At 48.4% G+C, this 261,415-nt stretch overlaps 6 protein-coding genes and 1 long non-coding RNA gene across 13 annotated transcripts; 5 read left to right on the forward strand and 2 right to left on the reverse strand.

Annotated features, from left to right (window-relative positions):
- Nucleotides 1-10,654: 10,654 nt before the first annotated feature.
- On the forward strand, nt 10,655-14,202 carry FZD2 (frizzled class receptor 2). Its single transcript, XM_062595793.1, has one exon. It carries the CDS (start codon nt 11,244-11,246, stop codon nt 12,915-12,917), a length of 1,674 nt encoding a protein of 557 aa, XP_062451777.1. The 5' UTR covers nt 10,655-11,243; the 3' UTR covers nt 12,918-14,202.
- A 10,658-nt stretch (nt 14,203-24,860) lies between these two features.
- PSMD11 (proteasome 26S subunit, non-ATPase 11) lies at nt 24,861-46,640 on the forward strand. Its single transcript, XM_062595904.1, has 14 exons — nt 24,861-24,972; nt 27,323-27,424; nt 32,633-32,757; nt 35,419-35,490; nt 35,853-35,910; nt 37,672-37,866; nt 38,514-38,658; nt 38,919-38,979; nt 40,644-40,706; nt 41,322-41,447; nt 42,041-42,076; nt 43,272-43,323; nt 44,931-45,073; nt 45,204-46,640. The coding sequence occupies exons 1-13, from the start codon at nt 24,882-24,884 to the stop codon at nt 45,071-45,073; spliced, it is 1,269 nt and encodes a 422-aa protein (XP_062451888.1). The 5' UTR covers nt 24,861-24,881; the 3' UTR covers nt 45,204-46,640.
- Nucleotides 46,641-50,800: 4,160 nt separating this feature from the next.
- On the forward strand, nt 50,801-52,402 carry CDK5R1 (cyclin dependent kinase 5 regulatory subunit 1). Its single transcript, XM_062595764.1, has one exon. The coding sequence runs from the start codon at nt 50,837-50,839 to the stop codon at nt 51,728-51,730; it is 894 nt and encodes a 297-aa protein (XP_062451748.1). The 5' UTR covers nt 50,801-50,836; the 3' UTR covers nt 51,731-52,402.
- Nucleotides 52,403-52,736: 334 nt separating this feature from the next.
- On the reverse strand, nt 52,737-189,187 carry MYO1D (myosin ID). Its single transcript, XM_062595903.1, has 22 exons — nt 189,027-189,187; nt 154,955-155,163; nt 154,028-154,121; nt 153,115-153,280; nt 151,537-151,590; nt 150,520-150,615; nt 150,064-150,180; nt 148,658-148,861; nt 148,135-148,280; nt 147,932-148,046; nt 146,729-146,899; nt 141,808-141,878; nt 140,066-140,140; nt 138,333-138,465; nt 127,489-127,655; nt 122,665-122,872; nt 107,696-107,919; nt 106,351-106,495; nt 105,638-105,742; nt 96,629-96,742; nt 91,593-91,747; nt 52,737-56,132 (listed from the first exon to the last, which is right to left on the reverse strand). Exons 1-22 carry the CDS (start codon nt 189,119-189,121, stop codon nt 55,976-55,978), a joined length of 3,021 nt encoding a protein of 1,006 aa, XP_062451887.1. The 5' UTR covers nt 189,122-189,187; the 3' UTR covers nt 52,737-55,975.
- Nucleotides 189,188-202,748: 13,561 nt separating this feature from the next.
- LOC134151338 (uncharacterized) lies at nt 202,749-210,789 on the forward strand. 2 transcript variants are annotated; one of them, XR_009960822.1, is made up of 4 exons: nt 202,749-202,875; nt 204,104-204,228; nt 206,541-206,851; nt 207,358-210,789. It is a non-coding gene; the product is annotated as an uncharacterized LOC134151338 (long non-coding RNA). The 2 variants fall into 2 exon arrangements; XR_009960823.1 differs by lacking the exons at nt 202,749-202,875; nt 204,104-204,228 and adding an exon at nt 205,888-206,455.
- Nucleotides 210,790-217,210: 6,421 nt separating this feature from the next.
- MAP3K14 (mitogen-activated protein kinase kinase kinase 14) lies at nt 217,211-243,151 on the forward strand. Of its 5 annotated transcripts, none has more exons than XM_062595710.1 (16): nt 217,211-217,289; nt 224,717-224,989; nt 225,540-225,609; nt 227,735-227,945; nt 228,067-228,675; nt 229,718-229,855; nt 231,999-232,128; nt 232,879-233,010; nt 233,457-233,561; nt 234,009-234,172; nt 234,585-234,735; nt 235,192-235,545; nt 236,722-236,828; nt 238,043-238,187; nt 238,649-238,749; nt 239,687-243,151. In XM_062595710.1, the coding sequence occupies exons 2-16, from the start codon at nt 224,737-224,739 to the stop codon at nt 239,849-239,851; spliced, it is 2,835 nt and encodes a 944-aa protein (XP_062451694.1). In that variant the 5' UTR covers nt 217,211-217,289; nt 224,717-224,736; the 3' UTR covers nt 239,852-243,151. The 5 variants fall into 5 exon arrangements, with proteins under 5 accessions (XP_062451694.1, XP_062451692.1, XP_062451695.1 ...); XM_062595708.1 differs by lacking the exon at nt 217,211-217,289 and adding an exon at nt 217,382-217,601; XM_062595711.1 differs by lacking the exon at nt 217,211-217,289 and adding an exon at nt 217,613-217,705.
- Nucleotides 243,152-244,343: 1,192 nt separating this feature from the next.
- Nucleotides 244,344-258,477, reverse strand: FMNL1 (formin like 1). Of its 2 annotated transcripts, XM_062595569.1 has the most exons (26): nt 258,405-258,477; nt 255,004-255,087; nt 254,793-254,876; nt 254,635-254,708; nt 254,410-254,493; nt 254,157-254,297; nt 252,913-253,021; nt 252,574-252,650; nt 252,391-252,484; nt 251,743-251,817; nt 251,552-251,662; nt 251,316-251,465; nt 251,042-251,143; nt 250,693-250,909; nt 250,186-250,488; nt 249,925-250,046; nt 249,305-249,507; nt 248,844-249,078; nt 248,604-248,672; nt 248,287-248,367; nt 247,609-247,738; nt 247,351-247,514; nt 247,123-247,224; nt 246,750-246,848; nt 246,402-246,513; nt 244,344-245,799 (listed from the first exon to the last, which is right to left on the reverse strand). In XM_062595569.1, the coding sequence occupies exons 1-26, from the start codon at nt 258,447-258,449 to the stop codon at nt 245,696-245,698; spliced, it is 3,171 nt and encodes a 1,056-aa protein (XP_062451553.1). In that variant the 5' UTR covers nt 258,450-258,477; the 3' UTR covers nt 244,344-245,695. The 2 variants fall into 2 exon arrangements, with proteins under 2 accessions (XP_062451553.1, XP_062451554.1); XM_062595570.1 differs by lacking the exon at nt 258,405-258,477 and having other exon boundaries at nt 246,402-246,525; nt 255,004-255,163.
- Nucleotides 258,478-261,415: the final 2,938 nt, after the last annotated feature.

A 261,415-nucleotide genomic window follows, 5' to 3' on the forward strand; every position in this document is an offset into this window, starting at 1 on the left:
CGGAGAGGTGTTCACCAGACCATGCTTCCGTATGTCTGCAATACTAATGCCTCTCGAGACGAGCCCTGCGCAGTTTTCTGCAGGACCTTACCTGCCAGGTGGCCGTCGGATGCAGGGGAGGCTGAAGTTGTGCCTGCGTGGGCAGGTCCAAAGTGCTTTGTGCTCTGCAGTGTGCTTTTAGCAGAGCTGATGGGATCTATTACTGCAGTGTGCCAATCTAGACTGTGCTGCCAGAGCTCTTCCCTGGAGCTCCATCAAATACCTCCTGCCGCTGACAGCAGAGGTAGCACTTGCCAGGAAGGATGCTATTCTCATCCCGCCCTCCCTTCGGCAGTCCTACAGAGACACCCTCCGTCCAAGAGCTTCCCCTAACGCTGGCTCTCCCCCTGCCACCCAGAGCGAGAATTTGAATTGAATTCACCTTCCTAAAGCTGCAGCCTTTCTGTGCTGTTCTCCGGCCCCTCCAAACACCTCAACGCTGGGGGCTTCCCAGCTCATCCTGAATCAGCAGATCTGTGTCAGGACAGAGCCAGGGCCCTTTCCTGGAGCAGCCGCGTGGCTAATCCCCTTTCCCGCAGCCAGTCGCTGCTCCCTGTTCCTGCCACAGCAGCAGCACGTGGCAGGGGATGTGTGTGAACAGATGGTGCCGCGAAACTGCTTCTTGCCATCCTGCTAGACAACGATTTTTGGAGAGGCATCTCCAGGCAGCTCTCTTTCCCCGTCTCCCTCTGGATCTTGCTCCATCTCCGTCTGTGTGAGGAGCTGTGCTCTGTGCCAGCAGCACTCCCGGATGAACAGAAGCGGTCTCTGTGCGGATGTGCCCTCTGTGCACCTGGATTTATACCACTGCCAGTGGAGGGAAAGGCTCAGAGAGGCCGCAGTGTTAACAAGGGGCAGCTGAGAGCAGGGGCAGAGCAGCAGCCCAGAGGGACCTCCAGGAGAGGCTGGCAGCAGCGCTCATGCTGCCGCGAGCCGTGTGGGGCTGCGAGGCTGTGGCTTGGACGTGGGGCAGCTTTGCCTCTCTCCCTGCTGGCGTCCCCACGGCTCTTCGTGCCCAAATGGCTGCCCTGCTGCCTAGCCCGGGGTGGGATGGGGAAACCGAGGCACAGAGGGCAGCAGGGTCACAGGAGGGGCAGAACACAGGCTGCAGTGTCCCCATTCCCTGCAGCCGCTGCTGCCAGGGTCCCGAGGAGTAGGAGCTCAGCAGCAAGTCCTGGGGCCAGGGAGCCTGCGTCCATGGGAGCGCTGGAGCACAGCTCCCCTCGCCACCAGGCTTGGCCTGAGGAAAGGGCTCCCAGCTTTGGCCTTTTGGCTTCCTGGAGTCACCTCAGCATTTTTTTTTTTTTTTTTTTTTTTTTTTGAGGGTATCTGACCCGCACCACGCTCCTGAAGCACCCAAAGCGGGCTGTGTGGGCAAGGTGGCCTGTGCTGGCACATCACACTAGCCGGGAGAGGGCTTCCTCCCTGGGGACACTGAGCATGGCCATCACCATCTCACATCCACTTGGCAGGATGGAGCGGTCCATTGGGTGGCTCAGTCAAAGGGACACCCATGTCCTGCAGCCCTCCCTCACCCCCCCACCAGCAGGTCCCACATGGGTACCCAGGACCCTGGGCCCAGCACCGGGGCTGTGCCCACGAGAGGGAGCTCCTGCTCCACCCAGGGCTGCCCAGCAGGTAGTGGGACCCCCAGCCCAGGTGGGCTCCCCACCCGTATGCTGAGACCCCCACTCTGCTCGTAGTGCTGGGGCTGGCACAGATAGGGCCAGGCAAAACAACACCCCACCTTTGGGGTGAGGGATGTGCCAGGCCTCCGGTGCTGGGGCACCCACAATTCGGGGCTCAGCATTTGCAGAGTGGGGGGCTGCACTGGGGAGGGGGCCCAGGATCAACCCAGGGCTCTGGGGCTGGACGCCAGTCAGCAGCAGACAGCATTCGAGGAGAGAGGCAGGAGCCAGGCACCCCCGAAGTAAAGACCCAGCTCCTGGAGTCCCGTTACCTGGGCTCTTCTCCTACAGCTGGCATTGCCCCAGCTCACTAGCCGCAAGCAAGCCCCATTTTCCTGTCCCCTCCTGGTGCTGGGGCCTGGGACACATGGCGGGGGGACATCTGCAGCTCACAAGGGGCACCCAGAGCCCCCTGAGCTGGCCGTGGCTGACCAAAGGGCTGGCTCCTCGGAGGCTCAGGAGACACGCGGGTGGCTCAGCTATGGGATGACTAAGCCAGTCATTAAGCTCTACAGCAAGATGCCATTTCCCAACCTGAGCTGGAGCCATTTCAAGCCTGGCAGGATGAATCCTGGGGCAGGGAGCAATGGTGCCTGCCGCAAGAAGGTGGCTGGCACCCAGCATTCCAGTGCTGGCGGCACCGGGCCCACCTGGGCAAGGAGAAGAGAGTAGCCCTGCTTGGGTGGCAAGTCACACAGGAGGACCCAGGCATCCTGGTAGCTTCCCAACTTCTCAGTGAACCCCGTCCTGCTGGGTTCACAAAGCCTCTGTTTCTTCTTATTAATGGGTGTAGGGACTTCAGCCCCGCTGTGGGTTTGGGGTGGGGGGAATCTGGCACCCCAGGGGTGCTGAGCGGGGGATGGGGGGTGACTCCCTCCTCCCAGTGCTGCCTGAAGCCCCAGCTTGGGCCATGTTCCCCTAAACCGTGGGTTGATGGGGATGGAGTGGCACCCATTCCACCCCAAGCCTGTCCTTGCTCTGTGCCTCAGTTTCCCTGAGTGCTAAAGTAGAGCCCGGCTAGGGCAGCAGGGAGTTGGAGCAGGGACTGAGCCTGCTTCAGGGTGTCAGCGCTGGGTGCTTGGTCTGTCCCCATGCCATGAGCACTGTCCCCTTAGTGCAGGGAGCCACTTTGATGCAGAGTGGTGTCAGGGTGCTCTGGGAGCACCACACCCTCCATGGTGCCTCAGTTTCCCCCATGGGTGCCACAAGGCCCCCTTGCACACCCAGGGAGGGCTCAGACTTGCTCTGCCAGGGTGCTAGAGGGCAACGGGTGCTCCTGTGCCAGAGTCCCTGTGCCATGCGATGCCCCCGACCAGGAGCCACGGCCAGCAGAGACGGCGCCTGTCCCACAGACCCCTTGCCATTACCCATGCCCTGCATGTGCCCCCACATGTGTGCATGTGTGAGACACACCGTAGGTGTGTTTGTGTGTTTGTGTGCACAAAGCGCGTGTGCGTGCACGTGCACAGCCGTGGTGTGTGTGTGTGCAGCACACCCCACAGATGTAGCTGGGTGCTTGGGTGGCGTGTGGTTGTGTGTGTGTGTGTGTGTGTGCATATGCAGCGCACAGCCTGAGTGTGCACATTTGTGTGTGCGTGCAGCATGCGCCAGCAGGTGTGAGTGTGCACAGCTGGTGCTCACAAGCATGTGCATGTGTGTGTATAATACATATGAGAATGCATATGTATGTGTGCATGTTTAGCACACACCGCAAACGTGGGTGCATGTGACGCGTGCACACTAGTGGGTGCCGAGCTCTTTGTGTGTGTGTGTGTGTGTGTGTGTGCAAACACATGGGTACACAGTTCTCTCTGTGTGTGTGTATACATGTGGGTGCCAAGCTGCGGTTGTGCACCCATGGCTGGGCTCCAATCTGGGCTCCCACCCCCCTGCAGCGTTGGGGCTGTGTCCCAGGGTTGGGGGCTGTGCCCCAGGGCCGTGCTCAGGCGCTGGGGGCCACGCAGCAGCGGGCTTGTGCGCGGTGCACCGGGGCCGTGCAGCATGGTGGGATGGGTGCCCGGCGTTTGGGACCCCAGCGGGAGGATGCCGGGAATTGCTAATAGGAACGGAGGCCCCTTTCCGCGGGGCCGGCAGGGCCAGGCACGAAGGGCCGGGAGGCGGAGGCCTGCGGCGCAGCGCGCACCCTGGGCCCCTCTTCTCGTGCACCAGCCTGCCCTCGGCTTCCCTCCACGCCGCTGGTTTGTGCCCCTGGGGACCGGTGCTCACTGGGGGCTTGCGCCCGCCGAGACCTGAGCCTGCACCGCTCGGTCCTGCAAGGCTCCCCAGCCTCGATGGGCTTGGCATGGGGACGGCTCGATGCCCCCATCAGGCACGGGGGTGGCTCCATGCCCCCGTTGGGCACAGCTCTGCGTCCCCATCGGTTGTGGGGACGGCTCCATACCCCCGTTGGGCACAGCTCTGCGTCCCCATCGGTTGTGGGGACGGCTCCGTGCCCTCGTTGGGCACAGCTCTGCGTCCCCATCAGTTGTGGGGGCGGCTCCGTGCCCTCGTTGGGCACAGCTCTGCGTCCCCATCGGTTGTGGGGACGGCTCCGTGCCCTCGTTGGGCACAGCTCTGCGTCCCCATCAGTTGTGGGGACGGCTCCGTGCCCTCGTTGGGCACAGCTCTGCGTCCCCATCAGTTGTGGGGGACGGCTCCGTGCCCTCGTTGGGCACAGCTCTGTGTCCCCATCGGTTGTGGGGACGGCTCCATGCCCTCGTTGGGCATGGAACAGCCTGGTGCTCCCGTCGGTCACAGCTCTGTGTTCCTGTCGGGCGTGGGGACAGCTCAGTGGCCCTGGTGGGCACAGCTCTGCGTCCCCGTCAGACATGGGGACAGATCGATGTCCTCACTGAGCACAGCTGCGGGCCCCCGTTGGGCACAGGAACGGCTCAGTGTCCCCTTTGGGCGTGGGGACAGCTCAGTGGCCCTGGTGGGCCCAGCTTGGTGCCCCGTCAGGCACGGGGACGGCTCAGTTTCCCCGCTGGGCACAGCTCCGTGCCCCCCGTCGGACATGGAGCGTCCCCAACATGACGGCCCCTCTCCACCCAGTACGTGGAGGCAGCTGAGGTGGCCGTGGGACACCGGGAGAGGGAGGGTGGCAGGAATCGTCCTCACGGGCCCTGCAGCTCCAAGGGGCATGCTGGCCCGGCGGGGGACAGGCAGGCGCCCAGGGGACCCCCAGGGCCACCGCTTGCCCGCGGCACGGGCTCCGTGAGTTCCTGGGGCCGGTTGCCCCCCAGCTGCGCCCCAGCGCACCCAGGGGAGAGCCCCCCACGGCCCCGCACCCAGAGCCTGCCTGGGCACCGGTATAAATAGCCGCCGGCTCGGTCACCTCCTGTCACATGCCCAGTGCTGGCAGGGTCCCCCCCGGCCTCCGCCACAGGCACAGCTGTTCCTGGGACGCAGAGGGACAACCGGGGCCATGGGGACACCCCCCACCACCACCACCGTCCCGTGCCCCAGCGCTGGGCAGGGGGGCCAGGAGGCTTCCCTCCCCCCCCAAATCGCCCTGTAACTAAAATAAAGGGAAACTTTGGGGCGTTGGGGGGGTACTCGGCTCTCAGCGGTGGCTGCCAGGCCCGCCGCCTTGGCTCCCCCCCCCAGCCGCTCGCACGGCCAGCGGTCGTCCCTGCTCGCCCCCGACGCTCCCGGACGGCTCTAAAAATACCCGCGGCGACAGCTGTGGGGCTGCGGGGGTGAGGGGAGGCCCAAGGCTCAGTGGGGGGGGGGGGCAAAGGCCTGGTGGGCCGGGGGGGGGGCCAAAGGCCCAGTGGGGCCAGGGGTGGGGGGGCTGAAGGCCCAGGGGGGTTTGGGGGTCCCTGAAGGCCTGGGGGGGGGCAGGGAGGGGGGCCTGAAGGCTCAGCAGGGTCGGGGAGGCCCAAAGGCTTGGTCCTTTTGGGGGGGAGGGGGAACGAAGGCTGGGGGGGGGGAGCGAAGGCCTGACGAGGCCGGGAGGAGGCCCAAAGGCCCGGCGAGGCCGGGGTGGCCCCAAGGGCCCGGCAAGGCCAGGGAGTTGGGGGGGGAGGAGAGGACACCCGCAGGCCCGGCCTTCTCCTCCCCCAGCCCCCCGCTGCCCGCGGCTCCCGGGCCTCCCCTCGGCCCTCCCCGGGCCTCGCCGGCCGTGTGTCCCCCTCCCCCTTCCCCCCCCCCCCGCCGCCCCCTAATCCCTGTGGCGCAGCGGGAGGTGCCTAAGCCGCCTTTTGAGGCCGGCGGCGGCGCGCGCGAGCTCGCGGCGCTCTCAATGCGGGCCGCTGGCGGGAGACATGTCCGACAAGCTCGGGGGACCCCCCCACCAGCAGGGTCGAGCTGTGCCTGAGCCGGCTTCATCCTCCACCCCCCCTCGCCCCCCCAAACCCAGCTCGGCTGCCCCATGGCGCCCCCGGCCCCGTGGGCAGCGGACGGGGCCCTCCCTCAGCACCCCTAAGAGCACCCGCCTGCCCCACGGCTTGCACCGTGGCAAAGCTCGCGGCTTCCCCCCCCCGCCCTGCGTTGCAGCCCGTGGCTTGCGCCGTGGTCCGTCCCACAGCTCGCCCCACGGCTCACCCCACGGCTCACCCTGCACCCCACGGCTCGCCCCACGGCTCACCCTGCAGTGCACCCCACAGCTCACCCCATGGCTCACCCTGTGGTGCACCCCACGGCTCACCCTGCAGTGTACCCCACAGCTCACCCCACGGCTCACCCTGCAGTGTACCCCGCAGCTCACCCCACAGCTCACCCTGTAGTGTACCCCACAGCTCACCCTGCAGTGTACCCCACGGCTCACCCCACAGCTCACCCTATGGTGCACCCCACGGCTCACCCTGCAGTGCACCCCACAGCTCACCCCATGGCTCACCCTGTGGTGCACCCCACAGCTCACCCTGCAGTGCACCCCACAGCTCACCCTGCAGTGTACACCACAGCTCACCCTGCGGTGTACCCCACAGCTCACCCCACAGCTCACCCTGCGGTGCACCCCGCAGCTCACCCCACAGCTCACCCCGTAATGCCTCCCGCGGCTCACCCCATGGCTCACGCCGTGGCTCACCCCACGGCTCACCCCGTAATGCACCCTGCAGCTCACCCTGCAGTGCACCCCATGGCTCACCCTGCAGCTCACCCCGTAACGCACTCTGCCGCTCACCCCACGGCTCACCCCATAATGCACCCCGTGGCTCACCCCGTAATGCACCCCGTGGCTCACCCTGCAGTGCACCCCACACCTTCTCCCACGGCTCACCCCACAGCCCACTCAGCCAGTTCTGCTCACAGATTCCCCCAGCCAGGGAGCCATTGCAGCCCACTACACCAGTACAGACCAGTAGGGACCAGTACAGACCAGGCCTCAGAGGACAGCAGGCACCAGTAGGCGACCTCCCTAACCCACACGACAGGGTTCTTCCCCACAGCGTTTGCAGGCGCCAGGCACGGATGTGAAGCGACACAGCTGCAGGCAGGTGTGTGTGTGTGTGTGCACGCACATGGCTGCACGTGCACACAGACACACACGCACACAGAGGCATGCACAGACACGTGTGCGCACGCATACACAGACATAGGCATCCACACACGCAGGTACACCCACATGCATGCACACACTTGGGCACGTGCATGCTTGCACGCACACGCCTGCACACACAGTGTGCACATATGTGCGCCCACACACTTGTGATGCACATGTCTGCACACATGCGTGTCCACACACACGCATGCATGAAAATGTGCACCCCCACACAAGACCACACACTACCGTGGGGCACACACGCACGCACACACACACTTTTATCCCAGCGGACTTCTCACACAAGCACTCTCCAGTGCTCCCACTGACCCCCCATCCTGCTTGCACGCTCTCCCCCAGCACTGTGCATGCGTGTGCAAGCATGTGCCCACTCACGCACGGGGTCAGGAGCGCCTGTGCTGGGGGCCCCGCGGGTTCCCATGGTGACGGACCCCCATCCTCCGCTGGCACCTTGAGCATGCAGCGAGCCAGGGCTTTTGTGGCTGGTTTTAATTAGAGGCTCTTAAGTGTGAAACAAAGACGAGGGCAGGGGCCGGGGGGGGGGGCCCTTCGTCGGAGAGCTCAGGCCGGGGGCCGGGGGTCCCCCACAGGTGGGCGCAGGCCTCCTCGTGTGCCCGCAGCAGGCTTGGAGAGGGGCTGGAGCTGCTATTGCTGCCCCTCGCCAGGCTGCGGGCACCCCGGGGTACAGAGGACCGTGAGCCCAGTGCCACCAGTGTCCCCCAGTGCTGCACTGGGATGAGTCCAAGCAAAGCACGGGGGAATTGAAAACCCTCCAGCCCCTTGGCCAGGCAAAATTTGGGGGCCAGGAAGACTCCTTGGTCCTCCCTAACCCTAAGCAGCTCCCGGTGTGATGAGGATGGGAGCCTTGGGCGGGGAGAGAAGGGGGGGGGGGCTGGGCTTGCTATGTTGTTCCCAGTAGCACCCAGTGTGTTCTGCCAGCATCCACCAGTCCCCTCCCACTGGGCCGATCCGTTGGTGCCAGGATGGGGGTCCCTGTTCCTCCCAGAGTCCCCTCGCCAGTCCCATCTGCCCAGAACTGTCCTCAACTCCAGAGCCCCAGCAGGAGACTTCCGGGGGGGGGGGGGAGGGGAGCAGAATTGGACCCTCTTCCATCCCCGGCAGCTCCCGGAGACCCGGCTGGGAGCCTGGCCAGGGTGACGAAGGAGAACGAAGGGATTTTCCAGCCACCAAGCGTGCCCCGGTGGGGGGAAGCCCATGAGCGGGCAGGACCCCCCAGGGCTGTTTGGAGGCGGCCCCAGAGCCGCCCCCCCCAGGTGCTCCCAGGGGTCTTTCCTGGGGGCTATCTGGCAAGTTGGCTCCGGGTCAGCCTGGTTTCGGCACCCCCAGGAGGGCTCAGCACCGTGTCCGCCCGTGTCCCCGGTGCCCAGAGGTCCTGGGGACCCCCTCGTGCCAAGCCACCAGCACCCAGGAGGAGGGGAGGCCCGGGGACAGACCCATCCACCTGGAAATGGCATCACCCCGTCGGGGCGACCTGCACCCTGCCCCATATGGGGTCCTGGCGTGCCCCAAAGCCAGGCCCCAGGGCACCAGCAGCAGCCGAAAGGGGGGGGGGGGGGGATTTAGGAAGAGAAAATCCACGTGGCTGCTCCGACACCGTCCCGGCCGCAGCGGCCCTTCCCCCAGCGCGGCCGGGGCTGCCGGGAAGGTCACTGGCGCGGAGGAGAGGGAAAGGGGGGGACACGCCGGGGTTTAACACAAGCCAGACCCCCTTCCCGCAGCCGCTCATGGGGCCGAGGAGGGGAGCGGGCCCCCGGCACGCCGCGCTGAGGCCTGCAACCCGGGCGGAGGCAGCGGCGTTGGGGGGACGGGACGGGACGCGGCCGAGGCCGACGCCGGCGGGAGGAAGGCTCCGGCCGGGAGCCGGCTGCAGCTCCAGCCCGCGTGGCCCTGCCGGGCACTTCACAAGCAGACTTCCCCCCTCCCTGGGGCCGGTCCGGCAGCGGAGGCGGCGATGGCGGCAGCGAGCGCCTGGGCGGACGCCAAGCGCCGGCCTCTGGCGCAGCCCAGCCACGCGCAGGCCTTCGGGCCCCAAAATGGGGCACCGGGCCGGGGCCAGGGCCGGGGAGTGCCACGGACGGCGAGGGCCGAGCGGCCTCCTTGGCCCCGCGGGGACGCCACCAGCCCGGGCGCCCGCCCGGGATCGGGGCCGCGACCGGGGCCGGGCGGGAGGCCGGGCGGGAGGCCGAGGCGGGCAGGAGGCCGAGGCGGGCCCCGTGGCGGAGGCTCGCGTCCCCCCACGGCTTTGATTTCTGGAGCCCCCCCCCCCGCCGCCCTTCCCCCTCCGCCAGGAGCCGCGCAATGGTTTCAATTACGCTCTGAAAAGCAGTGGGGCCCTCTTTTCAAGGCAGCCCGGGTTTCTCTTACTCACAACAAAAGCTTAAGTTACAGGAAAGAGAGAGAAAGGGAGGGAGGAAGGGAGAGGAGAGAGAAAGAGGGAGGAAAGCAAAAGGAAAAAAGAAAAGAAAAGCCCCTCTCAGGAGAAAGGAGGCGGCGAGCGGCGCGAGGACGGGACCCCCGGTCTCCCCCCGGCCTGCCGCCACGCGGGGAGGCCCGGCAGGCCCGGGGCCAGTGGCGGGGGGACAGCGCAGTCCAGGCCACCGGCTCCGGGGCGGATGCGTAGTGCCGAAACCGGGGCCGGCATCGCGAGGCGCACGGCGGCGGGTGCCCTTACGGGGACGTGCCGCCCTGCGCGTTTGGGGACCGAGGGCTGGGGTTTGCCGGCGCTGGGGATCGGGGCGGCGAGGTGCCGTGGGTCCTGCTTGCGGCGGGGGCGGGGTGCAGAGGGCCACGTCCCTCCATGGTGTGTGGGCTGAGACGCGGCGCCGGCGAGGGCTCCCCCCAACTTCTGCTGCTGCTGAAGGGCAGGAAAGCCTCGAGCAGCACGTCGGGGTCCGGGGGGGGGTGAAGGGGAGCAGCCGTGGGTCCCAGCTGGGACGTGGGGAGAGGAGCCGCAGGGCCGGGCGGAGGGCTGCCCCACGGCTCCTCCCGGGGGCACTTTGCCCAGCGGGGAAAAGTTTGCCGAGGCGGATGCGGGATGGCGGAGGGTGTCCCCCCCCATCCCTGGGGGGGCGGCCCCCTCCCCGGTCAGCACGGCCCCTTGTCCCTGGTGGTGGTTGGGGGGGGGCAGGTCTCTCCGCCGCCCGGTGCAGCGGGGAGGGGCGGCGGCGGCGGCGGGAGGGTGAAGGGGGGGCTCGAACCCGCGGCGCGGGGGGGGAGGAGGGGGGAGAGGGGGCGGGGAAGGGGGCGGGGCTGCGCGGCCGTTTGAATCTGATTGGCGGGGCGGCGGGCGGGGGCGGGGCGGCCGGGCCGGGCCGGGGGGCGGGGGCCGGCCCGCTCGCGCCGCGCCGCTCCGCTCCGCCCGGCGGGGCCCCGCCGCTGCCCCGCACAAAGGCGGCGGGAGCGTCCGGCGCGGCCGCTCCGCTCCCCGCTCCGCCGCCGGGCTCCGGCCACCCCGCCCACGCCGGGCACCCTGCGAGCGGCCCCCCCCCTTCCCCCTACCCCCCCCCCGCCGCCCCGACTCCGGGCGCGCACGGTGCAGCCGGGCACGGGACGCGCCCCAGCCCGGCACAGCGAGCAGCGCGACGGAGCACCGGGAGCGCCGAAGCTGGGCACCGGGCACGGAGATCTGGACACCGGGAGCCGTCCGCGGAGGAGCTGGGCACCGGGCGCGCTTGGTCCAGGCAGTGGGAACCGGGCGGCCGGGCGGCAGGAGCAGTAGATCGCGGCAGCGGGAGCCGTCCGGGCCGACGCCGAGCACCGGGAGCCGTGCAGCCGGACACCGGGTACGGGGCATGCTAGATCCGGACATCGGGAGCCGTCCAGCCGGGTACCGGGCACGCTAATCCAGGCACCGGGTGCCGTCCGGCCGGACACCGGCTAGCGCGCACGCTCTATCCGCACGGCGGGTGCCGTCCAGCCAGGCAGCGGGCGCTCTCGATCCGGGCACGGGCACCGGGCACGGTAGATCGGGGCACCGGGAGCCGAGCACCATGCACCCCTCCAGCGTGCTGCACCGCCTGGCCTGGCTGCTGCTGGGGCTCAGCGTGCCGGGGCCGAGCCGAGGCCAGCTGCACGGCGAGAAGGGCATCTCCATCCCAGACCACGGCTTCTGCCAGCCCATCTCCATCCCGCTCTGCACCGACATCGCCTACAACCAGACCATCATGCCCAACCTGCTGGGCCACACCAACCAGGAGGACGCGGGGCTGGAGGTGCACCAGTTCTACCCGCTGGTCAAGGTGCAGTGCTCGCTGGAGCTCAAGTTCTTCCTCTGCTCCATGTACGCGCCGGTGTGCACGGTGCTGGAGCAGGCCATCCCGCCGTGCCGCTCCATCTGCGAGCGGGCCCGCCAGGGCTGCGAGGCCCTCATGAACAAATTTGGCTTCCAGTGGCCCGAGCGGCTCCGCTGCGAGAACTTCCCCCGGCACGGCGCCGAGCAGATCTGCGTGGGGCAGAACCACTCGGAGGACGGCGGCTCGCCGGCGCTGCTCACCAGCGCCACGCCGCTGGCCGGCCAGGGCACCCCCGGCGCCCCCCGCTACGCCACCCTCGACCACCCCTTCCACTGCCCACGGGCGCTCAAGGTGCCCAGCTACCTCAACTACAAGTTCCTGGGCGAGAAGGACTGCGCGGCGCCCTGCGAGCCCACCCGCCCCGACGGCCACATGTTCTTCAACGAGGACGAGATCCGCTTCGCCCGCATCTGGATCCTCATCTGGTCCGTGCTGTGTTGCGCCTCCACCTTCTTCACCGTCACCACCTACCTGGTGGACATGCAGCGCTTCCGCTACCCCGAGCGACCCATCATCTTCCTCTCGGGGTGCTACACCATGGTGTCGGTGGCCTACATCGCCGGCTTTGTGCTGGAGGAGAGGGTGGTCTGCAACGAGCGTTTCCAGGAGGACGGGTACCGCACGGTGGTGCAGGGCACCAAGAAGGAGGGCTGCACCATCCTCTTCATGATGCTCTACTTCTTCAGCATGGCCAGCTCGATCTGGTGGGTCATCCTCTCCCTCACCTGGTTCCTGGCCGCCGGCATGAAGTGGGGCCACGAGGCCATCGAGGCCAACTCACAGTATTTCCACCTGGCCGCCTGGGCCGTGCCGGCCGTCAAAACCATCACCATCCTGGCCATGGGGCAGATCGACGGGGACCTGCTGAGCGGCGTCTGCTTCGTGGGGCTCAACAACATCGACCCGCTGCGGGGCTTCGTGCTGGCCCCGCTCTTCGTCTACCTCTTCATCGGCACCTCCTTCCTGCTGGCCGGCTTCGTGTCCCTCTTCCGCATCCGCACCATCATGAAGCACGGCGGCACCAAGACGGAGAAGCTGGAGCGCCTCATGGTGCGCATCGGCGTCTTCAGCGTCCTCTACACCGTCCCCGCCACCATCGTCATCGCCTGCTACTTCTACGAGCAGGCTTTCCGCGAGCACTGGGAGCGCAGCTGGATCAGCCAGAACTGCAAGAGCTTGGCCATCCCCTGCCCGCTGCAGTTCACGCCACGCATGACCCCGGACTTCACCGTCTACATGATCAAGTATCTCATGACTCTCATCGTGGGCATCACCTCGGGGTTCTGGATATGGTCGGGCAAAACGCTGCACTCGTGGAGGAAGTTCTACACGCGGCTCACCAACAGCAAGCAGGGCGAGACAACGGTGTGAGCCGCCCGGCCGCGGGCCGTCCCAGCGACCTTGGGGCTCTGGGTTTTCCTTTTGGGGCTTGAGGATTTTTTTTTTTTTTTTTTAAGATTTATTAACGTCTAAGGGGTGTCTCTCTCTCTCTTTTTATTTTTTTTTTTGTAATTAAACCTGTAAATAGCATTTGTAAATTTAATTATATATTTCTATTTAAAACAAAACCAAAAAAAAAAGAGGAAAAAAAAAACAAGCTAAAAAACAAAAAAAGCCGAGAGCACGGAGAGGCCAGACTGGGAGAGGCGTCTCTTCTTCTTCCCTCTCTCCCCCCCTTCTTCTCGCTACTAAGAGTTTGGGGTTTTCTTTATTTTTTTTTTCTCTTTTTTTTTTCCCCCGCTGCCTTCCCTCCCCTCTCTGACTTGGCAGCAGCTCCGCTCGCCGTGGAGCCATAGAGACGGATTCGCTGTTTGTGTTGGCCGGGGGGTCCAGGGAGCCGGGGGGGGGAAACGCTTGCAGCCGAACTTCCATAAAAGCCAGATCTGTGATCGCTCCCCCCGCGGCCCCGACGTGCCGAGCACGGGAGCCGCTCCGCGTCGCAGGCGGCCGCGGATACGTGGAGAGGAGAAGGCGCCGGGGAGGGGGGTGAAAAAGAAAAAGAGGAAAAAAAAAACTTCCATTTTTCTCTTGGTTTTTTGGAAGCTCACCAAGAAAGTTGTGATTTCTTTTTTTTTTTTTTCTTCCTCTCCTTCTTCTTTTTCTCCCCCCCCCCCAGCCCACTGCTGTCTCGGAAGGGACGTCGTTTCGGGGGCCGGCTGCCCTCCCTCGGCCCCGGCAGCGCCCACGGCCTCTGCAAAGCCGCTTCCGCTCCTCCTGCCCGGCCGCGTGCGGGAAAGCAGCGGCCAGCTGTGATTTATTTTATTTTATTTTATTTTTTTAATCAATCTCCCCCTTTCCTCCACCGTCGCCCCGTTGCAAATACAACCGAGTTAAACAACCCGCTGAGCTACTCCTAAGGATTTTTTCTTTTTTTTTTTTTTTAATCAAAATCAAAAGCCGCGTCCTAAAGGCTGGATTTGGTGTTTTGGGGAGTCGGACGTCATAATCGGGTGCGGAAAGGGCTTTTCGGGGCTCACGAAGGCTGGGGGAGGAGGCGAAGAGCGGGGTTTTGTGAGACCCCCCCCCCCTTTCCCCCCGGCCGAATCGGGCCTCGCAGCTCAACTAGCATCTCCGAGAGCCGGAGACAAAAGAGTTTTTGCGATGAAAAAAAGTTGTTTTTTTTTTCTTAAAAAATAAATAAATAAAATAAAGGAGTTCCCTGCCCCGGGATGTGTTTGGCAGCGATCGGCCGGGAACATTCGCTTCACCAGGGCTCCCTGGCCGCCCACGACTCACCCCCAAAGGAAATAATTCACGTTTTCTTTAGGATTGGGGGGGTTTCTTTTTGGCTTTTTTTTTTTTTTTTTTGGTTGGTTGGTTGGTTGGTTGTTTTTTCCCGGCTGTTCGCAGGCCCCTCGAGAGCGCGCGGCTACCCGCTCCGGGTTCTCCGGCCGGGCAGCCGGACGGCTCCGCTCGGCTTTCTTGCAACTCGTGCAACGTCTCCGACTGAGCCCCGGCAGCTCCACGCCGGGGACGGGACGGGACGGGACGGGGTGGGGGGATTCGCCGGCGGCGGCGGCTTTCGGAGGCGCCGCAAACGGGCCGCGTTTCCGATGATGAAGAAGGAAAAAAAAAAAGCGTGGAAAAAAAAGAAAAAACACTAAACCCCCCCCCAAATCTTTGCAAAACGAAGCGCGGGGCGGACGCTCGGCCCCGCGTCTCGCTGGTAAAACCGGCCCCGCGGAGCCCGGCGGTTTCGCCGGCTGGAGCTTGCGTCCGGCGCGAATCCGTACGATCCCCCCCCCCCACCACCATCGCCACCGGCCGAAGCGGGACATCCGCGGACGCCCCGGCTCGAGCCCGGCTCGGCTTTCCGAGGCGACGTAGCTCCCGCCGCCGCGGGCCAAAGGGTTAAAGCATTTTGGAGAGGGAAAAACTCTTTGGATCCGGTTTAATTTTCCAGCGATGAGTGGCGAAGGGGAAAGAGGGGCGAACGGATCCGTTTTTTTTTTTTCTTTTTCTTTTTTTTCCCCCCTCTTCCTCGCCCCAAGCTCGGCGGTTTGGAAAAGGCGCTGCGGGAGCCCGGCTGGCCGGCGCGGCGCGCCGCTCCCCGATCGTTAATTAAAGCGGGCTGGATTTTATGGAGACGGGCTGGATTTTATGGAGACGCGTGTCTTTTCCTCGCTCCGTTCCGGAATGGGGGGGGGAGGGCGGGGAGGGGGCGAAACCGCGGGAACGCTCACGGGGCCGGGAGGGATGGCGGGGGGGGGGACACGGACGGACGGACGGACGAGTTCGCCAGCGGATTGTCGAAGCGGCTCAGTATTAAAACCTCTCCCCGAGTTGGGATGCTTGGAGGGCTTTTATTTTATTTTATTTTATTTTATTTTATTTATTTTATCTATTTCCCTCCTTTTTTTTTTCTTTTTTGCAGGGAAGCCTCGGGAAGCGGCTTCCGGGCGGCCGCGCCGCAGCGCCCGGGCTGGCACCCGGCGCCTTTGTTTTTTTCGGGAAAAACGCTGGGCGACGACGCGAGGACGGAGCGGCTGGGAAGGGGGGGGGGGGGAAACGTAAACTCTCCGCCCAGGAATGCAAGATCTGGGTTGTTGGGTTGGTTTTCCCTTTTTCTTTCTTTTTTTTTTTTGACTTTTCCTTTTTTGCTTTTCCTTTTTTCTTTTTTCTTTTTTCCTCTTCCTCCCCTTTTTTTCTTTTTTTCTTTTTTCTTTTTCTTTTCTTTTCTTTTTTTTCTCTCTTTTTTTTTCTTTTTCTTTCCTTTTTCTTTTCCTTCTTCTCGTTTTCGTGGTGCGACCCCGCTCGCCGCACGTGGGCTTTCCGCACCGTCCCCCCAGTCCCCGGACCCCGGCAGCGGTCAGGGCTGCTCCGGCGGCCCGTGCGCCCACCGTGCCGGACGAGGGCGAGGAGGCAGCGGGCAAACGGCGGCCCCGGGCCGGCAGCCCCGGGCACCCGGGTCTGCCGAGCCGGGGGGGGGGGGGGGGGGGCTGCTTTGATGTGCGCTGATTAGCCCCGGCTCTGTTTTCGCAGCTGCCCCCGGCGCGGCTCGGCTCGCCTAAAGCCAATTAAAACGCGCCCCGGGGGGGCCCCTCGTGCCGCCGGCGAGCCCCCGAGCTCCCTCCGCTCGGCTCGTCCTGCCTCCCGGCTGCAAATCCGCCCTCGCCGCCGCGTTCCCAAACCGGCTGCGGTGGGGGCAGGCCCAAGGCAAGACCCTTATCATCGCCCTCCCAGCTTCAAATCGAGGACGGGATCCAGCAGGCGTAAGGGACCGTGGGGACGGGGTGGCCCTCCCCGTGCCAGGACGCGTCTCCCACCAGCAGAGAACAGGCACACTCATTGCAGTGGTGAGCCCAGGCCGTGGTGACCCCTCCGCGCTCCCCTCTTCCCTCCCAGAGAACACGCGACCTGTGGATGTGGTATGCTGTCTCCATCCCAGCATCCCTCCTGGAGAACATGGGACATGTGGATGTGGTTTCCCATCTCCATCCGGCATCCCTGCTGGAGAACATGGGACACATGGACATGGTCTCCCCTCTCCATACCAGCATCTCTCCTTGAAAACACGCGACATGTAGATGTGATACCCCTATCTCCATCCCACCATCCCTTCTAGGAAACACGAGACACATGGCCATGGCACTTCATCTCCGTGCTAGCATCTCTCCTGGAGAACAGGAGACGTGGACTTGGTACCCCATCTCCATCCTAGCATCCCTTCTGGGGGACACATGGCCATGGCACCCATCTCCACCCCAACATCCCTCCCGGGGAACGTGGGACGCATGGACGTGGTCTCCCATCTCCATCCCAGCGTCACCCCTGGACACCGTGGCACCCGCGTGGCCGTGGTTCCCCCCCCCCCCGCATCCCCATCCCCATCACACTTCCCGGGAGCGCTGAAGGGGGGGAGAGGAGGGGACGCGGACGGTCGCGCGGCGCCGCGGGCGCACTCTTCCGGCGCAGCTGTCCCGCGGCGGCGGAGGGAGCCGGGGCGCGGGGGGCGCGCGCGGGGAGGAATTCGCCCTGGCCTGGGCAGGCGGGAGGCGGCTCCCGGAGACAGAGCCGCCTCTGAATGCTGGGAATGTTTTTGCAGCTGGAGTCTATTAGGGGAGGGCTCCTCGGCTTTATTAATCCCAGCGTTATTGCTCAAGAGGCGCGGGAGGGTGTGCGTGCGAGGGGGAGGCGCCTGGGTGTGCAAGGAGAGGGGGAACCGGGGGGGGGTGTGAAGGGGCGCGTGTGCAATGTGGGGGGCGGTGCGCGTGGGGTCTGTGCGTGCGCCAAGGGGAGTGTGCACGGGTGCAAGGGGGCTGTGTGCAAAAAGGGCTGTGAGTGCGTGTGCAAGGAGGGGGGCGTGCAAAGGGGACCGTGTGTGTGTGCACAAGCAGTGTATGCAAAGGGGAGTGTGGGGGTGCAAGGGGGTGCATGCAAGGGGAGGTGAGTGTGCAAGGGGAACGTGCGTGCACGAGGAGCATCTGAGCCAGGGGGAGTGTGTGTGTGTGCAACAGAAGTGTGCACTCAAGGGCGAGCCTGACTATGCAAGGAGGGAGCAGGGGGAGTGTGCATGTGCAAGGGTGGTATGTGTGTGCAAGGGCAGTATATATGCTAAGGGCAGCACGTACATACAAGAGAATTTGTATGCACACAACAGGGATGTGCATACTCTCTGTGCGTGTGCAAAGAGAGTGTGTGAGCGTGCAAGGGGGAGCGAGTGCGTGCACCGGGGAAGCGCGGGGCTGTGAAACAGGGCGTTGTGCAACGAGGGCACACAGGATTGCCAGGGAGAACGTGGTGCGCGCGTGCGCGCTCGACAAAGAGCACGCAAGTGTGCAAAGACGGGGCAGCTGTGCGCACGCACGTGTGCAAGGGGAACCACGTGTGAGCATGCAGAGGGCTGCGTTGCCACGCTGCGCCGGAGCGGGGACCCCGCGGTGGGCCGAACGCCTCCACGGCGGCGCCGGGCACGGCGGGGGCACACGCGCGTGTCACACACCAGCCTGTCGGCCCCGTCTTGGGCCCCCCCCGCATCGGCCAAGATCCGAGCTCGGCCGGAGGCAGTCGGCTGCAGCGGGAGGACGCGGAGCTAAAAACACGGAGGCGGCGGCCGAGCGGGGAGCCGGCGATTTCCAGCCCGCGGCCCCCAAATTCCCCAGGCGGCGACGGTAAAAGCGTGAAAAACGAGGCCGAGCTGTTCCCGGCCGGTTTCCGCTCTGTTTTTGGGCAGAGCCGGCGGACGTGCCTCTCGCCCGGGGAGGCTGAACCGCGGCGGGCGCGAGCCGGGGCCGGGCGCGGGGGCGGCGGCGGCGCCGGGGAGGGGGCCGGGAGGTGCGGAACGCCGCCGGCTCGCGCTCCGGCCGATTCCTGCCCGCCGGAGGTTGGTTGCGGCAGTGCCGCAGCGGGGCTGGGCCGTTCGGGGGCAAACTGGGGATCTCGGGGACTGGAGAGGGCTCGGGGCGGGGGGGGGGGAGTGCTGCATGAGAAGCGCCTGGGGGAGCGGGCACTGTCCAGCTCAGTCCAGGGCCATCCAGCACCATCAGCCCCATCCTGCTCCATCCAGCGCCAGCACGCCTCTTCTAGCCCCACCCAGCCCCATCAGCCCCATCACATCCCCTCTAGCCCCATCAGCCCCAACAAACCCCATCCAGCCCCATACATCCCCATCCAGCCCCATCAGCTCCATCCCATCCATCCAGCACCATCATACCCCCACCAACCCCATCAGCCCCATCAGCCCCATCACATCCCCTCTAGCCCCATAGCCCCAACGAACCCCATCCAGCCCCATACATCCCCATCCAGCCCCATCAGCTCCATCCCATCCATCCAGCACCATCATACCCCTACCAGCACCATCATACCCCCACCAGCACCATCAGCCCCATCCAGCCCCATCTAGCCTCATCCAGCCCAATCAGCCCCAAACAACCACATCGGCCCCATCCTGCTCCATCCAGCACCATCACCCATCCCCAGCAGCCCCATCAGCCTCGTCCAGCGCCATGAGCCCCATCCAGCTGCATCAGCCCAATCAGCTCCATCCTGCTCCATCCAACCCCATCACCCCACCTCCAGCTCTATCCAGTCCCATCAGCCCCATCACACCCACTCTAGCTCCATCCAGCCCCATCCAGCCCCACCAGCCCCATCCAGCCCCATCACACCCCCTCCAGCCCCATCCAGCACCATCAGCCCCATCCAGCCCCATCAGCGCCACCCCGCTCCATCCAGCTCCATCACCCACCCCCACCAGCCCCATCAGCCTCGTCCAGCCCAATCAGCCCCATCCAGCTGCATCAGCCCGATCAGCTCCATCCTGCTCCATCCAGCCCCATCAGCCCCAGCCAGCCCCATCACACCACCTCCAGCTCCATCCAGCTCCATCCAGCCCCATCACACCCCCTCCAGCCCCATCAGCCGCATCACCCCCCTCCAGCTCCATCCGGCCCCACCAGACTTGTCCAGCCCCATCAGCCCCATCCTGCCCCATCCTGCCCATCTCTGCCGGCCTCCTCTCGCCACCCTCGCTCTGCTCTCGAGGCTCCCGGGGCGCTGGCAGCTCTAAGGTGCTGCCGGCCGGGCGCCGTTATCGCTCGATCACTTCACTCGCCCCCCACCCCGACGCGGTCAGATGACGGGGGCCCTTCACCGCAGAGCCCCCCCCCCCGCTCTGCAACGAGCGCTGCCTTTTAACGAGCGCCCCGTGCCGCGAGCACCCGCTCCCCGAAATAAATCGAGGAAACGGAGAGTCGCCCGCGAACGCGCGAGCCGGAGGGCCGAGACAGGGCGAGCTCTGCTCGAGCCGGCTTTTCCCGGGCCGCCGGCTGCCGAAGAAAAGCAGGATCCAGCGGGCTGGCCCAGGCAGGGCAGAGCAAACACCAGCGGGGCTCTGCGAGCTCGGCAGCCCGTCCGAACGCCTCCGGTCTGGGAGAAACCGTGCCAGGCTGGCGACGGTTAGGAATAAATTGCCGGGCCGACAAAGGCCGGTTTCTTACGGCGCGGGGTAGGAGGGCGGCGGGGCGGACGCAGCCCAGCGCGCTCTGGGACTCGGCGCTCGTGAGCCGGGTCGGATCCGCCCGAGCATCCTCCTCGCCGTCCTCCGGGAGCAGCCCAACGCGGAAAGTGTCCTGCCCCGGAGCGCGGCTCGGAGCACGCCGGGATAAATCGGCGCTTTCCACTTTTCCTGAGAATAAATCGGCGCTTTCCACTTTTGCACAGAATAAATCAGCGCTTTCCGCTTTTGCACGGAATAAATCGGTGCTTCCCAGTGTGGGTTGCTCCCCGCGACGCTGGGGCAGGCGCCGGGGCCGGAGCAAGGACCGGGAAGCACCGCGTAGGGAAGCGCTCTCTAGGACAGGACCGGAAAGGCTCCTGGAGCTGTGCTGTGCCCAGATCCCGGTAACCCCCCTCTCCTGGGCTGCCTGGACCTGGCCCGAAAGTCTCGCGTGCCTGAGCTGGAGGCAGGAGGCACAGAGCGATGATTCCCGGCCCGCGGCGCCCCGAGCGGTGCCCGGCGCTGGGGCACGCCGGGGTTGGGGTAGGGGGGAGTCGCAGAGCCGCTGGCTTCCCAGCAACGCTTTCATCCTTCCCCGGCAAACTTGAAAGCCGGCCGGGGCGTTATCAGGAAAGAAAACAGAGCCGGTGTGATTTATGTCCCGGGGTCCGGAGCGAGAGCGAGCGACGCCACTGTTATCAAGAGCCGCGGTGAAAAATGGGGCTGGGGGGAATCGGGGTTTAACCCCGCGTTGGGACCCACAGAGGAAGTGGAAACGGGGTGTGTGGGGGGGAGCAGAGTCCCTGGGGGAGTGCAAGCAAGCGGGGGAAACCCGCGGGGCTGCCCTCCTCCTTGCCCTTCGCGACGGCCCAACTCGGTGCACGTCCCAGACGGGACGTGTCCGAAGGGTCCCGGCGGTCGCCCGGCCGTGCCCGGCGCGTCTTGGCCATGGCGGCGCGGTGGGGACACCCCACTGCTCCGACGACCCCAGGTACGTGTCTCCCCCCACCAGCTGGGACAGCTGGGGTCATCCCCATCCTCATCCTTGTCCCCATCCTCATCCTTATCCCCATCCTCGTCCCTGTTTCTATCCTTATCTCCACTCCTACCCCACCCCCATTCCCACCCTATCCCCATCCCTGTCCCAATCTCCATCCCATCCTTATTCCAATCCCTATTTCTATGCCTGTCCCTATCCCCATCCCTATTGCCACCCCATCCCCATCCTTATTCCGATCCCTGTTCCCCCTCTATCCCCATTTCTATCCCTATTACCATTCCCACCCCATTCCCACCCCATCCCAATCCCAATCCCCTTCCCCATCCCCATTTCTATGCCTGTCCATATCCCCATCCCTCTTCCCAATGATTCCCACCCTTGTCCCTGCCCCCATTCCTAATTCTGTCCCTGCCTCCATCCCCATCCCTATTTCCATCCTTATCTCCGTTCCCACCCCATCCCCATCCCTGCCCCCATCCCCATTCCCATCCCATCCCAATCTCCATCCTTCTCCCTATTTCTATCTGTGGGGTGTCTCGGGCTGTCACCGTCACCGCACAGCCCTGCCACGGCGTCCCGGCCACCGGCTGCACCCCGTTCCCGCGGGACCGCCGCTCCGCCGGCTCTGCCGCCCCGGGGGCCACCTGAACTCCGGCGTGAACTTTTGTCCCCGGTTTGCACCGGAGGAGCCGAGGGGAGTTTTCGGCTCATCCCAGAGCCCTGAGTCAGAGGTGCTGGGGCGGCTCGTGTTTCCCACGGGCGCCCGGAGCAGCTGCCGGGGAGGAGAGGGAAGAATGCGGCACGGGGGATTTTTCGTTGTTGTTGGTTTTTTCCTTAATATATTGGTTGTTCTGAAGCTGCAAAGAAAAACGTTCCTGTCCGGTCCTTATCAGAGTGAGCCGGGAATATCCGCCGGGCCAGGAGCAGGCGGCACCAATCCGGGGAGCCCGGCACCGCTCGCATCTGGAGCCCCGGCGTCGGGATATGCGGACCCCGGGCGTCCTCTGCTCGGCCGGATCCGGGCGTCTGGGGCCGCGCGCGTGCTTGGTGCCCGCGCCGGCGTGAGGAAGGCGGACGCCACCGCCCACGTCGTGGCCCCTCGGCCCCTGTTGTCCTCAATCCACCCTGCGCAACTGGCCTCCCTCCCTCGCACACGTAAAGCACCCTTGTTCGGCATGGGCGTCCCAACAGGGGACTGGGGGCCCTGGGAGGACACGTTGGCCTCGACTCCATCTCCACTTCTCCGTCCCGCTACCCCCAAGGTCCCCGTGGCTCTGGCCCCAGCACCGTGGCTGCCCCGCAAGCGGGATGGGAGCTGAGCAGCCCACGGGATGTACAGGCTTTCACGGCATCGCTGGTGCCTACCAAGAGTGAAGGTCCACAAGCGGGATGGAGGGCATGGTGGCCTTGGGAGGGTCTCAGCCGCGTTTGTGCCCATGAAGGGGGGACCTGGCACGGCAGTGGCTGTGACACAGGCTCCTCTGGGTCCCCCAAAATCTGGGGTCCCATGAGAACTCGTAAGGTGCCTCCTAGCCAATATGGTAAGAATGACTGCTGGTACCTGTTGCTTCACAGTCCTCTAAAACAACATCCTCCAGCCCCCTACTGCTGCTCCAGATGTCCTCACCCCCAGGGAATCCCAGAGCCCCATGTGTCCCTTCATCCTCCACCCATGGGGGCCTGGGCAGAGCCTGATCTGGGGGGGGGGGGGGAAAGGCAGCTGAAGAGGAAGGCTGGAGAGACTGGATGTATGGATCTGTGGACAGAGACATGGATGGAGGGACTGTCTTGATGAATGAATGGGTGGGGAGACTGGATGGAGAGGATGGAGGCACGGATGGATGAAAGAATGGATAGAGGGATGGAAGGATGGACAGAGGGAGAAATTGCATGCACAGATATATAGATGGATGGATGGATGGATGGATGGATGAAAGGAGAGACTGGATGGAGAGCATGGATAGACGGATGGATGGAGAAAATGAATGACAGAAGATGGATGGAGAAGACTCATGATGGAAAGGACGGATGGATGGAAAGGATGGATGGAAATATGGAAGGATGGATAGAAGGAGAGACGAGATAGAAAACACGGATGATGGATAGGTTGAATGGAGATGATGGATAGAAGAACGGACAGAAACATGGAAGGATGCAGAGACCTGGACAAGCGCCGTCGCGAGAGCAAGAAGGGGGAAAGGAAAGAGCGAGCGTACACACGTAAAACCACGTGCTCGTCCCGCCACCGTGGAGCTTCAACCTGCAGCCCCCCGCGGGTGCCCAGGGAAGGAGCACCCCGGGGTGGGCTCCCGGCTCGGCGGGCGGATGGCGCCTGCCTCCACCACCCTTTCGCATCCATCGCTTTGGCTAGAAATGCCCGGTCTGGTGAGGCCGGGTTTTATTTCAGGTCAAACAAAATGTTCCCTCGACCCAAAGCTTTTTTTTTTTTTTTTTTTTTTTTTTTTTTTTTTTTGCTTTTATTATTATTATTATCGAGGCAGGAAAAGAAACCGTCCTCCTTCAGATCAAAGCGTTCTGCTTCCTTTCACCTCGCCTGGCCCCCGCGCTGGAACAGCCCGCTGTCCGCCCAGCTGCGCTCGCCTCCGCCAAGTCCCCGTGTGCGACGCGGGGGTGACGCTCCGGGTCTCCGGCAGCCCAAACCCATAGCTATCCCGTTTTTTTCCAGGGGAGGGGAATGGATAGACGGGCAGGAGAAGCAACATGCCCTTTACTGGCCCGAGTCCGCTTTTGGTTTTGGGTTTTTTTTTTTTTTTTTTTTGTCCTCTTGCCCCCCACCAGGACTGCTGCATTTTTTTTTGTTTGTTTTTTTTTTTTTTTTTGCATTTTGCATTTTGCATTTTGCGTTTTGCAACGTTTTGTCCGGCAACGTCGGCTCTTCTCTCCGCGCAGCGCCCCTGGCCGCCCGGGGGGTGGCTTCGACCGCTGCTCTGTTTGCTCGCCCGCTCGCAGGCACGCACGGGTTTATTTAGCCCATTTCCACGGCCAGCTCGGGGCCACGCGCCCCCTCTCCCGCCTCCTAAACCGGTTTGGGGGAAAAGGCCGGGGAAAAGGGATGCCTTTGCCTGCAACACCCTCTGCTGCTTGCTGCAATTCCTGGCGGCGGGAGCTCGGCCTGGCTGCACTCCCGCGGGGGCGCCCGGCGCCTGCCCTCCTGCTTTCGGGATCTCCGGCTTTTCCCGCCGGGAAGCGAGCCAAGCTTCCCCGAAGCCCTTTTCCCCAGCGGCATTGGGCTTTGGACGCCCAGAGGGACGCGGGGACCCGCGACCCAACGCGGCGCCGCCGATTCATCGTTCCTGCTGCCTCTGCCGGCCCAGACCCCCTGCAGTGGGGCCACCCGGGTGCCCCACGCCGCCCCCCCCCCCCGTGCCCCAGACCTCCTTGCAGCAGGGCCGTCCCAGTGCGCCGCACCCAGGACCCTGAAGCAGGGCCACCTGGGCGCCCCATGCACGGGCCTCTTGCAGCAGGGTCACCCGGGGCCAGCACCCCACGCTTAGGACCCTGCCGTGGGGGCACTGGGGTGCCCCCACGCCAGCCCCCCCCGTGTCCCAGACCCCCTTGCAGCAGGGCCACCCAGGTCCCCCCCACCCAGGATCCTGCAGGGGGGCCACGCGGGCACCCCACGCCCGAGACCCCCTGCAGCAGGGTCACCTGGGCACCCCGCGCCTGAGACCCCCCACAGCGGCGCCGCCCGCCCCGCACCTGCCCGCCGCGGGGCCCCTCGCCCCGCCCCCAGCCGGGCCCCGCCCCGCGCCCCGCCCCTCCGCGGCCTCGTGCCGGGACTACAAGTCCCAGCATGCCGCGGCGCGGGAAGGGGCGGGGCTTTCTGCCGGCCGCTTCCGGGCTCGGCGTGAGGAGGGAGTGAGGGAGCGGTAAGATGGCGGCGGCGGCGGTGCTGGAGTTCCAGCGAGCGCAGTCCCTGCTCTCCACCGACCGCGAGGCCTCCATCGGCATCCTCCACTCCATAGGTGAGGGCGCCGCCGCCCGCCCGCGCCCCGCCGCCCGCCGGCCCCCCGCCGCCCGCCCGCCGCCGCCGCCGCCGCCCGCCGCCGCCGGCTGCTGACTCACCGTGCGCGCCGGACGGGAGCGAGGCCTGGGCCCGCCGGCTCGGGCCGCCGCCGGGCCGGTCCCTGCCGCCGCCACCGCTGCCGCCGCCGCCGCCGCCTCCTCCGCGGCTCGGCGCCAGGGCGCGGGGGGCGGCCGCGGCGCGGGACACCGCCGGCAGCGCCGTCCCGAGCGGCCCCGGGAGCCGCTGCTCGCCGGAGCCGCGGTTCCGGCGGGGCAGCCGGCCGGGCCCGGGGGCGAGCGGCGGCGGCCGGCGGGGGAGCCGCAGCGCGCCGGGGGCGGCCGAAGTTGCGGCTCGCGCGGTGCCACTTGTGGAGCCGGGCGGCTTCGCCCGCGGCGTGCGGAGCTCCGTGTCCAGCCCGGCCGCTTCATCCCGGAGCCGGAGGCGGCTGGTGCCCGGGACGGAGCCCGCAGTCCGCGCCGCCACAGGCTGCTGGCGGGGAGCTGCGCCGCTTGCACGCCTTAAAATGCGCGGTGCTGCTTTTACCCCGTCCCGGGCAGCGTTCTTCCTCGGCAGGCGGCGAGGGGCTGTTTGCGGAGCTGCTCGCTTGCACCGGAGCGTTGCGCTGGTAGAGGAGGCCTGCGGTGCGTGCGGCGAGGTGGTCTGTTATGCTGGAGGGTCAGGCAGCTCTGCTGGAGCTGGTATTTCCTCGTACGATGCTGAAATCTGTTATCTCTTTAAATTCTCTCCTAAGCAACGCACAAAAAGTTTTCAGGAGTTGACGTCATTTGTGTTGTGTCTGGAGTTTTAGCTTCCACGTGGTGTAAGACAGATGCTGTTTACGGCACTTACCTTTCCTGGGCTGTCCCAAACTTGCAGCAATGCCAAGGGATAACTGTGCTGCAAAAGCAAATGGTTCTTTAGCTTCTTTAGCTGTGATGTGGGATGTTCACCTTTATTAGGGGATCTGTGGTGCGCAGGGTAGGGAAGAGGAATGCCTTAGAAGCGGGCATCAAAAAGAATAACTCTGGACCTCTTATCCTATGGGGATTTCTGAAAAGATGCTGTGAACTGTGTCTTTTCACTCTCTCCAGCAATTCATGTTTCCTAGTTTTCGTATTAGATCTTGAAACTGGAATTGCAGCAAGATCTTTAAAACTTTTTTGTCCCTCTTGATTTTCTCTGGTTAATTGGCAGCTGATGCTCTCAAGTCTGTTGACGTGTCTACAATGTCCTCTCACGGTCAGGCTCGGTCAGAAGTAGTAGTTTGTATTGCTGACAATGTAAGTTGGAGTTGACCAGTGTGTGTTGCTACAGTAACTCTCCTGCTTGAGAGAAGTTACTTCGCTTCTGATACTGCTTATATTAAATTATGGGGACTGAAAGCCATAGTCAGTGCTCTGAACCAGTGCTGAGAATTTTAATTCCGTCTGTAATGCTGGATATTGTCTATTTGGCAGCAAAGGTGAAATCTGTTTATTTAGAAATTGGACTAACTCAACTGCTTAGAGGATGCTGGAGATTTGTATTTACACGTTACCAGCAGGTAACAGGTAGCAGATGGCATGGTATGTTGCATGGAAGAAAGTGTATGTTTTGTGGATAATTTATATTTAATTGATGTTGTGTAAGTACAGACTTTAGTGTTGCTCTGTTAGCCAACCCTTCTGTGTACTTCAAAGGCAGAGTTGTATTTCTGCACAAAGTGCTGTTAAGATTATCAAAGTTTACTGTTGGAAAGTGTATTGACTCTTGCACTCTGGTGTTAAAAGCAGTGGTTGTAATATCTGATATGCTGCTGAGCAAAAAGGGTAAATGGAACAAGTTCACCTAGCCTTTGTACAAATAACAAGTTGTGCTACATTTTGACCAAGTGATTGTAACTTAATACACAAAGTGGCAACATCGGAAATTCCAGCACCAAGCTTTCAGTATTCAAGTGCACTCAGTGGGAGGGGGGTGGTGGTTGTTGTTGTTGTTTAAACAAAACTTGAACAGATGGACAAGCTTAATGAGATTACTTTATAGCTTAAAATGTCTTCAAATTTGAGCATACAGTTGTATGTATGAGTGAGGTTAAAGTCTCCATGATTTTCTAGTATGGATAAAATGCTATAGTACAGATAAAGTGCTGTTTATAAACTGTACACTTAAACTTTCCACATAATTTGCTCTTCAGATCTTGAAGGCCAGGCTGGATTTACTATTACCTGTTATAACAGTTACTTGTTGATGTCTTTCCAGGAAGTGATTGGTAATGATTATGTTGGAACTGCTATAGTATTCAAGGTAAATTTTCTACTCTTTTCTAGTGAAACGTGATGTCCAAGAAAATGATGAAGAAGCGGTGCAAGTCAAAGAGCAGAGCATCCTGGAATTGGGATCACTTTTGGCCAAGACGGGGCAAGCAGAAGGTGAGCCTGAAATAAACAACTGAGGTATTGGAAAAAAGATACGTACATGTGAATGAATTTAGCCTCCTTATTTCATAGGATAGAAGTAAAGCAGATTTAGACAGGCAAAGCTTTCTACTCTAAGAGACAGAATAGAAACTAGAAAACTAGATAAACAACAAAATATTAATCTCATGTTTTATGGCCCAATATTCCGAAAGATTCCTGATGCTTTGGGAAGTGTAGTTTATGAACCTTTGGCACGTAACCATTTTTGTGTGAGTAAAGTTTTGATAAGTTGTCATACAGGATATGAGAAATTTCTCCTTTGATTTGTTTTTAAAAATTTCAAACCTTGTTTCAAATTGGAAAATTTGTCAAAAAGCCTTTTTTCACCAGCAGTTTCTTTCTCAATTAATTGATTCATCTGCTGAAACGACATTACATCAGAAAATCCTTGACCAACTCTACACAAGAGCAAAACTTGACAGTCCTCCTTTTTGTGAGTGTGAAAAGGCATAAATGGAGTAATGTTCTCTATTCAATGGTCTTTGAGTAGGATTCATTCATATCTTCTGTTTCCTGGAAAGCTCAAGGCAACATGTTTGTTGTTTTGTGCTCAGCAGTTTTGTTTTGTTTTTTTCTGAAGAATGCTTTTGCCTTTTGGGAGCACCTTTCACCTCAAGCATTTTAGAAGCTGATACACCACGTCCGTACAAAGAGCGTTCTGTCTGTGGCGGACAGTTGGCCCTGCTATAGCCTTGCTGTTTTCTAACTGTGCACAACAATAATTCAGAATGTGAAGTGAAGCGTGTGTGCTTTTAACAAACTGAAACTGGTTGGGGAAAACAGGCCAGCAGAACATTTAATCAAACTGAAATTCGTCTGGGATGCCAAAGCTAATGTTAGAGTAGTTCATAGAAAGCAGTGTGAAGTCTCATGTAACAGCTGATCAAGATCACAGTTTTATATTTAGTCTGAAACCTTTACCTTTTGTCCTACTCTCTTTGTAAACATATATTTTGACTTGACTATTTGACTGATCTGCCCACATCTACATGTGTTTGAGCATTCTGGACACTGATCCTGCTGTGATTTGCAATTGAACAGAGCTTGTGACAAGTAGATTACTTGCACTTAAAGCAATGCTGGAAACAAAGGTGCTATTCATCTTACCTAAGTGTAGATGTTCACAGCTGATTACCTAGTCAGGACTGCCTTTATAGTCAGTGGAAAAAAATAAGCCCTTCCAGCACACAGTTCATCTGTTCTTACAGGGAGCATTTATTATAAGATAAATGGAGCAGGCTGTAAAAGTGTCTGTTGGTTTAATTGAATTTTAAGGACCTTAGTTAGCTCGGGTATAGGTATCTGTGTCGTACGTGTGTCCTTTGCACTCTGATGTTTACTTCTGTAAAGATGACTAAACACAACTTTGCTCCTGCACCGAGGAAGATCATTTTGGGCTGGACTGGGGAGAAGTCATGAGAAGAGCAATTGGTCTCTCCAAGTAAATAATTTGATGTGGTGCTGGTTTACAGAAGTCTAAGAGAAGAGATCTCTTAGGTGCCCAATGGCTTCCTTGCTATTGCAAGATTTTGAGTATTTTTAAGTTTAAGACTAAGTCTGATACACAAGTAGGAAGAACTTTGGTGTATACCTACAGAATGGCTAGCTAATAGATCTCTGTGGGGAAAGCTAAGTCACTGAAAATGACAATGTTAATTTATCAAAACCAGGTTTATGAAGGAGTAAATGTAAAATGTATTTGATATCTATTAAAGAGAACACTAAACTGCAGAGCAAGTGTATTTTGAATGAAAGTAAATGGATTTGGCAGCATTAAGAAGCAAATTGCATATTTGTAGATCAGAATGAGATCACCGTACGTTCTGGAGATTTCTGGTGAAGCTGAGGAAAGAAGAAAGGGGATGCCACAGTTAAGAGGTGCACGAGCCCTGCAAAAAAGACCCTGCCACCTCCCCTTCTGTCATCTGCCTAGCGTGAAGTAGACTAGTAGAAGTGACAAGTAGTCAAGGCCAGCAACCTTGGTTGCTGGTACAACTGTTACACCTGGTACAATTATTCATAAAGATATTGATAGAGGTAAATGCACCGATCTTCATATTCAACAGGATTGAATCTGGTTCCAGTTCTTGTTCCTGCAGAGCCTAACAAGAAAATTATTGAGACTGTGCAGTTCCTGGCAGGAATGAAATAGATTCCATTGTTGATCTCACCACATGAGTTTTAGCTAGTGAAATTTCTTCAACAAGTTCTAGACATTGCACTGGCTTGTTGGTTACTTTAAAGTGATAACTTCCCAGAGATGAAAGGGTCTGTGAGTTGCAGTGGGGAGAAAAGATCAGCTCCAGTTTGGTAGGATTTGACAGTTATGACTGCCGTGCCACTGGCTGGCTGAGAGTGTAAAATGAATCTGTAATCTTCAGAGAACTGAATTTTAGTGGAGAACTGTCCTTCTGTGAAAATAAGCAACCAAAAACAAATGGCCGTCTCTCTATCTGCTGGATAGAGAATAAGGTTTGAACTAGTAGATAATTACTTTTTTTCAAACAGTGCTAGATTTTGTAGCACTGCTTAAAACTATAGCATTGGAATAACTCTTTCAGATCAGAAATTCAGAAAACTTTTTCAGAGGCTGAACAGCAGACTTAATTTTCCAGGGCTACTGCTCATCAGCTCTCTAAAGTTGTCAATCATACCAAGCATTGCTTTCACTTAAAACCCTAAAAATAGTTGACAGTTACATTGATGGGAAAGAGACATTTCTATGGGAACTTTCAGCTTGCATGTCTGAATTTGTAGTTTGAAAAATATATGGATTTCCTAGCTGGCAACTTGGAATTTGCTTTCTAGTGAATTCTCAAGCAGCTGTTGAGCAAGTCTACAGAAAGAAGAAGACTGCAGTGTTTTTCATGTGATTTTTTGTTCTGAAGTTCATTTCTTTTGTTAAAGAATATGTTCTGCATTAAAAAAAGCATATCTTACTTGGTCGTGAGAAGCTGGTGTAATACAGGAACCCACAGTGTTAGAAGTGGTGCTGTGTAATGTTTGAGAATTGGTGAGCATTGGTGGAGTCTTGTTTATTCTGGGAAATTCGTAAGGAAGACTGAAAACTGGGTAATTTCTGGTTGCAGAGCTCAAAGCTAAGGATATAGTGCTGTGACCTGAACAGAAATGGACTTGCTCCCTGTGTTGTAATGCTATGTTTTTAAGTGCTCGTATTAGTTGCGTCAGAGAAGAAATAATGTAAGTGCCTGCCAGCAGCTGCTGGGGAACTCAAGTTTTTGTACTACTTCTCTTCCAAGCCCAACAAGCAGCCCAGCTTTCTAAACTTGTGTCGAGAGAGAGATTTGAGAGTAGCTCTGTGCAAAACAAATGCAATTAAATTGCCATGATGCTAGAAAAGCAGCTGTCTGCTGCTGTCACGATAGTTTGCTCACTGCGTGCGAAACCATTGATGAAAATGTTTACTTTTCATTCAGATGATCAGGACGTGGCGTGTGCAAGTGGTGCTGTGGGCTGAGTAGTTTGCAGTGCAGTGTGTGTCCTCAAAGTGGAGGCAGTGCAGTTAAGATCGTCACGTGGCAGTGAGTGAACAGTGCTCCTTGTTGAATAAAAGCTGACTGCTGATTGAAGTTGTTATTCAGTGGGGCTCAATCTCTGAAGTTAAATGAGTACTAGCTCAGTTCTAGAAAAATCTGCACATGTATTTTTAGGCACAGAGAAAGTAAAACTTTTATGCCATTTTATGCAGTGCTGTCATAATGACTTGTTTTACTCCCTGTGTGAAGTCCTGATACTTCATTGTGGAATGAATCATGGTTTCTTGTCTTGCTGTTTGGAAAATAAGGCTCCTTTAGGATGTAAAGGCACTCTCGAGATTAATACGTTTCATTTGATCCAAAACTACACTTCTAGTTGCATAAAAATGTCAATACACCACTATTAGCATATGGGATAGAATAAGCTGTGCATTCAATATCTTTAACAATGTAAGAAATGCGATTATATCAGACTTGGTTTAATTTTTTAAAAAACATTTCAACCTATTTATATTAAATTCAGGTATCATTAAGATATTATAGGATAATTCTTTTACATTAATGCTAAATGAAATATGAAACAAACCTTGTTTTCAACTGTCTTCAATGGGATCCTTCAAAAGTTAAATTCTGCTCATACCCTTCATATACTAGGTGAAATAAAGCTGTACTGAAGGCTTTCATTTTAGTTTTGATTCCAATACAAATTTGGTATAAGGCATAATTAAGGTTTCTAAGTTGTTCAGTACAGTTCTTATATGGGAAGTAAGTTGTAATTTCAGTGTGTGACCCCACTGCCTTATGAGTCAGCACTGAACTGTGCACTTGCATGGTGCTAGTCTGCTGGAAGTATCATCTTCCGCATAAATGTAAACAGACATCAGCCCGACTTGCTGCTGTAGACTGTGTGTTGCTTATCACAGGAGAAGACTTTTAACTTGTGCTGCACGGATTCCACCATGTGCGTAGCTACCTTCTGCTTCCTTGAATTCTGAGTCCCGAAACTGCTGTGATGTTGACCGCCACGTTCCTTCAGTCTGTAGGCTGGCATGACATTTTAGTGTGTCTCCATGAAGACGTTTCCTTTGTTAGCTTGAGACTTTGTCAGTATAAAGTAACGTGCAGACTAATGCATCCAGTTGAGTAAGCAAAGATCTAATCAGGTAAGGTGAGTAGCTGAAGCATTAAGAAATGTGACTTTTTTCAGCAGTGGAGTGTGAAGTGTATCTGACTTTCTAGGGGGTAGGTAAGTCTGGCAGCTGAAAATTTTAAATTGTAGGTCAATAAAACATGCTTAAACTGTAAACTTCGTTACCCATTTTGTAGAAAAATCTCAAAGCATTTAAGACACTTAAGTCTTTAAAATGTGCCTGAGGCAAGTGTAGTTAAAAACAGTTTTATAATCAGCTTAGCCAAAGTAACAGAAAATGTGTGCTTTGTGGGTAAGACTAGAACCCACCAGTCATCTTTGCCAGTACTCTCCTTTACTGCAATTCACTCCCTCAGGTGACATTTTCACTGTTTTCCTGTATATGATGTTGAGAGACTGCTGTAAAATGTTGAGTGTAGTAAATATTACTGTGTACAGACACATTAAGTGCTCCAGTTGCAGTATAACTTTTGGCTGTGTGGTTGTATTTCATGACTTTTTTCCGGTATACAGAACTAGGAGGACTTCTGAAGTATGTTCGACCCTTCTTGAACTCAATCAGCAAAGCAAAGGCAGCCCGCTTAGTCCGATCTCTGCTTGATTTGTTCCTTGATATGGAGGCAGCAACAGGACAGGAGGTGAGATTTAAATTTCAGCAATAGTCTGTTCCTCAAAAGCTTGTTGTACTGGTACCTGAGCTAATTTGCTTTACACTGAACAATCGTTCATGTCAGGAAACAAATTTATTTAATGCATTTGGATATATTCTATTAATAAAACATTACATAATTTAAGTCACTCAGAACTGTGTTTTTCTGCAAGCCTCATACTGCTCTTACCCTGAGCGTTTTTCTTAGTTTTATGTTGCGTGCTGTTGAGTGTAGAGCATTCATAGTGTTTGTGGTATTAGAGGTGAGATGTGCTGTACTTACTCCAAGGAATAAGTGGGAGCAACATATGATGACACAGAGCTAGTGGAGCAAGTGTTTAAGGTCTGTTGAGGAGTAGGTGGGGCTAGAAACTGGTGAGTATTATTTAGCAGCTTTCAACTGCAGACTTGAAGGTGCTTTTTATGGGGACACAGCGCAGGGAATGTTGTTATTTTACAGAGGGTTTTTGAGGCTTGAAAGTTGCTTGTGAAGTAGGAGTGGAAAATATTTTGGAGCTACCAACTGTAAACTACTTCAAGTAAATGAACTTATTTTTCCTTATTCTGAGGCTTAATGTATATCACCACCAGAAAACTCGTTCAGTCCAAGTGCATAGTTAGGTTTTATTTCATTCTCATTAGCTCCCCAGAATAGGGATATTTTGTAGTCAAATGACTGTTGGTTATTTGGGAATGGGAAAAGGAGGGGAGTACTGACAATACCTTTTGTCCTGGATTTGACAGAAGAGATTAAGGGAGGAAGTGGGTTGACACTGGGGTGTGGATTTTCAGGTGAGAAGAAAACCCCTTAAAGGCAAGGGAAACTGACTGGCTTCAGACTTTTTCTAAAAGTGACTTGATGTAAATGATGATATTTGGATGCAGTCAGTGCCATTTCATGACAAGAACTCAAACTGGAGTAATGCTGGTGGAGATGTGATCCTGTTAGTTAAAACATTCACTTTCAGATGTATTTGGGAGTCAAACCTGAAACATTAATGAACTATAAGCAAGGTCCTTGATACAATAATCCTGGATACTATACTGCCTCACAAAAGTTCAGAGGGATAACGCATTGCTTCCCCAATGTAATATTTATCAAGACTCCCGAGAGTCCAGTAAAGCAATGGGCTTAAAAGTTTTTCCAACTCTTAGTACTGTAGCTATCACAATGCAAAAAAATGCTACCTCATGCTTTTTTTTTGTAAACTGCCCCCATTTAATCAGAAGTGACAGGGAGCTGACAAGTCCTGCTCTGTACAATAGCTGCAGATCAGCTCCAGAAACAGCTGACATTTGAGAGACCTCGGATAAAGGTGCTCCTGAGCCTAGCACTTCAGGATGACTTGTTGTATATAATAGGCCAGTACTAAATTGGCACCCTTTCTAATTGGGGTGGGTTGTGATTGCTTCATTCATCAAAGGAATGTCAGTGATCTTAAAAGTTTGAGAAGCCAGTTGGTTCTTTTACTTTGCTTTGAAGCTATAGATAAAACTTCTGGTGTCGGGTATGACTAGGTGTGGGTGCCTAACTCAGTTGTAAATAGTGGAGCCTGGGTACCTCTATAGCTTTACACCTTCAGTAGTTTTATATTCTGTTTATTTGAAGGCTGTAATTTTGTACTATGTCATGTACACACAGTGTGACTTATATTTAGGCCCTACAACACATGCATTTCATTTTCCTTCCTTTCTAGAACAATTAAAAATTTTATTCTTTCCATGACCAAATGAAATGGTGCAAAACAGGGCTGGAAAAAAACTCAGCGTCTTTTAGTCCATCCCTTGCCCTAAAGCAGAATCAGTTCTCACATACCCAGATGTTTTTATTTCAGACAAAAACACAGCTGTTTAAGATACACTATTAGGATTCCAGTAGTAATTTTTAACTGGTGAAACTTCAGAAACCCGATCTTTATTTTCATATTACAATGTGGGAGAGTTGTCACTGGTGGTCAGAAAAAGTTTTTGGAAGCCAAATGCGTTAGAAAAGCAATGGAAGAAGGTGGTCTATTTTTTGGTGACAGCTAGAGCTTAAACTACAACTTACTTGCCTTCTGAACTTCAGTTTTTGTTGCAATATGTGTTATAAGTAGTATAATATAGTGATCATCAGTTACAAGAGGCAGGAAGTTAATTTAATAATGAGAATAATGGAGGTATTTAGCACTGGCTATAGTCATTCTGTCTCATTTTGCTTGATGTTTCTGTGAGTGTAGACTGTGGTGTCAGTGTGATGATACCTGAAGCTAAAGTGTATTTTGTGTGATTTCCATTGACTGCTTGCTTAACAGAGGTCACTTAACTTTGCAGTCTTGAGCTGCTTTTCTAGTCGATGGTAAACTGCATATTAGCTAGGTAAGACTGAAGCTGTGGTTCATCAAAACACTTGGGGTAAGTTTATTAGTTACTACAAAGTCATCTGCTTCTAAGACTGCTGGCTAATCTCAAGGCTCATACAAAGTAAAACTGATCTGATGTTTAGCTGGGCTGATGTTTGGACTGGTATGACTTATTTCCTTAAACTGCATTGTGGAGATTCAGGCTTTGTTGTATTTTTGTGTTGCTTTGTAGGAAATGATTGAACCATACTGCTGTTTTAAAGAGGGGCAGCAGAAGGCTTTACAAATTTCTTTCTACTCCCTTTAAGGTTGACCTGTGTTTAGAGTGTATTGAATGGGCCAAATCAGAGAAGAGGACGTTCTTACGCCAGGCTTTGGAGGTATGTTACATTTTGGATCCCAAACCTATGTAATAACATCTTTCCTTTGTCAGTTTTAATTTCTATAAAAGTAGAGAACTTATAGCATGTTGCCCATTTCTTTGTGTTTGCAATGGAAAGACAATAAAGATTATTCTAAGGTTAGCAACAGTTCTTGAATAGATGCAATTGTACTCATAGTATTTAGATCTAGCCAATCTTCCAAATGGTAGATCTTGCAGAATTAGGCAGTATGATGTAGTGAATACAGTACTAATTTAGTGAAATCTGTGCAGATAAAAACAGAAAGTTTTGTTTTACAAAATAAATCTGTACTACCTTTTTCTGGCTTTCCTCACAGCAGTACCTTTTCTGTTCTCCAGGCGAGGCTGGTCTCTTTGTACTTCGATACCAAGAGGTACCAAGAAGCACTGCAGCTAGGTAAGTTTCCCGCTAGGTGGTAGTAGTAGTTCTTTGCTTTGAAATTAGTTTTGAAGCTGACACAGGAAATGACCAACTACTGTAGTTTGTATAGGACTTGGACGTTGAATTCTCAGTGCTGTACCAAATCTGCTATCTTTTACTGTAACTCAGTGGCAAAAGCTTTAAGAGAGCTCTTCATTCTCACCATGTGTTAATTTCAAATAATTCTGGAAGCAAAGGGGAAATGTATCAAGTTCAAGGCTATCAGGTTTAGCTTCTGCTGTAACACACACTGTGTACTGCTGTGTTCAGTGTGGTTGAAGGGAGACACAAGGCTTGCTCAAAAATGACCTCTATAAAAATAGTAGTAATGCCAGAAAATGGCAAACCTCTAAGGACTTAATTATACAACCTTCTGTGAAGTAGTGTAAGGCTTTAAGGATTTGCTTCCACACCACCTGAGATATGGTAATTAAGCATGTGAACTCTCCTACTCTGCTATAAAGCAGAGTAAAGCAGGTCATCTTAGACAGCCCAACTCCCTTTGGTGCTTTACAAATGCTCATTTTGCAAATGACTGCAGTAGTGTAAGAGGAGGTTTTAGCAGGCTAAAGGGTATTTGCACAGACTACTCTGCCAGCTCAGAGGGTGGATGGAGCAGGGTTAAGGGATAGTTTCCTTGACATGGATGATAGTGCTCATGTGCAGAGTGATGAGGCTTCACCAGAGACCCGAAACTATGGCAGCAAGAACATGTGGGATGTCCAGTCACCTGGATGACTTGTATCTGATCAGAATGTAAAGTTATGTTAAGTACTCTGATACATGGACTTCAGTATCAAGTTAGAGTTGATCTGCATGCAGACCTCAGATTTAAACTGATCTGAATCCACACAGCAATGCTGTGCTTAAGTAATTTAATGACTTGAATGATAGCAGCACAGGTTAGGGAGTTGTGAATGCCTTTACCTACTCCAAAAGCCCTGTCCAGATATCAGCATTTTGAGCCAGCGTTTCCATGTGGCTGGCCAAGAAGGACTGTGTCAGCAGCTGAGGAGAATAGATGCAAGAAGAGAGTCTCTGCAGAGGAGAGGGTCCCTTCCCCTCCACCTAGTCATGCAGGTTCAGCTGTGGTTATCAGCTTCTTCCAGAGACAGCAAGGGGGGGATGAGGTGCTTATCTCTGCTTGCTTCCTAGCAGAAGATAAGGGAGAAGACCTGAATTTGGTCTGTAGATGTCTTGTGCTTAAAACATTCCTTCCTCATCCCAGATTCTTAGGACTTGCCTCAAAACCCTCAGTTCTCACTCTAGGGAAATGAATGGGAAAAGGCAGTATTTCAGGTTTGCTTGGAGCTCTGAATGTGAATGGTAAATCATACTGTACTCTGGGAAAGTGGTATCAGAATGACAGTCTGAACTGCACAACCCATCCTTGACTTTCTGTTGAGCGTCTGCTGCCCATGATGAGGTGGCAGAGACATGCTCTCCACATACCCAGTTTCTTTCACTGTCCTCTTGCACCTCTAGTACAGAATTGGTTTGTTCTTCTCCAGGTCTGGGATAACACTGTACTACTATTACTTCTTCTCCTTTGTTTGGTAGCAAGTTCCTGTTATTGTTCCTGTTGGAACAACAGACTGTGTAAGCCTAGCCTCCCTTCCTGAAAGCCAGTACTGCTGTGGAAGAAGTAGTGTCACCTGGAAAGTCTCTTGGTTTGTGTAGTCACTGGTAGCGGATGCAGAGCAGGTTACAAAGAAACTTTTTCTTCTCCATTGCTAGGTTCTCAGCTTCTTCGAGAATTGAAAAAGATGGATGACAAAGCATTGCTGGTGGAAGTGCAGCTGCTAGAAAGTAAGACTTACCATGCCCTGAGCAATCTGCCAAAAGCAAGAGCAGCTTTAACCTCTGCACGAACTACGGCCAACGCAATCTACTGTCCGCCTAAACTGCAAGCAGCATTGGACATGCAGTCAGGTAAAGCACTTCAAGACAAGGGCAAAGTCTAGGACTAGTCATGCATCAATTGACTGATATTTGTTCTCTCCTGAGTGAATCATAGAAAATGAAGCCAGACGGGGCCTCAGTACCTCCGCTAGTCTGCCCAGCTGCCTCAAGGCAGAATCAACTATAACTACATTGTTTCTGACACATGTTTATTCAAACTATTTTAAAAAATGTCTAGTGCTGGAGATTCCATAACTCCTCTAGGTTACCCCATGTTAGTGTTACTGTAACATTGTTTCGGAGCTCATTTGTGAGTGCTTACCCAAAGCACCCAGAGCTTGTCTGTCTTAACCACTTCACAGACTGCCAGTCTGTCAGTAGTGTCTGCAGTATCAGGTGAATGATGGTGGGAAAGATAACCACAAGGCATACAAGAAGGGGGCAATGATCTTTTTTTGGTAGAACCACAATTTTTGTGGAAGTTCTGAGTTTGCTGCCCACTGTCCTGAAGAGAGGACATGGATGCTCAGCACTTCTGACAGAAATAAGGTAAAGAGGGCACAGAAGAAATAATTCCTTTTACTGAGGTGCCGATGAAGCACTGGACCAATTCCTTTCTCTTCTTCCAGTGGCATTCAGGATTAACTCTGGTGTCTGTCTGTTGTTCCTTTCAACAGGTATTATCCATGCAGCAGAAGAGAAGGACTGGAAAACAGCCTATTCATATTTTTATGAGGCGTTTGAGGGATATGATTCAATTGACAACCCAAAAGCCATCACTGCTCTGAAATACATGTTGCTGTGCAAAATCATGCTTAACATGTAAGTGGCAAATGAGTCTGCGTAGAACACTTCCTGCATTTGAATGAGAAAGTCCTATCCTATATAAGACACTCCACTAAGAACTCTAAAGCAAACAACCTTTGCTGTCTATGTTTGTTTATAACCTATTCAGTGCTTCTGATACAATATTGTTTGAAGTTTAGTAATTGTCTATGAATTGGGAATTTCTGAGACACACACAGGTTTAAGCTGGTCATCCTGTTGAATAAATGCTCTCTTCCCTTTCTTCCCTGGTCTAGCCCAGAGGATGTGCAGGCATTAGTGAGTGGAAAGCTTGCGCTGCGGTATGCAGGAAGACAGGTATGGAAACTTAATATTTTCTATCTTCCTATTTTTGAGAATATTCTTTTTGTCAGGTATTGTTGTCTTTTCTTACCAAAAATCCTACTTCAAGTCCCAAAAGTTTTTGTTGCTGTTGTGCTTAGGAATTTAATACTATCATTTCTGAGCATCCTGAGCCAGATTCCAGAACTGATTAAATTATCATAAGTCAATTTACTTCAAAAGAAATACAGTGATTTTCACCAGCTGAGAATCTGGCCCTTCTCACTTCATTTTCTCTTTGTGTTTTTCTCCTGCTGATTTCTTTATGAACTACTAAATGCCTAATGCTGTAAGATATTGTCATCTCAACACTAGACAAATGCTCTTGAGCCGCAGACCTGTTGTATTTAAATCGGAGCTATGCATTGTTCTTACTTGGGTCGTAGCAAGTCCCGTTCACAGCAGCATAGCTGAGCAGCTTGAGACCTAGATGACTGTAAGGTGGAAGTCAAGCAGCTGGGGACTTGTTAAAATCAACTGCTTATTCTAACATGTTAACTTGCCAGTCTGTGAATGCCACCCTCATATTAAATCCGAGAATGCTTATATAAAGCGCAGGGCCAAGAGCTCAGAGTGCTAGGGTCTGAGCCAGGCTTGCACAGTGATGCTCTCAGTGGCTTTGGTTGGTGAGGTATTTGCTTTGACTTGGGAGGTAATGCCCACCTACCTCACAGAGGACTGGGAAAGTTATTAAATAGAGGAGGATGAGCACAGAAAGCACAAGGGCTTGAAAAGAGCCTGAAGTGGAAAATTGCATTATCCCTGATGGATTGTGAAGGGCAGCCCTGGTCCTGCTTCATCTCCTTCTCTATAATGACTGCTAAGTTAGAGGCTCCTTCCGGGCACTGAAGAATCTCAGCTGTCCTCTGCGCTGTCCTCCTGAGACAACAGTGATCATAAGTTCCTGCAGCAGCTGTGAAGACTGAGGTTAGGGAGCAGAGAGAATGTGGACAGCCTTGGGGCAGTTCAGTGAGAGAGATGATAACAGAAGCCTGGGCCTCATGCACCGTTGCCTCCGAGCTGTCCTAGTTTTCTAATGTGCTTGTGCCTCTCACCACTTGGAAACTATTGTTCCAGCGATGTTACAATTCTGTATAGTATAAATACAGTAGTTTGGTTGTGACTGGGTTTTCTTTCTTTCAACAATTGCCTAGTAGACAAGGGTTTTTTGATGCTATCCATGATAGGGTATCAGTAAGACTTTTGCCGTGCTTCTGTTCCTCAGCAGGGGCAATGTTACATTCTGAAGGAGAGAAATACAACTTAAGGGCTAAAAATGGCCATGTTCACAGATTAAGCAAGTGCCAAAATGTGCATTTTCCTTAAAAATTGTATCTTACTTGCTCCCAACCCGCAACCTGATAGGACCTGCAGCTGGTATTCTTAAGCATTGCAAAACTCGAGTTCTTTGTTGACATGAAGCTGATTTCATGCTGTGTGTCCTGCAGCTGTTTTGTATGTTCTCTTTATTAGCAGCTGTTCTTACTCAGTGTGTGGAAGTAAAATTGACAGGGCTTTGTAGCAAAAGGAACGTTCCCTCTACTTCTTGAGTGCATTTTCTATAAACTGCACAGTTGTCATAATAGCACTGAGAGGAGAGCATCCAGAAAAATAACCTACTGTTATTTTTTTCTCTCCAGACAGAAGCATTAAAATGTGTGGCACAGGCCAGTAAGAACCGATCACTGGCAGATTTTGAAAAGGTGAGTCAAGAGAAGGGTAGAACGTGTGAGGACTGGCTGGACAAAACATTGAGATTCTGTTTGTAGGAGTTTTTATATCCCACAGCACGAAACCATAACGGCATTCATAGAAAGCAAACAGTGTGTCAAGTACAGTCTGGCTGAAGCAAATACCCCACAATAATCAATGGGTTTGGTTCCTGCAGCATGGGAAGTAGTAGCCTACTTGAAACTAGATTTGGGATTTTTGGAGAGCCAACTCGGAATCAGCTGCCTGTAATTTTGTTGCTGTTCATTGGGATTTGTACCTTCCTAAAAGTGTTTCTGAATACAGCAAGAACGCTGCAAAGATAGAGGAGAGAATTCCCACATCAGGAAACAATTCTGTTGTGCTGTTTCCTCACTGAAAGCCAGAGGTGCTGGCTTGCTAAGCTCCAGCAATGTAAAGATGGAAGATACCTGTTTCCAGGTGCTTAAAGGCTGTTAGGCTGTCATGACCTCCTGGCCTTCTATCTAAGTCATGGGATTGGATTAACCACTTCTGCTGTGCTGGGCAGAGAGGGAAGACTGCATTTCACCCTCTGAAAGGAGACTGGTTGCTATCTGAATTATTTGTTCCCACCCTGTCTCCTGCAGGCTCTGACAGACTATAAGGTGGAGCTCAGGGACGACCCCATCATAAACACTCACTTGGCTAAGCTCTATGATAACTTATTGGAACAGAATCTGATCAGAGTCATCGAACCCTTCTCCAGAGTACAGGTAAGCGTATCCAAAAAGCACACTGAAGTGCTTGCACCTCTGTCTCCTGCTGTTGGTGTGAAACTAGATGAGGGATTTGCTCCCAAACAGAATACTTTTTGCTCCGAATAACCTCTGATAGCTGCTCAGCACATCCAGAGCTCAGAATTCATCAAGTTCAGCTGAAAAATTATAAGTAAAGGGCTGATGGGAACTTGGGAAGACCCAGAGTTCTGAAATTGTTGTCTTCGCTTATTTACTGCATCCTGAAAATGGGATATGCTTTTAACACTGAAGGTCATGGTGTTTGGCTTTTTAAAGGGCTCTTTTAGGGTGTGGGAAAAAGCTGGAATAATACTAATCTTAGAGATGAAATGAGTTATTTCATGTTTAACAGTGAAATTGTTTTCATTGTCTGGCTCATGCCTAGTTCATCTTCAGTTAGAAATAGATATGAAATCTGAAAGAGATGAAGCTTTTAAGTGAAGCCATTGTAGATTTTAGACCAGAGTGTTGACAGGTCCCTTAACTGTTACATGGAAGAGCCCCATACCTGTGTTGCATAGCAAAGGTATAGCTAAAAATTCATTTAACTGTATTGATCTCTCTTATAGATTGAACACATATCCAGCCTCATCAAGCTCTCAAAGGTAAGAACATTGCTAGAAATCACTGACATGTCTTAAAGGCCAAGGAACTGAGAGGTCAAATTGCATTTACCACCAAGAAATAAATGTAGGATATTAAACTTGGCAGGTTGGCTCCACAGCAGTTAGAGGCAAATATCACTTGAGAACCGAACTTAATACCGACAGTTTCCAGGGGTCATTTAACTGGCTACCTCTACACTAAGACTGCCTTTAACATCACATTCTTTTGCATAGTCTTATTCCCTTTGTCAGCACTTGCTTCCTTACTGAAGACAGATCTTCCTTTGCTGTTAGAACCTGTAACCACTTGAGTTTACCCTGTTGACCTGCATTTAATCCTCATGAGCCTGCACAGAGGAGTCTTTCTGAGACTCTTAAAATACGGGATCCAGCTAGCCTCTGTGGTTGGAATTTCATTAGGGATGTGCAGGTCACACTGACTATTGTACAAACTGCTTTAAAGACAATCCTAACCGCCGCTGCCACTGCCTTAGATTCCTAAGATTTAAATCTTAGGAAAATCCACAACAGTCTTCAGTCTGTGGCATCCTGAAGTGCTTTTGCCCTATACTGTCATTAAGGCTTGTGATTTGGAACTGTTGTGGGCTGCAGCCTGCACAGTAGTTATATCATCTCTCCTCCTTTTATATCTGTGAAGCCTTTTCCTAGCCCAGCCCTTGGTGTTTAGTACCTGCTTAGCAGTTTGAGTAAAACTAGACTGCAGTTTCTTAACTACAGCTCTGTGTCCTCTGTCCAGAGAATGGAAGAGGAAGAACTGATTCCCATGGGACCCCTGATTGGAACTGGGCAGGAGATAGTCTGTGTTGAGTGGCTTCCATACAGCTTGGCCAGCACCTCACTAAGTATTTGCTGAACCAGGCTAGAATGCTCCAAAACCCCTAATGAGTCACGCTTCTGTGAAATGACAGATGCATTGTCTTCTGTGGAACAGGAGGGCAAAAGCATCCTGGTGCTCTCATCATTAAAAGTTAGTGCTTACTACCATAAGCGTTAGAGGATTGGAAATTATCAAAGCAGCATGCAAGAAGAGATCTGTCCTGATGTCATGTTCTGTGATAAAATTACTTCATTGAAGCATTGCTTATATCCTGCCAGGGCTGTTGAGTATGAAGTAGTAAAATTCAGTTCTTTGTATAGTTCTAGGAGGCTTTTAATTCTTTTGCTTTGATTTCAGGCTGATGTAGAAAGGAAACTGTCACAGATGATCTTGGACAAGAAATTTCATGGTGAGTCTCTGTGTCCTTCAAGTCTCTACTCTTGCCACTCGCAGTCAGCCTGTGTATAAGAAAGTTGTGGCTAGCCTCCTCCTCATCACCGCATCTTTGAGCCTCAGGTGTCTTCCTTAGACTGCTCTTACTTCAGATGGCAGACAGGCAGGCTAATGGGTGTTGCAGGAAGTGATGGATTTGTCCGTGACATATGGAGTAACCAGCAGTTTAAGTGCTGCCCTTGAGATGAGTCTTCTACATTACCTGTTGTGACTGACCTTAAAATGCTGAGATCACTGGGTAGCTACTAGGAAGCAGTGTGCATCTCATAGGTAGTTTCTACTATAAGCCAGAAAGGCTCTCCAGAAATTATACTTGCTATTGGCTATTGCCATTGCTCTTTTCATCTGCCATCATTAAGCTTGAGGGTTAATTTCTCACAGATCAGAAACCATAGTTAATTCCTTATTTGCTGCAACTGCATTCAGGGACAGTTGTGAGCCCATTGGTGGGCTATCTAGCAAAGATGTGCTATTCCACCTTGGTGCCTAGTGGAATATGCTGCTTATTGCTAAAGCAGCTGCTTCTTAGTAAATCCTCTGCCTCTGTGAGGTGGTCTGTTAGCAGCCACAAACCATTCATACTGTTGGGCTGTTGCTTTTCAAGTGGGGCAGAGATCCAGCAGTTGATCCATGCTGGCAAATAGCGATACCAGTCTGAACCGCTGCCCGTTGTCCACAGCATTAACAAGGCAGCTGTGGAGATGAGAGCTGAGTGTGATGCAGAGCACGTGATGCCCCTAGCTGTTGTCTTCCTGGCCTTCTCTGCCATGTGAACTTGCTGAAGAAGATCAGCAGGTCCTGGTAGGGAAGAAAGATAGCTTTGGGGATACGGCACTGGGTCTGCATTCACCAGAGCAGTGTGTGGAAGGCTTGAGACCCCCGCCTGTAAAATGGAGATGGTCACCATCCCCAGTTGATTTGCACTGAGAGCGTTTTGTGCAGGAATGCTTCTTAACATATTCGTCAGGGCACCCACTCGGCATAATTGATTGGTTTGGTTTTGTCTGGGACTACAAGAGGCTGCTCCGCTAATGAGCCCTCAAGGAAACAGCTCCGTTCTTGTTTACATTGTCCCTACTGTCAGCTTAAAAAGCCCTCTTGAAATGGCTAAGCAGGATGAATGGGAGCTGGCTAAGATGTGTTGGTTAGAGAATAGCTCAAAAATTGCGGAACCCAGCTGCAGTGCCCATCTGGCACCTGGAAATAGTCTAATTAAAAATAGTGTCTTTGCCTTCCACTAGTGTCTGGCTTGCTGAGCCGTGCTGCTCGGCACATGGGCCTTGAGGAAGCAGGTAGCTGTTAGGGAATATGCAGTCATAAATATTCTCCTCGATGTGTTTTTAGGCTGCTCTCTGGTCCCTTTATTCTGGGTATGCTTCCACTACTGCAGTCTGACAAAATCAGTCAGCTAGTCTAATAAAACATATTAGCCCCTTCCAAACCTGACGCATCGGAGCGAACGCTTGTTGGGTACATCCCTGCACGCCTAAGGTCTGGAAGACCCCTAAGAAATGATGTGATCTGCTGAGCGTTACACTGGTAACCGAAGCTTTGTTTTCATAGGCATCCTTGACCAAGGCGAGGGAGTCCTGATTATCTTCGATGAACCCCCAGTAGACAAAACTTATGAAGCTGCCCTTGAAACTATTCAGAATATGAGTAAAGTAGTGGATTCGCTCTACAACAAAGCCAAGAAGCTAACATAGGTGAGTGCATGCAGGAGCTGGAGGTCCAGCTGCTCTGGACCTGTCGTTTTCCCCGGGCCAAGGTGCAGTCTGTGTCCTTGAGGCTTGTTTTCTTTCCTCTTGATTGACATGGCTCTGTTTTCTCTTGCAGAGTTGAATTTGGTAGCTGTCATTTGGAGAGTGTGTGTGACAGGAGAGTGAAACCTTTGGGAAAATGTTAGGAGACTTTTTTCTTTGTTCTACTTTTCGCTTGGAAAGTTTTTAAACTTCCTCATCCGGTGCATCTTGTATTCCATACGATGCGTGTTCCAGTTTCCATGTAATCTTTACTGGCCGAACTTTGTATCTGGGGGGGGAATATTGTTTAAACAAAGAGGGTATTCTAAATAAAAGGAAAAAGGCTTACACTACCTAAACATGTGCTTTCCACTTCCTGAGGGATGTCAGAGAGTTAAGCAGGGACGAAGTTTTGTTACCATTAGGTGCCCAAAACAGTTTGTTTCATCTCTCCCTCTACTCTGAAACCTGAGACTTACTGACAGTGTATAAGCAGCCAAGTTTATTCCATTTGTACTGAACCAAAAAACCCTAAATGTACAGACTGCTGGTTTATTTTTCAATCTCAAATAAGGCCTCTAATCCCCTCAAAAGCAGCTCCACAATGATTTTCCTGAAGGCTTTCACACCCGAGGAACCTGCTTCAGAATTGTCATTGTGCCGTGCTAACCTGGACTGACCCTGCGCAGCCAAAAACTTATTAGCGACAGCTGCAGCCACTGATTAGACCATTAGGCCAGTTTCTAGCAAAGGGAACAGCACAGGTTTCCCCTGGAGGCCTGTATTGCATGCTATTGTTTTAAAAATAGACTAGATTTTAAATGTTTTAGCCCTCCCCCCACCTGCATTGGTAGGAAGAACAGGTGAGCAGGCGTTCCCTGATATTCACCTCCCTGCGAGAGCCAAACCTTGTCCAGCAGGGAGGTGAGCTGCTGCCCTGGGCGCTGATCAGACTGTCGTTATTTACCTCTGCTGTATAGTGTTTCTTTTAAACATCTGATGTGAGACAGCTTGGCCCTTCTGGAATGACCTAGTGTAGCACTTGCTGGGGAGCTTCCTCGTTACTGTTCCAAAGTAATATATGTGGGGGGTGGAGCACGGTGTATTCCAGCATGTTTCATTTTATGGTGAGATTACTAGCTAGGTTTTAATGCCATTTGGGCAGTGTAAGCTTCTGCATCTCTGTCCTGCTAATCTTTTATTTTTCCTTTCCCCTCTGTTTCCCTTTCTCTCTCCCTCTCCACGTTTTCTTACTAAATTTATATTTTGTAAAAGGATTCTGTTTTATCAAGAAATATTTTGTCTTCACACTGAATCTTAGACTGGCTGATTTTTCTGCTTTCTGTTCACATTTTAACCTTCTCCAACATTTTTTTTTTAAAAAAAACAAAATACTTTCCATCTCATCCAGTCAGTCACTGTTTGGGTTTTTGGCACCATCAATATCAAATGTACAAACGGTTCTTGCTAACCAACACCAGGTATATCTGATGTTCAGATGAGTTCCAATAAAATAATTTTTTTTTCAAAATCCGTCTCCTGTCTTCAGCTGTTGAGTCAGATAATGTGCACGTTTGGTGCTGTTTTTCTTTTAGCTAAGGGAAGTGCGGCTTGCGACGCTTGGAAAAATCTGTCCAGAGTTCACAAAAGCACCTTCAGCGACAAGACATTTCCGAGACGCTGAGCGTAAGAGATCATGTTTTAAGCAGCAGCACAAAAGATTTGTGGATGGTTACCCGTTCCTGGCAGAGCAAGTTTGAGCTTTACAAACTGAAGCAATCTTTTAATTTGTTTTTCTTTTAACTATAAAAGTTTAAAAATTAATTCCACCTGGCCTGATGCACCTCTAGCCTTTCTTGAAAAAGCTCTGATTTCTTTTGGAGAAAGAATCAAACTGTGTAGAGCAATGCAGTGCATCTTAAGGCTAAAGAGGATTTTTAGTGTTCTGTCTAACCGATGTGAAATCTGTAGATTTCATGTGTCAAACTCATACATCAACATCTGGTTGAGCTAATGCAGGTCTTTGGCAAGAAATTTGGTCTTTAAATAATGACCTCAAGAGATGGAAAAATCTGGCACACTGCTTGGTAGTTTGTCTGGAAGATCATTCAAGCCACTTTCCTAGGTAAAAGGCATAAGGATCTTTGGTTGTTTTTCGGGGGGAGGATTTGTTTTGGGGGAATCTGCTTGTTTCTGGATTGTTTCAGATTCCAACATAAGCTCTTGCTGTGCCTTGTCCACTAGACTGAAAAGCTGTCAGTGACCTTCCCACCTGCACGTATTCATAACCGTAGTCGGACTTCCCCTCAGCTTCCCTAAAATTGAATCAAATGTCTTCAGTTTCTTGCCGTACAACTTTTCTGAGCCCTTTTCAGCTTCTCCTCTTGAGAAGGGAAGCTGGTGTGCTGCTCGCGCAGCCGGGACCTGGCAGCCTGGCCGTGGCCTTGGACCATGAGGATGCTGCTGCCCGGCTTCAGGTGCCGCTTCCCCGAGCAGCGCTGGCTTGACAGTCGTGCAGCCAGCCTGCATCTCGCTGTGGGCTACGGATGGGGACGTATGGCTGCGGTGCTAACGCGTGTAGGGAGAAAAATGGAAAGGACTTAATTCCTGTTCTTATGCATGGCTTTGGTTTCAGTGGAAATGTATTTCTACACTTCTTAATAGGGTTTTGAACTATATATAGCTTGTAAGATACTTCCCAAAAGCTGCTCTGGCCAGTTCACTGTAATGCCACTTAAGCAGCATTTTTCCTCGGGGATGCTGAGCAGCGGATATGAATCACTGATTTTAGGTCGCTAATCTTAGGTGAATCAGTGGAAATTCATTCATGGAAATGGATCGGAAGCCTCTGGGCGCAGCATTTACGCTAGCAAAGTGCGGAGATGGAGAAGAGTAAAGAGATTGCCGTAAAGTCACGCATTCCCTCAGCAACAACAGCATCCAGGCCTGGTTGCTATTTCTCAGAGGGCAAGGAAAATATATACAGGGTCCTAACCAGCAGCTAATAACTGGGGGGACCAGAACGGCCTCTCTGCTGGAGAACGAGAGGATGGGACTCGGAGCACCAAAGTTACAGCAGGTCCGCAGCGATGCTGTCTTCAGCATAGCTTGGCTCCCTCATGCTCAAGGAGGGGGGTTAAGGAGGGCTAATTGCACATTAGTCGGTCAAACGGTCGGAGGAAAGCTGGGGTTTTCCGAGCCGTCTGAGAGCCTGTGTTCCAAGTCCAAGTGTATTAAAATTAGGGCCAAAAAAGCTCAAATGTTAGGTCTCGTTAAACCCCTTTGGCTTAAGCTTCAAAAGGCTTAACTTAAAAAGCAAGCGTTGACACAAAGGCAAGTTTCGTGCCGCTTGGGACCATGCAGTATTTTTAATGAACAAAGAGATTTCTTAGTAATAACCGAATTCAGGAGTGCCAATCGGACTAGATTTGCACAGTCTATTTCTGACCATTAGGCAGGAGGCCTTTAAAACTGTTTACCAAAAGGGATATATTTCTCTTTTGACCAGGCCTTCTAAAAACCTTCCTGGCTCCAAAACTGGTTTATGAGAAGCAGACAGCACTTCTGGGCATGAATCACTAATGGGACAAAATGTTACTTTAAAGAAGCAGCTGGGTTTTTAGGGCCCAAGCGGGGCTGTATCTGCTGTGCTGGTGCTCTGGTCGGAGCAGTCAAGGAAGAGGTGCCGGGCTAACGCCACCCTTGCTCCAGGACAAGGATGCGGGACTTGAGTCTGCTGAATGCCAGGCTGGCGGTGACCGTGACGTGTCACGTCGTGAATATAAAGTCACGAAACCCTTAGGTGGTCCGCACTGGCGGCAGCCGTGCTGCAGCGCTTCGCCCGGGGCTTTCCTTCGGCGGGCTGGCTCTCGTTCGGTGCGAGCGCGGATTTTTCGAGCCCTGCTCGGCGGTGCTGACGCCGCTGAGCGTGGTCTTCGCGGTGCGGACTGGGGTCGCCGAGCTAAAGGTGCTCAGAAAAACGGTGCTGCAGCTTGGGCATGAAAAAGAGGGATCCATCAAAAAATCTCCTGGGTTTGGCTTTGTACTTATGGCCCAAACCCAGCTGCAGGGAGACTACGTGGCTGGGAATGCCTGGGTGAGGCCACCTTAGGATAGTTTTGGGTGGTTTGGGTGACGACGGCCCTTTTCTCTTTCTCCCCCTCCTTCCCGGCGGGTTCTCGGCTCCTCGTGCGCTGGGACGATGCCATCGTGCCCGACGGCTGCAGAGGCCGAGGCGGGAGATGCTCGGTGCTTTCAGAGACTCCTGCATCCTTGGAAGGGGACAGAGGCAGCGGGGGCTTTTGGATGCAGATACGTGCCTGCTCGCCAGCCTGCGGCTGAACCCGGCACCACGGGGCTGGCACCTTTTAAAACAGAGCAAAAAGCCGCCGGAGAGCAATCCTGACGCTTGTTGAATTGCCACTTGCAGGATGAATGACCTGAACCGAGAGAAGGGCAAATAGCTCAAGAAGTCAAAGTATTCAAAAAGCTGGGTTAGGAAGCAGGGGGAGCGGCTGCTGCGAGCAACAGGCTTCGGCATCTCCCTTTCCGAGAGAAGCCTTTGACAGCCTTTGAGTGTCGCTGCAGCTCGCCCAAAGCCGCGGGCGGCCGTGGATTTTCACCGGCGCCGGCCGGGGGGGCCGCTTTGCGGCCGCTGTGCTCCTCGCTGCCCGTGGACGGGGGGCGGGCGGGGGGGCCGGGACCCCCGCTGCCCCAAGCCCTTGTGGTTTTTTAAAACCCACTTTGAGACGGAGGCTGTGGAGGCCCGAAGCCAACCCGCTCCGTCTCCAGCACCTTTCCAACGCCGTTGCCTTTCGCCGCAGGCGCCGAACTCGGGCTTTGCGGGACGAGCTGCACAGCCAAGGGCGAAGCGACGTTTCAGACGCCTGGCGCGGGGGTTGTCTTTGGTTTGTCCCCTGCCAGGCTCCAGCCGAGGCCGCGCAGAGCTCGCTGCCCCACGGGGCTGGTGCTGCCCCACGGGGCTGGCGCTGCCCCACGGCTGTGTGCTCGGGGCGCCGGGGTCTCCGTCCCAGGGGCACCGGCTCCAGCGTCCGGCCAGCGCTCGGTGCCCTTGGCCTCGGGCCTCAGCCCTTCCCGCCAGCCCCGCTGGGACCCCCCGGGCCGCCGTCACGAGGGCGCCTGCGGGGTCCCGGGACGAGCCGGGACCGGGGGGTTCCCACGGCGGCACCGCCCCGCTCCACCCCCGGGGCGGGGCGGGGCCGGGCGCGGGGGCGGGGCTGTATCGGAGGTGGGGGTGTGGCCTTGGCGGGGGCGGGGTTGCCGGGGACGGGGGCGGGGCTGGTGTCGCAGAGGGCGGGGGCGTGTCCTCAGACTGGGGGCGTGTCCTCATCGGGCGGGGGCGTGCCCTTAGGCGGCGGGGGTGGAGCTGCAGTGGGCGGAGGCGTGTCCTCAGGCTGGGGGCGTGTCCTCAGCGGGCGGGGGCGGGTCCGCACCGCCCCTTCCCCGCCGGTGCCGCGGGCGCACGTGGCGGCGCGGGGCGGGGCGGTCCCGTGGAGCGGCGGGCGCGCGCACTGCGCCGCCGGGAGCGCGCGCGGCGGCGGGGCGGGGCGAGGCGCGGCGCTGAGCGGCGGCGGCGGCGGAGCGGGCAGCGAGCGCGGGGCCGCGCCGGGGCCGGGGCCGGGGCCGGGGCCAGGGCCGGGGCCGGGGCCGGGGCCGGGGCCGGGGCGGGCGGGCGCGGGCGGCGGGGCCCGCCGGTCGGCCGGCGCCATGGGCACGGTGCTGTCGCTGTCGCCGAGCTACCGGAAGGCCCCGCTGTTCGAGGAGGGGGCGGCCACGGTGGGGCACTACACGGCGGTGCAGAACAGCAAGAACGCCAAGGAGAAGGGCCTGAAGCGGCACTCGCTCATCTCGGTGCTGCCCTGGAAGCGCATCGCCGCCGTCTCCGCCAAGAAGAAGAGCTCCAAGAAGGTGCAGCCCAACGGCGGCTACCAGAGCAACGTGACCCACCTCAACAACGAGAACCTGAAGAAGTCGCTCTCCTGCGCCAACCTCGCCACCTTCGCGCCGCCGCCGCCCGCCGCCGCCGCCGCCGCCACCGCGCTCGCCTCGGCGCAGAAGGCGCCGCCGGCCGCGCCCGCCGCCGCCGCCACCCCGCGCCGCGTCGTGGTGCAGGCGTCCACGAGCGAGCTGCTGCGCTGCCTCGGCGAGTTCCTGTGCCGCCGCTGCTACCGCCTCAAGCACCTCTCGCCCACCGACCCCGTGCTCTGGCTGCGCTCCGTGGACCGCTCGCTGCTGCTGCAGGGCTGGCAGGACCAGGGCTTCATCACGCCGGCCAACGTGGTCTTCCTCTACATGCTGTGCCGGGACGTCATCTCGGCCGAGGTGGCCTCGGACCACGAACTGCAGGCCGTGCTGCTCACCTGCCTGTACCTCTCCTACTCCTACATGGGCAACGAGATCTCCTACCCGCTCAAGCCCTTCCTGGTGGAGAGCTGTAAGGAGGCCTTCTGGGACCGCTGCCTCTCCATCATCAACCTCATGAGCCCCAAGATGCTGCAGGTCAACGCCGACCCGCACTACTTCACGCAGGTGTTCGCCGACCTCAAGAAGGAGAGCGGCGCCGAGGAGAAGAGCCGCCTGCTCATCGGCCTCGACCGGTGAGCGGGGCCCGGCGCCGCCGCCGCCGCCGCCCCCGGGGACGCTCTGGCGGCCGAGCCCCCTCCGCTTCGTGTGTGTCCCCGTCCCCATCCCCGCGCTTCGCTCCCCCCTTCCCCAAAACAGCCCCCTCACACCCCCCCCCCCGGCCTCCTCCTGCCCCCCCACCCGCCGCCGTCGGGGCGCGGACGCGCGGCTGCCGGCGCAGGGACAAGCGGGGGGGGGGGCGGCGATTTTTTTTTTTAAATCGGCTTGAAGGTCACGAGCGACCCCCCCCCACCCCCACCCGGGGCTTTATCAGCCGTGGGTGAAGCCAGATGTGCGAGGAGCTCCCGGCTAGACGGGCGTTATTAGGGCGTTAATGCAGACAAAGAGCTGGTACGGGGGAAAAAATATATATATATATATGTATATGTACACACACACACATATATATATGTATGTGTGTGTGATTTTATATATATATATATATATATATGTATATGTATAGATATATGTATGTGACCGCCCCCCCGGGAGCTGCCGAGCGCAGGGAGCGGCTGCCGGAGTGTCCCCCCCCCCCCCCCCCAATCTGAGCCATTGCCCGACGGCGCCGCCGCCGCCGCTTCCCCGCTTATACCCCGTTAATTTATTTATTTTTATTTTATTTTTTCTCTTCGGGAGAGAGAGAGACTCGACTTGCCCGAGTGGGTCGGGGAGAAGGGGGGGGGGGCTGGGGAGGGGGGTTAAGGGACTGTAACTGCTACTGTATCATTTCCATCGCTGTGAAATGTGTTGTCCCCCATCGTGCACTGATCGTGTGTCGTGTTCAAACCAACAAACCCAGGAGAGAGGAAAAAAAAAAAAAAAGGAGCTGCCTGAACGCGCAAACAAGGGAAGGAACCTACATGCTGCTATGTGAATACTTCTAGGAGGACGGCGGAAACAAAAAAAAAAAAAAAAAAGAGGAAAAAAAACAAATAAACCACAAATACTAACCTACGGGAGGAGGGGGAAAGAAAAAAAAAACAAAACAAACCCAACCCGTCTTTATTCTTTCGTTGTTGCTTTTACAGTGGTATTGCGCATGCAAAAAAAGAGAAAAAAAAAAAAACACAAAAAAGGAGCATTTTGTGTCTTCGGAAAAAAGAGGAAAAAATCACACAAAAAAAAAGAAGAAAAAAAAAACCTTACAAGAGATGGCTGTAAAAATGACACCCATGCACAAAGACCCGACACCACCCCGATACTGCAGTCTTGAGTTGGTATTTCCTTACCAGGCCTGGACACTGATAAGTTTTTTTTTTTGGGGTCTTTTTTTTTTTTTTCCTTCGTGTGCACAGTTCTTTTAGTTTAGTTCTGGTCCATCAGTTGTTCAACTTGCAAAATGAGAGGGAGAAATAACGTGCCATTTTTTTTTAATTTTTATTTTTTCACTTGAAGCTCTTCATTGCTGTACATTGGAACCTGCTAATTATACATGTGTATGTACGGTTTTTCTTTTTTTATTATTATTTCTTTTTTTTTTTTTTTAGTGCAATCTCTTCCGTAGCTCTTTGTTGACCAAATTGGTGGGTATTGTTACTGATTAATTTATATTTGTCTCATTTTTGTATGTATGTGTATAGTGCGTTTGTAAGTATGTGTGGTTTATAACCTGACAGACTGTGTCATGGGGCTCAGTGTGCCTGTAATTTAATCCCCTCCCCTTATTTTTATTTATTTTTGTACTGTGCCGATTAAATAAAAATGCACTGACCATCCATTACACGGAAGCCGGTTGCAGCGGAGTCGTTTCTGCAAGCGCTGCCGCCACCACGGCGGAAAACTGGGTTTGCCGGGCCGGCGGCGGCTGCGGTGGGTTCGCGGCACCCGGCGCGGTGCAACCCCGGGGCCAGCGCGCGGAGGGAGGCAGCACGGCACTCTTTTATTTCTTATGGGGTTTTATGTAAACAACAACCCAGGTCCATTATAGTAGTGTTTTTTTTTTTCCCCTGGTCTTTTATCCATTAAAATATGAAGTAATTTATTAAAAAAAAAAAAAAAGTTCATTGCATTATCGCCCCAGGCTTAAAATTGAAGTACAATTTAAAAATTGTTAATTTATGGGGGGGGAGGATAGGAATATATATATATATATATATATATATATATATATATATATATATATTTATTTATATATATATATATATATATTTGTGTGTGTGTGTGTGTGTGTGTGTGTATGTGTGTCGATAAGACCAGGAGCAGCTAATGCAGTTTATAAAGCCACGTTTCATCCCGGCCAATGGTGCCGCCTTTAGCGTTCGAAAGGGCCTCGACGGCGGCGCGGTTTTCCGGGAGCTGGAGGCGGCGCCGGGCTTTTCCCGGGAGCGGCTCGGAGGCCTCGTCCTGGCGAAGGAGCCGGGCTGGTCGGTGAAGCGCCTCGCCGAGCCCTAAAACAGAACCCCAAACGCTGCCCCCGGTTGCCAGCGGCGAGCCGGGAGGATCCCGGGATGCGTCCAACCTCCGGACACCGGGCTGGAGATCCTGACCTGACCAGCAGAGCCAGAACATGTGTGTGTGTGTGTGTGTGTGTGCGTGCGCGCACGCGCGTGTGTACATACATATATACATATATATATATATACACACACACACACACACACACATACACACACGATTTTTATATATATATATATATATATAAAAAATATATACACACACTTTTTATATATATATGTGTGTGTGTGTGTGTAATATTATATATACACACACACACATATACCTTTTTTATATATATAGATATACACACACAAAAACACATGTATATGTGTACACATATATGTGTGTCTATATATGCATATATACACATACACGCTATACACACACACACACACACAAATTTTATCCATATATATATATATATATATATATATATATATAAATAAAAATAGGCACAAGTCTATATATATATGTATATATATCTATATCTATATATATATATATATATATATATTTAGTGTATATATAAAACCCCCATGTCCCCCCGCCTCCTCCGCGCCTGTACCGCAGAAGCAGCCCCGCTAGCCCAGCCATTGGCTATTAGCCCTGGCATTAAATAAAAGCTCGTTAGCGAGAGCTGGCACGGAGGCACCAGCTCCTTTTGTCCTTTACAAAAAAAATATGATATCCTCACTACACTGGGAGCAGCGTTGCTGGGGCAAGCGGGGGTGGTTGTTGTTGTTGGTGGTGGTTGGTGGTGGTGCTGGTGCCGGTGGTTGACGGTGGTGGCGGCTGTTGGTGGTGGTGGATGGTGCTTGGCGGTGGCAATGGTGGTGGTGGTGGCTGTGGTGGTTGGTGGCAGTTGTGGTGGCTGGTGGGTGGTGGTTGGTGGCGGTTGGTGGTGATGGTTGTTGATGGTGGTGGCGGCAGTGATGGTGGTGGTAGTGGTTGGTGATGGTGGTTGTTTTGTTGGTGGTGGTGGTGGTCGTAGTGGTTGGTGGGTGGTGCTGGTGGTGGTGGTTGGTGGTGATGGTTGTTTTGTTGCTGGTGGTGGTAGCAGTGATGGTGGCGGTGGTGGTGGTTGATGGCGGTGGTGCTGGTGGTGGCGGTGGTGCCGCCGTCACCTTTGCCTCCAGGACAGACTTGCCCGGAGCCAGTGCCTATGTAGCGCAGGGCCCCAGGCTGCCGGGCACCACGGCGGGGGCGGGGGGGAAGGGGGAAAACAATAAAACAATAATAATAATAAAAAAAAATCAACCCCCCCCCCCGGACCGCTCTCCTTGGGGCTGCGGGAACCTCGCCCCGCGCCGACGGGGACGGGGGGACGCCGTGGTCCCGCGCGGCACCCAGCCCCTGCACCCCCCCCGGGGATTCGGGCCGGCGCCAGGCCCTGCGGCGCCGGGGATCAGTACCTACGGCCGCCGTGATGATGATGATGGTGATAGTGATGATGATGGTGATGATGATTAGTATTATTATTATTATCTCTTTTTTTTGGGGGGGGGGGGGGCTAATTCATCTTCCTGATACTCCGGCCGGTTTTGCAGGGTGGCCACAGGCCCCGGTGGCCTTAGTTGCGCGCGGTAGTTACAAAAATAAAATGAAACTAAACAAAAAAAGCCATCGCTTGATTTTGGGGGGGGGCTCGGCCAATTCAGAGCGTTGGGGGGGAGGGTTGTGGTGTGTGTTTTTTTTTTTTTTTCTTTTTTTTTTTTTTGCCGGCTCCCTCGACCCGTGCGCCGCCGAAACCCTTCTCGGTCACCGAGGCGGCGGCGGCATCAGCGGCTGCTAGTTGCCCGGCACGCAGAGGACGAATCCGGAGCGGTGCTTGGTGAAATCGGGCTGCGCTTGGTTGAGCTTCGTTTCCACGGAGACGGTGCATTTGCGCCCGTGCAGGCTGCACTGCACCGGGTTGGTGACGGTGACTTGCAGGGAGCGTTTCTCGCTGCCGGAGGGGGAGATATATATATATATAAAAATAAAAAGGGGAAAAAGCGTTAGGAGAAGCAGCGGAGCCGGGCGGGATCATTCCCCGCTGCCGGGGAGCCCGTTTGCCACGGGCCCCTCGCTTGCTGTGGCGTCATGCATGCAAAAAAATTAATAAACAAATAAAATAAATACCCTCCCCCCTCTGATCTGGAATAACCATAGACTTCCCGAAATTATTAAAAAAAAAAAGAAAAAAAAGGGGGGGGGGGAGAAAAAGGAAAAAGAACAGGGAAAGCCGCGCCAGGCCGGCCGCGGGCGCGGAGGAGGGAACGGACCCGCCGGCGAACCCTCCCTCTCCTGCCGCGGGCGCCCGGTGCTTGCGGCGCTTGCTCGGCTTCCGGCGTTTCTAGAGTCACATCCCACGGTTTAAGGACTCGGCGGCATCGACTCGCCCACCTTTTACCCAACGCCCAAACACACCAGGGCAGACGGGCGCGAGGAAAAAAAAAAAAGAAAAAAAGAGCTGCTGTCTCGGTCGGAGGGGTCTCGGCCGGGCAGCACCACCTGAAGCCCTCGCATCATCCCAGCTATTTAATACTTATTTACTGGTGCCTCAGCGCGTCGAGGCTACAACCCTACTGAGCTGGCTATTTTTACCGTGTCTTAGCAGAACGGGCCATCTACAGGAGAGCCTCGCTGAGACGCCCGCCGCCGGGCGCTTGGGCGGCAGGGTCAGCACCAAGCGCCTTCAGCAGGGATGAGCGCTAATTACCTTCCTTCTCCTCTCCCACATCCCTCGTCAAATTATACGTAAGGAGATGGACAGGTTTCGTAGCTGCTAATAGTCAAACTCTGTTGACCCTTGAGCACGGCACTAAGCCAGCCCCAACGACGCAAAAGGAATCTCATTAATCTGCATCTTGGCCACAAGCAGGACCCAAGGCTGCAAAGCAGGAGGTCCTTAATCTATTTTGAGCTCCTCTAGGCTGAGTGACCTTAAGCAAGAAGCTAAATCTCTCTAGGTCTTGGCTCCTGCTGGTTCTCCAGGAGGATCCACTCGGGTACATGGTGACTTGACATGAACAGTGCTCTGGGATGCTGAGCTCTGGAGAAGACTCCTCTTCAAGAAGCTCTTAACTTCACTCCCTGTAGCAGTTTCCATTAAACAGGGCTCCACTCTCCCTCCATGTTCTCCAGATCCCATCACTCTTGATCATATTGATTTTTTTTCCATGTGAGAACAGGCTTCAGCCTCAAAACCTTTTGCCTGGGCAGCAGGACAGCTCTTGAACAGCATCCAAAGAACAACCCCCCTTGCCCAGATAGGGATTTCAACCATCTTGGTCTTCCCTGTGAGACAACACAACCTTGAGCGCAGCCACCAGTTCCACCAGCAGCTCAGTCTGCCGGGACCTTGAGTCTCTTGAATGCTGCTCCTGGGGTAGGTCAATCAATCACCAGTAAGGAAGAAGTTGGAAGAAACGTCAGCTTGGTTTCCAGTCCATCGATCACATCAGCATCACACCTGTCGGCGCAGTGGCAAAAGGGGGAGATGACAGATGCTGGCTGCCCTGGAGTAAGATGGTTTATTTTTGGACTGAAAGGCAGAAAACAGCTGTCTGCAGTAGCCAATAAACCAAAGTAAAACACCTTCCAAAACTCACTGATACAACTAGATTTTACCAGATGACAGCACAACTGGGGAGATCCTTCCCAAGTTCCTGCAGAATTTCGATCCCAAAGAGATGGGAAGAGTCTGAAATGGGGATGGCCCAGCCGTAACCCTCGAAGTCCAACAACGTATTTCATGGACATGGGCAACACACAGTGCAACTATCCCTTCGGGCGGTCACTGGTGCTTTGCAGGTCAAACTCAGCAAGACGTCGATGGCAGCAAAGGCAGAGCGAAATCTCCCTTCCAGGGCGTGCTTTGGCTAAAGGACTGAATGAGTTTCCACCGCATGTTCCTCTCCCACCCCGGCGCTCTGCTGTTCCACCTCTCTGCCTCAATGAGACGATTCACTCAAGAAGAGGTTGTAAAGGTGGAAGACTATTTGCCCTACTAAATTTCAAGCTGGGAAACGCGCAGCTCTACTCATTTTGTCTCAGCCCTGCCTGTTCACCATCCTTGCTTTAATTCCTTAAATACTGGCAACCATTTAACTGCTTAAGGAACATTTCTGAATTTGCTAATTACTTAAGAACGATCTTGCGGCCTTCCGGATAATTCAAAGGAACAACAGAGAAGCTTCTAGCTATGACCAGATTGATCCTTACCATACGCTGCGTATGAAACCTTGCTCCAAACTTCAGCCTCTAGTTTCCATCAGACACTTCCTAGACTCTCCGGTCACCTCCCTTGCACAGGGATACACGTTTAGGAGACCGTCGTCACGACGTCAGCGCTAACGCAGCCGTATGGACCACGCACAGCCCTGCTCTGCCTCCGACATCATCCTTCTTCGAGCTTTTTTTTTTTAAGGCAGATTTGGCTATTCACCAAGTCCAGACCTAACCTGAACGCCGAAGTTCGGAGCACGTCCCCGACCGGTGGCACCCGGGCACCAGGACGGGAGGACCCGGCGGTGCGTTACGCTTTCCGTGAGGCTCTGCGAGCCCGCGGAAGCAGCTAGCCAAACCGCGGAGCGGGAAGGAGGCTCTCCGGCGAGGAGCAGCGCCGACGTCTCAAGGTGGGTTAAAATGCTTTTTGGCAGGCGAGGGGCAACCTCGCCGCTGCGGGACCTGCAGGGATGCCGGAGGCGGCAGAAATAATAAACGTTTCCGAATTCCCGCCGGTGCCGTTTTTGGAGAAGAGAAGCGGAATATTTAACACCGCGACCCTTTTTTCTTTTTGCTCTGGAAAACCAGCAAAGTTTTATGCTTTATTTTGAAGCCAGTCCTGCACCCAGATCGCCTGCGTTTGGGCAGAGCCCACCCTAACCGGGAGGAAGCGGCTTTTCCACCAGCGCTTTTGAGAAGCGGCACGACAAAGCCGCGAACGGCCGCGCCGTGCAAAGCCGCCGAGCGCTCTCCCGGCGCGCTTTTGCACTTCTTTAGGAGCCGGGGGTGCTCGCGCGGCCCGTCCTAGCCGGGCGGCGAGCTGGGAAATCGCCGCTTGCTCGAGCAAAGCGCAGCAGGGTCGCACCCGCGCCGGGACGCGGCCGCACCGTTACGTCCGTCCTCCTTAATCCGCAGCTCGGGGTAAGAGGCCGATTCCAAGAGAGACTTAATCAGCTTAAAAGCAGGTTCGTAGGCACCAGAGGCCGGCCAGGGAGCATCCCTGCGTCACCTGCTGGCATCGCGTCCCCCAAAAGCTCCTGTTTTACACCGGGAAAGCCCAGACCCACCTTTCCGAACCCGTATTTGCGCCGAAGACGGGGATCGCAAGCAAAACGCGCGGCGCGTCCTAATGTTTCCTTCCCTCTGCCCCGGCGGCACCGGCTCGGAATAAAAACCAAACCCGCTTCCCACTCGGTATCATCATCGCGCCAAAATTCGGAAGAGGGGGCAAAAAAGGGGCCTCGTGCATCCGCCCGCCGGACCGGAGCCCCGAGCGTAAGCGCTGTCCCTAACGTGACCGAGCTGGGCGCTCGGAGCGGGGCGATCGCCTTTCTGGAGCGAAGCTCGGCTACAAAATACGCCCTGAGCTCATTAGGGCGCTTAGGCTATGAATAGAAATTGTTCCCCCCCCCCCTGCCCCCCGCACGAACGCGCCGGCTACAGCTGCAAACACGACGCCGTGGGATCAACGGAACAGCCTGCAAATTAAAAAAAGAAAAGAAAAAAAAAGGAAAAAGTAGGGCGTTAAATATTTTATTTTCTGAAACAGCAAAATGAAAAAAAAATTCAAGAAACCCCAGCACGGGGAAACGCGGAGGAAATAAAATGTTCTCAGCGTGAAACGGAAAAGGCAGCTCGCAGCACGGGCTGGCCGGGCCGGTCCCCGCCGCGTGGCGTCTGCTCCTGCCCGCGGCGCTGCGGAGGGTTGTCGCTCTAACGGCCCGGGGAGGAGAGACGGCCGCGTTACGAGGCGCTACGGGGGAAAGCGGGAAGACGGGGCGAGCCGGGCGCGACGTGCTCGGTGCTTGCTCGTAGGACGCGGCAAGGAAGCGGGGCTGCAGCAGCAAAGCCGCCCAGGTGCTTTTCAGCTTTTGCAGTCAGTAGGTTCCAGAGGTAACGTGAAAGAAAAGCGTCGTTTTGGGCTGCCTGCGGCCGTGTCCCTCTGCACGGGATGGGAACCGGTTTTGGGGCACAACTACGAAACGAGTCGGGTGGGAAATCATCTCCAAGGCGGCAGAGCCTCCCCCTGCCCTCCCCGCCGGCACGCGGCGGACGCGTTTCGCGGCTCGGTTTAAATTCCGCTTGTTTTTCACAGAAACGGAGGAATCTGTTTTCCGAAGCCGATGTCACGCGTGTTACAGCCCGGCTACGCATGCCAACGTCTTTTGCCGCTCGCCTTCATCTTCCGCTTAAATTGTTAATCCAGTTCTTGAAATCAGCAGCGCAGGCGTAAAAACGGCGGCTTCTCCCCAATTCTCCAATTAGTCATGTTTGGTTTTTGTTTTTTTTTTTCCTTCCCCAGCTATTCTGAGCACTGGCGAAGCTTTGGAGAAGCGGTTCCCATCCGGCTTCCCGCTCCGGTGGGCTCAAAATGCGGCCGCGAGACGCTCGAACGTTACGGACCTTACAAAAGCAGCGTGCCAAAAATACAACCCCGAAGCCCCCGGCTACGGCCGGGGCAGAAGCGGATGATGCAGCCGTTTATCACTCGAATTTGCAAGGAGGGGAGCAACAATTTTCTAGTAGTAAATAGCAGTGAGAGGAGGGGACGAATGCTAGGCGCGCGCGTTATTTTGCACTGTCGCATCTCAGCCGTCGCCCCGGCGTTTCCCGTCAATACGGACGCAACCCGCCGGCGCTCTGAGGCTCCGTTTTCCCCGCTGGCACCCATGGGGTCATAATGTAAAAACAAAAAAAAAAAAAAAAGGGAGAGGAAAAAGAGATGAGGAGGAAAAGGAGACGGGGGAAAGGGAACGGGTGGGCTCGGATGTCCTGGGAAAATGCGCCACCGGGTTCCCGTGGCTCAGCCCTGGCGCAATTCCTGCAGCGCCCCGGGAGCAGCGGGCGCCGCCGCTCTTAGCGCGCCGGCTCGCGGTGACTGCGGCGATCTGGGTTTCTGCTGGAGATCATCTGAAGACTTCCACCTCCTTTAAAATTTTGCAAAAATAAAATTAAAAAAATAAAAAAAAAACGGAAGGGACCCGGGCGCCGCTGCCCGCTTCCTCCGTTTGGCGTCGGCCGCGGGTATAACCCTGCTCCGTCGGCGCGAGGCTGCTCGCCTCCTCGCTTCCCGCGTGCTGCAACAGCTGCGCTTAATCCTAGCTACTTCCAGAGCTGCTCTGAAAACCCAGATTTTTCTCCCTTGCTTCTCTCATTTAATAGGGAGAAAAAAAAAAAAAGAGAGAGAGAAATTAGCTACAGCTTCAGGGCACAGGAAAAAAAAAAAAAAAAAAGGTGCCGTTGTGCCGCACGCTACTGCGCGAAGCAACGGCCCTGTGCCCCCTCCCTGCGCCGAGCGAGATTTTTATCGCCAAGCGGCCGACGAGCGGCGGCGGCTCCGCGGGCAGGGAGCAGCCCGTCCCCGAAGCGTCCGAGTCGCTCTTCATTTAAGGACGGGCTTCAATTTTAAGCTGCTGGCGCCGAGTTTCGCTGAGGACGCGGCAGCAGGGTCTACGCAGGCGGGACGGGGTTTTCTCCCCAAACCAAACTAGCTTAAAACGAGTACCAGACCCTGCCGAGCGATGCGGCACTAAAGAGAGGGTGATGGGCAGGCCGGGGCCGGGCGAGCAACAAATCTGCGTGACTCAAGGCACAGCCGTCTCGATTGCTCCACCGTGTCCGGGTTTGAGCGTTTTAAGCAATCGCTACTTCCCTCCTCGTATTTCCTGGAGGCAACGGCGCGCTCAGAGGAGCCCGAAAGGACCAAGCAAGTCTCTACCAGCAAGGCTTCGAAAGCGGGGCCAAACGCAAGCAAGGCTCGGAAGACGGGAGCAAAGCTAGGAGAAAAGGAGAAACAACCCAGTAAGAGCTTGGGGTTTGGGCAACGAGGAGAACACAGCTCACAGGAGTGCCCCGGCACATGTATCTGCGCTGCCTTTTTGGCTGCCAGTGTCCCCACGTGCCACCAGCCACATCCTAGAGGCTGTCACTATCCAAGGATGATGCTCAAGCAGGTCCACCACCGCTTGTAGCGCACCGGTGGCCAACACACCTTGCCTGCATTAAGCTTCCCCAGAAATGACAGTTTTTGAAGTCCTGAGAAACTTTGGCTTTTGTTTCTCAATCCAGAACAGCTAAAAGGTGGGAACGGCTGCTCGGTGACCCAGGAGACCACAAAAAAGAGAAGAAAAGAGCAGTAAGTGCAGCAGATGATAACTCTAAAGTGGACAAAAAAGGAGGAAGTAGGGGATTTCAGAAACGTCAGGAAGGAAGAGAGAAAGAGACCTGGCCTAATTTGGATGGTGTGGTTTCACGAACAGCCTAAGCTGCGTCTTTCATAACACAGGGCAAGTCGCTTCTGTGGACGTCTACTGCCTTGAAAAATAAGTTGCATAAGGTTGTCCAGGCAGAAAAGCCCAGCTGGAACCGGTACCTAGATCATGTTGGAGCACCCCAGTGAAACATTTTGTTGTCCAACCAAGTTTCAGGCATGATAAAAGTCATTACTGTTAGAGTAGAAAGCATCAGCGTGAATCAGATTTTAAGCAGTGACATTTGGGGAGAACCAGGAATGAGGTGGATTTTGCAAGAAAGCTTTTTCCCCTCAATCATGAAGCTTAAGAGTTACAAAACAAAATCCTTCCAGTGATGCGTGGCGCCAAAGAGGTATTTTAAAAGAGGGATATGATTTTGGACTCCTAATGTCCTCTCCAAGGACTAACCGCAGTCAGATTTGCCCAAAGCAATGTGACCAGTTCATCTGCCAGGAGTTTGGTATCAGCCACCAGCTCCATGGAAAGAAGACCAAGCCAAAAAACACAACCCTATGCCTGAACGATTAAAGGCAACCAACTTTTCTACCTTTCAAGTCAAATGATTCCTGAGACTACCACGCTTTTTCCCACGTTTCCTTAATATTAGGGACTCCTGATGCCTTATGAGATGCCGAGAAGGCTTCTAAGAACCAGAACTTGGGGACAGCAGGAGAACGATCTGCGTGTGACAGCAAAATGACGGGAAGGATCTTCAGCGGACCTCGTGCATGGAGAAAGGTGGGCGACCAATTCAGCTTCACTATTTCAGGAGCGTTTGCTGAGACGTTCCAAAGCGATCCCAGGATTTCTGCTAAGTAAAGGGATTTGCAGCGCGAGCCCCAGATTAAAAACGGTGGCGCTTCGGCTCTGCTTTGTTCCCTCCTCTTTATTCACTGGTACATCAGCACAATTCGCAAGATAGAAGAAATTAAAAAAAAAAGAAAAAAAGCAGTGAAGAGAGAAAACTATGTCTCAGCTATGTCTCATTTAAATAACTGACCTATTTCTGCTTTTGCTTTGCCTAACTTACTCAATAAGAAGCCTGGATTTACAGAAATAGCTGAAATAACAGTGTTGAAGCGCGTGCAAATATTCTTCCTGTGGCCACGCCAGCTCGAAAAAACAGGTGCATCAACAAAAAGGTTTTTTCGCTTACACAAATGAAAACTTTTGGAGAGGAAATGCCAGTACTCGACTGCCTCTGAAACGGCTGATCCCCCCGCTCGGCTCAGCGGTTACGTTCTCATTGCAACCCGTTTCAGGGTATTTATGCGACGCTACGGAAGGGCAACACATATGCGTGCAGGTAGGTATTTATCATCCATCACCCGACCTGGAAACGCTGCAAAATCCCATCGATCGAAATTCAAGTTCTGGTTCGGCAGGAGAGGCGATTCCTTTCCGAAAATTCCACCTTCCGTCCATTTTAGCAGCATCGCCACCCTGTTAGATGGTTTTTTTTAAGCGATGCCAGGAGCATATCCCAGTTTACGGAAAGGTGCAATGCAGGGAAGGTGCAAAGGATGATGCAGAACGAAGCGTCGCTCAAATAAAACCGGGTCTGTTCGAGCCCGGGCTTCGGATGCGAGCTGTAGAGCCTGGACACGTTATCAGGCACTGCAGATCGCTTTTAATTACTGTCTGGCAAAAACATCGGTCCCTCTTCCTACGTCCCCTTGCAGCGCAGGGTATGGTTTTGAGTTAAACGCTGTCTTCTCTCGACGACGCTCGGCTTCAGGCTCCCCGTCTAAGGGGGACGCTAACCACTTCGGGGGGGTTCCCGAGGACGGATGAATACCTAAAAATCGCAGGCTACATCTAACGCTACCTGGAGGTGCCAAACAGCGGCACAGCTGCAGCTACCATATCCATCACTTTGCAGGCAGAATTATCAATATTTTATGCTTCTGTATTTCAGAGTCCAGACCAGGAGAAATCAGCAGATTTATACGCGGCCCTGACAAATTTGCTACATCAACCAAATGCCTGCAAAGCTAAAACCATTAACAAACCAAATGTCTAAGGATCAGGCATTCAGCATTAATTTATTTTGCTGCAGTCATTCCAGCTGAGCAAAATATCTTCCCCCACCCCAGTCTGTAATCAGCTTCCATCCTCCTCTGGGCTTACCGGAGTTAAATCTTTTTGCGCTGCTCTCTGCGATAAATGAAAAAAAATGGAGCTGCAAACGCGGGGGGGGGGGGGGGGGAATGAATTGCGAAGCAAATGCTTCCACTAGCGACAGATTAACTCTCTGTTCCAAAGCTGTCACATCATTTCAAGAGGCTTCCTGTACGATCGCTAAAGAGCCATCGCAGGGGCAAGATAAGATGCCACCAGTGCGGAATAATCCCCGGGGAAAGGCTCGGTCCCCCGCCGTTTTGAAGGCACGGCAGCGAGCGCAGCTGCGCAAGTGGCAAAGATGGCAAACAAACCTCCCCCTCTGCAGACCTCGCTTGCAAGCGGCCTGTCTTACGCTCGCCGGAACCGGTTCAAATACTGATCCGCGCACGGATCGCACGCACGTGCGCGGAGTAGTTGTCACTCCGATTCCAAAGCTGCACTCGAGGCGCTTGCTTTTTGCAGCCTTTTTATTTTTTTTATTTTTTTTTTTGCATGCTAGAGCAGTAGCTGCTCGGGGTTTTCAATAAACAAGACAAAAGCGACTCCCCCCCCCCCTTTTTTTTTTTTTTGCGGAACAGATCTGTCCCGAACCTCATGATCCCCTCTCCCGGCACGCGATCGAGTGAACTGGTCTCCTTCCCCCTTCGCCGCCGCAGCGCTCTCCCCCCCTTCAAATAACCACGCTGTTCACGTGCTTCCCCGGGAGCACCCCGGACGCTAGACACTAATATTTGCTACGACTAGCTTTTCTGACCGCATTAAAAACAGGCGGCTGCGTTGCTATCTGCGCTTTCAGAAGGAAAAGCCGAAGGGTAAGCGATGGGCTGCAGCTTGACCGTGAACCTAGTGACGGCTTCAGAAGGGTTTCTCCTCAAATTCTGCTTCATCTTCTCTATGCAAAGGTCCAGAGCAAGAAGGAAAAACCCCACCGTGGTTTCGGACGTGCCTCGTGACCAACCTAAACCATCAACGGCGCAGCGAGAAAAACCAGCGGCGCCTCTCGAAGGCACTTCTGGGTCGCTGGCCGCAGGTTCTTCTTCCAGCTCCGGAGGTTGAACGTGCCCACGGCTCCCGTCTGCCCTAGGAAGCGACAAGCTCCGCGGTCGGGTTTGGTGTCCTCGCACCTGTGCTCTCAGGCTGCCTCGTTTTCCAACATCGGTGCGCGGATAAAAGGGATCACGGAGGAATTTAGGCCGCAAAGGACCTCTGAAGCTTGGCGTGTCCAACCGTCCGGTCAGAGCTTTAAAATTAGGACTTTAGGACCAGGTAAGGTTTTCCTAGCGGCTTCCAGGACTGTGACTCCGTGCAGCCTGCAAGCTCCGCAAACGGAGGAGTCCCGGAAAAACCTCCGGCTACGCGGGCTGGAGCCCCAGCTGCCTTCGACGGGGAAGCGCTTGCCGCATCTCCAGCCTGGGAGAACGCAAAGAGTTGCTGGGTTTCCGTCTCCCGAGCCAGGCCCGGCTCCTTCCTCCCCTCCTCTCCTCCTCCTCCTCATCCGCCTGATCCCGGGGAGATGGAAAAACAAAGCCGAGGATGAGCTGGCTGCCGCTGCTGCCTGGCGGCACGAGGACGGGGACAAAAGGAGAGGAGGCTGCCGGGCTATTTCGGGCTTCCTCCTCCTCCTCCTCCGCTCCCGGGAGGAGGAAGGATTTTGCCTCTCCAGGATCGATGAGCTCTGTAGGAAGGTTTTAAAGGCAGCTTGCGCAAAAGGGAGCACTAAAACCCATACGAAACCGGAGCCTAGCCAAAACCCGCCGACCCGACCGTTCTCCAAAATCCGGAATAGCGCAGCCCATTTGCCACCGAGATTTATCGCTCTTTTTCCACCTCTCTACCAGAGCAAAAATAAAAATGCTGGGTGTTTTTTTTTAATTACATAGGTATGCAGAAATGCTCCTTTGACAATACGCTTACACCATGATTCCTTAGCCGCACAGTGTCTGAAACGGCTTCAAATTAAAAGAATTTTGAAGTGCTGCGATAAAGTTCGGTTTCTGGGTAAACTATCCGATCTAGGAAAAGTGCTGGCAGCTCGCAGAGCACTAACGAGGCGAACGAAGAAGCGCTGGTGCTTTGCAAGTCACGTTTACAGAGCAAATTCAGGCGCATCCCGCAGAAACGCTACCGTCTCCCTTTATTTTCTATTTATTTGTTTGTTTATTTTTAAGTCTTTCTATTTTTAGGTTGGGGAGTACTGGGGGAAAACCCTCAAAATAACCAGCTTACGTACTTTCAAAGTTAATTCTAATCAGGTGGCATTGACTAGAGATGGAAAAAGGACCAAAAGCTTAGAAACGTTATGAGACACAACCAAGGTCGCACGCGGCTCCCGAAAAGCTGCTCTGGCGACTCAGATGAGACAACGATCTTTGCTCTTCTCCTGAAAAGCAGTTCGGCTCCTGCACGGCGACTGCCAGCTAGGAAGGCGGCGAGCGCAGCTGGGCCCGGCACAACGGGACTTTCTTGCTGTCTTTAGCCTCCACGCCGAGGTTTTTGCCCGGTTTGGGAGCAAGCAGAAGCAGATGTCTTCTCCTAGGTCCCATGGTAGCTTCTGAAACCGGGGCAACGAACTGCATACAGCGAAAATCACTCCTGGGCTAAAACGAAAGCGAGCTTTAGTGAGACGTGCTGCCTTGCCAAGGTTATCACAGCAGTTTATCAGGGCAGATAGCAAGTAAACAGCAAAAAAGTGGCAAATACACGTCTCGCCGGAGGTCTCACAGCAGGGGCCTCCTGGGACAACAACCAACGTGGACAACCGTCCTCGCGAAAATGTCACGGGTTTCTCCTTTGCCACCGTCTCTCAACACACCAGGAGACAGATCTTGGCTGAAGGACCTGTTAAAACCCGTCTGAATTTGCAACCCAAGCCAGTGTCATGGAGGGTTGGAAGGTGGAAGCGTTGCAGGGTTGGAAGACGCTGGAAGACCGAGAAGTGAAGCAATGATGTCCCATTTCAGACGTGACCAGGGCTGCTCCTGCGCTTCTTGAAGACTCGCTGGCCAAGCCTCTATCGTGTTCACGGAAAAAGCTGTGACAAACATTATGTGCACAGATGGAAATGTTTCTGTAGGAAAAAAAACGTGTGTTTTGAAAGGAAAAAAAAAATCCTGAAAAGCAGCTCTCCCCGAAAGAAGGTGTCATACTGCACCCTGAACCTCCGTGTTAACGAAGAGCAAAGCTATCAGGCAGGGAAAGCTTGCGATATCTGCCCGCTTTAACCTCTCCGTTAACCCCCACCTGTTTCTTGTCTCAGCACGGGACTTCGATTTCCATCCACAGGACTTCCCTAGGTCCTCACCCTCAAATTAAAGAGCCATTTAATTACCTGCTGTGCCACATTTCTACTATTCGTATCACAACCAGCCCACCTCAAACCACACTTCTATAACCCGATAGGTTTGACTTTATCAAGCGGATGTTTTGCTGCATTTAGATCATCCTGGTGGCTCTTCCATAAAAACGTTTCCATCGCATCATTTTCTGTATGAAGCTATGGACAGCAGAACCGAGCACCAAAATGTTGGGTAAGGAATGCCTCAGCGTGAGTAAATATTCTGCATTTAAAGTCCTTCCTCTCCTAAATAAACCAAAGAACTTTTCCTTGATCTTGTTGTCAGGAACTAGACTCGTTTCTGCATTCTTACGTTCAGGGAGAAAAAGAAACACTTGTGAGGCCGGACGGCGCTTCGACAGCGACCAGATCTAAAGGACGTGCCAACGTTTCTCCTCGAACGAGCTTATCGGGGACTTCCCAGACGGGGCACCTTCACGCAATCCTCTCCCCAAACGTATTGGCCTGGATACGCCGTTTGACATCTGCCGGTTCTGCTGCTCGCAGCACTGCTTTGGTTTATCCTGGTGCGAAGCGAAGTGTTTCTAGGAGATGGGGTGCAAGTTCTGTTTAACATCCTCCTGCGACGCCGGAAAGCGCTTTTGGATCATCTCCGCAGAGTCCCCGAGAGACCCCCCTCTCCCAAGCTCTAATTCGAGCAGATTTAGAGTTTCCAAGGAATGAGGCAGCAGCTGTTACGCTGCTTTTTTAAGGCATTTTCTGCACTTTCGGAGGAGCAAAAGCTTCACAACAGGATGTTCACCGAGGCCAACTAAGCCGAAATGTCTTCGCTCGAAAGACGGCAAGTTTTCGTTTCCTTAGTCGTGACCTCAGCGCCGGCGCTCGCTCCATCACCTGCCCCGTGGTTCCTCCACGCCCACAGTGGGGCCGATGCACGAGCAGTTCAGGATGGGCGACGCGTGTCGGGATGAAAGAGGCCAGGGGAAGGATCCCCAGCAGCTTTTGACGCCTCCAAAAAAACATAGATGGATATTAAAATGGTGAAAACTTGGTTCTGAAGGAGCCCGGAGTCCACCACCGCATTGCTGCGTGAGCTTTTAGGTAAACACGACGTGCGGCCTGGGGTCAAAAGACAAAAATACGCAATAAGTTTCAGCCTTTCCCGACCCGCCGGCTGAAACGAGCCCCGAGCACCGCGCGAAGTGCTCGGGGAGGAGGAGGAGGAGGAGGAGGATGGAAACGCTTCCGCTGGGAAGCCGACGACGCTCGGCCGTTTGGCCCAGCCGCAACCGGACGTTCAGCCGGCCGCGTCCAACCCCGCGAGGTATCGCTAAGCGAACGCCTTAATATCCAACGTAATCTGCTTTGCGGTCCTAATCTGTCCTCTAATCGGAACAGCCCCTGGCAGGTAACCAAGCAGATTTTGGCCATCATTAGTAACAAGTGGCGCGCGGTTCATCCAGCTCGAAAATAGCGGTATAGGAAGGGACGGCGCGTGGTTTTCCTTCACTCAGAGGTAGATCATGCAACCAAAGCAACGACGGGGTGGTTGGGCGGACGGGACAAAAAAAGAAATGCAACATCAGACTGCCTAAAAAAGCATTTTTGATTTACATCAAAAGCAGCAACTTCCCCTCGGTAACAGTCGAACGCAGACGGGAACACCGAGCTCACACTTATTTCCTCTCCCCAATCTTCGAGGAAGCCGTAACGCGAGTGAATGCTCTGCGTTTCCAAAATTATGGCAACAAAAATATTTGCAGAAATATTACAAAGAATTAGACGCCCCGGAAGCAATGGCATGGGAAGCAAACTGTTCCACCTTCAGTTCAAAAATGCAAGCAAAGGAGGAGAAATATCATTATTGAAACCTACTTTTCCAGCATTTTCTGCTGTGATAACTTGTTGGAGGACTGCGAGTGCCATTGGTACCTACATTAAGGCCGAGAAGAAGGGACACGCTCACAATTTACCAATTTAGCACGTGCAGGAAGTAAAATTTTTGAATGAAATTTTTTAGTCAAGTCTGAAGTGGGAGGGGGGAAAAAAAGAGCCAGTTAAAACAGACTTGGAAGTATTTATCTTGTCAAAGCTTAAATCACTGTTTTAATAATAGCCTTGTTTGCCAAGAGTTTAATAGCTTCAGCAAGGTACCGAAAGCCTACAAGAGGAGGTATGCTCTTGCACGAGCCTTACGAAATCCAACCTACCTTCTAATAATAACCTGTTTCAGGCTCTCATTTTCTAAATTGTACGTGCACTTTGGAGAGAGAGGCTTTCTTGAACCTGCCGCGTAATGAAAAATCCCAATAAATCTCACCAAACCAGCCAAACAGAGCTAAATTTCAATTTTACCTTTAAATGCCAGGTAAATGCTCCAGTGCAGGTACTGTTCTATGACTGCTGCACAGCGACGGTGGAGGAGTTTGCTTAATTTGGACAAGACAGGGGTACTGTCCCCACGTGCTAAAATATTTAGGCGAGAAACGCCCTATAAAAATTTGACCCTTCTATATGCACAAATGCATTCGTCCAGCTCTGGTCTGTAAGGGAGAGGGAAATATTACAGGAGGGGAAAAAGGAGAGAAGCGTTATGGTGATTTTAAAGGAGACTTTAACGGCGCGCCAAGGCTGGGGAGGGAAAATCATCGTCCCGGCTGCCCAGATTTATGGCCTCGTCTCCAGCTCGGCGACGCAGTTTGAAAAAGTGAGAGGGTTTTTTTTTTTTTTTTTTTTTTTTCTTTTTTTTTTTGCTTTGAAAATGCAGCGGAAGGCGAGCAAATTCATCCGCGGCGGTTTTCCCAGCTGAGGCTTTTTGGTGGCGTTCAGTCCCGCCGGGTGCAGCCCCAGGACCCTCCATCAGGTTGGGTGGGAGAGGGTTCATCTTCGGCGCAGGCGGCTGAAATAAGAGCTAGAAATAAGAGCTAAAAATAAGAGCAACCGCCCTCCCTGGAGCCCGCGGCAAGGCGGGCAGGTTACCCACGCAGCCCTCCTCCTCCCCGAGCCGCATCGACCTCCCGGGCGGAAAAGGGGCCAGCGCCGCCCCATCGCTCCCTGCCTCCGAGCGAGCGGGCGCGCAGGGAGAGCCCCTCTCCGCCGGGCCCCGCCGCGCAGCCATTTTCACCACCGCTTTTTTTTCTTTTTTCCTTTTTTTCTTTTTTTTTTTCCTTCCCCCTCTCCGGAGCGGGTAATGAACTCATTAAATCACAGCAAGCTACTGAGCCGCGGTCGCCATGGGAACCGGCGCCCGCGCAGGGATGCTCGCCGCCGCTGGACCGCGCGCCGGCCCCGTGATTCCCAGCCCTCCCCCCCCCCACCCTGGGCGTACGAAGGAAGGAAAGCGATTTTCGGCGGCCGCGCGCACATCTGTATTTTCAGCCGATGCTCTCTCAACTCCCTGCCCCCTCCGTCACCCTTTTTTCCCAGCCCTTCGCTGCTGGCTCCTTTCCAGCCGTTTCCTAGAAAGGCGGAAACAAAAGATCCCCTTTGGCCGGGTATGGAGGATACTCACCCAAAGTATTGGCTTCCCCCCACCCACCCCCCGGCCCCGGCACGGCGCGGGCGCATCCTGCTCCTGGCGCGGAGCTCCGAAGGCATCCGTCAGCCCCTCCGCAGGGGAACGTTTCCGAGCTTCAGCCAGCAGGCGCCGAAGCGCCGCGTGCCCCGAGTCAGACCGACTGAAATATCGATTAACGATGCGGAGACAAAAATAAATAAATAAATAAATAAATAAATGAAGATCGAGCCCGAATTCGTGCTGCAGGGCGACATGTAGCGCTGCCGGCGCAGCGCGCGGGCGCGACGGATAAGCATCACAGCGCGGGAAAGGCGGCGGGGGCAGGCAGAGCGCGCGGGGGACCGTGCTAGCCCCTCGCCGAGCATCCTCGCGGCCCCGGCGCTGCCTCCGCGCCGAGCTACGGCTACGAGAAGACGGATGCCGGGAGCGGATCCCGCGCGCGAGCTCTGACAACCGGGCGCGAAGAGGCTGCGCCGTTAGGAAATGCAAGCTGTGCTTGGTATTCTGCTGCTTTGCAGCTAAAAATCCCTATCAGTTAAGATTAGGAACAGCGTTCAACTGAACGCCAGCATCTTGTTGCCTAGATCACAGGAGTTTAGGTCGGTATCATCTCCGGGCTTGCGATCGGGTAAGTTAGCGCTGCCATATGAGGAGGAAGCGAAGCATTTGCATAAGCTAAAGATTTTATACTTTTAACACGAAACTGCAGTACGCCCCCACTGCCACCTTCCTCAGCAAGGAAACATCCTCTCTGCTGTATCACGGCTATTTGTGCTCTAAATCACCACGCCTGAGTCATGGGAGAACAGAACAGCCTTTCTCTGCAAATATATTTTCCCAGCACATGCAGTTACAGAATGTGCTCTACTCCCCAAAGCTCCTTGCATAATTTTCTCTCTCTCTTTTTTTTTTAAGCATCATTAAAAATAAGGCAGGAGTTGCAATTAAAGACGCCCTCAGTCGTAATTCTTCCTTGCAGCGCCGCAGTCAGCGCCTTGACCTCTAATTCCCGCCGCTCTCCCGAGCTAAACGGACGCGGCGCGGCAGAGCCGAAGGCAGGATGCGGACGCCGTCCGCCGCACGCTCGTGAACCCAATTCCTTTGGATGCGAGGAGGAGACGCGATAACGCGGCGGTGGCCGCAAACCTCCTCCGAGGGACAGGACAAGGGACAAGGGCGCCGGGCAAATTGGAGAGCGCCGCAGGCGGTGATGCCAGCATCGTTCTCCCTAAAGGGGAGGCAGTGGCTGGACAAAGCCTTTTGCAGGGGAAAAAAAAAAAAAAAAGCTCTGATTTCCCTTTCTGAAATGTTTAGGGATATTCCAGCTGAGCAGGTACCTGGAAAAGCAGCGATGAGGAGGGCAGAGGCGCAGAAGAAGCGCCGAAATGCAGCCCACCCGCCCTCCTCCCGCAGTGCCTGGCCGATGCCCGGCACGGAGACGGGGTGAACGCGTCCTCCTGGGCAAAGCTACGGCGGCAGGTCCTTCGCCACGCGGCGAAACCCTTCTCAACCCGTTTGGACGCAACGGAGCTTCCATTTTAATGAAACCTGCTGGGATAAACCGGTGCAGCGGTTTCTATAAGGCGAAATAGAAAATTTCCCGGGAATAGCCGTCACACAGAGGTGCGAAGGCACACGAACAGTGCCCGACACAGCGTTGATAAAATCCTTTTTGTGCGGACGCAGCTGCGCTGGCACGGCGTTTTCTGGCTCGGGGCGGGAGCGGATCGCAACGTCCAAACCCGTCGTCCTCCTAGACAAAGGCCCCAAAGCATCGCGAGCTGGACGCCGGCCCCATCGCCGGGGCACGCGAACCCTCGGCTCCGCAAAGCTTCGGCCGCTCGCCCGTCCCGACGTTTCCACCCGCTTCCCCTGGGTCCTTCGTACTCCCAAAGCCTGGATGCCGACGCTCCGGCGGCAGGTGGGATCGCGCGCTCTGAGAACCGGAGCGAAACGGGCTGCACGCGGCGGAACAGTCGAAGGAGAGAGAAAATGAGGTAAGCAACCCCAAAACCTAACGGACGGGGATTCGGTTTGACCCGCTGCAATTCGCCACGAGGTTCGTCCCGCAAAGAGCGAGGGCACGCGCCGGCAGCTCCGATCAGACTGCCTAAGGACCAGAGGGCAGCAGGACTTCGCAGCCGAGATCTGCGCCCAGGGCCGCTTCCGAGGGGAGCCGGCGTTTTCACGGGAAAGTAAAGTACTTTCCCCTGGCGCCTTACGGCTCACGAAAGCGCTCTTGGTAAGAATCGCAAGGGTGCTGTGGACTTTCTCCTTCCCAAATTCCCTTCCCCAGGCTCGACAGCAAGAGAGAACCCCCCAAAAAAATGTTCCTACAGGTCCAGTGAAAAAATCAACAGTCGGAGATACCCAAACAGATACTTCACTGAAGGAAAAGCAAGTTAAACTCGGCCTTTCCATGATCTTGTTGGCTGGTTGCTGTCAAACAAGCGCATCTATTCCTCCAGACTGGCCATGGCATGAACCGGCTCCTGTTTTGGAGGTGTCATGGACAGAGAGAAGTGGAATCAGCTGTTACATCAACAGTGGTAACATCTGAGAAGCAAAGGACCCAATCCATACTTGGTTTTATTAGTCCCACTGCTGATGGAACAGCCATGGGAGTGATGCAGGTTGCTGTTAAAAAGCAGAAGTAGAAAACCGAACGCGACGTTCATCGGTAACACGCCTTTTCCAGGTTCATGTCTTAATCCCTTTCCTCCCTCCTACTCATGAGCCATCCCTGCTCCAGGAAGGACGGTGCTTTTTTTTTTTCTCTCTCCAGGTTGATGAGTTCTGCCACCACGGGCTGCAAAGCCACGCTTGGCGGTGAAGACACCAGCCAGAAGCTGCTTCCATCCCCGAGGATCCGCCAATACTTGCTTGAGGTTCCTCCTTCCAACATCGGCTTTACGCTGACTTATACAGGAAGAAAAACACTGGTTGAACTTTAGCGCTCCAAGGGAACAGGCGAAGGACTGCTAAGCAGGTCCTCTCAAGAACTTCCTTCTGCTTAGCAGTAAAGTTTGCATCGGGCTAAATTTGGGTGAATTCAAGTAGTCCTAAGGGAAGTTGGCCCCTCGGGGAGAGCTCTCCCGTGAACAGAGCGTCCCTTAGGAGCCAGGTTGATAGGCACACAGCTCTTACCTAACTCTTTTGCTAAGTCTTTCCCAAAAAAGTAAAAATAAAACCCCGAAAACCAAACCACAACCATCACCCAGCAAACTAGGTCAGCGCTGGCCACCCTGCCACGTCACACACTATATTTAGCTGTAACCAGCAGCACAGAGCAAAGCAAATACCTTGCTATTAACTACAGAGGACGTCTCATCGTTGCTGACACAGGACTCACGAACCAACCACCCTAGATGAAGGATCTAAAATCCCAGAGAGCTTATAAACAGCGAGCAATCGGAATTACCATCTTCTGTGTTGAGATATTTTGCTTTTCTCAACATAAATAGGAGCCAAACGTCTTTTACAAAGCTACACCTCCCTGACCGCTTCACAAGTGGCTCCAGGGAAGCTGAGAAACAACTCGGGCCTGGCAGTCACGGCCAAGAGAGATGGTAACACAGTTTGGGTTTTAACTTGAAGGTAATTAATCATACCAGATGTCTCAAAAGTCATAACGACAAAGCACTTCCAATTTACTTAATGCAAACATGTGGCACCAGCCTAGACAGCAATAACAGTGATGACCTTCCCATTTGCCTTGTCATCTGCATCAAGGCTTCCTAAAGCTTGCAGCCCTCCAAATCAGCTCGCAGGCACTAATGAGCTCCCGGCTCCGCGTCAGACCGTGCCCGGGTGCAGAGAACATCAACCTCCGCGTGGTCCTCTGGCACGTCCCCACCTCGCCTCTGGCCTCGTTTCCCTGCGGGACACGCAGGTCCCGACACCCCGCCGCTGCCGGAGAGGCGGATTTTCCTGCTGAGCTGCCTCCACTGGCAACCTGCTGCGGTAACTGCTTTCACGGAAGTGTTTTTCTTTTTTTTTTTCTTTTTGGCTTAGCGTGCACAGAAGAAAAACAAGAGTTGATGCCCCAGCACAGAAAGGAGTCATCAGCGCTAATCGGCGCCGGTGCAATTACTCAGCTACGCAACCTACAGCTGCTGTAGCTCCAGTCGTACAAGTGGGAGCTCCTCGCGCGTTATTCACTGTCAAACATGACGTGACACATCCCTAACATCCACCGTCTGCAAACGTGCACATCGGGACGGTACACGGCTGAGCCAGGCACCTCAGGTCTACCCAGTCATGCTTTAGTCACGCTAAGGTGTGAGTGCCGGGCTGCCCTAAGCTTTCTTTCAAGCGTGCTCCTCCCTCCGAGTTGGTTTTCCTGCCCCGTCCTGAGCTCATCCGCGTACACCGGCGGTTCTTTGCCTTGTCATTCGTGGCTTTGCTTAGCCGATTTGCACGATACAGTAGGAGCGGGACTGCAGGAGAGGCACGAGAGGACGATTAACATTCAAAAAGCTTTGGGCGGATCCTTATTATAAAGCAAATTAATCCCACCCTGAGCCAAACTCAGCCCGGAGCAGCAGCTGGGCATCAGCGCGTGGCTCCAAACTGCAGGCGTGCAGCTCAAGCAAATGCAAGCAGCTGACGAACGTCGGGGGAAATCCCATCTCCACCCCACCTCGCCCAAAGTAGCGTTACTTAAAACTAGCCAAGGCATCCTCTGCTCGGATTTAAGGACGGATGGGAGGATTCAGTTCCGGAACACAGGCATCTGCCACCACTTTTGACACCCTGGGGTACATCCCCTTGCCTCAAGCTGCCTCTCCAGAAAGGCGCAAGTCTCCTTTAGGTCCTGCGTCCTACCCACCAGTCCCACGGAGATCTCTGACGCGCCGCGGGGCATTTAAAATGCCGCTGGAGACCTGCGTTTAGGCAGCTGAATTCCACCGCTGTCTATCAGCTCAATCTAATTCAATAATCCCATTCAAAGCTTCAGCGAAGACACGACAGCGCATACGACGGTGGGGATGCACCTTCTGTTGACTAATCGTGGAGAACGTAATATCCAGTCCTGCGTTGCCCTCAAACTGCCACGCTCGGCAAGGCAAAACAGAACACTTGTTCGCTCTCGGTCTGACAGCTTTATGATTAAGTGCTTTACTCACCAATTTTCCCCTCTTCAAGCGTTCCTGGGAGGAAGTGATACTGCTCGGTTTTGGTTCAGGAGTGCCGAGCTCCTACCATCAACACCCCCCCCCACACACACACTGTGTCTGAGTGTCTAACTCGCGTGTAGGTGGAAAGTTTCCAGCAGTCCAGGGTCACTGCGTTCAAACACCAAAAGATCCTTCCTTTGCCCTTTTCTGCTAAAAAAAAAAAAAAAAAAAAAAAAAAAAAAAAAAAGAACACCCCACTCAGCAGATGCTGCAATGTCCTGCAATGGCTGGAGGACACCCAAAAAAGCACTTTCTATGCTTCCATTAAAACCATTGAGCAAGTTGTTCTGCGAGTGGGGACGTGACTACAGCCTGCTTTTCCGAAGCGACCGCCCCTCGCGCTCCTCCCGACACTGCCTTGGCCCGCTGAACCCTGCTCGCACACCCGAGGCTGCACCTCCACGTTTCCCACGACAGCACCCAAATGTCCTTCTCGTCTGAGAAGCAGCAGCAAGCTGGCAACTTTGCACCAGGCTGGAGCATAGCTGAAGCCTCCTGCTTTTTGCCCAACAGAGCTATTAGATTTGTCTCTTTAATCAAAATGATTGATTTTCATGAATCTTGCAGAGAATGATCTTTGATACCTCTCTTTCCCACTGTCAAATCTGAGGATACAGCAGATGCGTAAAACCATGTTTCCCTAGGAAACCAGGCTAAAAATAGCCAAGCTGCCTGGCTCAGGGGACTGGTCTGGAGTTGTCGAAAAATTGCAGTTAGAATTAGATATTATTCTGAGTTAAGTATTTGGATTAGCTGGTCCTGGGTGCTAAAGATCCAAGTATAAAACACTGCTCTCCTCTGTCTAATCTGTGGTCACTTGTGGTAAGAGCTGACCTTCTCTGGAAGCACGCTGAGGACCTTGGCCTTTCACAGAAGCTCCACAAAGGCCATTAGAAGATTAAGCTGTGCTGAAATGCTCCTGCCAGCCTCTTTGCAAACTGGAAGTGGCAGGTGACTCTAATCTATAAACTCAGCTGGGTTTATAGAGCCAGCCTGGCTCAAAACCATCTTCAGACCAGGATGAGCTTCCAGCACGTGGGCAGGTGAAAGGTGAAGACTAAAACCAACCTAGCCACCAGCCCTCTTAAGCCGGTGTAACCCAAAGGGAACTGAGCAAGAGTCATCAACAGCTCTATGGGGCTACCTACCCTTGAGATGAGGTGGTGGTGGCAGCTCAGGGGCCACAGCCGAGCTGCCGTAAGCATCCTCGGAGCAGCACCTCTGCAAGAGGCCCTGTGCTGACACTGGCAGAAGAACATGCTCCTGCTCCAGGAGGTCAAGGCTGAGATACACTGGAAGAGCACAAACGGGGACATAATTCCTTGTGGCTGTCTCATGTCTACCCCACAGGCTATTTTAATCACAAAGATATCAACACGACGTCTTTACTGGCAAAGCGACGCGTGTGCACACAAATACAACGTATTTTAATAAGAAGGGTCGTTCTCCCTGAGGCCCTACTGCGAGCCAGTAATTTGGGGAAGGAAGCTGGTTCCGCGAGGGAATCTGTAAGGGATGGAGATGTTTTTATAAATCCTTCCCTTAGCCTGCCTCAGGAGAGTGCCTAACAGATATGCACGAGGCGGGGAAAGGAAGAACACCTTCCCCTTCTCCAGCACCAGTTTGAGTTCACACAGGGAAGAGCAAGAAAGACAAAAATAATCTTTTGTGCATTTAGTTGGAAACCTAATTACTTTGAATAAATTAGCCAGACTTTCCATCTTAGATTTAACACCTAATAGCCTATGATTCGCAGCTCTGTTACATGATCTCCTGTGCCATTTATATGCAAAAATGCTTTAGGCAGGACGCTCTGTGGACCAGGGATATTAATTTATACCATAGGCTCTGGAAGATGAAACAAAATTAAAGCAGATAAGGAGATAAGACACATTTTAATGCATCTTAACAAAAAACATGCTTTCTGTGCATTTTAGGGTGAAATGAGCCGTAAAGGTCTATATAGCCGTATGGGTGGTGGTCATATATGAAGAACTTTTTTGGTGGCTATTCCAATCAGTCCCTACTTATTTTCCACCAGCTTGAGAGCACCAAAGGGAAGAGGAACAAGGACTATCGTGGCACCTCCATCGCGCTCAAAATTGCACCCTGAAACCGCACCCCAATTTCCCTAACCAGGCAGCAGCACCCGCTGCAACTGCTTCTCGCTCCCTTTGCGAAGGGTGCAACTCACGCCCAATGACAGCACCCTACGGCCGCGGCGGAGCGGCGACTCGCACCAAAGCGACGAGGTTCCTCCTCCTGCATCAGCAGCCTGCAACCGTAAAGGCACAAAACTGGTTTTGTGTTTATGCTCTGTCCCTACCAGCTCCTCCTCGCCACTTAAAAGAGAACAAAACATTACTTCACCGTCTAATTTCAAGCTAGTGTCTCGGAGCCAGAAACTGAATTCATTTCCATAGATATCAAGTAGTTTTACCAGTATAGTAGAGCTAATTACCTCCTCTTCCCCCCTCGTCTCCGTTATTACTGTCACCTCTCGTAGGGCAATACAGGAGCATCATCCTATGCAGCACCCAGCAGCAACCCAGAACCGTCTGGGAGGTGGCAAACGTCCCCGTCGCACCTCAAACACGCCAGACAGAATATGAAAATAATCCCTAACGTAAAAGAGCTTGCAAAGAAAACAAGTATTATCCGGACTGAAAGGAGTTTATTTTATTATATACGCCTCAACACAGAACGGCTCCGCTCCAACGATGTAAAATTATTAGGTGCCAAAAAATGCAGGAGCTACCCAGCGGTAATTTGTTCATGGTGGGTTTTTTTTTTATCCATCTGCTTAGAAATTCTGTCCTGATTGGAGATAGGGGAATTCAGACTGGCTTGACAGCACGTCGCGCTTCATGCAACGGCAGCTATAAAAATGGAAGCTTTCCAGAGCCCCTAAAAATGAGATATTTAGATACGATTCCCTGCACATCTGCATTTCACATGTGATGCCTCTACCCTCCTGTTGATACTCTTTGTAAAGGCAGGAGCAATTTATTATTTTTAATTCTTTTTAGCGTGTATGCATTCAATCCGGAGCATCCAAAATTAACAGCTCAGCTACAGTATCCCCACAGACGTGTGCACGCACCACTGTAACTACTTATTTTTTTTACAACGCTGATCTTGTGTACAGGTGAACTAGGAGCATCCCGGCCCTTTTCTAAAATATTTTGCCCGGAGAAAAATTAGGAAGAAAATTAGAGAGGAGGAGCAACATGCGCAATTCAGATCTCACTTTGACTTTCCACTTTGGACTGAAAAACCAATGATACAATAGCCCTATAAAAACACACCACAGTAGGTATAAAGCATTTGTTAAACCACCGCCTCTGTTGGATCATTTTCACTTAAAAACGACGCTGATCACAGGCCTTCATCAACCCTGCTCAGACTCTCCGAGAGGATTGAAGCTGGAAGCCTAGTTTTCCTCCAAAATTCAGAAGATTTAAGGCATCCTGCGATTTCACGGCATCTCTTCAAACACCACTGCCCGCCATCAGCACATACACGCTTCCGAGCGGGGAGGCCAAAAAATGGGACCAACACATCGCAAGTGCAAAAGAGAAAGGAAAAAAAGGAAGGAAAAAAAAAAAAGGCTAAATGATGCAATAAAAAACCGCAACACATTTCTTCTCAAAAACTCCTGCCGAACAGACGAGGGGCCGTATTTGGCATTCGTTACCATTCGGCGAGCGGTCCCTCGGAGTCCGCGAGCCAGCCAGCGCTTCAGCGCCCGCACGGCGAGAGGACGAGCAAAGAGGATTTTAAATAGGTCACCAGGAAATGTGATCGCGCCGGGTCTTTTTTGTTCTGTTTTGGTTTGGTTTTGTTTGCCGTCAGCCACCGGAGTCCTTACTTGCAAGGAGCGTCAGCGCTGCCAGAAGAAATCCGTGCGGGCGGCATGTTTGGAGGAAGACGGGCGCCCACTACCTTTTCGAAGCCAACTTTTTAACACCCTTGGCACGGGCAGTCTTCTGACGTGAGCTTGCTGCCAGGTCGCTCCTTGGCCTCCGAGAGCCTCGTGCAATGGCTATTTTGCGGGAGCTGCTGCTGAAGCGCACGGCGAAACGCATCCGATGTTACGCCAAGGGGATTTGAACGGATTCAAAGCAGGATCCTCTTCCATTCGCAAAGCCTCTTCTCCTCCGCTCAGGTTTCTTACCCAGGGAAATCAACCTCAGGACACTGCTCCCTGCAGCTGTCCTTCCCTTCTCTACGCAGCAATCCTGGAGAAAAACGAGGGTGAGAGTTGGGAAGAAAAGCAAAGCACGGCCACTGGCTCTGCTGCGCTGGGAAGACAAGGCGAGCAAAGCGACCGGAGGGACGCGCCAAGCCCAGAGAACAGCTTCACCATCACGGATAGAGGCCCAAACTGCAGAAGGAGGAGACAACTCAACCAGGCCAAGCCACGTCACCTGCCATTTTTGGAAACTCTTCCATCACTGAACAAGCTATAGCGCTCCCATGCAATCCAGCATCGGAAGTGTTTTTCTTCTCCTTTATTTGGCACAGGATCCCACGGCTTCCAAAGCAAGAATACCCCGGTAAGCTGCTTGGGTCCCGTGTTCGTGGTGTGTTCCCCTACGGCACGTGAACACCACGCACTGCCGACCTACAAGGGTCGGCCGCCACTGACATGGCTCATCTTGAGAAGGAGCTTTGAGAGGAAAAATGAGGAAAATGCAGCAAATGGTTTACACCAACAGAAGATTTCCCCAAACATTCAACAAAAATAGCACTGGGGTTGCGCAGATAGGAAGAGGGGACTAGTTTGGTTTTCTTCTCAGATGGCTAGCAGACCTGTCACGCTATTTCAAACCAATTTCAAGCCACAATTTTCCCCACCCATGAAAGAAATGGCCAATGCAAATAAACTCATACATCTGCAGGCACATCTGCATGCAACACCTGGTGTGATCTGCAGATGGGAGCAGTAGGTGCTATTTAGGCTTTCCCTAATTCAATTTTGTTCTCACCTGGATTACGTTTACCTATCAGAAGCTCCAAAATTAAACCCGCAAAGAGAACTAGCTGTCACAAAAAAGCAGGAGACGCATCCGAATTATCGGGTCAAGCTGAAGACTGCAGAGAAGCAAGGGATTCTGACAATCAAACTTCTCCTACTGCTTAGTCTGTACGTGGGTAACAAGCCCATCACGCGAAGTGCATCTGGCCAACAATTACTCAAACCAGTGAATGTCACCTGATGAAAACACTTTATTGTTTTTTATCCCTACGACAGCTGTTGTTGTTACAGGGAACTCTGCAGAGATGCCGAAGGCACGTGCAGTTGCCACCACTCCCATCTGAACTCCCCTAAAAAGACAGGTTGCTCCAAAGCGCTGGAAGGATGTCGCGGAGCTGCGTCACAACTGCTGGTGATGTGTACCTACAGCGTGATTCAGCTCTAGTAGATGGCAAGATAAGCACTTGAGCCACCAACTGAAGCGTTAAACCAACAGATTGCTATGCTAGATGTTCCTTGAAGCAATTTGGTTTGAACTCATTTTGTTCCTCCAAAGCAAAGCAGTTGTGCTGCAAGTCATCTGCAGCATCTCCCCACGTACACTTCTGAGTACTTTGTGTTCTGCCTCAAAAAAAAAAATAAATAAAATAAAATCAGAGTTTTCAAAGCAAAACAACGTGTCACTTCGATCCTTTCCAGGCTTTAGAGTGCTAAATATGAACTGCCCCATTAGTCTGGTACCAGCAGTACATTTTAAGGCTGGATTCTTTACTATGACATTTTATAACGTGGAATTTTTTTCAAAGCATCTCTGAATGACAAAATGCAGAAATCAGAAACGAGGTCACGCTTTACAGGCCTTACACACGAATTCACCGGGATGTCACGTACTCCGGAGATGCTAACCAAACAAATTAAGTGCATTTACGGCCAACCCACACAGGATCCTACTGGAAGGTGACGGAGAGCAATAGAAAGTCTGTGTAACGCACGTTGCCGAAGGAGAAAGCCTTGAAGCATTCCTGAATCTCAAACTACTCCCCGCTGGGCGTCAAAAATAGCTTCTCAAAAAGAAAGAAATTCTGCTTTCTAAGAGAGAAAGCTGCAAGAGGCTTTTCTCAAAGCCTGTCCTTCAAACTGCTCTGTAAGGCACAGAAACAGAGCGTTAGCAAGGCACAAGCCTCCAGGGCACAAGCCCATCGTCCAAGACCCTCTTCTTCTCCGGTCACACTCAGGGGCATGTCCCCATGCATGAGCCTCTGCCCTCTCACCGCCTAAGGAAGAAAGCTTCATGCAATATTGCTGTCTAGCTTCGATTTAATGGAAAAAAAAAAAAAAAGATAGGTGAAACCTTTCTTCAGTGATGCTGACGGCAAAGCAAGAAACAGCTGCCAAATCAAGCAAGCAGGAAGGTTGCTTCTAGGTGGAACTTCAGCTACAGCATCCTCCGTGCATGGTGGTCACGGCGGCCACATCTTTCCCAAAACGAGTCCGTTGGCCTCGCTGGTTCAAGGGAAGGAGAGAGGAAGCGTATGCCGATCTCCATCCGCTCTACGCCACTTCCTCCGTATTCCCGGCTCTACCAGCTTTACAACGAGCAAGCTGGAAAAGGAGGATTTATAAGGCCAGTAATACGCTGGGCTCAACATATTAAGTCCACATACTTCAATTCATACTGCTAATTTGCTTCTGCACGCTGGTTTTTCTCTTTGCAGTGTGTTTTTTTTTAAGCAGAAAAATAAAAGAAGTCAGCTCAGACATTAAATTCTAAACCTTTTGTAAAAAGACAAAAGTAAAAGCTATAAAGTCTGCCAAGAATTAATAAAGGCTTTTTTGTTGTTGTTTTTTTTTCTTTTTTTGGCAAAGTCAGGTTTGTACAGCCACATTTAAACACTAATTTATTTGACCTTCGCTTCAGAAGACTTCTTGAGACAGACATAAAATTTTTAGTAGGTTTTCAGTCTCTAATTAAAAATTAGGTACCTTAGATGTTTTCAAAAAGCATCAAGCAAGGTCTCTTAACCGCACCAAGATTTTATCAGATAGATCCTCTGCACTCTCCAGAAAACAAAACAAAAACAACTCATAAAAATGACTTAATTACGCACCAGGGTCACTAAAGAGCAGTCTCGGGAACAGAGTACCTTCCTGAGAAGCGTTCAAATACGGAGTTCACAAGATGCAATGGACTTGGCGAGGGCTAAATAGAAGGAACACAAGCCGAAAAGACAAAATTTTGGCTTTGCCAAAAACGCAACGAAGTGCAAAACCAAAAGAGAAATTCTGTTCATGGATAGAATATTTTATTTTACAAAAGACTTGAAGTACTAGAAGTATTTCTGACAGCAGATTTATCAAATACCCAAAGATTTAAACAAGAAAATGCATATTTCCCCCATTGTTTCAAATAGACTTTTAAAAGCTGGGAAGCTTATTGTTAAAGGCCTTAAAAATAATTTTTGTCTTAGGTTTCCAAAGCATGTTTTTTTAATATGTAGCAGCTCTCTCAAAAATTGAAAACGGACACTTAAAAGACATGTAAGTTATTCGGGAACCTGCATCCAAATTGCTGGTCTACGGAGCTGCCGAACAGCCAGCCAGTAAGCGCTTTTAATCAGAAATAATGAGGCTCAAAGCAGGAACTCTACCCAGTAAGTGACTCACCGGCAACAAATGGGGAACGCATCAACTTATGCTAATATTTAAGCGTCGCCTATGAAACATTTTTAATCTCAGGAGCTTTGTAATTATTTGCTCACGGATGCTGACGATGTCCATTAGGTCCGTCTGCATCGTCACTCCACCTTGCAGGGAAGGGAACGGGTTAAACCTTCCGGTCAGCGGACGAACCGAGTCTGCACGGATTTCAAGACGCCAAAGATATATCTGCACCCGTGATCAGTCCAAGTCTGTATTTTCTGAAAACAATCTTAGTTAAGTAAAGCAACGCTTCGAATAGCTACGGTAGCCCACAAACTACAAGAGGAGTGCAAAAGAACAAAAAAAAGCTGTTAAAGAGAAGTGAACGCAAGATTTTTTTTTTTTTAATATCCCCTCACTTAAGCACGTGAGGCAGATGGCACACATTACAACCCTCTGCAAGTAAAACAAAAATATAAAAGTTTTATATGCCTGAGATTTGCGAAACGCGGAGGTTCCCAGCGCACAGACAGACAAATGCCAGGACAGCTGCTCGGGGCAGATGGGTCCTTTGACAGCTTGATAATCCTGCCTTGCTGGTGAAACTAAGCCACGGTAAGGACAGCCAGCTTGGGACCATCTGTCTGCGAGAGAGGAAAAGCTCCGGGAACAGCAGGTAGCCAATGCTTTGCTTGAGAATCAACCCAACAGCAAGATCATCAGTATTTACAACCTTTACTCGGGGAGCTACGTACGTGCAGCTGGCAGCGCAGCTCCACGAGGTCCCGCCGGTCCCGCACAGGACGCCGCGCGGCGCTGCGTTCTGCTTCGCCACGAAGCTCGGGGTTATTTGCATTATTTTTTTGTGTTCTGGTTTATACCAGAAGCTTTCCGGTCCACGTTCGCGTGGGCCAAAAGCGATCTTTAGTTTTGAACTCGTCCAGCCTTGACCGAATGCCAAGAGCTGTAGTTTACAGCCAGAAAGGCATAAAAATTAATATAAAAATGTAGCAAAAAGCCCGTTAAGAAGCATTTCTGCTAATGAAACATCTCTGCAAGATAAAAAGAAAAATTCTTATTCACCTGTTTACACAATATTACCTTCTGTGGGGAAAATCCACGGTGTGCTATATCAAAAGTAGAGCTTAACTGGGAAGGCTGCTGCACTAGCGGCTTAACGTACAAACTCCGTACTGCTGCACCACGACGACTACCCAAGCATGCTTTCTTTAATTGTTTTTATATTCTGATCATAAATTTCTCGAGAAAAGGATGGAGCTGGACAGGGCCCCACAAAAGGGCACAGAAAACGTTAAGTGCTCTAAAATATTAAAATGTTAATATTTAAAATATGACGGCTTCTCTAAGGCCTGGAGGGGAGGAGGAAGAGGAGGATGCGCCTGAATTTCCTATTCCAGGGCAGCGCAACACAGACTGATCAGGTTCTGCCAGCGTAAACGCTACCGTCCGAACAGTTTCAGAAAATACCGAGGGACTAACCATGGGAAAAGCCAACCCCCTTCGAAGTGCATCAGGCTCCAACAACTTCTGCCTTCTACCAAGCTCCCCGTCCACCCGCCCTTAAGCACCTAGATTCGGTTTTCCTTTTGCAGAGTTTTTCCCCTTCTGCAGAGTCGAACACCTGGTGCTTAAACACCGAGCGTTAACTGCAGTTTAGGGCTCTCCCCATCACCAGACGGAGCAGGGTTTTACTGAAAGCTTATTATGAATAGAAATCCCATATAAAAACGAGCTTCTTTACTCCTCCACGGAAGCACGGACAAAAGTTTTATGGATCAGAGCGTGCTACGAATAACGTCGACCCTTCCGTCGAGGCGTTAGCTGGCAGCGGTGCTGCAGGACAAACCGGCCGAAGTAGCAATTCAGCAGCAGTTTGTTCGGGTTCCCGAAGCGGCGCTGAGCTCCTTTTCATCCCGTCCAGGCTGCAAGAAATCACGAGGGACGAGCGTTCGTCAGCGCCGCCGCGGACGCGCGACGCCGGCGGCAGCTCTGCGAGCTTGCTGCGGGAGAAAGGCAGGCGGTTTTAGAGGAAAAGGGGGATTTTTGGCTTCCTTAAAGTTTCCTGGTTAAAGAGCGTCTGGACGATAAATCAAAGTCTGCTCAATCTTCTGCGCCGTAGCCGGGTCTGAGCAGGAAGGCGCATCAGCCAAGGAAATTAAAATAAAGATTTTTGAACAGGTTTTAAGCAAGCTGGGCCTTCCTGTTGAACGATCTGCCTTCCTGATTGCGTTCATAAGCGAGCCGAGCGCTTCTTCCCCCCTCCAATACAAATACAACAAAATCACACTCCAGCTCCTCTTTTATTACGGACGGCATCAAAACTACCTAAAACCCTCCCGCTCACACGGGCGCAAGGGATCGAAAAATGTGTATTTAAAGAGTTTCTCTCCCCCTGCCTGGCAAATGTCTCAGCATTCATATTATTAGCAAAAATCACCCAGTAGGCAGCACGCTCGGAGCTTAACCTTAAACACTGCTATTAAGATCATGACAAACTTAAAAATCCTTCACTTAAACGTGCTCGCAGGAAGCGCTGTTTGCCACAACACGTATCATTACAGATATTTGGGAGACTAAAGGCTTTTCTGAACGCCCTGAAGCGGAGACGACACGAGCAGTCAGCAAAGCTTGGGACTCCGCAGCCCCAAGCTCAGCTTTGGTCTCTCTCTTTTCCCCAATAATAAGGGAGAAGCAATCAGTGCAACGCAATGCAGTGTCTTCTCCCTGCTCCCCGCTCTGTTTAGACTGTAAATTTTTTGGACCAGGATCTGTTTGTTTACAGTATTTAGCATAATGAAGCTTCAAGCCCAGCTGCAGCCCCCCGCAACATGCCAGCACGTGGCAACGGTCAAGCTAACGCGGGCGAAGAAACCGTTCTGTATTTTAAACCGGGTGCACGTTGCAGAAATCTGACTTAATAAACCGTGCACCTTGTGCCAAGCATGGGGGTTTTTTAGGTTATCCTGAAAGGTTGATGGGGCAGATTTCCACCCCCCTCCTCCTCTTTTTTAACATCATATTACATATACACACACACTCCCCTATATTACATGCACCAGATGTACGTGTGTACGAAGCGAATTCAAACAACCAAACTTTTCCGCTTCCCCAATGAAATAAATTGCTGCCGTCTCCTCTCATGTCATGAAACGCACAGATGGAGCAATTACAGCGCTGAAAGCAGGTGAAAGAGGAAGCCGAGGAGCAGAGCAAGGCACCTTCACGCTGGGCCACAGCGAGCTTGTGCACGAGTCCTTGCCCTGTGTAGACAGAGTGTAAAAAAATGAAAGCAGAGTAATATGCTTTAACGGCTCCTAGAGCCCAGCGTACTAGTCTGAAACCCATTTTTATGAATTACTCTTCGGTCAATAGCATAACAGCACCGGCACAACTGGCTCCAAGGCATGCCAGGTTAAGAAGCCGGAGCTAAGGAAAATTAATCCAGTGCACACCGATGATTAAAATTGGCTGACAGGTTTCAAAGCGTAATGGAAAATACAAAATTATCCCCAGGCAAGCGATTTTCTGCCGACGCTCTGCAGGGATTGCTTTTTACTGTTCTTTAAACCCCCTTCTCCTTTCAGCAAGCCTGGAAGCAAAGCAGCGAGCGGGGCTGCACACAATGCGGGGATTAGCGCAACAGAAGCAACGAGGATAACGAGCCACCGATACCCACGCGGCTCAGGTCGGTCTGCGCTGAGCAGAAAACACCGCGCGTGCTTTAACAGGGACAAATAAATAAATAAATAAATTCTTTAAGTTAGGACACGCTGCAGAACGGGCACAACGCTTGGAAAGGAAGGATGCGTCTCGGTAACTTTAGGTGGGACATCTGAGCTGCCCTTGCAATCAGGGGTGTTTATGGTTCCTATTCACGCCGCAGGCAGAAGCAGAAACGCGAGTTCAAACACACAGGACAAGATTCACAAGAGGACAAGAGTAAAAGGAATTAGTGCTGTAGACACTGGCTAGCATCAGGTCGTCTTTGGTGAAGCACAACTTTGAGGTACATCAAGAAAGAGTCTTCATCAAGTTGGACTGACCAGTCGAGAAATCTTCTAAAGGCTTAAGAACCCAGAAGCAACTTGGGGGTAAGGGATGCAAGGGGTAAGTCATCCTTTCCTGGCTGATAATCCTCACCCTTTTATGTCCACCTTTACTCCCCAAAAGAGACTAAAACAAGTTTATGGACACGTCTACACACTGTTTCTAGGCATACATGAGCTGACTGTGGCCATTACGTGTTTCCAGCTAGCTTTCCGCTGGGAATTCGCTCACTTAAATAACTGTAATGCTTTAAAAAAAAATCTAGCTGATAAATTGCAAACATGACTCTCAAACATTCCTTATCTAGACCACGTTCAATTCACTCACCTCCTAACCAGGAGAGAGTTGCCACTGCAAAATTTTAGCTCATAAATGCATCACGCAATTTTTATGCTATTTAAGTATTAATCTGTGATCACAGTCTGAACATATACTACTACTACTAATAGTAATTTTGAAAAGATGTGTATTCAGGAAGGTTTTTAATGGGAAAAGGGAAAAGATGTAAGCCCTCAGCAGGAAGCTCCCAACTCTTACACAAGCTCCTACACCTTCGAACAGGGACAGCATAACCTCTCCAAAAGCAACCACAAGAATATAACGTCTAAAAATGTCTCCTCTAAATACTGTTTTCTAAAATGTCAGAATTTGCTGGAAATGCCCCAAATTCCCAACCTGAAGCATGTCACCATGGAAATTTCCAGTTCCAAGAGTTTGAAAAAAATTATAAAAAACTAAAGCCCCTGAAGGAGAAGGTCGAGATATCATAAGGTGTCACCACCAGCCTCCTCCTAACCTTTCTTACAAGTTAATACCGATCGTCATAAAATTTTATGGCTTTATTACACAAGCAGCGTTATATATTACACTCTACATAACCAAGAGCAGCTGTGCAAGCTTATCCTTGCTAGAACCTCTTAACGATGACTTCAGGACGGGTATCGAGAAAGCTGGCAACTACTTTCTACTCGTGGACAGGACCTTAAATGAGATCCTCCGACCTATAACCACCTTGTAATGCAGGACAGGCTGCTCTCCCCAAGGCACAGGCGTAGCACGGCTCTGAAGTCACATTACGGGGTGACACAAAAACTGAGCTTTCAGACTCCACGTTTTACCGCTGGACCCACTTTCTTTCCGTGGAAACCACCTTCGGACAAGTGCAAACGTGCTACTTGCCATCAGGCGCACCGTGACTTTCCGCTAATCCCCTGTAACGAGGAATTCCCAAAGCGCCTCTCGAGCAATGGGTCAACTAATCCCATTCACCGACACGATTTTGGTACTCTTAGGAAATTGAAACTGGCTGAAAACAAGACTATTTCCTTCTGCTTTGATTCACAGGTATGGCTTTGATGAGGGAAAGCCTCACGCTTGGATATTTAGAAAACTGAACGCGAGCTGTGCCTGCAAGGGGTACATTTACCGTTAAACCACTAACTTTTACCAGTCACTGAAGAAAAAGCAGCTTTTATACCATTTCCCCATTTATCTGGCTGTGATGGGAGTTGTCCTGTGAAGCAGTAAAAAATACTAATATTGTATTAAGGGAAGATTAAACAGTAAATAAAGAGTATTTAACTGTTGTTCTAGTACAGACAGTGATTGCCTAGATAAAAGTAAAGCTTTCTTTTTTTTTTGGATAAAAATGTCATTGCTAAATCAGTATAAGAAATTAAAAATCAATAGCTTATATTCTTATACAAAACGCAGAATATTTTTTTACTGATGGCCACATAATGTACTTTCTTATAAAGGGACATATATGCCTTATACTGAACTACACTGGATACAGAACGGCCAGGTCGCAATGCCTGAGACGAAGGAACAGCAATTCGGGATGAAAATACAGAATCTGCAGTATAAGCAATGAGTGGAAGATTAGGCACATTAGAGACTTATCAAGGCACTAAAGAATGTGTGAAAAAGTTCACTTTTGCTCAAAACACATCAAACATGTCAAAGAGCTCAAGCTACTGCAGGATTCCAGAAATGAAGCCTTTCTTTACAGAATATATACCCATGATCTCCTGAGCCTTCAAAAGCAGGTGCATTTGCAAATTAAGCTATATTTAGGTGAAGGGGGGGGGAAAGGAGAATGTTTTCTGTTGCTTTTCAGCACTGAATTTCTTAAAATAAAGTACTGTAATGCTCAGAATTAATTTCTGATGAATTTAGTACCTATGTCCAAAAATACAGTCAAAAGTTAATTTTGTATCCTAGTGGTGGGGAAGTGGATAAACTGGCATGCTCCTCTTGAACTCATGAAAAAAAAGAAATCACCTGGGGACCTAACACAATCCAAACTCAATCTCACTATCCTGCCACTTGCAGATCTGCAGGAATATTTACCCATAGAGACTCCTCTTTACTGGTCACACACGAAACACGATACCGAGAAAGGCAAAAGCCAATGCTGCTTGTGATCCTGGTCAGCATCAGTCTTGGAACAAATCTGCTCTGGAGGAATGAGAGAACAATTCTGAAGGTCTGTCCCCTTCACCGGCCATTTCTCTAGAAAGTTATTTTTATGTGCCTGCCTGCAACGCGGTCACTGCTGTGCAGATTGTAGGGACAGTTCCAAATTCGCTCTCTGGTATAAGGTTCATCACTGCTAGTTCAACTATAGCTACAACAAACTCGATGCTCAATGCACTTAAGTGTTCAGTTCACCATGAAAACAGATTTTGTGCTGTGATTTGCAAGAGAAGACGATCTGCAAGGAAACAGAGATGACGTTTTGCAGCTCAGGTGCTGAATGATCTCCTCATATTGGAGGTAGAAGAAAGAGAATTTGAGAAAGGAACAGTTACGTGTTGACGTTACACATTAAGAGTTTAACTATAGAAAAATACTGATGAGACATTGTTCCATGCTCAAAACACATGTTCAATGACGTTCATCTTCAAACACCCGTGCTCCAAGAAGCACACACAAGGAAGGTAGAAGGGTCAACCAAACTGTGGTTGCTCAAAAGCATATCCCAAAAATACAAGGTAAAAACACTGCTCCAGTACCAAAATGATGCAGCAAAGTTAACACAGAAAACTCAGGCCTAGCACCAAAATGACTCCAGGGGAAGTCTCAAATTTGGTGTGCTAGATTGAGTTTTCAAGAAAAATCAAACCTAACACTGACCTCTTGAAGTGGCTTGCCAGGACTCCCACCAGCTCTCCAATTCTGCTGTCATTAGGTGGCTGCTTGCTGAAGAGACAGACGATGAGATCCTTGCTGTCTTTCGTGTGGAAGACCACGAGTTGGTCCTTTCCATTGGAGACACTCAATCCTATCAACTGTGAAGAGAAAGTAAGACACCATTACATATGTCGATGCATTTTTGATACTTGTCAGACTCATTCTTGCAAATAAGGCTTTCCTCTCCAACATGCCATGCTGTATTTCAATTTCTACTGCTACTAGAAAAAGCAATGTTCAGGGGAAAAGCCCATAAAAGGTGGGCATTATTGTTTTGGAAGTCAACAGCCCAACTGAATGAAGTTTTTCAAACCATCTAGACTTCTATGTATTCAATACCATGTTGTGTTCAGCAGATCCGAAGGGAGAGCATGAAGATGGGCTAGTTATAACAAGAAGCTTGCTTTCCCAAAAGTCTCAGATCAGATGACACCACACCATGCAGCAGAAGAGCCACGAGCCTGTTTTCTCTCTCTCTTTCTTTCCCCCCAAAGAAAATCAACAACAATGAGTCTGGCCAACAACCATGTTTTCCACTCAAATACACATACGCAGCCCTGGGGGTTTAACGATATGCAGATAACACAAGAATGACGCTTCCTAAAAGCATCTTGGTGAAGTATATAAGTTGCAAACCCCACAAAGTGGTGATAACTCCAGTATTTAGTCATGGATTAAGATCCCGCTGTTCTGACAAAATACTTTTTGTTGTTGTTGCTGTTCTCTGTTAAGTAACTGCTTCTTTTAAAACAGTTCATAAACACGCACGTTAAAAGCTTTGTCCTCCTCTCACCATGGGATGACAAAGCGAAAGCAGAAAATAGTCACGAGTGCGATCTGGGTACGCAACCCATTCAGATGAATATAACAGGAAAAAGCAAAAAGTGAACCTACAGTAGGGAAACGAACTGGTAAGATGCTCGAAGAAAAATCAAGAGAAAAATCAAAATCAAATATATTTAATAACCTGAGAAGAGGATAAGAGGAGGGAGAAGGGTAAGAGACCCAAGGAGAGACTACAGCAGACGTTCTCTGTCCATCCAAGGACTACACGGCTCCTTGGAGTCAACCAGACGTTTACAGAGTGGAGCCATATTCTCCTGAAAGTGAGAGGCACTGATAGACCATTTTGTGGAACTGAAAATCTCATTAATCCCTTCTCAAAGAAAAAAGCCTTCTGCGTATCCCCGTTGCCCACGATGGAAAGGATATCGGCACAGATCTAGCTGGAAACTACTCAGGACTTCCGAAGCATGAATCATATGCAGAAACAGTCTGAATTCCTATTTTTGTTTTAATAGTCATCCAAGTTTCACAAGGTACTATTTCCAAGAAACTTCTTACAGCCCTGGATGTCTAACGCCTACCAGAGAGCAGCGTCCTCCCCAAAATGTATGCCGCCAACACAGAGAAGTGTGGTGTAGGTACAAAGCTTCTGGATGAAAAACCACACAAATTTATGGACACTTGTGTTCTGCTGGCTGAAAATAGCTCACTATAGCAAAAAAATGGTCTGAACTGGTCTAATAAAATGGTCTGAAACGGTCTAATTACTGATATCCTAGGCACTGAGCAGAGAACTGCTACCAGTTGCACATATCCAATGCAGAGGGAGTTTATTCTCTACCATTCACAATATTTTGAGGTTATAAAATACTTTTGAAATAAGTTACGCTTTATGCACAGACATTAGCAGCTTGCCTGGGTTTTCTTGTCCCTTAAAATTAATTTGCGCGCTTAAATACCACCCTGCGATCACGACGGAACCTCAGGGACTGCTGCTATCAAGGTTTTAAATGTGCATCAACTGTGAAGATGAACAAGTTGAAGTCACCGAATGTGAAAAGCCTATTCAGATGTTAATTACTTAACTGTGAGAGAAGTTCAAGAGCCCTTCAAAATTCTCCCATTCACCCCCTCCCCAAAAGACTATTGCGCATAATAAAAGCAATACAAAAGAAAATTTCAAAGCTGCTTATCTCAGTATTTACAAATACGAATACTAGCGCTGCCTGAAGATTAGGAAAATACTCTCAGCACTCAAAAAACATCCTTTATTGTATTCACCACTGTGCTGGGAAAGGTAGTTGAAAGGTCTCTTCTGCTCCTCAGCTGCCTTTCAGCTCCTTCCTGCCACTATCACTTGTTTTTTTCTCCAGGTAAGAATAAAAAGATGATTTTACACTAGCACTTCTGAAACAGCTACCAGAACACCTCCATGCAAAATAATCCCAGGAAGCAACATCCTGATCGAGCGAAACACAGGCTGGTTTGAGAGGAAACTTATTGCTCTGTAATCACATGCACAAAATTACAGATTCCTCATGCACAAAACAGCAGAAAGCAGAACCCGGAACGCAGCCAGGCCTACGCTGAGGGCTACGCTCAAACCTCGCATGTATAGGCGGATTTAAAGGAAGCTATAGCCTGATTTCTTCAGCTGCAAACAAGTTTAGGGGAGTAACAAGCATCAGCTGACTGTCTCCAATGAGATTTCCATGGCAACCGCATCCCTAAGGATGTTGCCTTGTTGATAGCGTGCTTTAGAAATGCGGACAGCAAGCAGCCTAGCTAGCAGGCGGCCGAATTTGAGCTGGGTTCAACTTTCCATACGAGTAGGGCAATCCAGGGTCCCCTATGGATTTGTGTGTAGGAGGATATATCTGATACACCAACAAGCATCAAGGCTGGTGTAATTATTCTCCATTTCCTTTACAGTGTTAGGAGCTCAATTTAAGACACCCCGGTAAATCCTGGTAAAATACAGGTATTTCTGGTAGTAGATATAAACCACAGTTTCCAATTCTCTTCTTCTCCTCAATCCTCTTCCTGCTGTCCAGAGAAGGGCCAGCAGTAAATCAACGGGATCAGGAAGCCCTAGCACCACGCTGCAATTCCCATGTGCACGTTTTCTAGTGTTCCCAAGCTCCATAATCTAGGAGAAGCACGTAAAAAGAGGGGCATTGGCCTTTACCAAAGAGGGTTTTCATAATATTTCCACTCTGTGATATTATTCTGACATCTGTATGAGTCACTGAAGGTGCTTTTGGGCCATTCTTCCTGCAGAAAATACGCCAGGACCTCTTAACACTTGTTTGGCTCAAGGGAAGCGTTCAGTCAGGAAACCCTTCCTGGAAGTAGGCTAAAGGGAGTAACTGCAGATTTACAAATAAAGCTGATTTCAATCAACTGAAATCTAAGTATTCCAAAAGCAAAAGATGCACAAACATGAGCTGCTTCGGTGTCAGAGGAAATGCAAATAAGAGAGCCAACGTAATCAGCATTCATTACAGCAGTCGTCATTCTATATGAATGAATTCGTTATTTTAGACGTGCATGTTTTGTAAAAACCATTAATTACTAACATTTCCAAGTCCTGCATTTTGTATAGGCAGCCCACAAATTGCATCTGACCTATTTGCCTCCTCTAGTTTTTAAAGCATTAAGGGTTTCCAAGAAAAGGGTTCAGGTTACCAACAACAACAGAGCAAAAGATCTCCCCAGAGTGACCTGGCCTAGCTCCATTACGTACAGGTAGAAGCTCCACCTTCAAACCCATCTGCATGACAGATAAAGCAGACATTTGGCCAGAGCTGGATAAACACAGATTTCTCCATAATTACAAATGTAGCAAGTGAATTGCACTGCTCTAGGATAACAGGGTATAAAACTAACAGAGAGAAACTGTGACTGGTAAAATTTTACTTAAGGGATGTTCAGAAACTGATTTCATCTTGATACTTGGGGGGGAAAAACCCATCTGTTTTGAAAGAATAGTCTGCTTATTAGCATCTCTGTGTATTTTAACAAGTCAGTTTGCACTAGCAAGAGTCAGCCATTTAGCAGCGTAATCTGCTGACAATTTCATTTTATACAATTAAGAGATACTATCAGGAGAACACACCATCAGCCTAGGAAAATGACCCGCAGCTGCTAAAGTAAGTGGCAGGAATGTCTTTTCAAAACACGACACTGTCATGGCGCTACTGCTTTGCTGCAATAAATATTGTTATTTGGAGAAACAAATAATGGAGACGAGCACATTCCTCCACCACGCAGCGTGCGCGACGGCGAGCAGCGAGGTGCACAGCTTAGGCGGACGATCAGCGCAGAGGTTAGATGGGGACCAGTAAAGCCAAAATCAATAGCGCAGCCTCAGCTAATCATTCACTCTGCATTTGCAAATGAGATTTTCCTGCCACCCTAATTGCATCTTTGCTCTTTCAGCAACAAGAAGCCGCTCGATTTGTTACTTCTTCAAATGCAAACGTCCCAGGGAACTGGTGAGACTGTAGCGCTATGACATTTCCAGGCAACCCAGCCAGGTCCTGTAGGTTTAAGATAACCAGGGCAGAGCTACCTCGGGCCGTGGAAAAGCAGTTGAATCCACTCCCCAGAATGCCGAAGAGCTAAGATGAGCTTTTTCCCCATCCCCCTTCCCGCCAGGGATAATCTGCTGCTTTGTCACTGGCAGCTAAACCACTACCCTGTAGGCTGGATACCTCAGTATAATTCAGAATTTGGCTTTGACAAGATACACATTAAACATGAACAAAAAAAATACTTTATATATATATATGTATATATTTATATATATATTAAAAAAAACCACCAAGGATCAAGTAAGCCCCCAGAGACACGGAAATCATGTCACAAGCTGCTGTGAAACACTAACCCCCTTACGGGGCCAAGATCTTGCAATGCCCAGCAAAGAAATAACAAAATAGAAGAATGAGCAAGAGAGAGTGTGATAAGCAGTTCGGTTTCCAGCCTTTATTTTATTCACTGAAATTAAAAGCTAACATGATGCAGCTGTTTTGTAGATAATTCCGCTTCAGTGTTTTAAAGATGAAAATACATTAAAAATACAAATTAGGGTTTTATTTCCATTTTGTGGATAGGAAAATGGAGCTAAACATTAGGTGTGCTGCCCAAGACCAGGAGAGTCTGAGGTGACATTCTCCAACCCTCATACTTACATTATAGAGTGGGATGGTCTTCATCACCTTGTACTGCTTCATCGGGTCCATCTTATAGAGGTGTCGATCAGTGATGAAGATTGCTCTGTCCTCAACCTTATTAAAGCGATTCACCTGCAAAGAAGTAATTTCTCCAGTCACACTAATGGTCGCAGCACAACAAGCAGAACAACCGTTTACAGCATTAAACACCTGCAAACTTGCACAAAGCTCTTAAACAGGTTTACTCCATAAATCTTGAAACACTGGGAAAAAAAAACTTTACAATCTCATTTTATAAATCAAAATATGTAGTGTCAGAGAGTTAATATTCTCAAAGTCATCCACCAGGGCTGGGGCAACGAAGAAAAGTCGAAGACCTAGATCAAATACAGGACTTGGATGCTTTCTACTAGCAATATTTGACTTTTATACCTCTGTTTGCTGAGCAGACTCCAAACTCGGGCAGATGCCTGTTGTTCCTATGTCGTTTACGTGATTTTGTCACCCCAGAAGAATGACACACAGTACCTGTCACGCAGAGCTATACAGCGGTCAGCCCAGTCTGTGACAGCTCAGACGTGAGAAAATTGATTCAGGGCTGAAAGCACGTGCTTGGGACCATCCTTGATCTGAGCAGGTCCCGCTTTCCTCCTTCAAAAGATCTGTGCCTTCTATGTAACTAAGCAATTTTTCCGGGAAGTGGAAAACGTGGAGCACCATCTTTCCCCTGGCCCAACCATTAGCAGATACCTTAGTTGAATAAGGGCACGCTCCACCTGTTTTGCTTAAGTTGTGCCACTCTGCAGAAAGAAATAAAAGATGGACAGTCCAGAGGGAGTCCAAAAGAACCAAGTCGGTATCCAGGACCTAGGCAATCAACCTTGTGGAAGGAAGACAAGGTCATTTCTTGGCAAGGAGAAGACCTAAGCTGCCATGTCCTTCAGGCTGCAAAGGGTCTTGAACACCACCCTCTCTCGTCCTGAGCGAGGCTAAGTGAGGACACAGCCAACCTGGTCTAAAGTCTACAGCTGAGAACGATGCCCTGTGCCCCTTTCCATGCTCTCCTAACCCCATTACTCCAAGCCAGCACCAGTGCTCGTCTGTCCTAGCAATTCACTAACAAAAATCTTCACTTTTTTTTTTCTTTTTCCGAGATGAGCAAAGGAAGGGGACAACAAGCACCAGAGCCAGGACAAGGAAAAGGGTGAGGCTCTGGCTAACGCTAAAGGCACAGGGCAAGAAAACAAGACTGCTCCACTTGGCAGTGGCAAGCTTTGAGATTGGTTCAGCCGTATCAGACCCTTACTCTGAGGATCAGTTTAGTCCAGAGGGGTGGACATCACTCAACTCGTATTTTAACTTGACTTTGCATTCTCTTAAGGACATGGTACTCAAGGCAAGGACACTTAAGGCTCCCCAATGCGCTCAAGCTCCTCAAGAAAATTCTTCAAACAGGGGTTAGCTATCTGTCTACACTGGCCGGGACAACTCTTGGAACATGGAGAGCAGAGCTCCAGCAGCCAGCAAACTTCCGCATCAAAGAAGAAAGCACCTGACTGTAACTGTGCATCTCCAAGGTTAAGTGTCTGCTGAGTCAGGGTTTTTTGTTTTGTTTTGTTTTTTACATGTTTTTTTAATGCCTATACTATTCTCAGGTGGTTTGGAATCTGGACTGTGATCTCCCGATTCCCACACCACTACTCTAAGGTACTTACAACTAGGAAAATTATAGTGTGCTGCTCACCACACTAAAGCGAAGAAAGGTATTTTAATCTTCAAAGGCCTGAACCCTCCGATAAAGGCGGGTTACAGAGAAGACGGAACTAAACTTCTCAGAGACGTAGAGCAAGAGGACAGGAGGCAACAGGCAGACATTCCAGGAGCACAAATTCCAGCTGCACATAAGGGGAAAAAAAAAAAAAAAAAAAAAGAACTCCCCAAAGGAGTGGTGCAGCCCTGGGACACGGCTCAGAGAGGCTGCATAATCTTCATCCTTGGGAGGGAAGAAGATACCAACACGATACACTTCACATTCTCTGAACTATTCTGACAGTTGCTAATAGTTCAGCAAATACAGCTTAGTGTTGCCACTGGGAAACATTAATACCTTAATACTGCCATTGGGCTCTAGACTTTTAAATTAAAGACCAATCATAGACACACACTATAATTCAGTAAAGAGCCATTAGTTACCTGCTGAAGCAAATCACTACATTATCATGTGTAATCTCACTAGCTGCCAAAAGCAGCAGAGATTACCTGCATATATATTTCCCAAATCTCATGGAAAAATCTTAGGCATAGTCAAGAAGTCGGGGCACTTCAAGCTGAACTCAAAACACCACCCAACTGGGATACTGTTTGCATAACCAGAAAGCAGAGGAAAAGGGCAATAAAAGCCAACACCAGCAGTCCTAACCACAGTATGCAAGGAGGGCTTGAGCACAAGGAAAATACCTCTTTTTTAAAAAAAATCAGTTATATTTAATAGTTCTGATGAGCTTAAAAATTAACTGAGGGAAAATAGCAGCATGTGAACTCCCAGGCATTCTAAAAGCAGCAAGTACCTTCAAACACAATCAAGTACAAAACACCACGTCTAAGTATTGCTTCAATCCACGTATGCTATTTCTACATACAGGAAGACACGCTATTTAAGAACCAGTTAATGAGTCAAAGTAATGTCTCCAGCAAGAGCATTCCTCCAGTCCCAGAAAAATCAACACCTTAAATCTTCAAAAATGCTGTCAGATAGGCCTTCGCTGGAAAACTACTTGCAAAGATAAGCAACTGTTCACTAAAAATGTACTCCCTCAAAGGCTACAAGATACTAAACATTGTACCTCGATGACAACATCTGATCTGGGAAAGATCCAGGAAGAAAAAAGCCAAGAAACCAGTTTTTGGTACCTTCTGGGATCGGTGTAACTGTTTGGGGATAGGGGGGAAGGGGGAAGATCATGCTACTGCAAGAAACACTCTGATATTCTCTCCGGAGGAAGGTTTTGTACCCTGGTATCATGCTTTGTAAAGACAGAGCACCTGAATTCCCCCCACCTCTGCCTCAGCTCTTCTCAAATATTCTTCGAGGCTGCTAATACTGTTTGGCTCCAGCGAGCGGGGTTGCTACAGAGGAAACACGTCTCACGCCGTTACAATTTGTTCGTCAAAGAGATGCCACGCGAAAGGAGAACCAGTCTGATGCAATCCAGGCCCGGCCCCAAGAGGCTAGGTACTAAATAGTCATGAAGCAAGATGAAAAGTTTTATCAAAAGCAAGTGGGAAAGTAGGACACAAAGTAGAAAGTATTCTTCATCAGGGCTAAAAACCAGTAACGCTGGTGTATCACAGAGATATTTATTAACCAGCTGAGAAGGGCAGACAACGGGTGAGATGCAATGAGGCAAATGAACATAAATTGGATTTTCTTAGGTGAAGTCGACAGACAAGTGAAGAACTTGAATCCGCTCAGTCAACAGGCTGCAGATAAAGACAAAGCAATGTAAATTGGAGAAGAAATACACAATACCTTTAAACTAACTAAAATCAATGCGGAAAAAGTAATGGAAGATGATTGTAGACAGCATTGGATAGATCTTGGCACAAACATGCAAGGTGGTTGCAAACAAACTAGATGTTAGCATGCATTAAAGACCAGCATGGACAACTAGAGCATGGCTGCCACAGTCTCAAGCAGATTATGGTGTGAAGCACTAGGATGGAGAATGTAAAGGATATTGGAGGATGGGTTCAGAGAAGGTAAAGCAAACAACTATGGCCCAGAAAAATCTCACAGGAAGAGATGCTGAATGACTAGAATTATTTTAGGAAGCAGATGAATGGAAAAAAAAATAAAGGCTATGAAACACTGAATGGTCTAGAGAAAGTAGGTTAGCAGTGTGTGGTGTTCCCCGTTGAGCCATTTGAGCCCAGTAACATAACGGACTCCACAAACCATAATTTGGCTGTGGAGATCACTGCCACAGGACTCTTTCTGGAAGAGAAATCACACTCCATATCTTGAGAGTTTAAGCCAAAGCTACTAGAGACAAGGAAGCTTCTTCAGTTTGTCAGACCGGCAGTTGTGGTTGTGATCTGCCCCACACAGATCTCAAATTTGCTGCTGTATGGCCCTGATTTCTCAATATTTTAACTTAAAAGAGTCTCACAATGACACCTGCTTATTGCCATGATCCCTCCTGACGCATCCATCTCCCACCCATGACGCCCTTCCTCTCCTTCCCCAGGGCCCACAACTCCGTCACCAACCCCACGCGCTGGAGAACCCTGCTGCCTTTTTCCCATTTCCAGCACAGAGCCCATGCTAACAAAACACAGCAGACCTTAGAGAGCAAAGTAACCAGTGCTATACGGAAACCCTCTCGGCAGAAGGTCTGGCAGCGGCTGCCCAGAAAGCAGGAATGGGAAGCGTGCCCAGATTTTGCGAGGCAATAGAAAATTGGTCTGCAAGTGTGTTTCCAATTCCGCTTCTTTCTTGTTTTTACCTACCGGTTTTAGTGTTTGCACCGAACAATAAATTCAACTGAGCAGCTAGAGAGACACACCGGTGGGGAAGCACAGCAGAGTATCTCGCAGAGCAAGCCGATTCTGGCTGCTCTCGAGTTCACGTCCTTCCCAATTCTTTCTAGGCAATCGCTTTGCTTCAAGGTGTCTGATGCATCTATGAGCATTCCTGTAAATAACGTACGCTGCGTTTTTAGAAGTAAAATCAGCCTTTCCTAACGGGGTGCTGTCACCTGCGGAAACATGCCCAGAAAAAATTCAGACAACTAGCAAATGCCGTTATTCTTTTGATTTTGTAGGAGTAGAGACAGGCCTTATGTTCTCAGATACAGTTTATACCCTCACAGTGAACAGTCCTTCCCAGCATTGTGTTCTCTGCACCTTCTGGGCTTTTTTTTTATTTATATCTTTGCTGATCCAAATGCGAGTCGGTCTTAATTTAGCTTTCCGAGTGGCTAATGGGGAAAAAGGAAGGTCTCGGTCTTTAGCAGAAAACCCTCAAAAAGAGCTTCCCAGATCTGTGCTAGAGGATCCTAAGCACTATAGTGGGGGGGGGGGAGGCATTGCACTTTGGAAGAGATGGTCCTTTCAAGGAGGCTTGGTGCCACAGAGGACAAGGCAGTAAACAGGAAGAAAAGCCTTATTCTATAAAGGGAGAAACTGTTGTTTCCTAGGTGATGAAAAAAATAAAAATCTGACGGCATGCATGAAATATGCATTTGGTTTCCCAAGGCAAAAAGCTTGAAAGTTTCCTTTGAAAAAATAAAGAGCATGGAAATGCTCAGAAAAGATGTATTTTTCCATAGGCAGAAGCGACCTGCTTCTACCTACACTTACTGCAGGAAAGCAAGCGCATGCATATGCCATCAGCGAGACTTCAAAGCCTCTTCACATACCTGCTAAAAAAAGAACTATAAAAGTTATGGCCCAAATAGATTCACTTAACTATTATTCAGTTCAAGCTGTTGATATTAAGGCTCCACACACTCAAGCTAAAGAAAACTTTAACAGCAGTTATCGGTACTTCAAGAGCAGGTCCCTGGCTGTTGAGAGTTGTTATTACTTCCTTGACTTCACCACAGCAATGTCAATCATCAGCTAAAAAAAAAACAATAAAATCTCTCTCAAAGCACTTAATGGTTAGTAAATATCTTACAGTGTTTCCTTCACAACAGCTAGCTTTTATACATACACGGTTTTTAAATACATGAGCTCTGCACTTAACTGGTGTCTATTTGAGTCGTCCTGTACTTATCCTTTGAATGTCATTTCTATCCAAAGAAAGCAGCGCAGAGTGCAATTATCTGATTTTTTTTTTAAGAGCTGACAGCCAGCATAGCTGCTGGAAGTCAAAACCCGCCTCACGCGTGCGGTGGAATGAAGATGCTGTAACTTGCTCAGAGCTACCGAAGACAGGTCTGATGCAGCTCCAGAAATTAAACAGCCATCTCAGCTCAAAGCGCTCTCTTGCTACAGGAACACCCTTTTGCTCGATGTAGGGACCACCTAGAGGTAGCAACTACGCAGTTTGCTCGAGAATCCCCCAAACAAGCTGAAATCATGAAAACGTGCTAAAAATGAACTTGAGTAACTTTATGGATTGATGCATTCTTAAAGCATCTCATTTAAGGGAAGCAATAAAACCACCTAATAATTATTCACATTTTCATTTTTCACGTCCCTGCTACAGCATCGCACGAGCCACGTTTCAGCTTAGAAACAACCAGACAGTTTGGCAACCGCAGCAAGCCAGGTTTAGCATAACTTCCCCGCAGCGAGAATAATTCCCTTTCAAAAGCTCTGAGCATTACTACAGCTTGCATGGGCTAACACCAAATTGCTACACTTGTGCAGGTAACATGGTGTTATACGGGAGAGCTACAGGAGGATAAAACTAAGAGGAATGAGCCTTATGAACTGGAATTAAAAAGTGGGAATGAGAAGAAATTCTCGCTGTCCCACAGCACTGAAAGCTGAGTCTCATACTGCAGTAATTGGAATTACTCTTTGTGTTAGAGGTAGGATGCTACAGCCTGTGTCTTTGACAAGATAAGTTCTCTAGTTTTAAAAAGGCAGCTTAGAAAGGATATAAATTGTTTTATGTGAAATAGTGAAAGATAGCTTAAAATCGTTTCTAGGGTAAACACTGTGTTCATCTAGTTAAGGCACAAAGTTGCTCATCTACTATAGAATTTACTATAGCTTTCACTCATGCTTACTCCGCCAATTTGATAATCAAATATAAGATGCAATAGATTACCTATAGAAGTGAAGGTTGAAACGTGAAATGGTAAATTTCGAAATGGGGAAAATTTTGTGCTTCTGACTTTCAAAGTTAGGATTACCTTCTCATCTTTGTTCGCTTCAGGCTTGCTAGGACATTCATTTCTTGTCCATACAAGAAGGAAGAGGGAAGACAAATGGATCAACGCAAAAAAAAAAAAAAAAAAAAAAAAGTACTACTAAACATGGATTTGAAAGGGGTCATTTCCTTTTGATTTTAAACCCAGAGAAGTATTGAAATTGCCAGTTTTATAGACACTGTTGAAGATCTGATAAAGGTGCAGTCTTGCCCTCAATAGCAACGCTGAACTGATTTTTATCCTGCTAACCAACATTCGCCTGCGAGGGGCTTCTATTAGCTTCTTTAAGGCCATCCTTTCCCAAAAGTAGAGGCTGCACTTTCACTAAATCAAGCTATATTTTCTAACGTGGATCCTTAAGAACGCTCCAGCTGATCCACCACCAGTGGCTTTGCCAGCAAACGCAGGTTACCTTGCGTTACCTTGGCCCCCTCCTGCTCGTAGGGGTACGTATAACCGTACTTTTGAAAGCACGTGTGATCAGCAAAAGCTTTCTTCACCTCTGTAAGCAACCTTTCAGGTTCAGGAAGGAATCTATTTTATAACAGGCAACACCTACTCTGCCTGCAGACTGCTTTTATTATCACCAGAGTGATGGGATACGAATGCAACAAACCTTGGGTGAAAACGGGCTTTTCCAGCAAGTAAGCCGGAGGAGGAACGGATCTGCGGTTCAGACCCTGCCCTTGTCATTACGTTGTCCTTTAAAGCTGAACCAGGCGCATGCGAGAGAAACGTCAGGGTTTAAAAGCTTAAAAGTTGTGTAACAGTGAGCAAAACCAAATTCCCCAAATCCCACCTTGTGCATACATAGTATTACGCACACGCACGCACGGAATAATTCCCCTCACCTCCACCATCATTCCGTTCGTATTCAAGGTGGCAGTTCCTGCAGTCACATCTTTAAGGATCGAATACTGTATTTTTACAATTATTCCAGTTTAGCTAGAAACAGCAAATACAACTTAAATTCGACAGAAAGTTTCAATAAAGTAGTTATTAAACAAATTAGAATAGTGATTTTAATGACAGACACAGTAAGACTACACTCCTAATCCTCAAGTCACTAGACCAGAGTCACAGAAAGTCTTTTTCCATCAATACGAAACATGAATTCTTTTGTTTTCAGCCTCAAGTGAAAAAAAAATGGGGCAAAATTCTCCTGTATACGCACTTCTGTAACAGGGACTCCAGACAAAGTCCTACAAAATTCTAAAGAGGAGGTCTGGATTCAGACCACATCATCCTCCTTTAATCCTAACAATATAAACCAATATTCACTCAAACCACTCATTCAATTAGCAAACCACCCTCTAAAAGAGAACGTGCTGAAAGCAATCGAATATTCCACTGAAATACGTTTGTTCAGAAAGCAATAGGAGATTTCTATTTTTATACATACAAATCACTTACCGTTGTATAAATAATTTACAGTGTTACCACTAGCAAAGCAGTTTTGTTATAAAGCGAGATTTTATGTTGCAAAATGAACGTTGTTGGTACTGCTAAATATAATATTTGCAAGCTTCACAAACTAACAAATATTATGCACAAACTTCATTTCTGGCACAATGGAGACTAACTGCAATGGGACAGTTTTAGACATAAAAAGAATACAAAATTGCTTAAAATGCTGGAAAACTAGGTTCCAGGCCTGCCATTTAATTTGTTTTCGTCTACTAGTTTTGTAAAATTCAAAATATCGCCTCCTGACAAGCATTTAAAAACAGCGTAATCTTGATCATTACAAACTACCCATAAAAATTTATACGAGCACATTTTTTTAATTAGCCCTTAAAAGCTTCCAACCAAATTAACAAAAAGCAATCTGCTATGAAAAAAAGTCAGACGCAAACCAGTTGCGCAGAATCAAGCAAATTTCTTCATGCCTCCAAAATGAAGAGGCCACAGAAGCCCCTAGAAACAAAACATCCTTTGGTGCCACAGGTTCAGAGTTACCTATCAGTCAAAAAATCATGGATATTTTTCCTTGAAATACAACTGCTTTGAACTCCCACCTGTTAATGCATCTCCAGCACTACCTTTGTGCCTTCTGCTCCACAAAATTTCACCTCAGCCAGGAGAAGATTCCCCAACCCAGCTTCACGTCTCTACAGACAGCCACACACATGTTGGTTACCTTGCGGACGTGACACGAGAAGAGGACATTCATGTACTTGTCCTTCCGTTTCAGCTCATTGGCAACAGGGGTGAAAGAGCCTGTGGTCTGAGGGTTATCTGGTCTCTGAAAGAGAAAGCACAGGCACATAATTCTTCTCGCTTACCAAAGCAATTGCATTACGTCATGCCAGGCCTGATAGAACTGTAGCTGCACCACCTAGTCTGGAGACCTCCTCCAGTCTGGAGACCTCCTCCAGTCTGCCTGGTAGAGCAGCAGCTGAACATCTGGAGTATTTTGTGCTTTCAAAAAAAACTTCACAAAAGAAAATACCTAAAGGAGGGACAGAGTAAGACGAGGTACTGCATCCTCCTTAAAAAGAGAATTTTGCCTTTATGCTACTTCTTAACGCCCCTTAATTTTATCTTTACACTGACTTCCCTCCTAGCTTAAGCCACTTGAGGAGACAGTTGATGGAATTACTCATTACCATTTAAAGTTGATGGCAATGCTCAAACTCTGCTCAGTATTTAGAAAAACTGCACTTAGTAGAGTAGAAGTCAAAAACTCTCTGAAACTATACAAACCCACTTCCTGAGGAACCTTGAAAGTATTTCTCCGTCCCAAGAAAGCCACAGACATTTTTTTTCAAATTCTGATCCTTCTGGTGTCCTAAACTGCAGCCACTGGCAGCTTCTCTTTTTGTTTGCATCGATCACTGCACTTGCACTCACCAGTGCGATGTAATTCCCTTCCCATGCTCTTTGTAGGCCAATATCAGCTCTGTGGCCCTTCAGCACTTCCATGGCAGCAACCTTTGCCCTCAGCTGAGGTAGGTCTTTTGGTGGGATGCTCCGGATGAGTTCACTTGCCCTCCACCTGTCAAAAAAAAAAAAAAAATATCTCTGAATCACCTCCACAGTCTATACCACATATTGTAAGGGCTCCTTCTGCCAAATCAGGCCAGCTAGGACACTTCTAGACTACAAAGGTCAGGAAGAAAATAAGTTTTTCAATTGCCTTTGTAAAACTGGAAATTTCAGCATCACTTTGAAGTAACATACCATCTCTGGCTACCAAGAGATTTGACTGGTATACAAGAACACTTTTTCCCCCCAAATACCAATCCCCCAAACATTCCCTACCATCCAGAAGTCTACTGCTGGCACATCTGTTTGCAATAAAGTTTTTGCTTGTCCAAGTCTTGGCTCATTTACAACATCGTTCTCCTTTAATAGCAAAAATTGGCCCTGCAATTGAAAGCTCAACCAACTGTAACATGAAACACAATAACCCATCCAATACTTCATACCGTGAACCAGCCTTCAGCAACAATATCAGTTCTCTGGGATTAATGCTATGAAGGCGCCGAGCAACTAAAAGTTTGTAGTTAGGATAATTCAGCATATTCAGAGAATGAGACTCTCTGCCCAGAGAGGTTACAGATGGTCTTCAAGATGCAGCTGGAAAAGAAAAACAAGGCTGACCTGATCTAGTGCTAGTGGTAGTCCTGCTTCAAGCAGGTGGCTGGACTGGACATCTCCAGCCTCACCAGCCAGCGTTTCTCCTGCTCTGTAACTGCTTCAGAAGTCACCATTTTTATAGTTACTTTCCAAATTGCAATTATAATTACTTTGTCTACAATACCAGACTTACCAGAGGAAAAAGTCACTAGTTTTTAAGATATTAGGAAATTGTAATAAATGCATTGATCATCTCTTTTGCAGATAGAATATGGTGAATAGTGGAACATCACTACTGCAGAAAAGTACTGCTTTACTATAAGAAGTCTTGAGGGAGTCAAGAGGACTCCTTTTCTCTTACCCGCTGCACAACATCAGCTGGTCCTTTCTTTTAAGACAAATCAAAAAAGGCAAGATGGGCCAAGGAAGGAAACGTAATGTCCATCTCAACTAGACCTTAGAAATAAAATGATTATTTGCATGGTCAAGGGTACAGAGGTCACCAACATCTTCATCTCTGAAGCCAGGCTAATGTTCTTCAGTTATTTTTCTGAAACAAGGGATAGCTGTTCACCCTTCTAGGCTTGACTGGAAAGACAAAAGAGTTTCTTCCTACCTGTGGTAAATTGTCTGAAGGGCTTCTTCAAACCGGCGCAGCACTTTTGGTGGAGTGGGCCATTGCACATGCTTGCCATAATCCTTCATTGACCTCACATTTTGAAAGCGTCGGGCAACTTCATGAATGTAGGACTTCACTTTGTAGTGGCGGTAATACTTGAGTATTGTGAGGGCAGCCCGTGTCCTCTTATAGCGCAGGCGGGCCAAAGTACCCCTCCAAACCTAAGAGTCAGTGGAGAAGACAGTTTGAGCAATTCAAAGCAGGGAAATTTTCTGACCACATTTTCTGGAAATTTTCTGAACTGCTAAAATGCAGAAATACGTTAGGAAGTTGAAAGGAAGCGACTTTTCCGTGCCAATCAAACCCAGTTAAAACATCTCTGAACAGACACTGTGATTACCTGTGAATTTAGAAACAACTTTAACTCTGATTAAAAGAGTAAGATTGCTTTGAAAATAGTTTAGCAAAATGGCTGTTCTAGCCGTGTGCTGAAAAGTAAGCAAACTTGCTATATGAATGCCATCTGCAAAATGCCATGCAAATATGCACGCTGGGACATCGCGCGGGCTGACTGCCTGAGCACTGGTATCAACTCCTGCCTCAGCTGAAGAGCAATTTCTCTACACGATGAAGCATGGCAACATGCAGCCCAACTGGGCATGTTGTGCTGTTTCTATCCCACAACCGGAAAAAATACATATTCACCTGAGCACTCTCAAGCTAACGTGCATGTTCCCGACAAAATTGTGAACGACTGCAGTTCCCCTCTAGTATGATCCACCAAGATGAAGACTATTTTTGTTTCCTCGTAGAATTAAGCTGGAAGGATAACGAGCTTCCTACATACGGAGAGTGCTTCACTGCGGGCTCTGCTGGAGAGTTTATTCCCCCCCTTGAGAAACATCCTACAACCCCATTGATGCATATCAAGCCTTCTATCTACAGAAGAATTAATCAATTATCTGAGGCATTTTCCAAAATATTTGCTTTATGAAGCCAATGTCAAAGGTTCTCCTGACAATTTTACTGATAATCTTGATATAAGGCTGAGATAAGCTATACGTAACAAGAAGTAAAGCAGATGTGAGGAGGCGCTCTTCCCTGTGCATCAAAATTCAAAGACGGAGCATGTTTTCCTCCAGCGTCTTTCAGAGTAACTACTCCTCGTTCTCCTCGCTGCCCCTGTATAGGACATCTCCTGTTGATAACACATATGATCCACCTAGCTCGGGAGAGCCTGAGAAGTTGCTTTAGCACCCATTGCTTCACCGGCACGTTTAACACCCTCTAAAGCACATTTGTGTTCTGGCATGCCAAAAGAGTCAAGACCCTACATAAAGCCACCCAAACGTTAGACAGTAAGGCTGAGACAATCCATCTCTCACTTGCATTTTAGTGTGACAAACACTGAGAGTTTGCCACGTTTAACACTTTCTTCCAACATAGCAACCAGTCCCTGACAGTCCCTGAAATAATATTAAGTCATCCCACACCCTATCCCGTTCTGTCGAACATTTAACATGATGAAGGCCAAACTGCAGCTTCTAAGTCACATATGGCTGAGAGGCAGATGAAGCACAGTGCACTCATCAACTGTGTGTTGCACATTGTTGCTAGGAAGAGGGAGTGGGAGAGGAGAAAGGAATTTATCTTGGACATCAAAATGCAAGAAATGAAGCAAACAAGTAAGCAAGCAAGGGAACAAGCTACACATGTAAGATGACTGAGGGCAACTTGCTCCCTAACAACCCCTGATGCCAGCCAGTGCCAGGATCTACTCTTCTGATGAGTGATGTGGAAATACAGTCTATTTATTTCTTTAAAGTATCTAAGGCTTATTGAAACCTTGGATGTTCATGTCCGAGTGCATCTTAGATTCAGAAACATTATGAATTTGACTCAGTCAGCAACTAGGATGGAATAATTAAGCATCGAAAGACCACTGAAGCATCACCTGATTTGTGTCTATATCTACAATGTCTTGAGACATTTAAACAGAGACTGAAGTGTCACAAAATATATCTGCAAGAAATACATGGACAATAAGCCGTAAGATAAGGGAAAACTGGGCAAAAATCTGCCAATCGGCTTCTTATCTTTTAATAGGAACTGTAATGAAGAACAAAGGGTTCCAGGTAGCAGCTCTACAGCCTTCTGGAAAGAACTTGCACAGCAAATTCGCGTAAGCTAGGGAGGACTTTGTAGAGCACCACTTGATCTGTCAGTTCTTCTCAAAAGGATTTTGTTTTGTTTTTAGACACAGAACAAAGTCTTAATTTTATTTACTTGTTCTCGAGGTCTCTTTTGCCATGGTTACTTTATTTTGCTATTTTTTGACACCAGTCAGACATCCGTGGAACAAGGGCACTGTAACAGATTGCCCCAATGTTGTATCAGCTGCATCGCTGCAGAAATTGGCTTCACAGCAAGAACTGCCACAATTGCTACAAACACTAGCCTTCCAAATCCAATTATCCCGCCGAGGCATGCCCCTTGGCTACAGCAAACAGTAAACTATTAATGAAAAGCATGTCCTCAAATCAAGTTGTCATAACTGCATAACCTCAATCATAGCAAGGACCTATCTAATAGCCAAAATAGCAGCTCCTCCCAAATACCACAAGTAACAAGGCAAAGATGGAAAAAATCTTCTCCCAGGGAACAGGGCACCAGTTTAAATTAATTGTTTTCCTGGCTTTGGTGGTGTGTGTGTTTTGTGGGGTTTTTTTTTTTTCCCCCCTTGCCTTCAAAGCCAGGGCTCAGCTCTGCTTAAGGCAGTAATGTTGGGACTGCCAAGGCAAGCAGACTGCCTGATGGTCTAGCAGCCTCTTCCAGCAACATGGACCCTTCAAACCTACAAACAAGAGCAAGCTGTCAAAACAACAAACTCCTCGGTCAGCAGCCACTTGATAAACTCAGCATCATGTAGCTGTGAGCTAGCGGGTTAGAGTTGCATGACAGTCCAACAAGGATGCTACCTTCTGATACTTAAATATTGAGAGATCACTACCTATCAAATTCTCCCATCCTCCCTTAGGTTCATCACTCAAAAGCATTCAGCACTGCAAAATAATAATAATAATAAAAAAAATCACATTCCCAGGGCTGAGTTTTTCATGACACTTAATAGATATTATACACAGGTTCTCACATTGCAAAAGCTGTATTTCTGTTGTATGCTGGAGGGCACTCGTAGAGCCAAACGGGGGGGATATCAGCATGCCAAAAACACAGTGGAAAGACGATCTGTGCATCCAGGGTTCTACTTCTTTCTTTCCAGCTCTCTGTGCCCAAACAAGATACTATCCAAACTTTTTGCACGTACAGTTCAGAAAGGATTCAACAGCTAACATGCATCGCCTTTCTGAAACTTGCAATCAGCTGAGCAGCTTTCATCTTGAACTGAAATCACAGTTACACACCAGCAAGCTGGTATTTCAGCACTTGCATCTAGCAAATCTTGCAAGGATAGACCAAGTAAGTCTGAGAATCCCAATGACCAGCATCGTTCCTTCTACAACTAGTGACAATTGCTTTACCACCTTTTCTGTGGCTTTAACTTCAGGTTTACCTGGTTTGTCAGAGAAATGGGACTAAAGATAACTCTGCCCCTTTCCGACCATCTGTGATTGCCCTAATATCTTCTGAATCTCTAGCCAGCTTCAAGCAAATCTGACAGAGGAACAGAAGACCCCAAATCTCTACATCTTTTCAGGAAAAATCACCATCAGAGTAGAAAGTGCCTCAGATTAGAGTGGCAACGTTGGAAAAGCTTCAGAACAAGCTCAAGAGCCATCTGTTTTGTTTCATCTCCAAGTCTCAACCAGCACAGAAGTAGCTCCTAGCCAGGCAGGGCCACATGAGACTGAGTGCCAAGTCAAACTGGTAGAGGATACCAGAAGGATCTGGCAGCATCGCAGGCGGAAGAGGAGGGTATAGGTGCATGCAGGGCACACGGGAAGGAGTGGAGGATATGACGAGGAAGCCCGGAAAGCACTGGCAGTGAAGAGGTCAAAAGTGTGTTCGCTGCAGCTATGGGATGTCAGTGGTGCAGCACAAACCCATGGAAAGCCGAGCTCAGGGAGGAGTTTGTCTGCTGACAGTTTGCAAAGCAACACAGCGAAGAGCAGACTCCAAAGGAATCGATTTTGCAATCAATTACTGCAGCGCTGAGCGACCAAGCGAGAGCAAGAGCCGTGGTGCAGGACACTGTGGAACAGCTGGTGCTTCACAAGAAGAGCTGCCCAAGGAGACAGGGCAGAGCTAGGGTACAGGAAGGGGAATAACAGGCAGCAGGTGTCAGCTCCAATGTGTGCGTGTACAGGAAAGGGGACCTTAAACAAGAACAGAAGAGCAGAGACTTATGAGCAGAGGTAAGTTAAAATTGGAAAGAAAAGTAGAGTTTCTAGGCTTTTTTCCAACCTTTCCTCCCCATCTACTCCTTACCTTTAGTCTCTCCACATCTCTTTCTCTCAACACCTCTGTCTTCTCCTCTGTGCCAGGTGAAGACAGATTAAGAGTGCAAGCGAAACGATGACTAAAAGCCTAGGAGAACTGGTAGTGAGAAAGGAAATGGTTGGGGGAAAAAGGTCTGATCAGCACAAGAAATCCAGTCAAAACCTCTTGAACATTAGTTAGTTTTCCTATGGTTGCTTCCGAAATAGGGACTTGCACAAAAAGAAACGGAGCATTCATCGAAACCAAGAAAGAGTCATAATATATTTTATCTTATGAGAAATACTGAAATCTTCCCTGAAGTATGTTTAATGCCCATGTTTTTGTTTAAAATTTAATGAATTCAAAGTCAAATGAACAAAAAGAAGATCTGGACATGCCTTTAAAGTCAGCTTAAAAATTCAGTGAGCTTCCTCCAAAATTTCTATGATTAAATAAACCTTCTACAGATCAAGTCCATCATCTTAGCAGAAAATCCTTTGCAGCACACGAAATATTTTGAGCTCATCTGCAGCCTGCTTGTAAGCTCAGAACTTCCCATAAAATATTTTTTTTTTTTTAAGAGAAAAAAACAGGTCCTGTAGAAAGCAGGGAAAACTAGCAGACTAGGTCGGCTGGGTCCAGAACGGTGAGAATGCCTCGCTCATCGTTCTTCTGTGGAAAAAAAGGATAATCTAGGTTTGACCTAGATGCTGCAGTCTCTTCGAATTTAGAAGAAAACCTACCCAGCACATGATCTAAACTTATAAACAAGCAAATAAATGCAGGTAATTCAGAAAACAAAACCAAGCCCTTCTAAATTAAACACCGGTGCTATATATATATAATTTTCTTTCTTTTTTTTTTGAGCAGTGCTACAGCTAACTAAACCTCAGAAAACTATTTCATGCTTGCTGTAACACAGTACACCTCCTCCCACTAGGCCTCCTTCACACTTGCCTGAACTATTTCATGATCAATATTTCATGCTGCCCTAGCAAAAGGTGCCCTCCAGGCATCCCAACTGCAAAGAATAAAACAAAAGCTCGCTAGAAATTCACACAGACGTGAACCTTCCTGCACAGCTTTAAAGGACCTCAAACGGGAAAGGTTATTAAATATTTAAGTCAACAGTGCGGCACAGAAGCCGCGTGCAGTCCCGCCACCGGGTCCTCCGAGGCATCGCAGTTTGAATAAATGCTCCAATCTGAAGCAAGCTTTAATTATACCATTCCTGATTGCTTTTGAAAGAGGTCATCTCCTTGCAGAGCACAGACATGACGGAACAGCTAATATTCCCGTGCAACAGCCGCTGGGTCCTTGCGCGTCCCACACGATTGGAGACGTTGCGCTTTCACAACTCAAGTGGATTCAGGTTCTGCAGAAGGTTTGAGGCAAATGCTTTCAAATCCAGCTCTCCCAGTGCTAGCAGAGCGCAGTACAGGTCATACGAGCAGCAAGTGGGAAGAGCTGCTTAATTTACAAGATGCCAACTTTCTCTTTTTTCACAGGAGTCAGCTAAACAGTGTCTATTCTGTAGCTCTGCTTAACAGAAACAATATTCCCCACAAGCTAGGAAAGAAAGAGGGGTCTCTCTTACCCTAATTAATTAGCTTGCACCACATAGATTGCATCCAGTGATAAATACAACAAATATCGAATGATCACGGGATGTATGCAAGCAGCACAAATGAGGCTCACGGATGCACACATGAAATATTGGACGAAGAGCTGCTGTGGGTTTCCTCCGCAGCTCATTCGGCTGCTCAGCAATAGCTTTAACGGATGTTATGTGGCTGCATGGACCCATCTTTCCTCAAGGCTGAGCCTGAACCTCAGCTGTAAAACTTCATCAGCCAAAAACCTCAGGAGAACCCTTCCCCTTCTGCTCGTAAGGACGTGCCCTTAGCGATGCACTTACTGCTTCTTGGCTGCGCTCTACAGAGTTTCCTCCCTCTGACAGTGACCAGGAAAGGAAGACGCTGGGAGAAAGGAGATACCCTGGATGAGCAGATGAAGGTAACTGCCAGGTCTCCTCTGCTAAGGAAGCAGAGAAGTTGGCAATCACCAGAAAAAGGCTGCTGCCATTGGAACAAGGTAGGAAGCTTCTCGTGTCCCATGAGAATTCATGACACAATTTTTCACGCTTAAGAAATCAAAATACAGGTTATTCCCTGATCTCCAGTGATTTTCCACTGGTAAAGACTGCAAGGACAACCAAGAGCTCCAAATACGGTGCAGTTAAATAAGCCAGTACATTGGTGCGCAGAAGATGTCCGAGAGGGAATGCAACAAGCCTACAGAGTCCTGAGTGGAGAGTTTAAACGGGTTAAGCTATTCGCTCTCCTCTTCAGCACAGGAATTAATGTTTATCAGATGAACCTGGAGAAGCCAGGACCAAAACAAACAAAGCAAAATTGCTCTTTCCACAGGGAGGCAGCTGAGCAGTGGAACTCCTCGCCAAAGGATGCTACAAAACCTAAAAGCCAACAACACACGTCTAAGGACAAGTACAGAGAAGAGAAATCCACTGGGTGTTACCAAATAGAAAGAAAACACGTCCAGCTCAGGTCAGCCCAAGTTCAAAGGGGAGTATTAAGGAGAGGCACGATGAACACTCGCCCCGCTGCAGCCTTCCCTCGGCATCTGCTCACCATCACTCGCAGGGCCATGACTGTGGTCCAGGGGGACCTTCAGTCTGACACAGCGCAGCAGCTGTTCCAGTTTAAGACCTACATCCATTTAGCGAAGCAGCTGAGAATTAAGCTCACACTGCACTTCTGAAGTTGTGACAGCACTGCTCTATTAATAAGCTTTTCCCGAACGGATAGCAGATAAAAGCAAAAAAAAAAAAAAAAAAAAAGCCATGCATAGACCTAGCTCATTTTATTTACCTTTGTTCAAAGGACAGGAATGTCGGAATGTCAATGTAGCACGCACCTCTGCTAGCTACTAAAATATGCTTATTTTTGCTCAAAAGCCCCATAACGAAGGAGCAGCTTACTATGCACCTCCATGAAGGAACGGTAACTTCTTCAAACTGACTCCGATTGCCTGCAGTGTCCTGCTGGGAAAGGCTGTATATGCCCAGAAATTGTCTGTTCATTTTTCCCTTAGCACAGGCACAGCTCAGGTGATCCTGGTATTTTTATTATCACTTTAAATTAAGACCTTTCTCAAGGTAAGGTTGCTGAATACTGTGCGTGCTTGGTTGCACTTTAATTAAAGCATGCTGCACTGGCACTATTTCTATAACTGAAACAAGCCTTGAAGAGATCTGGAGATGCAGCAGATCACTAGCTTTTCAAAAATGAAAAGCTAAAGCACAGCGGAAAATAATTCCCTTCCACAAAAACAACAAGGAAGCATCACTGGCAATGAGGGCCAAATCTGGTCTTCCAAACTTGTGTGTGATGCACATGAACCAGCATTAAAAAAAAATACCAAAACTATGAAAGGGTGGTGTTAGAACCCATAATACCTAATTTACATGATCAGAACCTAAAAGGTTTGCTTAACAAACATGCAACTGCAAAGGTATTTGAAAGAATCCCATTCGAGAGGGGAGAAAAGCCGTATTTGAGTGAGACCGGGATTTCTGCAGAAACACAGGCACGCAGCAGACACGCTCCAGACCCACCGGTGCTGGAGCACAGTGTTGATTGCTCTATGGAAATCAACTCAGATACCTTTGAAAATCCTTCTGACCCCTCCGCAAACCAAAAACAGCTAAAGCAAAGCCTGAAAAAACAGGATGGAACAAGCAGTAGGACGCATTAACGCTTCACGGTAGGCATTGCAGCTACCTTTGCAGCAGTCGTTTTGCAAACACCACTGCAAAAAACAGAAGACTAAATTCAAGTATTTGCAGACTCCTGCAGTTACCTGCTCTGCTGTTGCAGCCAGATGCTTTGCTCTGGCCTGAGCTTATTGAAGGAGTTCACATATTTAGCAACAAAATACAGCCGTGCTCTCCGGGAGACTGGTGATAGGCTTAGTTTTTTATTTTGTTTTTCCTCAAACACAGGTGAGTTCACCAAGCAGCCCTAACAGCTATGACACTCAAGATCTCAAAGCTGAGACACTACAAAGTTTTCTTAGACTGAAGAGTCTGGAAATAGGCAGCTGCCTGGTCTTCCACGTTGCTGGGCCATGTTTTTCAAGTAGACATGCACACACACATCCTCTCTTCTCCTCCCCGCCAAACAATAAATGGGTGTTTGCATTTATTTAGATTAAAGTATGTTTTTGCGGTATTTCCTGGAGGAGAAAACAGATAATAAGTAAACAGTCAGGTGCTCCATCGCAGCTGATGCTGGAAGGGAAGGATCCTGTAACCTTCTCTCTGCTCTCCCCTGGGGCCACGTTCCTGCCAGCATCGGGGCTCAGCTGAATGAGGGTGCTGAAGTGGCAGACGACTGTCCCCTTTCTCTTTTTTTGTAGAATTTTGGAGTTTTACATGTCTCAGTGCAGTCACTGGGGCAGACATGAGCAATGCTACTAGCACAAGGGAGACCTCCAGCACGGGAAAAGCAGCTGGAGCAGCTAGCTAGGAGCTCAGCTTGGCCATACTGGCATACTGTCGGCAGGGAGGACGCATTCGATTCTTCATTTTACTCGGTCCTTCCCAGCACCCATGTGCTTTGGAAGGAGCTACAGCATCTCCTTTCCCAGCTTCTTCCTGCCAAAGCCTCGCAAGCTCAAAGCTTCAGCACACGCCACAAAGCCACAGGTATTTATACATTTATTTTCACTTCTATGCAGAACTTCACCAAAGCATGCCCATAGGATGGTAAATGCCTTGAGTTGGGACAGCAAATGTGTTGCATCACCCTTTACTGGGGTCACCGAGCAGAAGCCTTCATCAGATTACTGCCACCGGTCCACAATCCGACACGGGAAACGCGTCCTTTGTCGGAGCGACAGCTTCCTTTTGGAGCAAACGCTTCCTCACCCGCCACGCTTCAAGGACTCATGGGGACCGAGAAGAAAGGGAAGGTGAAACATTAAATTATGACAAGTCAGCCATGGTTCTCTTTTCGGCTGTTCCCCGCTGAGGGTAGGACAAAGTTGCCATGGTGATGACAGCTGCAGGGGTGCGAGTGACAGCTCGAGAGAGAGAGGAAGGTCTGGAAAGCAGAACGCCAAAAGTGCAAGGGAAAAACCCCAACGCTGCCAGCGCAAGCTGTCAGCGCGTGCACGCAGGCGAGCCGGCGCGGAAGGACCGCGTGGTCGTATTTGGAGGGAGCTTTAATGCATCCACAGCGTGCACCAAAGCCATGGCAGCTTCCTTGCTGTCTCAATTTTCTCCCGGTTTTAGAGGGCTTCCGTGCACAAGAATTTTTGTGCAAGCAGATATGGGGTTGCAGTGCTTCCCTCTGCATTAAACAGGAAAGATTTAGTGACGTGATTACCATATGCAGCTGTACCAGGCCGATAAAATTGCACTGGAATAGCGCACTAAATTATATTGACAAGATACATCATCTTTGCACGCTGCACGTGCTGCCTGGCTGGGCTCCTCTCCTGAACAAAGCCCTGTTCTGCAAAGCTAATGAATATGAGGGAACGCTTCCAAGGGCAGAAAAGCAACAGAGTTTTATGGCAGCCTTTTTAAAAAAAGAAAAATAAAGGAAGAAAAAAAAATAGAGATGCTTCATCTGCATTCATGAAGACCACTGTATTGATGGCAAGACCAAAGGTATAGTAAATAAGCTCAAATGTAGCACATGAAAAGAAGTGATGTTCCCATCTAGTGCTTCTAAAACGAGTTAAGCTCGGGCAACTCTATCTCAACTGCCATAGGAGTTTTCTAATGCAGGGCAGCTTTCGCTCGCAAAATCCTCCAGGAGCCAACAAGTTCCCACAGTTAAACCAATATCTCATCTGCTTACTGGCTTGGTTCGATTTTAAGCATGTTTTACCTAATATTTTACCAATGAAGAAAGGGGAGAATTGAAGGTAATGCTAAAGGAGAAGACATTCAGATGTGCAACAGAAAGAAAACAAAATTATCAACGTACATTGGAAGTCAGTTTTCATACAGCTTAACCGCAGTCATACGAAGCACATTCTTGCCATTTATTAAACCCGAGAACCAGCATTATGGTAAAGGGTTAAAAGTTACACGCGAGATGAAGCTCGGCGGATAATTACCAAATCTCCTTTGAAAGCCTTTTGTTTTGTACGACAGCGCTAAACCACATAATATCAGTAATTAGAAACGAAGGCATACATTTACAACTAACCAAGAAGCAGAACTGCTACAAGCAGAGCCTTCTTTCATCTGAAATCATTTCTGTGCACAGAAAATTGCTGTTGGATCCCAGCCTGCTTTTAAAACTACGCCTTACAATTTCCCTTCAATTTTTCTAATCACACGAGCGCCTACTGTCGCAACACCGCATTTTATCTAGGGCCGCCATTGCTGAATTCAAATCCGAGGAAATTCAATGCAATAAAAGGGCAAAATGTTTCTGTTAAACCCAGCTCGCGTCCCCCTCTCTTTTCGGATTTAATCTTGTGATCCGTGGAAGGATCAGTTTGTCTTAATCAGCCTGCGGTGCTTACAGGCAAAAAATAAAGTCAGGCCGAGCAGCGCGAAATGAAACCGTCACGCGAGCGTCGCACGGACAAGGAAAAGCGAGCCGGGAAGCGAAATAAAGACAGGCAAAATCGCCTCGGTGTTTTCGGCGCTTTGCAGTCGCAGATGCTGTTTTTTATCGCGCCGCTTGTTCCTCTTCCAGCGCTGCCGGTCCTCAAGCGCCCCATCTACCGTCGCCGGAGCGCGGTGCAACGCCAGCCGCAACGCGCAACGCAACGGGGACGCACGAGAAACGGGAGGGAACTCGTGAGACAGCAGCAAGCTTTCTCCGGACGGATTTAACACGCTACGAGGTATTTAATTACGCGTCTGTAAACATCAAGGCAGCTCTCAACACGAGCTCAAGCACTTCACTGATGAGCTGCTCAGTAGGCACGTATTTATTCGTGGGTTTTGCCTTTAGCTGCAAGTCCAGGACTCCAAAGAGCCTCTCCCCATCACTTTGCAAGCATTTTAGAGCACGCTGAAGAGCACCCGGCAAGTACAGAGACACAGGTGAACCACAGCGCGTTCACGCTACAGAAAAGGAGCTCTGGTTACACAGTTTTCTTTATAGACTAAAATCTTCGGTAGCTTGAGCACTTCCGAGGGAGCTCATCTCTTCCCTACAGCCTTTTATCCAGAATCTCGCCAGAGATTTCTCGGAGAGAAGTTAAGAAAAAGCTGAGTCTAGCTGTCCTACTTGAGCATTTTGTGCAGAAGACAGACATCTCCAAGACGTGCACCAGCCTCTCTTCACGCAGGGGCGCGGAGAAACTAGGGAGGCAGGTCTGAGGGCCGTACGACGGCGTGCACTGGGAATTGAGCGTTTGCCACTTTTGCTAATCGTCCCAACAAGAGAAAGGAAAACCCAAAAGCACTGCAGTTACTATAATATATATAGTTACATATAAGTTATATGTATTCCAGTATGCCAGCTGCCACACAGCCATACTATATTAAGTCCATCCCAGAGCTGGACGGTTGATCCATCAGTCCTACTTACGTTATCGCCTACCAGAGAAAAGAAATCTTTAGTCCTGTCCTCCTCCAACTCTGCTGAAGCCAGCCCAGGTGAGAGCCCAGGCTATGCAATTCTGAAGTTTCCATTGAAAGGAAAGGCCAGCAGCAACCGCCCAAAAATTGGCAGGCTGCTGCCAAATTTGTGCCTCCCACCGCTTAGCAGATTTTATCCGAAGGAGGAGTTTCAGCGCTCACCCTGCAGCGAGACGCTCTGTTTGCACAGCACGGATTGGAACCTAAAATTTTTTCTTCAGTAACTCTCTCTTCTAATTTCAAAAGAGGTCACCTCTCAATTCCTCTGATGTTTAATATGAAAACTCAGGTCACTTGGGAGCAAGCTGGTCCTCTCCGCAGCTCTGCTCAACAAGAAACTCATTAGCTCCCCTCATATCATTATGAGAAGAGAGAGGGACTCCAGATTGGTGGTATGACCCAAAGAATTCACTGACTGCACCAAATAAGATCAACGTGCTTGAAAAAGTAGCTGCAGCCAGGGGACTCCCTGCAGGAAAAGGGAGGGAGCCCGGTGCGAGTGAAGCTAATTATCCACAAAATCTTGCAGAGATGAATGGGAAGGGCTTGAAGGCTACACAGATCAGCCAGTTCGCTCCAGTACCACAGTCCGAACAAGCTTTCAGAGAAGTACGCTGCCGTTTCTAGATGAGGGAGCTGGAAGAAGACAGGCAGTAATCTAAGGTGGCTGTTGTGAAGTCCATCAGCAGGGCAAGCAGAATACTGCTAAAAAAGCAAAGAAAATACTGGACTACAATGCTCAGAAACAGGCTCGTCCTGCATTTCCTAAGCAGCCTGAATTTTGCATTTCCAGAAAAACTGGTCACATGTATACCAAATTTACAGAATTCCCTACTAAAGGGAAACCATGCAATCTGACACAACAAATACCAGCACAGATGCAGTTCCAGACTCCTCACTTGCTGCTGCCTTACTGGAAGGAAATCAGATCAAATGCCCTGTTAATCCAACAAATGAGAGCATTTCGCAAAACTACTAAAGCTTGCATGGGATAACTTTTTCCCTTCAGGGTCCTCCTCTCCACCAAAAGCGTTGTGGCTACAAAGTTTGTGCAAATTCCATGTTAACTGAATAGCCTAGAGTAGGCTTTTTCTGTGCAAAGTTTTTATAACTGTACGCCAGCAGTTTCTATTTCGGGCAGACAAAACGGGTTTCAGAAGGTCTGTTGTTTCCCGAGTTCCAAGAATGACAAAGGAAAAAGTTTTAAGAAATGTTTCTAAAAACCTTTTCTTCTACACAACAATCCCTACTAGCGCAAAGTCAGTTCTGCCATTTCTCTGGCCGTGACAGTTGGAAGCTGTTGCTCCTTTGCTGGGCAGATCATGTTCATTCCGAACAGTTGTTGGCAAGTGTCAGATAGGAGCTAGACAACATGCTGCAAGGAACTGAATTAAACTCACCAGCCTTGATTTGAGACTGACAAGTAAAACTCCCAAATGGGAAGAAAGTCTGTCCCATTACAGTGGAAGTTTCTGTGGCGGTATGCCACCTCTGAAAGAGAGTGGTGAAACCCAAGACCTCCTTCCTATGGTATTTAGGATGATCCAAAGTAGTAGAAGGGTAGATGTAAGATTGCAGCTGGTGGAAAACCAGCTCTTTTTTTTTTCCTCCTCCTGCGTATGTTGCCTTTGAAGTTACAAAGCCAGCTTCTCCTGCTGCAGTCCCAAAGTGATTTACGAGTTAACTAACTCCTAACAAAATCCCTGTTGCTTAGAAGAGTATCCTCACAAGCAAAATCTGAGATGTGTTTGGTCCTGAAGCAATAGAATGGCAAATTATTTGTCCTAAGGATAAAAACAGGAAGATCACGAGCTCAAACCCCACCTTCTGAGGGGTGAGACGCACGCAGAGGTCCTGCTGCACAGTGCCTTAGGTGTCTTACCCTTCATAATGCTTCTATTTGCAATTCTGTAGACCATCTTTCGCTCACTGCTCTGTTATTCATCCACCCACGCTGCCGGGGCAGCACCTTCTAGAGACTCTGGGCAGCGCTTTCCTTTGCTGTTCTTCTGCTGTTCCCTCCAGGCCTTGCAAACTCCAACGCTGTTGTTACGACAGGTTCTCACGGGAAGTGATTGCCACCGGCATGCAAATCCTCTCTTCTTCCCCCCCTCTCTTTTTTTCCCCCCTATGCCTATGGTTTACGTTAGGGGACTCAAAACGTATGCAAAAGCTCAGTAACACACAAGATGTAGCCCCTGGTCCCAGACAACACATCCACCAAACAGCACTAACAGTACCAAAAGAGCACCCAACAGCCAGTCTGAGCAGGTCCTGGTGATGTTTATATAATTATTGTGGGACAAGGATGATGAGGGAGACCACATGCAGCACCACAGAGGACACCCAGGGAGGATGTTCATCAACAGTTCATCAACAGATCCTGTCGCTTCTCTTCCTGGTTGGCTTCTGGGGAGAGTCTCCTCTTTTCCTTTTCTCACTCCTTCTCTCTCTCTCCTTTCTCCTCTTCCCCTCCATAAGTTCTAACATTAGTCAATGTAAGCCATCAGTGATGGACCCACTGATAAATTTTTATGCATGCAAGCTTGTCTCAACACCCATTATGCAACAGCCCTCTATGTTTATCCAAAAAGGTTCCTTTAAGTTTCTATGAGACCTATTCTTACTGACTAAAGAGCAAGTTTTTTAAGAACATCCAAAAGCCTTGCAGGTTCTACAGATCATAATATATCACACAACATCAAGACTTCTGTGCAGCCACAGATCACTACTGAAAGAGCTTTAAAACAAACAAAAAACCCATACAAATACAAACAAACAAAAAGATCAAGCAGTAATCAAACTGCATTTCAATTTGTGCAAAACTGCCACTTTTGCAAGCGAGTCTGGAAAGGGAACAAAGATATTTCATAGAACTCAGACGGAGTTTTACCTTCTGTAGGAAGAGGACGATCCTCACAAGCATCTTGGCATGCAGATCCTCCAGGGTGAATAGTGTCCGGGGCGTGCGGATGAAAATCTTGGTCTTTCCATAAGCAATGTCATGCTGAAATCCACAGCACTCTATGAGCTTCTTCACAGCTTCTTTGTCTGATGGGAGGTCGTGGTTTGGCCAAGTGAATTCCGAGATCATCTTGTACCTGGAATTACAAAGAAATGCAAATTTGTCATCTGTGTTCTTAAGAGGGTCAACCCTTCAATGTATTTTAGAAATCACCGTGATATAATTTCTCATAAAACCGACCACAGGTGGAAGAATTCGGACATTCTGCATGGAAAAATCCAAAAGCCAAGGGAAGAGAACGTAAGAGGTGCGATTTTGTGAGCCACCAAAACCAGATGCTGTGAGGAGCTCACTTCATTAGTGCACAAACGATGCAACACGGTCAGTCTCACCAATATTTTCCTGCAGATTTGGCAGCTCTATTACTCACTCTCTGCGTTCAATTTTGAAATACTTTGCAAGGACGGAAGGCTTTGGTTTGCTCGCACTCTGTGTCAGAAGTCAGCTGCAATCAACCATTTAGTCAGAAAACCTAGACTTAAAAATCCTGCAAATAATGTTTTTATCATCGTTTTGTACCATTTTGAGTGAACTTCATTATTTACCAAAGTAGCAGATAGCAGACTGCCAGGTAGTACAAACACCAGTGCCTGTAATGGCTGTTCAATCGTTCTCTCTAGTCTGGACTCTCCAAACTACTTTTCACAGGAAAAAAGAAGTTGCAGTTTGAAACTAACAAAACTATGAACCAAACATCAAAATAACAATATCTGGACTCTGCTCTCAGTAAGATTTACCACCTTTAAGAAGTGCTGAATGGATGAATAGGTGCTTGCAAAAAGCAACAATGAATTTTCTACATGTGATTTACAGACATAATCAAAAATGTAATAGACATTTTCACTTGAATATTATCCATATTCACGTTCTAAATAAAACATGCATGCAGCAGTCTTACCCACTTCTCTATTTAAAAGCCTATGATCCAAGTCAAGCATCAATCTCAATGTCTTAAACATTCAGATTTTTCAAAATTTTCAGCTAGTTATATATGGACAAAACAATAAACTTTTATAGGAGGGACTCAGTACACCAAAAATAGGAACTGCTCAACACACTAAAATAAAGCTGAACAGAAATATACCACGCTGTCACTTTAATTCATCAAATTAACCTTTCCAAATTAGTCTTTGAAGAGAGAGAGAGAAAAAAAAGGAGACACACATGTGGTGTCTAAACAGGGCACACTATCAGCTCGAGGGTTACAGTAGACAGACTAGAGATCTTCCTGATAAATAAAACAGGCATATGAAAAAAAAAGTCTCAGACTCATAACAGAAGACTTTGCATTTATTCTTGGTTGGCAGAAGCACTCCCTCTCCCGAATACACATGGGACATAAATATTTTACACAGATATCAAAACACTTTCACTGATTTCTTTCCTATTCTTAGCAGGAAAATGTTCCCCTAGTAATTAATTTAGTGGGATTTGAGTAGGAAAATCTTGCTCTGCAAGTCATTTACGCCTGGGGGAGGGGAAAAAAAGAAGAAAAAAAAAAAGCAATCGGGGTGGCAATGAAAACCCACCTTTTCTTGAACAGACCTGCTCAGCTGAGGGGCTACTGCAAACAGGATAACATTTCAGAGAACTGAAAAGCTGCCAGCAAAAGCAGTAATTTCAAATTCTCCTCCTCCTTTACAACAAAAAAACGAGGCTATGTTATTCAAAGAGACCCCAGGCCAATCTGACCGTCTCCCTCCTGGACCATACGTGGTGGGACTCGTGGTGCAATATCGTGGCAGGTCTTTTCGTTCTTCCAACGGCACGTGCAGGGCAATGCCGCTAACTCCTTCCCTACAGCAAGGAGCGTGACCTGGATGCCACAACGAGTCTAAATCCCAACCTCGTTGCTAATTATAGCGAGGCAGAAGCCAAAATAAATCTGCTTTCAGACAGCACAACCCTTCCCCTTCCCTTTTGCCTAAAGATCTCGACAGCTTTCAAGGTCACTCATATATTAAACATCCTTTTCCAAGCTGCCTTTGTTTCTCCTTCTATTTAGCTCTAGAAACACTGGACGTGCACAAGGTTGCTCCTACAGCTCATGATTCCCAGCGCCACTCTCCTAAAACTGAGAGCGAGCCTCTACTGCAAAACACGGGGTCTGCCCGTGAAGCAGGGCCGTATCTTCCCTCCACCGCCGTTCAGTTCACGGACATCGCAGTGTCGTTTTCATGCTATGTTTAACGTTGCCTTAAAATAGGCATGTGGCTGCCTTAACAGAGAGAGGGTTGGGTTACACGATTCCCATCCGCACATGCCCGCGGGGGCCTCACAGGCGCCGTTCTGCCCCCTTCCCTCGCCCGCACCCCTTTCTGAAATCCACTCGACATTTTTTTTTTTTTGGGTGGTAAATTTTATGCTAAGCCCAAAACACATGACACTTTTTTTGTGTTAAGGCTTTGCAGTCTAGCCTGTTAAGGCACGTGGTCTCGATGTGCATTTTGCCCCACTCGAAGATGCAGTTTACCAAGCGAAAGCAAAGCATCTCTAGGTTCAACAACAACAACAAATATTTAGATCTTATCTTCCACCAATTGGTAAGGGCAGACTGGTTTTATTTAACCCGTTCTTATACAGGGCTCAAATATGAATCTTCTCAAGTATATGGAAATGCTGAAAAGGACATTAGTAGCCTTAATTGAGCTTCATGCTATTTTCTTCCGCTCAATATGAGATAGACTACGCCACAGTGTTTTAGAGCTAAAGAGCACCAAACTCTTTCTTTTCCTATGGAAGAGAAAAAGTTACTTGCGTACACATGCCAATACATGTACATGCACACATATACATATATACGTGCGTGTATGTAAGTATGCATGCACATCTATCTCCCCCCACTGCCAAAAGAGGGATCAGCGAAACACAGGGCAATAAAATCCAACTGGGCAGATGTCCAGATCTCCTGGGAGCTCCTTGGAAGACAAGCCAAGAGAAGGTCGGCCTGGGCAGAAAGCAAGTTCAGAACATCTCCCGCGAAACCCAGCCTGTCGAAGGCTTGGGCAAGACTTCTCCCTGTTGACCAGAGCTCAGCAAATCTGAAAGCTTCGGGGGCCTGTAAAGGAGTTTGACAAGTGTTTGTGGGACTGAGCTTTTATGAGAACTTTCCTAAATGTAAGCAAACAGATGGCATTGGGTTATGTCCTAAGATCACCTCTTGCTGAGTCCAGAGCTGAAGGGCCTGGATGCCCCTGCCTGCCACCAAAATGGCGCTGTGAGGAAAGGAAGAGAAACCCCTTATGATCCGTATCCAGAAGCCATCCCAAAAATATGTAGCTCGTACCACAAGCCATATTCGCCCAGCCCCTTTTGAGAGGTAAGTCTCACCCAAAGGTGAGGAACAAAGAATTCTGCCTCGGTAAAAGGAAAAATAAAATCAAATAAAAACAATGCCAAGGGACATGCCAGAAGATTTTGGTTTTAGATTTCAAAAAGTTAATGTAAAGGAAACTCAACTGAGAGCAATACTGTGGCATGCAAATACAGCATTTGATATCTTGCACTTTAGATGTTTAATCCTACCGCAGGGTTCTGCCGCACAAATGTTACAATAGGCTATAAAAGCTGTACCAGTTGCCATGAGCTAATTTGGTTTACTGCCTGCTAACACCTCTTCTGGTCTTGAGCTTACAGGATCTCATCAAACATTCATTAAAAACAAAGCAGCTGTTTATATTAATAGCAATTATACAAATGTTACGAGTGAGTTGTAACGAATCCCACAAGTGAGGGCAGAAGCAAGCCCTAATCGCTGTGTAACGTTTAAGAAAATTGATACACAATTTACCATTCGTGTAAGCTGTATTTGTTAAGCCATAGCCTTTAGTTCTACTTCAGGTATCATGAAATATCCAGGCAAACCTTCACTGTGAACAGCAAGGTATCTTTCAACAGCGCTTTGTTTCTAACACGTGACATCCCACCTGCTTAAATAGTTTGATTTTTTTTTTCCTACCTTCAGGGCCCATTTCTCCCCTGACTCAATAAGAGAAGTCAAAATCAATTCAATACTTCACCAGCAAGAGGATAAATTCTTAGCACCTATACTAATTGACTGAGGCTCTAAGACAAATTTCTATCTAAAACATTTCATTTGACACAAGTCTCATAGGAATGAAGAGGGCAAGAAGTACCAAAAACATGTTTTAACGGGGTCAAGTTATTATCCCTTCGTCAGTCTTTCAGTTTTTAAAGTCAGAGGTTCCTTCCTGCACACACGTAACGTCACTATGCACCAGCATGTGCTTCCCAAGACACACCAGATCTGTCCGTCTCTCTCCCTGCAACAATTAGACAATATTCAGAGAGAAAAGAGAAGCTAATTAGTTCTGGTTTTAGGATTATGCTCTGGAGATGATCTTCCTCGCAAGCTCATTCTGAAGAGACTAAGACAGCTGTAGAATTGTAGCATGAAGAGGTCCCACCTGCTGGAGGGCCAAGAAAGCACCCGTAAACACATCTGCTGCCCCAAGATGAGAAGGCAAGCAGAGCCCTTGATAGACTTGTGTTTTATTGTACCCAATAGTAGATATTAAAAATCAAAACAAAAAAAAAAACCACACGCCCTATGATCAAAAGCAAAGTATCACAAGCCCAGAGGATTCAGGACTTGCTCTTTACTCCAAAGAGCACATCTCCTTCAAATGCCCTAGTTGGCTTGCTAAGGTCATTTGCCAGTGTCCTTCTTACCTGTGAAGAAACTTCTCATATGTTTGGCGGTAGGCAAATCCTGCTCGACGGACTCTCACGTTCTCCAAAAGGCCAAGGTATTCAACCTGATGCCTGCACCGTTCCTCGTCGAAGAGCTGTGGTGACTTCTTATCGTTGGGCTTAATGCAACGGACATAATATGGTTCCTAAGGGGGACAAATCAAACCGGGTTTCACTCAGAAAGAAAAAGTCTGTGCAGGTGCTATCGTTTCCAATTGAAAAAATTAAAATGTCCGTCTACCTTAGTCATTTGAATAAGGTTCGATTTCTTAACAGGAATTACAAAGTTAGAACAGAAAAGATTGAAGATTGGTGCATAACACGTTCCTCCCCTTAGCAGTCTGCAACAAGATCTACTGTAGAATCAATGCTGCTCATTCAAGTTAAACTGCCCTTTTTTCTGCTATACATCAAAATCGGTTTCACATCCCTCTTCGCCACAGCCTTTGAAGATAATGAAGACAGTTTTCATAGAAGACCCAGCAAACAATATAAATGCATTAGCCTGATTATAAGATGAGGCTTTTCAAATATCGACATCTAAAGTCTGGATTGCTCTATTATCTTTAAAATACGCTGAATGCATCTCCTCTAACAGCTGTAGCAATGTACTTGAATGATGAATATCCCTAAACACTACTCCGTGCAGGGCAAAAAAACAAGTACCTTTCAGCTCGGTTCACCATCACAAGCAACACACCTCCTGTGAGACCTGCTACAGGACAAACGCAAGCCCCAGGACGTGAGCTCTCCTTTCTGCACCACTTCAGAGCTGCTCATGACAAAGAACATTACACTGGCTCTGGGAGCTTTTCTTCAACGCTGCCTGCACGGTCCTGCTCTGCATCAACTGAGCTGACATAAGAGAGTTAAGGTCGGAGCCCCACAAGGTTGCACCTTAATCAGGCTGCGGTCAGGAGAAGTCAGTCCCATACACGGCCCTGCTAGAGGATTTGGGGTGGGGGGGGGTTGATGTTATTTTAATTTTTGAGATTTAAGGCAACTTTATGTATATATTTGCAAATACACACACACACATACAGAAATACATATACATATATAGGTATACGTATATGTGTGTGGGTAGGAGTATATGTATGTATGTTATATATAACTAGCACCAATACTTGCAGAGGAAGGCTATCATTATTTTCAACTAAAGTACTTCCATCACGCTGGGTTTTGAAGTTCATTCATTTCTTTCTTTTCTTTGTTAGCTCTTGTTATCCCATGTCTGGCTTCACTGGAGGGAAAAGCAATGACTAAGCTTCATAAAAGGTCAAAAGGCCCACCTCAGTTTTTCAAGGTACAATTTTGTTCTCATAATATTAACATATATTATTAAAAAAAAAAAAGCCCTTGCAAAAGGAGTGGCATATTCTGCAGGCTGGCAGGGGCCAGTGACAAGGAGAGAACTCAAATGAGGATCCCACCAACTCGTTCAGGTCAGAAGGCCACGACATATCTGGAGATGGCTTCTGAGGACATGTTAAAGATGCCCCTACGCTTGAGTGTTTCAAAAACCAGTTGAAGGCAAAGATCAGTTGTCTGTTTGAAATCTTAATACTAACAGGTTTAAAATTTCATAATCACATCTGATAATCAGAAATGAAATTTCAACAATTCTCTCCTGGGCTAGAAGAAACTGTCAGGCGGCTGCAGAAACACGTGCGAAACTGTTCTCAGAGTAAGCAGAGACTCACTCTCAAAACGCAGGGCTACACCAAGGGCGCTCCACAAGAGCCTGGTCCGTGTCCTGTACTACCTGACAGTTTCATTAGTGATTTGAATGCAGGAATAGAGTGTGTTTACTAGATCTGCAGGCAACATACTTTCAGAGTGCTAGGTCAAAACTCATAACAACTTTGATAAATGGGAGAAGTCGTCTGGAAAAAAAATGGCATGAATTTAACAAGGACAAATGCAAAGTTCTACATTTAGAGCGAAATAATTGTACAAAAAAACCCCAAACACTACTGATTAGACACTAGAGCTAAAAAAAAGATCTGTGAGTCCTAGCTGAACATGAGTCAAGTTCATGCTTTTCTAACAGAGAGGCATATGAACAGGAAAACCACTTGTAAGAAAGAAAAGAATATTTAGATTTCTACTTGTCTGAACATTGCAATCAGTTTGGGCACCGCAGTTCAAGTGGGCTGCAAACAGAGGTGAGTCAGTCCAGAGAACAAGAATGATCAAAAGATCTCGCAAACATGACGCAGAGGGTAAGCGGGTTTTAGTCTATAAGGACTGAAACACATCATCATCCTAATGTTATGCTTAACATACGTAAACAGCAAATATGAAGAGAAATAAATATTCTGTCTGACAGTAAAGACCCCCTGGCTTCAACCGCAGCACAGAAATTCAGATAAGGCACCAGGAGAATAAGGAATGGGAACACGATGCCTATGGAAAGGAGGGGAATCTCCATCCCAGGAGAGAACAGACTGGACGAACATCTGTATTGAAAAGATGTAGGCAGCGGTGCCCTCAAACAGGGGGATGAACTAGATGCACTCCCAAGGTCCCCTTTAGCCCTCTTTTCTATGATTTGTAGGTCGCTGTCCTAAACTTAGGATAACGCGAGGCCTCAAATTGCTATTTTTCCCTTCAGTAATACTGAGGAAATGAGATCATCCTTGAATATCCTGGATAGTCCTGACATGACCTGAAGGTATGCAGCATTACTGACAGGCAAACGGAGCTTCCACACACGCTACCGAATATGAATAAGCCAAAATACAGAGGGGCATGGAAAAGTAGAGCTGCGTATCCTGGAAGCTGATGCAAGAGACTGGACTTCTGGAGGAAGACGCTGGACTGCAACATTTCCCTGCTTTCTCAGGGATGTGACCCACAGCATCAAGCTGTGCTTTTTTCCTGGGTGGTTTTCCTTGGGACAGGAACGTACTGGTGGAAAACAGCACTGAGGAGAGCGAGCAAAATCGAAACCAATCAACCATACATGAGTTGGCAGCATCCACATTCTGTCTGGCCCTTCATGCAGCAACCCAGGAGGAAGCCGAGAGGAGCACGTGGGCCAACAAAGATGCAAAGCTATTGCCGCGGGCAATATAAATTCAAGCACTATTTTCCTTCTCACGCAGCGACTTCATCTCGTTCTGACAGAGGAAGCACGAAGCGCTTCAGGGACAGCTCTTGCTTGGCTCCTTTCCTTCCCGGGGAGGCTACGGCAAACTTGGCACAGAGCGGAGAAAACGGCCCCGCTTCCAAGTAACTGGCTGAGCTCTCTGGAAAGGCAGCTCCAGGAGTTTAAGAGAGATTTATGCATTAATTTCTTTGGCTTTCTCCCGGGTCTTTGTTCACTCAGCTCACTCGTCCTACAGGCAACCTGCATGGGTGACAATTTTTGCTTAAGTTGGAGAATGCCATCGCGACACAGGAACGCAGCGGTCACCCGAGCTCTTTAAACCCTCTCTCGGACATCACCTGTGGAGCTCTGAAGGTCAGAGCAGCCTGTTTGAACTTAATACTCATTCTTCTTTTGTGTAGGGAACCAAAGCAGAAGATCAGCTTGATATGCTCATAGCAGCTACTACTAATGAGGAGGAGGAGTTTGCCGGACCTGATGCCTGCAGCTGGTAACCTCTGTACCATAATCTCTAAACTGTCTGGCAAGAAACAAAAGCCAGGTCATTTATCGGCCATAACAAGTCTTCTAACAAACTGGAAATAAGCTATTTCTGGTAACAGCAAGATGTACGGAGAACTCCTGAAATTACAGCTGAACTTAGAAGCTATAAATCAATCTGCAACCGCGGAGGTGAACGGTCTGTAATTCTCCCCATCTCCTTTTGCTAATATTCAGCTCAGATCACTTCTTCATCCACACATTAGTCACCTTTAGCCACAGAGCTGTCCTAGTTGACCCTATTGCTAGGGTCACTAACACCAGAAAGAAGCCAGAACATGCCAAATCTGCTCTCAACATCAGATGCAACAAAATGGTATTAAGATGAATATAGGTCTTCTGATCAGATTAATATACATACAATCCACAGAACTGCAATATCTTGAAAGCATACTGAACAGCAGCAAGCAAGTTAAAGAACTTATCAGGAGCATGAAGTCAAAAGTGCATCCCATCACTGCACTTCAAGGAAAAGGGCCTCACTTGTTCATTAGTGACATTACAGTGTCCCAGTTCACAGCTAGGTATTTTTGCAAATACATAAATTCCCTTTATCACATGCAGATAAGTCTGCTTGGGCTGTCACTCACGTCTTTGCCAATCAAATATGCAACATCTCTCAATGCAGAAATCTGTGCTTCCTGACTTCAAGCCCAACACAAAGGAGTGAGTGACAGTATCTGCATTTAATGTAGAAGGTAGAAGGCGAAATGCTGCTTTCCTTTTGGAAAACGTAAGCAGGAAGTTCCTGCGCAGACAGGAGATCATCTATCAGTGCAATTACTATGCAATTAAAGCCTCTCAGCAATGTAAGCTACTAGGATAAACTCTAAAGTAGATTATTCCACGCTTACAATCCTGCCAGCCTCATCTCTTCAGGGGGATAATTATCTCACTCTCATTACCACACCCTGAGGCTGTCAAGACTCAAAGTTGCATTTTACAAAACAGAAGAACTGAAATATAGAGACACAAAGACCCTAGTCCTGAAAGCTGTTTAGATGTCTAATAGCGATCTGTATTTTTTTATTTTCTATTTTTTTTTAAATCAAGGTTGATTTGTAAAGTTGAAAGAAAACAAAATGGTTTGAAGTCTCTGAACTCTAACTAATTCCTCTTTGAAAGATTTTTTTTTCTATAGTTTATAGCTGATTGGACGAAAGAAGGTTAGGACACAGAACCAACAAATCTGGGCCAAATATGTCCAATCAGTTACAATGATGACATTTTAACTTACTAGAGGTGAAGCCTGTCAACACGGATAGGAGAGGAGAGGTACAGAATTTACGGAAAAAAAAAGAAAAAAAGAAATCAGATAAAAGGAGTTAGAGGAGGAAAAAAAATGAATGCCTAAAGAGAGTTCCTGGAGAAGCTCATCATTTGTAACAGTGTCAGCCAAAGGACTTCCATTGTGAACACTTAGAAGAACAAGAAAAAAAACAAAGTAATCCATCACCAAAAGACCAAATCCTCAAGAGAAAAGCATGGACAGAAAACCACATGCTTGAGAAATGTCATATGGCAATATGACCACTCCGGAAGCTGTCTTCTTCCTTCTTCCTTTCTTTTCTTCCAAAAGCATTTAGTTCTATCTACCACACTTTTCTGCCCAAACATTCAGGGTGTACGTTTAGAGGATTAGTTTCTTTTTTTTTTTTTTTTTTTTTTTTTCCCAAGCATACCAGTAGTGATAAGAGCCTCTTCAGCTCAGCATCCTTCAAAAGCATTATTCGCAAGATCACGTACTTGTAAGGGTAAGTGTAGATACAAGCTAAGGTTAAATCTGTAGTTGTGAACAGCTCTTGCATTGTTATCAACACTTCTAAGTTACTCACCCTGACAGCGGCATTTGACGTGTGTACTATGTTTTACAACAAATTTGACTATTATGTGGTTTCTTCTCTGAATTTCACTGAATACCTGAAACTGAGGCATAGAGAACCGAAATGACTTACCTATATTCACACAGCTTGCAAAATCCAGAGACCGAATTCAGTCTATCATAAGCTCATAAGTCTCACCTTCAAATTCTACATAAAAACCACACCACCTGCCCCTGCATCCCAGGAGCTTCAGAACTCTGCTTCATCATTAAACTCTAGGATTAAACCAGAATAGCAATGAAAGAGAATTTTAAATGTGGTTACTCTAAATATTGGAAAAATTGTAGTACCTACAGCATTAGCTGGTTCTTTGTCTGCTGAATTTTAGTTTCGTTTCTGATATGATTAAGAGTTGTCCAGAGTTGCCAATTACAAATAAATTCAAGGTAACATGAACTTGAACTCATACTGGCCAGTAAATTATATTTTGAATATTTATTTTCAACAACATCTAATTTCCATTCACACAAATACACTAACCACTGTGGTTTGTTATATTAATATAGTTCCACATGACAAATTAAAGCATTCTTAAGGAGTTCTCTATTCTTTCTTTCTTCTCCTTTCCTTTAACATCTTCAATTACAAAAATTTGAGAGACTAACTTAATATTTTGTCACTTTGAGAAAAGCACTTCATGCACTCAGTCCTGAAGGCATAAGCATAATCCCGTTCCACTCTAACACATAACAATACCTGCAGATCTCTACAAACATAGCGTCCAAAGAAACTTCTCCAGACAGCAAAGCAAAGCTCAAGAATCAATTTGTAAGGGAAAAAACAGTGCAAGTTCCCTTGTCAACTCAGGAGTTCAGGAAATGAGACTAACTTGGGAAGCTGAAAAAGTGTACATACGCTAATACGTATGGATGTATTAGAGTTTTGTGTAACAGTTTCCATGTTCCTTTTTTTTTTTCATAGAAATGGAGAAGGGAGCAAGAAACAGAAAATCAAATGACCCAAGAGAACTGCAAATAGCTTTAGAAAAAGTCTAAGATGTCTTCAAGGAAGAAGATACCTGGGTAGATCCACATAGATGTTTTACGTTTCCAAGGCAGATCCCAACCTCAGCTGGCATATAAACTCTTAGAGAAACACCACTGAAGAACATGCCTCAGCCTTTTTAGCCGGGATGGAACAGATAAAGTATGCCAGGCATGTCCTGTGCTCCTCACCTAGTTCAAGTGGACTTGTCTAGCACCACTTGCAGGACACCCTGCCCTCAGCATCAAGCCTCCAACCAGAACTACGCATCAATAGGGGCACTTCTGAAGACAAAACCCCCAATCCAGCAGAGAATACGCTGTTATTAAGGAACTCTCAGCACGTCACATGGTGGGTCACAGCTCAGTCAACTGCTTTCTGACTTACTCCTGCTCACCAAATTAGCATCTTTGGGGACTGTGCTCCCAAGGCGACAGGCTTAAAGGTATTGCTGATTCTGCCAAAAACACTGCAGCTTTTCTAGAAGGCCAAGCAAGTTATCAATGAAGATTGTCATTCTGTTCCAGCACTGTAGAAATAGAGCATATAAACACAGTTTAAAGCATTTTACAGAGAGAGAAATTAAACAAGAGCAAACAGCCGAGGTGGATTTTGAGGTTAGGAAGAGGAAAGCAGCGCTGACTGCACTTACATATCTGCACACTCAGATAAAGTTAGTAAATCACCAGGTCATACTGCAACAAAATCCAAGCCTATCTTCATCTTGGTTTTTGAGAAACAGTTGAAAATACACAAACAACTGATATTACCTCTCCCTATGAAACTCATTCCTCTGACATCTGTAGACAATAGCAACTAGCCCACCACTTGTGCAACACTGTTTTCACAGGGCTGGTTTTCATCAGCTGTTGCCACAGGCTTCCCAGAAAAGTCCTGCAGGGTCCAAACCACAGTCAGACATGCAGAAGTTGTCATTTTTGGATCCCCAGAAGTACAATGCTGGTCCTGGCCTAAGCTCGGGAAAAATGAGTAATACAACCCAAGGGAAGGAACCACAGCACCAGTAACTGCAATAAGTGGTATCCCTCCGAAAGAGGCGGTGGTTTAGTCAGTCCAGTAACAACTGTTCACCCTCTCTCCAGCCCCTAGCACAAGCAGGAGAGCTGAGACAAGTATCCAAACTGGCAATGACTCACAGGCAAAGTATCCCATTTATTTGTGCATAACCAGTGTCTAGCAAAACATGGTTCAAATGCCCAGAGTTATCAGCTTGCTAATAATACGCACATGTTATTAACTGTCCAAAAAGGCACCTCGGAGAGGCCCTGAGGCCACAACTGTCAGGGAGCAGCAAGGGACAGATAGCTGGGATGTGATGGGGATATCAGGGCTGGCAGGGCAGGGGCCTTGCTGGGCAGTGCCCTGTCCCACCATGCCCAGACAAGGTGCATAGGGCAGACCCAGAGACTGTGGTCAGGTTCCACCACGGTTTGAGATCCCCAGGCAAATCTATGGTAACAAGGTAGGTCCAAGGGCAAGCCAGAAAGTCAATCTGCAAGTTAGGATCAGACCCAGAGATTGGCGGACAGGTCCATGGTGACAAGGCAGGTCCAAGATCAGGCCAGGATGTCAAGCCACATGCCGGTAGCTGGATGAGCAAAGTCAGGCAAGGACAGGGCTGTGACCAAGCTGGAGACTGGCAAGTAACTTGGAGGCAGCGCAGGCAGGGACTGAAAGCCCTGAGCCGAGTGGGCCTGTGGGCAGGGTGGCTCCACATGAAGTTGGTCTGGGCCATTAAGGCCTACCCTGACAACAGTGCCCAAACAGCGGCATTAATTCTTTCAAGTTGGTTTTACTGTTTGAAGTAGACAACATTTGTGTTTAGGAGCCTTATTTAAACAATCCATCCTTTTTAGAACACCCCAAAATTCAGATCCTTTCAAGTAACACAAGCTTGGTTTCATGAAGGGTCTCATCATTTTTTTTTTGTTTGTTTGAGATGTACACAAGCCAGGCTCCCCACTAAAAATAATTAAAGTCCAACGACGTAAGTGAGTTTGCAAACTTAAGTACTTACAAATATCGTTCTGCAAGGAGCATTAGGCATACAAACTTCTAAAGAGCAAGTTTGCAAGTGCGAACTCCCCAGCTTTTCCCCCTTCCTTCTGGCCTTCCCTTATGCTAAAGGCTGGCCATAAAACACTACAGCCCTTCCTCAGCTTCTTACTGCATGGCAAGAGTTAAGTCCTGACGAATACCACAGTTTAGGGAGAGCCCTCCCTCTAACAGGAACCCTAAACCTTTGGGAAATACAACACTAAGACAATTCTCTCCACTGCTATTTAAAGGAATGCATTCAGACACACAGAGTTGCAATGAACTCACCAGCTTAACTTTGATTTGGAAGCAATTTCTGTTTATGGTCTATTCTTGAAAAAGGTTGCCATTTGCGATAGGGATACTGATGATAAATAGACTGAAACCAATTCATTTCACATAAGCCAGGCAGCCTTCAACGATGAATTTTGATACCTACTGACTCAAAATGGATAATGTGTGATATAAACCCTCCATCTCCCACTGTGGATTGCAGAAATTGTTCCGAACACTATAATGCAAGGCATTCTTTTGCCTATTTTATTTGTCCAAATACAAAGTGACCTAGAATGATCTCTTTCAAATAAACAAGCAAATCAAGTTATTCCATGAACACCTGCTGAATCTTCCCACTAACTGCTCCCTGCAACCTTTCCCTTGATCACAACCCGCTCACGCAATACCCCCAGCAGTTTTTGTCTGCATCACTTGAACCACCTCACTGCGGTACTCCAGGTTCCCAACCTGTTTGGCTAGACAAGAGATAACACATGACCAGTCTGATCACTGCTATCTCACCACAGAAGAGAACCACATTAAGAATAAGTGGCAGAAATCAATCTTTTTCCTCTCATTTTCACAACATGTAGAAAAACCTTTCTGCATTCTATATCAAGTTTAAGTTAGGGGTGGCCAACAAAGTTATTGGGACTGGTAGATCACGTACATCTTGTTTCCTTGGGAAAAACACACTAAAATAAAGTCTGTCTCCTCCTCACTCCCATCAAAGTCACAGTCACCTTCTCCATCACCCACAGTTTAGGTTTCACCATCCAGGAAAGCTCCTGGCTGCACAAGCAGCAGTGTAGGACCTCTCTCAGCTTCTACCAACAGCGCCTGCTTAAACCCAGGCCTGGCCTTGTGCTAACTAGGGCCTCCTCTTAACAGCCTTTAGTCATAGACTTCCTGGGGAGAGCTACGGGCTTTATTCCTCTATCAGAAAGTTCAACGAGCACCTCGAGTCCATTTTGGTCGGGCTTGTGCATCCTCCCGTGGATTTACTGCCAATCATCAACCCATTCCGGGACTAGAATTCAAAAGTATAAAACAAATGTGTTTTCATGTAATTTTGGAAGCTGGCTCAATATATTATTTCCTGCAACATTCCCAGTGTGGATAGTTCTCTCTTCCTGTGTTCTCTGTCAGCACTGCATGACCATGCTCTGACCAACACAGCAGCTATTAAGCCCTCATTAGTCATGCGTTTGCCACTGCAGGCAAAAAATTCCGCTATCGCTTAAACTCTTCTCAGGCTCCTCTTATTAGAACAAAGATCATCTTTCTACAAAGCTTTTCCTGGTTTTACCACATCTGTGTTCATGCCCCATCCCCCTCTCTCCAGACCTTGCACTATTAACACTTCCCTTGCTACCGCAATTCCCCCGAAGATAGTCTGAACATTGTTTGATGTTGCTTAATTATTCTGACTGTTAATATACACCCTCATTCCGGGGTCATTGCTCTTCTGTAGTCAACAACCCCCTTCTATGTCACAACCAAAATGCCAGGAGTCCAGCAAGGTCACCCAGTAGCAGTAACATCCAAACATTTCTTGGTGATCTCTGCCCACATGAGGGATCACTCTGCTCTTTTGGCTCCTTAGCTGCCCTGCATTTAAACAGCCTCATTTCGAGTTCACCCCACCACATAACCCCCTTAACATAAGGCTGTGCTCACCAAACCAGTACTTTCCGCTAAACAAAAAAAAATATATATATATATATTATTTAGTAACATAAAAAGGTCTCACTTCACACCATCTCGCACAGCAAAGGAAGGGAATGGAGAAAATCACACAGGTCTGTCTTTATTTTCGAAAAAGTTGTTTTGCCCACTGTAAAATCAAAGCTAATCTGGCATTGATCAGCTTGTATTTCAGACTGATTACAACGACAGGAACATGACAGAGAAGCTACACCTAAGCAACCAGAAGTTGGAGTCAGTTTTGACACAGAAGTATTTACCTTGGATGCCAAGTTGTCCACTAGTGCAATCATGGAGTTCTTAAAAAGGGTAGCAGCTGTCAAAGGTCGCTTGGTCACCTCAGTGATGCTCAGTTTACCTTCAGGCCACATCATCTTCAACACAGGATTAGAGCTAAAAGACAATCTCTTTAATTGCACAGTCTAACAGCAGGGCAATAAATGATCTACTAAACTTAAAGCTGCCTGCTTCTGTCCAAATCTACTGGTGTTTTCAGCTCAGAAACGTATCAGCCAAACCAGTATGTCATTCTTGGCCAAAATATTCCTTGCTCTTGAGCAATATATAGTCCAAGCTTACAACTAAACGCCCTGGAAGAATGACAAGTGCATTCTCCTCTTCAGATAGAGAGGTGCACTAATGGGATAGTACAAATACTGCACAAGTGATCTATCAAAAACCGAGTCTGCCTCACTGACACAAGCATAAAGAGGAATTTAATCAAAATAGAAAAGAGTAAGATCATAGCCCACAGCATCCTCCCTTGAAACTCACTATTTGATTTCAAGCCATACTCCTGCACTATTCTTGATGTATAAAATAATTTCTACGTTTCAGTCTATGTTTTCTTGAAGGGCTGAAGGTGAAGTAAAATGGTCACGATGGATGGCAAGAGCGCTGGAACAGACAAAAGCTCAAAGCAGTTAAGGGATCTAATGTCCAATCTATCACATGCATTAACGTGCCCTAAGTGGTCTTTGCGAATAGTCTTTCCCAGAGACTTAGCTGAAACCAAAGGCTACATTTAGTAAGACCTCTACACAGCAAATATTTTGCAGGTTTTTTGGTTAATAGGAAGTCTTGAAAATATGAACAGCAAGACTGTTCAAAGGAGTCCACTGAGTATACATGATAAGACAGTAAACTAAGATAATAGTTTTATTAGCTTTTAACCAAGGTAAACAGAACTGTCCAAGCAGCTTCTAGGCTATTTTGTGTTGACTCCCACTCTTATCAAAGTCTGTGAAAGGTTGAGACAGACAACATTTAGAAAAGAATTAAAGCGCATTTAATGCCAGTCTGCAAGGAAGAGTCTTCTGGAGAGCTTATATATACATATGTATGTTTTGATAGGATTTCAAATTTGCTTGTCAAAGGCAAATATCAGTTACTTAATTAGTATTTATGATAAGTGACTATACGATTTAAATCTGTCATGCCAAAGGTTTGAATCCTCTTCATATACTCTGTTTGCTCTTTTTTGTCCACACTCCAAATCTTTCAAAAAATGGCTTTTAGTTGGGGTTTGACAAGATTTACTCTTGAGCAAATGCTACTCAATAGCTTAAGCACTGATTTAAAAAATAAAATAAAAGATCAGTATTGGTACATCTGCAGCTGGTCAAAAAAGTGGTTAATGACAAACCAAGCAGTACAGGTAGCCTCTACACAACTATTTTGATTGCACAATGTCCTGGATTCAAACAAACACTTCAGATTTACTTAAATTAAAGATTACATCAGAGGGAAAACAACATACACAGAATATGGATTTTATCTTGGAAAAAACTGTAGCAGGTCAGCTTTCAGGTCACGGTGGAGAGTCAAACATCAGATCCCAAAGCACTGTTTACTACGACTGCTAATGCACGTGTCACACATGTAGTAAAGATAGCACCAGTGAAAACATTACGCTATTCTAGGATCCACTCTATAAAAAAAGGGATAACAAATAAGACTTAAAAGGAAGCTCATTAAAGATTTTTATACCTACCTGTTGTACATGAGGCGCTTGAAGTCCTGAAATAAAGTGTCCTTGTTTTTGTCAATAAATCCAGTGACGGAGTAACTAGGAAAAGAAAACAAGAGTTAACTGCAAAGAAGCAGAGTCCTTTTCTGAGCTGCTGCTATTGCCTGTGGAATTGGTATCCCTGCACTCCTACAAACAGATGCTAATCAGAAATGCAGCTCTGTTTTCCAACCTATCACTAATTTGCCACACAAGTACTGTGCAGGACCTGGATCTTTGTGCCTAGCTTTCCACCTCTCATGGGGGAAGAACCTAGTTTTAGAAAACTATTTGAACGATGCAGGTGAAGCACATGATGGCTGAGACCCATAAAAGGACTTGGACAAGTTGCAGACTGCCCAAACTCAAGAGTTAGGATCAAGAGTTACGCTCACAAGTTCTGATTTTAAACTCGAAGCCTGCGTTTCTGCTAAATCCTAGATTTCAAGTTTTGCTTTTCCACATGCCTAGTCTGTCACTCTCTTGGTGTCAAAGAAAATTCTCCAGCAGGAGTGCCTGAAATCAAGATTAGCCAATAACCAGGTGATTAGGGAACTCTTGGAAATAACACAAATCTGGAATTCTTCCCGACCTGAAAGACTACTGAAATTCATCTCTTCTCCAAGGCCCAAGACAGGGAGCTGTCTGTTCACGATGGCAAAGTCCAGAAACTCCTTGTTTGGTGAATCCCAAACTCAGCTGCTTGCCCTTGTACCCTCGAGTTTTAGATCCCATCCCCATCCTGGGACACCAGCTCCTGAACTGCAAAAGCCCTTGGATCCAGGGCATGCCTCAATCTCACCGTTCCCCAGAACATAACTTAGGCTTAAATACTATATGCAGATATTTCCATGTTTCACTTTTGGTTTAGAAAATTTGCAGCCACTGGCAGCGCAGAAGTTGCATCCGCCAATATGACACCACGTATTTTTATTAGCAAAATGTTTCAAAAGCGGGTATATCCATCAGCAATCATTGATGAAGGACTCTGTAACAAGATCTGATATCACTGAATGGGCTGCACCGGTTACTTTCAGTTACTAGTTACTTTTATAAATTAAAGGTAGATCTAATCCTAATGTAAAAGGTGTAAAATTCTTTCCTCGTTATCTCCCTTTGGATTTTGCTAGCACAGGGAGTTACACAAATCCTAAAGTGACCATTAAATCATGTCAGTGATATTCCCGACAAGCATCTTTCACTTCAACTTAGTCCACTCCACATCACTATGAAACACTGCAGCAACTGTAAACTTCAGGTACGGAAAACTTTATAACTTGAATGAGGAAGACTCCTTGTACTGACATTTATTTCAGTTTAACAGTACCCTGCATTTTGAGTCTGCTGAAACTGATGTGAGAATTTAAAGCTAGAGAGTTATATAATGGTACAAAACAGATGTCTAAAACAGATTTTATTAGCTCAGTATAGTCTTTTTGAATAAACAGTGCTTTTTTCCCCCTTTTTTCCCCCTCCCCTGAAGCATTTCCCCCTCCCCCTCATGCATATTCTCCTTTTGTTTCAGTTCCAAGAACAAAATCCTATTCTGGTTGGCAAGAAACTAGCACGAGATTTAATTGATAAGCAATTGCTGCACTCTGTAATTCTGTATGACAGCTATTTCTGGCTCATACCAGAAGCAGCATTAAATCCAAATATTGTACCACTTCAAAGCTGGTTAAAAGACAAAAATAGAAGGTACAACTTCATTTCTGAAAAAAACTCACATCACATCTCCAGCGTAGTGCTTGATTCGAAAGTCTCTATCAAACTCCAGGATTTTGTCAGTGGCACAAAGCTAGAATAAATTTCACATACATTAAAATGTCACCCTTCAAATTTCAATCTTTATGGAAGAGCAACTTGCATTGGAAGTTGAAGGAAAAACTATGGTTATTCCCCTGTATATATGCATGTGAAGATGTGAAATCCCATTATTACATGCTTTAATAAATTTTTTCATGGATGCTTTAGAAAAAAAAATTGCACAAAAGCAAGTTGCAAGAGCCCAAAAATTTAGTTTTTAAAGAAAAAAAAACAACTCAATCAAAACTGCCATTAAGCAAAAGGAACATTTGTGCATACACAGAGGTCTGCACTTAGGAGTTAATTAATGCCCTTTTAAAAATCTTCCTTTATATTTGTGATATCCCTCCTCAGCAAAGAAATGAAGAACTCAAAATAAGACAGTTACAGCAGCAATGTTTGTTCTCCCCTGCCAATAACGAAACCACTCTGGAAGGTCTGACCCCTCTTCAGCGGCGCCTAACCCTGCAGATCCAGGGGGGCCAGCGCTGCAATCCCTATATTTTCGGCTCAGGCTCCCGTTTCATTCTTTGACTACAACCAAGACGTCAAGTGCCCCCACGGCAGCCGTTCAGTACCAGCAGCCAGAATACCCGCACCCCTTCATGAATAACGGAAGCCAAAAAAACACATCACGCTGTGCTTAATTAAAAAAAAAAAAAAAAAAAAAGGAGAGCACCAGAAAAATGATTTTTCTTGTTAAAGCCCAAAGGGGGCAGGTAAACGAGTTAAGACTTTGCAGGATGCATGGGCACCATTCGAAAACGCTGAGAGCTAGGAATAAATATTTACCCACCTTACCAAAAGTCTTGGGAAAACGCAAGAGGAAATTAGCATCGTTGCACTGCAGGGTAAGAGATTATTAGAAGCAGGAAGATATCCTTCAAAAGCTTAACCTGCGTCCAAGAGTAGAAAATAGATTGGCTCAAACTGACAGATTAGATTAAAAAAAAAATCACAAGCAAGCAAAATGTTTGAGTAACAGGTACATAAAAGGTTACAAAGGTATAAGAAGCCCAGCACGTTAGGAACAGGAAGCCTGCCAGGGTTTGTAGGGCTGACAGATGACCAAGGTACAGAAGGAACGCAGAAAATGAGAAAATAAGGCCATCCCAGAAAAACTAAGCAATTTGTCTTTTTGCAGCTGTGTTCAGCAGCAAGGCGATAGAGGGGGTCTAATGCCTTTTTCAACCACCCAAATTATACATCTCAAGCCTACACATCAGTAGAAGAGGTACAGAACAAACAAAAATATGATGAAAAGCAGCAAATGCCTCTACCAGATGGGACACAATCAAATTCACCCGGCACAGGTGAGTTTGGAAGGTAGCTTAACATGATAATTTTTTTTAATGAGTGTTTTTCCCCGTGCATTTTGCACCTGCTGAGCAAATCAGTATAAATTATAAAAAAAGAAAAAGAAAGAAAAAAGATTATGTGTACTGATACAGTTGATAGTCTGCTTGGTTTTCTAAGAGGAACATAAGGTTCCTCGCTAGCAACTCAAATAAATTAAGCTGCTACGAAAGACAAGAGAAAAGGTCCTTGCACAGAAAATGGAAAGCCAGGAAACAGAGGGTAACACTAAATGCTGTGGTTTTACAGTAGAGGTTCACCAGGGAGACCCACAGGGGCCTGAGCTGAGGTCTACGCTGTTAATAGTCTTAAATGAACCATAAACAGAGGATAATAAGAGGTGATCAAGTTTGTTGCTAATAATTATTCAGGGAAGTAAAAACAATGGTTGAATGTGAAGAACCTTAGGAAGACACCAGAGGCTAAGGTAAGGGCAATGAAAAAGCAAACGAACTTCAACAAAGAGTGATACGCATGAAGATACGGGAAGATAAGCCAAGGTTCACAGTTAAATGAGGGATCTTGAATGACTATTCCCAATTCTCCATATCAGAAAAGACACAGGAGAAACTGGAAGAGGCTTGAGGAAGGGCAAAGCCCATCAACTGACTGCCGCAGAAGGAACAGCCAAAGGCACTAAGCTGCTCTGGGCTAGGGAAGAAACGACAGTGGATGGTGACAAACAACCTGGTGGAGGTGTAGGGGAAGACTCAATGAACACCATCTCCCTGTTCAAGAGCTATAAGGCTCAGATGTAACCTAAAGGGAAAAAGGAAGAGGAAGGAAAACGGGGAAGGAAGGAGCTTTTTACATATAAATAACCAAGCTGTGGAGCACTTTGCAAAAAAAGAAAAAAAATAAAGGAAAAAAAAAAACGGACAAGGGCTACTGAGGACACCATCCCTTATTCAGGAAGTTTCTGGACTGTACAGCACCAAGTAATTGCTCTTTGCTTGCCCCAATTTCTTCTCTCATTTAGACCTTCACTATTGCCCAGCATCTTGGACGATACTAAGTCAACCAGGTGGACCAGAGTGGACCTTCTCACGCACTTAGCTTCACAATCAGTTTGATGAGCTTGACACTATTCAGAACACTTTGCTATTTGAAGTTTTAGCAATTCATATACTGTCTATCGCTATCGCTCTACTTGATCCTTTGAAATTATAAGATCAATTAAAAACAATCAGAATTTAAAGAGATTGAGAGAATTTGCCTGTGATGTTGAGAAGTATTACAGAAACAACTAACACTTGTACATGTCTAGCTTACTATTAGGCAATTTGGAGAAGAAAGACCCACTCCCCCTTCCTTCCCCCCACCAAGGAACATAAAATTTTGCCCCAAATATTCATAGTGGAAATGTTTGCCGGCATTTTTCCTGGTTTGTTTGGCTTTCACCAGGACAATCAAGCAGACAGCAGCAGATCAGATAGGCAGTACACAAACTAGGACACTACTATTTAGGGCACAGCAGCCCCTTAGAGCTTATCCACATGGAGCCCATGTGCAACATGCTCTACAGGGGAGCAGTGAAGCATTAACTGAGGCTGAAAGATGGGAGCTGTTCCCATAACATATCAGCACACATACTTTAACTCTTTAGGATCATCTTCGATCTACACAGAACTTTATAGTACCTGGAGAGAACAACTGCAGACAGAAAGAGCAAATTATGCAATGAAAGCAAGTCCTCTGCTTTAATCCAAAGTAGAAGAGGCTAGCTGAGATAGCTCGGATTTCTTACAGTACTTCTTGATGGGATAAAGGCTCATGGAAGAAGGTATTTTAGCTACTGGTATAGGACAACGGCAAAGATGGGAGATGGGAAAAATATAATTGTTAGAATTTTATGGGTCAATATTTTCAAGGCTATATTGATTTAAACTAGAAATTAGCAGGCCAGGGAGATGCATCATTCCCTCCATAAACATTATTTATAGCTGTATTCCTTGTTTCCCTTCCAGGCTGTGCAAACTGTTTTCTGACAATGCCACCCCCTACTGAGGACTACTGCAATAGGCACTATGCTTTTTTTTTTTCTTTAATATTCTTATGCTGCAAAGGGACTCCTGAAGGTAATGACTCAAACAGCAATTTTTTTTTTATTTTCCTTTTATAGCCTCCCACATGCTTTATGAAATTCAGTGCTCTTCTCCGACCACAAAGTACTCCCTCCCTTCTCCCTAATGGAAACGCTCCACCTTAGCAGAGATGGGACGAAAGATTGAACAGAAACTGAACTCCTTTCTCGGAGATTAATCTTAAGATAGCTCTAGAAGCTGGACCTTTTCCCACGCTGCCCCACTGCAGAGAATTTAAGGATCCACCCCTCCAGGCTTCACTCTTCCCAACCATTAGTACTAAGGGAAATAATTTGCATTAAAATGCAGTAACCTCAACGAGGCTTCATGAAAATACTTGATTTCAGGTGAGTCTACTCAGGACTATTCCTAACATGCCTGCTGCTTAAGCACATAAAATTTAGGTTAACACGGAAAGCAAAATTCCCCCTTTCCCCTCCTTCAGCTGACATGCATGTGGCAGCTGAGGAGACAGGTTTGCTGCAGCTAAAGGGCACTTAAGGAAAGCCACAGCTGGAAGAAAAACTGCTTATTTTATTTCCATCCTATCCTCTAGTCAAACAAGCCAGATCCAGACCTACTGTTTATATTCAGCCTCCCTGGAGGCAATCTTTAGCACATATCTTATACAACTCTGCTAATTTTGTATTTCTGACCTACATACAATATTATACTGGGGAAGGGAGGGAATGACTATCCCAAACCCTACACTTTAGGATCCTAAAGGCTACATTTCAAACGATATCCTCAATAAAGAGTCATCAAGATACTAAAGGCCTTTATCCGATTACTCAGTGTGAAAGATTCTCAAATTAATCAGCCTGGTGACCATGTTTTCGGTATGCTGCCAAGCGATGAATAAAGCCTTTTCAATTTGTATCTAGTACCAAAAACAAAGCAAGGCAAAAGGCCTGGAAGATCAAAGATACTGTTTAAGATGAACGTGCTTTGCAGCCAATGACGATGGAAAAAAAAATCACAGTGCTGTAATAAAGCAGAAGTGTGAATAATTTCGCTGTCATTATGTATTACAGCAGTCTGGGAAGCAAATCACGTGAATTGAAACCCCGCGTCTATTGGTTATAAATGACATCATGGTATGTGAAGACACAAGTTCCTGCTTCTTTTATGCTTGGAATAAAATTGATCTCGCATTGGGTATACTTTAGCTCCCTCTGCTGATGGCAAGCCCTTAGAAAATGCGTTCCCCAAACCAAGATCAGACGGCCTATTTCTGTAGCTTAAGAGCTGCTCTGCTCCTAAGCACTGAATTTCACACCCTGCAGTAAGGATTTCAAGCCCAGGAACTCTTCAAATCTTTTCCCTCATTCCAGTGAGTCTAAGCAATAGAAAAGGCATCACACAAGACAAGAAGTTCTGAGGATACAGAGGAGCAAGTTACCTTTCTGCTGGAGAAGTGAGCATGCTTCCCTAGCTTGTTATTAAGAGCCTCGAGGAACATCTCATCCGTAACCTTCCCAACATTCATGCATGCATCGTCCAGAATGGCAATGATGCCTTTGTGCTGCTGCTCCACCAGGTCAACGATGATCTGATTGTTAAAGTAATCAATCTGCAAAATGCAGAAGAACAGGTGTGCATATGACTTTGGCGAGTGAAAGAAGTAGGTGAACAGGAGTACACCAGTGTTAGCCACTGCTCAGTGAACAGTTTCATTATTTGTGTGACAGGAGTATTAAACCCACCATTCACAGATGAAGCGATCACCTTGCAATACACAGACCACTAACTAAAAATTAAGCAGGCAACCATTGCACAGGTGCTCTTCTACCACCAAACAGCAAAAAAAGCGATCTTTTACATACCTCACATTAATCTCAAGACTTCTCCTAAAACTCAGCTGCTACAGAATGCACTTTAAAATAGCTTAAAACTCAACTGCACACAGTTACATCAGTGAAAACTGGGGGAAAATAAGAAAAGCATGAAATCCAATACACAACAATTAGTTTACTAAACACCAGTAACTTTTTTCACATGGTGACACAAAAATAGAGGTCAAGCGCTCTCTAGCTCTTTCCTAAACAGAAGGTAACACCCATTCGTAGAGTGGGTTCCTCCACAATCAGGTTTTGAAAGGTGCTGGGTAAGTTATCACAAATGATTCTACACCCATGAAAATGGGAAACTTATTAATTCACTGCAAATGGAGGATCAAACTCTTGATACCAATCTAATCTGAGTCAACATCTTACCATTAAAATCTCTCTTATCTCTGGCATTATTAAAGAAACTTGAACATCAGAACTCTCAATTTTTTTCCATTTGAATATCCACTATCAAACAAAGCAAATGAGCGTTTAGATTAGAAGCTCAGGCAGAAAGATGCCGTAAGATGTTTTAATTTAGACCTGCAATCCCCTATTTTCCAAAACCATGGGAAATATAGAAATGTTATCAGATAATCAGTTAGCTTCTTCCACAGTCTGACTTCTAGACAGCAAGCCTGATGGTACAGCTGTCACCGACACAGATGTCCTATCGACTTGGACAGGAGCTTACATGGGGAGTAACTTTAAATCTGGAACTTCTGCTGGTACACTGACCTCAAACTACCCTCTCCCTCCCCTGCCAACTCACTCACATGCTTCCAGGGAATTCCCTCGCGCTGGTATTCTTCCTGTTCTTGCTTTAGAACCAGCTGAATAAAGAGCTGCTGTAGCTTTTCATTGCAGTAATTAATGCAGAATTGCTCAAAACTAGGAGGGGGAAAAAAAAGAAAGGCAATGAGTTTTCTCATATGAGAAAGGAGAAGGCACAGCACTGTGCTTTACCAATGGGGCTCACCTGTTACTGTCAAATATTTCAAAGCCGTAGATATCCAGGACCCCAATGACTGTGTTTTTCCCATGTACTGTAGTGTCATAGTTCTTCACTTCGATCACATCATTGATGTGTGTCACAATCCAACAGAAGAGACGCTCATATATTGCCTGTCAGGAAACAAATACTGAGAAATCCTGCCTGCATCTCTTTAGTATTTAGACTTTGTGTATACGAGTTTTGGAAGCAAAAGAAACATTTTATGGGATATTTTCTTTTTGTCAGTAGCTGTTCACTTTTAGTAAATTTTATCTGTGTTTTTTTTTTTTCTTTACTACAGGCAGCATCTTGAATTAAGCTTTATAACGCTGTGTTGCATGTACTGTAAAGAACAAAGTCTAAATTTTAATGAAGTCACTAGGTATGGTGCATTGTCATTCTTTAATGCACGAAGTACAACTCAACCAAACAGCCACAGGCTAAAGAAGTGCGTTTGAGCTATTGTCACATACAAAATCAGACGTGGAGAAGGAAAATTTAAACTCACTTTTGCAAAGGCATCTCTGCCATAGGTGGCTTCTTGCTCAGTATGCTGTTTGTCAATGACGTCCCGTCCTGTAGCTACCGTTCGGAACAAGAGAGCCTTCTCCACCATGTCAGATTTGGTTGACAGCAACTCTGCAATGACCGACACAACCTTGCCATTTTCTATTAGAGGCGTATCACCATCCACAGAAAACTTCAAGTTCCCCTGCAATAAATAGCATGAAACTAGATTTAGATTTCTCTATTATTAACACCAGTCAGTAAACTCCGTGTTCATCCGCTATTCGAGCCGTTAAAATCTCTTAATAAATTAGAAGGGTGGAGCTGGCATATCCACATGTCCACAACATTCCCAATTCGGTGGAAGTAACAAAGTTTGACTCAAGGAAAAGCATTCCTTCTCAAGGTTCGGCCGAGTATATCAAACATTTCTGCAGGTTTAATCAGGTACTGGCTCAAGGCGCAGAGTCTAGCGATGGGAACTAACGGAAAGCATACAAAATTCCAGATGTAGCTTTTCATCTTTAATGCAGCTTGCCACAAGAGTCCTAGGCTGCAGTTCTTATAAAGCTTTTGCCCACAAAGGTAATGTGAATATTCCACGGAAGCTGACCACTCAGCAGCACTAATAGGACTTGACTGACAGTAAAATACCACAGGAGCGTTGCTACTGAATACCTGCAATCCCAGAATTAAGTACCAGTACCACTGCACCATCTGTAATAGTGGTCTTGAATCCCACCAGCATGGCCTCACGCTGCTCTGCCTCTGTTCCCTTCCTCCACGGTGCGGCAGTACTACCCCGAGGAGGGGGAAACATTGGAGAAGAGCTGCAGTTTTCTTTTGCCTTCTTGCCCCTGCCCACCTACGGTGCTTTTCTCCTCAAGGAGAGATCAGAATGGAGCTAGAGTGACAGTGCGTAGGCGAGGAGGGCCTGCAGCTCCGCTCAGCACACAGAGAACAAGAGGGCTCCTGTACCTCGTTGCACTCAAATCTCCACGGTGACGTGAAGTGCCATCCCTCCAGCAAAATCACAGCGGTGAGGGAAGAGTGTGAGGGAAAATGGAGAGAGAGGAAGAGTGATGTGAGACGTCCCTACCCACTAGCTGCCGAAACTCAAACAATTCCTTTTCAGAACATCAGCAGAGCCCAGAACTTCGTGGTACGGCTGCTATGGGATGTGGAATATGAAGAATTAAATGCTATCTTCCACCATTACTGCAGTGCTCTATCTCACCAAGCAATTTCACTCACCACTGATCGTTTTAAACCATATACATTTTCCCAGCCAAAGAAATCTTCCAACTGCTTCTACAGGAAGAAAACTTAGAGCTGTCAGAAGTACAAGTATGCCATCTGACCACTCCTGAAGAACAGCCAACTCTAACTGGAGGGCAGCGAACTTACCAAGTGAAGAATGGCTGCCACAATTTTGTAGACGGTCTGAATCTCCTCTTGCTTGAAGCCTATCACTTTCATGGCTTCAGCTACTGCTTTGAACTCTGCACCATCGTTGTTGGAACACTGAGGAGAAAGAAATGAGCTTGGGACAAAAGGTTCTTCATGAAAAAATTGTTACTGGTAATGGGTCCAGGTGGCCAAAATACCTCTGCCTGCATTTATTAATAGTGACAATATATTCCTACTGCAGAGGACTGCTTTTCATAAATAGGAACAAGTGGACTATGCACAATATAGGCTTGTCTTCTAGGTCCAGAACCTCCATTAAAAATAGCAGATAGGCGTTACCTTTCCACACACATCTCAGCCTCAGCTCCTGCTGTTTCAGCAGTAGTTTTAAGTATTTAAAGACACATTTACAATTAAGACAAGTTACCTGCAGCTCACTGACAACATCCTCACCTTTAGCTGTGCTCCAGCACGGATATAGTTGTACGCAGATGCATCTTTCTGAAGATGTAGAGATCGTAACATCTGGTCAGAACCCCCCTGCAGCAGCTGAACAACGAGTAATTTAAGAAAAGGTGAGCGAAAAAAAGAAAATCCTGCCTTTTTCATAGGAAGTCGTTTATATTAAATAAATTCTGTTCCTTACACATCTGCTTGACATGCAAAACCAAAGAGATGAAATTATTGCTAAAGCAGAATCAGCTATGCTATCTTGAGTCACAAGCATGACTCGCAAGGTACATGGACTGCACCATTGCAAGGCTCTGAACACAGCCTAGAAAAGACAAACCTGAAGCTCTTCATGGACCAGACATGTTTACATTTACAACATGCCACAGATGCATTTTGGCAAGCACACTGACCTTCTCGGCTACACGCCGAGACTTTCCGATGGGGAAATGTTTGTTAGAAAGGTGCTAACATGCTACTACGGTGTACTGAACAAGTAGGAAAAAAAACAAAAAACCTACAGTTTTCTCACCACAAAAGCAAGAATAAAGGTTATACTAATAGGCCAACTGTTTCTCCCAAAGGACACACAAAGGAGGCACCATACAGTATGGAAGACATTAAAAAGAACCCAAAGAAAAAAGAAAGCGAACTTGGTGCCATAAAATTACTTCCATATGGACTAGAGAGGTCTCAAGACAAAAATACAAGGATTAAACTTATTACAAATAAAGCAGTGAGTCGAAGTCCAATATTCTACCGTGTTTGTTTAGTTAGCCTCCTTTTAAGTATACAGATGTGTTAATCCGGGACTAGAAGGCAGCAAACAAAATCTTCCCATGCTCCTCCCCAAAAACAGGCCTCTTCAAATAAGCAAAGAACCAAAATATTGCTCAAAATGCAACAGCGTGGGGAGAATCCTTTGCAAAACGCATGAGAGGGTGAAAGCTTTATGTATTTTGCCTATCATGCCCGGGAAACTCAGAAGCAAGTCATTATTTTCAAGAAGTGAACACCAACCTGATAAAATGAATGAAAGCTTCGTTCCCCCGGCTGCTGCACAATCACACGAGACTGAGGAGGGGAAAAACAAAAATACAAGATACGTATTTCTGGATGTGGACAGCCTGCCTCCCAAGCATCTCCCCTTAGAAGCCAATGCAGCAGCTCGCTACTGCTGAAATACCACGAACTTAGTATTACCTTACTATTGTCAGTCTGTCTTTTATGAACATTATTAGCTAGGCACGATCATCAAGTTTGAAATCTCAACACAAAAAGACCTGCTTGTGTAACAGCTGCAACCTGCTATTTTTAACCAGAAATCCCATGCGGCCACTGCCAAATTGCTTTCATGCAAGAGTCGAATAAAAAGTCATTTTAGGTTAAGGGTTACTTAATAGCTGGAAAGGAGAAACAGGACCACGCGGCTGCAAACAAATGCTCCACAGGCCATGGTTAGGGCCTTATGGTAACCACCTCTAAAGCACCAGGGCAGGACGACCGACAGCACCCAACCACTGTAAAATTTAACACTCCCTTAATACAAGAGCTCTGCTCTAGAGAGCAAGGGAGAGTTCCGACTATTCCAAATCAGTGTAAGAAAGCACAAGAAAAACAGTTATCTCCAGCAGGCAGTCAAAAAGTAGCCTACGCTTATTTTATATTGCGAGTTTTAACTATGGACAGCGACTGCACGTGTGTTCCCGCTCCAGTGCAAAGTCACTGTCTATTGGCCTGTGTTAGTATCAAAATCCTCAAGGCTTTGAAAGTGGAAACAAATTTAACTGGCTGGAACTGAGACTATTAAATAAAGGGTCGTGATTTAAGCCACTGCAGCTGTGGCCCCACTCTTTTTTTTTTTTTTTTTTGCATGGAAGCATCACATGTTAAATGTTTTTTTTATAAAACAAAGTGTTTATTCTGAAAATAGACTTCAGGGAAATAATGAGAGAAATAAAAAGAAAAGGAGCAGATGTTGTTAAATACGTAAATTAAAGCCAGACGTGTCTCAAACATGTCATGAGAACTGTTAATAGATCAAGCCCAGTTTCTCTGCGGGGTTTTGCACATTCCCATGTTTTCGGCCACCGCTTAGTGACATGAAAAGAATTATGCTTTGGCCGGCTTGGAATATGCAGAAACAAAGTTATAAGGGATCACGCAAGGCAGTGGCATCATTTCAAAGTAACGCCTCCAAAGCCGACTGTTGCTACTTAGAGACCTAGAAAACTTATTTCATTTACCAGAGAGATCTCAATGCAGGAACTTATACAGAAGGAGTTTTGCTAATGTTAAATTAATCTCAGCTTTCATTCTGGATACAAAGGACACACACCTATATGAACATAAGCTTTGAGTAACACAGGTCCTTTACATGGTGAGCTCTGAAAGCAGCACCTGCACCTTACCAGCATTTCAGTTCTTTCACTAATTCTTGCCAAAAATTAAGCTCTAGATTTAAAGTGATTCTGTGCCCACATACATTACAAGTTGACATATTAAGTTTGAAAGGAAAATATTCTAATGGCAAAACATTAACATTTTACAAATGTAACTACACAAAAACCTTTTATTCTACAGCTGAACTTGGCTTACCTTTTCTAGTAAGTAATTATTGATGTGCCCACCTATTGGGTCTCCTTTAAAATCAAAGTTGATATCCATATATTTTCCAAATCTGCTGGAGTTGTCATTACGGTTTGTTTTGGCATTGCCAAAGGCCTCTAACACACAGTTGGATTTCAGCAATATGTTCTTCACTCTTTAGTGCAGATAAAAGCAAAAGAGAAGAGAAAAGGATGAATCTAGATTTGTGCATTCACTTTTCTAACGGAACTTTTTTTCAGATGCATTAAAAAAAAAAAAAAAAAGACGTTAGTATCAGCAGAGATGCCCTTTGATGTGTGTGACATTAGCAATGCCATGGAAAATCAGTTGGGAGCTTTTGGTAATGCTCCCTAGAGCTGAACAAATGTGAACTGAAGACCAGATCTCCCCACTGAAAATACTGTGAGTTTTGAAACCAATTGCTTCAATTCTTTTGCGAATAATCTGCAAGTTTGTTTCAGCCTGGGTATTAAATTTGTTTCAGCAGAAAGCCACGTTCTGTATTTCCAAAACTTTTATGCTAGGACAGGCACATTTTGCAATTCAGGAATATGCAAGCCTGAAAGGTCACGGACTATGCTCCTTTCACTCGTCATACCGTTCTAGCGTAAACATGCTTCAGACAATTTGCCACAGGAAACATGATTTCTGGCCGTTGCTTTTATTTTGAAAGTTTGAAGGCTTGATTTTCTCCTAACCTTTCTACGTGATCTTAGCAATCAAGATTTAGCAATCGGTATTTCAAAATTTCTGGAGTAGAAGTAGAATCTGAAGAAAATAGTTAAGTGCTTTAAAAATAGCACTTACTGTAAAAGACAATCCAGTACCTTGGGACTGCGCAGTCTACAGAAAGAGATCCAGAAACAAAACAACATCACTTATTTTGCTGCAAAGCCCTTACCTTTCCACCTCAGCTCTCTGACCAGGGTTGGTAATGGCTGCTATGTACTGCATAATATATTTACTGGCCTCAGTCTTTCCAGCTCCACTTTCACCTAAGAGCAAAAATACAAAGAATAGATCAAAATAAAATCAAAACATAACACTGAACAGTATTCTTAGCTCTACTGTGATTATGTTTGGGGGTTCTGTTGTTGTTTTCTAAAGCAACCTTCTTTGTGCGTACTTTGAACATGTTTTAAATCAAGCCAAAACCCTGTTTGGTTGTTACTACTACGTTAACTTAATACCAGCTACGGTGCAAGATTTCACAGGTCTGTGAAAAGCCTAGCAAGCAGAGGATCAAAAGAAATATTGTTAGAGGAAAAAGACTGGCATGCAGAGGCTTGGCTAGCAGCAGTGCTGCAAACTGTAATACAAGAGGCTACTGTTCAGCGCACCATCTCGGGTCTCTGGCTTTTCAGGCTGCTGAAGCACGGGAACATCACAGAAACGAAGTGCCAGGATCCAGATAGCAACTGTTCATGGTATAAGCAGTGCTCCCACTGTTAGAACCATGACAAGCAACCCGTCTGGCCATCAAAACAGAGAACAAAACATCGAGCAGCCGTCCAAAGCACGAGATGAGCAATTCTGCAAAAAAGAGACAGGAACGGATCTTCACACTCACATAGGCAGAGCGAGAAGAGGCCTCACGTTCAAGCCATCACTTTGCATGCACAGATTAAGCTAATTACTGCTACCCGCTCCTGAATTAGAGAAGAAATAATTGCAAAAGTCTCCACACAAGGAATAAAATGCAAATAAGCATAAGATGTGCATCGTTTTCTCTTTTACAAAACGTCACCGTTGGCCACATCACTATTCTTCTGCCTAGAATTTCACAAAGATCAAGCGTTCCTGGTGACGGAGAGCTCTTTCGGCTTACCTGATATTACAATGCAGGTGTCTTTCGATCGCCTCTTCATAGCTTTATAAGCAGCATCAGCAATTGCAAAAAGGTGAGGAGGCCTCTCGTACAATTCCCTCCCTTTGTACTGCTCAATCGTGTCGCGCCCGTAGATGTTCAAGTTTTTGTAAGGATTCACAGAAACCACTACTTCCCCAATAAACGTGTAAATCCGTCCTTTTTCAAACCTACCCAGGATGAGAGAAAAGAGACAAAGAAAACTGGTCAAATGTAGTACTGAAGAATAGGTTTTCCAAGCAAGTTGCCCATTTCATCGTAGCAGCTCTTGAATTCATCATCGTAGTCAAATATTATAACAAGGCTTGACTAAGGACATTATCGGTGACCAGTGCTGTCCTCAGGGCATATTAGCACATTTAGAGACGCGATGTGACAAAGAGGAGGAACTAGGGCTAATTTCAAATCTTACCACTGAAAGGAAATTTCTACTGTTTTTCCACTTACAGATGCATGACAGATCCAATTACTGAGATTAAAAAACCCACCAATTATATTTCTGAGTATAGCACACTTCTGCCCTGCAAATGCAAGCAAGCGGGCTTTCTGCATCGCTCCAGGTACCCCTTCACAGTAGTAGGCTACCAGAAACAAATTTTTCTAAGATGCCATTTCAAGTTAACATAATTTATTGCTTCGAGAATTAATGAGAGGCAAATATCAGTGACGAGTTTATATAATTCAGGTCATAAAGTGGATTAAAGGCAAGTTCTTTTTCTCACATTCCAGAGCTGTCTGGGATCCAGGCCAGATAAACACAAGTTTTGAAGCCACTAACTTAGAAGGTCTAACGACATTTGCAAGAAAGTAAAGACAAGATACAAGCCAAGAAATAAATTATAGCCTTTCAGCTCTAGGAATTAGCTTCCACTCCATCCTTTTCACTAGGTGGCACTTCAACGTCATCAGCGCTGCGAAACCAAAAGGGAAAGCTGCTGAAGGATATATGAACGTAACACTAAACCACCCCTTTTCTAAGCCCCACTTGACCATTAGTTTTCATTCTGGAGACATGATAAACAACAATTTGAAGCTGATAAACTAGCTTTTTGTTTAAATTTAAAAGATGTTTCCAAAAAACTTCATATGATAAAGTGTTACCTACTAGAAGAGCACAGAAGGCGTTTCAGGATAAGGATAAGAACTGAAGAACTCACCAGGAGTTGGATTCTTGGAAGGAGAAAGGATGACAACAGATTTAGAGTGCAACATGCAAGCTAGGTAGTTCGGTTATTAAACACCTGTATGCACCCTGTATTTAAAGTTTACAACGTTAGATGGCACCACAGCATCTCTGTACGCTACAGCATGGGCCTGCACAGTCCTTGATGGGCTACAGCATAAATTCCAGCATCATTTTCTCAAAGTTATCACCACCCCCACGTGGTGACAGGCACGGCACTTTCTGCTGTTCATTGGAGAATTCGCTGCAGCATCTCGGACGGGTCAGTTTTTTCTCAAATTTTGTAACACCTGCTAAATGTAACCCAGCAACTAACGCTCCACCTTCAGCGGGCTGTTTTCCCCTCTGCAATTCCAGCTGCCTCCAGAAATACTTCATTAAAAAGGCAGGAGAATCGCAAAAGGTCTTTTTGTTCCCATGCGAAGTTCTGACTAGAAGTAGTCCTGATGTGCACATCCCAAAACATGACGGAGCTTAAAACATAGAGATACACTTTTAGGGTTGTAAGCTGTCTGAAAGCCAAATATATGTGTATGTGTGTGTATATATATATATATATATATATATATATATATATATCTTAGAAAACGTAAGAGCATTATAACTAGCAGCACTCACTGAAACTCAGCAGCTCTTGACCGAGCATGTCAACAGAAATGATGGATGACACGTGGGCAACTTGGCAGAAGTTAAACTGCTAAGTAACAGGTACAAAATACAGAATCACAACCTATTTCTTAGAAGGCTTTGCTGGGAAAGGAGGAGGCGGCTGTGTGTATATGGGACGCTCGTGCACTCAACCGTCATCGTTTCAATTCTTTTCAAGTACAAAGCAGGCTGCAACCGTGCCGCCGGGAAGGATGCACAACACTCGCTATACGTGTGGGTGCAAAGAGATTTTCGAGCAGACTGCTGCCTCGTGTGCTTATCCTGCGAGGACAGGAGAGGCTCTCTAGACACAGAAGAAAGGAGTTTGGGGTTTTTTGGGGGACATTTTTGTTTTATATGCCACTTCCCAAGTTGCTGCACAGCAGGCATTTCGCTACCGCAGACGGTCCTATTCAATGCCAAAAAGATGGATACATTAGCATTGGAAGGAGGTTTGAAACCCCACCGGACCGCCAGGTGACGAGCCGCAGGCTGCTTCTCGTTGCTGCCAAGAAGAAAATAAAAAAGCACGTTCCTCCCGAAGCGTCGCGCCAAGTCACCAGCACGGGACCCAGGACTTTGACCTCTTCCTTAAGCAATGAATTATGTAAACTGGCAGTAGCAGAGCCCAGTTTAAGTTTCCTCCCTCGACAGTTCTCCGTCCCCGTCTCCTCCGTAAGCACAGTCTACAGATTTGCTGCCTCGGTGCGTCTGCCGGCTGCAAAAACGCGCCCAAAATAAATCCGCGAGACCCCTGCCGACACCGAGCGAATCCACTTCGGAAGCGCTAAGGTTGCGATGCCTTGACGCACGCGGCAATTTGGCACGTTTTCTGCTCGTTTCCCGGGCACTTCCCGGCTTAGATGACACAGACCTTGCATTCAGCCTCCAAGTCAGGTTTCAAAACGTTTTACCAGACTCAGATGAATTGCATCTTAAATTTCTATAGAAAAACTGCAGGTAGAGGAGGCGAAGGAGAAGGATCCTTCTCTGGGTTTGACAAACGGACCCCTTGCTCCAAGCCTTGCTTTAAGGGTACGGAGCTCCTGAGCAGCAGACGTTCCTGCCGTGGCTCTGGGTATTTTTTTTTTTTCCCCCATTTCTTAGCACTGGTGTTAAAATCGCAGCGTGCTGCTTGGACTTTCCTAAAACGAGCTTTCGCTCCGCAGCCCTCGCGGCTGATAAAGCCTCTTTTCATCGCACGGGGCAGTTCAGTGCGACGGCAGGCCAAAACCAGCAGCGGCTGTTTTCCTAGCTGCATTGCTTCGGTGCGAGACTCTCGGTTTTCCATGCCCAAGACGAGCTCGTGAAAGCTGAAGAAAACAGCCAACGCCTGCAGTCCGAGCTGGGAGGTGTATACGTTATATCAAATTTGCTATCCCTCCGCAAGGCATGGTCACAAAACCGGACAACCAAGGCAGCTGGCACTTACCTGAGAGGCTCTTAAATCAGGGCATGCACTCAACCAGGAGAAAGCACATCAACGTAGAGAAGAAATCACTGCAGTACCATGCACGTACCACCCAGAAGTGCGTTTTCCACTATTAAAAGCAATTTATAGCACAGTTGTTAAGAGGAACACGTGCACATACCACTCACAGCCGAACCCCAGCTGTACGCAACACGAGAGTCACAGCACATCGCGCTGCAACTTTGAGGAGGAAAGGATTTTCCCCCAAGTGATTCTATTTCTTCCAGTAATTTCTGCATTGCTATTTTCAGAATTTTCTTTTAAGTAAGACTGCTGTGCATTAAATTACAAGTCAAATATCTGCTCCTCCAGAAACAGTGGCATATCGTGCGTTCACATATCTAATCACCGTTGGAAAATACACCACCAAAACCAGGAAGCTGAAGTTCTTCGCTACGGACTCGCCACCAGAGAGCACTCACATTTAGGACTTCTCCCACCTGACAAACAGTCCAGTCAAAAATAAAACTGTTCTTACCGAGGAAATGATGCAACTTCAAATGCACTCAGTACAAATAAAGAAAAGAGTTAGTTGGCAAGAGTTGGAAGCCAAACTCCAAAACAACATCTGCAGAATACAGACCGTTCAACGAAGGCACCCCACCAGGCAGTCGCCCCTCCAAACGCTGCAATCCAAATTATAAAGGGAATTTACAGTTAATCACTTCAATGATAATTCCCCCGCACTGGAAGATAAACAGAAACTTGCTGGGATCGCAGACCGCAAGCATCATTCTGCAGGCTTATTCTTATGTCTGGAATTCAACATATTTTCTGAGATAACCTGTGCCAGCTACCACAAAGATCAGTCTGCAGCGCGATCTCCGGCTCAGCTTCCCTAGGGTGTGAAGTTGCTCCTTAGAAATGCGTTTTGCCTGTCTTTCTCTCCAGCTGTCTAATATTTGGGAAGCAGCACAACCGCTGGAAAAATCAGGTCAAGCCATGAGCCATCGCACTGAAGTTACCTTAAGAGAGCTTAAAGCGCAGGTATCACCATTAAGGATCACTCTGTTCAGGGCAAAGAGCTTCTCTCCTCTGGGACTCGTTTCCTGCCACAGATCAAAGATATACATAATCTTGTGCTTTACACATATACAGACACACTAAAGCTTCTCCTACTTTAGCTGGGCAGGTGCTCAGTAAACCTGCTCTGGTCTCACCTCTTCCTCCTCCGTCAATATACACCAACGCTCCAGAAACGGAGCAGCTGTCTTCACTGCAAGAGGTCACAACAGGGCCATCAGCTAAAAAGATTTACTTTCAGTTCAAGTGGCTTAAACTAAAGGAAGGTAACAAAAAAGCAAAAAAAAAAAAAAGCAAAAGAGAATAATTTGGAATAGATACAGACGCATCAGCCTGCGCAAGACTCTCAAGAGCAAACCTAGCATCACTTACAAGGAAAAGGGTAAGCTGTTGGATTCAAATTTTTATCCATTTCAACTGCAACTCCAAACTGCAAAGTAAACACGAACATTTAGCGTAGAAAGAGTAGCACTCTACTCTTTCTTCTTTACTCACGTGTGCACGGGATGAAGAGCGATCTTGTAGCTGCATACCACTTCGGCATGCAGAAGAACAGGGGCAATTCCTTTTTCTGCTACGAACTTCTTGGGCGACTTGGATTACCCTCCCACAAAGGGGCACACAGTACTCAACTATTTCTTACCACTAAATACACGCATTAAAATTCCATTACTGCAGGTTTCGACGCTATTTTCATTGCAAACAGGCGTTAAGATTTTAACTAGAATTCATGTTAATGAAGAAGGCAAGAACGGGCTTTTAGGATGTTTTCATTAAAGAAAACTTAAGCAGACTCCTGACAGTGAAATAGTATTTACACAGTTTAAAATGTTAGACTGCATAGTTTGCTGTATTGGCACAAAGGAATAACTATTCTTCTCCTGCTTAGGGAAGTAAGATGACTTTGCTTAGACACGTTTCACCCGGTGTTCCTCTAAAGAACACATCAGACAATTGTGCCTTTTATACATGATACCAGGTCTCTCTCTTAAGCATTCAGTGTTACTTAAAGAACTTATTTCAGGGCATTCTTGAAATAAATTCAGCTGTCGAGCAGGAAAGAATTACTTTCAAGTCCTTCAGTAAATTGTTCGTGAACTGTATTACAGCAAATCATCCTCATCAGAAGAGAATTCGGACAAACAGGATTCGGGCTGGCAGAAGCAGAGCTAAAATATTCTTACTGCAGTTGAAAAAGCAAACCAAAAAAAAAAAAAATCTGTCTAGTCAATATTACCTCCTTGTTCTAGGAAAGCAATCCAGGCCTGTCGCGACTCTGAATCTGCATGCCTACAATGCTTTAATCCATCCTATTAGCCAAAAAAGGGCGATTCAAGTTCATTTAATGTGCAGGTGAAACAAATTTTTGCTTGCAGTTGTCTCGCATGGTTTCAGTGCTCAGATGTTGCCAACTTAACAAAATAGGAAATGCCATTCACCGTGCGTTCGGCACCACTCCTTTCCTGTCCGGGAGGGAACAGAAAGGGCAGGGTGAGCAAGACTTCGTTCATCTGCAGTTTTCAGTCAGCTTCGGAAAGAAGGTTAAAGACTCCTTTGTCATGACATAGGGCGTTTTTTTTTCCAAAGAAAACAGTAAACTAGGAATGACTGGTGCCACATCTTCCTCACCCAACCAAGAGTTAGGCAAGCTCTTGACCGTAATTTGACAAGGCTGATGCAGCTCCACCACAGTTGACCCTTAGCTCATCTCTGTCAACCCAGTAGGTGAGGTCAGGGGAAAGGAAAATGGAAGATGGATGCTAAGCTAGCTCTAACGAACGCTGAATAAAGGCTGAAATAGTGAAATGCAGCTGGCTAGCTAGAAACTGGAATGATATTAAAATCCCTTTCCTTAAATATCGAGTTAAAGTACTAACCTTGCACCGAAAAAATGCCAAACCACTAAACATAGGAGTCGCTGAATACTTTCATTTCTATTTGCGTCACAGGACAGAATGAACCATCTCTCTCTTCTATAGTTAGAGAAATATTACATATTCTTCTTGCATATCAAGAAACATTGCAGAAGACACAAGTAGACTTAAAGTAGATAATGTGAAAAAAAGAAGAGATTCTTTGGAAAGCTTTCAGGGATAACGTAATGCCTTGTGTTTTCTTCTTTAGTCCACATGAGGAAAGTTCCTACTAAGCACAGACACTTGTGCTTAATAAGCAGCTTGCTCCTTATTTCTCTGCATAGAACAGTAAAACACACATCCACCTTTGATGTGAAAAGTCCAGCTGGACCACTCTAAAAACCATAATGCGATATTCACATTACCCTGCTTTGAGCAGGACATTGCACTTGATGATCTCCTGAAGTCTCTTCCAACTTAAATTATCTATCCTCTCATCCTATACCTAACCAGGCAAGAGGGAAAACAAGTTGGGGATGGCAACCAACTGAAGAATGCCATCTACCCTAAATCTCTTTTTAATCTGTCAAATAAAAACACAAAATCTTTAAACAGATAGCAAAAAAGAAGAACAAAGCTCAAAAGTCAGGTAGGATCTTTTATTTGCACGTCACGTGTGATGTCAGCTGGAGCACATGTGCAGAAGAACACAGAGCTCACCTTATAAGAGAGCGAAACTAAATGCCGGAGACTCGTAAGACTATTGAGGAAGAAGAAAGGTAGAAACAAGCATTGTAAAAACATCAGTAGATAATCTTGCTAAGCAGCCAGAAGAACTACTCAAACAAAAAGACTATACAGGCCCATATGAAAAATGGGAATGGATTTAATCTGGCCAATTTAGGCTTCAAATTAAGAAAGTTCACTGCCAAGGGAGCAAAGTCCTGAAACAGTGTTTCAATAGAGGGAGCAAGGACTAGTGAGCCTTGCTGGATATTGCAGGACTTATTTAACTGATGTGTTTAGAAGATTTGGCTTCTTGCACGGTCTTAGCGACAGATTTCAGAAGTATCTGAAGGGAGTCAAGGGGATAGGGCTAAACCTTTTTCAGTTGTCCCATGTGACAGGACAAGAGGCAATGGGCAAAAACTGAACCTCAGAAAGTTCTGCCTGAACGTGAGGGGGAATTTCTTCACTGTGAGAGTGACAGAGCACTGGAACAGGTTGCCCAGAGAGGTAGTGGAGTCTCCTTCTCCGGAGATACTCAAAACTTGCCAGGACACGATCCTGTCTAACATGCTCTAGGTGACCCTGCTGAGCAGGGAGGTTGGACTAGATGATCTCCAGAGGTCCCTTCCAACCTTACCCATTCTATAATTTCACAATCCGGTATGTTCCTTCCAGTCTGGTACCTTAAAAAAGATGCCTTCTGTTCATTCATCTCCTTCTCTTTCCAAACAGTTTGTCCATTGTTTTACTGTAACCTTCAATCTCACAGTTCCCAAAACCTTAAATCTGGGGAATTCAGCTTTGTTCACAAGATTACACACCACTGTGTTGATGATATGCTTCCTTCAAATACAGCAGTGGACAAAACTGCAGCACAAAACGTGAAAACCAGACTAATGACTCGTGGCTGGATAGATTTACATCATGCAGAAGATACAGGCGTGATTTCTACTCTATGCATCGCTGGTGCATGAATTCTGCAATGGTAGGACACTGAAGAGTGTCCGGGCAAGGACTAGCTTTCATTTCTGAATAACAATCATTCTTCCAAGCAATGCTGCAGGAGCTGCAACCCAACAGAAACATCAAGAAACGTTCAGGAAAAAAACTAAGTGACTGATATTCCTCTTACCTCCTCCTAACTTCTCCAGTAACTTCAGGGAACAAAAACATTTACTTCACTGCTGATGACCATGGTAGCAGCGTAGTTGTACAAGAAACATAACCTGGAGACCCACCAGCTACTGTATTGATTTGACTTTCCACCCCAGTAACACTTTCTAAGTCATCTTTTTTTAATGTTTACAATTTAGTATGTCACCTTCCCAATTTTCTGCATACACTGCACAATAGAACTAATTATTTATGTCTGAACACAACTCTGTTTATTCTGCAACCCTAAGTGCCAAGGTACAATCACAATATTCTACAAATTTTCTTTGTAGATGCTTGGAGACTCCTTTTACCGTCAGCTGACCACGAGTTACTGATGCTCAGATGCTTCATTGTTCGGTTATAAAGAAATACTCTGCGTTTGTTAAACTCGCACCCAGTGCCGATCTGCGGACACTGCTGGAGCCTCCTGAATACAGCATTGTTTTGATGCAGGGCTCAAAACACCCAAGAATCATCTTGCAGCAGCAAGATACAGTACACAGTCTGCAAGCACTCCAAAATGCCAGCTTACTTCTTCGGTAACATTACAAAATAAAATCAGATGCATCACTTACACTAACACAGGCTACGCAAATGGTAATGCAAAAATATGACCTACATTTCCGCATATTTAAGGCTACCATCTACGTCAGCTCACCTAGAAAAAGTCTTTGAGCATGCAGTCCTCTAACACTATTTGGTTTCTGGGTATGAGACTAGGCAGACTTCTTTAAGCATTTATGTATTTTACAGCATAATGTGACTTAATGCAGGTCTTGTGGTTTGGCTCCTAAACCTTCCTAGCAGCACATCAGATTACCAGCTAAGGGCTCCAGTAAACAGCCTGCTGAGCCGCACTGAAGCGGATGAAGATATTCCACCTACAGCTGCCTGTCCAGCTCCTCTGGCAAAGATTCCCTCCTGCCACGTCTGCTGGAAGGACAAGAACGGACAGCGTGGGCTCAACCACCCCGAGTTCATAGTCCGTCACACCAGCCCATATCAACAACATGGTGATTTTGCAGTTAAAAAAAAAGAAAAAAAAAAAAAAAAAAAAAAGCAAACTGGGAATTAAAGCAACCAAAGCGGGGCAGGCTCCACACAGCCACTTCTCGTATGGAAGCAGCTGCTTTCCAAAGAGACGAGGGAAACCGCTAAAAAGGCAGCAGCATCCTAAGCTGCCGTCACTGCTGCTTGTTCAGTGAAGAGCAAGTCAGAATTCGTTTTAAAAAGGCAACGGCGAGGAAAGGAGAACGATCGGAAGCGTCTGCTTTAAGCAAACCTACAGATTATCATGGACACCGTTTCCCGGGGGACAGACACCACCAGCTTCAGCCACTGCCTTGGATAAAGAGCTGTAAGGGGAAAGCTCAGCTCCCAGATCCCAAAGGAAATACCTTTCACCGGGCATATGCCCACTGACTATTCGGACCCTTCCCTTTATGCTTTTCCCATGGCAAAGTCCCATTTTTTGTTTGTAGATCTGGCATAGGTTTGTTATGATTTTTGTTTATTTTCCGCTTTGTTTTGAAAAAGCCTCACGTTACTTAACGGCAATGTGAACCAGAGCTGCGATTTAATCCTTTCTTTGCCATTTCTCTCCCTCTCTGCATTAGGAAAAAAATGAGCAGCAGCTGTCCTGGAACACAAATCCTCAAAGACTATAGAAATGAAATTAAGTATGGGTATCAGTGCTGAAGAGGCCTAGAAAACATACGCGTCAAGATTTGTCCTTCCTATTAAAGAGCAAGTAACATTTTACAGTCAAAATAGAAGAGATGGAACCAATACAGGGAATGCTTCAAATACCCGTGGATATGCAGAAGTGCAAGGTAGGAGAGGCGGGATAAGTAAATGAATTTGCACAACACAGTCTAGAGTACTTCAAAAAAAAAAAAAAAACACCCCGCATCTGACAAGTAGGAGTTATTTGTGCATTCATCATTTGGACCCAAAGGAGCGCACCTCTAAATGCCAACTGCATTGACTTTTTAAGCAATGCTATTTCAAAGCAAAATGGAAAAGGACTTAAATAGTTTGCATTCTAAAACAGATTAAACAAGCAAGATGTTGCTTGTCTAATAGTTTAAATTCCCAGCAGAGGTATTACAGGACTATTTAGTTCCCTTGTTTCACCACTTCGGATTTGATTCTTTTTTTGTTGTTGAGATAGCTCCCACTGAGGAGGTGAAAGAGAATTCAAAGCTCTCACAGCAGCACTAGTGTTGTGAGACAACCCAAACACCGCACAACTGTTAAGCAAATATCCTTGAAATAGCTACAACTCATCTTCCACGAGTCAAGACGACTTCAGCCGCACTATCGCGGTTTTTAGTTCCAGGATGCTGGAACTCGGAGCCCTGTGAAGTGACATGGGGGAAGATTTTTAAGAACACATATAAGCCCAAGGATTCAGCCAGGTTCCTACTTCTGTAAAGCGTACCATGCTGTACAACGAGCACTAGTTATCAGCAGTCATCAAAAGTCAGAGTAACTCTTCCTCGTTTATCAAAAAGAGTTGAGTAACAAAGTTTTCAGCAACTGATTTAATTTTAGGACTATTTTAGTCTTGAGTAGTGCACCAGTGCAAGCTCTCGGCTTTGGCAGCTCTATTTGCACACTCAAAACCAGCAGTACGGAGAAATGTTACGGAGCTGCTTATTTCCAGGATTATGACATGCATTTTCAACACGTACAGCAAGGCAGCTGGCCTTGCTTTAAGCAGGGGCTGAAACCACCTCCACAGGCCCCTTCTAACCCAAATCGCACCATGCCTGTGACATCCATATGGCAGCTTTGAGTAACAGCGGAAAATAACTTCATTGTTTACAATTATGCCACAGGTTTTCAAATGAAGTTTACTATCAGCCTTATTCAAACGAATCCTTTCAGAAATCAGTTTAATCAACGGTTTAGAGCTACGATATCTCCTCCTCCAAATGCAGTGATGTTCTCATTTCCTTTCCTGAGCGATCAGCTGTGAAGCCTTTACTGAACAGCAAGGTACTGCAATAAAACATAAAGAAACATTAAAGCAAGAGGCTCTTACTCCTCTGGCAGGAGGCAATAACAAATGAGAGAAAGGGATCAATGGCCAGTTTTTCCCAGGATTTCTTAAAAGGAAAATAAAATGCAGAGAGATCTCAAAATACTTGAGTTATTTGGAAAGCATTGGAAATCCATGTTGTCTACTGCACGTGTGGACATGCACACACGTATATACACACTGAATACAGTATTTCCATGCATAAAGAAAAATCCTTTTAGATACAAGGAAAAACTAACCGTTGAAGTTTATAGCTACACCAGGTTTGTCCTAGCAAATACCGCACACGCTGTTCTGGTCTGCTTCTAACTGAGCCTGAGTAATAAAACGATCACTTATGCAATCATGTAAGAAAATGCTTCTACTGCTTTTGGATACAACAAAATGGCTTGATGGACTTGCAGATAAGGACGGGGTTCAAGTACTTCATTCACAGCACTTTCATGCAGTGCCAGCAAAATTACTACAAATCCTGGTTTTGTCAAAAGGAGAGCGGCACGTATTTATGAAATGACTCTTTTCCTCCTAAACAGATTTAAGAGGGACTTACAGGAAAAGAAATAAAGCTTAGTTATTTCCTGTTCGCATCTTTGTCCTTTAAGAAAGAGAGCAAAGGAGTTTAACACTTCTTATCTATCCTTATCTTGAGCAGCCATTCTTTGTCCTTTCAGCTGGAGTGCAGACTGTCATCACCACTTAAGGAAATATTCCTACTTATAGAAAATGTAAAGTTTTGGTAAGTTATTGCTACAGTGCACAGGTCACTAAATACAGATAAGCAAATGCCAAGAAACAAGGACAGTCATTGATATCTTATCTCCGGTTCTCTCAAAGTCCCATGCTACAGTGGATAAAAAACAGATTATTATTTCTACTGCTTTAGTTTCTTGTTAGCAAGCTTCATCTTTTGAAGCTCCTTGCTTGCACAGTGAATTTCGTCTCAGTACTAAAGGAGTTACAGTTCAACAGCTCTGAGTACTCATCCCATTAAGGAAAGAGCAGTCAGGTTGAGAAGACTGATGGGCTTTGAAGTGACCATCTCTGTCCCTACCGATATCCTAGGGTCCTTGCAACGGAGGGTCATTTGGCAAAAATGCCAAAGGCTCTAGGAAACAGGCCACACTCCAGAGGCAGGCAAAAACCAAACCTCCCTTCCCTCGTCCAAATGCGTTGATGTAAGCTCAAGCAAGATGGAACAGAGATCGAAGAGAGTTTAACACCACTTGAAGGAGCAGTTCACCCTAAAAATATTACATCTGGGCTCATTTGATTCTTCAGAAGAGAACAATAAATACCCACAGCTGCCAAAGCAGTGTGCCAGGATGAACGATTCCTGCATGGCCTCTGCAAACAATAACGGGAAGCCCTAAAACACAGGATCAATATATTAAAACCGGTGAACAGCTGACAATGACAACTCATGGTTTCCCTTCTACCACCTGGTGCTGCTTTACCAGCATCACTCCTTAAATTCTTTTTCTTTCCCTCTTCCCTTTTATTTAGGGGACGGAGGGGAGAGAAGGGAGGAATGGATGGAGGAGAGAGAAATAATGGAGAGATGGTCCATCAGCTCAGGTTTTGAATTTTGCTTTTATTGTTAGCTTAAGCAACCCAAACTTTATTTACTGTCCTTTCACAAACTGTGGTGACCCAGGCCTCTTCAGTAGTAGCACTGCCTCCAAATTCATACCATCACTGATGCTAGGAAGCTTCTTTTGGTGACTTTATGACACTTGTATCATCTTTGAGATCCGCTCCGGGGAGATGCTTGTCCCACAGGCCAGCCGATGCAAAACAGCTCATGAACACAACGTCCTCGCTGGCTCCTTGTAAAGCAGATATAGCCCTCGCCCAGAGCTCAGCACCAATCCCAGCAGCAGGATCTTTCTCAAAAGGTCTTTGCTCGTACATATTCATAGCACTCTCTAACAGATCACATACCCCACACAAAATACAAGCCTGCTTCACACATACCATGCAACCATGGCAGCTCCCACAGCGCTCCTTAATGCAGGCATCAATTCTCTTAATTTCTGAGCAGCCCTGCTCAGAGCCAAACTCCAGCCCTCAAAGCCAGCCTGCCACACCCCTGCAAAGAGCAGAGAGTTGCTTGCATTTCCAACCTGCCAGCCCTGCATTCAGGATAACCAGCATGCTGCCATGAAGCTTCACCTAGACAGTCAGACGAATTAATTCCACCAACTGCATTGACCAGGTTTCCACTGACAATAAAGACAACCTAACATCACCAGCTCATGTACAGTATGGTTGTAGGGGTGGAGATCCATCTCCCACTGTGAGCACCTCCTTCCCTGCAGTCCATCTCCTGGAGCATGGCGGCCAAACACAAAAGCCACCTCAGCTCCGCAGCGTTTATTAACTGGAGCTCTGCGCTGCGAGAACACAGCGATACCCTTCCCGGCCTGGAAGCGGCACAGCCGTGTCCTCCCAGCGCCACGTCCTCCCAGCGCCACGTCCTCCCAGCGCCACGCCTCACCTACTGCTGGAACGCGGCCGCTTCCCAGCGGAGCTCCCGTACGGCTCAACGGCACGGTTAATCTACAACCACATCATCCGCTGCTGGGCAACTGCGGATTAAACCTACAGTAAAAACAAATGATATTACTAGAACTAAGCAGACATTAGCTTAAAAACAAGAGAGTCACATAGCAGGAAGAGTCTCCCATCGCTCTCCCTAGGTAGGGAAAGGTGATTCTAACACCCAGGGTTTAGTACTTTCTCAATAACTCAAAGCACCACCTCGGTTACAGACACACAGTGCAAAATTGCACACAACATAAAACCTTACCTCCACAAACTGGGGAGACTTTCCAAAATTTGGGATCTTTTCTGATCATTTATGCTGGCATCTCTTGTTGGCGTCCTTGTTTACTGCTTACTCCCTTCCCACTGATGGCAGCATTCACACTCCTGTTTTAACCGGGTTACTGAAACTCCTTTGCTCCTAAGCTTGCCCGGCAATCATCTGCTTAGAGTCTTTTTCCAGCGAGATCTAAAAGGAGAATATATAACTAAGCTCCTCTGGGCCAGCGACACTGGTATGACCAGTAAAGTGAAGCGGTTGTCTTTCTGCTGACTGCTCAACTTACTCCTTTCTTCAGATGTTCACAAATGGACAGTTCTTTCCGCTTGTTCACAGACACCTCTGCAAGCTAAACTAAGCATGTGATACTATACAAAGCTATATAATACTCTGACCATTACCAACTGCTAATGCACACTGCACGTTCAAAAACTGCACGGAAGCGTGTGACTAGTCATTTAAACACACCTGCTTATTGCTCTTCTCAGGGTCTGCCCGGCACTGACTGCTTCAGCAACATAGTATTATAATACAAAGCCTGAGACCAGCACGTGCGATGTTTTCACCACACAGTGCAGAAAACAGTGCATCGCAAAACCAGGGTATCAGAAGATAGTATTTTTAAAGCTTCTGAACTATACCATTGCTTCTGAACTATATGATTGCATTAGCAAAGCAGTGATGCTCATCTCCAAATTGTAGCTTGTTGAACGACAACTACTTCCAACGCCACAACTATCAAGTTCCTTCATAGTTTGCTCAGCTGCACTAGCACACTGTTATCTGTCAGATTTTGCAACTACTAAAGTGACATTATATCCATCCTTAGCCGGGGGGGGGGGGGGGAAGAAAAAAGAAAAAGAGAGGAGGAAAAAATCACTAGAAAGGACTGTCTTCTATCTGCATCACCCCAACACAAATGCAAGCAAAAAAGAGAGTGCCAAATCCAGCTAGGCTTCAATTTTAGCTACGGTCAGCCAAACGCCTGGCAGGTGGTGTGCATTACGGTTCCCCTCATTAAAAGCCCCCTGCAAGTTCACCAGTTCAAAAGGAGTGTTGGAGGAATGAGATTATCCCAAGTGTAGACAGACTTCGGCTCAAAACAGCAAAGCAAACTGTTGTCTGTATACACCGCAGTATTTGGTAACCCACCAAATCTGGCCAGCACGTGCAGATCTGTAGCAGAAGGGGCAATCGGGAGCAAAACGAGCTGCAACATAAGCAGAGACAGTTTATTAGCTGTGACCGTGGAATTAGCCAGGCAAGCAAGCACGATTTTTGGCAACGCCACTTACTGTGGGATCAAGGTATTATTTCAGCTATTGTCAAATTATTCAGTGAGGCATCCGAACAGAAGCCGCTTTCAGATAGGAAAGCCCGACATTACAGAAAAGCACGTGCTGCCAGGCACTCCCAGGCAGAACCGCAGATTACAGGCATTACCTCCCTCACAGCTGGCACTCACCGTCCATAATCTTAATTAAAAGTAGGACACTAAAGGAACAAACATCCTGAGCAGATCTGAAGGAAATGAATGCAATAAAAATAGCTGCAAATTAGGTCCAGCGACCTCTGGCTCCAAGAAAGTCTCCGGTAGAAAGATCCATATCTTTGTCCATGGCAAAACAAGTCCGAGTTAGGCCAGTCTTGCTAACGTTATGAGCCTAACTCAGAAATGCCCCTCAACCAGTTCACCCAAGGCTTGTGCTGCTGGTCTTTCAACGCGACGTTGATTTGGCCCGTGTCTTTCGTGCCTGATAAACCTGTAGTAAACACATGACATATATTTGGCCACACAATACTAATCTGACCTTTGCCAAGAAGACACTTAATAGTCATAGCAGGGAGGATCATAAAAACTTTACAAGAAACACACTTCTAGCAAGTTAATTGCTCTAACATTCCCTGTTCTGTCCTTCTCCCACCCGAAGCTCTGTGTAGCTGTCTTAAAAAACGTACTGAAATAAAAGGAAGATCCATTCTCACTCTTACAAGAGAGGATTCTTAATGCCAGAGCATTCCCCACAGTCGTTCCTGCCACACTTCTGGGGGTCAGGGAGGGAAGTTGCAGGAGATGAAGGTGTTGCTTGGTGAGATAAGCTGCCTCTTAGATGCCCACAGCTCCGAAGACAGCAGCAATCCCTGTCCACCCGTATGGACATGAAAACTTGCGCCACAGCTGAGAGAGCTCGGAGGAAACCAAAGTTTATGTTCAACACAGTAATATAATAACAGCTGAACAATTCCTACAAATCATAAAATGAGTCAAGCGAAGGAAAAGGAAGTAAGTTTCCGAAACAGGATTAGACACTAAAGTGAAACTCCAAAATGCATTCACAACCAGAGTCAAGTCTTAGCTGTTCCTGATACCATCTAGTTCTCATCAAGCTTTGCTTTCCCAGAATCCAAATGTGCAAGGAAGGGGTCGAGAACAAGCCCATCAGGAGTTGCTTTCTAGAATTGTCCCCGGTGCTGTACTAAGGCACAGTTCCTCCAAGATTTGAGATGTGTCCAGGCTCTTGAGAAATCCTTCATCTCTAGCGTACTTCAGAGAACATGGAAAATTTTCAGTGCCAGGCTTCTAGCTCCAGCTAAATAGGATAGGAATAGAGTGTTATTCCTTACAAATCACCTGTTGCTGTGCTTGATACGTAGCTGCTCTGCCTCATGAAAATGGTCCTCCACGACCTGCATTGGCTGGGGTCTCCTTGAAAGTGGTCCAGTTTATACAGTTTTCTGCGTGAAGCTTTGGAGGGCAAATAAAGCAGCAATATACTGTCAATAAAGAAATACATCCACCCCCCAATATTAAATGGTTTAAGGATTCCCCAAATGGAAATGATACTAACACAAAGCTTTAAACATCCCAAAGGGAAAAATATATGCAACAGAAAATGGCCTGCTGATTCCACACACGTCGTTCCAGATTGCTTTGACTCCATTGGAGGTGGGAGGAAAATCAAAGAAAATGAAGCAGCTGGCCAAAGGAAATTTAAGGAGGTTCTGAAAAACTGCTATAATCTTGCAACTGATTTCAGCCAGTGCTCTAGTTATTAGGTAAGATAAGAATAATACAAAAGATTTAAAAACACCTCAGCTATGGTTACAGAGCATATGGTATTAGACCTCTTGACTCTTTGAGCATGTTTCTGATCTTGATTCTGTCTCCTCACAGAATCACAGAATGGCTGAGTTTGGAAGGGACTTCTGGAGATCATCTAGTCCAACCCTTTTGCTCAAGCAGGGTCACCTAGAGCACATTAGACAGGATGTGTCCAGGCAACTTTTGAGTATCTCCAGAGAAGGAGACTCCACAACCTCTCTGGGCAACCTGTTCCAGTGCTCTCTCACTCTTACAGTAAAGAAGTTTTTTTCCTTATATTCAGGTGGAATTTCCTCTATTTCAGTTTGTGATGTTGGATCCTCATCCTAGATAGAGTCACAGAAAACATTCCTCCTGGGCTGTACCACTGGACATCAGTGTTTATACTCCTTTACCTTCAGCATAGCATCTCTTGGAGGTTTTTTGCCATCTCCAGAGTTGCAAGCTGCACCCTCAAACCACTTTGGATAATATATGAAAACAGAAGGTGCAGAGGTATTAAGAGATAAAGCTTATTTCTGTATGTATCCACAGGCCAAGCAAGCCCACCTACCCATACATTCCTACTATGCCAACTTCTGCATTTTTTGCACACCTCTTGAACAAGAGTCCTTGTTCCCTTTTCCAGGGCCTTTGATCTTTAGATAAACAACTCAGCTGTTTTAACAAAATCAAAGCCAAGTATTCACTTTCTTTCCCAGTGGTGGCCCAGCACTGTATCCTCACTACATTTCCAACAGGTTTTCTTCTAAATAGTCTGTGGATTTGACTGTTAGCACTCAGAATAGTTAATAATCCACAAGATAACTGAAGGGAAATGAGATAAAGCCACTGAGATATAGTAAATAAGAGAACTGTTCATGTATACCTCACCTGTATCTTTCTCCTATATGCACTGACACTTTGCACACTATTGCCACAGCAAAGATCCCACCCAGCCTTGAACTGCTTCCCTGCTAAAATCATGACTTTGATGCCAAGTAATTATATCTTGCACAATACTGGCTCTATCCAAATTAACAAAAGCTTTCTGAAGAAGTCAACAGGCTTTAAAACAGAGTTGCTTTAAGATTTTAAATAAGCTTTTTAATCCCTACCAATCTCTCAACTGCTTCAGATACGTGGTATACCTAAATACACTATAAAAAATAAATTAAACAAAAGCATTTACCAGTTGTCTCTTTGTACTAGGAAACACAACTACCACACATGGACAAATTGTGGCTTTGAGAGTTAAATGAAGACTGGCCTGGTTCTCTACTATTTTTAAGTTCTCGATAGCCTGCACTTAGCATAGATAAAAAGCAAACTGCAATCTTTTTACAAATCTCAAATATTCTTTTTCTGGTTACTTAAAAGAAGTACTTTAGAGTCAATATCAGTACAATACAGGACTAGTGACAACCTTAAGCATACACAAGCCAAAAGGAAACTAAATTTCTAAGGAAAGATGTAGTAGCTTGCATCGTACTGGACTAACAACTCATCTGTTGGCAGAAAGATGGACTGTATGAAAAATATATTAATATATATTACTATTTTTACAATAAAAATGCTTAATACAACATATACAGTCTTTAGCGGCTGTGTGTTTCCCAGTCTGCTGACTACTTTTACTTTCAGTAAAGTGTTTAGTAAGACAACAGCATGCACATCAACAGCTCTACTTGCAGTAACAAGGCAATAACATTACCTAAGTCTCTCAGACGAACCTTATTATTTTTTCAAAAAGATTATTACACAAGTATTTAAAAAATTCAGTCCAGCAAGCTAATACATCATTTTATCCTATATAGCCTCCCTTACTTTTAGTGACACTACAGAAGCTATTCAGAGTTATTTTCAATGCCGGTTCTTTCTTTTTCTTGAAAGGACAAACTTTGGGATAAAGCTATAGCTGTCAACACTTCAGAAGGATGTACACAGATTTTATTCCTTATCCATAAATATGTGCATTGCATTCTCAGAAGCAAGAAGCAACACTATTTCCAACGTATACAAAGAAAAGCATAAAAAAAAGGAGTTTTCAGCACTAAGCTCTCAGCCTGGTAAAAGTCAGAGAGAGAAGACAGCATGAGAGTGTTATGCTGGATAAAATTTGATTCTCTTTCTTCAGGGTAACAATTCACTACATGGCAGCAGCGCCTTAGCGTCCACCTGCCAACACAAATGTACTGCCATTTAAGGTTGTTAAAATTTTTCCCCAATTAATCATTGCTTCGCTGCAACATCTGTCCAAGACGACTGTTTCGCTAAAGCTAGTTAGCCCGCTGCGGTGCGTTATGCAACCACAGGCCGTGCCGACGTCGTGGAGTAACATCAGCCCACGCCAGCCGCCAAGGGAAGAGCAGTAAAAAGAGTGGAAGCTTCCAAGGGTGGAGTGTATCTAGTAATTATAGGGCTGGAAAGCAGGGTCCCTCCTCCTGACACAACCAACCTGAACAGAGCGAAACCGAACTGCCACTCGGTAAGCCGCGTAACGCTAAAAGCATTTCCCTACCCCAAAGTCCTTCCCACTTCAGCAGAAGAAATTCAGATTCCTTTAAATGGGAAGAACGAATGCGTTAAGGCTTCCTCTAGGTCACCTTGTGGTTGGAGCGCCGAGGTAGCACTAAAACATTGAGTGATCTCTTTTTTAGGAAGTAATACTCAAAATGCTTTGTGTAGAGCATGGAGCCCCAGAAGAAGTGTCCTAAGAAGGCTAATTTCTTTCTGGAAACATAACAGTTCTCAGCAGGGCCCTCACTTAGACCCTAATGCTTAGCCCCAGCAATTCAACTCGTAATTGGAGAGGATCACCTCCTATTTATCATTTTCATTAATTTCAAAGGCAGTTCTCCCATTAAACGCTGTCTCATGTACACTTTACACACGGCTCCTGGCTCCAGACAGCTCATGAACTGTTTATAAAGGACAAGATAGGCCAGAGGACAAAGATGTTAGCAGCAGGGTGCTGGGGGAGGGAAAAGGGGAAGACCATCTTGAGCAGACAAAAGACCATGACTACAAATCCTTGGAACTGCTTCCACTCTGATTACACGTGCTCATTCATCACACTAATATTTCAGAGCTTCCACTCAAGCACCAACTGCAAACGCTGCTGTGGGTCATGCATTTTCTGGCACATCAGTCAGGAAGATCCTGCTTTGCGTAATGACTTACAAAGTTTGATCTTCCTTTGGCTGTTTTGGTGCGTGTTGCTTGCAGAAAAGATCACCATCCTAACAGCAGAAGTTCTAGTTCCTCCAAGTGATCAGAGTCCTATAAGTGATCAGAGCAGTTGCTTGCTCTCTGGGGCATCCACACAGCACAGTTCCCTGATTAAAAGTTCCCCCCCCCCCCCAGTTCTCTCATGCCCCCATCCTCATCAGCTTTGAGATCAACATAGCCTCCAAGAAATGCAACTATATGGCACTTCACCACAAAACTGGGTCCTTGCTGCAACTGCGGTTTTGCAACAGCAAAACTATCATTGGAATGGAGATTACCCGGTGACTATCTAGGAAATTAAAAACCAGAATTGGTGTGGCCCACATTAATTAACTGCCTGTACTCCCATGGGCTGCTGCAAGCAGGAGGAGTCTGAGGTCTACAGAAACCAGCCAAGAGGAACAGTGGATGATAGTAAGGCCATGTTATTGCTTTCTGAAAGCTGACCTTGGGCAATTTTCTCTCCCAGCTATACAATAAAGGCAGATGGGAGAGCAGGGAGGCAGCAAGAACATGAATGGAGGTGCAATCAAAGCTGTGTTTGGGGTTTTGTTTTTCTTTAGAGGGACAAATGGGGCAGAAAAAGCAGTTGCACAGACAAAAGCTACCAGCTAAAGTTCAGTGGCTATTGGATAAAATATCAAGTAGTTTAAACAATACACATCATAATGGCAGGTCCTATTTTTGCTATACATAGATGTAGTGATCTTGGTAAATATGAGTCATCTTTGGAAGAAATCCCGAACTGTTCTACCCGCACAGTCATATCTATGCATAGAAAAGAAGGAACTAAGTTCAGAACAAAAAAAGCCACCTTCATGTCAACACTAGTGTTGTCCAAATTTGTGAGGGAATTGCCTGTTGGACAGTTTTTAAGCCAATGTTTCTTAAGATCACAAGATGGTTATATTTGGAATAACAGGAAGAACATCATATACTGTCTTCAAAAAGATGACCTAATAAAGATTTCATGAGATCCTGAAAAACATGCTGCAAGAATTTGGTAAGAAAGCAAATTAAACAGATGAACGGATGCCAGGTACTAGCTACTTAATAGGAAGGTGATTTATTATTACTATTTGAACTTTTCTTCTCTATTATGCAACTCAAGGGAAATCTGGCAGAAAAATCCAAGTCACATGGAGAATGGCTAGTTATGGTCTCAAATGAGAAAGCACAAGCAAAAGGCTGACAAAAACAGTAATGGGATCCAGAAGCACCAAAAAAAGATTAATAGCATGCACAATTACAGAACATAACAGCAAAGCAAAGGATTTGCACCAGAACAACATGAGTGATGCTTCTGTGGCTTCAAGAGAGTTTAGCGAAGTGCTGGATAAAAAGCAAGGCCATTAAGATAAGGCCCTTTAAGAACATTTCTGAAGATGGACATGTACGATAACTAGGCCAGAAAGAAAAGCCTAATACGCTCAGAAAAGAGAGTTTCAGCTGAGAACTTCTACAAGCTTTCTGATGGGCAGAGCCACAAGGGTGAAGACAGTGGGAACCAGATGGCTGAGGAAGGAAGAGGGTAAGAAAGCAAGGAACCCCACCAAGACAAGGTTGGGTCTGTTACCCTCAGCATCACCTTTTACCACCATCCATCCTGGAAGGCACATGGGGACCTTGATATGAGAAGCAACAGATCCTTTTTCTTATTAGGTTCATTTTCAGCCAAGTCAATTCTCTTGCCTGCGTGCCCCCAAATATTAGCACTGGCACAAGAAAGAGCATAAGGTCAGGGACATTGCTTCTGAAAGCGCTCTGTTCCTGCACCCACCCTCACTTTTTGTTAAGATAGCTTTTTAGCTTTCAGCACCGTGAAGAAAAGTTTGGAAGCATATCCCAAAGGCTTATAAGTCAGAAGCATGGTGATGGAAATCTGTATGGTTATATTTGTCACTGTTGCTCACTCACTGCTTACACTCAGTGAACATCCTTACTGATAGATGGAAGGTTTGTACGTGTCATGGGACAGAATGTTTTTTCCCCTTAATTAAAAAAAAAAAAAAAAAAACAAAAAAAAAAAACGATGTTTTTTGGTACTCACAGTGCTGGAGTACACATACCAACTGCAGTACCAAAACCCAGGTCAAAACTAGAAAGACATTGCTAGCTTCAGCAGCAGACTCCTGCATTTGCAAAACATCCATTACACTCCATTACACAGAGAATGATAAAACGAGAGTATATCAAAAGCTCCTGCTATCCATTTGGCCAGCCAGTAATGACCAGATGGGTGGGCACAGTTGTGTAATTGCCTAAACACTGTTACACAAGCAAATTACTTGGGATCTGGCCATTAGTGCTGTCAGCTTCCACATCAAATACCTCATTAAGATAAATGGAGACTGCTGGCTTACCTTAAACAGTTTGGGGCTAACACGAGCCAACACATCTACATATGAAAGCTTAGAGGGATCTTTTTTTCCTGCAAGCTTTCCCAGATTGGTTATAATGTTCATCAAGTGAGCCAAGAATTTGACATGTTAGGTGAAAAATACTTTGGCACTGCACAAAGCATGTGAAAGTGATGTGGGAATTACTATTAAAACAAGGTTCCTGACACATAACATAGAAAGGATGCAGGTATAGGAGAGCTTTAGAAAGTTAGCAAAAGTGTCTTGATAAAAATAACCCACCCATATCAATATTTTAAGATCCTGACTTCTTAAAAAGGCTATTGTTACAAATGCTTCATCTCTCCAAACTCTTCCCACACCCCTAGTACAACATAAAACATATCTCCTGACCAAACCTGCCTTTCTGCAAGAACCTGTTAATTTGTTTCATCCTGCAACTTATTTTGGTTTACCAACACACAGTTCTTTAATAAATATAACTCTAGCAATTTTTTCTTTCAATGTAGTCAAGACACCACCATTTGCCTTCAAAATTCATTAAACTGTCTTTATTTCAAATTTTTACAGATACAATGACAATGCAGGAAAGGCAAAAGTTAAAATGTCACATCAGTTGGAGTTTAACATGCTAAAAGTTTATGATCCCATTCAACAGCTTCCATGATCCAACTACAATGTTTGCTGCACAATATAGTTTAAAAAGCCCCAAGTTAGTTCATAGGCTAAAACAAGCAAAATCCTTTGATCTGTATATCTGTACAGGGTCTAGTCACTAAATAAATATTCTTTCAACAGAGTACCAGTTAAGAATCAACTATGGGAAAAACTCCTGGGAGAACACCACAATCTGAACTAAAAAGTGCCCTCCTCAAAACCCGTAGCACAAAAATCTCAGCTGGCTACTAAAAATAGTCATGCTATGGTTTGCCACCATGGCCAAAACCAGAAAATGCAGTCATATCAAAGAAATCATGGAAAAAGCAAAGATCTATCCGCTCCAAGACAGCTGTTTCCACTGTGTCCTCGTACAGTGAGCAGCAGGTGCTACCTCGGTTGCTCGATGAGAGGGTGAAAGATCCAGAAACCAAATAGAACCACAAAACATATAATAGCACCTGTTAAAAGATGAGTATCTGCCATCTCACCATCTTACTTTCCTGGCTTTCATACCTCTACGTACAAATGGAAATCTAGGCACTTTTCTGCTCCCATTCAAGCATGCCAACCCTACGTAGCCCACTGCTTCAGTCATTCCAGGTGACTTACTGGCACAGGCCAACCCTTCCAAGGCTGTCAGGAATGGAGTGATAACACCTAAAAAGCAAGAAGGGAGCTGAAATGGTTTGGTTAAAAAAAAAAAGAAAAGAAAAAAGGAAAACTCTTCTTAGCAACAGACAGGACCCCCCCACACTTTAAAAGTCTCCACAGAAGTAAAACCTTAATGGAAAACATGGTTTGTATCAAATGATTGGAAAAATTAAGCAACGTATAGCCAATTATTTCCAAATTGTCCAACTGGCTTTCAGTTTCCTATCAAGGAAAAGTCTGTATAGTTTTATACCAGGCTTACAAAGGTTTATACATATCTGTTTTTTCTTGGCGTTTCCTCAAAGGGATTTAAGTTCAGTATAACTAATAAAGATTCAAAGAATTAGCTGCCAGAGACTAGAGATGTCTAGCTTAGGAATGTCTGCATCCTTGAAAGCCAGTATGCAGTACAGCCCAAAACACAAGCTAAGAGTCTGCACCAAAGAAAACCAATCTTTTTTCTTGTTTGCTTTGCTAGAGACAAAAACACTACACTTAACAGGAGAGAAAAATGGAAATGAATATACTCATTTTTGTATACCCATGTGTGCACATCTACACAAGTGTTCTCCTCACTTGAAAGAGGTCTGCAGATAACGCACACGAAGCAACGTTTCTTTCCCCTGCGACACAGACAAAACTCAAAAAAAGGAAAGACTTTATTATCAAGAAGCATCGTCCACAGAGTTATATATCTAATCCTCAGTCTTATTTTAGAAAGTCTCCCTGGTAATTTGCCTGTGCTTTTGAGAAGCAAGTAATATGTTTTGAATTATAAGAGGTTACAGGGACATTTTTGTGGTAAATTTGGGCTTTCATTTGAAAAAAAAAAAAAACCTCAGTGCTACAGAAATCCTTTCGGAAATAACATTTTTTTGTCATTGCTAAGCACTTTTCAACAAAGTTTAATAGCTACTGTTCCAAAGAGCTGTTTACATCAAGCTTTAAAAGAATATGTCCTTGCAAGCAAAAGGAAAAGAAACACAGCTTATGTCTTCCCAATATTTTGAGAAGAAAAGCGAAAAGCATATATACCCCACATACGCCAGGGGCTACAATTTCAGCTTCAGAAAGTTCAGCTATAGCTGTTTTCAGCTCTAATATTTTGGGTTTATTTTGGCTTTTTTTTTTTCCCTAGATGTTGAAATTAAAAATTATACCTAGAGGCTCTTCAAAACTTGAATTTGTTCCCCCAGTCTTTACACCCAGGATCACGAAGGAACAAAATGCCACAGAAGTTATTAACTGGAACTGGAAGCCGCTATTTCCAGCCTCAGAAGTTTACAAACTGGATACCACGGTTGCTTCATAAACAGTGCATAGGAAGTCAGACCTTCAAATAAAGGTAGTCAGAGCTTTCCTTTGAAGGCAAAACTTATTTTGTTGTTCACTCTTATAAACAAAATAGCCTACCTGAAGCTCAGTAATGTGAGTAAGTTCTACTGTAAACATCTAAAAGATGTAGGACCACAGGAAAGCTTCAGTGTGCTCCTGGTAACCGTGATGGAAAAGCTTTTTGTAGCCTGGTGTTTTCTGCAGACAATACGCCAGAATTTACCATCTCAATATATCACCGAAGAGTTCTCCCATAAAGAAAGCTGTGCAGCTCACACAGCGGGAAAATAGAGGTTTGGGGTTGTTTTTCTCACTACTTACTGTGAGACAAGCTCTCTGCTCCCATGCAGGAAGCCGTTACAGTCTCATTACTCCTAGACCGCCTTGCCTCCTGGACCGGAGGATGCAGTAAATTACTCAAGCCCCCTTTAATTTTCCTCCTGAAACTCCCCAATGGGTTTGTCCTAAGAACCACAAATAAAACATGAAAGAAATATGAATAAAGAGATGAAGGCACCATCTAGTTTGATGCTTATAATAGAAGATATATTAAAAGTGAATCTTTTCAGAAAGTTTCAACTTTTCCCCCAAAGCATCATTCATCTGAGGACTAGCAGCTCATGGCAGCTATATATCAGACAGAGGTTGAAGAGCTTTTCATCGTGAGCCCCATTTCAGAAGATTTATTCAAAGGATGTCAGAACTTCCAGTAAAATTAAAGCTGGTTTGGTCTAAATAAAGCATACTAGATTGCATGTGTAAAGGGGCAGGCAAAACAATACAGACTTTAAACATTATGCTTTAAAGATGAAGTTAGAGATATAACCCTAAATTAAATTGTCAAGTACATCCTCTTGCAGTACACATCATACACTCCGGCGTTGCACAAGCCAGAGTCCTGCCGCAAAGTTTCTCCCAAAACATTTTATTTCACATAAAGACGCAGTGAGGCTCCAGGATTCCCAATTAAGCCACATCAACCTTGAATGGGAACAGTGCATGGCACTAGAGCAAACCACTCTTTACCTGAACAACTTGAGATAGGATAGCATCAGGCTAGGCTCTGTCCAAACCTAAGCTACAACAAAAACCTTCCTGGGCACAGATCCAACATGGAACCAGAAAACTACTTGCACAGATCAACACGATAATCAGCATACTAAACCTCCTACCATGACAAAGTTTGCACAGGCTTCATAAATCAGATATTTAAGGAGGAGGCAATGTCTTTATTGAGATTTATATGCTGTTTCTTCCATGCCAAAAGGAGCAACAAAGGAAAAAGTACACAAATCCTTGTCAGAAAGTTCCAGGACAGGCATATTACCAGATCAGTCCTGTGGGACAAACCGATAAACATTGAAAGGAGATAAGCTGTACTTCTGAGGCTGAAGAAGAAAGAGGCAAAGAGGTAAGTGAAGCAGATAGAGTCACAATCTCTGCAGATGCAATTCAAACAAGCACATGTGGGAAAGATGGGATTTGCCAAGGCCTAAGACAAGAAATGAGCACAATAATCAGCAAGAAGGGGACTCTAGGCAGGAGATTTAGCTCTGCGAAGGGCACAGACTTGGATCTGATACACCATACAGGAAATAATAATATTTAACTTTGGATGCAAAGACCTAGAAAGGACCGAGTTAGATGGTGCCGGCAAAACAAACAAATTCCTGCCCAGAGGAGCGCCTTCAAAATCTAACACGACACAACTCAAACTCCTGAGTGGTACTTGGATGGGAAAGACTTATCCTCTCTGGTCTCAGTGTGATCACTCTGGCAACGGGAGAGCTGAGGGCAGGTGAATGGCCACTTCAGCAAGGGGGAGAGTTGAGCAAAGGTATACATTAAGTCAAAGAAGGTACTGAAGGCAAGAGGAGAAAGAAGTCATTAAGGATGACCAAGAGAACACTAATTATAGAGAGGCAGCTAGGAAGACAAAAAGAGGAAAAACGAAGGGCCAGGCCACACAACACTTTTGAGGGGACAGTGAGAGTTAAGCAGCTGAAACCCTGGAGAACAAGAAGTATCCAAAGATGAGAAAGGATGTAATGGCAGGTCCCATTTATCATTAATAACTGTTTTGTTAGAAAGGTCTTTATGTAACTCCCCCCTTCCTCTACTCAGCTTCTCATCCCTCAGTCCTGACAGCATGCTATCTACAGAACAAAATCTAATCTTTTCAGAAGTTTAAATCCACACAATGCCCCCTTTTTGCTCCCAAAGACAGATGTATCTGTGAATGACAGCAGTAGTACGAGCTGAGATCTCATGATAGCTAACTGAAAAGCCCCGCAATGAACGGAAATCATCTGCCTCTAGAAATCTGATGTCTGCTTTTGAGAAATGTTAACGGGTATTTGCCACAAAGCGGCACAAATCTCCCTTATTTAACACTTAGAGACAAATATTTGTGCACACATCTGCTTTCTTCTCCTCCCCCTTGCCTTTAAAATTCCTTCGTTCCACAAAAAAGTGCAATCGTGACTGAGGGACTGAGAAGCAAGAGTGATGATGTAACAGTCAAATATTTAGCAAGATCTCCATCTGTAACAGGAATTCAAATAAACATGACTAAAGGGGAAACATTCAGGTAGTTTGAAAGCTTGCTCAGTCCGAAAGGAATGCAAAGAGTTGCTGGAGAGGTAGATCACTGAAACCCTCAGGAAAGGCTGATTTTTGAACAGAAGTCAATGCAATGGATTCTTGAAGAAAGGACAGCACAGGACTCATTGGAAATATTGGCCAAAGAGTTACTATAGGGATTTGGCAGACCTTAAAGCCAACCTTTGGCCAGCAAAATTCAGAAGGTGATGACAAATTACCCCATTTAGGATGATATAGTAAAACGCATACTGGTTATAAAAGTCGTGTCTAACATACTTTACTCAAAAGAACAGAAATGTGTTTTACATTCTCACAAATAGACATACTACCTGCTCTGTCTTCGTAACTCATGCTGCTTCATCAGAATCCGTTACATAACTGGAGAGAAGAGGCAAGGGTTAAAGCAATACAGTTGCTGAGGAGCTCCTACATTAGGAGCTGACTTCCTGTAGGTGTACTTTCTGTAAATAGCAGAAAAAAGTCATTTATAAAAAGAAAAGATGCAATAAAGAACATCTCCCATCTTCAGCTAATTCAAAATAATTCTGGTTAAAAAAAGAGATTATTTATACGTTTTTTTCCTTCACACCTGACACTACTTGACATGAAGTGCTACTCACCAGTTTGTTGCTAGTTATCATAATTAAATTTTCTTATCTTCGCTCTCACAAGTATCAGAAGCACAGCTCTACATCAGCTGGAAAGCTAGCACCAACAAGTTTGAAGCCCAGCATTACCAGCATAAGAATTTAAAACTGTAAAATATCCTAAAAGACTAATCTCATTCATAAATCTGACCTCGTATATTATTCAACACCCCTGTGTTAAAATTATTAAATACGACCTCACCCACACTGCTATAAAAAGACTACTGTAAAAATTTTGCTCTCAGAAAAGAAGGTATTCATGAGTTAGGGGAAGACAGATGTGCAGAAGACGATTCAGTGGAACTATATAAGTTAAGCACACACAGAGGCAAAACAAATTCCAGCTTGGACATCTTCTCATTCAATGCTTCATTCACACTAATTTTGTCAGGAAAGACCCAGCCCACCTGTAACAGCTATCAAGTTCCATAAACTAAATGCTAATCACGTCAGAAATTTGAAAGTTGACCTTGATGCTCCTTTTTGCTACTTGGGTAGTTAGGGCTTGCTTTTTAATTGAGATTGATGGCCTTTTCCATTTACAAAGATCATGCTGGAACCTGTCCAAGCTCATAAGCCATATTTTGATGGACTACAGGGAATTTTCATTCCATTCATTCCAAATTCTAACACAAGACAGCTCTTTGCAAATTGAATTTACTCTAAAGAAGCCATGAGAAGTTGACTGTACTTAACTGCAGAAAATACTGCACCATTCATTGCGACAGGCATCCCCAAACACCCTTCCCAGCAGCTTTTAATTCAACACAATATGAGCAATCCAAGCATTCATATCACATTTAAAATGAGGAAACTGAAGTGGCTCAAAGGCATGAAAAGCATGTTCATTAAGCACATTTCAATTACCAGAAACATGAATGAAAACGAGCATTTACATATTACTTCCGCAGCCAAGATTAACGATATCTTACCACCTAATGAGAAGTCAAACCTCCCTCAACGTTAGCCAAAAATACGGATGTTCAGCACAGTGCCAGAACAATAAGCCAACGTGAAAACCTTAATATAGAAAGTGCTCGTGCAGTCAAACGCTTCAAAGTAGGGCTAAGTCAAGAGAAGAACAAAAATGCTGCTTGACATACGAACACTCAAATGCTATAAATGACCTGCATCCCTGTCGAGAAAGACTGTTTTTTCAAACGTATTTACGGAGACTCTGATCCTCATAAGACAGGAGCAAGACGAAGCGTCGAGTCAACGCGGGAACCTTGCGCATGCTTTGCAAGACTTGCTGAGGACAGAGCGGGACTCAAACCCCACCACAGCATCCAGAAGAAACGGATGGGCTTTTTGGCGAGAGGTCCGAAAGACACAGCCTATACACACAATTTTCTCAAGCAAATCCCTTCAAATATCTCTTCAGCACTTAAAGCTCAAGTCCTTGTTTCAGTCTCCTCCGATCTCATTTGTACAGGGCTAGAGCCAAAATAACAAATCAGTAACTGTCTCCCATACAGACGGGTCTGTGCCTTATCCCGGTCCACAAAGAACGGACTAGCGGAGTCGTTTTCATCCTGGGGCTGTGAACGATTTATTTTAAAAGCTATTCAAGATGCCTGCTCATCAAGCTGACTCTCCTATGAGAAATGACCCAAATGAAAGTCAAGCAGAAACAACGCTCTTCCTCGGACCTTTGCGCAATGTTTTAGTGTACAGGTATTACAAGACATGGGCAAACAAGCTCCACTTTATAGATACTTCTGCTTCCTGCTACAGGTGCATGCACCTCGCAGCAGCAACTATGTATGGAAAATTCCCAAAGGAGGACAGATTTTCTTGACAGATTCTTGATACCAAAAATATTAATCAGAATCAATGATGTCTTTCAAAAATATCTGCAAAGAATATGAACTGTTGCCTTAATTTAGGATAGCCTTGGAAATGCTGCGGTTTGCATGGTAAGAAACAGCTGAGAAAAAAAACAGGAAACAACTTCTGCACATTTTTTAACTAAATGCAGAGGTGGCGGAGGGTTAAGTGTTGCTTTAAGAGGTCAGAAATGACTGTACAGGAGAGCCAGCTAAAAGCACCAATAGATTGTAGAAGCACAAAACTCTGCATTAACTCAATTTTCATCAAGCCATAACAAAAATTTCAAGTGATAACGTTTACACCACAAGTTTCATTTATGTCCACAATTTCAGCAAAATAACTTCTGCAAGACCACTACCCCCTTTTAACTCACATCCATGTCCAGCTTCACTGAAATAGAATCAGCTAAACGAAAAATCATCTACTGAAATGAAAAAGTTGTTAACAGGTCCGCAGCAGGAGTTTCTACCTTAGGTTACAGATGGTTACATTAAAGCACAGTTAAATACTAATACTAGAAGGCAAGTATAGCAATGGGCCCGAGAGCAGTTCTGACATTAAAGAATTCCGATTTTAATTCAATTAAGCACAAGTCCTCTGATAGGAACTTAAATACCAAATACCGCACTAAACCTATTACTGCCTGCCCGAAAAGGTCAACGAAGAACTGATGAAATGCAATGTTGAAGTATCTGCTGAAGTGCCAAGTGCTCTAACAAGTGTGTTTGTTTTTAATGATTTATACTCGTAACCATTTAAGGAGCAAGTATCTGTTACAGCTTTGGAGGAAACAAAGCTGTCTAAGCCCACGCTGACTGCTTCACTACTCCCGCATGCTCTTTTAAATTATTTTGATGACTAAGAATCACAACTACGGCCTGGTAAGAAGCCCGCTCAGAACTAAGGAATTTAAGGATGACTTTGATTTGCAGTTGATGTGTAACACCCAATGACTGCTTAAAAGTCCACACAAAAGTGCTGGGTTAGGAACTAGTTAGAAGACAGGCCCATAAAAAAAAAATACTAGCAATAGCACATGCTACATTGAATCACGCCATTAGTAACAGGGTACGAAGTCTAGTGACTGGGGAAGGAAGCAGTAAATTCACATTGCATCCATCCGCCAAATGCACACATCCATCCACCAAATGCACATATTAAAAAAGCAGTGAATGGGACAACCTAACTCCCTTCCTCTTTTTCCCACTAAACACATCTTTGGGGAAATATCCTTGTATGCACCGAAAACGAGTACGATTTCAATTCCACCCACATCTGGGCTCACTTGGGAACTAAATCCAGCACAACCCGTCTCGGGTCAGCCGGTGACCCTGAGCAAAAATAGCTCTGGCAGAAAGCTGGATTTGTGGAATAGGGTGGAGCCCATCCAAGTGTAAACTGAACAAACCCGCCACTCGCAGTCGATGACGGAGAAGCAGCAATTTCTCCATTCTAGTCTGTGCACGGCAAGCAGAAAGGCAACACAGGTCATCTACGCTACGTGGGGGCAGATCAGAACCCAGGGTGCAATTTGGGTCGGATACGATTGAAAACGTGGCAGTCGGCAAGTGTTAACTACTCTAAGACTGTAAAAATAAAATAAGCAAACGTTGCTTGAAAATTATTAGAAAATTAGTAGTGAAGCTGGGTCACCAGGCTAAGGCTAGAAGTCAAAAATGCAATGGCAATCGGGGTTTACTAAAGTTTGACACATTTAGTAAAAAGTCATCCTTTTGGTAAATTCGGATGCGCTTTCCCAAATGTCTCGGCACAAACAAACCTCAGGTCAGTGGATGATAGCACTGAGGACAGAAAAAAAATCAACAATATTAATTTTTTTTTTAACAAAAGATTATGCTGTCTGCAGCACAGACACAAGACAACCTTGAACACAGCGGCAACGCTCAGCCTACAGCTTGAGGATTACGGCCAAAGGAATTCACGGGTTCTTACGCAGAAGCAGCAGGAGCTTCGAATTGGTGTCAGAGGGAAAAGGGTGGCTTTGAGCATCAGCAAACAAGGTCCTGGAGTTAAAGAGAAACTTTGCGGTGCATTAGGTTTCATTTCTATAGTTAAGGGACGCCTAGACAAACTCCTTAGGCAGGATCAGCATGCAACAGGGCAGATATACCAAGCACAGGGATCCGGTGTTCCAGCTCATGCTATTTTATCCTCTTTCACACAAAATTAGGAAAGACCACCCGAGCACGGCACCACTAAATTAAACTTGATTCCTGAATGTGACCAACTTCAAAATCAACAGCATGTCACCTAACCATCCTTCTTCTTCCAATACTCTCCTTAGATTTCTATTACACATTAACCAGAGAATAAAAACCCCCAAGAACAAACTGTTACATGCAAGTTTCCTGCTAACTAAAATAACTTTGCAAGGTTTTTGTAATACAGTTGGACTGCTGTGGCGTGCACAAATTAGAAGCAAATTCAAGCTTTTATAGGCACCACGCTATTCGCTTTAATCTGACATTTCCTGATGCCCAAGGCTCGACTACTCACGATACGTTTTCCTTCGTGCTCGGATACAAACATCCTCCTCACCCACGTGAAAATCCAAGACATGAGAAGACTAACAGACTGGCCGGCCGCTAGTTATCGGATCGGATCCGGGGCCCCAGCTCTTCGGCATCGCTGAAGATGGGTACAGCCCCGTAACTGCTGCGCAGCCCAAAACTCCAGAGCGTTTCAGCAGCTGAAGCAGTCAGACCTCAAAAACTACCTATTTTTTGATGGCTGTTGCCAGAGTTGCTCTCAGGTGCTTCCAACCACCCAGGCCTGCTGGGTTATTAATTCATCCTGCTGCCAACATTTTTTTTTTTAAAGGAATATAAGTGGCAGAGGAGGAAGGGTACCTTTGCAGGACTCAGTAAAACCTGAGCAAAAGGTGAGGAGGGGGGAAGAGACAGAGAAGAGGCCGCATCTTCGTCCCGGAGGCCTCGCCGGTAAACGCCAAATCCTTGCAGAAGTAGGGGCAGAAGAGTTTATCGAGCAAAGCTCGCATGAATCTTTTATAACGGAAAGTGAAAGGCAGCCTCGGAGCAAGGGTCCCGGCCGGCGCGCCTCCGTATCAGTGCCGCCCAGTGCGCGGCGGTGCTTGGGCGCCCGCGCCGCGGGCTCCTCGCCGAGGGCAGAGCGAGGCCCGAGGCTCCCCCGGAGCGCCGGGGCGCGACGCGGCCGCGCCGCCGAACCCAGCCGGGGCCAACCTTGGACTCGGGCGCTTTTTATTGCTGTTTTTCTCCTCTCGGGTTCATCCGCACAACCTGTTGCACAGCCGGGTTGGGTTTTATTATTATTATTATTTCATTTTTTTTTCTTTTTTAAGATGGGTAATAAAACCAAAGCGCAAAGGTAAGGTCTGTCCCGAGCTGCGCGGGGAGCGCGGCAGGACCGAAGGCTCCGCGGCTTCCCCCGCCGGGGGGAGGCGCCTACGCCCGGCGCGGCCGCGGGGGTCCCGGCGCGGCCGCGGGGGTCCCGGCGGCGGCGGCCGCTCCAGCTCAGCGGGCCGGCCGAGCCCCCCCCCGCTCCCCCCCGCACACACCTGCCCGGCGCTTCCCCGCGCCGCGGTAACCGGAGACGCGGCGGAGCGCGGCGCCGCCCGGCCCGCGCCTCTCGCAGCTCCCGGCCCGCGCCTCGCGGAGCCGCCGCCGCCGCCGCCGCCCCCCGGCCGCGGCGCTCACCGCAGGCGGAGGTTGGCCATGAACTCGGGCATGGTGACGGCGTCCATCAGCACGAAGTCCGCCTTGCCGAACTCCAGGCTCTCCTGCTCCGCCATGGCGGGGGCTCGGGGAGGGGACACACGGGGACACACGGGGCGGCCGGGGCCGCGCGCGCCGGGCTCGGACGGCTGGGGCGGGGGTGGCGGTCGGTGCCGCGCCGCCGCCGCCGCCGCCGCCGCCGCCGCTCCCCGCGCGGTGCCGCCCCGCGGCCGCCCGCCCGCCCGCCCGCGCGGCCCCGCCTGAACCTGCGCTGAGGCGGGGCGGGCGGGCGCGAGGCGGGCACGGCCCGGGCGGGGGGGGGGGGGGGGGGGGGGGGAATGCGGCGGGGGGGGAGCTGCAGCGCCGCCTGGCGGCTCGCGGCGCCGCCCGCGCTCGGCGGCGACTACGGCGCCCCCTGGCGGGCAGCGGCCGAGCAGCGCCGCGCCCCGGGAGCCCCCCCCAGCCCGGGCCAGATCCCGCACCCAGGTGAAACCCGAGTTGCAGCGTGTAGCCTGGGGACCCCCCAGACCAGGGTGCTGCGAGGGCTTTTCCGTTTGGGGGAGAGGCAGCTCGTTCAGCGCCAGGAGGGCCGGGGGGACGAGCAGCGGCGCGGGCCGCACGCGGCTTCTGCTGCTCGGTGCCTTGCTCCCATCTAGCGGCTGCTGCTCGCGGATACCGAGGGGAACCATCCCCGTGGCGGCTGGCCTTGCGGAGCAATCAGGCTCCCCTAGATTAAATGCAAAAACAGCATATAGCAAAAAGAAAGGGGGAAAAAAAAAGGCTGGAAGGGAGCTGCCCAATTGCAAAGCTGCCAGGATGGAGCAGCTTTAGCAGGAGCTGGAAATGCTCCGTGTATTAAAGCATCATCCTGGGGGCGGGGGGGGAACAAACTCATCAGCTGGTTTGGTTTGGTCATCCCTGTTTCCAAAGAAGGAAGTTTTTCGGTCACGCGAACGTGAGCCCATCGATGCTCACGTACGCTGGACTGCAAAGCCACCAAGCAAGGGGTGCGAAGCCGGGCACGACGGTGCCTGAAGCCTGGCAGGGAGGACGGGATGCAAACGGCACCTGAAGGCAATTGAAATAGCTGATTGAATCCCCCCTGTCCTGCATATATGGCTGTTGCTCCCCAGCCCTGTTGTGCTGCCTCAGGGTGGGTGTTGGGTTTGCAGCAGCTCTTTTGAGGTGAGTGTCTGCAGCAGAAGCAGCCTGTTCACATTTCTTTCAAATTTTGGCTTTCTGAGATATTTAGGTTCCTGTTGGAGTGTCTTCCAGTATTGTTTCATGTAATTTGTGTTTGATATGTTACTTTAAGTGCCTAATTTGCAAAACCCCTGGAAGTGCTGTGTCAGCTCTGGGGCTGGAGAAAGTGTTGAGCAGTGCGAGAGCAGAGCCCTGCTGTCACGGGTCCTGCTCTGCCCTTGCCCTCCCTTAATGGAAGGGGAGAACTGGCCTGTATTCCTCTAGGTCTGCAAAGAGCATGACTATAAACTGGTTTTCTTGTATTAGGAACAGCGATGGAGTCCTGCTCTGATCCCCTCCCAAGGAAGAAGAAGGCAGCAGCGGGAAAAGCCAGGGAGAGTTTCCTCTGCCTCAGGCTCTACAGCAGGAAGAAGAAAGCAGGTTATTCTACCTATGTACACAAACTCCTGAATCAAGTAAGTCCTGGCTTGGGTGTGAGTGCTTGGAGCAATGTGGTGAGCCAGACCTCTAAGCTTGGATACTTGAGCCTTTTGGGCAGTGTGTTTAGCTGGATCTTGAAGCTTTGGGTTTGATAAGCTCAGCTGATGTGGGAGCAGAGGATGGATGTTGGGGGAGACCTGCCCGATCTGAGACATGAGACACTAGCTAGCTTGGGGTAAGGACTGCATGTGGCTGCAGCAAGTGCTGGCAGACCAGTGCCATGATGACTTGAAAGCTAACTGAGGTCAAGTGATGGAGCTCATGTTCAATGCTGAACTCCTGCAGGCTTGTGACAGGGGCTCTGCAGGGTGCTAAAAGCAGTTTCTTCCTGCCCTGAGTAAGCTGAGGGTATAGATGCTCCTTCCAGCAGTCTGCTGGCTTCTTGCAGCCATGGAGTTCAGGCCACCTCTAGGGGCTGCAATCAACAGCAGTGATTTATTGGTGCACCCAAGTGAGCATCTGCTGCTGGCTGGTGTGGGCAGATACTCTCCAGCTATGGAGAGGCGCAAGCTGGCAGCAGGCTGTGGCATGGCAGGGTCTCACCCTCTAGAGGCAGTGAGTTATGGCTTGGCTGTGACCAGCTGTGCTGGGCATAGGTGGCCAGCAGCTGTGCCTTGGCTCCGGGAAGGGGATCTGTGTGTGCCAAGCAGCTCTGACACCGGCTCTCTCCGCAGACCTGGAACGCAGGCACCTCCTGCCTAGCGGCTGCTGCTCTTTCCTCACTGAATAGTCCCCATCTGCTCGGGGAAGTGGCACTGGAGGCGGCCAGGCTGTCCTGCTACGGCAAAAGAAACCACCTCACCCACAGGGAAATCCTCTCGGCTATGAAGCTGGTTCTCTTGCGTGAGCTCTCCAAGACTAATCTGGCATCGCCAGGCTGGCAGCCAGTGCTGAAGAGACCAGGCGAGATGTGACAGTTTTAAGAGCGTTTTAATTGTATTTTGGTAAATAAAGTATTTATTAGCATTGTTTCACAGAGCCTCCTACCTGGGCTGGGAGGGTGGCTGCTCCCACCATGGAGAGCAGCAAACAGTGTTGAGAAAATCCCTCATCCCCATCCAGGTGGATATGGTTATCCTCATCCTCCCTGGAAGGGACTGCAGGAGGGAAGGTGCTTATACGCACCTACCTTAGTAAATCTTTGTAAAAGAGCCCTGTTGGCAGGTGATCAAACTCCAAAAGTCCAAGGAGTCCTTGTTCTGAGATCCTGGCCTGCCTGGGGTGTGTTCTGCAGCTGGTCATCCCTTCACATGAGATGTGGACCAAAGAGGGGGGTGGAAGAAATGTGGCAACTATTCCAAATCTTGGGGGAAAATATGACTGCAACTGCTCAAGAGAAGGAAATGTTTTCCAGTAACTGGTGATATGGTGTTAAATGCCATCACCTAACAGTGACTTCTTTCCAGGTTCTCCTTAGAGCCCTTTAGCCCTCCTGTTTCTCCCCTTAGCAGGGGTGTCTCCAGGTCGTCTGACACTCCTTGCTGCCTGGCTGCAGGTTAAAATGAGTTTTTAGGGAGGTCAGTGTGGAGCTGGTGTGCGTGGGAGTGCCAAATTATCCTCCTTCCTATGTAGGTGTTTTCATCTGGGCAATGTGCCACCAGCTCCTGGACAGATCTTCCCCTGCAGCAGCCTTTTGGGTTAATTCCTCTTGGTATGAGTAACTCATTCCTCCTTAATGCATAGGTTGAAAACAGGACAGGCCCTTCTGGAGGGACTTAGTGCTAATCACCATGTGCCAATGCTGGAGTGCAGGCACAGACTGAAGGTCATCAGACTGAATCTAATGAAATACTTCTCCAGCTGGCTTTGCTGTGGGAGTTGATAACAGGTCTGCCTGTCTCTGGGCTGCCAGGTGTGAAACAGTGGTGGCCTCAGTTGATGGACCACCATCAGCATTTGGGATGCTTGCTGGTCTGTGGGGTAGCAAACGCATAGCAGGTGTCACCACAGCATGAAGCAGCTCATGTTTATGGATGGTAGCCCAGCTTGTGCCCTACCAGTGAGCCATCCCTGAGCTCTCTTCTCCAAATTCCTTGTCTCCAAGCTGCAGCATGGTCAGAAGTGCCTACTTGCTCTCTATGTTTTCCTGTGGCTGTTTAGACGGGTCTAGCTTGATGGTTTCTGGCCTGCTAATGGCCTCTGGCTGTTTCCACAGTAAATATTAAGACAATAGCTGGCTTCAGGGAGGCTCCTCTTTTTCTGCCTTTCTCTGTGCTCCTTTTCCAGCTGCTGCCTTTCTAGGGCTGCCAGCATGTCAAAATTTGCAGACTGCTCAAACCTTCAAGAGGCAATTCATGGCCGTGGCAGTACCATGTGCTGATGCCTGTCCAGTGACTGAGGCTTCAAGGGTTTTAATGAGCTGCTTAAGAGCTTCTGCCCACAATCACTGCCTCTGCTGTTCATGATGCATTAACTCGTGGCAACCCCTATAAGAAGTCTGAGCCTTCACTAACCCATGTTTGAGCAGCCTTGACTCTTTTGGTTGAACAGGGCTGGCTCATGTTTAAATTCACAGATTTGGGGTCAATTCCTGCAGGCAGATCCTAGCTGTTGTGGAAACGGGAGTTGTGGGTGACCTTGAGAAAGCATCTGGACCATCCTGCAGCCCCGGGCGGTGTTGACTTTACCTGCAGCATTCCTGGCTGAGGTTTGCTCAACCTGCTCTGAAACCTCAGAGGTTTCCACGCCCTGGTGATACCATCTGGTGCAGAGCCTCACTATCCCTGGTGATAAGGTGTTTCTGCTCTGTCACAGCAAGGAAGAACAGAGCTAAACACTAACTTAGTGTTTCTTGCTCCTGTCAACAGGCTAAATCATTTACTCTCTTCCTCTTTGCTGCTCCTATTGGTATAGCTGGAGACCTTGCTACTGCTGAGGGGTATTTCAGGAGTCTCGCAGATCCTGGTCCTGCTCAGATGTCCTTGCGCGACATCTGCCTTGTATGCGGTTGACCTGCTCTCCTGCAGTACTGCTCCCTAACCACCTTTTCTCCATCCAGTAATTGTGCTGTTGATCCTTCCTGCCTAGAAGTAAAACTGAACCTAGAGCTATTGCAAGTTATCTACATAAATACAAGTTGCAGCTCAAATGGAGCGGAGGAACTGTAATGAGAAATTGCCAGGGGAGGTTTCCAGCCAGGAGATCAGATGCTATCAAAGCTGCCTTTTCCTGCCTGGAAATCTGCGGCTCACCTGGGCCCTAGCATGAGCTGAAGCTCTACGCAGAGCAAATGTGCTGAAGGCCAAAGCAGCTCAGCTCTCCACGTGCCCTTCTGGGCACTGTGCTCCAGCGTGGTCTGGGAGTGGATATGACAAAATTACTGTGGTCCTGAGCCAGTGACTCATCTGCTGGGCCTCTGGTTTCTATTGCTTTTGCTTAGCACCTAAGTGTCCCGATCATCTCATTTCTTTAGCCCTCATCTACAAAACTTTAGACCCATCTCCCACAAGGGTGTTGACACTTATACAACTATGTTGACTGCTGATATAGATATAAATACTGCTATAACATGCTGATGTCAGGAGAGCTTCATCTTGGGAAGAGCCAGAGCAGTGTGAGGAGCTCTGCACTAGGAAATGTTTCCAGCATGGCTGTGCATCAAGCACCTGATCTGGTTGATCCTCAGCTCTGCAGGCTCCGCGCTTCAGTCTGTTGGGAATTTTCTCCTTATCTCTCCCACTTGTAAAGCAGAAAATTCTTGTGTTGCAACTGGGGACCTGAAGCACAAGAGGAATCAAGCGACTTCCCAAAAGTCCTCTAGAGTATCTGGTTTGGGGCAAGAGAGAAACATGGTCCACTGATCCAGTGGCAACAGTGTTTTCTTATGTAGAGGGAGACTCCATGGAACAGGCTTACCCTGAAGCATGGGCAGAGTCTTCTGCACCCAGGCCCCCAACAGCCAGAGGCTCAGCACATAAATCCATATTTTTTCTTTTGCAGTTGCACTCTGTGTTCTCAATCTTAACTAAACCCTCCCAACATATTAAAGAGGAAACCTACAGACATTAAGCCACGATTCAAAAATTGAAAGAAAAGATTTACTCCTAAAGGAGTGCCCTGTGGAAGCTGCATATGCCATGTGAGCACCCTCTAAAAACCCCTCTTTGCCATGCCAGAAGGCAGCGGTGGTAGGAGGAGGTGGATGAATCCCACAATAACTAGGGTCTGAAAGTGCATTTTTTGATAATGTCATCTGTTACTTTCCCCTTAATCAAAGCTGGTGATAGAAATCTAGGCCGACTGAAGAAGTGGAAGTGTTAAAGATAAAACAGGGACTTTTTTTCAGTCTGTGGGTTTAATACCAGCAGATCCTTCAAAAATGTAGGGCTTTGAAGGCAACCCACAGCTCTGGTTCATGACTTTTAAGAATGGCTTTGTGCCATTTGTGTTACCTTTGCTTCGAATTGCAATGGCCTTTCCAAAAAGAAGATCTGAAACCAAACCAAGTCTCCCATCTGCAAAAGACAAACAGCTGTGGTTTTACAGCTCCAGCTGGAGACCTTCTGGGTAGATTATCCTAAATTAGACAGCGGCTTCTGAAAAATAGGCAACTGGGCTGCTTCACGCTGCAGCGCAGCAGAGGGTTTGAATGAACTGGGAGATGCCATTAGATGTTGCTTCCTCTTGTCCCGCGTGTAACCACGGACAAACACGGTTCCCCTCCTCAGGGCGCTGCGATGAACCGAAAATTGGCTTCAGAGCGCATCCCGGAGTCAGAGCTATCTGCAGCTTTGTCTTTTGCAACAGCCGGTGCAACCACATCTCCCATCGCCGCGGTGCCCACGGGAGCCTGGAGCATCCGCTTCTGCCCCGGCTTGCGGGATCCACCCCTCGCCCAGCTCACTTGGGTACCAGCAGCACCAGCTGGGGCAGCTTGGTCTCCTTTAAATTCATGAGTTTTTTCTCTTGATATATTATATCGATACTTTATTTCTTCTTAGTTTCTTCTGATGTCTCTTCTTTTATTCCGTTAGTAAGTTCATCTTCCTCCTTTCTAGAATTTCGCTATTGGTAAATTGCTACCATGGGCCTCCCCAGCGTTAACCATTTGCGAGGTGGCAAAGCACGCAGTTACCTCCTCTCTGCTTTTAAAAAAGGAAGCCCCCCCCCCCAAAAAAAAGAATTTACATATTATATCAAAATTTCCAGTCCGCCACAGATACATGATGTTATAGTTTCTAGCCAAAGAGGAGGATCTTAAACTGTAAACAAAACTAAATACTGAATCCCCATGGTTTCTGTAATTGTATAAAATGGACACTTTGTTTTCTTTTACTGAGTTTTTCAGGAAACATTATGAAGACAGAAATGAGTCTTACCAAGACTCTGTAATGTGACTACTGCACAAGTACATAGCAATTTATATTGAGAGAACGTTATTCACGTGAGAGTTTATTAATGTATATTTTCAGGATGCAGAGCACAACACAACAAGACATTCTGTAAAAAAAAAAAAAAAAGGCAGATAAAATAGAGCCCATAACGCCTCTGCTTCTAATATGGGGAACTCTTTCCCCTCACACAAATGTGTTCCTGAGAATCCTCTTGAGGACGTTTGTCTTTCTGGAAGGAGAGGGTGGAGGAGCAAGAGGACCAGGAGGCTGCCTTGGGCAGAGGTGGGTTACGGGACTGTCTTGTCCCTCAGTAAAAGCCAACATTTTTGTTTTCTCCTACGTTTCTTGGAGAAGAAACCTGCCCTGTGGCAAAAAATTCACCATGAGCAGCTTCATGTCTCCTTTTTGCTTGTGATACCCCAAGCTAATGAGAAACGGGAGTCCAGCCAAAATCACCAGGCTTGTCAGAACAGAAGGAAACATCTTGAGATGTTCAACAGTTATGACTGCAGCTGATTTTGAAGCAGACACAACAAAAATGTTGTCTCCCCTTGCCTGAAGTCTCTGCTGACACTGTGAACTAGCCTTTATGAGCATAAAAGTGATGGAAACTTAGGATGACTGTTGACACTCAGAGCTCCTGTGCAGCTTTAGGGAGTTTTTAATTACTTCATCACCCCATTGTAAGACATCCAAATGATTTTTATTGAAGCTATTGAAAAGATATGAAGCTTCTTTGAGTTTTAACATCTTTTGATAAAGCTCAGGCTGCTCCACAGTTCCTTCATGATGTTCCCCAGATGGTTCTCCATCTTCCACCACTGTGTTGTACTTCCTAATGGTAGTAGCATCGCTCTGTCTGCAGCAAAGCAGCTGGATTTTTATGTTGATGGGAGTAAAAACGTTGTCCAAAAAACTGCATTTGGAGAGGATGAGCCAGTGTACTGACTAGAATCAGATAACTGCCTGAATTTGCAAGACAGTTGAAAGCACAAGTAGAGATGCATAGAAAATAGGGCTGGGGAGGCCTTGAAGAATGGTCTAATCCCCCTACTCCAGTGTAAGATAAGCTCAACTTAAACCCTTCTTGGTGGATGTTTTTCTAATCTTTTTTTTTCTTTTTCTTTCTTTTTTTTTCCCTGAAACTTCCAGTAATGGAGACCTGGCATCAGGCAATCTGATGCTTTGCTATATTTACATTTAGTAAGTCTCCAAATGTCTAAGTAAAGCTGTCTTACCACAGCTTCATCCCGTGATTCCTCGTCCTTGCTGAGCAGACAGAGAAGAGTTTACTCCCTTTGTAGCAGCCTTTTATTTACGGGAGGACTGTTATCATAGGAGTACAGGAAACGGAGCTGCTGAAAGGGAGCTCAGAGGTCAGCTCATCCACAGCTGCCTTGTCTTCCCCCAGGCTTCTCTTCTTTGGATCAAGCAACCCAATTCTTTCATTCCTTCCTCATAGATCACATTTTCTGCACTTCCGCTAATCCTTGCTGCTAGCAACAACAACAGCAAAAGAGTTTTTCACAAGACTTGTCCTAGTGAGCGAGGAGCAAACCCCTAGTCTTCGGAGGTGGGCGAAGCAGTTGGCTGGGGCACACGTCACGAGCCGCAGTTTGTTTAGCGGAGTGGCGGCAGGAGTCGGTGAGGATGTGCTGAGTGACTGCAAAGCAGCATGCAAGCCTTGCACGAGCGCTGGGCTGCAGGAGGAGAGGAGCCAGCTGTACAGCCACCAAAGGCAGCACAGCAGGAGTTTTGGAAGGACTTTGTCCTGCCTTCATAAATAAAAGGGATTGCATTAAATAACACTCAGCTGCGTCAGATTGTCTCCTCCCCACTGATGTAACCTCAAAAATCTCAATCTTCAGCTAGTTGTTTTGATAAAAATAGGTGATGTGTTGCGTCTTCTTTATCCATCAGCTCCAACAGAGCACCTTCACCCAGACCTGCACACACGCCTTCTCCTCCTGTCTGTGAAGGGGGAAGGTGCCCAGGCCCCTCTGTGGTTCCCTGAGTCAAGGCTGCTCATCCTGAGCACAAGATAAAGCAACTCCTAACTAATCTATCATAAAAAAAGCTTGAAGGCTAATTACAAACTCCCTATATTGCTTTTTCCCAGCAGTTACCCAAGTTCCACTCAAATGCTGTTTCTATGTGGGAACTCTAGTTTAAGGGCTGGATTTTCAAAGACATCTAATGAGCAGTGAGACGCCTCGGAAGATCCCTAATAGGTACCTGGGCTCCTAATGCCAAGACAGTGATAAAAATCTAAGTTTTTCCCTTTATTTCAAAATCTTAAAAATCCCTGTATTTTAAAAATCTGGCACAGCAACTTCTGCAGTACAGTAACAGCATAACTCAACACTGCAATGCTCCATTCATCATCAAACATCATGTTGTTCTACTAACAGGGCTCCCAAGGGCATGAACTTTCCCAATCAGTCATAAAAACATGCTGCAACTGTTAATAACCTTCCTTCCAACTACTGCAAGCACTGCAGGCCTGAGCCTGTAGCTCTCCTGGTTAGCAAGGAATTGTCCCAGACATGAGTCAAGCATGGCCAAGAGCAGAACAGTCTGCTAGCAACAAGCTTCAGTTCCTCTGTGCTGCAGTTCCTGGGAAAGCTATGTATGACTATGAGGAAGAATCAAAAATCCCCCAAACCAGGCTCTAGATGTCAGGTATAGCATAGCAGAGATTCAAAAGAAAAACAGAGCCCAAGACCAGACCTGGACGCATATCTCAGAGGTTTCCAAGGTGCTAGGCATGAAAGGCATGAAAGTCTGGAGCCCCAGACTTGTTTGACTTTACTTTTGGCTACCAGGATTTGTGACCAGCAAGCTCATGATGGGCTGAGATAGAGAAGAGTTTTGTAGATTTAAAGAAGTGAAGTGCATCAGGACATCTTGTTACCCTGAGTCACAGTGGGCACTTTTGACAGGGAGCTGTAGTCAGCTTCCTCATCTCTACCTGCCCATCTCCTCGATGTCAAGTCTGGGAATGAGTCAGGCAGCCAGATCTTGCTCTAGTAAAGATCAAGCAAGGATGGTAAGTTTGATCCAAATTGAACCTGGTGGCTAGAGAGAAAGCTAAAGGGAGAAGAGGAGGAAGTTTTCTCTGCAGGAAGCTCCAACGAAGAGCAGGAGCAAAATATTTAACGAAGTGGGAGCTAAGAAGATACAGGATTGCTGCTCCAAGAAAGCCAGAAGCATATGAATAGTAATTGAACTAGTCTCACCATTGCTCTGTGCGAGTAGGGAGCCGTGGAGGCAGCGAGTGGCAGAGCCAGCAGGATGCTCTGAGTCACTTTTACAATGGGATCTTGCTGTGAGTCTTGCTTGTTGGTCTCCTGCAGTCTCCCTGCCATGAACCCCACTTCTTCTTGGACCTACCAAGGTTGGGAACTCTCTAGCTGTGCTGGTATGACATGCACAAATGGCAGCTGACACCAGACCACCCTCAGCTCTGCTACAGGCATCTGGTTCCCAGTGAACACATCCCAGCTGACTGCATTCTACTCAAGGACCTGCTCTTGTCCTACAATGGTGCTCTAATCAGAGCAGGGCCAGGACCAGGGCTTAGGATTAATTAGCTCCTTAATATGCAACACAGCAAGAGTTTCCTTGTACTTCTCTTTTCTTCCGTCTGTCACTGGTTTCCAGGTACCAGCCCAACCACCATGTGGTATCAACTAGAAAAGGCCCAGACTCCTCCACTACTCCCCAGCACTCTGATCTCTTTGGTATTCAAGGAGGCCAGAGGAGCTTGTTGCACAGTTGGTAGCCTTAACTCTTCACTAAGAAAAGAGGGAGGAAGCTCATGCAGCCTCTTCCTCATCGCCAGCTCTTTCTGCCCTCCCATGATGCCTGCAGAGATATAAATCTCAGGTACCTGCACTCAGATCTTTCCAGGGGATAAGACCCAGGAGCCGAGCTGCTGAACTCTAGCCCTAACAGGAACTAGGCACCCTGCTTGGCCACCCTGTCCTGACACCACCACTTTGATGGAGCCCAGTGCAGATACCCAAAGCGTGAGGACCAGGGTCGGTCTGTCTCATCAGGGCTGAGGATAAGCACTAGGTGGAGCCATTCAATCGGGAAATTAGAGACTGGTCCTACAGAGCTGAGAGCACCAGCAGCATCCTGGAGAGTCCAACCCCACACAAATACACAACCTGGCCCATAGCAGAGGGACCAAAGCTAGGCACAGGCCTGGGGCAAATGACGACCTCATTGCATTGCTGCTTGGGGGATGGCAATGCCAAGGCTCATTCAAATCTGCGCTAGGCAGCACCCAAAGGCTAGAGGGGTGTAAAAGACACCAGCACCACCTCTATCGCTCAGGGAGTTGGACGCTAATGAATGAAGGCTGTGTGCATAGGAGATGGGCTCTCCTGTGTAATCTGTGACATAGGAGGATAGGGAAGTTGTGATCTAGAGAACAAGGAGGAGAGATCACGGGATGGCTGGAAGTTCTCAACTGTACCTTCTACACCAGGAGCGTGGAGGTGGTTCTGCATCTTGTGCCCAGGGGACCTGGTCTCTGCAAGTTCCTATAGCAGGAACAGAAATTTGACACTTGAGGGTTCTTCAGTCCAGCAGAGAAAAACAAAATGCAACCCAGAGGCTGTTGGCTGACTTAGACACATTCAGACTGGAAATAAAGCACACATTTTTAACAGTGAAGGTAATCAAATGTTTTCAGCAGCTCATCAAGGTAGCAGTGGGCTCAGTCATTGACAGTCTAACATGGGATTGGGTATCTCTTCTATAAAATGTTTCTCTTCAGAGAGGAGTTAATTCAGGGCAGTCCTATATTACCAAAGACCCAGATGACTTCCTCATTGCCAATCATTCTGGATTTAAACACCGGGTTTTAGCGTGGCCTTCAGTGTCACGGAGTCATGGTTGAACATGATGCTCCTGCTAGTGCTACACCTGAAAGCACAGTTTTCTTCACTGATAACATGCTGGACAAATCTGCTGCACACATCCCTACTCCATCTCTAAGTGAAGGAGTCCTTTTCCCCCCACACTTCATCCCACCTTGGTGCAAACACATTAGGACTTTACTGAGGCATCCATTAGGTCTTCTCTCACAGCACTCCCCCGATGCTGCTTAGCATGAGCTATTCCTAATGCCACGGTAGAAACCCCTGGCCACTGCTGCTCCAGCCTGGATTAGATGTTACTTCATATATCAATTTCTATCATGACCTTCTGTTGTTTTTTTTTTACACTTGGCACCTTGCAGATGCTTCTTGATGCTGCTCATTGTGTGACTAGAGAAAAGCCAGGAATCACCAACCCTGAAGCTAACGGGAGGCTCATTAGAGCTGGCTGCAATCCCCTACGGGTTGGGCTTGGTGTTCTGCGGCTGTGACAGTGTCAGGTGGGAGCCAGCTACACCGGACTTCACAGGTCTGGGAACTGCTGTCCCAGTTCCCTATAAATGGCTAAATGACTCGTTACCCCTCCTCAGTAAGAAAGGTGGGAGAAAAAAAAATATCTGTTTCAGGGATGAGAGTTTGCACAGTTAAGTGCCTGCTGCAGATGCATTACTCTTGCCTGGGGTGTTTCCAATTAATAGCTTATTTGTGAGCATGAACATCAAAACTGCCACTCAGCGAAGTGAACTGCGGCTCCTCTCTCCAACACTAAGCATCGGTGCCAAGAGGCTGCACCTTGCCAAGCGTTTACAGTAATCCTTGGCAGGTAGCCGGGGTTTCAACAAAGACATCTGCTAATCCACAGGACTAAGCTTTCAGGAAAGAGAAGCTTGAAGGTTTCAGGAAACCCTGCTCCCAGCCAGGGTCTGTGAGTTGCAAACTTGTCTGACCTGGCTGGGGAGCACACCTGAGTCTCCTGAGACCGGGGGTTTTCAGAGACGAAAGCTCCTGGTAGTTTTCATCACTTGGATTAGTTACTCCGCAGCTTTTGCAGCCTCTGCCCATGCTCCTGAAGCCTCCTTGCTGCGCATGGACCAAAGGGGATGGAGTGAGATGTCCACGTGGGACCTCAGGAAGGCCAGGCATGAATTGCCTGGGCAGAGCTGCTCTCGCACCGCCTGCACTTCCCTTCTCTGAATCACAGGGCTGCAGCGAAATGAGGCGAGGAAGGGACACGCCAGAGCAAACCTGGGCTCAAGAAAAACCTCATCCTGCTGCTGTGGGACTCAGCGACACGGTTTGCACTGCATTGCCATAGAAGCCAGGTGCAATATGGAGAGCTGACAGCAGTGCGCGGGGTTAGGCGAGCCCTATGTCCTCATGTCCTCTCTGCTTCAAAACACTAAACCTGCCAAGATGCACATCCTCAGCTCAGATTCAGACTCCCTCTTTGGAAACAGGCAGCAATACTATGGGTCCAAGAGGTATGAGCGTGCTCAAAATCTAGAGACAGATTAAACGTTTTAAGTGTTTTCCTCCTCTGAGGACTGCAACGTTTCTCCTGCACAGCATTTCCAGAAGTTCTGAACTGCAGTCCTGTCTCGTCACCCATGTCCTGCTCGAGCACAGCCTCTTTGGAGAGCAGCAGAGCCTTTCCTCCTGGATCCAAGCTGGCTGCTTCACTGCTTCTCTCCCCTCCTGGAGAGAGGCTGCTTTCGGTTTCAGGGCTGGGAAATCACATGCTTGCTGGCTTAAACATGATGTAATTGTTGTTTGAAGAGACCTGAGGTCCTGAGCGCTGGTTGGGTTGGCTTGTTTCTCGAGCTTACACTGGCACTGGCAATAGGCAGGCAGCGTGACCAGCTTGGCCTCCCCTCCCAGCACTCACGGGAGATCCAGGTGACCCTTCTGGACTGGTGAAAAAATGTAAGTGTTGATTTTCGTTGTTAATAACCCTTGAAGAGAGGAAACTGCTGAGAATGGCTGGTGCATATGATGAATTTGGAGAATTCCCTGGTGCAGGTCAAGGAGACCTTTCCAGTCTCCTCCTGTGTGCTTTGTCTCCAAAGGTGGAAGCTTCTACAGGGTCTGGTAAACATCAGTCCAGAGGCAAGCCTCTAGTTCAGGAAGTCTCAAAGCTACAGACTGGTGGAAGCCCCATCCTTGGGCTCCTTCTCATGTATCCCATTAGCTATTTGGGTTTTTTCCCCATGTGGCACAGCAGTACCAGAGGTGATATGTGGAGTGGCTGTAGTAAACTCATCCCTCAATTCCAAAAGGCTCTGCTGGACAGTCCTCACTCTGAGGCCAGTTGGTGACAAGATGCTTTAGCAAATGGACCTTTGATCTATCTCATGAATGCATTTGATTTTGAATAGACAGGAATATGAACTGGGCTGCAAGTTTCCATCCATCTCTGCCTACCCAGGGGCATTGCATGGTTTTTTCCTGACCTGTTTGAGATGTAAAACGGCAGCGTGGAGTAGGATGGCCCTGCCAACCATCTGCCTGCTGCTGTTGTTCACCTCCTCATTGCCCCAACCTAGGGCCTGGGGCCATTTCAGTGTCTGCAAGCTCAACATGCAGGCTACAAAATGAACCCTGCAATAGTTGAATTACCCCTGCCTGCACAGGCAGAGCTATGGTTTAGAGCCAGAATATGCACAGCTCAGAAGCTCATGTGACCTCTGCGGCATTGCGGCAGAGCAGTGCCATTCAGGCATACCATCACTGCCCAAAGCTTCCTGGTGATTATCCTGCAAGCTCAGAAATGACAAGTAAATTTTGTACAGTTCTCTGGGAAATGCAAGGCAACCCTGGAGCAAGCCCTTACGCCATGTGCACGCAGGCCTGCATTAGACACAGCCTACACATTCAAGTATTGGGCTCCAAGAGTGGACTGTGAACTAAATGAATCCAGGGGAATGATGCTGCATTCGCGGCAGGGTACGAGAATTCAGCCTGGTGGGTATCTCTCATTAGGTTGACTCGGCAGCGATTGGGTTTTGGGTCTGAATTCTGCCTCTGCAGCAGGCCTGGTTAACAGCTAACAGCGAGGCACAGAGAGGCCAGTCATGAAGACAGCAGCACTGGCAAAAGTGATCTTTGGGTTTTTTTGTTTGTTTTTGTTTTTGTTTTTTTATATCTTCTGCAGCCCTTTGATGAAATAGGCAAAGAAACGCTGGTCGCTGCCTGAGGAGTGGTGGAGAACATGTGTGGCTCCAGATGATGCAACTCTGCCTTGGCTGGCAGCACAGGCTCCTTTCTCCAGAAGTCTGAGTATGTGTAGCAGAGGAGGGGATGAGCGTCCTGTGGGTGGGAGGGGATGAAATAGGCTTCGCTTTCTCCTTAACCTCGTATTCTTTAGAAAGACATTGGTTTTCTTTTAGAAGTAACATTTTGAAGCTGTGCATTGATGTTAAAAAAGAGGAACATATATTCACTGGGTAATAGCTGCTTTCTGTCTAATACGAGAGTTGTTACTGTTATCTATAATAATTATTTGATTAGTGAGGACATGTCTAAGCCTGCATGTATGGAAAGCAGAATGAGGCTCCCATCTAAACTTGGCAATGCGAGAAGTTTTCCTTGTGATGTCTGTTGCAAGAGCATCCTGGGATCTAGTTGATGAATAGGGCTCTTTTCGCATCTGGTATGATATGAGTCAAAACAAAGAGTTTGTCTCTGAGTGAAATAATTTACAGTGTAACATGGAACAAGACAGGGATATGATATAATGATGTTTGTCTTTTGCTGCAAGTCCATGTTGTGGCAAGACCTGCTTATTTTCATGCAGGAATTAATGGGGGAGACCATCAAGCCTGAGCTTGGACAGACACTTGAGTTTGACTTTAGGACTCACAGAGAACTTTCTCCTCCTGGCTGTTGGTGCTTGTTATTCTTTTATTTGTTAAAATGAATAACCCTCTAATATCAGAATCTCCATACAGAGATTACGATCGAGTCACTCCGTAACCTTTTCTCAGTTAAACAAACTAAATATAGAATTGCTTTAGTATCTCCTAGGTGGATTTTTCATAGCTCCCATCATTCTTGCAAAGCTTTCTGAACCCTTCCCAATCTGTCTTTTGAAGTGGCCGTGCCAGAACTGCACTCTTGTTCCAATAATCTTGTGACCAAGTCTGGATAGATCCTTTCCGATTGTATTCAAGGGTGAGGCTCAACTTATCTTAAGCACCCAACAGTAACAGAAGTTCATTTCACCAGCTCACCACCAAACACACCCTGGCCCTTCTCTCTGTTTGAGACAATCCGCCACCCTGCAAGAACAAATTGCCTTTTTATATATAAACACTGTGACGACAGGAACTCAATTTGAGACTTGGAGGAAGCTCAGGTCACATGCATGCTGCTGTCTGCAAAGCTCTTTTTGACTGTGTTTCCTTTTGCTCCAAAGCTTCTTCCAGTTCGATCCAGAGCAAAGTATATATGTGGCAGAAAATGATCAGCTCTATCGGCCAGACACCAGGCATTTCTATTTCGCTGCTCACCCGTATGGTGGGATTCTGCACCCAGGAGCTAGAACATCCCCTCAAACACTACCAAGGACTGGATAGAAAATCTGAAGTTATAGTAACCTCCTATTTTGAACCTTTGCAAGCTCACAACAGGAATGAACCAAATATGAATGCTGCCTCCAAACTTTGCCTGGAGGATTGCATTGATAAATCATGGGTTCTTTCACTGAGATTGAAGGAATTTAATCTAGCAGTAATATTTCACTTCTCCATGTAACAGACTTGCAATATTTGCTATGAGTGCTTCACCCTCTTTTCAAATATTAGTTTTGGAAAACGGGCTCCCGGAGAATGCTGCATGGTAACAACGAATGTCTGGGACCAATAGATTTGTAACAGTCTGGGTTGACTTTTTAATAAGTGACCAACAAATTCAGACAGTTTCAAGATGACAGATGGCCTCATGGGGAAACGTTTTTAAAACAAACAAAGAAAACCCTAGGAAGAGAGGTTAGTCTAATTAGAGGTATATGGATTCAGGACAACAGAAACAGTGTGGGAATGGATTGAATTTGAGCTCAAGTATTATGTTCATTGCAGAGTGTGAACCTGTTTGTCTGGAGAACCAGCAGACTCATCACCGGGTTTCTCGTTTTGTTTTTCAAGCCCACTAATGTTTTGTTGTCGTTGCTACTAGATTCCTCGAGTGAATAGCGCGCCCCATGAACACGAGTGCCTCGGCTTTGCAAACCCAGTGACAGACAGTGAAGTGTGATTTCACCCCTGTGTGTGCACTGTGAGAAACCAGCAACTGCTACTTTGGTTAAAGTTTAGAGAGTGGGGGTTTCCTGTGGGCTGGAATGCTGTAACTTTAACCCTTTAGCTGTTCTCACCGTGCATGCCTAGCACTGTTTCCTCTGGAAAAAATGACAGGTTATGGAACCACCTCTTTGGTGAAATCTTGCAGCAAGCAGGTTTTGATCTCATCAGCAACTCCAACCTGCACTGTTAGCATTGACAAAAGAAAGGTGAGGCATGTGTTGCTTTAAAGAATGAGAGGAAAAAAATACTCTTCTGGTTTGCAAAGCCTGAGACACTGCGTCCAACTGCCAGGTATTGATCCAGCTGAAACGTGCCCAGGCTATGGGGGAAATGCACAGCTCGTCACTTCTGCAGTCAGAAGCCCTGGCTCCTCCTGGAACTGGGAGCACCCAAGTGGCACATTGCCTGGCTCCGGCATAACACAGCTACCTCTGCTGCTCCGGGACTCACAGTGCCAAAGCTGGACAGCCTGATCCATGGGGAGGAGGGGCAAATGAGCCAGACCAAAGTCTATGTTGTCTCTCTTCCCTGGGTGGAGGCTGCAGTGCTGTGCTACAGAAGTTTGAGCTACCAGCCAAAACACAGGAGCATGAGGTATCGTGGTGAGTCACGAATCATCGGCCTGTTTTTACTGTGTTCTGGGGGCTGCCTAAAGCAAGGAGCTCATTTCCACACCTAGCTAAAAAGTAGCACGCGGTCACATGGGGGGCAAGCAGTCCTAGAAGAGGAAGCATGGGGAGAAGGTTGATGTAGTCTTTGTCATTTAGCTGGTATGAGTTCTCCTTTTATCTAGCACATGAATCATATTTGAAGACGTGCTGCCTGAAATCTCCATCCTACAGCATTCTTTAAGAGCTTTGGTCATTTTGGAACATACTCATACATGATTAACTTTAAAACATTCCATGTATTTTTCTGTAAGATTAATACCAAATGTGTGATTGAATTTTTTAGCTATTTAAATTTACAATTTTTTTAAAAAGTCTGAGTTAATTTGATTAACAATCCCAGTCCCTTTATCTTTATCAAAATTAACCTCACAAGCAAAAATTGAGCCAAATGTTTTTGTCAGAATTGACTTTAAAGAGGAAAATGTCTTTCTTTGTAGGAAACCTCATGTGTAAAGAACCATTCTGTGGTATGTCCCTGATCCATCCTTCGTTCAGTCTAATGAGGATCCTGCCTAATTGTTGCCACCAGAATTTCCATGGCTGGAGTGAACAGCAAAGGCAAAGATCAGCAGCACTGTCTGCTTCCTCCTGCCAGGCAATTTGGGGAAGTCCCCTTCACTAACACAGAAGCTAAAGGAGCCTCGCAGAAAGCAGAAACACAGGCCTTTAATTTCTCTCCATAGCTAAATGGTGCCTATATGTTCTCGTTTTGTAAAGGGTTCTGTGTTAAGAAAGTGGAGATACTCCCGTTTTGGGGGGTTGGATGTTTTGCCAGGTCCTAAGATTAGCTGCAGTTTGTCTGCCCACAATAAACCCTGATTGATCAGTATATAAATATTTAGTGTATGACACCCCACCACCACCCTCTTGATCTAGCTGTCAACCCCAGCAAAGAAAATCTTTCTCCTTTTTAGGTATTTTGTTTCAAGAGGACAAATGTCTCTTTCTTGTATGATCTTGTACAAGAGATGACTTCGGACATGTCTGTACTGTGTTTCATGCCCAGCTCTGGGCCTCAGTTATTCACACTGCAGTTGTGTCTGCTCACCTCTGGGGACAAGCCATACAGAAGGAAACCTTGGTGTACATCTCTCCAGCTGTGCTTCACAGGTGACAGTTGAGACATGGGCCATGTCACACTGGGCACCTTCTACCAAGATTTTCCTTGTCCTGGAAAATTAAACATCAGAGGAATCACAGAGAAGGAATTAAAGTTCTCAGATACATGAGAATTATTTTATTTTATGGGTAGGGTTTTCATGGGAACTAAAGGGCTGAATGAATGGCTGGAAGTAAGACTTTGAAAATAGGTCAACAGAGTTGTAGGGAAGAACATGGAGGCCAGCAGAGGTGGCAGTGAACTGAAAGGAACTAGGTGGGAGAATGGAGACAACAACCAGGAGAGGGAGAGAATATCCAAAGTAAAATAAATAATAGTAATAAAGCAATGGAGATCAGGTGTCTCTAATGGGACTGTGGCTGACAACCTTTGTTTTTCTAACTGTTTTCTGTTTCTTGGTAGCCCATCCCACCACAAAAACACGTCTTCTCCAGTATGAGGAAATGAGCAATTCGCAATAGTAAAGTGACTATATAAAAATTCGAATTTGTGCCAGAGCAGTGCAGAAAGGAGCTAGTGGAATTCCCATGGCGGTGGGTGGCACAGGTGTTTGAGTAGGATCACAGTCTGAAGTAGTACCTGAGCACAGAGTGGGGGACCAAGATGTAGCAGCCAAGTAAACAAATCTGCCAAGCAGATCCACAGTGCGGCAGCTCCCTGCAGCTGCTGGAGCTGGTCTTCGGCGAGGAAGAGGTGTTAACACGGAGCTATGCAGACATCCTCGCAGAGCAAGAGGATGGCTGTGCTCACTTGCCCCTTTGCAAAAACCATTGGAAGTTGCAACACAGCAGGGAGCAGCTGCTAATTTTTAATTCAGACCATCCGAACGGCTGGATGAGGAGAGAGCTTATGGACTGCTCAGGATTTCTGAAGGTTCAAGTGGAGGACAGGGGCTGGGATAAAACAGGACATTCCACAAGGGAGCCCACACAACAGCAGCAGCCGACAGCTGAGCCTCCTCAATGGCTTGCTGTCCTGACACCACACTCGCAGGATTTCCTCTCTGCTCTCAAACCACATAACAAGATCTGTTCTTGTCACAGGAAGCATGTCCACATCTGTTCGTGTTACCTGCTAATCGATGTGAGATGATTCTGAACATTTCAGCCTTGAAAAAAGCTGCAGCAGGTCTTTGCGACATGATAAAACACTGTGCAGTGGTAGTGGGAATCCTTAATGCCTCAGGTATCTGATCTCAGGTAGAAGGATACTTCTTAACAAGATTTCATATTATGGCATTCAGCAGCAATTTCAGAGCTCAAATGCCTGAAGCAGGAGTTTGGGTTCAGCCCTTTTTATTTCTCCATCAGAAAGCTTTTTCCAAAACCTTTCCTCATTAAAGCTATCTCTGTAACATCAGGAGCAGAAGTGCTCCCAAGCCTCTGGACCCAGAGTGAGCCCTTATTCTGCACGAAGACAAGGCCTGGGAACGCAGGGATGCATTCACCCTGCCACAGAAGGAAACTTCTTGGTGTCCTCTAGCCACTGTCCTGAGCTGGATGATCATAGCACTTGAATGTCCTACAACCCAAACCTGCCCTGCCTACCAGAGAGAGCCCGAGTCTGATGTGTCCTACCTGACCATGCCGCCCACCTCTGTCTCTGATCTGAGCCTTTTCTCCACAAAACATGCCAACCCTACACACCCTGACCTTTAGTAAAGGGCATAATTTATTCAGGCTCATTTGGCATCATTGCCTGATAGAGGGCAGACCTGATTTGCTGACAAAAACTTTCTTGTCTGAGATACAGGAGTAAAGGTGCAACTTTAAGCATCTTCCTACTCCCCTTATGCATTGAGAAGAGAGGACAGCAGACATGAAAAATGTCATCTACAGACTGCTGCAATGTGGGAAGGAGCAATATACATGTGAATCACTTTGAGACGTGTGGAAGCCGATCATTTTTTGTTCTCAACCTATGAACCTTGAAAAACTGCTAACTAGATTAGCCCATGTAAATTAATGCTCCACATCCCTAGCTGCAGTGAAAGGTGAGCTACTAGGTCCTTTGGCTTATATGTAAAACCAGGTTTCCAGATTCTTTTTGCCAGGGATAATGCTTACAACAAGCTGCACACTATTTCGAAATGGCCTGCACACCATCGTTTGGACACCCAGTAGAGTTAATGTGGCTTTTGGACTCTGCATGAAAGCCACTTCCTAGCGTGGGAGTTGTGTAACATTAATTTCTAGGTATCTAATAATTACTGAAGTTTTATCTGTATTGTGTAATACAGTGAAATTACAGTGGGATGTAGCTGGCTAAGAACAAAGTCCTTATACACAAAGCAAAGAGAGCATAGAGAGTATCAATTTCAGCTCTTCTTTCCACTGAAATACTTCAAATCTGGTCTCCGTGTTTGCTGCTAAGGACAGGCAACACATCCATTAACTTCTTGATTATTAATCTCTTCACATCAGTAAAGACAAAACCTGTCTAGAAGCTGGTCTAAAATTCCAGCACATTTTTTCCCTGAAAAAGCCCTGATTGTGCACTCCTCAATTCCAAGTGAATAGAAGTTGCATCTATTTTCGACTAACAGCTATTAAGAGCTGATTTACAACCAGCTCTCCCTGAGGAAGTTCTTGCTCATTTTGGGTTTAAGAGTTAGGCAAGCAGCAGTACTGCCAATCTCTCAATTTCTCAGAATTTATGAACTGGATCTCCCAAAATTGTGAAGTTTAAAATACAGTAAATACAGGACTGTCTTCCCATCATTTTGTGGATTAAACCTATATTTAAAGAATTTGTTTTAAAAAAGCAACAGCTGAATTTTTCATTTACTTAACTCTCAGAGTTGGGGCTTAAAAAAAGCCCGCATGAATATTCAGATATTTTCACAAACACTTCTGTGCTAATTTTTGAACATATCCTTGATATTTAGCATGCTGTTAGGCTTAGGTGAGGAGCATCTCTGCTTCTGATGCAATCTTTGACTCTCAGAGAAGTTGAAGAAACTGTTAAGCCACATTAAAAAAAATAAACACTCAAATTCAAGAGAAGTCCTGCCATCTGTAAGAAAAAGAATGCTCAAATTTCCTTGAACTGAGCAGCAAAAAGCCTGAAGATCTAAAATCAGAGGCTGTTTTTAATAATTTTGGCTTTATCTTTTCAGTGCTCATTTCCTTTTTATATGCTAGAGCTAATGCCCTTGCAGAAGAATCTGAGGGATATTCAGCTTCACTAAAGTTGGTTTGTGAAGCACCAAAATCCTTGGATGACCTCTGTAGCAGAAGGGCAAAAATCACTGTTTACTCGATACTCCGAACCATAAATGAACAAATGATAACTAGCCTTTGCTCTACTCGTTTTTGTACCCTACTCAGACTGAGAGCTCATTTTGAACAGGACACACAGCTGTTAAAATGCTGACATGTTTCCTGATGATAGACCAGCGCCAAAAGCAGAACTTGTTCAGAAAGACAAGCAATTTGATCATATTTTGGCAAAGATAAGAGGAAGCTGTACACAAGCATATTCCCTGCAGGGGCCAAAGTCTGATTAATTGGAACTGCTTGGTATTCAAAAGAGTTGAAAAACTTTTGAAAGCCATTGAGGCAGTTTCTTATTTTTCACGAACACAAGCCATGAATACGCCATTCAGCTGAAAGGCACAATATCAGTGTTGTGTAATTGAGATCAAAATCAGACTCATTCTACAAAGGTCTAATTTTATTTGTTTACATATCTCCCACTCCAGTGAGATAACGATACCAGCATATTTCCAACTTTAGCGTTAGTTTTTGAGGACTTTTTCTTCACGTTCTTGTAAAACCAGAAAAACAATCTTGTGCTAACATTATGTAACTAAGAGCTTTGAAAATCTTGGTTTCCATTTCTGTAAGAGGTATGACTCTGCTGTGACAGAGCGCATGGCTAATACTGCTCTAGCTCAAGTCAGGGTTTGATACATGGTTTATTTAGAGTATGTGATGCAAGAAGGTAAGATAAAACAGACCATTACCTTTTTTTTTTTTTTTTTTTTTTTTTTTTTTTTTTAAATCTGGCAACCTAGGTGCCTTCATCTCTTTCTCAATAAAAAAGGGATATTACAGATCTACTTCCACTGATATATAAAAAAAATGTTTATAAAGTGTATTGCATCAGCACCCGGGCACTTCAGTCTGTGAGGTGCTCTGCAAAGAGAGCCTATAGTATAAGAGTTTCAATAGTGTTCATATGTATGTGTATGTATATATATATATATATATATATATAGACACACACACACACTCACACATATGCACAATATATCAAGAATGAGAGAAAAGCAGTATCATCTCTGTATGGGACTGAAACAGAAGCTAAGAAATTTGTCAAGGATCAAAAGTCAGTAGGAGAGTGGGAAGTTAAAGCAAACCACCCTAAATGCTGCTTTTAGTTTGGGCAGGAAAGTGCTTTGAGATCCTCTGATAAGAGCGCACTGTAGACATACAAAGCATTGTTATTCCTTAAGCAAAGTCTTCAGCTATGTGATATTCAAAGAGCTTGAATAACCCACGAGTGAGTTGTTCTATATATAGGTGCAATCACTCTGGACACATTTCTACTCTCATTTACACTACCGTGACCCCCCACCAGAATGCAGACTGCAACGTGAGTCCAGCCAGCAGAAGAGGTGCGTTCCTTGCCTTGTTTACTCAAAGACAGCTTAAGGGTTAAGGCACAAAGTATGCAAGCTACAAAGCATGCTCTGCCACATGTGTGGGAGTAAATGTCATATCCCACTGCACAGGGTATTTATAGCACAGCATTATTTGGGAAGTGAAACTTTTCAATGGTGAAGTTTTCACAACCAGTTGTTTCAGGTTTGAGTTCTGAAGAGTGAAACAGCTGAGAACCCTATTTTAGAGATTCTGACTCTTCATTTGTTTCTCAATGATACAATGAAAGAAATAGGGTCGGAATGCAGGTACTCCATATTTAAAAGCTTGAGTCTCTTCCACTCATACGAAAAGGCTGTTTATTTGAATCCTGCAGCTGACCCATCAATCTTGTGACCCCACAGGAGGACAGAGTACTGCTTTGTCATGCTTAAACGACACTACCTGGTGGAGGAGCTCTTCCCATACATTAGAGGTACACCAGTTCCAAAAAGGGCAGCCTTAGGCACAAGTTACACAACTCCTGGGGGACACCATTCTTTCAGTAATTTGGCTCACCCAACATCCAGCCCCTCAAATTACTCTACACAATTGGTCCCATGTAACTGCCCATACATTCAACTTAACACAGATATAAGTAGGTGACAGTTTCCTCAAGGGGTGACCCTGCACTAAGAACCCCAGCTACCCTGGGAGAGCTAACTGCAACCTGATGTACAAGCCAGTGCCTCTCATGCCTCTTGTGCTGTCAACTCAGCAGTGTCCAAAACAAGGGCTGGACATAAACTTCTAGAGACAGGATTAGGATGGCAGAGCACAGACTATAGCAGCATAAAGCTGGGAGTAGCGGTGTGATTAGCTGATGGGGTGAGAGGTAAAGCAGTCAGAAATCTTTTAAAAAGTGGGGAGGGGGGCATCTGCCACAGAATCTTAAGCTGGGCAGGAGAAATAAGACCAGAGAGAACAGACAAGATTGCATGGGCTCTGCAAGTCCCCATCTCTAGAGCTTCACTGAAAAAGGCTTGCCCTCGTTCAAATCCTTATAAAAGTATTTGGAACATGCTGCTCTTGACTCACAATACACAGTAAGCCCAAAACTTGGAATACAAGATTGAAAACTCCAAAATAGAAGCTTTTTTGATTAGCGGTCTCACAGTAGATCACCATAACCAGGCCAGGAAGAAACAAAAAGGCTTTTTGTGAACCTGTGCTCTTGAAGCTTTAACTATAATCAGCACATATCCCAGGAAGCAGGCCTTGACCTTATTGGGTCATCCAAAGGAAGCGCTATGAATATTTTTTTACCAATTATTAACAGAGCTATTAGTATTAATCCTCTGAATCTAGTTATTGATACACTGTGTAATGTTACACAAATAAGGAACGCAGTTGTATTTGCATTCGCTCCATTTGTGCTCACCCTGATAACTACTTGTGGGTTTTATAGCCACAACAGAAACCTGAGCTTGGTTGTACTTGTCAATCTAATTACAAAGTAAGGACAGAGCAGAGGTCACACAGCCAGCGCGCCCCTCTCAGTCTTGCCTTTACCAGCTGGGTTGTTTCTGCCTCAGTGCGTTGGACATGTTGCATTCTCATCCTACTCCGAACACACTTTTCCTGCTGAAGAGGTGTCAGAAGTGCTCTGACAGCTCAGCACGTTGATGTTATTTCCAATTAGATTAACAGGACTTGTTACATCTTTGAGCTATTACTGTATGTAATAAATGCCACTTGCTTACTGGAGCAGACATCATTGCATTATTTACACTTTGTTTGTGCTTTCAAGACATTCTTTACAGCTCTAGGAGTGACAAACTTCTCTACCAGTAAGTTGATTGAGACCATTGATTCATTTCACATAACTTAACCACAAAAGCAAAGCAGAGTATTCTGGATTTCAGTATTGAACTTGGGCTTGTTACAAGTTCCACATGTGTTTTTCAAACTCCTCAATCCTATGTATTTCCTTTCTGCCCTATTCAGATAACAATTTCAGAATGTAATTTGCATGGAAAGCGTGACTTGTTCAGAAGTCACAAAATGACAAAAGATAACGGATCTTAGTACTCAAAAGCCCTGTTTGATGTTCTTTCCACTGCACTAGAAGTGTTGAATTTATGAGCTATGGCCATAAATACCTCTATATGCAACTCTGGCAAAAATAATCTGGCTAAGGATCCTGCAGAAGTTTAAAGGTAGAACATCTCTCAAAAATATTTCAACTTTTGTAAAAGTTTTACACAGCAATGGTTTTCAAGTGTTCTTTTATCTAGACTAGTAAACAACCCACATTTTTAAGAGAAGATATCAAGAGAGGTTGGAAAAGATGTGACTGGTTATTATTCCTGCTGTTCCCTCACCTGAGATTCTCCTAGTGCTTCCATAGTGAGAACACAGATTGTTTTTTTTACTCAGGGATCATCAAAGATTGTGCAGCTCAAATTCTGTGACCACAGTATGCATTACTTAAGTGCAAAAACATGTGAAAACATGACCCTGTTCCTCAGCTCAGCTCTCTCCATGCATTCCAGAGTTGACCACAGTTCAGTTCCTCCAGGATGAAGGACCAAAATCCACCTGTAATTACTGGCTACTTCCCTGAGAAAATTCACCTGATAATTTGTTATTTCCATTTTAATCATTTTCAAAAGTATTGGAGTCGCCTATGGAATAGCCTCTTGACTATAACATACCATGCCTGATGCTGACTTACTGTGACAGGTTCACATACTGCTGCTTTGCTCCGTAACTGGGTGACAGTAGGTCATTTTTCAACACTGGATACCTCTAGTATCTTATTAAAGAACGCTGAAGATTGAAAGGGTCTCCCCAAACTATGTATAAATAAGGATCTGAGCAAAAGAAGTACCTCCATTAAGCCAGTGTATATTTAAAGTAAGGGATATGGGATCCTGCTACTGCGAGTTTCAAGATTGCTCAGAGCATCATCACAGTGGTTATCATACAAAGCCTGTCTGCCACAACTGTGAGTCATCCTTCTGCAAGTGGCACAGCATATTAAATGTCACCAAAAAAGCCCAAATTTAGGGGGACTAAACAAACATATTAAAGCCCAATTTCCTCCTTTCTTGAGAGCTCTGAAATTATTTTCCATTTTCCTCACTCCCCAACGCAAGGAATGGAAATTACTTTTATGTCACAGCAAAGAGTAATGCTAGAAATCAGAATTTGGAAAGTAAATTGTCAAGAAGAAACATAGCTGAATCAGGAAAAATGCTCAAAGTTATCACTAACTCACACTACTCAAAAGTTATCTCCACAACAGCACTGCAACTCTTCCAATCACCTCCACAGTGACTGAGGATGAAGGTTAATCATCCTCTTCTCTTCCATGGCCTTGATGCAGCTGTCATTGGATACTGACATTCCTTCTTACATCCCTTCTTCCTTTCCCTTGGGTGCTTACACAGGAAAAAAAGAAACACCCCACAAAGTCTTGGCACACCAAATGAAGAAAGTTAATAGGCTATGTAGGAGTAAGCATTGAGAAGGTCACAGCTTCTTAAGCCACAAATAACTGAACAGTTTACAAGTCCACTAAGTCTCAAAAAACTCAGTTTATATACACAATGCTACCATAGCAACTCTGAGCTTCCCAAAGCTACACCTTTCTCTAGTATCTGTAGAGGCAAATTCCTCTATCTAAGCTTTTGTGGAGCAAGAGATTACAGTCCTTCAGTTTTACGCTAACTGCTTTACTCAAGCGCGGCAACAACGGAGAAGCCGCGGCGGATAAGTGTGGCAGCAGCCTCACTACAAACCCAGGGGCCTGGAAGAAGCGTCGCCACCCCACACCGCTTGGGCTTGTTTCCAGCCTCCTCTGCCGAGACGGTGGGGAGCAACGAGCAGAGGCGAAGCTTTGGGAGCCGGCCAGCGGCGCTGCCCGGCCGGCGTGGGCGGGCGGAGCGGCCCCAGCGCCTTGCGGGAAGCCGAGCGCTTAACGGCGCACACAACCACAACGAGAAAGCGGTCGCTCAGGGAGCCGGCGGCCGCCGCAGCACGGAGCTGAGCCCGCCGGAGGGAAACAGGGAGGCCGCCGCCGCGGCCCGCGCCGCTTGAGCAGACTCCTCACAGGAAGCAACGGTCGGCTGCGGCCGTTTAACGGTCACTCGGCGCACGCGCACTGCCCCCCCACACACACCTCGGGCACTCGGCCCGCGCCTGCGCACTGGGCGCCTTCCGCGGCGCTGCCCCCGCGGCGCCCCGGGGCCGCGCGCGCAGGCGCGGCGGCGGCACGGCGCTGCGCCCCGAGGAAACGGGGGGCGGGGGGGGGGGGGGACGCTTTGCAGGAAGCCCTGCCCACTTCTGGGAAACTGGAGCTGCCCCCGGCCGCGCGCCGCCGGCCCCCCGCGCCGCCTCCGCCCCGCCGGGCCCTCGCCGCTCTCCGCAACCGCAGCGGCGCGGGGCGGGGCCCGGCGGCGGGCGGTGGTTGGGCGCGGGGGGGGGCGGCGGGGCGGGGCGGCGCGCGGCCACTCGAGCCGCGCGCCGCCTATTGGCTGAGCGGCGCTGGGCGGGGCGGGGCCGCCGGCGGCCTGCGCCTGTCAGTGTGCGGGGCGCCGCCGAGGAGGCCTGCGGAGCAGCGCCGCGCCGCGCCCCCCCCCCCGCGCGCACCGGAGCGGTAGGTGCGGCCGGGCCCGGCCCGCCCCGGGGGGAAGGAGCCGCGGCTCTGCCGGGCGGCGGCGCTCGGGCCGCTCACCGGCGAGCTCGGCTGTCAGGCGGCAGCGGCGGCGGCCTCGCCCCGGGGGCCGCGGGTGCCCGGCTGGGGCCGCTTACGGTTCGCAGGGAGCCGCGAACCGAACCGGATTAAACCGGAGCGGACTAGACCGCAGCGGCCGGGCCCGAGCGGCCCCCGCGGAAGCGCCGTGACCAGCGGTGACCGTTGGGGCGGCCGGAGCCCCTCGGAGCCGTCCCCGAGATCACCGGCCCGGAGGTAGCGGGAACCCGCCGGGCTGCTGCTTTCTCCGCCGCGTGCGCTAGGGCCGTCGCCGGAGAGCAGCGGGCCGCTCGCTCGGCCGCTTGCTCTCTTAAACTTAGGTGCGATTTCTCCGCTAGGAAGCGAACTTTCCTTTTTGCCTCTTGAATTAACTAATTTCCTGCCTGCCGTGCCTGTCTTGGGGCGCTCGGCGAGGTGAGAGGTTCCGATGCCCCCGTTGCTGCTTTGATTGGGTGTCGCTAGGTGCAGTTTTTCGAAGCGATTCCTGACTGTGGAGAGGGGACGATGAGGCAGGCTTGAGATCAGTTAATCAAAATATACAACTGAATAAGATCTGAAGTTCAGTTAAACTGTCTGTTTACTCACCTCTCATATCTAGCCGTAGCACTTCTCTTTGACACAAGCCTTTTTTCTGGCAAAAGGGTAAAATACTTCTCTGCTGATTAATAAGTTGCTGCTGTGGTTGATCTCAGATGCTTCCTGTCGACTTAATCGGTTACATTAGAAACATGTGTTCAGGGCTTTGCACATGTAAGAAGCAGCAATCTGAAACTAGCATCCATAAACAACTTTTAAATTTCTTTTTAAAACAGCTTTCTGAGCTCTTTTATGAGTAATAACTTGCACCTTCTTAGCTGTGGCAATAGTGATGAGAGTGAGTGAATCAGGCTTTCAAATATGTGTCTGTAGTGTGCTGCTTTATTGCATTTTAACTAAGTTAAAATCTATTATTGGCACAGCCACTAGATTCCCTTGGAATGAGTCATTTGCTATTAACCATTAAATTTTAACTGTTATGAGAGACTGAGTCTTTGAATAATACGCTGTGAAGAAGCAAACAAACAAAAATCGCAAGGATTTGCAGGACCTGATCCAATGTCACTGGAGTTAATGAACTTTGAAGGAATAATTGGGATAAATAGTGGCACTGTTAAATGAGATGGCAGAGTGGAGCTTTTGCAAGAGTGATGTGGTCACTAATTTCTACTCAAAAGGAAAGGAAGCAAATGTGACCGTGTTATCTGTTTAGCCTTCCTCCTGCAACTTTTGAAGTCATTGGCAAGTCTCAGATTTGCTGGCAGAGACAGAAGGAGAAAAGTTGGGAAGACAGAAAATCTTCTGAGTTCCAAGAAGAGCAGCTGACCCTGAGTAAAAGAGACCTGGATTAGGGAAAGGTCTGGAGATGCTGTGGAAGGGACATCAAGGGGATGCACTGGAGGGCCAAAAAGGAGGAAGGAGTAAGAGGCCTAGGCACAGGGGACAAATCTGTGGGAAACCTGCCTTTGTTAATCACAGTTTAGTATCATTAACTCGCTAGGCCTCGAAGAATACGGAACGCAACTTATCTAAAACATAGTTCTTAGATGCTGCAATTAAAATGGGAGTTTCATGTAACATTGCTCAGAATGGACAAAGAAACTTGTCATTTTTCTTCACGTTTCTAGTATAAAAATGTAATAATTGAGTTTGCAAGATGGAGGATGAATTAAGCTTACATAGAAATGCTCTTATCCATACCGAATTTAACAGAGCTTCTGTTTTTGTCTAGCATTTCAACATTACAGCTTTCTTGTAGCCTTATGTGGCCTTTTGATGAGTGTGAACTGAAAATCTCAAGCCACACACCAATGTATGATAATAATTGGTGGAGGCTTGGTCCTGTCTACCTGGGCAGAATTGATTCTAATGTGTGTTTGCGGTTATTGTCGGAAGTTGTCCATTTAAGTGCTTCTGTACCATCCTGCTATAATTGAGGAAATAGTTTCACTCCACAAAGGGTCTTAAAAGTCAGGATGTTGTTAAGCTGTGTCCTCAAAGCTTATGTATAAACAGCTAAGTCGGATCTGAAAACAAATGTTTGTCAGACTGGAGGTTGTTAATACGTTGTGTAATACTTGTTCGCAGAGCAGTTTGGAAAAATTAGCTGCTGTGAATGAATTGAGATGCGGTGATGTTTATAAACTTTGGGTAAACGGTTTTATTCATATCCTCACTCAACAACATGAAAAGAATTGTGAAGGGGTGAGTTGTACCCAAGTTAGTACTTGAGGAAATTAAGATAGATGTGTTTAGGCACTTTTGGAAATGCTGCTGATGGTTAAAACCAATCAAATATTTTCATTCAGAGTTTGTAACTAGTTTGCTGCAATATATTAGTGTTGGGTAACTAAAAGGATAGTTGCAGCTTATTATCCTGATATTTATAGTAAGCAACATAAATGGCTGAAACTGGATTTTGAAGTATTTACTGTTAAACCACTTTAAAGAATAGGTTTATGTGTTTATTATCATTTCTAACAAAGCTTACTCATGAACATAATACTGATAGTGAAAACCTTCAAACTGTGAGTTCTGGGGTGGTTTAGGTAGAAGCAACTGGTGATGTTCAGGTAAACTGTAGTATCTGACAGTATGTGAGAGGCCAAGAGGAACCAGACAAGACTGTATGGATGCCCAGTTACATAGGTAACAGTATTAAAACAAGAGAGGTGAAGGTTGTGCACATTCTTGAATGATAACTGGTGATCTGACTCACCAGTATTATAATCAGTCAGGCTCTCTATTTATTTTTATTGTGGAACTCTGAGATACCTGGTTTTCTCCTAAACTTAAAATGGCATTAAATGAGTTTTAAGGTAGGGCTGTGTATTGTGTACTACAACTTTTTTTAATCGCTTCTGAGGCAAATTGAAACTTCTCTCGTGCTGACTGTACTGAGCTTGTTTAAATAACAACCCCAGGTCCCAAACATGCGACAATAATATGCCTTAAATTGATACGGCTGAAAACGGAACCTTCTTAATTTCAGTTCCATCTGAAACGTGGGCAGGCAGGGAAGATCATCTATAGTATCAAAGCAGAAAAAGACAAAGATGAGAATTCAGGAACAAAGTGCCTAGGGTTTGAAAGAGTTCTGCAAATATTTCTATTCCTCAGGCACCAGACTAGATCTTTAGTATAATTTTTTTTACAAATGTTCCCCTCCCCCCCCCCAGTGAAATGTGTGTTCTTGATAAGGCTTTGGACAAATGTGATGTCTTTACTGTGATCTATTTATTTATTTATTTATATATTTTTAGCCAGTACTCAAAATGGATACTTTTGACACTTTCTCAAATACCTATGGACAGAGTACAACTGTTAGAAACTGGAGGTCCCGAAAGGCTTAGCGTATGTTCATTTTTTGAGTTGATATTCCCTGCTACAGTGATGGACAAATTCCTGGTCTTCCCTGCTGTTTTGTTTATGCAGTGATCAGTAAAGCAACATTGCTAAAATTCTGCCTGTATGTTCGAATAAATGAATAGCAGCTGCAAAAGAGAAGGCTAGCCTCAGTTAATGCATTGTTCAGAAAACTCTTTTCTATAAGGAAGTGGGAAACCTCACTGAGACAACATGATTTCTTCTTTTTTTTTTTTTTTTCAAATAAAATGTCAATCTGAAACTGCTACTGAACATTAGCACTCAAACTAGGAGAAGAAATCTGCATGCTTTGAAGTCGATATATGAAGTCTTATGCTTATTTTAAAGCTCTTACTCAAGTCTTTTTTTCTTTTTAATCAAAACTACAAGGCTGCTTCACAAAATGTGGACTAAAATTCTCCAAAAAGCACTTGGCAAGGGAGATTTGACCCAGGTAGACTGAGCAGGATTGCATACTGTGATGTTCTGCAGAGTGCTTTAGCTGTGGAGAGGTATTTGCCTTACTTCATCTACCTTTGAGTCTCTCTGTGTACAAAGTAACTTCATATAACAAAGAAATGTTGGTTGAAGGTCCCTGCTACGAATAACTTCCAGCGGATGCAGCCAGTATTGAGATGGAAGATCTGCAGAAGGTGAACCTTGACTTGTTTAAAGAAGGGTAGGAGAGGGAGGGGATTTTCAAAGGAGCATTAAACATTGGTATTTCTTATCTCAGGAAAGTTTGAGTGTCTCCTTAATTCTGACTCCCTACAAGTCTCAGATGGCCTTATGTGTGATAGGTTTTCACAGGAGCACAGACATTATTTGAGGAAGGAGTTGCCACTGCCATCAGCCAGCGTCTCCACAACGCAAGTGATACTGTGGATGGCTTTCGTTCTGTAAAAACGTACTTTCTTTTTTACAGCAGCGAGAGCTAACATTTAACTAGATGTGAGTGTAAGATCGTAGTGAAGATAAGGTGCAAGAAGTTTTTAACACTGGTGTAGCTAGCAAAAGCCCTTTGTGGGCTAGGGATATAGTGTTTGCTTTTACCTACTGCATCATTACGTGACTTTCCCTTCGTTCAGTGGGTGTACACGTGGGTTTGTTATTTTCAAGGAAGGAAGAAAATCAGGAATATTGAAAACAAGAATTACAGTTGAATCTGAATGACTTGATCAAGGGAAAGGAAGGTTTAAAAACCTAGTTTTGGAGCAGTTTTGGATAAGAAACAATGACTCCCCGGATCCATAACTTGTGACTCCTAATGTTACCTTTATAACCTATGTCTGTCCATGGAAACACAGTCATCCTGGTGGCAAGTAAATAGGCAACCAAAACCACTACTCCAGCATGCCTCGTATTGGGTAAATTCTGTTCTTACGGATCTTGCCGTGGAACCTCGGATATCCATGTTGTGCTTCCTTTTATTTAAAGCTTTATCAGAAGTGGCTACATGCAAGGCCTGGGCTGAGTGCCTATATGCAAATTAATGGGACTTAGGCATGCTTTGCACCTCTCCAGATCACCCCCCTCCCCAAAGGGTATAGAGATGAGTCTGGCCTGTTCAGTTTTGAATATTGGCTTCAAGAGAAGTTACAGCTCAATAATTATTTAAAAGTTCTGTTTTTTAAAAATCATGACTTCTCCCAAATTCACTTTGTTCAGCGTACAATAAAATAGTTGGGTTTTTGATTCCTCCACAAACCTGAAAATTATGTGGCAACAGTTAGTCTGGGTTGGGCTGTAGTCTCTGTGCCTCGTTAGACCCGAGTCACCCATTAAGCTCTCTGCACGCTGACTGCTGTGCACAGGGCTAGAGGACATCGCTTACAGTATCTCTTTCTTATTTTTCTTCATTTGGCCAGTGAAGTAAATACTTTGTTGTCTTTAATCTCAATAATATTTCCGTGTTACTCTTTTCCATTTCAGAGGGAGACAGGGACTTGTGATTTTGCTTCTCCCCTCCCTCTGTTGTCTTTTAACTAATTTGTAGAATTCTGTATTTTTGGAGATGGGGATGGCTTTGCCCTGCAGACCTTGAAGGTGAGGAGAAGGCAAGGAGAGACAGAGTTAATGCAAATCAGGAGAGAGTGAGTATAAAAATAGCTCTGAACTTGTCAGTTTGGTCACTGGTGGCTTGGGTTAGTCATCTGGCAGGCTGTCTTTCTGCTGCTCCCAGGGATTATTTTACAGCACTGAGATTTGACATAATTTCTGGAGAGAAGAGGGAGAGGGACTGCTGTAAGGAGTGGGATACTGTCATCGGCACTTCTTTCTCACAGCAGCTGTTCTGTGTTTCGCCGCTGAATGTGCTCATTGTTGACTTCTCTTGTATACCTGCCAGGTTGTTAGGTGACTCATTGCAAATCACACCAAGGTTCATGCACTTGGCTCCCAACAGTTCCTTCCCCTTTCCTTGGTGGCCCTTTAGGCGCCGAGCACCCACTCGTCGGTGCCCGTTTTGTAGCTTTCCCGATTGAGCTTTGTGTTGCTGGGAGCCTGTTCGGAATAAATGGCTCTCTGCCCCAGAAAAGCAAATGAAAAAGGAGAAAAAGCAAATCCCTGCTGCAGATTCAAACTGATGAGCTTCAAGGGGCATGCTCCTGTAATAGTTATGTTAACTTGTTTTTAGTGGCTTCCATTCAAACAGTGTGTCGCTCTTCCTATTGGGTCTGTGATGTTTAACACTGGTACATGTTTGTTAAGGTTTTGAATTTTCATGGCTTGTTTAATGATGGAAATGTTTGTTTTAAGATTTTGCACTTGAACTGTTAAAGGACTGTGGAACAAGGAAATGACCCTACAGTTAAGGGGTGATAAAGCATATTCTGGTTTAAAAGAAAACAACCGTGTTCTGACTCTTTCAGAATCCAGCGTAGGGGGGATAGGAGCAAAACCAAAGCCTGATTTCCTGTGGTTTTGTGTTCAGTGTGTTTGTAGGGAACTCTTAACTCTACACGTTCCTGATACCCCACGATATACGCTTAACCTGCCCCCAAGTGTCTTGCTTCCAGGCTTCCTTATGTTTCTCCCTTTCCACCCTTGGCTCTCTTCCACCTTTCTCCGTGTTGCCAATTGGCTGAGATTTGGCATGTGCTGGGACTTGCCTGGAGCTACATTTACACTAACTGGTCAGCTAGAGCCTGGGCTGATTGACTCGCCAGCTGCTGCCAAGCAGAGGGGAGAGGAGCCGAGTTCTGCCTGCCTCTTCTTCCAGCACCATCGCGGTCCTCTATCCAACATCAGCTTGCATTAACCTGATACACCGTAAGAGTGCTACTTTCATCAGGCTTGTTTCTGGTTGACTGAGGATTTCAAAAGTTATTGGCAATTAAGGCAAAGAAAGGGTGTGAGGGAGGAGATGTGTATGGGCAGGTGGATTGCTGAGCCCTGTTTCATTGGAAGGAAAAATGAGAAGTGGATTTGAGGGTGATTGAGTACAAGGGGTAAAATGATTAGCAGCGTTTTGTGCTATAAGGGCACAATGTATTTTCTCCTAGGTGCAAAGGGGACATGCAGAGGTCAGATCTGATCTCTCATGTCTCCTCTTTTTTGTGAATATTCTTTCTGTTTAATGATATAAGATTTCCCTCTTCTATATTGTTTCATTGATTGTATTTAAGTTAAGAGAATATAACAAGAAATACATTTTGCTTTGAAACCTAAATAATCTCATATTTTTAGCACCGAGAATAGTGTTGATTGTTCATCTGTTCCGTGGTACAAGTCAGGAATGGTGAGCTGGCAGTCCTGGCTTCATTTTCAGCTCCTTGCTCAGAGGTTGGGTAGGACCTTGATTTAGTTTAAATTATTTTGTATCTGATACCTTCAGCTGTCTCCTGTTTCTCATGAACTTGAAGCCGCTTCTGACTGTGAAGTTAAATATTGTAACAAATGTTTTGCTTTTGTTTTTTGTTCTTACTCAGTGACTCTCTGAACCTGTGAAATGGCAGTGATGGGAATTACATGCCAAGGAGCTCCTGATCCAAATATCAAGCACAAGAAGGAGCTCACGGCTACAAAGGGGCTGAATGAGACAGTGAGTGAAAAGCAAAGCAGTGTTTGCAAAGTAGAAGATTCAAAGAAAGTTGCCTTTCATAGTCCTTGGAAAATCCTGAATGATGTAATCACCAAAGGAACAGCAAAAGAAGAAACAGAAGGAGGCTCTGCCTCAATTTCTATTATTGCCCAAGCAGAATGTAAGTAGCAGGGCAGTTTGCTCTTCATTGAGAAAAAGGAATGTGTAATGTGGTGTGAGATTTCACTCGCTTTGCGCTCCTCGAGAGCTGAGCTGAATTCTATTTGTAATTCCAAGTGGGGTGGAATTGGTGACACATCCCAGTCTCTATTTAGGCAGTTCATGAAATCTCTTAATAATGTGACAGCATCTACTGAATAAAGTAGAAATAACAAACCAGCATACGGCCATTGCACCTAGTTTTGTTGGCTAGAAATGTGTCCCACTGGATCATCTATTTTTGGTTCACTGCCAAAAGGTGTTTAAAAAAAATAGCTGTTTGGTGGGAAGGAGCTTGAGGCATCAGGAGATCACAATGCTGGGAAGCTATTAAATGCTGGGGGAGAAAGAATATGCCACTGTTGATGTAGCATGACTGTGTGTAGTGATTTATGTGTCTGGATCGTTGCTTGATTTAGCAAGATGGTGGAGGTGTTTCTTAGTCCAGCTGTTACTGGCAGATGCTTTACATAATATTGAAGATGTGTAATGATCCTATTTTCTTCACACAGGTGAAAACAGTCAAGAGTTCAGCCCTACTTTATCAGAGAGGTCCTTCATCGCTCATAGTAAGCGTTACAGGTGAGAGGTCTCTTAACATGAATACTCACCTTCACTGTTTTGTCCGCTGACTTGTTTCAAATCATGCTGGCTCTGTGTGTATACAACCTTTTTTTTCCAGAACTCCTCCTCTTTGGAGTAGCTTTTCCTAAGCGTATGTCTTTTCCCCAAGCATCTTCCGCAAAACCTGCAGTCCTGTCTAACATGCTCTAGGTGACCCTTCTTGAGCAGGAGGGTTGGACTAGATGGTCTCCAGAGGTCCCTTCCAACCTGAACCATTCTGTGGTTCTGTAAAACCTTTTTGTATTAGGAGGAAATACAAGCACATACCACTCAAAACACCTTTATTTGTCTCATTATCAATGCCTTCTAGTTTATTGACCCTTGTAATCTGCCCATCTATTTGGGTTGGCAGACTTGTTTCAAAATGAAGGCCAAGAGTTCTTTTCACGTGGGGTTCATGGGCCTGAAGTAGAAAGATCCAAGGAGCAGATTTTGGTCTTTTCTAACTGAACTATGGTGCCACTTTCAAAACCTTGTAACACCATCCTCTTTGAGAAGCTGTGTGGGAAACTTGGGCTTGCTGCTAGAAGTAGTGGCAGAAAAGGGAACTACTATTTTTTTTTGAAAGCAGCAGTTGGAGGATAAATAAGGTGGGATGGAGAGAAGAACCTTTGCTTAATAACAGCATCAGAAACAGACAGAAATAGCAAGAGTTTTGAAGAGAAACTGAAAGAGATAAAGGGGAAGCAAAAGCTGCAATAAAAAACTGGACCTCTGGGACTTGCTTGTCTGAAGCCATCTGAATGAACAATGAGCATCTTCCTCTTTGGTATATGCCCAATAAACTTCCAACATTCCCTGAAGTGGGTAACAGGGATATAGAATAAGGTGCTTCCTGGTCTGTGGCAGCTTTCAAGACACTGAATCTGGCCTTGTGAATATATGTTTGACATTACCCACTTAAGGGGCAGGTTTAGCTCAGTTGGGTAGAGCGTGGTGCTGCTAATGCCAAGGTCGTGGGTTCAGTCCCCATATGGGGCTATGCTGAGGGCTGGACTAGATGATCTCCAGAGGTCCCTTCCAACCTTATGGTTCTATGATTGTCCTGTGAATCAGCTGAAGAAAAGCAAAGTAGGCCAGTTCTTAAGGAATTTGTGTAAATGCATGTCGGGTGTGTATTCGGGGTCCAGACAGTATGGTAATACCCGCAGAATTCAGAGCTCTGCTTATTGGATCTGGTAAGCATTTAATGGTGCACTGAAACAACAGAAAGTGATGGTGGAGGCTGAGCTGGCTGTGAACTGTATCACTGTTCAATAAAGGCAGATGATTATATTGCATGGATCAACAGAACAATTACGATTTCTTCATTTGAAGATCAAATTTCCTGTTTCCTCTTACAACCTGATTACAAAAACTCAACTGTTATGATTAGTATTGAATAACTGCAAGCAAATATTCTTCTTTAGAGATTATCTATTTGCATAGGCCCTCACATATTGTTCTGGCCAGTGCTGCTTTGTATATGTATGCCTTCCTAGAAAAGGTATTGTAACATTATAATAATTGAGCTCTACGTGCCAGAAAATTTTGGCTATTTGAAACTGTTTCCTTTCAGTGGCCTTAGTCACCCTTTTTCTTTGGTGCAAAGTCTGGTTGTCTTTCAAATAGAGAAGATGTTTATATTATGAGTGCTTTTATTATTTTCAACAAAATTTTAAAATAGATTGCATTTATATTTAATCTCTGTTTTCACTAGAAATCATAGACATATACTGTCTCAAAGCAACCTGGAAGCATACAGTGCTTTTCACTGTCTACTCTGCCCCCTAGTCTTGCTGTTACTTGAAGAATTTGCAAATGCTGGATATGTTAATACCTTTTTTTCCCTTTTTTCTTTTTTTCTTTTCCCCCTCCTATGTATTTCTCTCTTACAATGCCGGCTGTGGTGCTGTGCTTTGGAGTCAAAGTTCTAATTGCTGCATATTAGAAGGCAAGAAGTTATCTTATAGTTCTGTATTTTAAAGTCTCGGAAGACATTATTGCTAATTCTCGTTCCTTTCCTGTTGGTAATGATTGTTAATTGAAGGTATGCTTTTACCACCAGATTTAAGAAACTTCATACTCTTTTGGTTTTCAATAGCCGGTCAGACAGTCTTGATCAAATCCCTAACAATGTGGCCCATGCAACGGAGGGGAAGATGGCACCTACCTGTTGGAGAGGGAGGCATCGTGGTAAAAACAGAAAGAAACGTCATAAGAAAAGATCCAAGCTGAAAATACAAACAGTGGCTGCTGGCAGACGTAGCCCCAGAACTCCAGAACAAGAAAGCTGCACCCCAATTCCAGTCCAGGTGAGGATCCTTAGATCCTTCTTTTGTATTATTGGGTCCCCTGCAAACTCCTACAATTCTTGGTTGAATTTTGGGTGGCTATATTGAGGTTCCTGCTCAGTTGCTTTGTTTTGTTTTCTAGGAGGATGAAACGCACCAAAGTACTCTCTACAGAAACAATTTCTGGGTTTCAGAACTTGGCAAGGATTTGGTCTATGATCCACTGCTGTTTGAGAAACCTGGGAAAGTTCTGTCCACAGGCAAACTCCATTCACCAAGGAGCCAGTACAAAACAGAACTGCACAAGCTGATTAGCCCTGTTCAGTGCCTTAATCATGTTTGGAAACGGCACTATCAGAGGGACAGTGTTCCACAGCCTGAAACGCTTCATCCTTTTCCGTACAACATCATACCTCCTCATTTCCCACTTCTGGACAGTCCTCTCCATGCCATGAAACTTAATGCTCTGGGAACATACTTCCATGGTGCTTTCAACTATCAAGATAGTGAGCATCACTTATCTGGCCTAAACTTAGAATGCAGTTTCCCCAGATGCGTCAACCAGTCCATGAAAACCAGTTCGGACAAGATTTCTGTGGAAGAATACTTGGTAGACGCCTTGAAGGGGAGCGTGAGTCTCGGTGAACCGCAAAATTTAGCCAGCCTAGCCAAAACGTGGAGAGGAGGCGGTCTGGACCTGAAGGAACAATTCCAAGAAGCAGATGAAAATGAAGGCGTGCTACTTAATGAGGTGATCTTCTGGCCTTACACCCTGGTGTTGTGGTAGGCAGAGTTTCTCTTGGGTTTCAGGAGAAAGAATCCACATCCCTGTTCTGGCTTCTGCAGCAGGACTGCCTTTTCTGAATGGTTCTTAATGATATGGCTGGAGCCCAAGAGTTCGAGATGTGGCTTTGTTTTTAGAAGGGTATAAAACCTTGTCTTAGAAACTGGTGGCTCCAGTTGGTTTACTCATTCAGAAAATATGCGTAGCTTATTTAAAAATTTATGAGAATTGTTTCTGTTTGCAGTCTTCCAAAATGCCTTCTCTGTTTGTCTTTGAAAGAATCCAGTCTGTTCAGTAAACAGGCTGTAATATTTTATTGTCTATAAGATGACCTGGACTGTGACACAAATAGAAAAAGGTACCTGTGACATGTAGATCATGAGGGTGCGAAGAACATGTCTGCTGCCTCTGCCAGTAAACCAACAACTTACCTGTTAACCCTTGACAAAGGCCAGAGTTCAGCACAGCAGATGCATGTAAATCTTAACAGGCACAATTAATCTCTCCTAACTTCAGCTCTTTGCCAGCATCCCTAAACTCCTCTTCACTGGAATCAGTGACAAATCGGTATTGTCACTGGAGTTCAGGATGTGACTTATCTTCCTGAATACATCCACAATGAGACCCAAGGCACAATTCTTCTCTTATCTACTGACTGCGAAAAGGGTTTTGTTCACACGTGCCGATCTACATTTAGTTGGATGGATCTTGTTTTGTTTTGTAGGATTTGATTTCCTAATAATACCCTCCATATGAAAGGAGTAGTCTGGAGCTCCAAAGCTGTCCAAACATAAGCTGCCCTTCTTTAGGACAAAGGGATGCACTTGTTTAGATCAACTAGTGCCTGCAGAAATCTAGCAGGTCCTCCCGTATCCTTGCACCTCAAGCCAGTGACACTGGGAGAGGCTGTGGTACCACTGTGCTTTTTCTGAAAATTTTAGCCTCTATCTCTGGAGCTTGACATGTATGTTTTGCTTATTTCATCTCGTTTTCTGATTTTAACCTCCAGAAACTAAAGCCAGTCGATTATGAGTACCGAGAAGAGGTTCACTGGACCAAGTGTCACGGTTCTTTGGGCATTGGCTCTTTTGGAGAAGTATACAAAATAGAGGACAAGCAGACAGGATTTCAGTGTGCTGCCAAAAAGGTAATCTATGTGTGAGAAATCAGGGGGATTGTCCGATACAAGAAGGCAGAAATAGTCTTATCGTTCCAGAGTATAGTGCTGCTGTGGTTATGTTCAGGGCAAATTTTAAGGTGATGTCGTGGAGAGAATAAGCAGATAGAGAACCTGTGTGTGCAGTGGGTCTACCTTAGCAGTCAGAAATAGGTTCATTTGACCTTCAAAGCATGCTATAAGGCATTTTGCTTTTCTGTGCTGAGACAGGCTAAAAGAGTAGAGATTTGAAAAAGATTTTAAGTGCATTCTTAGTGACTAGTGGTGGGGAAAAAGCGCCTGGAGTTTTTATCTAACTATTCTCATGTTAAAACGCATCCGATGTAAGTGGTGACGTTGCAAGTGTTTCTCTGTTGAAAAATGGGTAAAGTAGGGAAAAGATAAGGTGATGAGTAAAAACACAAAAAGGAGAGAGTTTTCTTCTGTTCAGTGAGTGTCATAGATGATATTGGCACATTGTAACAAGGTGATTCTGTTACAGATTCAGCAAGGGTATGTATTTCTCCAGAAGCTGGCATAATAATCCATTGTTCAGCCAGATACGTCATCGTCATACGATGTATGATGCATGTAGACTATAACTTGAATGAAGGTATTTATTTGTAGGCAGCCATGGGAGGCCTTAGAGGTGAAGGTAGAGTGATAACGGAAGTAGATGATGAGAATGTAAACTATTCTGTTTGAACTTAACACTTGAATAGTTTCATCACCTCTGTAAAACTGATAAGTTTCTCACATTAATAGAAGACTTTGAAAAGTGTGTGGGAAGTGTTTGAATGAAAATGTTATATGCAAAAAGAATTGGAAGTTGTGTTTTTTCAATTAAAAATGTTCACTTTTTCTTGTTTACATTACTCTCAACTTGATGCATTGCCTAATGGAAAGATGTAAGTAGCAAGACCAAGCCTTTTTTTTTTTTTAACCATTTCATTTGTGAGTCGTATAGAAGAGAAAATGTTTTAAACATATAGAAAGTTATTTCTTATTCTGCATCCTCACATTTTAGATGTAGAGCTTTGTGGTACCATGACAATCTTGTTTTCTAACAGTATGAAACTACTCAAGTTTATTATTCTTTGTGGCAGTACACCATCTTGGGATAAATAGCTGTTAATAGTGGGATTTTCAGGAAGAAGGGATGGGATAAGCTGAGAGAAGGTAGATGCGAGGTTAGGAGAAGCGTTAGTCTTTCAAAACAGCAGTTAATTTTTTTCCTAGTTCCTAGAGGATTTCAAAGGATGCTTCTGTAGATAAGAAATGTGTTTTCTCAGGTCACACTTTAAACCAGTGAGTCCTAATGTGCAAGCTGAACACTTAAACTAATCATAGTATTTCATTTTACAACAGTAACTGTCTGGAATTACTGCTGTCTGCCCTTATTAGAAGGGGACTACCTGACCTTCTTTCACCATACTTGGTGTTGTAAGCACCTGCCCTCCAAATTCTTGAGATTAAAGCAAACTAGCTCTAGCTGGATTGCTGACAGTGAAGAAACATGATACATCCTTTTCCCACCAGAATCTTAATGACTCATGTTTTCCTTCTGGTCTTTAGCAAATTCTTATTTTATTTTGTTTGGCCAAACTTAGTGAATAGAGTCTTTCTTAAACCATTTTTCTGTGCAGCCTGACAGCCACCTAAAAAGGTGATAGTGTAGATCACTGCCTGTGGTCACATCTCATATTCCCTCCTGTTACGGGAGTTGTGTGTTTCCAAGTACTGCTCTGTCCCTGAGCTTTTTCCTTTCACATCTCGTGAAAGCAGAATGCTTAAGTTGTCAGTAATATCCTCTTAACTGAGACAGAAATTATCTTGGAAAGATTTTTTTTAAAAAAAAGAATCACCTATACTGTGCTGTAAGCCAGATATATTGGAACCTGGCATCTTTTTTGATCAACTGGCACTTAACTTAGACTGAGGATTAGTGTTTCCCTTCTTCTTTGTTCAATCTGAGTGTTCCCATTTACTGCTATACCCATTTATTTGTCGTAGTAGAGGTTATCCTTGGGCCTCTGGTGCTAGACTGTGCAGGACGCTGACCTATTTACTGGGGAGGGAATGATCTATCAAAATTTGCCAACATTTGTTCAGTGCTGCATCTTTGTTTCTCTAGGTACAAGTTGAACACTTCCGTGCAGAGGAGTTAACAACATGTGCTGCAATAACAAGTCCTAAAGTTGTCCCCTTGTACGGAGCTGTGAAGGAAGGGCCTTGGGTGACTATCTTCATGAAGCTGATGGAGGGTGAGAAAGGAGCAATCACAATGGAAGCACCATTGTAATTGTCAAATGCATTGAACGTTGATCTCCTCTTCCTCTTGCCCCAGTTTTAAATCTTTTAAGTCTTTGCTGTATCCAGACTGTTCCTAGAGTTAATTCCTGAGTGGGTTGGAGTAGGTATGTATTATACCCACTGATGTGTAGAAATGATCTTTTCTGAGGAGAGCAATTTCTCCCCTTTTCCCTCACCCCAGTTTGGACAGCAGTTGCAAATTCTAAAGCACATAGTTGGTACTGGTTTTTGCTATCATGATGTAGTGACATGTTTATATGGTACTCATAATGCACGTTGTACTGTAACAAGGAATACTGTGTAAGAAAATCTGGAAGCATCCATTGCCTGAGGCTTCTTTTCCCAGCCAGGACCATGGAAAGCGCAGCCTTTGAAGGATCGGCTGCTGACCGGTAGAGTCCAAAAGTAGTTGATCTGATCACAGAGAAGTTGCTTTTGATACAAAGCAAGACTGTTAAACAGATGCTAAGCAAAAAGCTGCGTGAAAGAGGCTGGTTTCCACAGACAGTAAGAAGTCTGGGAATAAAAAGAAGGAACAGACCTATGCATGGAAGATACGGACTGCCAGACCTGGCAGTTCTTGTTGCTTCTTTGGGAAAAAAAAAATGAGAACTGTTGATATTGTTGAGAAGTTTTTAACAGATAGACTAACATGAACTCTCTGGATTCTCTTCTAATGTGAACTCTGGATTTTCTTCTAGGTGGCTCACTGGGTCAACTAATTAAACAGAGTGGCTGCCTGCCGGAGGATAGAGCTCTTAGTTATCTGGGGCAGGCTTTAGAGGGGTTGGAGTATCTTCATGCTCAAAACATTCTTCATGGAGATGTAAAAGGTAGGATGCTACTTAACATATATTGTTCTTTTTTCCCTTTCTCTTAAAAAGGAGCAAATTGCTTGGAGATTAAGAGTTAGGAAGTGGCAAATAGATTATTTACTAGATTTTCCACTCTGCAATTCAGACTGGAGCCTAACTTCATTTTAAACAGCTGAGCATCTGCTTGTAACTTCTTTCTGTCTGTCATCCAGTGGGTCTGGCAGACTGTTTTCCCAGTATACCTCTCCCCTGGGATAAAGGAATCTCTAGAGCAGGTAACTGGTAGTTCACAAGTCAAGATAGTTATACCTGTGTACTTGCTGAAGCCAGTGATGCTCAATAAGATTAATGTATCTTAGTTTGGGTTCAACAAAGATTGTAACTGTGTGGGCTTTGGACTTCTTTTCCCTATGAGTGACTACAATACAAAGGACACTGACTGATTTGAAACCTCTCCTTGACAGCGGACAATGTGCTCTTGTCTGATGATGGAAGCAGGGCTCTTCTCTGTGACTTTGGTCATTCTGCTCACCTTCATCCAGATGGCTTGGGAAAGTGCTTGATCACAGGTAGGATTTATCTGCTATGGTTCGAAAGAACCGCCATACTGACTTGTTGGGGTTTTTTTTAGCATTTACGTATGGCTTATTTGCAAGCAGCTGTGTTTCCAGACTTAAGTTGCTCATAGTGTTGAATTTTGTGATGCTACTGCGATGTATTCTACTGCCAGCTAAAATTAATTTAGGGTTGGAAGTTGGTACTTATATCTCAGTCCAGAAGGTGGTTGTTTTCTGTAAAACTAAGTCAGCATGCTATATTCAGTGTTTTGTCCTCGCAAGAAACCGCATCCAAACTTCTGAGATGAGACAGGAGCATGTGGTGCTACTTTTGGGGGTTAAGTTGACTTGTATGTCACTTTTCCTGAAAAGATACTTAGGCTTCCTAGCTGTTGCAGTGGAACAATTCTCTATTTTACATGCAGTGATTTTCATTTGAATTTGCAATTGTGATCTTAGGGAACTATGTACCTGGCACAGAGACTCACATGGCTCCAGAAGTGGTCATGGGAAAGCGCTGCGACTCTAAAGTGGATGTCTGGAGCAGCTGCTGTATGATGCTGCACATGCTCAACGGGTGCCACCCGTGGACCCAGTATTACAATCATCCTCTCTGTCTAAAGGTAAGTGACCTAGAATATCTCGAGTAAAAGGCACTTAATCTGGTAAAATCTCATTTTTACCTAGCCAGACAGCAGTCACTTCAAGAAGGTTCTCTGAGAGCCAGTTGGGCATCCAAGATGACCCAAATCTTGCTTTGGGAGCTAATCATTTCTGACTCCCCATGAACTGCTGTGTGTTATGCAGACTAGGGCATTTTTTTCCCCCCTCCCCTCCTTGTCTTGCTCATGACTTGAGTGTGTCTTTGTAGCCATTTAGCTTTAATAAAATTACTGCTCAGGTGTTTCTGTACCTAACAGATGTCTCATTTAATGCCATGATTTCGGTTGGAAACTCTCATGATGGGAAGAACCTTTCTGAAAACAAATGAAGTCTCTCTGCTTTAATCTCTTTCACTTCCTGTTTGTTGCACAGATAGCTAAAGAGCCACCTCCTCTGAGGGAAATTCCGCCCTCTTGCAACCCTCTCACTGCTGAGATTATTAAAATGGGCCTGGAGAAAGAGCCTGTTCAGAGAGCATCTGCATCTGAACTGAAAACTAAGACCACAGTTGCACTTGAAGAAGGTAAAAATGTCCTACCTTTAAAGCTGTTTACCCGCACTGGTAAAGCGGACAGTTGCCAGCTATGTCCAAGAAGTCTTGTGGAGACTATTGATGTGTCTAAGGTGTATACCGTGGCCTGGGCTCATGATGAGTTGAAATGTCTGCTGCATCTGGTCTAGATGTCTAAAGATTTACGTTCAGCAAAATTGAAAAAAAAATTAGATTCATTTTATCCTTGACTGTAACTCATATTTGTGGTCAAAGTCTGCCTCTGTCACTCTCCAAAATTTATTTCAGCTTAATTTTACTGAAAGGCTCTATAGCGTAACAGAAAGTTGAGACATGGTCTGTCTTTTTCTTTTGAAGACCTGGCATTTTACAGCAAGATACAGTTCAGAAACTCACATTTATTGCCAAACATGACTTTTGCATGTTTTTTTCTATACAATAAATCTTGTCTTCTTTCTGTTGTTGCAGTGGGAGGTGTGACAAGCCCCTGGAAAGGCGAATACAGGGAGCCTAGACATCTAGCTTTGAGCGAAGAAAACCATCAACAGACCTCTCTGTCCCCCACAATGAGCCCAGTTTCTGAGATTGATTCTGACCCAAAATTGGCAGTTAAAGTTTCTTGTGCAAGCCCAGACCTACCACCACCATCTCTGGAGCAAACAGAGGAGGTCGAGGGAACCCCTTGGAACCTGTGCAAGGAGTTATCTGGGATCTGGGATCCTCCACCTTTCTCTTCTTTGGCTCCTCTGCCCCTAAAGAGCTGCAGCCACGTGGAGAGAGCAACAACCATTTCAGAACAAGAGCTTCAGCAGCTGGAAATAGGTGAGCAACATGCTATGTAAGGAATTCAGCTTTTCACTTGAAAATATAAAAATACAGCTGCTTTCTTTTGGCCTCTTGACAGTTTTTTCTGGGTTTTGTCCTTGGATGTTATTTTGTTCGTAGTTCCTCTCTTGTTACACAAGTTGCTCATCCTTCCTTGAAATTACCAAAACTAGTAGTTCTTAGGCAATTAAATATGCCACAAAGGTAGTGGTCAGGATTTTTTCCAGTACTGCTCTTTTAAAGCAGTAGGGTGAACCCATATTAGAGACATGGGAACCTCCCAAGTACCTGCCAGCCTCAGAGCCTAACAACTCAGATACGTACTTGTGTGCACCCTATAAAGATTGTCTGAAATTTGTGCTTCGTATGAAGTTTGGAATACTTCGGATCCAATTCTTTTAATATAGAGATAAGCCTATCAGATAGGAGATGTCAAACAAAGCAGTGAAGTTAAGACCAGTCTGCAATTGTTTTGTTGCGAGCATTGGAAAACCTGTGTCCACCAACTGAAGAATCGGATTACCGGCAGCTGTGAAAGTTCAGTGTGAAAACTAATAAAGTTCTAGTCCAGTTCCACTCCCTCAGAACAGCTCATCCTTTCATTTCTTTATCCTGTATTTTCTTGTCTTCATAAATGAATTGAAAAACTTCAGCCTAGGAAAAAGTTGTCTTGAACTGTTGCCACAGAATTGAGGAATGATCAATAGTGTTTTAGAGGTTGCTGGGGTCTCACTTTCTTTTGAAGCAGCTTTGAACTTTCATTAGCCTTGTCAGGTCCGCATATTCTCAGTGCAGGTTACTCCGGGAGTTGAATAGTTAAGTTTATCTTTTTCCTGGATATGATGCAGATGGATCTAGAGTGAAGACTGATAGGTGGCGTAATAGGCAAGAAATGGGAACTTCTGGGTGTTTGTCCTGTCTCTGAGTTGCTGCATGTCATTGCACAAATCATCTGTTGTTTTTTGGCTCAGTTTCCCTATTTTCACAATGGCAGCAATAGCCTTTACTCACCAGAGGAATTGTGTGTCAGGCACTTTACAGACACTAATGTCAATGTTGGTCAGATAGTGCTGCAAAAGCTTTGGATATTAATTGCAGTAACTGACATTAGAGCAGGAAGGCATGAAAGGAATCACTGCAAATGTCTGTCTTCTCTCTCCTCTTTGCTTGTAGAACTGTTCTTGAACAGCCTGTCACAGCCTTACTCACTGGAAGAGCAAGAACAAATGCTTTCCTGTCTCAGTATCGACAGCCCTTTTGTGTCGGATGCCAGTGAAAAGGTGAATATAAACAGATGCTAGCCTTATTATTGTGGGTTTGGAGGGGTGGCAGGGTAACTGCCTCTGGGAAATTGGCAGCTGTGAACACTGGATATCTGGAGCCTCTTGGGTCTGTTGTTGCTTTTTGATGCCCTGTTTGCTGGAAAGTACTGTGGAAAGTACTTTTTTTGCTTGACAATGGGATATTTAGGATTTTGGTTGTTCTTGTTTAACATCCAACATGGATCCACTTCCTCCAGTTGCTCTCATGTGCCGTGTTCTCATGGTAAACGTCAAGCATGTGGATCTGAAAACCTCACGGCCTTGACCATGTCCATGCAGAAGCAAGGATCTGAAGGAACAATGATGAGCGTAGGGTCTGCACTGAGTTGGACCTAGTGCCTGTGTAACAGAGGAACCTCTTCTGGCAATGGCTGCTAAAGGGATGCTTAGGAAAAGAGCATAAGAATAGGGCAGAACAACACTGATTCTCCTCTTGGACATTCTCTATCAGCCTATGGATCTATCCTCTGTGAATTTGTTTTATATCTTTCATACTTACGACCTAACAGTTTGTTTCTTACATACTAAGTTTAATTTTGTTTGCCTTAACCTTGGTGTTTATAAGCTAGACAATACCAATGAAAAATAGCTAATAGACCTTGTTGAATGAGGAAAGGCCATAATTTGATTGTAAACCTTCAGTCATTGTTTTGGAAGATGCAGAGTGTTAAATTGTGTAATCTGCTACTTACAGGAGACATTTCATATAGTGATCATCTTTGTTTCCTATTTCTGTTCCTCTTCTCAACCTTGTAATGCTTCTGGGGCTCTTGGATAGTGTAGGCTTTCCCAAGTAGTACAGCTGTTTAGAGTTCCTGGTTTTTACGGACAGTTAACTGTTTTTTCCTGTGTATGTTCCTTGTCACTTGCTGACAGCAGAATTTTATCTACTGCTTTATTCTCCTGCCACTCAGTATGATGAAACCCTCTTTTTTCCCCTTCAACTCTTCAGTCAATTCTTGATTTGACTATTGAAAATAACTTCTGCAAACTCTCATGAAATTATTCATCCCCTTTTAATAGATGGCAAGTAAAAGTTGAATAACTTGAGTCCCATCCTAGATCCCTGTGGATTTCTACTCTTTTCTTCCTGGGGTCAGTTTCCCATTTATTATCTCATGCAAGTTCATTCTCTTTAGGAGCCTTTGACAAATTTGTGCTTACTTCTGCAGAACTCCCTGAAGGCTTCTCATAGCTTGAGGGACACCATGAGCTCTGGGATTCATTCCTGGAACAGCCAGACAGATGGGCAGAGTTTCAGTTGGAACAACCTGCTGAATCGCAGTCGACACACGGACACTCCCAGCTATTTCAATGGTGAGTCTGTCTTTCAAAGGATTGGCTAAATGGTCAGGTACAGCTTTCTCAAGAAAAGGAGGGGCTGGGATGTGGAGTCTTGGAGCTCCTCCCTTTCGATTGCTTTGTCGGGTACAGACAAAGTGCTAGAAGCACTTGGCCTGTCGAGATGCCGAGTCTGCCCTAGTTTTCTTGTGCAGAAGAAGATCCTTTATAACCACAAACTTCTACAGAGGAGTCTTAAGGGCATGTTTTGCTAATCAATATGTCTCTTCAGCTGCTTCCTGGCTAAATCCAGCTCTGCTCTGTGAGTCATTGTTGTCTTCAGCAAGCCTCCATGCTAGGCCAACAAATTCGTACATGAAATGCTTGATGACAAAAAACATTCTGATGTGTGTGTCTTGCTAGGCAGTTTTTCTGTGTGGGACTGTGAAGCCATTCTGCTTACAACAGAAATTAATGACTTCTCTTGCACATTTCAGGAGTAAAAATCCAGATTCAGTTGCTAAGTGGAGAAAATCTACACATCAGGGATTTCCACAGAACAAAGGTGGGAGACATTGCCACTGGGATAAGCAGCCAGGTGAGACACAAAGCTGAGAGCCATTTGATTATTGTACTTTGTCCAGGAAGAAATTTCTTCCATAATGCAACCTCATAATGCCTTAAAAACAGTGAATGATTCCATTCAGAGGCACGATAACCCATTTAGTAACTTGCCTTCAGTACTTTTGTCATGAGTGTAATACCAGAAGATATTTTCCGAATCACAATCCAGTCAGTGCCTGTCGTCAGAGGGACCATAGATGTTGTGCTCAATCTTAAAAAGTACAGGTGCTTCAGCTTAAAAACCCTTCTCTTTGACTAGGGAAACAGATTCTTTCCCCTGTCCCTAAAGAAAAGTGAATCATATTATGACTTTTCCTCTAGAGCAGTAGTACCAGCAAAAGAACACTGGTTTAGGCTGTGGTGCTTCTGACTTGTTAGACTGGAGGAGATGTTGGCAGACTCCAGTGAACCTCACTGTGGGCTTCTCTGGCAGTTCCTCAAAGAAACTATCTGTGTTTGTGCTAGTTTCTTTGAGATGTTGTGATAGTAATGTGACTATAAAATGTGGTGATCCTCTCTAAATAAAGAAGTTGCAGAAGTCCAGAATGTGTTTATTGGGGTTGCTTCTCTTTGCCATATATTGTTCTCTTGGAGGCCACAGAGCAAACTATCAGTAGCCCACAGAGAAATGCGCAGTGCCCAAGCACAGCCAGTGCAGCTGAAGAACCACCAGTGATGGCCAAAACCTTGGTGAGGCAGTTCAGCAGCAGGGTGAATGCTAGCTAGTCCAGTTTCTGAGATATTTTCTTATCAGAGAAAGTTTGCATGTCTCCGCCAAGCACAAACCTCTCTCCTGGAGCTTTTCATGGGTTGGGAGCTGTTTGCCATCAGGGTATTTGCTGGTGGGATGTTCTGTTATGTGCTGAAGGAGACTTGAGGTGCCACTCAGGTCTGTTTGTTCTGCTTCACAGATACCGGTCCCTGCTTTCAGCCTGGTGACCAAAGAAGGCCAGCCCGTCCACTATGACATGGAGGTCCCAGACTCTGGTATTGAGTTGCAATGCACCCTTGCCCCTGACTGCAGCGTTAGCTGGACGTGGAGAGTCAAGCATGGGCAACTGGAGAACAGGCCATGAAGCTATTTTTGCTTTGGAGGTTTTCACCTTGTTGAAATAAGGAATTGCAAAAGCTTCTAGCCACCTCTGCCATCAAGCACCGTGTGCAGTTGCTGGTGTTTTGTGCTGAAGTAGGATAGCAGTTCAGCAGCTCACTGCTCTAGGGCCTCACTTGTTGTCTGTCCTGATCCAGTTCCAAGACATGTCCTGAGCTCTGATGTTCCCCAGAACAATGGGAATTGTATGTTTGGGGTTTGAGTGTTAGATTGAGCTTGAAAATGGTGGGTAGAAATCCCTGCTTTGCAGAGGACTACAATTGTGCTTTCCAGGAGAGTACAGGGATTGGATGGGAACACTTGTTGCTCAGCCTCTGAAGTGAAGCCAGTAGTGACCGGACTTGATAGAAGAAGGAGGCTGAGTGTCTTTAGCGTAGCTATAGTTGTTTGTGCCGAAGGGAGCTGGCTCATTTCCTTCTTGGTGGAGGAAGGCTTTGGGTAGTATCATCTCTACCTCCAGCCTTTTGCATGGGGAAAATTGAAAGCAAGAACTGGCTAGGTTCTTGGTTTCACCTCCCATCCTTCCCGGCAGATGCTTCCATCTTGAATCAGAAAAGAACTTTGTTCCAAGAAAGAACTTTGCTTGCAGCTCTCATCTTCATATCTCCTCCCTGAATTAGGAGCTGACACATCCTTCTTTGGTGTTGCTACCAAAAGAGGGAGTAGAACGATCTAGCAGGAAAGGTAAGAGGATTGTATTCCTTAGTGGGTAGAGCAGGAGGATTGTATTCCTTCGTTCTGTTTCCACTGCTGCTGCTGACTTGCAGCGACATCACTTGAGTTGTCCCATCTGTTCAGCTCCCCCTGGAGGGAGAAAGAACGGCGGCTCTAAAAGCTTAGGCAAGGTCTGAGTTTTGCTGCCTCATTTAAAGAAAAAAAAAAACAAAACAAAACAAAAACAAAACCTCACTCCCAGCTATTAGTCGAGCCAGCCATCCTGCCTCCCTGCTGGAGATTATTGCCCTGCAGCAGGCTTGGCAAGAGGGAACGTGCCTGTGGCTCAGGTGCCCCAGTTCTGCGTGTGTTTTAACTCGACCTGTCTTTGGCAGCACCGACAGACTGGCACCAGGCTTTGTACTCCTCCCTCTGTGTCAAAATGTGTTAAAGGAGGGGTATGGACAGCTGGGGCCATAATGCTTTAAGCTTTTGTGAATTTTACACTGGTTTTAGCACTTTTTTTTTTTTTTAACTTAGTTCGGAGCATACTGAAATTGTGTGGGTCAACTCCAGACAGGCAAGTGTTGCTAGCCCTCCTATAACCCAGAACAAAACCAGAGGAGCCATAAGCTTTGAATGTACTTGTGCAGCACTGCAGTAAGTCCTTGCGCATCCGGAAATCAGTGTGACAGTCACTTGACAGCGTGCTGCAGCTTTTCCAAAAAGCTGCAAGTACAGCAGCCACTGAGCGGGAGCTATTTACGTCCAGGATGAACTGAGAAATGGCTCCCAAGAAGCAAGATGGGGTCCTGCTGGATCCACGCTGGTCCTGGGTGGCACAAAGAGGCAGGAATGTTTGCAGCTTTCTCGAGTGAAGTTCAGCTACAAAATAGCTGGAAAAAAAATGTACTCTGTGCCTCCCATTTTGAGGACTTGAGTTTGCTAAGCGACTGATGTTCTTTCCCTTTGGTTTCCAGAACATTGACTGTTTCTTGATATCCTAGGCAGTGGCATCCATAATCAGAAAATTGAAGTTGGGATGCAAGAAAAAAAGAGGAACTCTTGAAGAAAACTGTCACCACTGTGTAGTTTTTATAGCACTTTTTGTTCTAAAGCACTTAATACGTTGTCCAAAATAGGAACCTAATTATAGCTGAAATGCAGCCACATTAAGGGTCTCTTTTTTGTAAACAGTTAACATGTTACACACATCTCTTCCAGTAAGGAGTTGAAGGAGGGGGAAGAGGCAGGTTGGTGCAATCTCTTTTCTTCAGGTGCCGTAAAGCAGACAGAATCTTCAGCTCTGGAGTAGAAGGCATCGAAACACCTCTCTGGAGCTCCTGAACTGATGGTTAGTGCAGCGACCGAACGTCCTGCGCCTAGTGCCTTCCTAGGCTTCCTCTGAAGAAGAGGAGGAGAAAAACTTGTTGATTGTTCTTAAGAAAACGGTGGCATAATAGCAATGTGTCAGTATGAAAGAACGGTCTGTTCCCCGCCCAAATGCTGCCGCTCGTGGCTTTCACTGTTGCCTCTAAAATGCTTCACTGTGCAGGTGAGACGCCGCTGACCTTGCGGTATCTCGGTTTTTGACTTCCACGACGGTCTCCACCCCAACGGTGTTTGCCTCAAGTTCTGCCGAGCAGGAGGGCAGCAGGCAGCAGCCCTCTGTTTGCAGGACTTCGGAGCCTTACTCTTCATTTATAGCATTAACACTAGTCTCTAGCCACCCACACGAATGGCTAAAAGGTGGTAAATCCTTGTGAATCCAGAATGTCCGTGGTGGGTAGATGGAGGTGCTTCTGTTTTCCGGGGCTCCCACGCCAGCATTAGCCGGTATCTCCATCCTGCTTGTTTCGTCCAAAAACCTCAGTTGTATTTTGCTGTCCCCTCAAACGAGAAAGTGAGGCTGCAGATTTACATGTAACCATCGTTTACATGAGGGTCAGACAAACAGGCTGTGGTGGCAGCTGTCCCTGTATTAGATGGGAAAGATGCTTTAACTGATACCACAAACCACTGGTGCTTTCTTACTGTCCTGAGATGTGGTTCTGCTCTCAGAAGCATCTCCAGGGTCTTAATGTTTTGTTTTGTTTTGTTTTTTTCTGTCTATCAGCTTGGGATCGCCTTGACTCTCTCCCCTTGCCAGGACAGTTTCCTGTTGATTTGGCCAGTCATTTTTGCTGTAACGGGCAAAAAAACCCTCCAGCTTTCAGATAAAGGCTGGCTGTGCAATACTGACAGAAGAGAAAGTCAAGGAAGCTTTTTATTATTCACATTAAAATTTCTTTGAAACTGTGTGTAATGGCATAATTAGTCTTTAGGACAGAACCACAGCTCAGGGTAGAGAGGATAAATAGCAGTAAAAGTGACAATATAGATGGCTCTGGTCATATAGCTCCTCCCTAAAGTCTTGGGGAAAATTGAATCGCTATTGGCAAAGCGACACGAAGCTGATGATCTCTTTGGGGCGGGCAGTACTGGTGGGGGGGAAGGCAACGGAATGGCTAGCTTGTGTTGAACAAATGACACTTTATAAAGCTGTGATTTCTTGAAATTAACATTTCAACTTGTATTTTCACAGAAAAAAAATAAAAGTGGAGGAAAAAAATATTTTTTCTTCATTCTTATTGCCGGTAGTTTGATACGTTGTCCCCGAAAGACCAGGAAAACGGTGCTGAATGTAGCGTTCTTCGAGGAGGGGAAGCCTAGTTTGATTCAACTCTGCTATATGGTGCCGTAGCCTTTTGGGGGCGAGGAGAAGTCAGCTGCGGGCGTGAAGAGAGGGCAGTACCTTCAACAGCTCCGAGCACAGGATTTGTTAAACGTGTTGGCGTCCCTCTCTGATCTCCAGCGGAGCTTGTCCCTCTTCCTCCTCCCGTCCCTGCCCCGCTTCCTGTGGGTATGCTTGGGTCTGTGCTTAAGCTCCGTGGTAGTTTCAGTGGGGACACGAGACCACCGCCGCCGGCTGGAGACAGCGGGCTGAGTTGCAGAAATCTTACCTCTGTCTTACCCGAATTTGCAGAATTCGGAGTTTACGGTGGTTCTTTACGCTGTATCGCAACTGTAGTTTTATCAGCGAACCGATACGTCCCCGGCTCCCAGCTGTTCTCGGTCCGTGTCTCCTGCACGTTTGTGACGAGATTGAGAGCTCCGGGGGTTCGCCCCGCCGTTTCGACGACCGTTTCCGTTCGCGCTTGGGCAGAAAGCGGCCGCCTGCCGCTCGCGTGGCGCGTTTCCGTTAAACGAGCGTGACGGGCTCGAGGCGGACGCCCGGCGCCGCCGCTGAGCGAGTGAAGTCGCTTGTCTGAAATGCAACCCCCCCCCCCGATTTCAAGTTGCTGTCACGTGTGTACGTTGTTTTTACTGCGAAGACAGATGTCCGCCCAGCTGCCCCCGGAAAAGCGTGTTTTGGTTGCAGTTACGGTTCGCCACCCTTCGCTGTACGGGTGCAGAGCGGCTTTAGGAAGCACACGACCACCCCCGGGCCCGGAGCAGGGCAAAAGGGCTGGAAGTAGCCTGCCGCCTCCCTCCGCGCCGTGGGCAGCAAAAAGCTGTAACCTCCTCCCCGAGCTGGGGTAGGTGTCGGGGCGGTCGGCCCGGCTCTGACAGCCTTGTCCTCAGGAACACGGGCGTAGCGAGTCGTGGGCGCGCGCCCGGGAAGAGCCCCGGCTCCTGGCTTTTCCCTTCTTTCGGGGTCCTCTTAGTTTCCTCCATTAGGTCACCTCCCGCCTCGAGGCGGGACCCGCTCACAGCGCAGACCCACGGCCAAAGCCTCACCCCCCCTTCTCACAGACCAGAGCTTTATCCTTGGACTTGGTTTATTATCAGTTTTGCTATAGCTTAAACATGCCCTCAGTATATAAAAATAATGTATACAAATTAGCAGTTAATGTTTTACACTGCTGGCTTAAAGGCATTTATAAGTTCATATAATTCATATAATTTATAATTCGTATAAATTCATCTCCCTTCCCTCCCCGTCGCGCTTGTGTAGGTGATACCGAGCCGGTGGCGTTTAGCATCTTAATTACAGCGGGAAGCAATCGCTGCTCTGGCTTCGAAAGAGGCCGGCCCGTGGTCTGAGAGCTGGGCCTGGCGCGACCGGCCGCGGCAGCCGGGCGGCCTCGCAGGAGGGCGGCGGGGAGGCCGTTTGGGACCAAGTAGCTGCAGCTGCTTTTTAATTGCGGCAGTGCCCAGTTCTGATTTACTGATACGCAGCAGGGCAGAGGAGGGACAACGTCCGGTGCTTTTGCTGGGGGTGGAGGGGGATTTGTGCCTCTCCACCCCTCTCCCGCAGCCTTTGGGCTCCTGGCCCTCGCGGAGGCTCCAGCCCGGAGGCGGACGCGTCGTGGCGGGGTGAGGTACCGCCGTGCAGCCTCTCACAGATGGGGACCCCCCCCCCCCCCCACACACACACACACACCCCTTTTAACTGTGATGGTTGTTGTTGTAGCTGTGGAGCCTCCCTGGGGCGAGGGACAGGCCACCACTGCTCCCCGCCACAGCCAGCCTTAGGAGCCAGCTGAGACCCTGCATAACTCATAGGTGCTCCAGCCCCTGCTGTCGTACATAGCACAGAGAAATTCTGAGGAAGACATTAAAAAAAACTATGGTGAATTAGCACCCCTGCCAGCTCCGGGCCACGCGTGCGGAGCCCAGGGTGGGATTTTGGCAGCAGGCTCCGCGCCGCAGAGGGAGACCATCGGGCATTGACAGGGTCTCCGCGAGGCCGGGGAGGGCAGCGAGGGGCCCCCTGGGTCCCTGCCTCGAGCCCTCCTCGCCTCCTGCGCCGGGGGGGGGGGGGAGGGGGGGACGACCCCCCTGTCTGTGCTCCCCACCACCACCACCCGCAGTCCCCGCGAGGGTCCCCCCCGGCCCTGCCAGCCTGGAGGAGCGAAGCAAGCGCCGGGGGGGTAGTGGTGGTGGGGTTGGGGGGGGTCCCTGCGCCCCATCGCAGGGCTGGCGCGTGGAGCAGCTCATGGAGCGGGCGCCATTCCCCACCCCCCCCCCCCCCGGCTCCATGACCGGCCGGCCCGGTTCAAACCCCGCGCAGGTCCCAGCTGCCGTGGGAGGACGGGCCCCGTCGGGGTCCCGGCAGCTCCGGGGAGGCAGGAGGTGGCTGGGAGCAGGGCGGGGGGGACACCGGCACCGGTCACAGCGACATGTCGGGCATCACTTGCAGGCTCTGCCCAGCAGCCCGTTTCTTGGCGCTGCCGCGGCCCTTGTCGGCGCGCCGGTAGGGGTTGTTCCGCAGATCTGCGCCGGGAGGGAAAAAAAGAAAAAAAAAAACAAAAAACGGAGGTTCGCTCGGTTCCCAGCGTGGCCGGCAAGAAGCCGGGAACGCTCCTGTCCGTGCCCGTGGTGGGACCCGGCTGCTTTTCCCTGCCCCGGCCTACGAGGACGCCCAGGAGAAGCGTTCCCGGGGGGGGCAGCCGGAGCCCGGCGCCTCCCCGGCTCCCCCTGCACCCGCTGCGGCGCCCGGCCGGCCCCGCGTTACCTACAGGCGCTAGAGGGGACTCTCCTCATTGAAGCTCGCGTCGCAGAAGAGCCGGGACGAGCGCTTGCCCGTCCGGGCCGTGAAAGGAACAGTTTTCAGAGCTGAGCAGAGCAATCCAGACAGAGAGCGAGGAAGAGGAGGGAGGAGGAAGAAGCAGAAGAGGAGAAAGAGCGATGAGACAGGCCAGAGAGCGCTCGGCAGCTCTGCTGCGCGCGTCGGGAAGGTGCTGCAGGTGTACGTGCTCTGCCGCGGCCGGTCGTGGAGCCAGCAGCGGCCCCCCAACACCCCCCGCAAGGCGCCACCTGCACCCCGGGGTGCCCCGTGCCCTGAGGCCGCTGCAGCGCTTCACCCAGCCCCTCACCTGAAATAATATCCTCGATGGCACCGTCTTTTCCTTCGTAAATGAGGGGCTCCTTCACCATCTGCTTCTTCTTCAGCTCAGCGATCATGTCCATCTGCTGCCGCCTGGCTTTCTGGATGGGCGACTGCGGTGGGCGCAGAGCGGGGTGAACCGGCCTCTCCTCCCGCTGCGCCTCTGCCTCCTCTTTTTTCCGGCAAGATCCCTCCCTCCCCCTCTCACCAAAGCTCAAAGAACCATTTGGCCTTTCCCCCCCTCCCCAAAACGCGGCCGTGCTGGGGGTGGAGCGTGGCTGCCCCACCAGCACCGGGTGCGGCGGGAGCCGGGCTGGAAGCACCGCGCGCCGGGTACCTTTGCGTCCAACTGGTCCTCGCCGCCGGCGGGGCTCAATTCTGCCTCTTTGGCCGCGGCCTCCTGTTTCTTCCACAGCTCGATGTCCTGCTCTGCTTTCTGGGGAGAGGAGCAGGGACGGCGTGCTGAGTGGGGGACCTGCCACCGTGGCACCTGCCACCGTGGCACATGGACTCCCCCCCCGCCACCCCCCCATGCGTCTCGCACAGCCCCTGGCTCGCCCTGGCTTGGCCTCTGCCGCTGCTGTGACGGCTACAGCCGCCTCGCCGGGCGGCAGCAAGCGCCACGACGAGCCCCCAAGCCTCAAGCAGGCTTTTACTGGGGGGGGGGAGACCCTCCCCGAGTCCCCCACAAAGTCCAGATCAGATCCTACCTTGTAGGCTTTGATGAAGCGCACGAACATGGGGAAGAACGTGGTCGGCGGGCTGGTCTTGGGGTTCTCCCCGAAGTACTCCACGGCCGACTCGTACGCCTCCTGCGGGCAGAGCCACGCGGGTCTGGACGGCCAGGCAGCAGCACCCCATCGCCCATCGCCTCGCCCGTCCCGGCCTCCCCCGCGGCTCCCAGCCGGCTCCCTTGTCACCCTGCCCCGCACACCCACCTTGGCGGTCTTGCTGTCAGCCTGCAGCTTCTCCATCACCTCCGAGTTGGCCTTGAGGAAGTCCTTGAGCACGAGGCTGTCGTCCTGCCGCATGAACTCCTTGCGGGTCAGCTCCATGCCCTGCTGCAGGCTCCGCATGTCCTGCAGCACGCTGTCCAGGGACACTGCGGGGAGGGCGAGGAGCAGCCGGTGTCAGAGGACAGAGCCACTGCGGCCAGGGCTGCGGCCCGCCACGGCCCCCGAACCTGCACACGCTACCTGTGCCCGCCTTGTCCAGGAAATGCAGCTCGGTGTGGAAGCCGGTCAGCTCCGGGTACTTCTCCATGATCACCCGCACCAAGTAATGCAGCAACGTTTGCTTCCGGTCTGTTGACTTCATCTCCAGCAGCTAGGAGCGAGTGGCATCAGGCTGGGGCTGCCCTCATCTCTCCTCCCGCCTCTCCAGTTCCCCCTGCCCCATGCCCCAGGCAGGCCCCAGCATCCCTCTGTCCCCATGGATGGTCCTCCATCCCACTGCCACCACACCTGGTCCCTGCATCCCTCCATCCCTATGGCTGGTCCTCAGGTCCCTCCATCCCACCAGCTGGTCCCCATGTTCCTCCATCCCCAAAACTGGTCCCTGCATCTGTCTGTCCTCATAGCTCATCTCTGAGTCCCTCCATCCCTGTAGATGGTCCCCATGTCCCTCTGTCACCATAGCTGGTCCCCACGTCCTTCCATCCTCATGTCTCCTCCCTGTGTCCCTCCATCCCTTTAGCAACTCCCTGTGTCCCTCCATCCCCACAGCTGGTCCCCATGTCCTTTTGTCCCCGTGGCTGGTCCCTGTATCCCCACAGCTGGTCCCCAGGCAGTGACAGTATATCTGTGCACCACCTCACCCCTCAACACAGCAGGACCCACAGGGGAGCCCCATCAGCAGTCCCCGACTGAACTCACCGCGTCAAGGCTCTGCAGCCGGAAGCCGTAGGCCGCCCCGCGCTTGCTGCTGTTCATGTAGTTCCCAAAGGCCAGGACGATCTGCAGAGATGCACGGGCTCGGGCAGCGCCAGAACCTGCCGGGAGGCCGAGCCCACCAGCGAGGGGGTGTCCCAGCCCTGGCACTGACTGGGGAGGGAGCTGCTCCCAGTGGAATGGAGGGGGCCACCCAGGGGTGCAGAGTCCATGGGACAGGGCAGACCAGCATCGCCTCCACCCTGGCAGCACCCAGCACGCCCAGATGGCCCTTGTCAGAGTTGCCGTCCCGCACCCCTCACCTCAAGGATGTTGCGCAGCTTGGTGGAGGACTTGAGGGACATGGAGGCGGCGATGATGGCGTTGAGTTGCTGTGGGCGGCAGGAGAAGCACATGAGGCTCTGCACGACACCTTCTCGGCCCGCCATGACCAGCCCCATGAGCCCCCGCGCTGCCCAGGGGCTCTCCTGAATGCGGGGTCCACGCAGCTGCCTTCCCTACCACAGCCCCACGCCACCCAGCGCCCGCGCGCCTGCCCCTACCGGCATGAGCAGCTGGGCCGTGTCGCCAAAGTTGCCCAAGAAGATCATGACGTTCATGCGCTCAGCCAGGCGTGGGATCTTGCTGAACCTGATCATGAATTGGTCCTCGTCCGAGAGCTCCTCTGCCGGCTGCTGGTCCCGCTCGTACTTGGAGATGAGTGTCCGCTCATACTCAGTGGGCAGGAAGCGCAGCAGCAGCTCCAAGAAGTCAAGGCTCAGGGCTTGCTGGTCATACCTGGCAGGGGACAGTGGGTGGTGAGACACCCTCTTTGCCCCCCGCCACCTCCCTCCAGGCTCTGCTGTCACCCAGTGTAGAGCTCCACAGCACCCCAGGGCCATCAGCACTCAGCCCTCCCTTGCTTAGGGACTGGATGGTGGTTTAGGGTCTACAGCCCCATCTGACCCCATTCCACCTTCCATCCCTGCACTCGGCCCAGCCTCGCCTGCAAGGGAACACTCACGTCTCGATGGCTGTGCAGATGTCCTGGATGCTGCGGCCACCCTTGCGGAGGGTGATGGCCAGGTTCTTGGCCCGGTTAGACTCAATGAGGGTCACCTTGCTTGGGGCCTTCTGCGTGGCCTTGGCTTTGAGGGCACTGAGGTCCAGGCCGGGGCCCTGGGCCTTGGTCTTGAACTGCTCCTCAAAGTCACTCATGTCCAGCTCCTGTGGGGAGACGGGGCTGAGGGCACGGCGCGGAGAGGCCGCAGGAGCAGGGATGGAGGGAGCACAGGACGGATGCAACAAGGATGGGGTGAGGGGATGAGGCAGGGCAAGGGGACAAGGACAGGGTGAGGAGAGGAGGAAGGGGCCAGGGGACAACAATGGGGCAAGAAGACATGGACAGGATGAGGGGACGAAGACAGAGCAAGAGATCAAAACGGAGCAAGGGAATGAGGATGGGGCGAGGAGATAAGGGTAGGACTCCCCATCCAGCAGATCCCATGTTGTCCCTCTCCAGGACACCAAAGAGCTGCTCCGAGGCTCCTCTAAGGCTGAAGCTGTGCAAACCAGTGACACCACAGATGGGTGCAATGTGGGCACGGTTGAGATGTGGGCATGGGTGCGAGGTGACAGCCTCACCTGCAGCACCTTCTCGTCGTTGAGCTCGGTGAAGACGGTGCCATCGATCTGGCTGGGTTTCAGCGCCACCCAGTTGAAGACGGGCATGCGAAACTTGGTCTGGATCGGTTTCTTCACCTTCACTGCAGGGCAAGACAGGGGGCAGCGTCATGGTGGGTGTGGAGGGGGGACACCCACCTACCCTCCTCCGCAGTGGGCCATCCCTGCACATCCATCCCCTCGCCCGGAGGACGTCCCCGCCGTCCCTGGAGCCAGACTCACCTGAACCAGCGGCGGGGGGTGCATCCAGCCCGGATGGGGGCTCCCCACCGAGGGGCGGCGGTGGCGGCGGCGGCGGGGAGACGGGCCCGTCCGGCCCCGTGGGGGGCGGCGGCGGCGGCGGTGGCGGTGGGGGGGGTACAGCGGCACCTGGCAGTGGAGGGGGAGGTGGTGGCGGGACAGCGGCGGGCAGTGGGGGCGCGGGGGGCACCAAGGGGGCCGGGGGACCGGCCTCGGGCAGCGGCGGCGGCGGCGGCGGGGTGGCAGGCAGCGCTGGCAGGGGACACGGCGGCGGAGCCGGAGCATCTGCAGCAGAAAGGAAAGGGGGGTGAGCCGCTGCCGGCCAGGACCCCGCCGCCCCCTCCCAGCCCGGCTCCGCGTCCCCAGACACGTCCCCGCGGTTTCCGTGGCGGTGCCAAAGACCTCCGCACTGGAGCCAGGGGGCCGGGCTCCCCATGGCGAAAGGGGTCCCTGCCGGAGACGGTCCGTCCCTCCCGTCGCCCGCGCTACCTGCGTCGCCGCCGCCGCCGCTGCCTCCAGTCCCCACGGGGGCCGCAGCGGTTTCTATGACGACGGGGACGATTTCGATGGCGACGTCGCCGTCGGGCCCCCGCAGGATGTGCACCAAGCCCTTCTCCTCCAGCTCGGCCAGCCGGCGCTCCAGGGCCAGGCGGTACGAGTCGTGGGGCCGCGGCGGGCTGGGCGGCCGCGGCGGGCTCAGCTGCTCCTGCGCGGCGACAGAGCCCGGCGCGTCACCCCTCCCGCCCCCGGTCCGGCCGGCGCAGGGTCCTCCCCTGCGGGGAACCCTTCGGGGCACCCGAAGGTGCCGAGCGGCAGGCACCCGCGGCGCGGGGCTCACCCGCAGCGCCTCCAGCTCCCGGCGCGCCTGGCTCAGCTGCTTCTCCAGCTCCGCTATCTTGGCCATGGAGTCGTTCTCCGCATCCTGCAGCTTCTCCGTCAGCTGCGGGAGGACGAGGCGCCCGTTGCTCTCCACTCCCCCACCCCACCCCAGAGGGAGCGACGGAGCCAGCCCTGCCTCCCGCCCCGCGCGGGGCTTGCGTCAGCGCCGCCGGAGCCCCCGCGCGCAGCCGGTGCGCGGCAGTCCCCTGCCCACGCGCCGCCCCCGGCCGCACCTGGGCGATGTGCTCCTGCAGCTCTTCCATGTGCTCCAGCACGGCGTTCTTGGTCTCCGTGTCCTCCAGCATGGCACCCACATCGAAGACGTTGTCCAGGTAGGCCTGGATCTGCACCTGCAGCTTGTCGCTCTCCGTGAGACGCAGCTTCTGCGGCGAGAGAGCCGGCAACGTTGTCACGGCCCCGGCCACGGATCAGCCGGGGCCGACGGGGGGCTCGGCACAACCTCACCCACCTCCAGGTACTCGTCCAGCCCCAGGTGGGTGAACTCGTACTGCAGGAACACGCGGAAGTTCATGTTCTCCACCGAGTGCACCACGATGTTGATGAACTGCATGCAGGCGACCTGCGGGCCGGGCGGAAGGACGGTCGGCACGGGTGGCCCGACAGCTCCCGGCGCCTCGGCTGGCCCGCCCCAGGCCTCACCATGAAGTCGATGTTGCTGTCTTCGTTTCGGAAATACTCCATCAGCTTCTCGAAGCGGTTCTTCTCGCCGCAGACCTGGGGTGGGAGGAGAGCACTCAGCCCTGACACCGAGGGCGCGGATGTCTCCGCCTGTCCTAGTGTCGGAGGCGACGGTGCTGGACTGAAACCCCCTTGGAGGAGCTTGGCACATGGGTGTCACCCAGGAATTCGGAGAAGAGGTTCTGGGATGGGCTGTGCCCAGCACACCAGGACAGCATGGGGCACGCGGGTCCGAGCTCGGCCGCATCGGGGCGTACGGGGTGCAAGGGAGCACCGAGAGATGCTGAGACGGCCGTGCCGTGAGCCGAAAGCAGACCTTCCCGCATGGCCCGTGCCCGGCTCCCCGCTGCCGGCCCCAGGGATTTGCTCTGGCACCCGGGCATCAAGCCTGATGCCTGGCACAGGCCAGAGTGGAGGGTCCAGGGTGGGTAGGGGTAAAACGGGTGTTTTCAGGACTCAGGGTGCTCAAGGAGGACGGTGAGCAAGGCTCTATGGCACATAGGGAAACTGAGGCACAAGCCCAGCTGGAGCCTGGGACTCAGCTTCTCACTGAGCATCCTCCTGGGATGTCCTGCGGAGACTTCCGGCCACCGCGGATGGGCGACTCACCTCCTTGAAGTTGTCGAAGGCGGCGAGGATGATGTCGTGGCCGCCTCGAACCAGGCACACAGCGGCCAGCAGCTCCAGGACGAGCGCCTTGGTCCTGCAGGGACACTCACGGGGCGTGAGCGGGGCCCGGGCGGCGGGCGGGCAGGCGAGCGGCCGCGGGGCCGGCGTTGCAGGGGGTCCTACCTCGGGTTCTTGTTGTTGAGGCTCAACGTGATCTCGTTGACGCAGGCCGGGTGGTTCATCACGAGGCTGAAGCCAGACTGGGGTGAAAAAAAAGAGCGTTAACGGGGGTCTTGCATCTTCTCAGCCCCAGCCAGGCAATGCTCGGGGACCCCAGCCCCACGGAGCACCCGGGTGTCACCACTGCTGGCACGTCCCCTGCCAACGCTCGTCCCACGGGAGCGTGGGGGATGGTGCCGAGCCCACGGGAGGGGGGCACCCCAGCGCCGTGGCGAGGTGCCAGGCCGGGGTGGGGGGGTCCTGGGGGAGCCCAGGCAGAGAGGGCCGCGAGGAGGGTCCCACCTGGTAGTTCATGATGGCGCGGAGGCACATGATGCAGACGTGCACGTCGTCCTTCTGGCTGACGATGCGCGAGTTCCTCAGCGCCTTCCTGCTGTGCGCGGGGTTGAGCCTGGGCGGGCGAGAGGGCGACTGAGCCGGGGCGGCCGGCGGGCGCAGCGGCGGGGGCGCAGCGCAAGCGAGGCGGGCGGGCGGGTGGGCCGAGGGGGGGGGGACAGAGCCGCGGGCGAGCGGCGCGGGGGCAAGCGGGAGAGGCGGGCGGGCACGTCCCCCCGGGGGACAGTCTCGGAGGCTCACCGGGGCGTATAGGAGCTGCCGGGTGACCTGGGGCTACCGGCCCCGTCGCTGCGAGGGGCGCCGCAGGGGACGCTGGGGTGGACGCGGTGGAGGAGGGTGTGGAGGTGCTGGTTGGCGAGGCAGCAGCTGGAGCAGCGTTAGAGCCTGCAGGACAGGAGGGAGAAACAGGGCTCCGGCGCGGCCCCGCGGGACGGCCGGCTGGCGGGGCACGGGCAGGGGACACGGGGCGCGCGACGACCCTCCGAGGCCTGCCACCACCCCGGCGGCGGGGGCAGCGGGCTGGGGTGGGGGGGGCTCCTGGCCTGTCCCTGGAGCGGGGAGGAGGGGACGGGGACGCTGAGCAGCCCCAAACTCCCCCCCCCCCAAACCACCACCCCCGGCGCACACGCTACGGGCGCCGTCTCCCACCCCGGGGACAGTGGGGGACACCCCTCGGGCTCGCCCTGGCCGGGGCGCCGACACCTCCTGCGGGGACCGGCGCCACGGCACCGGGGGGGCGGGCGGGCGGCCGCGGCCCCCGTCACCTACCGTGCGGCACGTCCGCCGGCAGCGTGCAAGAGAAGAGCGGCGTTAAGACGGCGGCGCGGGGTTTAGCAGCCGCAAGCGCGAGCCGGCCGCCCCGGCGCCGCAGGCCCGTTTAACCTTCAACCTTCGCCGCGGGTTTCAACCCTCCGGAGCAGTGGGGGAATTGGGGTTTTTTTTCATTATTATTTTTTTTTTTTTGGTTCCCCACTGGGGAAAAGCTCCGGTTTTCTGCCCTGCCAAGCTCCGAGGAGCTGCGGCACACGCAGCTTTTGCCGCCGGCGGGCGCTGCTGGGGGGGGCGGGGGGGGCCAGGCCTGCGTCTCCCTGCGGGGCCGGGGCGGGTGGGCGGCCGGGAGAAGGGGGGGGCGGGGGGCAGCGAGCGGGTGCCGGCGGCGAGCGGGGAAGGCGCCGGGCCGCGCGCCCTACCTGACGGTGAGGTGCCGCGCTTTGGAGGAGCCCTGCGTCGGGGACGACGAGTTGCTTTTGCTCAGGTCTTCCACCGAACGCTCCAGGGATTTGCCCTTGTCCGAACCGGGGCTCCCGTTATCCGCGTTCTCCATGTCGTACCTGCAAGAGGGCCCCGGGGCAGTGAGGGGGGGAGGGACGGGGAACGTCGGGGACGGGCGCGCGGGGAGAGCAGCTCCTCGCCGGCGCCGCGCGGGCCGTGCCGGGCACTTACGCGACGGCGCACTGGGCGAAGGCCAGGTACTCGAGCAGCACGTCCAACCCCTTGTTCTCCTCGTTGAGGAACTCCTGGACCCAGCTGGCGAGCGGCGCCGACAGGGAGACGCCGTGAGCCCGAGGGTGCCCCCCGCGGCCCTCCCGCCTCCTTCCGCCACGGCTCCGGCACCGGGGGTCAAACCGAAACGGGGGCCGGGCGCCAGGCCGGCGTCCCCGTCCTTACCCGATGTAGTTGGTGCGCAAGGAGATCTCCAGCTCCCGGAGCACCTGCGTCGACTCCTGCGCTCGCCTCTTGAACTGGGGTGGGAGGGGTGGGGAGAGCCGTCGGCGCCGGGCCCCCGCGGCGGCGGCGAGGGGCACGCGGCGGCGGTGGCACCTCACCTTCCTGCTCACGCCGCCCGTGTCCACGTAGCTCTTCAGCTTCTGGATGTAGGCGGCCGGCGGGTTCTTCACCTGGAACCGCTCCTGCCGAGGGCGGCGGGAAGGGTTGGGGCACGAGCCGGACGCCCGCGAGCGTTTCGTCAGGTTTACGGAGCCGTGCCGTCTCGGAAAGGGGAATCCCGGCGCCGTGCCGTGGCGCTTGGGGCCTCACCTGGTCGCAGACGAGCTCCCATTTCTTCTCGTTGTCGTACTGGTTGAGCAGCTTCATCTTATCCGGGGGCAGGTTCATGGAGCTCTGCGGGGAGACGGGCGTCGGGGCCAGGCACCGGCGCGACCGCGGGCCGGTCGCTCGGAGGCTCCCGAGCCTCGGCCCGCCCGGCCCTGCCGAAGGCTCCGCGGAGGCGGCCGGAGCGTCGGCGACCGCACCGAAACCCGTGTTCACCTCCGGCGACGTCCGCAAGCCGTGTTCGCATCCGCGCGCGCCGGCAGGATGTGGCACCGGGCGGGTCGAAACCCGGCGGCGGTTGCTTTTCCTCCCGGCGCGGGCGGCACGGCACGGCGCAGGAAGCGGCTCCCCACCCACCCACCCACCCACCCGCCACCCCCGCCGCCCCCTACCCCGTGCGCCCCGATCCGCTGCCGAAACTACTTCCCGCCGGCGAGGCAGCGGCGCGGGATTTCGGAGCGGCGGCGGGACCCGAGCGGAGGGTCCTCCCGGAGCCGGGGCAGAGAGAGCGCCCCGGCGGACAGAGACCAAGAGCCCGCTCCTCCTCCTCCTCGGGACGCCGAGCCCTCGCCGACGGGGGCTCCGGATGCCCCGGCGGAGGCCGCCCGCCTGCCCGCCGCCGCCGCCGCCAGGCCAAGGAGCCGCTACGGGACGGGCGGCCGCGGCCTCCGCTCGCCGCTCCCGGCTCTATTTTAGGAACGAGCAGAAGCTGCGTTTCTCCTGCTGCCACGTGGGCACCGATCCAGGCATCGTTTTTGCAGGGGTTTGAGTTTTTTTTTTTCCTTCGCCAGGTGAGTTTTCCACCGGATCAGCTCCCTGGCCCGGCTCCTTGCAGATGAGGATCCTTCAGCAGCAACCAATTTGGAGGCGTCCCAGCTTTTGATCCCTGCCCTACGGAGCGCTCGCTCTTCCGAAGCGAGAGCGGCATCTTCCGGAGGAGCTTTTCCACCGGGCTCCCCGGAGGTCCAGAGGCAGTGCTCAGGTCTCTGCCTTTTCAGACGGAGCCGGTCTCTCTTCCGGATCCCTGGATAAGCCGTAGCAAAGCCCTTGGCGGCCTGTGGCCCTGCGGAGCAGAGGAGCCGCCCGCCGGCATCTAGGAGCAAACCCTCGGGCAAGAGCAATCCCGCTCTTTGCCCCCATCCTAGCACAACCCCGGATCCGCAGGGATGCCCTGAGCAGCTGGAGATTCCCAAATCCACAGGCCTCACTGGATTGGTGCGCAGGGACCCAACCGGCACAGGCAGGACGGCACCCACTCGGTACCCTATCCGGAATAAAATGACGATGCCGGGACATCCCGGATTCCCCCCCCCCCCCGGGGCAGGTTGATTTGGGAATTCAAGGCCACTCTCATGCCAGAGCAGCTAATTTGTTCCGGGAGGCCGAGGAGAGCGATCCCGGGCGTTCCTGCCCCGTTTCCCCCCCCAAGCAGCGCTCTCAGTCCGGATAACGCAGGCAGAAGCAGGCTTGCGCCGGCACCGGCACGGGCAGCGCTGCCCCCAACTTCCCGTTGGCGATCCCGCCGCGAGAGAGGAGGAAGGGAGCCTGCGAAAGGAGGAAGAGAGATTGGGACATCCAGTTGCACAAGGCGCGCAGTCGCCGTGCCGCCAAAAGCGGGGCGCTGGCCTCTTCGCTCCCTCGCAGGCCTTTCCCTTGGGATCGGGATGGTTTGCAGCCCCAGGAGGCTTCGCGCCACCGCTTTGCCCGTCTCCATCAGGTCTCTGGTTAGGATTTGGAAGCTCTCGGAGCGCTCGCAGGCCCCGTCACGTCGGCGGAAAGCGACACTTCCTGGGGCCTCGCTGCGGCAGGCGAAGCGCCCCGGAGTCCCCAGCTGCCGGTTGCCTCCCGCAGCCACCGCGTGCGTCACCCCGGAGCCATTACAGGCGCAGCCACAAGCTCAGCCTGGGGCCACGCGGGGGGCCGGCAAAATCACGGGGGCGAACCCCCCGCCCCCCATCGCGGCCTCGTCCCGGCGCTCTCCGAAGCTCCCCGCGTGGCGGGTCCCTTTGCAGCGGCCCCCACGGCGTCTCGCGGGGCGAAAGCAGACGCTCTCCACGGGCAGCGCAGCGACGGTCTGCAGCCGCCAGCAAAGCAGACGCCGCGGCCGCGATGCCCGTGCCCGGTAATCCTTCTCGAACCGCCGCGAGACGGAAAAGCTTGCCAATAAGCTGCACGGGGGTCAGGCGGGCAGGGGCCGGCTCAGGTCACGGCGCGAGCGCTGCTTCGCGCCGGTGCCCCTGGACCTCGGCGTGTAACGGGCACCGCAGGAGCCCAGGGCCCCGGCTGCAGGAGAGCAGCTTCTGGCCGGCTCGCAGAGGCAGTCTGCGGCTCGGGTTGTCGGATAGGCTCTGGGCACTGCGTCGAGGGAGGGGAAGGGGATTCAAGCAGCGAGCATATCCCTGCCGCCGGTGAATTCCCAGCTGGCCTCTCGTGCCCGGCCCCACGCTGCCGAGCTTTACGGAGAGCACCAGCCACGCGACCGTGACCTTCAACGGCAGAGCCTTCCCGTCCTCCCACTCCTGCCCAAAGCGCAGAGCTGATGCAGGAAGGGGATTTGTGCTGCTTTTGCTCCTCCGAGCTCCGAGAGGTTCAAAGCGCAAGGACAGAGCGCTGCACGCCCAGGAGGGCATGTGCGCGAGGACCGCGGCCAGCGGCTGGACAGCGAAGGTCACTGCCATCCAGCGCCTCTCAAGGACGGGGGGGAGCGGCCAGCTCAGCCCAGGCTCGCTAGTCGCCGGCACTTGGCTAATCTCCTTTAGCTCCTTCCTCCCGAGCGTTTCGGGGCTGCCTGTGAGGGCCTTCCCTGCCCGGCCCCCCCGGGGAGCACCTGCTCCCTCCCCCCCACCCCGCTCTTCCCCCGGCCGAGCCACGGAGGAGGTAGGATGCGAGAAGCTGCAGCTGCCTGGGATGCGCCGAAGGGGAACATCAGGCAGACGGGCAGTAGGTGAACGAAGCCGTTTTTGATATTTGCGGCACCAGCTCGCTGCAGCACGGGAGGCTGGCAGCGCTCGCCGCCCGCCCGCCCGCCGCCGGGGCCTGCGGCAGGCTCCGAGCCCGGTCAGCAGCACCCCGCGCTTTCGGAGCCGGATGCCGGCTGCTTCGGGGAATGGAGGCTGGGGGGCGGGGGGGGAGGAGGCGGGAGCCCGAAGACCCTGGGGCTCAGGTGCACTTTTGCGAAGGTTACCCGAGGCAGTGAAGCACGCGGGGGCTCGGGGCATCCCCCAGGCGGGCTTGGGAGTCCCCATGAGTAACGGAGAGGAGGAGGAGGCACCAGCGCAGGAGGTGAGGAGGAAGGAAAAAAAAATGGGGGGGGGGGGTGAAGCCAAGCAGCTCGGGGAAGGTGGGGGGTGGATTTCCCCCCCCGCCCGCCCGCCGGCCCCACTCACCAGGACGCGGCCGAAGCGCTCCTCCAGCTCGGCGGCGGCGGGCATGGGCTGCCGGGCGGGCGGCGGCGGGCGCGGCGGCGAGGCGGCGCCCGGCGCCGGGGCCCGGCTCTCGCGGCCCGCCGCCCCCTCCATGCCCCCGGCCGCGTTGCCCATGGCGCTGCCGCCGCCGCCGCCGGGCCGCGCTGCCCGGGGCGCGCTGCGGCCGCTGCTGCTGCTGCTGCTGCTGCTGCTGCTGCTGCAGGCTCGGCTCGGCTCGGCAGGAAGCGAAGCTGCAGGAGGGGTTGGTGTGGGTTTTTTTTTTTTTTTTTTTTCTCTCTCTCTCTGCCGTTTGCAACTTCTCCGGGGCGTTATTGAGCCGCAAACGCCACCCCCCGCCTCCACTCCCGCCCCGGCGGGCAGGGCTCCGGCCGGCCCCGCTGCCCCCGGGGGCGGCTCCAGGCGCAGCGCTGCAGCCCCGGCGGCACCTGCCGCAGCCGCTGATTTTTTGGAGGGGCGAATGGGCCTGGGGGAGGGTTGGCGATTTCTCCCTTTCGCCCCCCCTCCCCACCCCTCGCTCCAGGGGAAGGAGAATTGATACTGAGCAAACTCAGCGCACCCCTGCACAGCCTGCCCCGCGCAAGGCAGCCCCAAGCCAGGCCCTGCGTTGTCCCTACCCGCCTTGCGGACCTGCCTCCCTGAGCGTGCCTGGCGATAGGAGAGCAAGCCTTTGGCACGGGGACATGCCGGAGGGCATCACCAGACCAGGCACAAGCGTGTGACAGCTGGGGTCTGCACCGCACCGCAGCTCGGCTCGCCTCTGAGGGAGCTCGCAGCAAGGCCCCAAGGGGTTTTGTGCCAGGAACCACGCCGGATCCCATCTCCCAGCGCCCGGACTGTGCCCAGCGGAGCAGTGCCAGTGCCAGGCAGGGGGACAGCCTGTGAGGAGGGACGGGTGCCTGCGAGATGGCCTGGGAGGCTCCTGCTTTGCAGCTGGGCCAGAGCAAAGCCCATCGCCGAGCCAGGCCAGCTGGAAGGAGCCCAAGCCAGAGGCACCTCGGGCACACGTACGGGTGCTGCCCGCGCGGGACACACGTTGGGACGGGGCTGCCGCAATAGGGCACGAGGGGTGTGCTGCGCGCTCCGCACTGGCTCTCCCTGGGGAGCCGTGACTGCTGCAGAGCCAAGGGAGAGATCCAGCGAGGGCAGCCGAGGCAGCCGCCGCGCTGCCTGTGACGAGGCACCTCTGTTTCGGCAGGCGCCCGTCACCTTTCGCAGAGGATCCCGGCCTCTTCCACACGTGGCTGGGGGTGAGGCAGCTCTCCTCAGCCCCCTTTACGTGCAGCTCCTGCCTCAGCACGGCCCATGCAGAATAAGCACCAATTCACCTCCCTGCAGCTCCCGCTTCCCTGCCATTAATAAGCGTAGCTCCCTATCGCTGCCATTACACGAGCGCATTATTTCTCTGTGCCAGATAAGAGAGCTGGAGAGATAAAGACTTGGGGACAGAGCCAGAATTAAATCCTAGGACCCCCCCGACACGGATGCATAATGCTGCCAAGGTCCAGAAACCCCAAAGCAGCCTCACTCACCCACCGGGCGGGCAGACGCTGGCTGTATCGTGTCTGTCAGGCTCCCATGGCATCTCCTGTTCTGCAAGGTGCACAGGTCCCAGTCACCTGCTGAGGTGCTCGGTTAAGTTACTAAGCCACCACAGAGGATGCACGTGCCTGGGGAAACATGCTGGACCTGTTTTGCCAACATCTGCAGCAAACAAGGTAGGAAAAATAATAGCCTCCTTCGCTGTGTGGCCCCAAACAACTCCTTTTGCAAAATAAAAATCCCACACAGGGATGCTCAACACATCCGGTGGGAACCTGAGAGGAGGCAGTTACGGCCCTGCCACAGATCTGACCTTGGCACATTGCTGTTTCCTCCCCGCGGGCTGAGCACAGATCACAGTGGCTTGGGAGGTCTGAGAGGAGCTGCAGGCGTCTCAGAGACCTAGAAATTGGGGTCACCCACATCCTGGTATGTTCTGACTTTTCAGGGCTTGACTTTGCAGTTTAAATACTTTCTTTTCATTAATTATTTAATTATTTCATTAAATATTTTGCATTTTTACTCCTCAAGATTCTTTCTGAAGGAAAAGCACTGTAAAAAGTATGGTTATGGCCAAGCCACCCCTACGAGCCAGATGTCCCTTCCTCACCACTTGTGCTCTCCGATGACGGAGCTGTGGGGAAGGGGAGAGCGCCAAGCCCATGCCCTCATCCCAGCTCTGCTGCATGCCTCTGGCTGTAGCAGAGTGCATCTGTGCTGCAGGAACGCAGCTTCTGGGGTGCGGGCTTGGGACACAGCGTGAGCTGGAGCTGTGAGGAAGCCTCTGAGAGCACCCACATTTGGATGCTGTTTGAAAGCTGGCATCACCTTCCTGCTCACAAGCAACAAAGTTTGTGAGGATCTTCACTAATGGGAAGCGCTCGTCCCTTGTGATCCCAGCTGGGGTTATGGGGGAGAGGAGAGTCCCTTTGTGCAGGAGACCCTGTGTGAACCACAGCTGGGGGAGATGGGTCTTTCAGCAGAGCCAGGAACAGGACAAATCCCAGGCTGGATCAGGCAGGAGCCAGGTCTTGATGGCAAAGGCCCAGCAGGTCCCTCCTGACTGGAGGTGCCGCATTTCAAGGCCAAGTGCAACCACAGCTACTCTGCGGTAGGGTAGAGGCAGAATAGGGGGTGGTAAGTGGCAAAGGTGTGGGTCACGATCCCCAGGAGAGGCAGAAACAAGACTAACAGTACCACTCCCTGGCTACAGGAAGGGCTGAACATGGTGGGGACGAGGGCAGGGAAAGCAGTGCAGGTGAACTGGGGGCTGTGAATTAGAGAGAGCTTGGATGTGGCCCCTGTTGCAGGGAGAACGTTTCACAAGGGATTTTGGGTGGCCTAGCACCAGGGCATTGCCACTGAGGGGGGACTGAAAAGGACTGCTGTGGCAGGACAAGGAAGTGTCCTGCTCACCCACCATCTGACAGCTC

This window comes from Rhea pennata, chromosome 26 (assembly GCF_028389875.1).
Source record: "Rhea pennata isolate bPtePen1 chromosome 26, bPtePen1.pri, whole genome shotgun sequence".
NCBI lineage: Eukaryota > Metazoa > Chordata > Aves > Rheiformes > Rheidae > Rhea > Rhea pennata.

What these genes read in the sequence shown, in the direction of transcription:
- FZD2 (XM_062595793.1), top strand. Translation starts at nt 11,244, where the DNA reads ATGCACCCCTCCAGCGTGCTGCACCGCCTGGCCTGGCTGCTGCTGGGG.
- PSMD11 (XM_062595904.1), top strand. Translation starts at nt 24,882, where the DNA reads ATGGCGGCGGCGGCGGTGCTGGAGTTCCAGCGAGCGCAGTCCCTGCTC. An exon ending in CACTGGCAGATTTTGAAAAG is followed by an intron (nt 40,707 to 41,321) that starts GTGAGTCAAGAG and finishes TGTCTCCTGCAG; the next exon opens with GCTCTGACAGACTATAAGGT. An exon ending in GCCTCATCAAGCTCTCAAAG is followed by an intron (nt 42,077 to 43,271) that starts GTAAGAACATTG and finishes CTTTGATTTCAG; the next exon opens with GCTGATGTAGAAAGGAAACT.
- CDK5R1 (XM_062595764.1), top strand. Translation starts at nt 50,837, where the DNA reads ATGGGCACGGTGCTGTCGCTGTCGCCGAGCTACCGGAAGGCCCCGCTG.
- MYO1D (XM_062595903.1), bottom strand. Translation starts at nt 189,121, where the DNA reads ATGGCGGAGCAGGAGAGCCTGGAGTTCGGCAAGGCGGACTTCGTGCTG. An exon ending in ATAATTACTTACTAGAAAAG is followed by an intron (nt 151,591 to 153,114) that starts GTAAGCCAAGTT and finishes TCCCCTCCTCAG; the next exon opens with TCTCGTGTGATTGTGCAGCA. An exon ending in TGGACAACTTGGCATCCAAG is followed by an intron (nt 127,656 to 138,332) that starts GTAAATACTTCT and finishes TGTCCCCCTTAG; the next exon opens with GAACCATATTATGTCCGTTG.
- MAP3K14 (XM_062595710.1), top strand. Translation starts at nt 224,737, where the DNA reads ATGGCAGTGATGGGAATTACATGCCAAGGAGCTCCTGATCCAAATATC. An exon ending in GCTCATAGTAAGCGTTACAG is followed by an intron (nt 225,610 to 227,734) that starts GTGAGAGGTCTC and finishes GGTTTTCAATAG; the next exon opens with CCGGTCAGACAGTCTTGATC. An exon ending in AAGGCGTGCTACTTAATGAG is followed by an intron (nt 228,676 to 229,717) that starts GTGATCTTCTGG and finishes TTTAACCTCCAG; the next exon opens with AAACTAAAGCCAGTCGATTA.
- FMNL1 (XM_062595569.1), bottom strand. Translation starts at nt 258,449, where the DNA reads ATGCCCGCCGCCGCCGAGCTGGAGGAGCGCTTCGGCCGCGTCCTG. An exon ending in GGGAGCTGGAGGCGCTGCGG is followed by an intron (nt 250,910 to 251,041) that starts GTGAGCCCCGCG and finishes GTCGCCGCGCAG; the next exon opens with GAGCAGCTGAGCCCGCCGCG. An exon ending in GGCTGCAGAGCCTTGACGCG is followed by an intron (nt 247,739 to 248,286) that starts GTGAGTTCAGTC and finishes ACTCGCTCCTAG; the next exon opens with CTGCTGGAGATGAAGTCAAC.